The sequence below is a fragment of the Cydia pomonella genome, chromosome 15, assembly GCF_033807575.1.
Source record: "Cydia pomonella isolate Wapato2018A chromosome 15, ilCydPomo1, whole genome shotgun sequence".
Classification (NCBI taxonomy): Eukaryota; Metazoa; Arthropoda; class Insecta; order Lepidoptera; family Tortricidae; genus Cydia; species Cydia pomonella.
The window spans coordinates 14,239,306-14,527,663 of record NC_084717.1 but is presented as its reverse complement, the minus strand read 5'-3'; the positions used below and the strand labels follow the sequence as shown (position 1 = coordinate 14,527,663).

The 288,358-nt window shown below is 37.1% G+C and overlaps 2 protein-coding genes and 1 long non-coding RNA gene across 6 annotated transcripts; 1 reads left to right on the top strand and 2 right to left on the bottom strand.

Moving 5' to 3' along the window:
* Positions 1–7,745: 7,745 nt before the first annotated feature.
* LOC133525632 (uncharacterized) lies at positions 7,746–10,252 on the bottom strand. The gene is made up of 2 exons (XR_009800598.1): positions 10,187–10,252; positions 7,746–8,153 (listed from the first exon to the last, which is right to left on the bottom strand). It is a non-coding gene; the product is annotated as an uncharacterized LOC133525632 (long non-coding RNA).
* A 6,126-nt stretch (positions 10,253–16,378) lies between these two features.
* On the top strand, positions 16,379–26,915 carry LOC133525954 (uncharacterized). Of its 2 annotated transcripts, none has more exons than XM_061862393.1 (2): positions 16,379–16,588; positions 23,144–26,915. In XM_061862393.1, exon 2 carries the CDS (start codon positions 23,145–23,147, stop codon positions 23,640–23,642), a length of 498 nt encoding a protein of 165 aa, XP_061718377.1. In that variant the 5' UTR covers positions 16,379–16,588; position 23,144; the 3' UTR covers positions 23,643–26,915. The 2 variants fall into 2 exon arrangements, with proteins under 2 accessions (XP_061718377.1, XP_061718376.1); XM_061862392.1 differs by lacking the exon at positions 16,379–16,588 and adding an exon at positions 22,118–22,661.
* A 31,013-nt stretch (positions 26,916–57,928) lies between these two features.
* LOC133525956 (amyloid-beta-like protein) lies at positions 57,929–278,368 on the bottom strand. Of its 3 annotated transcripts, none has more exons than XM_061862396.1 (18): positions 278,212–278,365; positions 146,652–146,699; positions 76,515–76,676; positions 72,354–72,489; positions 71,631–71,852; positions 71,009–71,200; positions 69,126–69,280; positions 68,702–68,809; positions 68,255–68,380; positions 67,040–67,177; positions 66,516–66,662; positions 66,060–66,155; positions 65,561–65,743; positions 64,265–64,456; positions 63,452–63,547; positions 62,864–62,965; positions 61,038–61,187; positions 57,929–60,320 (listed from the first exon to the last, which is right to left on the bottom strand). In XM_061862396.1, the coding sequence occupies exons 1-18, from the start codon at positions 278,275–278,277 to the stop codon at positions 60,210–60,212; spliced, it is 2,430 nt and encodes an 809-aa protein (XP_061718380.1). In that variant the 5' UTR covers positions 278,278–278,365; the 3' UTR covers positions 57,929–60,209. The 3 variants fall into 3 exon arrangements, with proteins under 3 accessions (XP_061718380.1, XP_061718381.1, XP_061718382.1); XM_061862397.1 differs by having other exon boundaries at positions 71,631–71,849; XM_061862398.1 differs by lacking the exon at positions 146,652–146,699 and having other exon boundaries at positions 278,212–278,368.
* Between the last annotated feature and the right edge of the window lie 9,990 nt (positions 278,369–288,358).

Genomic DNA, 288,358 nt, shown 5'->3' with positions numbered 1-288,358 from the left:
TGGAGTTGCAGGCGTACATAGGCCACGGAGACTGCTTACCATCAGGCGGGCCATATGCTTTTTTGCCACCGACGTAGTATAAAAAAAAGAGAAAGGGAGGGTGCTGCCATCTATACAACTAGGGAACAAATCAATTTATTGATTTGAGTTTTTAAGCAGTCACACTATTAATAGTACTATACTATACAGGATGTTTATTTAGTCACCTGCAACTGAGCAACTTTTACTATAGGACTAAAACCGAAATCGCGAAAAAAAATTAGCTGTTTCATGCTGGTTGGTCCCATAGTAAAAGTTGCTCAATATAACCTATATATTCAGGCTGTAAATTATTCCAGGTGAGTAAATAAACATCCTGTATATAAATACTTTATACTATACTTTTTTCGACTCCGCAAATTTTGGATCTCCCCTCGTAATCACTTGAAACCCGTCTGGGTCCTTCTATATATGAATATATAGTAAAGTGATAAAACACGGATTAATATGTAAACACGGCATTGAACCAACGCGGTATAAGACAAACCAGACACGAACCGAGTTTTTGCCCGTCTAGATCGAAGTTTTGCCCTTCATCTAGTCTTTTTACGAACGGGCGGCATTTACTAACCGCAGGAGGTCAGTCTGAAACGCTTAGTTTTTTTTCTATAACTACATTGCTTGCTTATTATGAGTTGTATATCTACTGTGTGATTTGAGTTAATTTAAATTTACTTTTACTCGTACAATTCATTATATAATTGATACAAGTGGATGAGTAAAGTGCCTGCACCACGTACACGTACATATATATATCCACAAAAAGGACACATAACAATATAAAATAATCAACAGAGGGCGCCGCGAACCACCTTCGACGTGTTGCCTCCCTGTGAGACTTACGTACGACATATAAGTGCGACAGAAAGGCAATACGTCGAACATGGTTCACGGTAGGCCCTATCTGAACTTGATGTAAGTAATATGAGAACTACGAGATTTTAAATGTGTTAAATTGTTGCCACAAAATTTCCCAATTTTCTGACAAATGGTAATGTTTTATGACATTAATGTTAGAGTCACACCAAGCTAACTTTGCATAGTGTTTTCAAAGACAAATAGTGACAATTTGTATGAAAATATAACTTGTATAATGACATTTCCTAACTTTGTTTCGTTGAAATCGATGCAAAGTTAGCTTTCTCTCGTTACTGTATTATTTAACAACTAAGGTACGTGAGGGTAACAAGGCCTGGTTAAATTCAAATCGCTTTATATCGTTAGACATATTTTTGATTTAAACCCCAGCTAATGTACCTACTTAGTTTCTTGTAAGTTTACACCAATATACCTACAAATAAAATACCTAAAAATTAAATGATAAATCGTGTACCAAGGTAGCATAATAAGGCCTGGTAGTTTTTAAGGCCTTACCAATTTTTATGATCTCGAAAAAGGGTTAAATCATGAGAAATAATAATTACCTTTATTTAGAAGGTACTCCTCGACATCTGCATATATTAGGTTTTATAATTTCTGTAGGGTCAATATTTTAATCAAAATCGTTCATTTTTCGTCGTCAATTTAATGTATCTAATTTTATTTATATTATATAATGCTCCCCATTGAAAAATTAATTGACATATTTAACTATTGATACTACCCAAAACTGTAATAATTAACCTAATCTGTAACTATAAACTGTAATAATATAACTTCTGTTACTTAAATTGTGACGTATAATATGTAATTATATTATAAAGAAATGAGTATATGAGTGTAGGTTTTATTGCGTGATACTAGGCCTTATTAACCGTAACTTTTATAAGACTACTATCATATGAAGCACTTGCTTAAGATATAGATGATGTATTTCGTTGCTGTTAGCTTTTAATTGTATCATTTTATATCATACTATAATAACCAAGACGATTACATTGTTATTACCTACCTAGTTTATTACTTCTCAGGTAGGCCTTATTATTCTACTGGCCAAATTGCCCCCAAGTACCTTAGAATCATTAAAATATATCACAATTTAGCGCACCATGCCATAGATTATAATTAAATAAGTAGGTAGCTCGGCATGCTAATGACAACCCAGACTAGACGGTGATGGACGGGCAATGCCTGAAAATAGATATTACCGTGAGGATTGCTATCATGTATCAATCATGTATATGTAGATACTACTGTATTGGTACTATTTGTTTCAATGTTACACAATGTTATGTGTTTAGAGACCCTGATTACCTTATTAGCTTCATCAAAGTGATCATTTTACAAAGAAATCAAACAAAATTAACAAACATATGCCAAAAAAATTCAAACATTGTTTTTTTTCTGAAAACTAGCATTACCACAATTGCCCCAGCAGTGTCAAACTCATATACTCGTATTCACTAGCGTCTGCATAACTTACTTTCTATACATATAGCTCGCTCTAATATGCCAGTACAAGCGAGACACAAAGAAAGTAAGTTACACTCACGCTAGACGATGTCAGTGTCAAAGTCGTGGTAGCCGTAAGATAAATAGGATTAATTTATATGAATTAATTAAAATAAACTAAACCAGTCAACTGTTTCATATTGACAACTGTAATTATTTAAGGTCCGTAAAACATAGCTAAAGTTAGCAATGCTACAGATGCAAGTTGAAATCGTAATTTTATAGAAAATTTCCCCCTTCTTCCTCGCGTTGTCCTGGCATTTTGCCACGGCTCATGGGAGCCTGGGGTCGGCTTGACAACTAATCCCAAGATTTGCCGTTAGCACTAGTTTTTACGAAAGCGACTGCCATCTGACCTTCCAACCAACCCAGAGGGTAAACTAGGCCTTGTTGGGATTAGTCCGGTTCCGGAAAAGCCACTGGTAAGTTCCGAAAAACTCATTGGTACGAGCCGGGGTTTGAACCCGCGACCTTCGGATTGCAAGTCGCACGCTCTTACTGCTCGGCCACTAGCGCCTTATAGAAAATGTCACTAATATTAACTTGAAGATTGTTAATCCTGTTATTTACACCTGCGTGATGGAGAATCTCGACCAAAGAATAAACATAGCTATACGGTGATGTAATGATATATCTTGGAAAGTATGATTCAATAACATACTGACTTTCTACCGTGCGTTAAATGTTCACTCAGCTGTGCCGTTATATGAGCACGGTGCGATCCGTGCGATACAAGGGACAATGTTTTACGGACGTCCGTTCTTTGACGTTGGCCCCGTTGTATAAAGAAGCCTGTATGACTGTCATATTGAATTTATTTGTATTAAGAGGAAACCTTAGTGGTAATTTTCCATACAAACGTTCTTAACATTTTTTTCTCTGGACTTTGGCCCTAGATATATTTTTTTTTAATATGAGTTCAGGAACGCAAGAGAGGTATGGGCATTGTGATGTCATCTCGCTATTTATGGTAGGGCACGGCCAGTGGATGTCATTCCAGATCTAGAGCAGAGCCCAACTGGGCAAGTACCTCCAACTTACAGAAAACAGCAGCCAAATAACACTAGACCCTACTCATAGTGTTGTGTTCCTGCCGGTGAGTAAGGTTGCCAGAGCTCAACGAGGGGGGGAGGGTTTAGGGTTGGCAACGCGCATGTATCTAACTCCTCTGGAGTTGCAGGCGTACATAGGCTACGGAGACTGCTTACCATCAGGCGGGCCGTATGCTTGTTTGCCACCGACGCGACGTAGTATAAAAAAAAAACGTTCGTATGGAAAAATTACCACTGTAGGTGCAAAAACCAAATTTGGTAAAAATGTAAAACTTGTTTGTTTTTGGTTTGTATTTACAAAAAGACCTAGTTTCTTTTTGACATCAATTATTGTACTATGTTATTGTGACGAAAATTGTATCAATTTGGTTTGGACCCCTTTGCGCATATAAAGCGATATAGCAAGCAGTTATAATAAACAACTTTATTGACGGCTATTAAAGTTCAAATTTAAAAAAATAATATTATATGATATCTAAAAAAGATTAAAAATAAAAGGTTGAAGTTATGTAAGTTACATTTACCAATATGAGCAACATGGCAACAAAACAGACTACTAAATTAACAACTAAAACAATTACGTTCGATTTTCAAATATTTGATTTAAACTAGCAGGTCGAATCGCGCCTTCACGTGTGAACGCTCGAGGGTCGAGCAGCTGGCTGTCACTGGCCACTCGGCATTCCGATAAAATGAAGATCGGCGTCTGTTAAAAAAAAAACAAATAGGCTATGGTTTATTAATAAGGAAGGGTCGGTACCCTTTGGCTGATTTTGAGTTTTAAAACGGAAATTGAAATAGATATTTAACGTTTTTTCTTTATTTTCTCAATTTTATTCCTGCATTTGCGCGACAGTCAACATTTAATGGACACGGAAGGTTCTAGTCTAGTGGTACATATTACGTACGCACTTTTTAGGTATAATAAACCAAAAAAAAAGTATTAGAAACGGAAAACGAGTTGGTAGCTTACTGTATTGTCAGTAAAAGGCGTAAACGAACTACTAAAGTGCTGCATAAATTTTTCTAGCACAAGTTATATGAAAAGGCTAATATAAAAGTTACACACTACGTATCTAAAAGCAACAAGCTACCTACGTAAAACAGCAAAAACAGGATTAAAGATAACTCTTGAATTGTACGTACAGGTACATAAAGCCATCCAACTATACTACAAAACTAAGTTATTTTAGAAGTTTGACAGTCTCCAAACTCTTTTTTTATTACATTTATTTAAATAATATGTTATTTACCTATACTACAAATCCACTGAACTATGGTCCAAAACTAAGTCGAATATCTTGGTACCATCAAGCTGATCTGACGATGGAGACAGGAGGTGGCCATAGAAACTCTGTGATAAAACAACGCAACCTAATTGTGTTTGGGGTTGTTAGAATTGTCTCGATGAGTATTAGTTGCCTGTGGAGAGAAAAGTACAGTCAGCGATAAAAGCTTGTATCAAAAATGAAAATTTGGCCAATACCTTATTGTTTATAAAATGAATATAGTGTTCATTTTGCAAGCTATTGAAGTCAGAAATATTTTTAACATTGAAAATCCAAAATACCTACATATTAGACACCAGTATTGTTTGAGTATATTCTTTAAGCTACATTTGTTTCATTAGGTTTTAAACGCGTTAAGTTATTAACGCCGAGTGAACATATTATAAATTCAGTATTAAGTAATTAAAGCGAAATACGAAAAGTGCACTGATAACACCGTGTATAGACAACCTTGAATGCGTAGAAGCAAATTAATCGTTGATTCGTTGCAAATGAATTACCTACTCAAGTAGGTTTAATTGTACGGACGTACAAATGATGTGTAGGTATATTTATGGACTTAACTGATTCTACCGCAAGGCTCGAAAACCGGTTAAATTTCCAAAACGGTATCATGTCGTTGACGCTAAAACCTTTTAATTTCGGTTTCGTTCGTTAAACCGTCATGTTAAACCAGTTTTTAGGAGAACATTTTCATAAAGCTCTTGTCAGATTAACCGGTTTATAACAATAAGAACCGGTTTCTTCCTATGTCGGTGTCTTTGTTTACGCGGCACACCAGGCCGGCCAACCTTCTCGTCGCTTGTCGCGTAAACCGGTTTATTTAGGTTACAATAAAGTTCTTCAAACGTTCGCCTTCTTATGAAAGTTCGGAGTAAAACCAAAATAAAAACCGGTATTCACCGCTTTTTTTTTTACCGGTTCCGAGCCTTGATCTATGATATAAAGGCAAAGGGGCAGACGAATGGCCTAGTGGTAAGCAAGTACTGTCGCCCATGGAAATCTGCAACTGCCGAGGGGTTGTAAGTGCTTTGCCAGCTTTTAAAATGGGAGGATAGGAAATCGACTGTATTCACCCTTAAAATACACATTAGTCGGTATTCAGGTTTTAAAAATGATACCTAAATGATGCCTTTCAGTTAATTGTTCGTACAATAACAAAATGACATCATTTAGATATCAGATTGATATTATAATATATATTTCGATAGAAATGAGATTAGCGACACACAGCTAACTTTACAGGGGAACCAAAAAACTGCAATACTTTAAAAAAAAAATAACATTAAAATTCGTAACAAATGTTTTACATTACTATAAAATAAGCATATTTTGCAATAAGATACTCGTATTTTTTACTCTATTAAGTCTTATGACAAATTTAGCTTCGATCCTTTTACCTGACTAATTTCTTTTGAGATAACACTTCAATTTATTTGATTAGGTATCAAAATTAAAACTAAACTAGCCATAAAATAAAACTACTTAAAAATTAAACTAATATTAAATAAAACTAAAATTAAAAGATATACTAAACCTAAGCCCTAAGGTTGTCTGGAAGAGATCGCTTACAGCGATAAGACCGCCTGTTGCTACCTTTCTTTACATTGTAAATCTGTTTTTTTTTAATTTGTCTTCTTTGTGGTGCAATAAAGAATATTTACTTACTTACTTACTAATACGAGTAAACAAATTAGTTATAAAAAGAATACCCCTTCTAAAGCCGCCATTTCATTTCTTTTTAAACATGTTGGTAAGATAATTTTATCTAAATGTATTTTTACGGTCATTTTGCTTAAGCGACACTAAATTCTAAAATAACCCATTTAAAGGTAAAATAATAATGGGATAATATAGAACACATCACTATAACCATATAAGGTTTTTCATTCAAGAAATTCGTCTTCATTACGAATTTGGATGTTTTTTTTAGGATGTATTGCAGTTTTTTGGCTCTCCTGCAAAGTTAGCTGCGTGTCGCTTATCTCATTTCTCCTTTCCAGCGTCGATAAGTTTGAATTGACATCTACCTGACCTCTCGCTACATACTCTTAACAAGATAATAAACTTAAGTTGTGAATTATTTTACCTCATATTCGCAACTCTATTTCCGGCTAAAACAGTGACTGTAAGGAAAATATTTTACCTAGCCTACAATTAGCTACCCAATGCCAAAATACCCGGGATGGGTTGGACCCGCGTATATCCTAATCTACGTTCAAAAGAGAGGTATGGGCACCGTGAATGTCATCTCACTTAGTGTGGTAGGGCACAACACAGCGGATGCCATTCCAGATCTAGAGCAGAGCCCAACTGAAGAAGTGCCTCCACTTTACAGAAAACCGCAGCCAAATAACACTAGACCCTACTCATACGTAGTGTTGTGTTCCTGCCGGTGAGTAAGGTTGCCAGAGCTCAACAAGGGTGCGGGGTGTTAGGGTCGGCATAGCGATAGCGCATGTAACACCTCTGGAGTTGCAGGCGTCCATAGGCTACGGTAACTGCTTACCATCAGGCGGCCCGTATGCTTGTTTGCCACCGACGTAGTATTAAAAAATATACTCTGCTAACAGATTAGGTATTATACGATTTTATGCTAATATCAAAGTTCAACATCAATATGACCGCAAAGTATACTACATAAGTGCCTAGTTATATAGGATATGTACTTTAACGAATAAATTATTCAATCAATATGGTTGCTAGTCCAAGTCAAGAGTGCAGTATAATGATAATGAGTGCTGTTCTGTTATCAAGCAAATTGACCCAATGGCCTTATAATCATAAATCTGGTCCACATTAATTACTACCTAGCTTATACATTGCGGAAGGTCTTAACCAGTATTAATACTTACATTTACCTAAGTACGTAAGTACTTTTAATATTAGTTTCTATAAGTGCCTATCTTATTTTCAATCAAAAATCTATATTATAAATATTTATATAATAAAGCGACTGAGAATAAAAAACAAATTAGGAATTAAAGTGACATTTAATACCTTCCATTCATTGCTAGAAATAGTAAGTATACATACATACATATATTACATACCAACTTTGTCAGTAGAAAAAGGGGCAAAATTCAAATTTTCTAAGGAACTCTTATTCGCACCTATTTTTTTTTATTTGTTGCATTTTCTACTGTCAAAGTGGGTGTGTCTGACTATTACAGTACACACACGGTTAGTTAGGTAACTATTTTTATATTTACAGTCGACATCAAAGATATGTATATTTTTTTTCGCTGAAGAAGTGAGGTGCAAAAGTATGAATATATCTTCGACTGTACAATAATAATACAGGCTGGCGCAATAATAGGTTATCTATTCTTTTGAATGTTCATGTTGTTCATGAATTTAACAAAGACGTGCATTTTAGCATCTGAAAAAAAGAAAAAAGAGAATAGGTATTCGTGCATAAAGAGAATAGGTATTTTAAAGATATTTGTTTCAGCTATATAACTGCATAGTTTTAATTGTTAATTACATTTTGTAAAAGATGTGTAAGAAAAAATGTAAAAAAAAGTCTACGTATTTTAGGGCAACCTTGTAAATTGAGACTTTCTTTTATGCAAACAATTGATTTATGTTTATAGCTCGTGTTATCCACGATGACGCCACGCCACGATAAATCTAACCTTTAAAACACGACAATTTGAGTCAAGGCACGTGTCTTCGTGAATGACACGATCTAATTAGCCATTTGTACTAAAAATTTTACTCAACAAGGCCATCAATAATAAGACTCTAATTTAAGTATCTATCCGGTGAAGTTACTTTTCTTCCTGTTCGTTTGAAAAAGTTTTTTCCTTTTTGGAATTTTATTGGTCTGCAATATTCGGGAACTAATTCAATGTTTGACACCTAATCTTTTCTAATAATTGCTAATGACCTAAAAATATTTAGCAGAACTACCAGGTTAGTAGCTAGGTAATTATCATTAGTAAGTAATTAGCAAAATCCAAAGAATTACAATGAGGTACGTAAAAAAAAACATAGGTTAGATATCGATTATCATAAATTATTACCCTTAACTTTCTTACAAAGGCCACGTCTCTTGTATTTTTTGTTGTGGGGTTCTGTTTATAGTGTTTACACAGCTTATAAGAGGGTGTCAATACCTAAAACGCGCACACTGTCTATTTGAATCGGAGTATAATAAGATATAATCAAACCATGCTAAGTTGGCAGCGATTTTTGATAGCCCGGCCTGTGCAAGTGTTTAGTAAACATCATAATTTCATAGATGCTTGACGGTTAAAATAACACTTGCACTGTCTGAGCTATCAAAAATGCTGCCAACTTATCTTGGTCTGAATCTAGCACTGTTGCAATGTTACTAGGCAAGGGAATAGTTATAAAACTATTAAAATATAATAAAATGTGGATTATTTATAGGTTTAGGATTAAATATTTTGAAATTTTGTATTTAATTGCAGACCCGTAAGTCAAAAAACAAAGACATAAAACCGTTTAATGGTGATTTTTGAAAAATCTTTGTAATTATTTTCTATCGAGTTGATCTCGTTCAATCATGTATCGAGTACGGTCACGGTCTTTGAAATATAATGAATATTTTTTTGTTTTATTTTACAAATTGTTTTTCTTAATAAACTGCTTAAGTAACATCAACTTCAAGGACATTGGGTGTTGACAGCCGCTTAAAAAGGGGAGTAAAGCTAGGAAATTAGATTAGGGTTTTTACCTTTTATCTCAATAACTCTAAGAATATACTTGTTTTAAAAATTTTGCTTGTCAAATCCTTACTCACCTTATTTTCAGTTATACCGATTTACGAGTATAACTGAAAATAAATTAAATAGACATATGTTTGTGTTTTTTTAGTTTGATTAATAATTCAACAATAAAAACTAAAATTTTGCGTCAGTCCCCCCTTAAATTTGATTTTGGATATACATTTATTTCCGTAACGAGATTCAATATTTAGGATTCTGAAATATGGATAGTTCTGAGTTGATTATTTTCACATAATTTAACTGTATCCACACTTCCTTTTTTTTTTGGTATAAGTACCTAATAAATAATATACAACAATATTCTAGGTACCTACTTATACATTTTAAACATTATTAAACAGATTCAAACTAGACAAACAACTAAATATTTATATAATTACAACGGGTATCAATATTAAATTCGCATTTTATTGCACATTAACATCCCGTATTTAAAATGCAAGTCTTAGCATACTAAACATAGGTAGTAATTATCTTCGCTATGGGCAGCATTGGTGCATTCGCCTCAATTACCTATCAGGACGTTAAAAAGCACGTTTAGATATTTTGATCACCTTGACCGCTGTTATATATCTGTGAGCGACTGTACTAGCGAGATTGAAACCCCGTTTGAGTTGTGAATTTTTCTTTCACCACAGGACCGCGAAAGCAAATTTACCTCTCTGGAAGAAAATAAGTTCTCCTTAGGACACAATATCGGTTGTAGGTACGAAATTGTCCTGACAGGTACTGACAGGTTTTTATATAGTCTATGACTGACGTTCCAAAATGTACATAAAGATAATTATTTAGGTATAAGGTCTTATTTTAATCATTTTTATTAATTTAAATTATTATAATTTAGTTTGTAAGATACAATATGTATATTTATTTGTTTCTTAATGTTCCTGTTAAATAAAATTTATGATTGATACGAAAAAAAGATAAATTTTTAATATCGACATTATCTACAAAGTGTTTGAAACTCTGCCGGTTGCTTCAATTTCAATTTGTATGGAGGGAATTGGCACTGTCAATTTATTAAAAAAAAAATTGCTATTATTTTTTTCTCAGTGCAAACAATAAAATAAAATGACCACTTTAAATGAAAAAGAAATTGTTTCTTTATTTATGAAATACATTTTGGTACACTGAGAAAAACAAAACCTGTTCTTAAATTCGTCTTTACCCTTATAAATGCTAATGTCCAACGGCGCGATTCGAACATTAATATATGTCAAATATTAGGTCTAGAACTAGATACGGTATGTATTGGATATGTCAGTGTCAAAAATGGCGCTTTTGTTTGAAGAAACGTGATTTTTGACACTGACATATCCGATCTATATCATATCTAAACCAATGGGGCGACACTCCTCATTTCGGGCATTCTCGGCTTCGTCCGGCTTAGCATTGCTCTGAGCAATTATTAGGGTTGGTACAACTTGACGTCCCTATGCGTGCACAACCACAGATATGATAATGACTTGAATATTGACAACCCTAAATAGCCGAAAGGCATAGTGCCATACAATTAGAAAGGGACAGCATGATTCGTCCCTGAATCGCTATCAAACTTCGATTCTTCGGGTTTGGTGGAAGTGTTATTTCTGTACGGTAGTACTATTATTTATTTTGTATCTAGACCTAATATTTGACTTTAATCTTAAAGTTTGTATCGGGCCGCAATAGTTGACACCTTAGGGCAGGGATCACCAATAGGGTTGTTTCAAATTTTTTGAAACGCTTGTATTACGTTCTATATTAACTAAAAGTTGCCCTAAAATTCAACTTTTATACTAAAAACGGCTTTAAATATGTTAAATTAACAAAATATATTTTGACAGATGCTTTCGCGCCCAAAACGCTGTTTGATAATTGTGTGACGTCACAGTTTACGGTTTGACACATTCAACGGACATTTGTCATATGTTGTTTATCGCCTAACTATCAACAGGGTCAATCCGAGAGTTGTGACGTCGTCAGAATCTTCAATGACGTTTCGAGTTTGGTCACGTGACGTGTGCCAAAAGATATTTTAAATTCAATATTTACAAAAATATAGTCATTACAGGTCCCCTAAAAGTAGTTTAACATGTTCTTATAATCCAAATGAATTTATTAGGATACAATTCTGCCCTAAGATTTGTAGACGGAAACAACCCTATTAGTTTATTCAGGGGTCCGGTTTTTTAAATAAAATGACCATAGCAGTCCGTTTCTACTTGAATTTATCAAATAAGAAAACTAGTAAGTCAGTATAATGTATAAGTCGGCGCGGCGCGCGGGACTGCTGTCTGCCACTTGGTGACCCCTGCCTTGGGGTTTCGTCATTAGTGACGTAAGCACTGTACTGGGACGTCTTCTCTCTTTTATAATAACCAAATTCAACAATGATATTTAAACAAATACACTTTATATTTCGACTATTTAGTTAATGTACCATTTTTACCCAACTACGACGAAGCAAAAGGAGGGTTTAACGCAATTTTCAGTAGTCGGCTTTTAGTTTTCGAACTTTTTTGGAATTTGTAACTCTCTGCTGTTTAAAAATATTAGATATACTGGTCAAAATTATAACTATCCTTATGATTCTATTGATTATCCGTAATCGGGTATAAAAGGGATTACGGAAAAAGGGATACTAGTATTTTATAAATTCGGGGGGGGGGGGGGGGAAGTCGGAGAAAAAAACTGCATATGAATGTGCAAATTTTAAAAAAGGGATATTAGCATGCATACATATAAAATAGGGAAATAAGTTTCAGTTATTTCCATTCTAGTGTACTCGGGTGCATCAACTTTTTTTGTCGTTGTTCTGTCCCGTCAGCCAGGCGAGAATAGCACAGTTCGTTAGAAGAAATTGTATGCTACGTTCTACTAATATGCTAAATAGATGACCCATTATGGAACGTGCTTAAAACTGCCATAAAAATTATGTGTAATTATTTTGTAATACCATAAAATAAGGATGTTAAGACTACAAGTGACAAGAAATAGTTGATTCACCCATTTAATTCTACAGTGTAGCGAAAGTGTACTGTGTGCTCTAAGAAAACAAGGTCTATCCATCCAGAGTGTAGCGATTATAACGTTCATATCCGTCCGTCACTCATTTTACTATAGTATTTTTCAATCGGGAAGGGTAGGGTGATATTTCATTTTTGTCATTCGTTCAGACGTTCAGACCAATCCTTTTTAACAAAAATAACTTGAATCCCAATAGAACAAAAAATACACATCTTCGTAGCTTAAAATATCTCAATATAATACACGCAAATCACAAAAATATATATAATTATGTAAAAGAGATTGATTGGTTGAAGAGGTTGATTTATATCGTTGAGTTTCATTATGTAAAACGGAACTCCATTGCAATAGAGTTCGACTCTACTCCGAATCGATTCCGCTCGTGTCAAATCGTTTCAGTCGCATCCAATTGTGAAGGTATGTTAACGTAAATGTAAATATAAATCATCACCAATAGAATCGATTATATGGCCTTTGCAGATTTAATCGAGAATCGTAATAAATCGTTTATAATTAGGATTGTCACAACCCTATAATTTCTTTTTGACAGGTGTCAACCTACCGTTTGAGTTTGAAAAATACTATAAGTAACGAAATTGACAGATACAAGGGCGTCTACAGTAATGCAGCTGCAGTCGACATCCAAACGTCAACTTTAATCTATTTTATTACATTTTTTTACGATTTACAAACAGTACTTTACTTGAATATACTCATACGTAGTAAACGGCAGCCTTGAATTTCGATTGGGCAATCATACTTGTGATCACGCGTAATCAACAGGTTTGTACACCGTGCTGGTAATTAGTAACGTTTTAACAGTACAGATAGGTGTTTAATGTATACGTACAGGATTTTAGTGTAACGTTGTTAGGGTTGATTTGATTTACGTGTTTTTATATTGGTACGAAAAGAAAAAAATCTACCAGTTAAATGCTGATAAATAAATAGCTGTATATATTATATATTATGAGGTTGTTTGTACGAACACAGGGTTACGAGTAGAAAATACAAGGGTTTTAGAGTCTGTCGTCGTGCTATTCACGATGGTCAAGCCAAACACGACGATGCCTGGTTTACATCTTTAAGAGAGAAACGCATGAGGTGCCACGAGCAGGCCTCCAACCCTCGCCCACCTGGGCAAGCATACACCTGCCGCGTGTGTGGACGTGGGATCCTCTCTCGCATAGGGCTATACAGCCACGAACGCAAGTGTCGTTACCAGGATGCTGCTTAAAACATCTCACACAGATGAAAAGGCCTATTATTATTATTATCTAAATCTAACGAAAATTTTTTAAAACAAAATAAACATATCAGGCTCATATATCGGGTCATTTTTAGGGTTCCGTACCCAAAGGATAAAACGGCACCCTATTAAGTACTAAGACTCCGCTGCCCGTCCGTCTGTCACCAGTGTCACCACTGTCACCAGGTTGTATCACTTGTATCCCATGAACCGTGATAGTTAGACAGTTAAAAAATTCATGGATGATGTATTTCTTTTGCCGCTATAACAACAAATACTTACTAAAAAGTACGGAATCCTCGGTGGGCAAGTCCGACTCGCACTTGTCCGTCCGGTTTTTTCATTTTCTTTTACATCATTATCTCCATTGTATAGGTCATAAAATATATGTTAACGGCACCAATCATGGAATATTTAAGAGAAAAATTGGAGTGTTTTTGATATTTCACCGACATCTGTAAAATTTCTACCGCTTTACGCTTTAAAAGTTGAATGTCCAATTCGTCCTTTTTGTTCTCTATGTATTTAATGAAAGCTACTGCAATTGGTTTCAATATTATTAACCAATTTATACTGTGGTTTTTTTTCTCCAGTCATGGAATGTATGGCGCCATTCATTTTCAAAATAACAAATATCAATGAAAAATTAAACTTAAGCAGCATTTTGGCTCTTGTTTATGGTAAAATGTTGCCAGCGATTAAAAACTGGTGGTAAATTCTTGTTTTACAGGATTTGTCTATACCATTCCATTACTGGTGCCTGTTCCATTATAGGGGTGTTCCATGTATTTTTCAAAAAGATACAGCAAAAATCCCACTTGACTTTTTTTGTTATACAAAAATATCAAGAATATTTCAGCATTAGAGATAACTAAAAAGTAAATGTTTTTATCGGGTAGTTTTCACCGCATAGTAATAATACGATAACAAAAAAATAGAACCTGCAGAAATAGTACCTTATTTGTTCATGACATCATTTTTCCGGTTTTAATGTGATTGACAAGAAGCTTATGATAATGTTTACGTCAAATATGCTCCATTGTGTCTATGTTTTTTCTTATAAGAATTTAAAACTTCAAACAATTTCTAAAGATACGATATGTATATGTATATGTCAGAGTCAAAAGATCTGATGGTATGCTATTGTTTGACTAATAAAGGTTTTTTGGTTTAAATTTTAAAAAGTTTCAAAAGTGACCTTTTTTGTTTCAAGAAACGTCACTTTGCAAATTTTTGACGTATCTTAAAGTTCGATACGGGCCGATACCCAATACATATTATCTTCTTAACCTCTTAAATCATTAATTATAGTAATTGTTACAATTTAATAGCCAGTTTGCACGGCAGGTGTCAAATATGCAAAGCTAGCAAAATAATTTATATCGTTTGGTAGGTAGCAATTATACTTATAGTTCAACAATTACAAAATATTAAAGATTCTCGTACTAATTACACGGAAATATTCGTTGCAATTAAGACTTTTATGCGCTATGGTACTAATTACAATTACTTAAGTACAAAATATGAAGACTCACAAAATATAAATATGAGGATATGAATCTCACTTCTGTCTATGAGGGTAAAGCAGTACCATATAAAAAACCAAAAAGTGAAAATTTTGAAAGCACGACAGTTCAATAATTATTATGATAATAGAACAATTAAATCAAAAATAGGAAATGAATTGAAATATTAGGTAGGTAGTTTTTTTTGTGTATATCGATATTTAGAGACATCTCTATGTAATTTTAATTGTCTAATATTTAATTGAATATATATTTGTATAATTGAATTTTATCATTTTTATTGCTTGTAAAACAACTTGATGTGTAAGTGTCCTTGTGACCTTTTTGCTAATTGTTTCAATTTGAGTTTGAATGTGCATCGAATTAAAAAAAAGATACCTAATAGCATGAAGCATAAGTAATGAGTGTTCTCTCATAGCGTTCTGTAATGTAATTAGTAGGTACTGTCTAGCGGTCTGGCTCTTAGGTTGGAAAGGGATTAAAGTCCAGTTGTTTTCGCCCCGGTTTAATCTTCCAGAGGGATTTTATTGCCATGGAAGCCAAGGCTTTCATTACTTAATAAATCTTGCATACTTAATATGTTAATTTATTTAATACAAACATGTCACTAGAACGAATACAAAAAAGTCGAGTTTCATACTTGAGTTTTTTTTCATGTGTTGTTGTAGGTACTTTGAGGCGCGACTGCTACGAGGCGAGGTGTAGAAAAAAAAAGTAAATATTTAGTTGAATGTTTGATTTCTCATTTGATTGTTATATCTATTAAATAACATGGGAATGGAATAAAAGTATTGTTAAAGTTCACGTCCTTTGTTTTAAAGGAGTTTCAAAGGGATAGCGATTGAATTTAATACATTGCGTAGGCGTATGAGAGTGGCATTTAAGTTTCTATTAATATGGTGCACTCGTGGTATTTTGAAAAGGTTAACTTACTTTATATGGGAAAAATTATCAAAAGGCACGGATTAGAGTAAGGATAATGAGGTATCCTTTGCAAGGGGCGCATTGGCCCCCCTCCCCTCCGCCCTATAAATCACCGAACTTACTTATGTATGGGACGAACGGGCGCAGTTTGGCGCGCGCCGCCGGCCACAGCGGACGTCCGTGTGATGTGCTCGAGCATGTTGCTCTGTTTGGACAAGTGCTAAGTTGATCGTTTGTGATACAGCTCGATCGGGCTCGCATTATGTGTAATTAACAGTTCGATTTGTACACAAGTGTTACATTTATTGTTCTTTCGGATTGTTGGTGCCACTGGATTGTCATTTGTCATCAGGTAATTTAATTGATAATTAATTGTTGTAACTTTTTTCTTTAGTGTTTTTATTTTTTTAATAAATAGGTACCTAAACCGTTGTGACTGCGAATTTTGAATAGATGGTAATTTTACGGAAATAAACTTTTTTATAAGCCTGACATAACTGCCTAGTCTTTATTGAAATTTCAACGGCATATTCCATTTTAAGTAACTATGTTTTTTTTTTTACAATTATGGCCTGGATGAGTGACTATGTTATTTTACTCCGATCAGATTTTGACACTTAGATTAAGTTAAAAAAAAATTGTAAAAGAAAATTTTATTAAGTGTATTCTATATATATAGGTATAAAATGGGTAACAAAGAAAAACCGGATATAGATAAATATTGTTAAGCAAAGGAACAAAGAATAAATAGTTAAAGTACTGAACTGTAACTTACCATCTGTTAGAAAGTAATTAAAATAATTGAAGTTAATTAAACATGTAATAGTTAATTTAAGATTTATCACAAGCAGATAATTAAGACGGTGATATCTTTGTTACTGAGATATTAATTTGAGACGTGAGTTTCAAAGCTGTCCGGATAATTTTTACCTGACCATCCCTTTTTTCGTTGCGGTGATCATAGCGCGCCGTCTCCTTCTCTCCTCGCGCCGCAGGAGCGAGCGAGACGGAAGCAGGCGATTTGGATTCGATATCATTTCTAACGCTTTTAGAATAGGCGCTACTCTTTGGAATTTCTTCATTTTCAATTATGATCGCTTTGACTCTGGCGGGCCAGTCGATATTACGTTATGCAGGGTTTCGTTTCGTCAAAGTATGATAGACATGTTTTTAATTGATTACGTACATAGGTATGTTCTTGACTAGTAGGATGTCAAAATGCTTATGGCGTTATTCATAAGTGCTTGTCATGTCTAACAAACCCTTGGTAATCGTTCTTAATACGTAATTGTGACATTTATGGTTGTTGTGGTTGGCAAGGGAAAAAATTAATAGTGGTTTGCTAAGTTTTGTGAAGACGGGAGTTTAATAGGCACTAGATAATAACCAAATTGCTGTATACAGCTTCTTTATTTTGTGCCTAGGTGCACTTACTAAAAAAAATTGCAGATTGCAATCTCAGAATGTATCATTTGTTCAGCGCTAAGCAATTATCCCCCACTACTTATTTCGTCGCCGCACTCGCTCCAGCCAGAACTTTAGCGTCCCGTCTAACTGTTTCGCCTACGGTCTGGTATTCGCCTAAATTCTTATTACCTACTCATCAGATGGACTTCTGATTTTATCATCGCTTTTAACTTTATAAAGTTCGTCGTTACACGAGTCCGGCTTGTGATCTTTCTTTGTCTCAAGAAAGGTTGACAACGCTTTTCCTTTCTAATGAAACAATTGATATCGTAAAATGATTACACGACCTTTTAGAAAGGGATGATTGCTTTCTTCATTATTTTTAAACCTGTAGAAAAAATACCTGAATGGACACCTGGACGGAATGCAGTCATGGTCGTAGAAAAAAAAACAATAGAACATTTCACAATGAGAAAATTGTTATGCATCTACCCATGAGGTTTTATAATCATGAACAAAATTTTACCTAACAATTTACGGCCGTGTCACTCTTTACAATTCGGAGTCACAAAGGAGTCTGTTGAAATTTGCGTCATTGACAATTTCATCTGGACTAACTGCTGAGAAAAACGTCTCAACTTCGTTGTAAATGGCTTTGTCTGTCAAGGCTGATCCCCATTACTGAATTATGCGTAATGTGGGCTTAATGGATCATTAATTACACGAATAACTATTTGAGGTTACCTACCTAACATGTGTTACATTTTGCCATTAACCTTGCTGTAGAAGTCCTCTACAAAGTAGTACACTAGCACGGAAAATTTTCTGACTCATTCTTCCGACGAAGTTCGAATTTTTGCGGCATCAATGTGTTAATTGAGCGATAAGGAAGGAACTGTCTCGGTCTAATACGATCTATAAGCATAAGTACCTTCCCCATCCAACTTTCTGCCCGTGGGAAATGTGCCAAGAGCGTTCCTAGGTTTCTTACTGCGCGAGGAGCCTTAATAAAGTTCCTCTTAACCACCTATTTTGTATTCATTCTAGGAAATTAGAAAATTGCTGGAGTCACGCTCATTAGGTCATCGGGTGCAGGTAAAATTTTAAACATTTTACGTAGAATCACCAGCGTTATCTACTTTGTCTCAGAGTTTGGGTGGAATGTTTAAATCCCTTTCATTCGACCTTATCGTGAATGTGTAAAAATTCGCCGCCGAAGTTACGTCATGACGTCACTCAATTAACACGTCATCTCCGGTAAATTGTCAGAATGGAATATTCGGACGGCATTAAAGAGGAAGTAATACACAAAGCCAATAACTTTAAAAAGAGCGTCAACTACGTGGCCATTACGCTTGATTTATTCGCGCGGCCGTCCATTGTCTGCGCCTATCACCGCTACAGCTTTATATTCGTAAGGTATAATGTATATTACAGCAGTATGGTAATTTTGATTAGTCCCCATGATAAATTACGCGGTTCCAGGCTTCCACGGGTCCCTGTCGACGATTCACGGTTGCGTTTTAACGGTTATTTCGCTTTGCGCAAAGTTTTCACTGCTGAATTCGTATTACCAGTTAAAAGTGGTCCTATTCCGCAATTTTAACGAAGTGAATATAATTGTGGATAAGTAAATAGATTAGAAGTTTTGCCTTATCTAAATGGACGATGACATGGAAATTGCTATTTTTGTTCAATTTACAGTTTGCAGTCTTTTTCATTGTTTATTTATTACATTTTTTGTTCACTTTAAGCACGTATTGTTATTTAGTTGTTTCGAAAGTACATTTTGCGACGTTAACATAGTTTTCCCAAGCGGACGCGTCGCTGCGTTGACCTAGAAACGATTTAATTGTAATAGATGCATATGTCGGTTATTTGGATACTTAATGCTTATTGCATAACATTTGATCGAACGATTGTATAATTTATCTCTGTTCAGTAATTCTACAGGCATTATAAAACGCATCTTCTTCTAAATTTGTTATTTTATTTGAGTCAATTATGGCGATAACAGTCCTATTGTCTTACAACAGTATCACTTAGTCAAGGGTATTTGGACAAGCAGTTTGTTTTATGGAAAGCAATTCATAGAGATCAGCACTTGTACGATATAACCCTGTTAGCGTATCGATCTACTGCGCATGTTTGCTTAGATGACTGTCATTTACAAATAGCTAGTTTCGGTTAAATTAATGGAGCCAAACCATTGTTACTTTCTCAAATTGAATTTGTTTATTATGCAATATCCTCTTTGTAAAAGACAGTTATATTTTAAAATGAAGAGTTCTCAAGTTATGGGTACTGTCGGTAGTTATTTGTTGTATAAGAAAATAAGTAACTTGTCGTATTATGGTGAGGCTATTAAGGGCAAGCTAGGGTCGGAGAAAGTGTCGGTGCTGCTTTATTCTTTACCCGTAACTTCTGTTTAACTGTTATTTCGGTTAAATGACATTCTTATCATTGTGGATACTTGGGTAGTTTAGCTTGTTTGTCTCCCCAGATGAAAGGTTATCTATTTATGTTTCTGGGATCATTGTTAAAGTCAGTATTGAAGATCAAAGTCACCCACTCGCTCCCAATCAACCTACATACTTCAAATCTTTCCAACGCCCTCACTACGAAATATCGGCACACAGTTATTCAATGTGATAATATTGAACTGAAATTTGCTATCAGATATATATACTACGATAACGGTCTGATAATCCAAGCCACCATGACATAACTCGTTAATGAATGCAACCAATAGGCTGGTTTTGAATATTCTGTATACAATCTGGTTCGTGATAGTTTAAAGGTATCCGACAATCTTGAACGACCTTGCAAGCGTCTACCTTATTAACACTTGTGAAATTATAAGACTGCTTCAAAACAGGACCAATTGAGATTCTCAGAATATTCAGTTCCAAAGTTAACTTCAACACGACCCTTATTGCAATTTTCGTTTAATGTACGATAGTGCTCGACAACACTTATTTACCCACCGTGTGTTTATCCGTCAGCGTCACCCACTTAGATAATATCTAAAGCTTGGCTTAAAAAAGGTCCGCGCTTTGGTAGCGTTTCAAGCGCATATGTTTCATGCCCCCAGCTCGTGCGAGACAGAGAAAAGAAAGTGCAGGTAGTAGTAGGCAGCGGGTGAGCCGGGCAAGATTTATTAGATCGTAACTGGTGGGGTCGCTCGGCGCACTGTCGCCGCTTCAAAAAAACCGGCCAAGTGCGAGCCTGCGGCGGGGGCTTCTCATTGTCACCATTTTACGGTTTCAATTGCCCCCGTCTTCGAACTGGTGTGAGTTCGACGGCGAGTTTCGAAGTCAATCTGTTCATGAGTCGCAATCAGGTAGATAATACCCCGTTAACTTCGTCACCTCTCCTAATGTTAATCTATTGCGATAAGCACTTTGACGGAGATTAGTCATGTAATTATTTAGGTCCACCATTGTGTTTTTACATAAGCACTGTTTTAATCAAAGCAGAGAATGCTCGGCAAACCTGCAGAATTTCGGCTTTCTAGGTCAAGCGCTTCGAAAGTTGCAGTTTCGTGAATTTTCCATAAGCTCTCAGTTACTGTCACTACAGAACCCTTGTGGTTCACCCGTTACATGTATGTTGAGTTTATGTTTCACTTTGATACTCTTTTATGAAGCCTGGCACTGTCATGATTGATAATTCAAACAAAGAATTTTGGTTGTTGTGCTGTGCATAGAAACAATTTCAAGCGATTGACATGGAATCATTCCAATTCCAGTGAAAACTGATACCTTAAAATCCTATCAATTAATAATATACGTATGGTTTTATATTACAATCCAGGCAAAATTTTAATTAAACCTCGTCACAGACGCGATGGGATTGCGTAGTTTCCTGTAATTTCCGTTGCTAATGGCGTCACAATATGAGGCATATCAACGTTTTTGTTGAAATGTTCCTGGGTTTAATATTGAAGTTTCCAGACGTGGATGATAGGTTAGAAACAGTCGTTTCAGAGCTGCGACACGTATCTGGGAACGACTTTCCTTTCGATAATGAGATCGAGCGCGGCGGAGCTAGACAAGACATTATTAAACCCAAAGTCTGTACCGGATTACTTACAATAACCAAACTTGAATAAATTTCCAGATCAATAATCAAGCATGTAGTTCAAATAGTGATCTCGATTCTTTTCTACACATTTCTGTCAGTATATGTAGTGCCCTTATAAAATGATTGTACTCTGTGACAGTTTCCATTTTACTTCGTTATTGGGTCGGGAAATCGGAGAGGGTCGTTGTTAAACCTTGAGAGCCCTCGATGTTTTCTCGTTACCCTGAAATACTGTTATCAGGCTGTGTAAAGACGTATTCCAGTACAGGTGTTGTTTGATCTCCAGTTTATACATATTTACATCTGAGTTATCTCCTTTGTTGATGTTATTTTCTCTAATTAGTTTTGTAATTTTCTGGTCTGTTGTAAAGTTAGGAAAGTTGTTATGTGTCAATAAATTAATTTGGAAATCTTTATTAATTCTTCTTTGTCTATCTCTTCCATGAATAGGCTCTTGCAGAGTAGTTACATTTTGCGTCTTAGACTGACCTCTACTGGGGATTTCACTTTTACAATATTGTTGTGGGCCGATGGTTTGGTGGCCACGGCAAACGGTTGAGCCGTGGAGGAAAGTCAATAGAGTCCAAAATGACGGGGCCCGACGTCACGGCTTCCTCTCCGCACGACGTATGTACGTAGCCGTGCACGAATGACGCAATTGGCTTTTTCAATGTCTTATCTACAGTGAAGTGAAGTATGTTGTCATTGTCATTCGCCGAGCGATCGCCGCGCTGCGCACGCGTCGCGCTGTGAGCAGTTTATTTTTGTTTCACTTCTCTTTTTTACCGTCATCGAGGACAAAGTGACGGATTGCGCGCTCGTATTGTGCCAGTGTTTTGAACTTTGCTGTGATATCGAGTAGTGTTTAATCAGGGCCCAGTGATCATGCTGGTTTCGGGAGTGTTCGTCTTGACTCCTGATATATCTTTCAGGTGGGTGTTCGAACTGTGTCGCTGTCAAGGTGTCGGTCCGCTATTTTGTTGTTGAGTTTTTAAGTACGCTCCTTTGTTTTGCTCGTGAATCGCCGCCTATAATAACAATTGTAATTAGAAACAAGCTCGTTCCGTGAAAAAACATGGACTTATTGCCTTCGCGGTGTAATAAAGTCATTAAATCGTTCAAAATCTTTACCTCCCGCTTTGTTACAATTAGTTTTTGAATAACGGCCAACGTAGGTGTGACTCAATGATGACGCTACACTGAAAATATTGAGTCCAATGAATGGAAAGAATACGAGTATGCTTTATGAAATAATTGTATATTACTTTCGATTGGATAGTACGCCAATCGCCCGAGGCGATGAACAATTAGTCTGCTTTCCCATGAGTTTTCCGATTATGCGCGTCAGCGATTTTGCGTGGGTTTTCCGATTCGGTGTTTACTGGTAGTTAATAGGTGTTGTTTATTGTTGCAGGATGACGCCGCAGGAGGAGCGCGACGCCCGCGGCGCGGGGCTGGCTGGCTGCGCGTTGGCTGATGCGCTGGAGGATGACATGTTCGGCCCGCCGCGCACGGAGCCCGCCGCTCGCCCCAAGCTCTCCATGATCTCCGCTCGCCTGCGCGCTAATGAGGAGCGCAAGCGCGTCATCGAGATCTGCTCTCAAAAACTAGAGAATATCGAGGACCCCGCGCGTGACCTGCGCCGGTCCGTGTGCATAAACAACACCTACTGTAGACTGAGCGAGGAAGCTCGCCGCGAGAAGGAAGCGCGCAGACGCCGCGCGCGTGAGGAATGTGACGACTCCTGGGTCGGCAAAAAGGCGCGACGGGCCGTCGAGGATGAGTGCTTAGCTCTGCTCGACGCCATCCCCGAGCTCGGCGACGCAAACCTCGGCTGCGCGCAGCTGGCGCGCCAACTGCCCCGCCAGGACGCGCTGCTGCCCCCCAGCCTGCTGACGGTGCTCGACTCGTGACCGCGCAGGCCGGCGCACCTTACCCCGCTGTGAAGCGAGCGCGAGTGAGCGCTCGTGTGACCCCGAATGCGCCCGAGTCGCTGACCGCGTTACCGGACACTGTTCGGAAACAAATGTGTCAGAAGAGCCTGCGCGGCCCGGTATGCGCGGCGGCTCGAGGCGGGACAGTGTGTTATCATGGACGTTACCCCGGACTGACGTTTAGCCAATTCTTTGTTATTAAGGAGTACTTACTTTGTTAGCGTGTTTTTTATTCTTTAGTGAAAGTTGCTCAGGCGCTACCGACGGGCGCGGTCCAATTAGTGTTCAACGATTTATTTTTTATTATCGCACAGTTGAAGTGTTTGGTTGGCTATGACGTCGCGTCGTGTTGTGGGACTCGGCGAGTTAATGATTCACATTGGAGAAATAGTTCTAAGCGATTATAATGTTACATTATTGTACTATACATAATTTAAAAATAGTGATTAAGAGATAGTGCAAAATGACTGGGAACGGCTGTGCCGACGCGCTAAAGTATTATTTTTATTTGAATAATTTTAGTACGGGAAGTTCGGTGCGAACTAACCGAAACACAGACAGTTTCTAAACATCCGATCACTTGGAAAGTAAAAGTGCATTGCGCTGCACATAGCGTTTACAACGCGAGGCGCTCTACCGCGAGTTACGTTAGTCGCGAGGAAAAAACACCTTCAATGGTCTTATAGTCGATCTACGCGATATCTGTGAACTAGTCGACAACACTCGACGGCCGTGCCGCGGTATGCGAGGCACGATTTTGTCACGTACCACTTTCCTAGCTGTACTCTTCCTAGTGACGGAAAAATATCGTTGAGTTGTTCTGTCTATTATATTTTAAAGCCTGTTACCGTCTTATAATGATTATATTTTGTTACCAATGTGTTTGCTGTTTGTTGCAAAATGTTACTCAATTGTAATTTATTGTATTATGTATCGGAGTTGATAAGACTAAAAAATATAAGAGCGTAGGTATCTTATCTGAAACAATAAGGTTGTTGGTAATCAGTCGGCAGATTGTGCAATTCGTTAAGAAATCATTGGTGATTTCCGAGTTATTTTCTTTGAAAATCTTAACTGTCGCAAAATATATCAGTAGTGGCCCGTTTCGTCCCTTTGAATGGTGAATAGGTAGGTACTGGGGTGGCGCGGGCCGGGTGGGCGGAGAGGACAGCGTTCCCAGCACTCCTGTGATATTAGCCTAGCCTGTGTGTCGTATTCGTGCTAGTTTCCCAAACGTTTGGACATTGTGCTATGTATTAAAAATATGCTTTGAAAATTGATTCACTTTCTTTGGCCATTTTATACGGATTAACCGGATTTTGAGGCGATACGCCTTTAGCATTTAGAAATTTTGACATCATAATGTGAACATTTAATAAGTAGAGTTTTTATTATTATTTGGGACTGCGTTTGTATGTTAACTTGATAAGCATTTTACTGTACATAACTAAGTGCTTGCCGGCCGTCGCCCTATTGGGGAGGCCGCGGACGTGATTTATAAGGCCAGAACTCGACAAAATTAGGGTGTTCCAAATAACACGAGACGTTCCAAATCTGTTTACACGATATTCAATTGGAATTGCAACCAAACGTATTTTACAAATGAATAAAACGCACATAATCATAAGTAGTTTTTTCAGCGTAATGTAATTCTACTAGCCACGTTTGATAACAAACAACAAAGAAACGAACAAGTTATTATGTAAATGACCAAAATGTACCTATTGTAGATCGTAAGTAAATATTAAGAAAATCATTTTTCTCCGTCGTTTCCATCGCGCCAGCGATATCTCTGCGATTCGCGACGGACTCGAAAATTCTTCGTAAAAAGTTTTCCGCACAAGAAATACCGGCAACCGATTCTTATCTTGATAGCGTCACTTTTCTGGTCGACTGTACTCGGACGAGTAACTAAACTCCTAACTCAGTTAACTTGTAAAGTGTCGACACAGTTTTGCGCAAATTATTTCATCTGCTTACGAAATGCGACTATCATTATTTAAAGAATAAGTTGACAATCGTTACAATAAATTCGTTTCTTGTTATTCCTTTTCTTTTGTTTCCGTCTGAACTGGCCGAGTCTTATTTGTACTTAACAAGATCATCAAGGAGTTCTAATAGAAAATTAATGTAATTTCCTGTTACGTCACATCAAGCCACTGCTTGAGGTCTACTATATTCGAGGTCGTCTGTTTAACTGTATAATTCTTTGAAATCCGAACGTGGCTTCTAGAAATTTCTCCTCAAAGAGATGTGAGATTTTAGTGAAATAAATAAGTAATGCCGAGCCTCTAGTTTAAGGAGAGTCGAGAAATGTGCTCGATTGAGTTAGGTTTACAGAAATGCCAACATTTTATATATTTTATTTTTATCGGAGTACTTCGTTCAAACAAATGCTTTGAGATTTTAGTTTCGTTTTCTGTAATGTTGGCTGACGGGATCTGGCGAGTCGAATAATGCACAATGGCATTGAATGTTTCTAAATACTCTGCTTACCAGACAAACTTATTCAAGTTTAAACTTTGTTTTGTTTATTTAAGTCACTTTACTTTTATTTTGTTTATTATATTTGTTTCTGCATTTATTACGTTTTTTCTCACAAATTATGTTCCTGGCATTCTATTTTAAGCTGGATGCGATTGGTGGAAAGGCGATCAGGTTTTGTAGAATATTATATCCGTAACAGATAATTTTATATTTAGCCCTCGCCAACCGTGCCGGCTTTTTATAAATTATGAATTTAGAAATGTGGAAGTAATACTCAAACGAAGCGGTAGGTAATTCTAACATTATACTTTGTGAAACCTGTGACATTGGGAAATGTCGCACACAGTTGTTTATTTTCATATTCATTAATGTCTCAAGTAAATCTCATGTTGATATGAATTCAGTTGTACTTAGATCAATATGCCATATATTATTTTGTATCATTTCAAAGAACACTCCTTGGGATTCCTATATTGTGACTACTAAGTTTTCTCTGTTTCGAGAAAAATTTGTTGCAAAGGCTGTTTTCCATACGCGGAGTGAAAATATATTATTTTGCCTCCGCGATTACGATTGAATGGATTAGTCAATTTAGTATTAAAATAAATAATTTAAATTAGAGGCGAGATATTGCGCGACGTTTGTAAAATAAGAACGTTTTGTAAATGTTATAATAATTTTATTATTGTGATTAGCTGCTATTTTATAAATGTTTCCTGTCATAGGTTAAGAGATCATTAAATAAATATTACTTAAACTGTATAACATTTGTTTTCTTTTCACAAAACTGAAACAATAACCTCCTACGTAATAAATACAGCAATTACGTAGTAAACAACTTATAACTAGTTTATTTGTAGATAAATTGATAAAAGACTATCTGGAACTAATTAAATACCTTATTTATTAGGTATCGTGTTATTCTATTATAAAGTATAAAAATAACTTCTTGTTAGGTACCTACGAGTATTTGTTTGTCTTGGGTGAAAACTAAAGAAGTGGGTAAATAAAAAATCTAAAAATATACAAGATAGCGTTTCATACATGCATAAAAGGTTACAAATTATACCTATAAAGAAAAAATATATCATCATCATCATTCTCCTCGCGTTGTCCCGGCACTTTGCGACGGCTCATGGGAGCCTGGGGTCCGCCGACAACTAATCCCAAGAATTGGCGTAGGCACTACTTTTTATGAAAGCGACCGCCTTCTGTCCTTCTAACCCGGAAGGTAAATTATTGCCTTATGGCTTTATAGGGATTAGTCCGGTTTCCTACGATGTTTTTCTTCACCGAAAAGCAAACATAATAATAAGTAAATATAAAATTATATTTCGTACATAAATGTAATTGGTACCAGACGGGGATTGAACCCGCGACCTCCGGAATGCAAGCCGGACGCTCTTACAGCTAGGGCACCAAGTGCTTAAAAAAAAACATCAAATGTATCTCGCTAAAAACTAAAAAACAATCTATATTTTAAAGCTAACTAAGAAATGTGCTATCAAGGCCTTACAACAAATTATTGCTTATAACTGCGCATCAGTACTGGAATACCTATCTAGTATTGTGTCATGAAAATACTTCGGAAAAATACATTGTAGAAAAACAAGTTTGATTCTTTGTTCGCTATCCTTTGATCTGTCAGTACATTCTCGAGTCTGATAACCCTTGACTGAAAGTAATTGCAACTACATACATATATCTGAAAGCTATCCGTAAAAACTTAAATAAGAGATGCCCCAAATAGTGGTTATGGCAGAATACCGAATATTCGGCCGAAGCACCGAATATTTGAACCTATTATAAATAAATGAAAAAACCGGCCCAGTGCGAGTCGGACTCGCGCACCGAGGGTTCCGTACAAACCTGTAGGTATACAAGTAAAAGTTCACCCCACAACAATCGAGTCATATCAATTATTAAAAATATTTTTATTATATGATGTAACGAAAAATGTACGGTTTTCGCAATTTTTCCTTTATCTGTGCTATAAGACGTTACTTCGTACCAAATTTCAAGATTCTGAGTTCACGGGAAGTACCCTGTAGGTTTTGATTCCCTTGCGAGTGTCGAAAATTTGCGGCATAAACGGCTGTATTTTTTATTGCGTTGGCTTAGAAGTTTGATTTTTTCACAGCTCCAAGGGACAGTAGACCTGAGTATTTGATGTAAATTCCAGCTTGATACTCTACGCGATCCTGAGAAAACGGGTCTTGACAGACAGACGGACGGACGGACAACTAAGTGATCCTAAAAAATTATGATAACTGTTCGCCAACAAAGCAGAACGTTTGTCGTGTTGTTTTTTGTTGAACAGAACAGAACAGAATTAACGAATGTGGTTAGAGTCAATCAAATCTGACCCATGATAAAAATAAAATACCTATGTTGTAATCAACAAGTGCTCAATAAAGAGGTGAAACAGAAGTTCGGTCAAATGGCCAAATGGCCGACTACCGAATATTCGGCAAAGTGACCGAACACCGATTAGTTGCCGCATATTGGTAGCATCTCTAGGTTAAACCCTCTTCAAAATAACAACAGCTATATCTATATAGCGATAGATACGTATTCAAGAACCATCTCGACAAACCTTTACTGAAACCAGTAGATCGGCACCTAAGATGCTACAGGCTACAGACATACACACACCAAAATTATAACACCTCCCTTTTTCCAACGGGGGTTAACAGAAAAGGGGGCGGCCATTTCTCCATACAAACGTAGTCCCCATTTTCCTCTCTAGATTATGGAAAATATTTTTACATAATTTGATGTAGGTATATTAACTATATTAGCTATGCCCCTGCGTTTGACGTTTTAGGAGCGAAAAGCAGATTTCATACAAAATTTTAAATGCTTCTAACTCTTATTAAATTAAATTAAAAATTCGAAAAAAAAAATCTAACGTAGGGGCATAGCTGTGGTTGATGTGAATTACGTTAAAATATTTTCACTAGGTAATGTTAATAGCCAGAGAGGAAAATGAGGACTACATTTGTATGAAAAGGTGTTTTCCTCCACTTTCGTCTTATTGCGATCCTAGCGAAATAACCGTATTTTTTCTATGAAATTCTATTTCTTGAGAAAACGTTCTCCACTAACTAAATCTTAACAAATCACTTTAATTTTAATGTCGATCGTTCAACATAATATATTCCAGGTTTTTAGGTGTCGCTTTTTTTTAAATATTTTTAACCTACATATATATATATAACCTTGGTTTTTCATTGTGTCAATAACATACTAAATACTCATGGAGAATGGAAAATATTTATAAGAGGAAAAACGTTTACTCTTTTTGTATATACTTGTAGACTATCCCTTGGTATACTAATATGCAGTGATCGGAACTATGGGAGTAAAACTTTAACAAAACTTGTTAAGCGGACATAAAATAGTGCATACAGCCCTAAAAATATTCATGTCCATAGGGATAGGAATAGTATAGTACTTACAGCCATAAAAATATTTACATTCATAGATATTCGAATATGGCTATAAGCACTTTTTTACGTCCGCTTGATAAGTTTTGTTAAAGTTGTACTCCCATAGTTCCGATCACTGCTAATATGGTATAAAGGAAATACATACATAAGCCTGACACAGAGCGACAAGCGAGAAATTCGACCGCTTCAGACAACAAAATGATTCTGCCTCATATACCTATGAATAAGTATTAATAGGATCTATCCTAATCAAATCATAAGGGTTTCCGTTATCTATGGGATATCCCAATCAAGTAATCGGGGTCACGAGTGTATCTCGTACACAAGTGGAGTATATTGACGGGCGTCCCATAGTCGGTACAGTTAGCATCGATAGTAAGCAATGCGCCTAAATTATCTTGACGACCGGTCTGGCCTAGTGGGTAGTGACCCTGCCTAGGAAGCCGGTGGACCTGGGTTTGAATCCCGGTAATAGCATTTATTTGTGTGATGAGCACAGATATTTGTTCCTGAGTCATCGATGTTTTCTATGTATTTAAGTATTTGTATGTTATATATATCGTTGTCTAGAATGTCACTATAATATTACAACGTAAACTCTATATAGCGACACTCAAGGGACCGGACACTTTATGAAGTTATATTTTTTTTAAATCATTTTATATGGAATTTCCTTACAAAGTGTATGTATTGTATTATCAATGCAATGCTCCTAAGTAGACATTCAACAAACTAGAAACGTAAGTATTCAAGGATAGGTAGGTATTCTGACATTGAGCATCTTTTACATCTCCAAATTTAACCCTAGAGATATATTAGGTACACCACTGTGATATTGAAGTAATTATTTATTTTAAGATTATTATAATGTAACTAATGTTTACCCAGGTATTAATCAATCCCTGGCGTCCGACCTCGTCTTTTACCTAAATCGTGTGTGTATATTTGTGTATTTGTTTGCGATCCTAACGAAATAATGGTACTTTTTCTATGAAATTCCATTTCGGGAAAAAACGGTTTCCACTAACTAAATCTCAACAAATCACTTTAATTTTTATGTCGGTCGCTTCAGTATGATATATTTATTCTAGATTTATAGCTTCTTTAATCAATGTTGTTATGTATTTTTAATGTCACTATATGATTTCACTGTATAGTCACGGACTTTAATTGCTGAGCCATTGAGGGCTTGTCATAATGTTGTGACCACCATATTAGCTTGAACCATCAGTCTGTTAATTAATGTCTATGACCGTACAGTCACGTCTGAAAACATCGACACGATTGAAATGCCAAAAATATGTATACACGACCTTATGGCTCATATATTAGGGTAGTGTGTACATATTTTTGGCACTTTGTCCGTATCGATATTTTCAGACGTGACCGTATCTAAACGTTTCATAATGCGGTGCCCTTGTCGTCTGTGCCCCTCAGCCTCATACACTTACCCGTATTGACCTTATCTGGTATATAACAGAAATATTACCTGTTGGTAATAAGTTAGTTTAAGAGGATAAAAGTCACAATATATCGTTTGTTTACCATCTGTACGAGCGGAAGTATTCATTATTTCCTTGAAGGAAAATGCCTTGAAATTTCATCAAACTTGACAGGCGTAAATGTTAATAAAGCCTTTATACATACTTTATACTTGGTGTTCTGCGGCTGTAGCATGATTGCATTTTAATAACTTGTCACTATACCTGTCACGTTCTAACAAATATGTAAGTATGAATGTGACAGGCATAGTGACAAGTGATAAAAATGCGACAGTGCTACAGCCGCTGATTTAGATAAAAATATTAACTTAAATTAATTCCCATAAATAGGTAAGTACCTAACCTATCTTATTTAGGGAGATACAATGGCCATCTGATATATACGAGCGGTCGAGGTGCTCAAAAATATCTGAGCATAAACTCGTCCAACGTCTTGAAAAGCCTGTTTAGATATTTGTGAGCACCTTGGCCGCTCCGATTTATCTAACTGCAAGATAATAAATAATTAAAATTGTACCTAATTACGGAGTCGTGGTAGATATAGTCTGACCAAGATAAATTGGCAGCGATTTTGATAGCCCAGCGTCATAATTTCATAGAAAAATAACACGGGCACCGTCTGGGCTATCAAAATCGCTGTCAACTTAGCTTGGTCAGACTCTAGCTGTTTGGCCCTATCGTAGGCTGCCAGAAAATTCCATGAGCTATAACCTCTTAAGGCCCAGCCACAGAAATGAAAAATCCAAAATTTGCCACTGGAATTTGAACCTATAGTGCACGGAATACAGTAGATTTTATTTTGTTTGAAAATTGCACGAAACAAAACAAATGCAACTCTGTCCTAATTGAATATGATTTAAATTTCATCGATAGGTAGGACCTTGGGCCTTACGAGGTTAAGTAAGGTACAAAAGGCCCAAAGAAAAACAACTTTCTTAGGTACTTACATTGTCACATCTCGTCCTTTGTTTGCAAAAAGCACATAAGAAACTTTTGCTTCCGTTTATTACTTACCAAAGATGACTAAATAATAACGACGTAACATTTGAGGCAAATAGTGTCATATGAACGTGATCTCAGTTCCAATCATATTACGCCGGATCCAGACGGATGTAACGTGTAATGTTATATTGATAGATCTCTCACTAAATTACTGAATTAGTTTACAAAAGTTTATTACATCTTTGAGTTTTATACAATTAAAACAATACTAATCTCTTATTCAACCGCTTGAGTTTTTCCTCTGAGTACTCTAACTGTCAATGTCAAATTTTACCAAAACCGCGGCAAAACTATCTGTCACTTGTCAAACACTTGACAAAATAAAACTAAAAGATCGTTCGAGATATCCTTAATATCTAACAATATGTAATGTAAGATTACCTATCGGTGTGTTATAATACAGCGTCAACGTGTGGAGGGCACTGCCGACAGCCGATGAATCGGGCACGAGCGTTACATGCAATGCTCGCTCGTAGTGCCGTCCACACGCAGAATTCCTGTTACATTACACGTTACACCCGTCTGGACTTGGCTTAATAAGTACCAGCGACCCGTTCTGGCTTCGCACGGGTAGTAAGTGTTTTTTTCTGGCATCATTAACAAACATCGTCATATTTTAACCAATTGATATAAAACCTTAAACTTTCCTTAAGAATCAGTCCACTGGTAGGGGAGAACCGCATGAAAATCCGTTTAACAGTTTTTGAGTTTATCGCGAACATACAGACAGACAACGCGGCGGGGGACTCTGTTTTATAGGTTTTTATATCCTTAGCAAACAGCTAAAGCGTAGTGTTTAACCCTTACGCCATCTATTATCGTTAAGCTGCAATTCTATAACCTGCAACACAATTTTGACGACGTTGTTTACTTGTAGAAGTCTTTGTTTGTCAGTTTATATCATTTTCTGGTCTCTTGTTTGCTATTAACCTTTAATACTACGCTATATAAAAGTTGTCATCATGAATCATACTAGTAGTAGTTGTAATGAAATGTTAATATAAGGAAATGTGACCGTTCAAAAACCTCGGTTTTCAACACAAAGAGTATCGAATCAAGTCTGAAAGTTTTATTTAATAAACATACAAACCATAGATAAACCATAAACTAAACTTTACCACTAGTCTAAACCTAAATAAATCTAAACTTAAATATAAATAAATTATAGACTTTATTGTATATACCATTAGCTTTACTTATTTGCTGAATAAATGTTGCTCAATATAGACGAAACATGTATAAACATCTACCTATTGCCCCGAGCTGCTCCCGACGCAAAGGTGCCCATCATACTCGTTGCGTTGCCGCTTTGGATTACGATGGACTTTTGCATTATGAAAAACCCGGAGCGTGGGTCAAGGATAGTTAATATTCCAAAATGTTTTAACTACCTATGTATTTAAATTGATTTTTAATCTTATTATATTCGTGATAGATAATCTTCCGTTCCAATGTCATTGTTAAGAACAGGTTCATATGTCCAAATGCAATAAGGAAACAGTACTGACTCAATAGCGAGTACACGCTTCGTGTGAAGTCATATGATTCGCTGACGCAGAAAACCTCGTGGAATTACCAACTGGCGGCCCCATTCGAACTTTAAGATACGTCAAATATTAGGTTTAGACACGATATGGATCGGATATGTCAGTGTTCAAAGTAACTTTTTTGTTTGAAGAAACGCCACTTTTGATACTGACGTATATCCCATCCATATCGTATCTAGATTACTAAACCTAATATTTGATGTACTATGGATAGGTACCTATCTAATAGTTCGAATCAGATCCTGTGGCCTATTTGCTGAATAAATGTTTGACATTTGATATTCGGTTCTAATGCCTTTAAATTGAATCCAAAATTGAATATAAATTGTTTTTATTTAGGTATTTCTTGTTGGGAAACAACGAAAAAAAGTGTGTGTGTCACCTCCGACAGACGACTGGAGTTTACGAACGATTATAAAATACATAAAAATAAAAGTTAAGATCAAAACTCCCCAAATTGACAGTTGTTATTTGTTGTCATTGAATAAATATTTATTTATTTATTTAAACTTTAAAAGAAAAATATACCAATGGCGGACCTAATGTCAAAAGGTATTTTCAACCAGTCAACCATTAAATAAAGTGTTTCCATGCAACCATGGTAAGGGATGCGCGAGATAAGTTGCACGAAACATATATAACGCAACGTAACGTTTGATTGTAGTCCCTATACATTTTCCTACCTCGGGCTTATATATATAAAAATCGATTCTTCGGGAGTAAACTCTAAAAATACATAAGCTCAAACAAAGAATAAACGTAAGCCATAACAGTCTCCCCTTATACAATAATAACATTTTTGTTGCCCAAACTAGACTTACATAATTTGGATTAACTTCTATCAGAGCTCAACGAGGGGGGGATGCTAGGGTCGGCAACGCGAATGTAACTCCTCTGGAGTTGCAGGCGTACATAGGCTATGGAGACTGCTTATCATCAGGCGGGCCGTAAGCTTGTTTGCCACCGATGTAGTATTAAAAAAAAAGTATCATTTAGGTAATAGGTATGTATTAGGTTTAGGTAAGATTATTGAACTTTAACGATAGAAAAATGATTAAGGTGTACATCGCTTACAGACCTCTTTTGATGTACCTCGATTAGAGGTACGATACGAGGTTTACGCTCTTGCTCTCGCTTACACATTCATCTAGTCAAAAATTGTTTTTATTTTATATTAGTTTGTTTTTTTATTAATTAGTATGGTTTAACGGAGTTTAGACGCAGGCACAAATCTGGAGAAACCCATAGTACTTACGAAAATTGCAAAATGTATATCATAGCAAGTTAGGAACGTGACAAAGTTATAAATAGACTAAATATGAATTGAAGATAGTCACAAAATGGAAGCCAGGTACCGAGCGAAGTGACAGTGTTTTAGAGAGCTATATGTAGGCGTATTCAGATTTTTTAAATATGATTATTAATCTCAGTGAACCAATCTGCACCACAGTGTAAGTAATATTCAAACGTATTTGATTGTCAACCATATTATAGTGCAATACGTAAATACAAAGTAAAAAGTGGTTTTCCGTACAAATTGTTAAGCGTGGTGGTGCTGTAGCTGGGCTATTTAGTTTAAAATATTTTTTATTTGGGATATTTTATGTTTAATCTAAATTACCTAGGTACTCAGTATCACGAGCTCTTTCGATTTTAATACGTGAAAAAGAGTGTCCCAATATTGCCATACAGTAATATATAGGTCACTAGATAAGTTTTGCAATAGACAAATATGAAACAAAGGGGTGGCCTATCACATATACTTTTTAAAACTATTTTACCATTGGCCGGAAAAGATTTACTTTCTTTTTAAATTTACTTATTAAAAAATCCGAACTTTTTATGGAATGAAAATGTTGAATAAAATATGCGTAAATCGTCCTTAGCCCACGCCGATGTTTTCAAAATTAAAATCTATTTTTAAGTAAGTAAATTTAAAAATAAAGTATATGTTTTCTGTATATGTCTATGGAAATATAGTTTTATAAAATATATGCGATAGGCCACCTCATTGTTTCATATTTGTCTATTGCAAAACTTATCGAGTGACCTTCGTACGTCATACAAAGCCACAAACACACAAACAAATACAAATTAATTAGAATGAAATGAGGGGCCGTAGGTGACAATCTTTTATTCAATCATTTATTTATTTGCAAAAATAAAAACCGGGCGAGTGCGAGTCGGACTCGCGCACGAAGGGTTCCGTACCATTATTTATAAAAATGGCAAAAAAATATGTTTGTTGTATGGGAGCCTCCCTTAAATATTAATTTTATTCTGTTTTTAGTATTTGTTATAATAGCGGCAATAAAAATACATCATCTGGGAAAATTTCAACTGTCTAGCTATCACGGTTCATGAGATACTACAGCCTGGTGACAGACGGACGGACGGACGGACGGACAGCGAAGTCTCAGTAATAGGGTCCCGTTTGACCCTGTGGGTACGGAAGCCTAAAAAGGTGTTAGAACTATTCAGGTACCATGCAAATACAAATATAATGTCAAATCTAAGCATTAAAAAATAACAAAATTGAAATAAAAACATTAACATAAATAGTTAGAAAATTAGAAAAAACCAATCGAAAAAATATGCCGGAATGACAGATACGAACGAAATGTGCCACGTGTTGATGTCCGTACATGTTTTAAATTTCGATTAGCGTTCTCTATAACCCTTTGGCCGCCAAAGACGGCCGCAGACGCGCCGTTTAATATTTACCTTCACGCATTCCAATATTGCGCGTCATATATAATAGGCGTGGCGTTCAAAGGGTTAAAAGATTGACGCTGGGCTAGACCTCCAGTAATGCGGGCAATGTGGAATGTGGATAGCCATTGATATCATGTTGCCAACAGGATATAGTTGTGTCGTTCTCAAGAACGTTCCCCGTATTGTATGGAGAATGTTCTCGCGCGTGAACATTCCCCATAGTAAACGGAAAACGTTCTCGAGAACCGCACAACTATGCATGTTGGCATCATATTAAAAAAAATGAATTTTTCCTCCTCTATCATATGTATGGTAAGTCAATGTAGATTCTAGGATTTTTTTATAGTTGGAACTCATTAAAGGGTGTAGCAGGATAGCCTAAGAAAAATTGCCCCCAGCGATTTTGGGCCGAAACTGTAATCAAACGATGCCTTTTGGGGAGGTTAAACTCTGCACAAAGTTTCATCCCTCTGTTACCCCCTGGGGATGAAAAACACCCGATTAACCCCAAAACTGTTTTAATTATTTTTTCCTAAACAATGAAAGTGACGAATTTGAAATTTTAATAAGACTAAAAGCTATGTGCTAAAAAAATATTAACCCCCTAACCATTTAAATTCTTGTAAAAAAAACAAAAATAAAAAAAGAATCACCTGTATATCAAGTTAGGCTCATGGTACACACACCATTTTTTTTTTCAAAAATGAACCAGTTTATATGCTACATTATACAAAAGTTTCATGGACCTACTCTAGAAGGAACATTACGAAATTAATATGTATTGGCTCTTTGGTGCGTACTATTCATTGAACTCCCACTAAGAGCCTTGCATTATTAATAAAAAACCGGCCAAGAGCATGTCGGGCCACGCTCAGTGTAGGGTTCCGTAGTTACTCTTCCGTCACAATAAGCTAAACTAGAGCTTAAAGTATAGTAAATTGTTAACCAAGGGATGAAACGGTACCTTTCACCCGAGTTAAACAAATAAGCAAATTTGCATAATCAGTACCTAATTAAAGTAAGTCTTTTTTACTATGAAGGGAAAACTTTTTGCGATAACTCAAAAACAGCTCAACTGATCATGTCCGCTATAGTTTTCATTTAATGTCTTTCTTAAGCTCTACTTCCACGATTTTTTTCATATTTTTTGGACCTATGGTTCAAAAGTTAGAGGGGGGGGACACATTTTTTTTTTCTTTCGGAGCGATTATCTCCGAATATATTCACTTTATCAAAAAATGTTTCTTGAAAACCCCTATTAGTTTTGTAAGACCTTTCCAACGATACCCCACACTCTAGGGTTGAAGCGAAAAAAAAAATTCACCCCCACTTTACGTGTAGGGGAGGTACCCTAAAAAAAATTAAATTTTTAGATTTTATTGTACGACTTTGTCGGTTTTATTGATTTATATATCCATGCCAAATTTCAGCTTTCTAGCACTAACGACCACGGAGCAAAGCCTCGGACAGACAGACAGACAGACAGACAGACAGACAGACAGACAGACGGACATGGCGAAACTATAAGGGTTCCGTTTTATGCCATTTGGCTACGGAACCCTAAAAAGGGCTTGCGATCGGACCGCTGCTCGTGCCCGATTTGAAAAAGGTGGGGATAAAGAAGTATGAATCAAACTCATTTGTATTTATAAAAACATTTTTAGGGTTCCGTAGTCAACTAGGAACCCTTATAGTTTCGCCATGTCCGTCTGTCTGTCTGTCTGTCCGAGGCTTTGCTCCGTGGTCGTTAGTGTTAGAAAGCTGAAATTCGGCATGGATATATTCATAAATCAATAAAGCCTCAGATCATAGAAAGTACTAGATGGCTGACGGAGGCGTGGCGCGTGTCGCCGCGACATGGCCACATCGTGGCCATACCGGCCCGCCATAAGACAGTAGCAAATTAGCTGTCATTGAACAATGTGCGCGTCAATTTTATTGAAATGCCGAATTATAGCGTTATTTTGTGTCGAAATAGGAGTGCATCCAAAAACTATAAGTTACATACCACATGTGAGTACATTTTTTTCACGTATTAGTCAATAAAACCACACATTTTAACAAATAAATCCAGTGACATATGATTTTTCTGAGTCAGACCATGTCGTCATACAAACGCGTGGCAATTTGTCTATGCATTCTACATTGACGCTTTGGCATGGAAAACTATTTGTAGTGTCCTAAGCAACGGCGCAATGCATTAAACCGCTAACGATATTCACAGGGGCATTATTGTTTCTTGGTACGACCGCCAACCGCTGCCTTCACTGACGCCGCGAAATAGAGTGGTGCTCGTGCATATAATTGATCTTTGAGCGTTATCGATAAAAATGTTTGGATATAGTGTGTATCAAAGTAATTATTTTTCAAGTAAAATTTAACAATTATTTTATATGCACCTAATGTTTAATTTAATACTTATTAATTTGGATTAAAAATCGAATAGGTACGCCAAAAAATAAACTGATTTAATTAAGTACAATTTATTTATAACATTATAGTTTATACCTATAAGTATATTTTATTTGAAGCGCTGGTGGCCTAGCGGTAAGAGCGTGCGACTTGCAATCCAGAGGTCGCGGGTTCAAACCCCGGCTCGTACCAATGAGTTTTTCGGAACTTATGTACGAAATATCATTTGATATTTACCAGTCGCTTTTCGGTGAAGGAAAACATCGTGAGGAAACCGGACGAATCCCCACAAAGCCTAGTTTTACCCTCTGGGTTGGAAGGTCAGATGGCAGTCGCTTTCGTAAAAACTAGTGCCTACGCCAAATCTTGGGATTAGTTGTCAAGCGGACCCTAGGCTCCCATGAGCCGTGGCAATATGCCGGGACAACGCAAGGAAGAAGGAAGTATATTTTATTCAGGTTCTTAGCAACGATTCGAATAACTGCACTAGGTATAATCAAATATGTTCATGATTGCAATTTTTTTCAGTTTCCCGAAAAATCCGAGTATTAAAGAAAAATGGATAAATGCTACATGTAGAGGCCCTAACTGGTTTCCAAGCGAGAAAAGTGTTATTTGTTTGGATCATTTTCATTTATATAACGATAGAATATAAATATGTTTAAAATATACTTAGTCGATCCAAAAGTTCTATCAGAAAGATTTTTACTGATAATTATGATTACTCTTTTCTTATTATTCGTACATATGATTTAAAAGCTTATTTTAATGGTGCATTATACTTACAATATAATTTACTATAACTTGCTTTCGCAGTTCTTCATAACTCTATGTAACATGCTGGAATTGCTTTCAATTGGTGACGAAATATGCTATAATAAACTGAAACTATTTTTTTTTAATGAAACACTGATTTTTACTCCGTTTTGTGAAGTAGAATCCAGACGAGCGCTCGCGTCTAACGACAATCCCAAAGTAAACAATTTAAACAAACATTACATCAAATAATGACTAAAATTTAAACCAATTTGATTAGTTTAGCATAAACAAGTTTTCGCATCATGGTACATGTTTTTTTTTTTAATTAAAAGCTTTGTATTACATTTTATCAGTAAAAACCTTTGTGAGAGAACTTATGGATTAACTAATATACCTTACACGTACCTTAAAATTCTTAGCTCGCAAATAAGGTCAAAAATTTAAAGGAATATAAATTAAATCTATGGCAATTATTACTGTCTCGAATTATCATTATCATCATCATCACGTCCGTTGGCTGCTGATGTACAATCAAGGACTTTGTATATTTAATTGGGCATTATAAAAATATACTAACTTATCTATTAAATAAAACTAAATTAAAACTAAAAACTAATACTAAATAAAATTAAAATATGTCTAAAAAATTTGGCCCCTTTGGCATAAACTTAAATAAACTCTTAAGGTCATGTTCAGAATATGTAAAATATCGATAGTTCTATCGAATTGTCCTCACTCTAGTGCCGCCGCTCTAGGCTCCTACACCGCGCGGTTTGGCCAATCACAGCGCGTGAGTTGGTTGTCTGGCCACGCCTTTAATGATGTAGTGGGGGACAGTTGGAGACAGCGAGACTCGTTGAAATTATGCTTCGTTATAAATCTCCTTACTTCTTATATCTATGAATAAAGCCGACAAAGTCGTACAATAAAATCTAAAAATTTAATTTTTTTGAGGGTACCCCAAAACTTCACCCCTACACGTAAAGTGGGGGTGATTTTTTTTTTTGCTTCAATCCTACAGTGTGGGATGTAGATTCTAGGATTTTTTTATAGTTGGAACTCATTAAAGGGTGTAGCAGGATAGCCTAAGAAAAATTGCCCCCAGCGATTTTGGGCCGAAACTGTAATCAAACGATGCCTTTTGGGGAGGTTAAACTCTGCACAAAGTTTCATCCCTCTGTTACCCCCTGGGGATGAAAAACACCCGATTAACCCCAAAACTGTTTTAATTATTTTTTCCTAAACTATGAAAGTGACGAATTTGAAATTTCATACAAATATTAATAAGACTAAAAGCTATGTGCTAAAAAAATATTAACCCCCTAACCATTTAAATTCTTGTAAAAAAAACAAAAATAAAAAAGAATCACCTGTATATCAAGTTAGGCTCATGGTACACACACCATTTTTTTTTTCAAAAATGAACCAGTTTATATGCTACATTATACAAAAGTTTCATGGACCTACTCTAGAAGGAACATTACGAAATTAATATGTATTGGCTCTTTGGTGCGTACTATTCATTGAACTCCCACTAAGAGCCTTGCATTATTAATAAAAAAGGGCTTGCGATCGGACCGCTGCTCGTGCCCGATTTGAAAAAGGTGGGGATAAAGAAGTATGAATCAAACTCATTTGTATTTATAAAAACATTTTTAGGGTTCCGTAGTCAACTAGGAACCCTTATAGTTTCGCCATGTCCGTCTGTCTGTCTGTCTGTCCGAGGCTTTGCTCCGTGGTCGTTAGTGTTAGAAAGCTGAAATTCGGCATGGATATATAAATCAATAAAGCCGACAAAGTCGTACAATAAAATCTAAAAATTTATTTTTTTTGAGGGTACCCCAAAACTTCACCCCTACACGTAAAGTGGGGGTGATTTTTTTTTTTGCTTCAATCCTACAGTGTGGGATATCGTTGGAAAGGTATATCAAAACTAATAGGGGTCTTCAACAAACATTTTTTGATAAAGTGAATATATTCGGAGATAATCGCTCCGAAAGAAAAAAAAATGTGTCCCCCCCCCCCTCTAACTTTTGAACCATAGGTCCAAAAAATATGAAAAAATCGTGGAAGTAGAGCTTAAGAAAGACATTAAATGAAAACTATAGCGGACATGATCAGTTTAGCTGTTTTTGAGTTATCGCAAAAAGTTTCCCCTTCATAGTAAAAAGACTTTAATTAGGTACTGATTGTGCAAATTTGCCTATTTGTTTAACTCGCGTGAAAGGTACCGCTTCATCCCTTGGTTAACAATTTACTATACTTTAAGCTCCAGTTTAGCTTGTTGTGGCGGAAGAGTAACTACGGAACCCTACACTGAGCGTGGCCCGACATGCTCTTGGCCGGTTTTTTTTAATTATTTTGTTTTCGGGTCCGAGACGTTGCATATTAAGCATGATATGAGTATAATGATTAGTGGCTACGAAATAGTACGTTTATTTTAATTTCGCAATGTTCCTTCTGGAGTAGGTCCATGAAACTTTTGTATATTGTAGAATATAAACTGGTTCATTTTTGAAGAAAAAAATGGTGTGTGTACCATGAGCCAAATTTGATATACAGGGTGATTCTTTTTTTATTTTTGTTTTTTTTACAAGAATTTAAATGGTTAGGGGGTTAATATTTTTTTAGCACATAGCTTTTAGTCTTATTAATATTTGTACAAAATTTCAAATTCGTCACTTTCATAGTTTAGGAAAAAATAATTAAAACAGTTTTGGGGTTAATCGGGTGTTTTTCACCCCCAGGGGGTAACAGAGGGATGAAACTTTGTGCAGAGTATAACCTCCCCAAAAGGCATCGTTTGATTACAGTTTCGGCCCAAAATCGCTGGGGGCAATTTTTCCTAGGCTATCCTGCTACAGCCTTTGCTTCGGCTCTGAGAATTGAGTCCTTACGTTTCAATTTAAGACATATGATCTATTATTAGGGTCGTTACTGAAATTAAATCAATTATTTCCAGGCACCACCTTTGTAATAGTGCTATTTATGTACAAAGACGTGAACAAGTACCAATTTAATAATATAGTATTGACAGTAGAATATAGAATATGTATAGTATAACTCTGCAATTAAATTTCAATTTGTAATGACAAAGTGTAAAAATGTCATCATGCGTACTAAAACACAACAGCGCAGGCTTCGTCAAAAGCGTAGGTACTAAACGGAAACCGCGACAAACTTCGTCCAATCTACATAATATAATATACTTATAATGACACATTCACACTTCGTTGTATAAAAGTCTGCGTAGAATTAGCAAAGATGGCCTCAGTTCTAAATGTAAATCCATATTCTACGTTTTCACACCTCAGATATGTATAGCGGAAGCTTTTTCCCGCGTCAAAATGTTTGATACTAACATAAGGTTTAATTTCGCCTGGCTTATAAAACAGGATTTCTGTTACGCCTGGTAACCTCGTAACGCCATCTGTCGCAAAGTAGTGGAACTGTATTTATAAGACCAACTTTATAATTAAACAAGAAAACCTAGTAAGCATTAATAAATCAAATAAACTAATTATTATTATAAATGATAAACGTGTAAACGTTTATTGTATGAGTATGTATCCTGGTTTTATTATAATAAGCATCAAACATTTAATATAAGCATTAAAAAAACAATAATAGGCATAGCTATGCATGCAATGCGCATTGAAACTTATTTGAACTGTGTCAACAGCTATTTATGTGTATACTGTTGCTGAGGTTGACCAAGCTAAGTTGGCAGCGATTTCGATAGCCCATACGGTGCAAGTGTTAAGTAAACATCATAATTTCATAGAAGTTTGACGCTTAAAATAACACCTGCACCGTCTGAGCTATCAAAATCGCTGCCAACTTAATTTGGTCTGACTCTATTTTATTTAAAGTATTATCATAACTACTTCTACTACTAGTAGTTTCGTAACTCGAATTCTATTAAGAGGGAAGAATAGCTTTGCGATCCTAACGAAATAACGGTATACTTTTTCTATGAAATTCCATTTCGGGAGAAAACGGTATCCACTAACTAAACCTTAACAAATCTCTTTGATTTTGATGTCGATCGCTTCAGCATAATATATTCTAGGTTTATAGGTTTCGCTTTTTTCAAGGCTAAATTGATATTTTCTCTCAAAATTGTTTTACAGCTTTAGAATATTCATTCATTCATTCGTTCATTCTGTGGTTGTATCTCAGAATAAATAATACTACCCAGTGTTGGCCGAACGTTCATTATAATTGGTTACTTGTTTCATGTTGAATATTATAACAAAATTTAGTTAAATAGATAGAAAATGAGCCATCCATTATAAAAAGTGGAATTTAAAAAAATATATTGAGATTATAAAAAAATACAAGGCTACAAAAAAAAATTTTTGTCTTTCAAAAATGGAAAAGGAAATGGTACCATTCGATTCCTTACATTTTATTGAAAATAAATTGTAAAACAACTATACACGCAATATTTCAGGGTCAAAGTGGCAATTTCCTTGATCTTCCATACATTTAGGACAGACTTAGGTATATAATGTGACGTCACATCATATTATCATTTTGTTAGAGGCGTTTCAATCGTCGAGTGCGAGCGTCAGACTTTAGCTCTCATTTCTGAACTTTGTGACGCTTAAATACCATGAGTCCTATATAGACATTTGATCCTCAGGAAAATCAAGATCAATTAACATTATTTACAAAAAACTGTCAAGTAGCCAATTGAAAATATTGAAAATTAACCATTACAAATTGAATCGTAAACTGTAACCGTCCGTTACGGTTTACGGTTCAATTTGTAATGGTTAATTTTTAATATTTTCAATTCTAATTAATTTTCGGCCAACACTGGTACTTCCTCACAGAAACCGCAGAAACAACACTACCTACAAAACAAAAGTTTGACAGCGATTTCAGGGACAAATTATGGTGTCCCTTCCTAATGTATGGCACTATCCCTTTCGGCCATTTAGGGTTGTCAAAAGTCAAGTTTTATCTTATATGTGGTCGTGCACGTATAGGGACGTCAAGTTGTGCCAACCTTAATAATTGCTCGAACCAATGCTGAGCCAAACGAACCCGAGAAAAATCGAAAGGAGGAGTGTCACCCTTCACTGGTTGTATTAAATATCGGATCACTTTGTTTGACATAATTATTGAAAGTCATAATGTAACTTTTTTCTTGTTTTATACCACGTCGGTGGCAAACAAGCATACGGCCCGCCTGATGGTAAGCAGTTACCGTAGCCTATGGACGCCTGCAACTCCAGAGGTGTTACACGCACGACTCTTTAACTCTGAAACCATTAACTTTTCAGGATTTTCGTAAGGTTATCGTATAGATAGGTTAGGTTTGTTTCATGCCAATCTTGAAACGTTACGCTTTTCTGAGAAAAATCAAATTATGACTAACGAAAATGCGGACAAACAATACATTATGACTTAAAACTTTATGGGAAACAATAGAGACCCATTAAAAATAAACGCTGCAGGTATACGAGTACTATACTAGATTGTACTGCACCCTTATAGGCTAATATGCATTAATATGCCTAAATACTGTTATATCTGTTTGTCGATTGTTTTGATAAATAAAGTCAATTTTGGTTGTTCACTTTTACTGTATCGCGACTTTAATCTAGAGCCAACTTTCTCAGTAAACGATTATACGAGTACTTACATAAGCAACCGGTAAGCAATTTGTAACAAGTATGGCATCTGCTCGGCCTTTGCTCTAGCAGTTAACATACAACAGGACGACATACATACAAAAAATGGACTACCTGAGTCGGAGCAACTCCCGAGTCATTGGTTGTCGTCAATTATGTATAATGATTTAATGATTGATGTAATGCACGGCACCAGCCAATAATGTAATTATTAATGTAAAGGTTGTCTGGAAGAGATCGCTTTTTAGCGATAAGACCGCCTGTTGTTTACCTCTTCTTTATGTGTTGTATTAATTATTTGTACTGTTTCTGTATTGAGGTGTGCAATAAAGTGTATTTGTATTGTATTGTATTGTATTATCAAAAGCCATAATGTAACTATTCATTTTTTTATTTTTTTTATTTACAATAACAGTATGCATAATGATATACAGTGGTGTAACTAGCTTAAATATAAAATAGGGCTTTATATTGCATCTAATCATTGTATTTGTATTAAAGCCAGTTACACCACTGTATATCATTATGTATATGATTTACTTTTTATTCCTACCTTTTTATTCCTGGTGATTCCTACCTCAGAGAAACCAGCAGGTTTGACGATTCCATTTCTCTTACCCTACATGACCTCAACATATTTTTTTATATGCAAGGAAATCTACGAAAATAGCAAACCCTAATTAATAATTTAACAACCAGTAACCTGAGCTCAAACAAATCACATTCATTTAAACCCAGATGGCTATCGCTAGATCGTATTCACCGATAACGCTCCAAACAAGCGTCGCCACCACTCCTGCAGTAATCTTCGGATCGGCATAAGGGTAGCAGCCCCTTTACTATGCATTGTATTTAACATGGGGTAACTTTTATTGTCGCCCAATATAACAAGACCTTTGGAAGACCTTTGAAACTCGCGCGCGCCTTATAATTGTACAAGGGCGGGAAGGGAAACGGGGATCAACGTATATTGGTTACGATAAGTATTGAAGCGATTCGTAAATTAATGGATTGCGAAGTAAATTGATTTTGGGTATTAACGCACAAAGCCTAGAGTTATGATTATGAGGGCTGTGGAAAGTCTGTGTCTGGTACTAAGGTGGTTTAGTGTTTGACTAGGGTTTATGTGTAATTATAGAATTTACTTAGCGTTAATTAGTTGTTGTTAGGGCGTTACTGTATATTTGAAAGTACCTACGTAATACAATTTCATATTGTATTATGTTTAATAGGGGCCTGTATTTAAGAAAAGAATCGACGTAATTAGAATATAAGGATAAAAATCACAAACTACGATTTTAGGGGACCGTTCGATACAACATAAATTGCAATCACACTATTGCTTCCGCGATTCTTGTGCTTATGAAATACTATTAATTACGTACCTACTTATTCTGAGCTCATGTTTACGAATCGTATTCATGCAGTGAATTTTGTGCATCGAATATTTAACGTACATATGACTCGGTCCATAATAATTTACGGGATACACATTAGTATAAACTTTTAAACCACAAAACCTAGCCCGCGTTGGGCCAGCATGGTTAATATAGCCCAAGCCCTCTCGCGCATGAGGCCTGAGAGTAGGCCTGTGCCCCAGCAGCGTGTAGTGAACGTATGTATATTATATAGGCTGAATTATTATTACTGAATTTTTATTTCGTTTCCTTTTAAATCCCTATTCCATAACGTATGCCACAAACAACATAAATTTGGAGCCTTTTTTTCTAACATTAATCAGACTCAAGAAGATGTGCCTTATTTACTTTGCCGGTGTGAAAGGCTTAAATGCATTGTAAATGAATTGCAAATCGCAAATTGCAAGTTCAGCTGGTTTAGAACAAGCCACCCTCGCGCTAAGGCCTGACGCCTTGACACCTAGTCGATACCCAAACGCTGCCGCGTTGCAATGCGGAATCAGATCAAGTCGCTTCTTTAGAGTGTGTTGCTGGTGTTTATCTTAATTATATTTTGTGTATTTAGCACGTATGCCTACTTTGTAAAAGATTCTAAACTGAAAGAATAGAAGGCGTATTTCAATTATAAAATGGTTTTTTGTTTTGTGATTTATTAGTAAGACCATTTCAGAGATTAGGTGCATATCAAATGTAGGTATTACAAACTACAGACATGATAATGATAACACATGTACTAACATATTTCTATTGTTAAAAAAAAATATTTAGCCTCAGAAGCGCACAACGTGGTGTATTTCACCAGAAATATCAATATCAATGCGAAGCAATTATTGAGAATGTTTTTAAACGTTAGAAGAATGCGAAAAAACTCATTAGGATAATGAATAACCGATTAGGTAACTGTAACTTTTAGATTAAAACTGGAAAAGTAGCATTTGCTCACAAACTTTATGTAATGTAATGAAATAAGTATTGATTTATATTTATACTACATAGGGCCACTTACACCAATCGTGGGTTAGCTTGCTTGGGTTAGCCTGGGTTAGCGCTTACTCGAGTTAACCGTTAACCCAGGGTTAAATTGTACTGATAACTCCGGGCTTAACCGGTTAACCCTGAGTTTGTGGCTAACCCTGGATAGCGCAAGTGGACCTAAATCTCATTATAATACTGCCAAGTAGGTTAACAGAACAAAATTATGTAAGTAGGTGAACATAGTTTTTAAACCGCGGTTGTTACGCTACGAATACTCGTACCGTATCCAAACGTTTTCAAAGACGATATCTTCGTATAGTATTCATATTTTATTTTCCAGTTCAATATACAGAACATGCTTACTTACAATTAACATAACCCTGCTTCCATTACCTCTAGTTACGAAATAAGATCCTACCTGAGACATCGTGAACGACCCAACGTAAACAGAAACATCCAAAGGAACAAAGAACTAAAACTGTTATAAATTCCAGGCGACATAAGCCCTTTTTCATTAACAACACAAAGATATTCCACCCGCAGTCCCTTGAGAAATTCAAACTTCGATTGAGGATGTATTTGGCGGGCTGAAAATATATACGAATTAACTGTTACTTTGATGCAGCCCGTGTAATGGTAATAAGAGATTAGTTCTGGACTGATGTTATTTCATTAGTTAATTAAGCCGCGGTTGAAACTGGGACACGTAGGGTATTTAAATGTGAGAAGTTGCGAGAAATTAACCTTTCATTTCTGTGTGGTGATCAAAAATGCGAAATTATGATTAAAATCGCTATCAGGATCTTAGTCACAGACGGGTATTTATATTTCGAAAGTAACTATAGCTTCTGGAAAAAGCAATTGTTGTACCAACGTTACAGTTAACTGGTAATTCGTAAACGTTATTCCAAAAATAAATAAATGATACTTCCTAAATGTTCGCTTGGATTGAATATCCTCCATTGGTTTAATACTAAAAGGAAGGGGGGTAGCACACAAATCACTGATTCCAGTAACATTTCTTTTATTATATCGACACACAGTATTAATTAAATAAGATTTGAAAGATTAAATTGAACATAACGGCGGTTGCGGTTATTACACTGGTTGCGATGCACACGTCGCTCCGATGTGCGAGCCAAAGCCAGGTGCATACTACATGTTATTATTCATATAAGGCCACGTTCAGGATGCTATTGTGATGCTCATAGCTTTTGTATGTTTAAGAAATTACTACCCAACCCTGATTTTTTGGAGAAAACGAAATCAAAGGTTTGGCTTTGATCCAAATTCGGCTAAATCGAACCATCAACCGAAACATGATATTTATGCCGAAAACTTCTGAATCCGAAACCACAACTTCGGCCGGACGCTACAGTACAGTTTCGGCTCGGAAACTTTTTGTTCGAAATCGGACCCTCGGTCGAAGCATGATATTTTACAAGCTTTTATTAAACTTGCAATGTAAATAAGTAAATAATACCTATATAACTATGTTCGACGGGTCAAATTGTAACTGAAATTTTTATGCCGAAACCTGCCGAACATAATAGAAACCGAAACGTCAGCCGCGCACTATAAATGAAATTCCTCTTCTTCGTAAGTCGGGTAAAACATAAGTACTTACAACGAAGGGTCCCCCAAGTATCTGCATTGTGCCACAAAAGTGAAGCAACATCAAGTCGGTACGAATAAAGTAAAACATCGCGGTTGCAAAACTGCTCCGCTGTATAACGGAGAATAATTCTAAACCGCTTTCTCTATTAAAGCAGAACTAATAACCTTTCAACATAACATAAGATATCAAACAATTAAAGACCCACGCCGAACAATAAAGATTCCAGTTTCCACGTAAAAAAGGCAATAGATAATAGCGATACGCACAGTGCGTGCACGATTGCTATGCCTATGATTGATACAACGTATAATAAATAGATATCTACACTTACATAATGCTTACATATGACAGTTCGTGGCATCCAAGATGACGCGCAGATTTGTCAAATCTAACCTTTAATAATATGACAATACGAGTCAAGGCACTCGTCTTCGTTAATGACACGATCTATACAGTCTTTTTGTGTGACACATATGGACTAGAAGGGAGCATCAAAACTAACTACTTAATTACAATTTATTCGATATACCCTCAGTGCAGCTCGCTTGCACCAATGTAATGAAAGTGAGCGCGAGACGAGTCAATGCGAATTGGTACATACCCAATATAAAATCAACGTCAAGTCAACGACAGAACAGCTAGTGTAAATTTATTCGATAGCGTAACGTGACGTACGCGTTTGCGTTAAGGCTCATTTTGTATGTGATTTAGAAACAGCGCGCCAAGCGGGACGTATTGGATACTCAAAATCCTATACAAAATTAGACTTATGCAAACGCGTACGTCACGTCACGCTACCGAATAAATTTACCCTAGGGGTACAGATTTTTAAAACTAGAATTTACGTTAGCAAGTCTCGTTTACATTACAGAATTTGCCTTCTAAGTTGTTTCTGCGTATGTACAACTTGTACGAGCCATCAAGGACAGACCAGGTACCAAGATGTACGGACAGCGTAGTTATTTAGGTTTCGTAATTTGTACAATAGTAGAACTCCGAACGCAAAGGGTTACTTGTATACTTTCCCGTAAACTTGACTATTCCAGGCCGTAGCAATAAATTTTTACCGTACGGTAGGTACCTTTTTACCTTTATTACTTGAGTTAGATTGACTTTACTTAAATAACTTGTAGAAGGTACTTGTATATCTCATTAAAAACGTTCCATTAATACGATTGGCAAAGGGTTGTTGGCAAACGATTTACTTAAGCTTAGACTCGACACACATATTTTTCGAGCTTTTTGCTGTGTCATGCTTACTTATCAGTTCAAAAATGACACTCACACCGGGATCGACAAACGGTATGTGTACTTATTCGTACTACCTACACGGTAATGGGTATGACAATGTTATTTTTTATCTTTATATTATAAACTATAAATTTTAGAAATCAACCGTAATCCTCAGGATTCATTATTCAAAGCACTTAAAAGAAAATAGGAAAGGTTACATTTCTGTCAAGTTTAAGACGAAAGGGGACGACCGCCCCAAAACCGCCTTTCCATACAAATGTAGTCCCCATTTTCCTCTCTGGATATAAACTATATTGAAAATATTTTTACACAATTTGATGTATTTTAATCATACGTTTGATTTTTTTTTAGATTTCTTAATTATTATAAGATTTATGAGCATTTTTAGGGTTCCGTAGTCAACTTCCCTTATGGTTTCGCCATGTCCGTCTGTCTGTCTGTCTGTTTGTCCGAGGCTTTGCTCCGTGGTCGTTAGTGCTAGAGTGCTGAAATTTGGCATGGATATATAAATCAATAAAGCCGACAAAGTCGTACAATAAAATCTAAAAATTTAATTTTTTTTAGGCTACCTCCCCTACACGTAAAGTGGGGGTGAAATTTTTTTTTCGCTTCAACCCTAGAGTGTGGGGTATCGTTGGAAAGGTCTTTCAAAACTAATACGGGTTTTCAAGAAACATTTTTTGATAAAGTCAATATATTCGGAGATAATCGCTCCGGAAGAAAAAAAAAATGTGTCCCCCCCTCTAACTTTTAAACCATAGGTCCAAAAAATATGAAAAAAATCGTGGAAGTAGAGCTTAAGAAAAAAAATAAATGAAAACTATAGCGGACATGATCAGTTCAGCTGTTTTTGAGTTATCGCAAAAAGTTATCCCTTCATAGTAAAAAGACTTACTTTAATTAGGTACTGATTATGCAAATTTGCCTATTTGTTTAACTCGGGTGAAAGGTACCGTTTCATCCCTTGGTTAACAATTTACTATACTTTAAGCTCCAGTTTAGCTTATTGTGACGGAAGAGTAACTACGGAACCCTACACTGAGCGTGGCCCGACATGCTCTTGGCCGGTTTTTTTTTATGAAATATTCCTGTTTTTATTATTATTAAACGGTTTTATTTTCTAGTTTTTGGTATAAAATCTAATTGAAATAAAACCGTTTAACTTAAAACTTTTTAAATTTAATTTATATGCTCCTAATGTTTAAAAATAATGAAATAAAATAAATTACCTATAAAAAATTATAAAAAATAAAACTCCGTAAAAACATTTTCCATAATGTCATTATCCAGAAACGAAAATGAGGACTACGTTTGTATGGAGATTCGACCGTCCCCTTACCTCTTAACATACGTATCTATTGAACATTTTATCGCTACATACACTACACTAATTCTTCCCTTCTCCCTCATTATTTTTAAATAAACAAAATGGCTGCCACATGTGACGAGTATGGAACAAACCACACACGACAATCTTGTAGCCATTCATATAGGAAAGTGGCATTACGTAGCCGTGACACGTCAGAGGGGCATACATCCAAACGCTTATAGCTGATACGGGCTTTGATAACCAGTATTAACGTGATCTCCGATCCCACAAAGTTAAGGAGCTTAGGGTTCAAGTTACGCTGGAGTTTTAGAGATCTCGATTTGCCTGCGTTTGCGAGTAATGATAACACACGGCACAGTTCCGTGTCCATGGGCCATACAAATAATAAAAAGGACACAACCCGATAAAGTTATAACGTATAGGTATGCGTTTTTTAGTCTGTTGTAAATTGTAATTAATATATGACAGGATATTTTCGGCTAGCTTGTGTCATCAATTGAAGTTTTATGCTCTCCAGTTAACATCACAGATGCCACTGTAAATGTTTTTAGATTCGTGAAAAAACCCCGAGGCCTAGATAAGTACCTACTAACAAATAAATGTGTGATTTTTTGCAAAAAAATTAAGAGACCTACTATTTGTTTATTGTGAACGCAAGTTTAAGGTAACGTAGCTGAACAGTCAGCAAAAGTAGCGTATCAGACTATACACCTATCCTCCTATCATTATCTAATAGCTTAACAGGAAGACATATGTTTCAATATGTAGAACAAATTATTCTGCGGCAGATACATTTGAACGCGTAATCTAGAGATATCATCATGGATAAATATTTGAAGGTGGCATAAATGATGATGATGAATATTTGAGGGTGGCATAAACTTTTATCGTGTTGTTTCATCCGCTACTATAATATTGATGCTGACTGTACGTCGCTGTACCAATTTTGTGTAGACTTCTCGCCAATATCTAGACTATGAATGTGAAAGGAGTTTAAAAAACGTAACTTTTACTTTTTACTTGAACTGTTAATGCCTTTAGTAATTATTTAATTAAGTCCACCATTTGTACTTAATTTTATTGTGCAATAAAGTTTAATTAAATAAATTCATAAAAAAATAAAACATAACGACAATACTTATAACAACTTCGCATTTCGCCATATTTGCCCTAATGTTCGGGTTTAATCTCTTTCCATAGGTACCTACAGAAAACATTTATTTCATATAATTAAAAAAACTGAACTCCACTAACATTCAGACATATACGGCCCAATTTGAAGAATGATTAAGACGCGTTTAAGATCTTTAAAAGATCGATAACTGAACGTGAACGACATGTCAAAATTGACCTTTATTTCGATTCCGCTGTGATCCCAATAAGATCGACGCTTATTCTAACATCTAAGTGACATTGGTTGCCCGAATCGAGCTCCTTATGTCAACTAACTACGACATATAAACGATATCTAAATGAGAACTTATTTAAACCAGAACTTATCGTTATCGTATCTCATTCTTCAAATCGGGCCGCTAAGAACTGGACTGCACTAATAAGTGCAGTTTATTTTTTTCATTTGTTCACGAAATCGTCTCGCACTCAGTCGCACATACTTAAAAAATGTAAACGTGTCGCACTGGAACTGGAAGAGATCTAGGATACCTATTTTTTTTATGGATCGAAAGTCATAACGATTTTGAATAAGATAAGCTACATAATAAAAATGAATTACGTTTTCAACATTTTCTACTGAAAACACTCATCTTCATGATCAATGTTGAAATGAAAAAAAAATAAGCACCTTTAAATATGGAATTCCTAACGTCGTATTTGTACACTCTGCTTCAACGGGCCATATTATGATACGCTTGGTACTGAATAAACTCGAATTGAAATTACTGGAATTACGGGCATTGTCTAACTTTTTGGTTATATTTATTATTTAATGGTCTTTTTACATACAGGGAAACCTTGATAACTGGGACGTGCAAACATGCCTCATATAAAGAGCCATTCCAATTACCCAGTGTCTCAGATACTGTCAACTTTTGGTTTCACACGTTATTATTATGAAATTGGCATGAATAAACGTCGCTATCCCTCAAAATTAGTAAACCAAAAGACTATGGAAGGTGGAGGTAAGGAATGGAATCTACACGGACCAACCTAAAATACGCGCATATTTGTCAATCTAACCTTTAATAACATGACAATAAGAGTCAAGGCACGCATCGTCGTGAACTACATTATCTATTGAGGTATAACTACTACTTCAGTATATACTGAGGTATATAATACTAAAGTATCGGGACGTCAGCATGAGTTCGAGCTATGAACACTTCTCACTTATCCAGGTTCCACTTAACTAAGTTTTGCTGTATAAGGTAATGAGGTCAATCCAAGCCTCCTTGACGCTCAATTTTCCTAATAATGATTCCGAAGAGGGGCAAAACCTACATTGTGTAATAAAGAGTTAAAATTTGAAGAAAAAAAACAACAACGAGATAGGAACAACGCTATTCGTTAATCTGCACAACTAAGCTGATGTTGTTTTTTAATATAAATATATTTCGTAGGTATTATTGATGGCTTGCCTAAACGGTTCACAGCGAAACTAAGCTCCGTTATTCTGAACTTTCGGGAATAATGTTGGTTTTCTGCGTGTTTAATACGAAATCCGTTTTTCTTACAAAATGTAAATAATTTCCTAAAATTATTATTATACTATGTACTTATATTTCAGTAAGACAGTCGCCATCAGATATATCGGAGCGGCCAAGGTGTTCACAAATATCTGAACACGCACTCTAACGCCTTAAGAATAGAGGCGTGTTCAGATATTTGTGAGCGCCTCGGGCGCTCACAAAATATCTCTTGGAAGAAAATAAGTTTGCAAAATCCTTATGGCCTAATAATAGGGGGCAAGGAAAAAAGGTTCAGAGCATCCACTTGATTTTTTACTCGACACTTCTACGCCAAGTCAACTGCACACAGGTTTTGAGGAAGAAAGTGAATCATTATGAGATTGTAAGGTAAAAATACAGATACCTATTGAAAACTAATACTGATGATTACGACCTGTCTGCCTATGTAGCCGATGGTCCCGGGTTTAAATCCTGCTAAGGCCATTTATTTGTGTGATGAACACGGATTGTTTCGGAGTCATGGGTATTTTTTATGTATTTAAGTATTGTCTAAATACCCACAATACAAGCCTTATTGGGCTTACTGTGGGACTTAGTCAATTTGTGTAATAATGTATAATATCTATATTTATTTATTTTATTTAATACTTATTAAATATACCCATATCTAAAAAAACTAAAGCTCGTCCTCCTTTCAATACCAATACATTTTGTGTATAAAATGTTTTTCTTTTTATATAAAATGTCTCGTTTTCTTTGTTCTTGAGTGTACGGACGTTCAGTCACGTAGACGCGCCCCACTTCTTGTCTTTCCTTAGGCATAGGTACTTTCTTGCCTACTAATAAAATAGTACACATTTGTGTGGAAAAACGGAGTATTTGCTATTTATTGGATGACTCCTTGGATGAAAATATCTACATAGACTACGCAGTTTCTATGTTTTTGGGCTACGAGTATGCATCAAGATACTTGTTTTTGTTTAGGTATCAGTAAGATACGTATGAAGCTGTTTACAAGCCAAATGACGCATAATCACGTCTACGTCCCAAGAATGCGTTATTACGACCGAAACGTCACAAGCTCAAACAAAAACACAACAATCAACTCGAACACGACTCCTTACGTAACAGGTTACCTGTTTTAATATTAAATTTAACAAATAAAAAGAGAATTTGTTCCTAAACTCGGAATATTTCAAACTCCCTGTAAGTAGTTAGGAGTTAGTTAGTTTCCCAACTTTGCTAAAACAGTTATTAACAGGCAATTATTAAAATCTAATTAAGTTTATGATGCTATGAAACCAGTTTACATCTGCTGCTATTAGTGGCGCCATCTAATTTAGATGTGCCAAATTAAATTGTTACAAGGGGAAGGAAGTTTCAATTCAGGTACCGTAGGATTACAATTAATTCGGCCTATTTCCAATAGATGTCTCTAAGAGTCCACCTTAACATTTTAGGTACATATTCGAAAAAAGCGCCTTGAAATCAGTAGATGTCGCGTCGCGCGCGCGAGGCCGATTGAATATTTACAAAAAGAATAGGGAGCGCGCATGAACTGTATTAGGCAGCACATATCAGATTTTTGGCGCGAGGCGTAAATGTGATGTTTATTGTTCCGATGTAGCCCACAAGATGGCAGAACCTACTATTCACAAGAAAGCACGTGACGTGTAAATGTACATGTTTATGGTTCCGATTCAAGCCACAAGATTGCAGACCCTCCAACGCGCACGGTCCCTATGGAAAGCATGGATTATTCAGTGACATCCATCTATGTTACTGTCTGGAGTCAGAAAACATCAGTAAAGAGCACTTTCGTAGCAAAAAATTCTTGACTTCAACCTATAGAGTGTGGAATTAAGAGGAGTGGCATCTCTTATGGTAGAACTGTTGCAAAAGTGTCCAGCTGTCAGCTATAAATAATAGTTCCAAATCTCTCCAGAGTAGCGCTAGAGTAGCTAAGAACCTAGGCGTTATTGACAGAGTGAATTGCGCTGTCTATGATTTGATTTTTTTGTTTAAGTACTCTAGGTATTGTAGCGCCACCTATTTAAAGTTTTTTGGTGGCACTTTTTGGTACATGGAGATTTCGTTCCTTATCTCCACCTCCCGTACTTCAACCTATCCCGTCAGGTGACAAGCAAAACTCACTAATTACAACCACAAGTTCATAGCCATAATGAACCATATTGCTACTGAAATAAGGTTGATTTTTGTTTAATTATTTTTTTAATAAATAGTGACTTACTTGACACCTGCCGATCTGATGTCAGTTTAGTCATCTACTCAACCCTGCACTAGATGGCGGTATCAGTGAGGTTGCAAATATATAACGTCCTAAAGAGGGCGCAAGTACGTGTTTTACGAGGAACCCGAAAAATTTTAATAATGTATACCTGATCATATTTAAACACTATTGAATAAAATGCTCTGCGTGTTCTGCGTGCATGTTCATTTGATAATTGCCAGCTGAGAGTTAGCAGTGTCTGTATAATGAGTTTGCCTGAAGATCTTTTTCTTTTTTATTTATTTTAGAAAATATTGCGATCTTGTATATTGCAGAGGAAGCTTATACCCACACAGCAGATGGACGTATATCAGGCTGAAATATAATTACTACAGTTAATATACAATTTCGTAAATTAACTTCCTGCGCCACAAGGTTGGTATTAAACAAGTATATCTTATACGTATACCGACGATATATCTTATACGTTTTTTCGTCTGATACGTTAGGTATACAGGTGATTCATGAGACGTGAGCAGGACTAAGCCTACACAATAAGTAAATATTAATGAATCGTTCACCGTCATATTTAAGTAAAACAATCACGCTGTTTATCTGTTACTTATCTTTTTGATAAGGACAAATTTGATTCATTATGCAGAACTCTGATTATGCAGAAAACAAAATGTCACACTTGAGTGAGATACGATTTTTCAAAAGTAACCTGACTCCGATGACATTCAATTTGTCATGAATAAAACAAAAAGGGTGACAATAATTGTCGTAAATAAATTAAAACTTTTTTTTAACAGTAAAAATTAAATTAACGTTATTCTCACAAATACAAGTACGAAACAGTTGCTTATAACTTACTGAATAGACAGGCTTGATCCTGCTCACGTCTCCTGCATCATCCTGTAGGTATATTATATCTGTCTTGGCCAGATCTTAGAATTGATCATTTCATGGTGTATTAGCAAATTATTTGGTATCGGTTGGCCACATCATGAAAAAGTTAAACCTAACCCATGAATTGATCAATTCTAAAATGACATTAGTTGAAACGATCAAATTCTATGATCTGGGCACGACATCTATACCCTTTTTCTAAAATCTATACTATCGAGCCGGAAGCTACGGTTAAAGTTATTCCAGTTATTCAGACTCACCTAGTCTGATGCTTATACGCCTTGCCTTGCGTTCCTTGAAATGAAATTAACTTGTCTATAATAAAGGAAACTTTTTATAGCGTCTACCGCCAATAACAACACCAATTTTTAAATTTCTATTTATTGATTCAATTTGAACTTCGAACTCACAATAAAATGCAGCACAGTAAACACAAAAATCATCAAACCATTTATTATAATTTACTTATTTAAAATACATGAAAGTGACAAGGAAAGGTACAGAAACCAGGTCTTCTACGAACATCAAATATTTTTGACGAACCACGAATATACAATACTTGTTCAATTTAAAACACCCGACATTTAACGGTGACAGCTGGGTTTTGAGCAAAAACTTTCCAATAAAAAAATATGTGGTCGACTTGTAAGTTCCAGTTTATTAAAAATACACAGCGATTGATGCGGGATTAACTTACGTTTTAAACAGTGAGTAACTTATGTAAATGCGGTAAGACAAGCCGCGGGCGTTTTGCCTACTCGCCGCGCGCGGCGCTGTGGCCGCCTCACACTCGGCCGTCCTGCTCGCTACACCCGTCCTCGCGCTGCTGCGGCGCGCATCGAGTAGCGCCGTGGCGCTTCTGATATGACTTCCTTATGTAGTAACGCCACTACGCCCGAAACGAATAGAAATAGTGTATATAAATTAGCTTATGTAACAAATAAGCTTAAATGTATATAATACTGAGGCAGAATTACATCTTAACTACGGCGTAACATTAAGTGTGGTACGTGGGATTAGACACGAGCGCAAGCCCTTACTTTAAACGGACGAATGCGATATATAATTATATTTTGCTTTATATCTATGTATCTGACGCTAAAACATCTATAATAATGTATTACTTTTTGTACATCTACTTATATAATAACCGTACATACACTTACTAAGCTTATTTGCTTTGCGACCGAGTACCCAAAGTGTGTACACAACCGTAGCCGAAAAATTGCCGAATTATTCTATGCCTCTATGTTGTTGACTAGATAAACGAAGCTTCACTTTATGATTTCCCAAAAATGTTACAACAATCAAAAATTTCGAGCGGATGATTGGTCCGCCGATATAAACACACGTTGAGTACAGGGCGCTCGGGAACTGTGAGTATTGTCCCGCGGGCGAGCGGGAAGGGGAGAGCGGAGACTTGGAGAGTCCGAAGGAGACAGACAGAGGAGAGGACTAGAAGAGACACGGTGACTAGAAGGAGACTAGAGTGAGCGCTCGCCCGCGCCGGCTTGGCCGCCCGTCCCTTCGCTAAGTACACATTAATTATTAAAATATATCTTCGCACTTTATTACATAAAATTCACGTTATGTTCTACCTACGATAAAAAAGTAAAGGAAAGCGGGCTTTAAGAGTAAGTAATTTAGGTTCGAATTTGTACGCGGAGCCTATTTACACAGCGTACCATGGACGTTTGTTCCACTGACCGCGGTGACAATGTTCATTGGGAAAAGACATTATTACTAAATTAATAATATTACATGAAAACGGATAAAATGAGATCAATCATGAAATGTATCAAGTGATAGAAGTCTTAGAATTACAAAAGAATATCTAAAGTAAGTTACTCATTGGACACTGTCGCCGAGGCTGCGGCCTCGAAAACTTAAATTTAAAACTCCACTACAAGGTGACACTTATGAGTATCTAGGACACTAGACAAAAACTTAGTCTAACCTTATGAAATAATAATAAATATTTTGGTGCCAAATAATAACAACAAATATCAAACGATACTCGATAATATCCTGTAAAATTGCGAGTAACCGCAAACCCAATAATGTTCACTAATCACACAAGCTTTGCAATATCAACTCAAGTAACCAAATAATAAAGCTGGTATTAGTAAAATCCTACATCTCTCAAGTGAAAATCTCTTGTAAAATGAACCCTACTATGATGTTGTTAAAGTTTACTTTACAAAAGCCGTCGAGTTGTGATAGATGAACCTCCCACCGGGCATAAAGTACTAAAGGGACACACACATTCATTCCATAAATAATTAAAGGGCAAAGATTTAGATGTGAAGGGTGAAATACCCTGTATAGGGATAACTAGCACACGCCACAACAAATCGGAAAATAGGAAACACATTCGACTCAACGAGACCTTGTATTGAGATATGTACAGGTCTGATCCTTGCAGTGGTTGAGACTGCGTTTACAATGCCATATTTAGGCGTCCGACCGCCTAACACGACGGTCTACCAGTCTGAAACAAATGACAATCTAGTAGAGTCTTGTCGACAGACATTTGACCAGTCGTATCGAGTGATCGAATTATAAATATGGCACGGGCTAATACGTATAAGCTACCGATACGATCCTCGAGACGGTGCGACCCGGGCGGGAGGGGATGTCGGCCGCTTACTCCTTGACCTCGAAGTACTTGTAGGTGGGGTTCTCGTAGCCGTTGATCTGCATGTTGGCCACGTGCCGCTCCTCGGGGGTCGGGGCCACGGCGCCGGTCTGCTCCACCTGCAGGAACAGAAGTATCTGTGGTCAATCATGTTGTGCCGGTGTCAGTGTGTATGGACGGACTCGTAATTTAGGTAAGAAGGCTTTCGTAAGAGTCCAACCAAATTTAACTATAATCACGTCAAGCGGAATAACTGGGGACGTTAAACACATACGCTATTTAACGGTATGACGATATCTGATTAGGTTAACTTTGAACTGATGGTATTCATTTGTTCAGAAATAACTTCGAGTACCATCAACTGGGACGAATAGGGACGGCTGGGATGAATAGGGACAAAACAATATGTGATTGACCTGATAATTTCTTGAAAAATACCCACACAAATTTTATCATACAAAATCTACTATTATTTTCAATAGAATACTCCAGCCGTCCCTATTTACCTCGGTTGACGGTACCTAAATAAACTAGTAAAAATATAGTCGGCGATACAATTAATTAGCGTTTGTGATCCTAATGAATTATGACATTCCTAATTAAAATAATCATAAAGTACAAAGGCTGAGGTGTGGAGTGAATCATGAAAGCCATCGTATAATTGCGAATTTTTCACATTTAAAAATTCTGTAATTTTCCATAAATTTATATGGATTTCGCATTTTCCTTTCCAAAATGAAAGTTTTATTCATTTCCTATGAAAAATTCTTGATACTTTTGGAAAACATGTTTCTATGCATGTCGGTTTATGATATGTGAGTAGTGTAGGTACTAACCTGCACGAAGCCCTGCGGGGCTTGCCGGTCGCGGCGGCGCGCCACGGCGAGCGCGACGGCCGCCGCGGCCGCCAGCGCGGCGCCGCCCACGCACAGCGCCGGGTACAGCGCGCCGCTGCCGCCGTTAGCCGAGCTGCGGATCGTGTAGCCCTGCAAACACAACACAACATTATTACAATGTATATCTCAGATAGTTGTCCACTTAAGTAGATTTAGCATCTAGAAATACATTTTTTCTACCGCCTCTTGCGAACATTTTCTGCCCGCGTAGCCAACGTGGCAATCGTTGACGCTCCGTAGCGAACGAAAAGCAACTGTCACCGTCGCACTAATAAGGAAGAGTCATAGAGAGAGATGACTACGCTACGCTACGGAGCGAGAACGATTGACACGTTGACTACGCGGGTTGTATCTTAGTCACTCTCACTCCTATATTTTAGGAGCGATAGTAATGCCTGCCTGCTTATTTCAACATTCGCTGTAGGCCGGTAAGACTAGGTGTCCAAAATATCGCAATATCTGCAGACAAAAGTGAGGTGAAAACATGTTTTCCTCAATGCTTGCCAAGCTTATACAGGTGTGTTTGTTACCTTTGGCCAATTTTTTACAGGCATTTGGTATCACTTGTAGATTCCATTTCTGGAAAAAATAGGAAGCATTTTTTTTTTTTTTCGTTAAAGTGTTTTTACAAACCTGCTAGGTACACAAATTTCATAAACGAGGGTAGTTTACAATTTAAACTAATAACAAAATCCTTACTGCTACCGTTAATCGCTCGCCTGTATGCGCTCTTGACGTTATTTTGTTCCTTTCTAACCGTGAATGTTATGAAATGTTGTGATGTGAAAATTTCCGTCAGGCTCTGAGACGGTATGAAGCATCGTCTATTCCTCACTGCAGTGAAGGGCTTCGCAAATTAAACTATAATGTGTAGAAACGTACAATACTTTGTTCGGAGCAGCACTGCTTGCACTTAGAACAATTCGTGTTACTTACTGTTACGTACATACGTACTTACTAAGTAAGTACGTATATACATAAGTTTATTCGATTTTTTTAATACGACTAAATGCAAAAAAAAGTGGCGGTGACATAATCGGACAGACAGACGGACATGACGAATCTATAAGGGTTCCGTTTTTTGCCATTTGGCTACGGAACCCTAAAAACAGCCTGCTTTTAAAGTTTTTAATGTAACACTGTTAACTGACCATTCGTAATTCTTATTACAACACCATAAGGTCTAGCGATCGACGGTCAGTTACGGGCTTACGCTTACGTACTCCTTATGTAGACCTTATCTCGTTGTAATAAGGTATACGAAAAGTCACTTAACTGTGTCGACCGCCGAATTAATGACTGTCGCCGATCGGATGGAATGAGGGTAGAGGTATAGGCCCTCGTAGTTGGCTACAAAGTTAGAGGTTATTGAGACAACTTTGTGGTCCTATTTCTTAAAAATTGTACTAGTTGATAATAAAAGAAAAAGAGTTTTATAATTTTTTGCGCACTTTCTTATGTTTCAATTTAGCCACTGATAATAAGGTCACGGTGTATAAATGAACTTGCGAATGTAAGAAAGTTAATCACTTGCCCTTTTTCAGTGTGTATATCACCGTTGGATTTTAATCTTTTTAATTTTATTCACAATATACCAATTTGTTTTTTTTTCGATGCCATCCGGTTACCTGTGAACCAGACTTATGGAACGGCTGGATCGAGACCTCTCATTAGAACGGTTTTACTTTATCTCCCATTGTATTGGTGACGCCAGTCCGGCCCGCGTCCAGAGTTGCAAACAGACGAGATTAGGTATATATACTTACAGGCTGAGAGTGCGACACCTCGTGCTTGAGCGCGTGCGCCTGCGGCGGCGGCGCGTGCTCCTCCGCTTGCTCTAGCGCTGCCCGTAGTCCCTCGCCCTCCGTCTGTGAATATGAACTGATCAGAACCAGTGCTTTGCAACAGAATAAAAACTCAAAGAAGAACTGCAACGTTCGTTACACAGAGCAACGCTTAAGGGCTCTCTTACACGTGTCTTTAACGAAGGATAGGCATAAAAAGCTATATCTTGCTACATAGTTTGGCTGTGATTTATGACTGAAAGATTTTTTTTATTAGCGCTTGCACTAGACATAGGGTAAACATGCAGGATATAATTGAGTATGAGTATAGAGAGCAGAATGGCCGAGTGGTGAGGCCAGATGAAGTCCGATGGGGTCCGCAACGGTTGAAAGTTTTAGTATTCTAGCAAACGAACTTGTCAGTAGAAAAAGCGCAAAATTAAAATATTTACGGAAGATAGGTACTTCGCGCCTAATTTTTTAAAATGTGCCGCTAATTGGTTTGTCAGACTGCAGCACTAAAGAAAAAAGCGGGGAGGAGTTTAAGTTACGATTTTCTCCATTTCATACCTCGCTGGTGGATCGTCGGCTGGATGTCTCGCCTACAACATCGGTCTCGCCCGTCTCGACTTCGGGCACCTCAGTAACCGTGCTGGTAACGATTTCCTAAAAACAATTATCCGGTTAGAAGGCTATTATAAAAACTATTAAATATGTAGCATAATTACAAGCTGCGTGGACATTAAAAATTAACCAAATACTTATAATAATATGGGTCGCTTTTCTTTTTACTATCGTAATCTAAAGATTATGACGATTTTTCAAAGGTACGTTTCAAACAAATACGCTTTATTTATTTATTTAATCTTTATTGCACAAAAGAAAACCTTATACTACAAAAGGCGGACTTAATGCCATGAGTCATTCTCTACCAGTCAACCTTTAGTTTATTCTGGCCCAAGTTCTTCACAAAATCGACTGTCTCCTTTATTTGGCAACAAAGTCACGTTTAGGTTAAAATCGATAAGTGGGAACAGACTTGTAGACGGGCTTCTTGCCATGGCTCATGGGAGCCTGGGGTCCGCATGACAACTATTCCAAAGATTTGGCGTAGGCACTAGTTTTTACGAAAGCGACTGCCATCTGACCTTCCAACCCAGAGGGTAAACTAGGCCTTGTTGGGATTAGTCCAGTTTCCTCACGATGTTTTCCTTCACCGAAAAGCGACTGATAAATATCAAATGATAAACATAAGTTCCGAAAAACTCATTGGTACGAGGCGGGATTTGAACCCGCGACCTCCGGATTGCAAGTCGCACGCTCTTACGGCTAGGCCACCAGCGCTTGTTACAAACTTAAACTACTGTATTTAAAAAATCTTACAGTAGTGGTTGTCTCCTGTGTGTAGGCAGCACGGGTGGTGAGGTCGTGCGCCGAGACGGACGACGCGGCCGGGGCGGGCGAGGAGGACGGCAGCGGCGCCTGCGTGGTGGGGGCCAGCGTGGTCTCCTCGGGGTCCACGACCTCGCTCGCTTCGTCGTCGGTCTCTTCTGTCTCCTTCACGCCGTTGGAGGTCTGGAAAATTCACTTGGTTATTATGGTGGTTGGTTTCGTTAAATAGATAGTTGCCAATGTAAATAACGAACTTGTTCTCAAATACTGACATAAATGCTGGACGTCGTTATTCGTAGCGTTTGCATATTGTCGGCAACATTTAATGTTTCTGGAAACTTCCCCTTTTCAACTTTTTTTTATTTTTAAGGCATATTTATTTCGAATTTCCCCTTTATTCCAATCCTCAAGTACCACAAATTAGCAGAGCGGGATAACATCAGATGGGACAAATCCCGTTTCTTTACTGTGAAAAGGGTAATCATGGTGGAAGGATTTCTAACTCTTACGCCATACTTGTGTTCTATTGTAGGCACACTTGCTTCAACTGACCCAATGCCTGTTCCATGGCTACTGCCAAAACTAGTTTGCTAGACAAAAAATGCCAAAACATTTTTTTTTATACCACATAAAACCACCCAACTATAGGTAGGTAGCCGAAAAGCCCCCAAGTATGTTCCAAAGCTACCTCGAATATCTTCGTTCAGTTTAAACATTATTTATTATTAGTTTAACCCAGCGTTCCGCAAACGCTCTCAGAGTTCAGTATAATAATGCTTTCAGAATGCTGATGGGGCTGTCTAGGTTCTGTAGCGCCTCGACGATGTTTGCAGAGGCGCGCACAGACGGGTTCCATGCCATCTTGCGTAAGCGCTCAGCATCTTTAATGCAACGAGCGAGAAGCAGTCCCAACAGCTTTCTGAAAGTATTATCCGATAGATGTGACTGTCGAATATGGAGGCACCTGGTAGTTGTGACTGGGTGACCTGTACGTTGTTTTGTTACTTTTTAGTTTAGTTTAGTTGTAATTAGTAAATACTAACACTAGTTATTAGGTACGTAGCTTAGATAAACTAACAAAATCTATGGATTGTAAAGATCTGAAATAAATGATAATTTAATTTTAATTTTAATTATTTGAATTTTTGAGTCAACATATTTCCATAAAAGGATACTTCCTTGGGTAGTTGGGTAGTCTTTTTATAGGCTCCTGGGCGGCTAGAGGAAATTTGGCGAATATTTAATACTACTCTATATACAAGAGGATATTGAAATGTCGGTACTAACCCTAGCCCTCTCCTCCTGGATATCTTGTCGCTGACGGGTGCGCTGATCTCTTTTGGCGCTTAGCTGTTCCCTGGCGGCTTGTTCCCTCTGCACTTCGGCCTCGATGCGGTCCAGAAGCAGCTCTTCGGCTTCGGGGGTCATTGACATTAGAGATACGGCCATGTCGTCTTTGGATTGCATGGACTATGGGAAACAAAAAGTATAAATTATAAATCAGCATAGGTACGTGATTCGGTGTTCGTATGTAACACTACTAATACCTAAAATTGTGGAAGCCACCTGCACACTTTTAACTAACAGTCAGTAACTAACTTAAGAATTATTTGTGGATAATTGTGTCAAATTTAGCCCCAATATTTTATGCCGTGCCACATATAAAGCTTGCCTGCGAGCTGCCGATGATTTAAAACGAATTTTTACTTGTTTTATACCTTTGTATTTAGTGTAGGTTATATACGTTACAGTTTTAAAGTTTAAAGGAAATAAGTAGAAGGCCAACCTGAACGTAATCCTCAATCGCAGTGCCAATATTGTTGTACAGATGTGGGCGTCGGCGCAGAGAGGACAAGGCGCGTTGGAGGGCTCGGTCGGCGTCCTGAAAAACACATATTTTATTATTTTTTAACACATATTTTTATTATTTTTGCCCTTGGGCTTTGGTCTTCGTTTGACACCATACGCTGCACGGCGTCGCGTTCTGTAGAAATATTGTCTCATAATTCCTGTGCTTAAATAGATCAACGTTTTACTAAGTACTGTGTACTTAGATTTATTACAGCGTAACAAGGCTTCATATAGTATAACTCCTTACTTAATAAATAACCTTCCACAAAATTTAGCAACCCTGAGTTTCAAGGGCGATCTCCGAGCCGAGACGGCAAAGGATTCATTTCTATATATAAAGCTTTAATAAAGTCTTTTTATTGTGTAGGCTGTACGTCTGGACGCTAGGTACCTGCAGCCTGTCGGCGGCGCTGGCGCGCTCGGCGGCGGCGGCCTCGCGGCCGGCGGCGGCGGCGCGGCGCCACGCGGCCAGCGCGCCGCTGCGCTCGGCGGCCAGCGCGCGGACGAGGCGCTGCAAGCATTTCTGGACGCGGTGGGCCTGCAAAAATAACAATAACCCGTACGTAAGTTTAGCTACTAATTATATTGCTAATGTGTAAAAGTATAGGTATACTTAGTTCCCGATTTTGATCAAAATGCAACGCAGCCCCGAGATTATCAATTGCTATTGTCATTTTAGGTGATTGGATTCAATGAAGCGACGTAATTGACGGCGATTTACATAAACCTTAATTGATTTCGCACAACGTAAAACAAGAAGAGAACACTCATAAAGACCCATTATGCAAAAGAAGGAAAATGTTGAAAGCGGCCATTAAACTCGACGTAAAGACCACAACCAACAGTGTATTACCCAAGAAGACCCCGTTTGAATTGTGAAAGCTCATACTTGGGAGTACTCGAGTGTATACTCACGTTGGGTGGCGTGTCCCGCAGGGAGCGCGTGTAGCAGGCGAGCGCGGTGCGGCGGCGCTGCGCGAGGTGCGCCAGCACGCGCTGCTGGTGTAGGGCAGCAAGTCGGCGGCGCTCGGCCACGCCTTCTTCCTCGAGAGCCTATAAAGGTATCAGTAAATATTGTTAAATGCAAGTGTCTTTATATCTCTTTTTTTCACTTTTATTCATTGATCGATCCTTATGTTTTTGTAACTCATTATTGGACTTATGTTGTGATTATTTACTATGTTGTTATGTTCTCTTGGATATTAGTGCCACCTAATTCTAGTTTAAGTTTTACCAGGCTTCACTGAAAAGCAGCGTCACGTAGTGTGTCCTAGGACTCACTTTGTGGCATCAAGCTGAGTGAAAACCTATTAGCACAATTTTCTGTTCCTTTATGTATTAATTTGTGTATAATGATTTATGTCCTTTTTTATGCTAATAAATTCTTATCTTATCTTATCTTAAAACTAAATTAAAATAAAACACAAATGTTATAAGATAGCACAGTGACAAATTACTATTACAAGGCAAATCATTCGAAAATCAACGACGCACGATCACTGCCATGTCTTTTTATTCGTTCCTTTTGTATACACCGTGTTTTTATTGAATTCCGTTAACTTCGGGGTATCGGTAAGTACGTTTAAGGAAACTAAATGGCATAGTTAGTTTAAAATATATATATATATATATATATATATAAAGTAATTAAATATGACATATAGCGTTTTTGTAACACGGGAATTACTTTTAACTCAACCAAACAACTGAAAACTGTGACACATCAATGTCCGAGATAGTACTTACATTTAGTAGCAAATGTATGAACTTGTACAAAACACTAATCAATATGTAAACAGGCCCTAAGGGTACATTTTCCTTAAATTTAAGGGTACTTAAGTACACGCTCGTAAGGGTCTTATCAGATAAAAAATAATTATATATTATCTCCGAAATGGAATTAATTAGAATACCAGTGTCTTTGAGAAAGTTATTTAATTTAAGCTCAGGGAAAAAAGCACGGTGTATAAAGATACTGGTGGCAAAAAAGGAAATAATAATGTTCACATTAGGACTAACTTATTGAGGGACAAATGTTTGGTGATGCAAATTGTCTAGCAAACTTTTAGTATCTGAACTATCTGAAGAAACCGAAATATTTCATAGTAGAATGTTTTTCAGTAGTGTTACCTGCACGTTAGCCTGGAACTTAGCGGTCATGCGTTGCCGGAAGGTCTGCGCGGAGCTGGGGTCCGAAGTCATCATCTGCTGGTATCGCTCTTCAAGTTCGGACCATTCTTTCATTACTTTGGTGATCTGGTAAAGAAACGTTGGATTACGTTTGCTATAGTGCTATAGATACCTAGTTATATTTAGGTATCGGAGGACAACTGCCAAGAGGCTTCAACAAGGGAACATTTTAGCAGCGATTAAACATACCTACTCGGCGAGATAAATATGTAGATCATACTGAAAAACATTAATTATGAGACGAACCAACACTTATATCGCGAAAAAATAATTGACTGTCCCTTAGGAAACATCGACATCTATAACCAGAAAAGTATGACAGTTTTTGATGTTTTACGGTTTGTCTTTTTTCATGAACATTGTTATTCTTTGTAAAGACCAGCCTACCTTTTCACGATGGGTCTCCTCAAGGCGCTGCTGAGCGTCTTTGTAGCTCTGGTGTTCGGTGCGTGGATCGAAGTGGGAGAAGTACGGGTCAGAAGTTGCCGTAGAAGCCTGGGAAATTACATCAGATTTCAGAAGGTCTCACTAGAGAGATGTTCAAGTTTCATTGTGTATTTTTAAATGGAAAGAAAATAATATAATTGCAAGGTTTTTTAAGCCGATCCTTCCTGGTATGTACACCTTTTGCGAACCGGTGTTAGTTTTAAGGTTATTTCATTTATTCTTAAAGATTTTGCAATACGGTTAAATGACTTTGTTTTTTTAACGCTTTGTTTAGCAGTAGTGAGGGTGGTGGATGGTGTGGACGAGGACTTGGGTCTAGTCCAGGCGTTGTCTCCGTTTGTGAAATCTTTAGATAAGTTCTTACCGTGGTTGTGGTGGTAGTGGTGGTAGTAGTGGGGGTGGTAGATGGTGCAGATGAGGACTCGGGCCGAGGCCAGGCGTTGTCATCACCGTCCGTATAATCGTCATCCTCATTGTCGTCGTCTCTAGATAGATCCGCATCTTCATCTTCATCCATGTCTGAAACAATGTTGGGACGCAATGAGATTTAATTAAATATTGTTTTTTCGGTCTGCAGATTATTATCAGCGTGTAACGATAACTCCGCAGAAGTTAGCAAATGCGCTGATCCAGTTAAAATAATGTATGAATCGCCGTAGATAAAGTACAATGTAATATCACGAATGTATATAACCAATAGTTAATACCTACGGAATAAATTAGTATAAGTTTACCCGCCACAGGTAATTTATTAGTTAATCACCCAGCTGCTGTCCCTAAAATTGAGTTTTATGTAATAATTTGGCCCAGAAATGGAAGGTAGCTTAACGTCCCATAGTCGTAACGGTAGTTGTAGAAAAAAATGGAAAAACATTATTAAAGTTATAGTACCATATATGGACTTCTGGGTCTGAAATAAAGATATAGGGTAAAGGCACCAGTAGTCAGCCTTTTTACGAAATTTCTATGTTCAAGAACGTCTTATTTGCCCACTAATTGACCAATAAGAATTATGAATGTTTTTACTCTTCAATAATTTAATAAAGTTTAATATTTATAAAGAATAAAACGTAATTTAATTAAGCTATTGGAAATATTTCATGAAATATAATGAAAGGGCATTTTTGCCAGTAGTCAGCCCCCCCTCTACCAATACACAGCCTTTAAGTACCCAGTGTCCAGCCATCCCATTTTAACGACTGACAATTGGGTCCTGAGTTCCGTGATTTCAGTGTCCAGTGGTCTGCCAAATAAAATAAAATAAATATTTAAATATGTAAATATTTAAATGTGCTTGAATTAACGACTTACATTGCATTTGAAAATAAAAAAAATCTTGAAACCTATTGTCAGCCTACCTCGGCTGACTTCTGGGTTTACGACCTTTTTAAAATTACTGCCCTAAACCCAGTAGTCGGCCAGGGGTGTGAGGGGTGGCTGACTATTGGATTTTGTACAAAAAAGTAGTCCCCAATAGGCAGCCCCCTTAAAAATGTTATTTTAATATGGATTTATATTATTTTTTTACTTTTTCCAGATAAATTAAGTATTCATTATGTGAAGCAGTGCACATTCTTTATAAACATATCACATTTCGGCTGCTAACGTCTGATCAAAATATCATGTGACGCTCTAAAAAAAATGGCGCATATCACATATCCCTTCATGTCAGAAGATAGCACTTCTTTGAAGTAGTGTTGTGGTTTATGCTCGACAATTCTTTTAAAAATTAAGTTACTTTTCAATTCATACTTTATCAATCTATAATATCACCTACTTTTGGCATGAAAATCTGAAAAACTTTGATATTTACAAGCAAAAATAAGCAAGAAAGGCTGACCACTGGTGCATGGCCGAGTACTGGTGCCTTTACCCTATATATTTTGTTATTTAAGTAAACTATAAAATACGACATGACTATAAACTACAAAACACTACATGACTATAAACTATAAAACACTACATAATTATAAACTATAAAACACTACATGACTATAAACTATAAAACACTACATGACTATAAACTATAAGACACTACATGACTATAAACTATAAAACACTACATGACTATAAACTATAAAACACTACATGACTATAAACTATAAAACACTACATGACTATAAAACACTACATGACTATAAACTATAAGACACTACATGACTATAAACTATAAAACACTACATGACTATAAACTATAAAACACTACATGACTATAAACTATAAAACACTACATGACTATAAACTCACCGTCATCAGTATCGTCATCGTCGTCATCGCTCAAGTTCAGGGTATCATCATCGTCATCATCATCAAGCGCGTCATCGTCGTCCAACAGATCATCATCCCGCTCGTCCATGGCTGCCGAGGCCGCCAACATCTCTTCGCCACCCGGGCTCACGGGCACGCCAACGTCCATGGGCTTGTGCATTTTCACGTTTTCTGTAATATAAAAAGATAAGATATTACATGGGAGGTAGCCAGACAAAATGCTCATTCCCGGGTTTTAGGTACCTCAATTATTTTTTTACGTCTGTATTAATAAGTATGTCACGTTTGGCTATGAGACAATGCAATTGATACGACACACTATTCTTATGATGGATATTGGACCTTGTATTGCTAACTGAATTTGCACAAAAGCGTGGTTTAGTGTTTACTTGGAAGGTTTCATCAGATTGTCAATAACTATTATAAAATGATTAGAACAACTTACCAATAAAAATTTGATTCGGCAAGCTACCAGCATTGTAAATTCCTTAGTCACGGTCGCGTTTCAGAGGACGAACTGCCAGCAGCAGCTTTTGTTATGGATATAGTCGGACAGGCAACAAGGATGGCAGTCGTGGTATTCAAAGAAACAAGGACTTACCCTTGAAGTGCTTCGGGCAGCACACAAACTCGACTCCAGAGAACAAGCTGATCCCGCAAGGTAACAGCATAGCGAAGGTCCTCAGCCGAAGACCACGCTGCGCGCAGGCGCGGCCTGCAGTGGCGTTCCAGCGAGCGAACTGCCAGCAGCGGCTCTGGTTGTGAATGTGGTCGAAAAGACAGCTCTCCGGCACCAGCAGAGCGTCCGATTGGAATGGACCTTCTGCCACCAAATTGGTAGTTAACAAAGTTCAACACTCGATGTTAGTTAAAATAATAACTAAATGTTGTTATTAGTATGATTGCAAACTGAGTGACATTTCACGTCTATGAGTTTATCTTATTTTGATCATTAAGTTACTGATTATTCCTAAAGTTCGTCTAAACTAACTTTGCATCGACTTTGAAGTGACAAAGTGTGTTCCTACCACTATAAACGTCCTATTTTCATAGGAATTTGACGTTTATTGTTGCACTGTCACACTCTGTCACTGCAAAGTTTGTGTAGAGTTAGCTTTGTCCTAGTATACAGGTAGCGATGATGATTGACAGATCAAATAACTTTTCAGTACCTAATGCAAGTAATATAGATTTATTTTACAGATTTTGTGTCCATAAATATGACAGAAGTCTACGTATTTCCAATTTTCTATTAATCATTTTATTTTAACTGTAACTGTAACTAAGTCATCATCCTAGTTCCAAAGAGTAAAGCAGCACGTACCAAGACAGCGGAAAGGCTTCACCCATCTGGTAACCTTGCACTTGGCGGCGTTGCCCGAGCCCAGCTTGCACCAGTTGCTGACCTTCACGTAGTGGGACGCCTCCACGATGTTCGTGATGTCGTGGCTTGGGTACACCTGGAAAATAAGAAGAATTATGATCAGCTTACGAAGAAAGGCCAAGTCAAGAGCACCCTAAACCGGCGAGCGTGTATGGGGAATGTTATGAAAGTGAAGGAAGCGAAAGAGGTATGTCAGGATCGTAGCAAGTGGAAAGCCGTGGTACATCTTCGGATGACGACAGCAGCAGCGGCAGGAAACGGGCGACATCACGATGAACAGAAACGCTATATTATCGCTATTATATCAAAGACTAATACCTGAACGCGAATTCTTTGAAGTTGAATCCAATTTAATAAATAGAAATTCGGTGACCCGTTTCAATATTTGTCAGTCTAGGGAGTTTGGTATTTAAAATAGAAATTGAATACAACTTACGTTTTCTACTGCATAATGTGTATTTTTACAAGCTTTTATTTAACTTGTACCAAAAGCGACAAAAAATCATACCAATTATTCAAAGTTAAGACAGAAGTTCTCTGAGAGGGGATCCTGGAATCCAAGGAGCCTTATTAATACCTTAAGATGCAACCAGGGCTAAAATATGAGAGAGAGAGAAGGTGTCTATGCAGTAAAACATCAAAATAACATAGACAAAATGTAAATTATAAACTAATTAATCATAAAAAGAAATAACAAGTACCAAGAGGGTTCATGAAAGGGTTTTAAAATTCTAATGTTACCTACACATTTCTTCAAGTAAAAGGTTTTGAACCCGATAAAAAAGATTTTTTATAAAAATACAGTCTTGTTAAAATCATGAGATAAATTAATGCAAAAAGTTGTTAACTCTAGTTAAAACTCGCAACGGGGTCAACTCGTTATTCAAGTTGTTTCGACTAAAGGCTTCCAGTTCTGAGGTTTAAACACAATTTACTTGGCCCAGGTAGAGGGGTTTTATAAACTTTTATCCTTTAAAGTTTGGCCTGTGATGTTTCTAGTCGACGGGAGAACTTCAGAACGATGCTCCTTTGTTTCTTGACAGGATAAAATGAACTTTATTTATCTGTTACGATAAAAATCAAAGGCTTGTAAGAATATCGAGAGTACTTAAACTTTGTTCTTTATATTGGCATTGGGTCTTCGAGCAACACCGGGGAGGGAGACGGCATTCATACTATTTCCCCTCTGCCAAAGCATAGGTACAACTGTGCCATAGGCGGCGGCGGTGCATGTTGTGACTCGTCCGTACATAAAAAGGGATCGAGGTGTGCAAGATTTGTCTTTGACGTGTGGCATTTTCCATGTATTTGTGTCGTCATTACAGATTGGATTTTGTATGTAATTAATGAGAAGTGCGACTGTGTGCATTACCCCCCCGCCAAAAATGGCAGAATTATTTGTTCGGTAAGATATCGCTTAGGCTCCTCCCTTCCGATGTGGCGGAAGCCGGTGTTGCTCGAAGCATATCGGGTAGTTGTAAACTTGTAATGAAAGACATTCTTGTCTTGTTACATTATACCCAATACCCTTATGATACGAAATAATCAAAGGCTAGCAAGAATATGGGTACACTTTGTCTTTGCAGGCACTTGGTAGTTACAGTGAAAAACATATCTACTTGTTACCTTGTTAGGTAATTCAGATCTTAAAAGCATTATACAGTGCAAAAAATTATAGACTAAATGTTCAATAAACGTCTTATATAGTTTGACGGTAAGAAAGAAGATGCCATGCTTTAAAACTACTTGAGATTTTTATTTATACATAGGTATTTTTTTTCTCTCATTTTGTACCTCGTGTTTTATGCAATAAAGATATTACAAATACACTTAGAGAAAAAATATTGTTCGAATTAAAAACCAGATATTTAAAAGACGGGAATAGCAAACTCTATTAATTTTTACATTTTTTTTCTAGGCGATAGTAAATATTTTAATTTAAAGAAAATTTTATTAATTTCATAGTATAGGAAATACAAAACGGTTTTACTTAATCGTGAAATTAATATTCTTCGGAATAACAGAGTTGTACAAATTCTATAAAACTTTCCTTGGGTTTATAAATAGTGTACTATCTCCAGTACGTAAAGATTACTAGATAATACAAATGGGATTTATTAAAGTCGGTGGCTACAAATGAGTATTAATAATTAAAAATCAATTCTAATCTCTTATAAATTCCTTTCTTATTCTTATGAGTTTTATTCTTATTTCCGTAAACAGTAAAATAGCTTTATAAATATTAGTAAAAATTGTACTAATAACAAGGTTTGTAAACGCATCGGCCGCCCCTCCCCCCGCACGCGTACCCAGTATCTATCCTTGACTCGTCCATTTTGCTTGTAACCTCATCGGCGAAACGACGAAAAATTGTGATTGTGCCCCAAAAAAATTAGTGTGTGGCTGTGGTGTGTCGTTCGTTAGTTGACATGGACTTATTAACAGCGGACTTAGTAAAGTCGTGGGGTTTCTCCCAGTATAATTTCTGTATTTTTTGCTAAGTGTTTTGTGTGTTTGTTTTTTAGGGTTTTTTATCTTAAATAAATTTAAAATATAATCAGCTGATCGGACAGCAATATAGACATTTAGCATTATAGAATTATGGTTCAATTTGGAGTGAGGCAAAACGTGCAGTTGCTGCCTGCGTTCGGCAACGGAATGACACCTTTACCTGCAACTTCCCATAAAAATACACTTATAAAAATATATTTGTGCGATCAGCTGATTATATTTAATTTTAATGTAAGTATTTAAAAATAAAATGCAAAGTTTCAAAGGAGCTTACGCTGTCTGAAATGCAAACTAAGCTTATGCTTTGATATTTTATATCGTTTTGCAAGTTGTCTCGAAATGCCCTTTTCAGTACAATAAGAGACTAATTAATTTACGAATATTATCGTTTATTCTCGGCATGTTGATTTTATTTAGTCATGACTTCAAATATTTATTTCTCTTAAACCTGATCATGCCTATGTTAGAATGTCAGATATTAATATTTTATAAAGTTTCTATAAAGCTATGAAGGCTCAATTTTAGGTGGCTACTTTTTTTCGTGAACAAGCCTTATTATGTCTATTATATCTATTATATTGTTGATAGAACCAATTGTTTCCAAAGCCGCTCTGCTTGTATAAACCCGAATATTTCATACGGCTCAAACTTGGAGCTTGTTAGTTGACGTCGAGTAGACTTGATTGAATTTAAACCAGAAACCATCGAGTTGAGAGCTTCCGCAGCGGAGGAGCCGATAGTTTGCATCCATCGCGCTCCAGTTTTAGTTGAGCAATTATTACCTACATTCTATAGCAGCTAAGTAAAACAAACTACTCGTACTTACTCATTGCAATATTTGCAATAGACAAGGATGACTAAGAATTCTTTTTCGCAAGTGCTACATAGGCGAATACAATGCTGAAATAAATACATATAGTATCTAATGTATAAGTTATTATTGTCACAGAAGATTGTACAGGATTCGCTACAAGTTGTACAGGGGTAGCTAATTTATGTGTTTAAATATATTTATAGTTTATAAATTCTGATTTTTTTAAATACATTTATTTAATACACCGCCTATTTGTTTCTGTTTTGCTCTAAGTTCAACTGGTAAATAATGTGGCATAGAGTCGACATTAAGTTTTCATTTCGTGCAACAAAAATAAAATAAATAAAGAAATAAATGCGGGTATAATAATTTAACGACATAAATACAGTAAGATACACACGGGAAATATATATCACCAGTTCACCACGGTTTTAAATAAATTAGTTGAGCGGGCTAAACCTTGCCGAGTTCTAGAAAATCTAGTCTTATTTGATTATTTCCGAGATGTTTTCGAGGTCTTCCAAACATAAAGTCACCCAGCTGGTGTAACAAACACTACAAGACTAAAAACAGGGCGCCTCACCTTCCTGCAGTAGTCGAGAATCTCAATCTTGTCCTTCAAGCAGTTGTGCGGTTTGGTGGTCAGGTTCTGATACCCACCGACCAGCAGCAGACATCCGTCGAGGCGGCCCCGCAGAGCACCTAATAGCGATTAATTCTTGTTGCCGCTTTATGCTCGCCGGAATAACTATACAATATTCAAATATGACGCTTACCTTCTTGCAGTAGTCGAGAATTTCCATCTTGTCCTTCAAGCAGTTGTGCGGTTTGGTGGTGAGGTCGGGCGTCCACCGGCCGGCGGCGGACATGTACTGCGGGTGGTACGTGGAGCCGGCCTCGCAGAGGACCGCCACCTGCGGCTCCGCTCCGCTGCTTGCCTGCAACAAGGAACATATTACTTAAATAAGGTTAAAAAACATACAAGACTATAATGGAATCAAACAAAAGTCTGTAGTCTATGGTTTAAGGTTCTTTGTCATCTGCGTTAAGCTTTGCACGTTTATCCTCATTAGATATTTGTTGAAAGCCTCTATTTAACATAGCTAATATAATATAGTCGGACCAACTATTCCAGTCACTAAATGAAGCACTAAATTTTAAAAAATATGGTGCATATGATTTATCAGAAATTTTAGATTTTCATCATTTTCCGCTTGGTAATATCACCCCCGGTACTCGGGTTACAAACATAATTTATTGTATTTGCTGAAAAGTGAGAATTGTAACTTCAACAGTTTTTTTCGAATATAAACATTGAGACGCTAATGGGTCGTCCTAATACAATACGACTACGCGATTATCGCAAGTTCGCGCGAATGTTACTCGTGCGAACGCGCGATCAAACATTAAAGAGGCAGGTGTCCTAATTGACAATCGCGCGACTAACTTCAATATCAATTATATTCAAGTTCAAGGTATTCAGAACTTATGTATGTTAACATAATTCATAAGCCCACTTTCAACATTCCGAGAAACTTCCGTAGTTATCAAGAATTCAAACTACTCGGCTGAATGGACCCGAAGTTGATGCATAAGTTAGTATAACAGAAATACCTGATTGGTCTAGACTCTAGACTAGGGGAAGTCCGATTACCTTGCAGTTTTCAAATAAAGGAAATGTTACCGGAAAGGTCACTGACCGAGCAGCCGGTTGTCTGGAGTGCTACTATTGCAACAATTTTGTTTGTAAGGTTATATTTCATTGCTCTATTGGAATATTATACAAATTTAAACAATGTTTACAAAGGCAAAACTTTCCAAACTACTACAAGAAGTATTTTAACGTGCTAAAATTCACTAGTTTATTATTTTACTATTAAAATTTCGTAAAACTGTAGTGTCATTATTACCTAAAGAATTTCTAGTCCAAGCCATTATCCAGTATGCGAATTTTATTAGCAAATAACATATTTGGATGAAAATTTTCAGTTATAAAATTTATAATAAAAACTTTTAAAATTACAACTATTAATGTGCAAACACAGAGAATGAATTCCATTTTTTTATGTAAATAGGAACCTTGCTTGGCAATTTTACGAGACGATTTATTTTTTTGTACCTACCTACTTTACCGTACGCTTCCAAGTGGCCAGAGACTTTCCAGAAGTGCAGAATTTTAGCAAAAAGGTTTGAAAAATTAAAGTAGCGCAGTCGTTAATATTATATAATATTTATGTTAGTCACATTGTATTAAAATAACAAAGGGAAAAACTAGCGACCGAACATTTGTTGTTGCATTTGTAGCACTTTCGAGAAGTAAATACTAAAACTATAAACTAAGCACCAACAGATATAGTGAAAAGTGTAAACAAATTTATCCTATTTGTTATATGAACGTTCAACGTGTAATGTTCAACTTAAGATATAAGCTCAATAAAATGTGTAGATATATAAATTATTACCTCTAGATAAACAAATACAATAAATTAGTTTGCTTATCTTCAATTCGATGTGTACTACAACAAGTACCTAATTCCAATTTTAAAATATTTTTTACATTAAAACAAATAAGAAATCTTTCATATTGCTTATCTTTGGAAGAACCTATTACCATGTCCACCTAAACTATTTTCTGTAAACATTTTCAATAGCGTGCTCAAACCTAATCCTACACGAACCTTTTTCCACACACGCTCCATGTTCAAAGTGCGTTGAACCCGATAAATTCAAAGTACATTTGATGCAGTCACATGATCCAGCAAATAAAGCCGGCAAACAGATTGATCGAGTACGAAAAAGGAATTGAGTTTTACAGGCGGCACGGATTGGAAAAAAATAGGAAAAGAAAATGGGAATAGGAAGCAGGCAAATACTTTGTGGACTAGATCCTAGAAACCGGATGGGTGTTGTGTGCTGGAAAGTTCTTTGTCAGTTTTAATGATAAAGCTGATGTGCGATCTGATAGCGATGATATCCCTAGCTTTCATATTTTGATACAACCGTGTATTTACGGTAGAGCTGCAATAGTATTTCATACAATCGTGATATAATAGCTTTTCAGTCAAGAACCGTGTTTAGGCCACGAAGCTTGCTCAGTAACCTAATGAAGGTACGAGATTGAAAAGCTTGATTATATCACTATTGTATGCAATAATTTTTCGACTATTAAACCTAAATAATTAAAGAAAATTAAGGAAGTATATCCGTAGTACAAAAGACATCACCGCGTGCATAATATAAAAATATTACTCATGAAATAGTAGCGCGTTGGTGTCTTTTCCACTGGACCGCGACGCTACGTGATTAGCCAATTTCACTATAATTGACTACAGCGTTTGCTTGTGAATATTATATTTGAGTTGAGGGCCCATACGTGAAAAGTAAGCAATAACAAGTTGGTATGCGAAATCATAATACTTTAGAGTCGACAAGTAGAAGAAAATATGAATACGCTAAAATGTTAGGATACAGACAATGCAATACGTGTACCGTATGTATAATAAGTGTATAAACAGTCCAGACAAACAATCACAAATAACTTCTAGTTTGTGATTGACAGAGTGTTTATATACATTGGTTCTTTTACCATAGCTACTTTTAAGAGTAAAGATATCGTACATAGTTCTTAAATTACAATAAAAACTTTTACCGACAGAAATCCAGGTGAAACCTCAATTTTATTCGACAGAGCATAAGATAAACTCGACAGAGAAATAGCAAGTTTTGGGCAAATACAGCAAATTAGCCAAGTGGTGGTTGGCGGAGCGAAAAGTCCTTAATTAACAGAGTCATTCTGCCGGTAAGCGAGTTCGCTTAATGGGCTGGCTGACTTGGGATGAACCGAACAGGGGCGATTTAAAAAAAAAATTGTACGAAACAGTCTCAGATACAGTAAAGTAAAGCACATGCAAAACATAAAAGTACAGTAAGCTGCAAAGATAACTAACCCCACAGCAAACAAGTTTTTATGCAGTGCGGGGCAGGAGTCAGTTATCTGTACAGTTTACTGTACATAACTGCAAAGGTTCGGAAATGATAATAAAATTATCCAGATCCGGATAATTTCATGCATTTTAGATCCGGTTTCACACCCTAGCGATGAGGATGGAGGATGAATTGAAGGCCCGTTAAAGGACTGTTTGTAATTTGCAACAGGCAATAACAATTCTAACGAATTGAGAATCTCCTACTTCGGGTTTCTTAGGTCTGTTAAAAATGGCAGTTCCTAATGACACCATAAAACAAAAGCCACATCAACAGTAGCCAGTTCGCGCAGGGTGCTAAGTGCAAACTCGAGTCGCGACACGAACTTCGCGCGTCCGACGTTACACATAATGCCTCTTAGCTCGCCGACTGTCCCGCAACTTCGGCGTTATGGGTAAATAACCATATACATAGTTGGGTCGCACAGATAGATAAACAAAAAATATATTCTCTGTACTTGAAAGAAAGATGCTGAAGCCTACGTTATGAATTACATACATGCCCAAAGCCTGGTCCCGATGTAGTTTTGGGTATATCAAAATTATGGCGTAGGTTACCAAGCAATGTTTCTTGAATTTTGGGTATGACCCAGTTGACAACCTCAACCACTCAAAATTTATATTCGACTCAAGCTTCTATCGTCATTTGTCTTTTTTCGAGAAAGTCATCTAATACTCATTACGACTCTTCATCTTCTGTTCTTAATGTCACTGTGTTGTACTCGTATAATCAACTTGATTTCCATTTTCAGTAGCTCCCATTAACAGTAAGTATTCTCAATATTAATCCATTACAGTAATAAACAGTTAAGAGACGAACGCTACTAAGTATCTCGCACCGCAATATTCCATTATGCCCGTGCCCACGAACCAATCCTTAATAATCCCAAAATGGAACTCCAAACTGTGCCTAATACGATCTCGAATGCGAACTGCCGTCAGTCTCTAACGAGGCAACTTGTAGTTATGTCTTATGTCTGTGTTGTAGTTATTGTTGTAGTTGTAGTACTTGTAGTGTATAGAACAATTGGAATCGTGCCGTTACCACCGCACTAGAACTAACTATTACAACGCCTACAATTTGCTAGGGAAACAATAGGTAAATTGAATTTAAAGCAGCATAAAACTTAATTAAAGTAGACAATAATTACTCGGAGAGTTGTTTGTAAATTCTGGTTTTTTTCGAAACTATAGCATGCAACCGTTTACGGAGTGTTACGGCGCTTTTTATGCTGGAGATGGCAATTTTGGCTTTATATCCTTTGAGTATATTGATGTCAATTACGGCTCGTATTGATGGTATTTGTATCCTGATGCGAATGAAATGCGTTACAAGGTATTACATAATAAGAGAATATTAAAATTTAAATGTGACTCCTTATCTTTGATTTTATCCTCAAGAAAACGCGAACATAAATGTACCTACGGATTATAAATTCAGTCATTTTGTCCGTTGCTTCAAACATTGTTTAAATTGCATCATAACTATATCTTATACCTTTAAACGAGAAATTCTTGTATATATATATATATATATATATATATATATATATATATATATGTATATATATTTCTGTGATCTCGGAAACGGCTCTAACGATTTCGCTGAAATTTGGTATATGGGGGGTTTTTGGGGGTATGCAATCGATCTAGATTAGTCTTATGTTTGGGAAAACGCGTGTTTTCGAGTTTTCATGCGTTTTTCTTTCGACGCAGAATATGGTCGCTAATTTCGTGTTGCCGGCCACTGTCCGTCTGATCCAGCGGGTTAAGACGCGGACTGCTAAACGAGTGTTACGGCGGGTTCGAATCTCGCCCGGTGACTAACTTTTTTTTTTTTATATGTTCAAGTTTATATATAATTTTTAATTTTTATTGTTTTAGACAAGTTTAATTTAGTAAAAAAATGTAGTTAAGATTATCACCTATACACCACCATATTACAACAAATAGTTATAACCGGTCACCCAGGTACTTATAACTTATTTGACGTCATTCGTTTCATTCGTTTATCAAGAGCTTAATATTATCAGGCAGTGTGATAAATCACATCACGATTGCTGCGTAAATAAGCTGGGTGAAATTAATCGGCGCTGATGACAGCCAATTATTACTCAATCTGTCTTCATTATGGCCAACGTTGAGAGCCAACATTTTGGCTCGTACTGTGAAACCGTCAACTTTTCTCTGGATGGTAAATGTCGCCACCCATTAAACATTTATCAAAAGAAAATGGGGGAACTGTATTAACCACCATATTATGGAATCCATGAATCTTCTTCTTCCATCTTCGAACTGTCAAAGCCATTGCGTAAGTGAGGCAGCATTGGGAAAAGGACACAAATAACAAGTAATATGCGAGACCGTCTACAATTGAAGTTAGACGTCGGTACCTACGCGAATAAAGAGGGCGTACGTACATACCATAACACACGCAACGCACGGAACACAACGTAACACCCTGAAACCTATGTAAGGTTTAGTTTACACTTGTAATGAAAGTATGTATACTTAGATAAGTCTCATTCTAAAACCGTCATCTATTTTTATTCCCAGTTTGTTCAGATCAAGTGATCACTATTTAATCACTAAAGTGTTTGTAGTTGACTCGTTAAAGTTCAGCTTGCTCATCCTCGACTGTACTCCAAGATTTAATATTAACGCAAACAGTGGCCTCACACACTTGTGGCGATATTGCAAAAGTTGGAGAACGGAGACTTCACACGATTCCTAAACGTATGTACTTCAAACTTTCCTAGTTTCGGTCAAGTTGATGTTATTGTGACGGCAATAAATAAGTGATAGATATATAAAACAGATGTGTAATGTCGTCATCATATTATCTGCTTGTCAATTTAACAAAATTTAAAACGACAAGGGGGACTAGGGACTAGGTATAATTAAAATACGAATAAAAAAAAGTATGTTCATGGTTCCAAATCCCCATCTATTGACCAATTGGCACGTAGGTACGATTAGCCTAGGACACTGGACACATGTTTTTTTTTATAAAACAGCGCATACTGAAAACTCAAAACTTGTCTCAACCTGTCGAAGCAAATTTAGAAGAAAATATTAATATTTTCAATCCAGTAGCAATAAATAGGCTCCACTATCCGCGTGATAAAATATTTGTCACACCGCGAGTTTGAAAGAAACAAATACTGTCACAGTCTAGCTGTCACGTAGGCTACTACGAAAATCATTACCGTGTCCTCATTATACTAGACGTCTCCATTTTTCCTTAACGTGACCCGTCTATGTCAACATAATACCTATCGAAGGTTATATTAGAAGTTAATATGGCGTACAATTAATTATAATAACCATCAACAAACCGGGGCACGTAAAAGCGCGTTTACAACGTCGTTCGCCCGCCCCAAGATTAATGGTAACATTGATAAATACAAGCATAACTTGGTAAGTAAGCTTAAGACGCATGGAGGGAAATTTTATCCAACTCGTGAAATAGGAAAGGTAATATTTTTCGAGTACGAAGTACGTTTCGAGTTTGGATGTTCTATAGACCTAAAAAGAGTACCTAAGTAAGCATCGGAAATAGTCTTTGTGCGTCTCTATTGTATATTGTATTTGTATATCTCTCAGGGTGAATCGGCTTTGATAAAGAAAATATAAACAACACATGTGAAATTTGTCTCATTTCCCTCTTCATGGGTCATCATTCAACGGGACTATTTTCTTCATATAAGCTAGAGGCACATTGTCTTATAGTTGCCATTTAACTCACAGTAGAAGTGACTCTTAATTTCTAAACTTGAATTTACAATACCTAACGAAAACCGGAAATTATGGAGAACCAGGGGAGAGGCCTTTGCCCAGCAGTAGGACACTCAAATAGTCTAAAAAAAAAACACTTGACTCGCTTACTCTCACTGTGCTACCGCCTTAACTTGACTTTTACGATAAGAAGGCTTATTACATGTATCGAGGATTTATGACGTGCATGTATGTTGCGGCTATTTAATATAATGGCTCTTATATTAGCGGCTTAGAAGCTTCATGCATTATATTGAGGCTTTTATAGTTAATGTACCTACTTATTTTAGACTAGGTTAAAGACTAAGGTAAACCTAGACTAGGTTTTTTGTTTAAAGTTTACGTATTTTGTACATATCTACTCGTAAGTAGCTCTATCTTAAAGTCGTTGATAAATAAATAACGATATACTGCACATACATTATTAACCTTTTAACCGCCGTAGTCTGATATATAAGACACAATATCCAGCTCATTTCGCTGCAGTAGTCTGTTATATAAGACAAAATTTCGTGCCGGCGGCGACAAGAGCACGCTCGATGAAAAATGCTAAGCGGTTAAAAGGGTATATATATTTTTATGGCAGCTGTGAATGCTTCAACTATACTTGTAATGCTAAACTAATTTTCAGTTGACATGGGTATCTCTTTTCGGTAAGGAAAAATACAATCTAAGTTGTATGACACCACGTAATTAAAGTAAAGAGTAATAGGAACCAGACTCTGTATAAAATCTGTTGAAAATGATTTGCTATTATATATTAGATTAAAGTACCAGTTATTTACAGTGCAATAAATACAATATTGTAGTCTGTGTGCTATGCCTCACCCACACGCACGCTTAACATATATGTATAAGCAGATAACGAGATCATAATAAGTATTTAGTGACAGATTGAGCTATATGAAGGACATTAGGTACTCGTAATTAGAATGCGGTATTTACATTTTTCTTTCTCCAATATTTCTTTTTTTACGCATTTTACATTGAAATACTTACGCTATAGATATCCTGGCAGGATCGCCATGTGAGGTGTGGCGTAAAGACAAACAACTAGGTTCGAGTAAAAACGTATAATGGCTTAAATAACACGTACATGCACTTATATACGTGAAGACTATGCGCGTGTGTTGGTGAGTTGTAGCACACACACTACAATATTCTTATGCTGCCGAACACGTAAAAATTTAGGTTTATCAATAAAATTCAAATTCATGCGAACCAAAAGGACTCCGAAAAGCTTTCGCAAGCTCCTTCATATTACTTTATTTCGATAAAGTACTTTAACATGCAGGCAGCAACGTCTTACAACTACCTTACAGTCAAATAGCACCTTGTCAAAATAACATTATGCCCTGTCTAGACGTCCCGCATCAGATTTGCTTGCACTCGAATCTAAATAGCCATTTCATTTCCAAGTGCCGTCGGTATTTCGATTTATAAGTTTTGGTTCATATTTTAGTACTTTAAACTAGTAGTAGTAGGTTTGTAAACTAGTTACATTGTACAAGGTAGGTAATGGTTTGATACAAGTACGTAGACTTCAACACGTTTAGGTTTTATACCTACTCTTAAAAATGTCATAAAACGCGAAGGCAGTCTTCTCGAATGTTTTAGTTTTGCTGGTTTGCGTTTTGAGAGTGGCTTATAAACCATTGTTAAGAAATAGGTATTATGAATTTATATACAGATATAAACATGTAGGTACCTAATTTTATGTTCATAAGACAATGTTATTAAGCTCGGTGAACAGAGTTTTATTTATGTAGTTTATAATATAACTTATACTTTTAGGGTTTTAATGAAAAGTTTTGCTTATTGACCACCTACTATAGATTCCGCATTTTAAGCGATTACGAAGACGCTACCTAACTCACCATAATACCACTAAGCTTAATTACTAATTACAATGCGATCTACACTACACAATTTTTATAATATAGCAATTCATGTTACCTTTTTTTCTTTTATGCACTATTTCCGATATTTTCATCTGTCATATTAAAGAAACGAATGTAACACGAACCATTGGACAAATACGGCCACGTAGCATCGATGAACATAACTACTTTCTACTTTAACTTAATAAAGTACCTAAATGTGAAAACAACGCTGAAATATTTATTAAAAAAAAAATGTGGCCATTCACTTTTTTACTGTCCTCAAAGGCAGCTATTCTACCATACAAGTTTCATTCTATTTTTCGATAATGTGATGATAAATTTTTGATGAAGTTTGTACCACTTTTTTGTCATTTGCGCAAAATTTGCCGCCGCAGCTGACCAAGAGTAGTTAAAGCTACTAAAAGTCTGCTCCACAGATTAGGTATTTTCTATTTTTTTAATAGGTGGGTTTCAAGCAAAATGTGATGTATCTACTTATGTAAGTAATCTGTGGGTTTGTTGCAGTAAGGAGTGTCCTAAGCGGCGATTATGGCGACTGTTGCAGCCGTTACGCGCTGATATTACTAAAACTTTACTAAATATGCTACAAGTTACAAAATATAACCACTAAACAGGAAGTTCGTAAATTAATATACCGTTGTTACTTAAGTTAGCTAGTTGAGAATACATTTAATGAATATGGAAAATAGCGTTCCTTTTTTACATATGGAGTGTATTATTTCTATGTCTTATTGTATTAATGCTTGCGACATCGTTTTAGTGGTACTGCAAAATGGCACTTCAATCGGGAGAATGATTGTATAGAATATAAATTTTATACCGTCATTTTCGGGATTCTAAAGTCGAAAACTGCTCGACATGTTTCACTCCATACCGACGAGCATCATCGAGAGCACGCGTTGGTACGCGGTAATACTTGACCCGTTTTAATATACTTAATAATATATGTTCGTGTCTCACGGAAGTTTTGTTATTAAGTATTAAACACTAGTAATGGTTTTTTTTAATATTTACATTTAAAAATATACCTATTGTTTGCGTGATTTATAAACAAACAAATTAACTTTCAAAATTTTCACATTTAGAATAATCGTAGGTAATAGAATCTTTTTCCGCATTACGAAACGTTTCAAGATTGTATCGTACTACCTATTTTCTTTCTTTGTTCCTTGCTAAAAACTTCCATTTCAACACACTTCCTCAAATTAACGAAGTTTACTCCTCCAAGAAGGGTATGAAAAAAAACCCTTTTTAACGGCATTCAACAGTCAAGGCCGTTGGCCTAGAACTCGCCGTAGAACACCCTGGAACCTTGTAGAACACTTTAAAACGGTTGCCAACTGGCAGCCGGAATGCTTCGGCAGCCTTGTTGAATAAAATAGTGCCGCATTTTACGAGCTATGTTAAAACTCAACAGTTTAAATGCTGAACTGCAATACGGCCCATCTTAACTTCCAAAAGTGGCAACGGGGACACGATTACCGTTTCGGTACTGATGACTTCTCAATTTTATTACATTTAAAAACAACTAAGAAAACATTATTAGGTATATACAATGGAAATCAATCGCGTATACCCAAGCTTTAAAATTAAACAACACCAACAACAACAAGAAAAACTCGCGTAGTTAGAAGATGATGATAAGTTTAGCCAGACTTTCTCCGAGACCCAGGGACAATGCCATCCTCGAAACGTTGGAGGTAATTTTAAAGCTTATGTATAAGCGATTAAGTCCCGTTAAATTAAATAATAATTTGTGAAAACCGTAAAATATGTAATCAAACTAAGAAAACGAATTCTTAATTATGTTAATGGGGTTTTCATCTGAAAAGTTATACACATATCTATCCAAGAACCTTTAGAGAAATCAAAGAACCTTTAAAGTAAACCACATCAATTTAAAATGCAAACTACAAATCAAACAAAAATCGAAATGGGCGTTTTCAGAAAGCATTGTAGGTTCTTGTATACCACGGATGTACAGTTAACCAATTTGAATCCTAGGCCACTATAGAACCTTGTCGCTTTAACTACTCTATACATGACATGCATCACTAAATAAGCACTGTCGTAGAAATCATTATGATATGGTTCTATAGTGGCCTAGGAATCAAATTGGTTGACCGTACCTAATTAAACTTTAGGTTTTTCCTACTCCGAACCATTAGAATTTTACTAGCAGATAAAAGCCAAATTTTCCCGAATTTACTTATGCTATTTTTCTATGGATACGTAATGGAAAGTCGAAAATGAGAGGTATACATCGAGACACTCTTTTTCTCCTAACACGTAATACCTAGAATCAGTCTTGAGCTTTCTCTAAATATTAATAATATTTTTTCCCGGAATATAATATAACGAACATGTGAACGTACGACTGCTGAAAACATACAAATATACCTCATTTTCTCACCAACACAATAACATTAGAACCAATGTTGCTAGGCGTACGATGTTTATCGTAGACGTAGGATAATTTGGGCTCCGGGACGATGTACAGTTTTTTATTTCCTACCCATTTCGTACCTTGTCACAGTGACAATAGTATGAGGTTTCTAGCGAGTTTCATGTTGTTTGTCACTGTGATAAGGTACGAAATGGGTAGGAATAGTTATTTGTACAACAAGAGAGCAAAGTTTGATATTTCTTCGAGTGCTTGTTTTGAGTCCCGTGCAAGCGAAAGATTCTATAATATAATTTAGAATCTTGAGCGTAGTAATGGACTCAAAAGCGCACGAGATGTAAATAACTTTGATCTCGTGTAGTACACAAAATTTTTCACGTCAGTCAGCCATCAAAAAATACAACCTGAAAAAATGTAATCCGTCTTCATCACTATTTCACTCATGTTTTCTGAAGGTATTCTAACAATTAACTTTAATTAAATAAAACAAAACGAAAGAAATTCCAATAAAATGATACGAAAATAATAAATTATGAACAGCAATTGACACTTCAATCGACAACTTTTTTTTGTTAAAAAAAACTTTGTAAGATACGGTCCGAATTGCGGATACTACTATTTGTCAACTATAGTAGAGATCGTTAAAAGTCGATAAGTAGAATTATTTACTGCGTAACAATTGCTTAAATTTGTATAAGTATATTGTTTTGATTGTATAATAAAATACGTAAAATATGGTATTTTTATTAAATTTTAAACTTTTATTTCATTAATTAATTATTACGAATGAAGACTCGTAGGGTGTTTTGGAACGATGCGGTCTAACTTATTTCGGAGGTCTATTATAAACCGTCAATATATCGTTGAATTACGTATGCACTTTTTTGTCTCTTTCTTTTTGCTAATGACGTGAAAGGGACAAAAACAATAGAATCCAAATACTTCGAACTTGTATTAGGCCCCGCACGTTGAAATGACATTCGAATATGAAGATCACTTTAATGTTATTTTGTCTCACTCAGTGAGCAAAATGCGATTTTGCTCACTGTTTTTAAGCAGCAAACTACCCTTGTTCCAGCTGCTGACGTGAAAATTAAATTCCTTGACCGTACGTTCCAAAAACCATAATCGTACGCAAAAGTACGATAATTTCAGCCCTTGGACAATGCCACCAAAAAATTCTAGTTTTGCAAAATATGATATTTACTTTTCTTCAGAAATAGGCTACAATTAGCACTTTTTAGGAGTTCGACTCCATGGTTTAAGTCAAACAAAAATACAAAATATAATAATAATGTAAGCGTATTTTGCAAGAAATTTTGGGAGTAGTGCCTTTTTGATAGGCGTACGATATTTTTTCATCCGTACGATAATTTGACACACAAATACGATAATTCTCTTCCGCTCACCTGGCAACACTGATTAGAACATCCTCGAAGTACATAATATGTATAAAATTTTACGTACCCTATTAACTAGCGGGAAGCTATTGGGCACAAATTCAATTCAATATTTATAAACAAAGCTAGAACTTAAGCAGGCAGGCGAATTAAAATCCACCTAACTTTCCTTTTTATGCTAATGTATGTAGATGGCGCCACCACTCGTGTGGCTGACACGGCCTAGGGTCGCCGTCAGCACTTTATAGAATATAGAAAGAATGAAAAATCCGCCCCGATAATTAATTTATTCAAGATTTTACATCAAAAGAAGATGAGAGGACAATTAAGATCTAATGAAGACGAAACTGGGACATTTAAGTAAGTACGTAACTGTTACTGTTTAGGGCAAATATAAAAGGAAGTGTAAGTTAAAAATAGTTACAAATGTAACAATGTATGTTTAAAAAGGATAAAAAGGTTTAGTTAAAAGTAGTCCCTCCTAGTAACACTACCAGTACAGTATCTATAATTGTATAATTGATTATTTAATTATGTATAATTAATTAATTTAAGATCATAGATCAAAAGAAGACGAGGAGACAACCGAGGAGATGTTTTTATGCAATGTGGACAAAACATGGCACACACAAGATACAAGTCGCTATCTAAGTACTTGTTAAAAGAATATATTAAGTAAGTTTTATATTATAATTTATAATTATTTGTAAAAGTTAAAAACAGTTAATTTAGATATACTAAATGTTATCATCCATTAAGGATGTTACAGATACGTAAGTGAGAACTCAACCTAAAATATATAGGGAAACCTGTTAGGGAAACTACTGGGGCATCTGGTTAATCTGTTCTAATAGTAGTTTTGGTAAGGTCGGGAGAAGTTTACATAGGTGAAGATGCAAGTTACATTTTACTAAAGCTACACCCTAGTTTACAACTTTACACGTATAATAGCACGTCGCGTCACGCGCAGCTGTGGTAAAATGTAACTTGCATCTTTATAAGTCGGACCCTTGGTAGTATAAGGACACCTCCTCTATCGATAAAGATAAGGGTTAAGGGTTACCTTAGTTGTGCTTTCCCCAATCAGATAGTGAAAATGCATCCGTGCGGGAAGTGCCATTGTTAAGATTAAGTTCACCTTAAAATTTTACATTTCGGAACTGCATCATACACTAGGTTCATGAAAAATACGCTATCGCGAGTAGGGCTGTGAAGTAATTTTAATATGAATATTTGATCAAGTAAAATAATTTTGTCAAGCAATGTAACTGCTGAAAAATAATAATATAATATGAGCTTTACATATAATGTAGCTTTAATATTAGAAATGGGTACTTAATAGGTACCTTATAATTCGAAGTATGGTGTGTGCTAGGAAAGTGTTTACTTGCGGCTTACATTATAATATCAAACATTACCGATGACATTGCTTAAAATTTAATTTCATATAAATGTGAACGTATTTGAGCCCCAATATCAAACTATCGTTATTGTTTAGTGTTAGGAAGTCTTATTATATTAAATATCTGTAAATGACGTCCCATCTAGATCTCAATAAACGTAATAAATCCCGAACCTTGCCGGGGTTAATCGAGAGGAAAATAAACAATTTGGACCTATTAGACCGACCCGACTGGAGTCAGATCTGAGTTAAATACTAGTCTATAGTCACCTTTTTTTGATCTTTCAAGAAACCGAATGGACACCGCAGATTAGCTGGGGCAGAGGCAGACCAAAAAAGAGATGGCAGGATGGAATGGCGGAAGAAAGGAGAGGCCTTTGCCCAGCAGTGGGACACAAGATAGGCTATTATAAAAAAGGTATACAAAGCTTCAAATTGAGAGTCGATTTGCTGTTATTCGCCGTGCATATACTATTATAGTATAACTATTAAAAAATGCTTTAATAAGATTCTCATAACATCTTCCACTTAAAGGCAGCGGCAAAGATAAAAGTGTACTCCAACCCGTTCCGCAAGCGGATGATCAAATTAAAAAAGAAACCTTAATGAAGTGACAACCCTACAGCATCACTTGGCAAGTCTAGTGGCGCGCCGTACTTAATGTTCGTAAAACTCTTTTACTTTTATCTCCGGTTACTCCGACAGTATACAGTTTTATCTGTTCGACATTTTAATTTAGTTTATCTCGTACGTATATGTATCCCAATAGATTTACCTGCTGCACGAACTCTTTTTCAGTGCACAAAATTGCATAACAAGCTTTAAAAATTGCTACAAAATCGATGATAAAACAGTTAAGTGCAATACTACATAGCGAGAAACTATATATCGTTTATATTTAGCTATAGTTATTTTTGAACAATTTTGATGAAAATTAGTTTTTTAAACAAATGAATATGAATCTTAATTTAAATTCGGTTGCTAACGGCACTGTAAGGGTTAAGCGTTGTTGGACAGAAATAAAATGAGTGCACAAATTAATAAATACAAAGTTTAATGAAGTGGCAACCCTAGAACATCACTTGCCAAGTCCAGAGGCACCGCACTTAATGCGGCTGTCCTTACACTCCATTCTACTTTTTACTTACCGCACTAACCGTGGAATTTATGGGGACAATATTTTTCAAGAGTTAAAATTAGCATCGGAGCAAATTGTGCACGTTTTATGAAAATGCTCGGGAAAGAGCCTAAGAGATTCTTTTCTTCAATGGAACGTCATATGCCTTCGTACACAGACATAAATTTATTCCTTACAATTTGCTTCACTTAGTCAAGTTAGGCAAAGAGAATTTAAAATAGAGGTGGATTGTCAAAGGTATGGCGGCATCTTCTCGAGCGATGGCGCCATAGCCTTTGGCCTATGCTCTAGTAGATGGCGTCACTTTTTGATATTTAACAAATTTAACAAATATCCGTGAAAGAATAAGGATCCTTAGTCAAACGACGTTCTAAAGTCCAAAGTTGGCAGTAAATTTACTGTGGCTACAAAGTTTACTTTGACAATCCACCTCAAATTCTCTTTGCAGTAGGTATTACCCAACTTGATATTTATATTCAAACAAGCCTAGTGCTGCGTAGTCTTCTCGCCTTCAGTATTACTCATAGCTTAACATGTGTGATGTTTCCTTTTTTCTTTTCAGTATATTGTGCTTCAATATTGGTTGTAGTATTTTCCATTTTTTTATATGTCCCTAGTAAGTATTTTCGTAACGCTACTACGGATTTTTCGCCACCATGTTGAAAAAAGGAGCTGCAAAGTATATTGTGCTTGCTACGGTGTAGCAATCGCAACGAGAGCTAAGAAAAGCAAAAGGAATTAAAACCTATTACAGTAATTATAGTGACTAGAGTCTGACCAAGGTAATAAATGCAGAGACATAGCATTTGCTAAGACAAAATGTGGAAACACATTTTTGTTCTGTCAATATCGGGGCAGTGCAGAGTTATCATAGACTATACTTTTACTTATATGAAATCTTAGAAAACATGTTTTCAACTAATCTATTATATAACATATACCTTATAACATATACCCTATATAGGCTATAACCGCGAAAATCGAAGTTCGTCAATAGCGGCCATTTTTCTTTGTCACTCTAATTACGTCTTAGTGGGGGTAAATGAGAAGGATCCCCGCAATTTGCGAATTTAGGTTTTCGCGGTAGGCCCCCAGCACATATCAAAATTAAGTGAGGATCTGTTTAAGGGCATATACGGTATCGTGTTCTGATTAGGAAAAAGTGGAAACAAATTTTTATTCATCAAGAAAAAAAAAATCTCTTCATCAAAGGCCAAAAATGTTTTGCGTCAAAAGTGTTTCTTCTCATTTTTCTCTTGCCGATGCCCTTAAACAGATCCCCACTATTTTTTTATACACAATGTGTATAAAAAATTATACACTAAGTGTGTATAATAATAACATTTAGCAAATGTAAATTTACCTATAATATCAAAATAAATTAACTTGTTGCAAGAAAATAAAACTATTGTATCTCATTAAAACTCTTAGAAGATTTCCCCGGCATTACCAACTTAGATAGTTGAGCTAACCAGGTTTCATTTTCCAGCTCAGACGTTTAAAAAGCTTTGTAAGATAATACGCATTAGATTTAAAATTGCAAATTACATTGTGAAAGACATTGTTTGTTATGCAAAGAAGTAAAAAATGTGACTGGAATTTGCACAATTTTGTACAAATTTGAATAAAATATTCCCTTGCATAAAATATAGGGACACGAACTTTGTATGTAGGTATTAGGTACGTGTTTATTCGCCCTACACGCACTCTCGGTTTAAATTAAATTAGGTAAAATGTTTATAACATGCTTAAGTATACACTTTAATTTTTTCCTGTAAAAATGGCCCCTTTTCATTTTTTTGATAAAATATTTTCTAAATAAAACTTCAATTTACAAGACTTAAAATCTCAAAATGCAAATATTGGACACCATTTAAAATTCCTCTGTAAACCGGAATATGCCTGGAATTCGTGGAATTTTTACATATTTCACGGGAACCTAATGATATTAAATTCCTCTACGGCTCGCCGATAAATTAATCGGATTGGGTCGTAAATCTATCGGTAGCACACCACATTACGGCGGATTAAACAGATTTAAATATGCGATATATCGGTAAGCGAACTGAACTACCGTACCTATCGGTTGAATTTTTATTTTAGGTATATCGTGTACTTACACAGATTTGTGATAAAACAGACGAATACACGGATTTCCAGTTGAACTTCAAAATGGCGAAGACTTTTCGAGAATATTTGATTGTTTTATATCAAAATTCTTTAGTAAACACCATTCATTCAACATTCTTAAGTCTAGCTATCACTTTACTAAAAACAACTACAGAACATGGTCATGCTCTACGAGCACACTTGACATAGGCGAAATTAAAATAAATTTGATGGAAGACATAGAAGATAGTTGTTTCGTGAGTCTAAATAGACTCCGACCAAGCCTGCATCGACTCTTGGTGACAATGTATGACCGCGCCATACTTCACGTATTTGGCAGGAGACTTAAAGTGTGAAGGTACTGATTCTATTAATAAACGAAGTACTACGAAACGAAGTAGTAGTACGATATTAGATAACATCCCGTATACGGTGTATGGGAAAAATTAACACCGTGTGAACCTATGCATTAAACACGCGGGTACACTGAATGCTTACCATAAACTATTTTAAAATAGTTCAGACCAGAGTATTCAAATCAATTAAACAATTGCATAATGAGAGCATAACTTTGGTGAATGTCTGACCGGTATGTGACCGATTACGACGCTAGTTCAACTTACAATTTCAAGAGCGTACGAGTATTTAAGTTTTTAAGGATTCGTTGTGTTGACAACTTCGTGTTGTTCTTTAGAGATATAACATTATTAATTTGAATGATTGTCCCTAGCGACTTAAATAATTCCGGAGCCACGGGTACTTTTATTTTTAGTTGGAATATTCCTACGTGTCACGGTATACCGATAAAAGGGTAATTTACTCCACGAGTTCCTTGCCAAAACTTACTCAGTTCTATGGAAATCAACTACGTTCAAACAGGAGCACCGTTAACCAAAACTGCTTCATAACAAGGCCACGTAGTTCTCATAGTTACAGCAAGTAAACACTAATAATGGCCAGCAAACAATTAGTGCCGTTGGCGTGTTGAAGCAGCAATAACCTCAACTAATTTGTATTCCTGGCCCGACTGGCAATTTATTCACAAGTTCCTTCAACGTGCTTTGATAGCCTATTAATAACGGGAAAATAAGGGGGTCACTTCATTTTGGTACAAATCGTTTCAGTAAAAAATTAGCTTTCTGATAATCGTGTTGTCCAAATGTCCATATCGCAATAATTTCTGAGTCTGACAATTTTATGAAGACCTTCACATAGTTTGAGAAATAGCACGCTAACTGTGTTGTGGGGTTAATTCGATCCAGTGAAATATTTTTTTATTAGAAGTGAAACTAAACACCGCATAGTGACTTTTAATTTTTTTTAGTAACTATATAGATAAATATTTTAAATCTTCACTCAATTAAATCAAATCTCTTGAGTAATGAAACTTGTATTATTAGGGTTCCGTAGCCAAATGACAAAAAACGGAACCCTTATAGATTCGAAAAAAACTTTTTTCATCAAACCCATACGTGTGGGGTATCTATGGATAGGTTTTTCAAAATGATATTGAGGTTTCTAATATCATTTTTTTCTAAACTGAATAGTTTGCGCGAGAGGCACTTCCAAAGTGGTAAAATGTGTGTCCCCCCCCCCCCCCGTAACTTCTAAAATAACAGAATGAAAAATCTAATAAAAATATATGATATACATTGCCATGCAAACTTCCACCGAAAATTGGTTTGAACGAGATCGAGTAAGTAGTTTTTTTTTAATACGTCATAAAATTAATAATATTTTTTTTTCATCAAACCCATGCGTGTGGGGTATCTATGGATAGGTCTTCAAAAATTATATTTAGGTTTCTAATATCATTTTTTTCTAAACTGAATAGTTTGCGCGAGAGACACTTCCAAAGTGGTAAAATGTGTGTCCAAAGTGGTAAAATGTTGAACGAGATCTAGTAAGTAAATTTTTTTTCAATACGTCATAAATGGTACGGAACCCTTCATGCGCGAGTCCGACTCGCACTTGGCCGCTTTTTATTGATGTTGTCAGTCCATTTAAAATTGTATTATTAATAGCCATAATAACAATCTCGCATCTTATCCCACTAAATCCACTAATGCTTTTTGAAATGAATCAGTCAAATGGATTAAATATAACTTCTAATACTTTATTTTTCTCATGAATCTCAACGGAGCTGGCTTTCGGTCAATATTACTTTTTACACTGCAGTGTAAAAACCCGTTTTAAACCACATTTTAACTGGCTCTGTCCCCGCTCTACACACGGACCAGGAAAGTAGTTTATCTTCGTTTAAACGTCGACTGCGAAAAAGCGGTTTAAGTTAAACTTTAAACTCGGGACGTTCCTAGTCATTCATAAAGTAAAATTTAGTTTGGTTTGAAGAGGGTTCCGCGGCCGGAGGCAAAAAGGGACTGTGCTTCGGAACAGTGATTGATGGAGGCTTAGCTACGATGTAAAAATTATGACAGCAGTAGTACGGAATTATGAAATTATTCTGTCATTCAGTACCGTAATTCATGTCCAAGCCATCCATTTAAATTCCGTTCATCATTTCTTAGACTGATAGATGTCGATGATCCCGTCATGAACAACATTACCTTTTAAAGGGAATATAATATTGGCATATTGAAAGTTGACCGGTGCGGTGAATAAAAACGTTAAAATTCTCTTCCATCGGCGGAATCATCGGCATAAACTGTATTACTTACTAGATATAACTTAACTTACGATGCCCCATGAAACCTGCCTTACGACAACATAAAATGATCTAAACGAAAGTACGCATAAAAATATATAATTGCAGTTGCCAAGTTTTTCCACAGCAAATTATTAATAATTTATGAAAATGCCTTAAAGAGTAAACTTCACCATTTTTCACCTTTGAATCGTGGAATAAAGATCAAATAAAAAACAAATATATTTTGGCATAGAATGATAACGCAAGTCGAAGGTAAAAGGGTCGCAGTTACCCCTTGCAGTTTCGTTATTCAGTATCATTGCTGTGAGTCATGAATTTTTATCAGCCTCGGGTGAAGGTAGACCCACGGTAAATACGTCTAGACCATATTGATTAATTCCTAATATAGAATTCCAATCGAATCTATTGGGAATTTCTAGCATCATTTGTTAATATGTTTGTTACTTCTAAATTATGTTTGCCTACCTACCTACAGCATGTCAGCGATTAAACATATTTTAAAACTTCATTGTTTTACATTAATTAACACCGGTATAATGAATTAAAAATAATAACAACTTTGGCTAAATAACTTACCGTTTAAAGGCTTGCTTATGTATGTATGTCACTTTATTGCACATAAACAGGACAAAACAAAACAGAAAAAAACGACCTATTATGTACAAAAATGCCATATATAAAGCGTACTTAGAAACTGCTACGTCTGTACAATGTCAAGTTAACGTCTGCATAACTTTACACGTGTCTGAGAATGTTGGTTGTCGCAAGCATTCACAATATTACTACATTTCCCAGTATTTTTGTGTTCACAGTAATTTCCATAAGTACCACCGCCGTGGACATAGGGGAGGAATGGTATGAAGTTTCGTAATGAGTTTTGTACGAGCTTTTATTTTTTTAAGTAAAAAAACTGATTTTCCGTCACCTACATATTTGATTCAGAATATAAAAATCGCTCTGAATCGCTACTACTACTACCGAACCAAGTGGCTCTTTCAAAACCTGGCGCCTTTATGCTACTTCACCCCTAATGACTCTTTATTGAGCAGATTGTCAAATCGTTGGACGAAACTTCTATATTTTACTCTTAAGTATTCATGGTAACATACTGCTACGATTCCACAGTACTGGAGAAACACACACACACACACAAGTACCTACCGGGTTTCTGGCTGCAGAAATTGCATTGTTGACAGCTGACAGATCAAATCCATAACAAATCCAGGTGATCCAGGTCAAACTCATAACCTGTTATTACAATCAGAAAAACCCTCCGGACATTCAGAAAATATACCGTCCACGGAAATGATGTCAACAAAACTGAGAAAACTGAGCACAGCCCTTTCGCGAAAATAATAAAGATAAGACACTACAAGCATTACCACTTTGATTCAATAACGTGAAATCTCAAGCTTATCGCAAACCATACCGTGGTTAGGGTTCCGGTATCCGGGCGGGTAAGGACCCGGATTAACACTTGAGAGATTTATTTACCCTACAAGACGTCCCGTGCCGGCTCCTTCATCCTTGAGTTCGTTATACACAAGTGTAGTCAGTAAATTTCAAGGATGTGACGTATACCACATATTTATCACAGTTACAAATAGCTAAGATATAATAGAGGAATAAGACCAGTTTAGCACAATTTGATTCAAAGAATTTATTTGCATAGAATACACGTATATACATGCAGATCATATACAAAAAAAAATCAAAATTCCAGTATATTCAGTCTGCGTGCAGACACGCAAACATTACAGAGGAGCACATTCTAACATCAAATCATAAAGCAATACAAACATTAATAAAGAATAATATAATAATTAGTAAAAACATGAAAACGTCAATAAAAAATAATTTGTATATAAAATAAAAATTGAAACATTAAAATCAATTAAGCTTATTTAAGTAAGTTGTAGAAGTTATAGGCGCTGCCAAAGAGAAACACGCACTTTTACACCCAAAAAACATTATCCTTCGGTCTTTTTAAAAGTTTTTTTGGTATACAACGACAATAAGATATATGCGTTCAATCTAACGGTACGCTGACACCGTAGTCTACGGGTGTTTGCAACTGGTTCACCTTTTCGATATCTTAAGCCTATTAAGGCACAAAGGGGCAAAGACGCTGTATTTTGTTTCGCCTTAATCAGGATCAAAAACTATTCCGATATTTGTCCAACCAAATTGTTGTTTTACAGCAGTCTTATAGTGAAGTAAAACACTGAAATGCAACAGAATGAATAAAATGGCGGCGGAAGTCGCGACAGCACTTGTCTGGCTGATTTTCGATTTGACTGAACGCGGGAGTACAGTATTAGTTGTAGGTACTTTGTCACAGACAACAGTCGGTCTTATAAAAAAGTTGTCAATAAAAAGCTTATTTTTGACTATATATATAAAACCACTAAGTATTCGCGATTTTAAAACATCATTATTTACTTTAACGGGACTAATCGCCTGCGGTGCGGGTAGTTCGAAAAATTCGCGCAGCTAGGAGATGTCGATATCAACTTTAACCAGTCTTATCTGAAACCACGGGGACTTGCCGTTGCACTCGGAACGTCGGAGGTAACTTTAATGCTTAAGTATACTTGATTCAGACCCGTGAATGACGTTTAAGTAAATAATAACAAGATATTTAAAAAGTTGTTGAAAACATATACAATCGTCGATAAGCCTTTCTGTGCCCGGTACTCTGCCACTGCCAGCATAAAATACTACTAATTAAAATCCTGGAATTATAATTAGCACGCCGTCAAAGCTAATTATAATTAGAAGATTAGAAAATCAAAGTCTGTTCTTTTGTGTAAAAAATAAGTTGTTTGTAGGTCATAACAATAATAATAAACAATAAATGAAAATAATGATAGACAAAGAAGGAATCTACAAAAATAAAGTTCAAAACAATTTAGTCGTGAAAAGGTATTAACAAATAGACATACTTACCTGCATTAGCATGCATCATTTAATTTAATTGAAGAATGAAAAATTGGAGGAGAAACTTTAGAATAGGTTAAATAAATCTCATACAATTTTGTTTTACTTCTTATCTTCAACTTCCTCTTGTGTGTAAAGAGCTTTACCCTTACTCCGTATCTGCTGGTTAATGGAACTTTTTGTCATTTTAATCACGTCTCGGCCGGAGGGGATTTTGTTCTGAATATTCTGGTTAAATTAATTGGATCCAGCGTCCCTCATAACATTCTTCTCGTTCCGACAATTAGGTTAACAATCAGGCTTTATTGCAATATACGATTATCGATACAACGAATCCTCAATAATACTAATCAAAAAAAAAATTGTTGCTTTGACAAAGATTAAGAAAAATCTCAAGCCCCCGACATGTTTTGTGGTCTCTAATTTGTTAACATGAACTTTTAACAACCAAGTATAGCCGCATGGTTAAGTTAGTTTATTTTCTATACATTAGGTATCTAAATCTACCAAAACGATCTGTTAAAACTGGTTCATAGAGAACTGGAGTATTTATATTGTAATGGCATGATTTTCACTAGGTTCTGAGCATTTTAGTGACATTAGTAAATTTCTCAAATAGGTCCCTTCTTTTTTCAGTCGGTTAACGATCTCTGTATCATTTATTAACGTTTTTGATTTGCGACAGTGCATTAGTACTGTGCACTGTGGATAGAGTCAGACCAAAATAAGTTGGCAGCTATTTTAATAGCCCAGACTGTGCAAGTGTCAAGAAACATCATAATTTCATAGAAGTTTGACGTTTAAAAAAATCCGTGCACCGTCACGGCTAACAAAATCGCTGCCAACTTATTTTGGTTTGACTCTATGTAACTAGGGGCAACTGATCAACATTTATAAGTATGTTGCAATTGACAACGTTCATGCCATTTGAGTAAGTCTAGGTATGTGGCAAGTCTCACTCTTTGTTTCTCGTTCCGAACTAACAACACGTCCCGCGATCACTTTTGTAATTTTATTTTTTATAAAACTTAATAAAAGTTCATTAAATTTCTTCACTGTTTATAGATAAGATAACCTAGGTAATTAGTCTAGGCATCGGAGTTTTTATCGCATGGTAAGACTAATAGCAATCTATGGAGTCGACATTAGCCATAAAATTCAACTCATATTCATACTCATACTCATTCACTTATTTAATTAATGACTTTAATTTTACAAGGACAAGAATGTTTGTAAACGATGCTTTAATTTTGTCTTTCAGGACATAAATATTACAAATAAAAAATAATGACCCTTTTTAGGGTTCCGTAGTCAACTAGGAACCCTTATAGTTTCGCCATGTCCGTCTGTCTGTCTGTCTGTCTGTCTGTCTGTCTGTCCGAGGCTTTGCTCCGTGGTCGTTAGTGCTAGAAAGCTGAAATTTGGCATGGATATATAAATCAATAAAGCCGACAAAGTCGTACAATAAAACCTAAAATTTTTTTTTTAAGGTACCTCCCCTACACGTAAATTGGGGGTGAAATTTTTTTTTGCTTCAACCCTACAGTGTGGGGTATCGTTGGAAAGGAAACTAATAGGGGTCTTCAACAATCATTTTTTGATAAAGTAATTATATTCGGAGATAATCGCTCCGAAAGAAAAAAAAATGTGTCCGCGGGGTTCTAACTTTTGAACCATAAGTCCAAAAAATATGAAAAAAATCGTGGAAGTAGAGCTTAAGAAATACATTAAATGAAAACTATAGCGGACATGATCAGTTTAGCTGTTTTTGAGTTATCGCAAAAAGTTTCCCCTTCATAGTAAAAAGACTTACTTTAATTAGGTACCTACTGATTATGCAAATTTGCCTATTTGTTTAACTCGGGTGAAAGGTACCGTTTCATCCCTTGGTTAACAATTTACTATACTTTAAGCTCCAGTTTAGCTTATTGTGACGGAAGAGTAACTACGGAACCCTACACTGAGCGTGGCCCGACATGCTCTTGGCCGGTTTTATTTATGTATTGATTAATTTACATTCATATTATTGTTGCCTCTTTTAATATACATATTGTAAATTTTTAAGGAAATTTCGTTATGTAATCAATACAAAAAATAGTATATTTTCTTATTTGTAATATTTATATATTCAAAGACAAAATTATAGTATTTAACTCGTCAAAGTTCTAGTTCTTGGTTAGAAAATTAAAATCACTTATTAAATAGATGAATGAGTATGAGTATGAATATGAATTGAATTTTATTGCTAATGTCGACTCCATAGCTCGCTATTAGTCTTACCATGCGATAAAAACCCCGATGCCTAGTAATTACTTAAATAATGGCCGTTGTCATTGACAAATTAAATTTTCAACATGAAGTTAGACGCCTGTCTGTCAAGTGCCATTTAGTGTTGTCGGTTAGGATTGTAAACAAACAACAAGGGAGAATTTTTAAGGTAATATAAAGATATATATATATATATTCAGACGTGTTGTAAAAAGTATCCGGATTGAACTCAAATAGATACCTTGGTACAATGTCTCAAGGGCCTATTTTAAATTTAAGCTACTTATAGTAATCCTCTGTATATATCCATTATGTTTTATGTATATTGTTATTGTAAATAAAACAGCCTTAAATTCCAAAATAGATACCTTTCTAACATTTCTGATCTAAAAATCAATTGGTTTCATTAAATGGTTTTAGTTATTTTACATATTCTATATAAAATTCATTATGTGCGATTCAAGATAAACACTATAGACTAGATTTGATAGTTTTAGTCACGAAACGACGACAATAATTCGATTTAAAGGCTATTACAACATACTATGGAGCTATTAACTGAGAACAATGGCCGGGAGCGGCATTCGAACTTTAATAATCTCATTTTGATTTGGTATTTGTACTATAAACAGGCGTAAGCAAGATGCACCGATAGTAATATTTATCAAGCAAATCAATATCAAAACAAGATGTATTTTCTTGTCATTGGAATGCCACACCAGGACGATGCCGGCAGCAGATAGCCTATGTAGGTTTTACGTTCATTATTTTACAGATGATTAAAGCTTGATGGAGCTTACCGTTCAATTTACTTTAAAACAATATTGGAATCGATTTCCCGATGCGGCTTAAATGTAAACATTTGAATGGAAATATAAATGATGAATAAATAAAACGCATTAGCCTATTAAACATTTACCCAGTATTGTTTATTTTAGATAATTTGCTAACGGGTGAACAACACCCAGAATTTTTTAATGGAAATATATGTCTTGCTTTAGAGAATTAAAAATACCACGGCTTTAGCATCAAATTATTAAGGAAACTTCGAAAGTAGGTACTGAATACTGTTACTATTTTTTTAAACTTGCAAAAGTAAGTATCAAAATTAATACCGTGTGGTATACATATTTCTCTATTTGAAATGTTTTTATAGCAGACCGAGGTGAATATTTCTCTATTTGAAAAGTTTATATAGTAGACCGAGGTAAATCGGATTATAAAGCGAATCGGATCAGACTAAATATTAAAAATATTGCTTATGACTGGGGTCGCAGGTTAATAGAAGACATGTACAGCGCTATTTTAGCGCTTTTTTAATCAATGCAATATTTTAAATATTAAAGGATTTTTCATCATGACCTGATTCACCCTGTGATCCGATTCGCGTCGATCTCCCCTCCTATTTGGTGTTAAGTCAAACAAGTGGCTGGCAGATTTTGCATTAGACCGGGGCCGGCCGCCTCCACTACCTACCAAGGGTGTCACAAGCGACTCACCACATCACACATCTTTTAATCGGAGCAAAATTTAGCCGAGGTTGTTTTATCTCTTTACTTTGGAGAATTCACGGTTCACTTTTTTATTGTCATAAAACTATTCCATATTTTTGTTGTATGTAAAATACACCTTCGAGGTTTTGTGTAAAATATGTTAGGAATCCTGTTTTAATGTCAGCGTATCGAAATCACACAAAATATAGTGATGCCTACTGACCAAAAATACTTTTCTTAGTAAACTAGATATAAACTTAATATGATCATTGATCACGGGGTGAATATTGGTATAAAGTTTTTTTGTATATAAAAATCTAAAATAAACTCGCTGTAGATATTTTAATATATTTATAAATTAACAATATCATATCACACTTCACCCCAGTAATTATAATTGTGACCGTGACACCAGCCCGTATTTGTGCGTAACACGGTCGTATTGATTTTAGAGGCGCGCGCATCTTTGCCCCCACCCATGGGGAGGGGTAAAAAAGGAGGGTTCGGAATCGAACCTTTTTACGGGGGCACAGGAATCTGAGGTTAATGCTGTGTGTCAGCCACTGACAAAGTGAGATGTCTGGAGTTTTTAAGATTGTCTTTATGTTTGTGGAATGCGTGTAATATGCTAAATTAAATAAATTGATGAACAATGAATGATGAGTAAAAATAACACGCGTATCTGCGTATTTTGTTATTGTGATGTATATTGTATTTGTATTTAATCCTTACGTTAACTAAGTCCTAATAGATAGTTGGCATAACACATTTTAAATTAAAAATTGTACTTTCTATCATACACTTTTATGAGGGCTGTCTGATTTCAATATGCCTATATCAATTAATTATTTGATGCATAGATTTTTTTAAAACAAAAATAATGGTCTATTTTAAAATATGTTTTTATTCATGATTTAACCGTTTACCTCATCTTTCCCACGATTTTAGTGATCAATAGAGATAGTTATGTTTAGTGATATTGAATCTGCAGACGTATCAGTAAAATATCAAAAAGTATGTTTGCGAGCAATGTTCGCTATAAAACACAAACGCAACCTATGCGTACCCATGCGTAAGCGACGCACATTCTTACTAAATCAATAAGTGATACAAGCCATTATTCCCTGGCAGCCATCAAGTTAAGCCAATATCCTAAAATGGATCAAAATCAAATAAACAAATTTTGATCAAAGGTCAAAATATCTGCAAAATTTGAGGAAAATGCTTATTGGAGACACCGGCTATTCCTATTAGAATAGGTACCGTACCCGTCATCCTTGATCACTGATCACTTACCATAAGATGGATCATAATAAGGCTACTCGCGGTGGTATGTGGTAGATACATAATAATATATTGGCGGTCACGTACTGCTTTAATTTGAGAGTGCAAACTAACTGCCGTTGCATCTACGTTTCAGGTCAAACAGGTCTAGATTCTAATTTCCCGTTCTTGTTATCGAAAGTTCGTGACAGAGTTTAAAACAATCTCCACATTTTTAGTACAAGCCAAAACTACGACTGAGGCGGTTTAACGGATTTAAGTTAGGCTCCAGTATCCTAAGAATCTGCGTGTACACTGTATGATCCTCCTGTTTACAATCTTCAATCAAACGAATTACTGATACTTTCGAAAATTGAGCTTTATGTCTACATTTTAATGCTTTTTGTCATAAAAGATACACAATGAAGTATTTTACAAAAAAATAACACCTAAGTAATGTAACCACCACTTTACCACTTCGTTACGGAGTCTGCAAGACATAATCTCCGTCCTCGGCATTACCATTCCGCACCTCAGGCCCCCGAGGCCCGCGAACCTATTCCTTCCGCCTGGCGCCCACCCTTCCATCCATCGCTTATTACCTATTTCAACCTTAATTTATTCAATGATAAGGCCTATTTTACTTTGCATAAACTGTTTTATAAATAAGCTACGGCCACAGAATAAATTTTGGAAAAAATGAGCATTATTTTCATTATTTATTGCAAGACACTCTTATTTATAAGTACATCTTAGGAGCGGACGGCTATTAGCTGGCTTTTTCTCGGATGGAGAAGAAAAATATCGCAAAGCCAAAAAGTAACTAATACGATTTTCTATGAAGGTTTACAGCTTGAAAAATAATATCTACAATCGTTTTATTCATATATTTACTCTTTTTGTTTTAATGGGGTTCGTCACTGTCTTGAGAAAAGTCGTGTTTATTTAACCTACTTAGTTCAGTTATAATCATACATATAATCACAATATATTGTCAGAATTGTGAAGCAGTTTTGCGACATCTATATATTGAAAAAACTATGGTATATGCGACACCGTTGCACAAGTAGCTTAGCAGTGATTAAGTACCTAGATAAAGAAACGTTTTTGGAAATGATAAATATTAATTTGTTATGAAATGTCAGTTTATCGCTCTTGCTCTAATTAGATTTCAAGATTTTATTATAATTACACAGGTTAACTGTATAGCGCTTTTGTCAATAGTATTGTAAAGTTTTTACATATAAGATTTTTGAATCTAATAACCGACCCATGTCAACAGTGTTTGTATGGTAAGTAGAATTTAGGCATTTGACTAAGTAATGCCCAGTTCTACTAAATTAATTAACATAAGATCCATCCATCTCATATTTGGATAAATTCGCGTTATGAATACAAACCTTAATGAATACTCGTATTGAACAAGCTTGAGCAATTATTTAAAATCTTCGCTTAGGATTTTCTTCGTAAAATAATATAAATTCTTGAGAATAATTAAGAAAACGTGTTATATCATAATTATATATATCTCCGTTTCTACAAAACAACAAAAAACCGGCCAAGTGCGAGTCGGACTCGCGCACGAAGGGTTCCGTACAATTATTTATAAAAAACGGCAAAAAAATATGTTTGTTGTATGGGAGCCACCCTTAAATGTTTATTTTATTCTGTTTTTAGTATTTGTTGTTATAGCAGCAACAGAAATACATAATCTGTAGAAATTTCAACTGGCTAACTATCACGGTTCTCAATGCTGGTAGATATTGAAAGCAGATATTGGTCCACAATACCGGAATTCCGGAATTAATACGGGTGTTAAATATAGCCAAAAATCTTTTTTTAAAGTAAAATTAATTATATATTGAAAATTGTATGTTTTTAATATTTTGTTACGTATACAATAACCTATGCATTTTCTGTAGCAGTAAGATAATGAAGATCTATTATAAAATGAAATATTCGTAACAATCCGAGTTTTCGCCGTATTTCATATTTTTTGTCAAAACGGAATTAAAAAGTTCCAATGCCGGAATTCCGATATTTCAATATTGTAATATCGTAAATATCGGTCCGAGACTCCGGTTTTTCGGGGATTCCGGAATTCCAGTGTTCGTTACCCTCATTTCATGCCATATTTGCCATTTGTGTCCAAACATCTGTAACTCGAAATACTTAACAGTTCTTTCATTAACACAAAGAAGAGTGCCTATTTTTCTAATAATTTTAACTCGTAAAATGATGGCAAAAATAATTTGGTAGTACACTTGAGATAAGAGTTTGAATTCATTCGCCGGTATAATTTTTCTAATTTATTTTAAAGTTAGTCAAATAACTGTTCAGTAAATACATCGTCATTTAACACAGCCGTGGAGCGATTAAACCTAGGTTTTACGTGTAAAGCCTAAATTTATAGCCGGATCTGATCTGATCGAGGCGATATATCGCGGTAATTGAATTGCCTTCAGTCACGGGGCTATGGATGTAGTACTTATAATTATAATATAAATATATGGATGTAATACGCAAAAACTTACCTTCCAGATGTAACTAACATAAATAAAATACTAACTTATGTCCTTTCCTTTCCCGGGCCTCAAATTATGCCCATAGACTCTAACCATGATAATTTTGCACTTCTTTAGTAGTAACAACGCATACATATCTCATAGGAGTGACATACTTGATATAGCACTTGGTAAGAAAACTTGGAAAAAAAAAATTCATCTAAATCGGTTCGGCAGTTTAAGTGTGAAAAGGTAACAGCCAGACAGGCAGACAGAATTGCTTTCGCATTAATGATATTTGGTAGGCTCCCACAATTACTTACTAACAATGAGGCCACTATTACTGTTTCATTGATATTGCATCCACGTTTACCTTCTGAAAACCGATTCTAACAAAAATTAAGTACCTAAGACATATTAATTTGACGACCGGTTTGGCCTAGTGGGTAGTGACCCTGCCTACGAAGCTGATGGTCCCGGGTTCAAAACCTGGTAAGAGCATTTATTCGTGTGATGAGCATGGGTATTTGTTCCTGAGTCATGGGTGTTTTCTATGTATTTAAGTATTTATAAATATTTATATAATTATTATATATATCGTTGTCTAAGTACCCTCAACACAAGCCTTATTGAGCTTACTGTGGGACTTAGTCAATTTGTGTAATAATGTCCTATAATATTTATTTTATTTATTTTAATGAATACGTCTAAATACTGATATTGGGTCTATTTAAAATTATTTTTTTCACACCATGCATGAAATAAAGCATCAGAAAATTATTACATAATAAACAATAACAAGTGGGATAAAACCCTAAAGAGTAGCAGGCCAATTCGAACGTACACTGAAATCGTCATTCGTTACCGTGCATCTCGCTCGTACTTGTCCCGAACATGTATTTGCGCGAGCTAGACGCACGATAACCTCAGATTCAAATATTTTTCTGATGTTAAGTTCGGGTTGAACTGCAGGCTTGACCGAGTCACTTGTACTGTTTCATATAAATTCCATAGTGACTAATCGTTCTGACAGTTCGAATAAACAAACAGATTTGACTACTCAGTCAAATACCCTATCCTCATCTTGTATTATACATTATAACATTATAATGCTAATGCATTGCAATATAATGCTCACGCTCACAAAGTCATAATACATAGATTACGTGGTTCAGTGCTATTTTCGCCCCCATTAGTTTACCATATACTTATGTAGTTTATGGGCAAAAAGCTTACATAAAAGTAAATCGCGTTTGCCTCCGAGGTAGCAGGAAATAGCCAATTTCTATCCCTGTAATGGGTAGCGAGCATAAGGCTCTCGGTCTCGGTTCTGTTTTACATATGTACTCTCTCTGACTGGTCACTTTTTATGGAGTTTGACGCATTTCATAGTAACTAAGTAGCGACTTTTTTTTTGAAAACTTCCTAATTATAATATTGGTTTTTACACAAATATTTAACGTTTCATATAAATTTGAAACAATAAGTTTAATAATAACAAAGCAATAGTTAGTTAGTTTTTTCCAGAATTTATGGTTGGATAGTTATATACAAGTCTTAGCCATTTAAAAGTGACTATTTTACGTAATTTCACGTAGGTCACGTCATAATTGTTATTTAGGAGCCTTGCACCATTTTGTTATATTTTTAATATATAACAACGATTTTTTGACTTCAAAATAAAAGTAAATAGCGTATACCATTCGATGACATAGATTACATTCGAAATCAATGTAAGGGTAGTTCACTGATTGATTTGTATTATTCACGGGAGTTGGTGTTACGGCGCACCTAATGTCCCGCGTAGCCAACGTGCATATCGTTCACGCTCCGTGGCGAACGAAACGCAACTGTCACGGTCGCACTAATATGGAAGAGTGATAGAGAGAGATGACTATGCTACGCTACGGAGCGTTAACGATTGTAACGTTGGCTACGCGGCCAGGGTGCTTAGCGAACGTGCCAATCGCTAACGTTCCGTAGCGTAGTCATGTCTCTCTATCACTCTTTAGTGCGACAGTGACAGTTGCGTTTTGTTCACTATGGAGCGTTAACGATTGGCACGTTGGCTACGCACCCAGATTTACAACCTCTGTATTGCTTTCAGTGTATTGTGCCTATATACTTTATTTATTTTAAGCATTACATTAAATACTTTGATCTATTTTTAATATGTAATTACTTGACACCGATTTTTCGTCTTCATGGGAGTACATAGCGTATTCTTTTATAGATGACAAAGTAAGTTCCGCCAACATTGTAGGGGCAGTATCCTGATTGATTTGTATTATTCACGGGAGCTCGTATCAGGACACATCTAACGTCAGACCAGATTTACGACCTCCGTATTGCTTTCAGTGTATTGTGCCTTTATCGCTGCTACAATCTCGTGTATCAGAGAGCAATTGAACAAAGTGAAAGCTTTCTTAATTAAAATTGCTGTTTTTATATCTTGTGTTTATTTTTTAATATGAGTAATGTGTAAGTGGTATACTACACATAGTTAAGACAAATTAATAAACGTGCAAAAAATATATGCAAGAAATTATTGCAAATAAAATTTTAAGTATTTTCAAATGATTTATGACATAATAAAAGATAAAACGCAACGTGCCTTGTATTTCGCAAATGGTCCTTTGAGCCGGATATGTCCAGCTTAAAATGGATCACCAGCAATTGTTTTACATTTATTTAATTTTTTACACTTTTGTGTCATTTACATTTTATAGGTTATTCTTTGTGTACCACTTTGTTGTATATGGGTGCTTGCCAGAAACAAATAGTTTTTTTATTTTTCATTATTTTGAAATGATTGATTTCATTATTTTCAAAATTTTGATATATCAAATATTTCTATGGAAAAGAATTAAAACAATTTAAAGCCATGATGAGAGACGCCCTGTATATTATGTCAAACTTTATCAAAATAAAAAAGCGTTCCAAGTTTCGAACATCGGCAATATTTATGTGCAAAGTGTCAAACAGTTAGCCAATAAGAATTCTTGCTGTCTAATTTATAAAAGTTAGTAAACTAGTTGTGATGATGTCATGACTAAACTAAATAAACAAGCCGTATCAAATAAAATGCTTACATCGTCAGAAATAGTTTAAAATAAAAAGCTTCAAATATAAAACTTCTCCTATTTAAAGTGCCTAGTATATACCTACCTATATACACAATGCTTCTTACACGTGGTTTATATGTTTATATAGCAGGCCTCCTAACTGGAAAGGTCTCATGGGTATCATAAATTCGTTTACACTCTGCCATCTTATCTGCAAAATAATAGACTCTTTATCAATGTGAAAGAGCATAGTCGTACCTACGATACTTGGTCTCAAAGAGGGTTTGACTTAGAATTGTTTTTTTTTTTTTTTTTTAATTTATTTAGAACACAAACAGTCACATATACAAATGAATTTGAAGTACAATGTAGAGTACTTAACATACTTAAGAATCATAGACCTGGAGGTTCATTATTAAGTACATAATGTTAACATACTAACAGCATAAAGAAAATGAAATCATGAGCCATACTTAAAATCTATTTACTAGTCTTCAGAGGAGAAAAAAAATACAATAAGTAGTAATACAGTAAGCAGGTTTGACATTACTGTCTGTTTCATTAATTATCGGATATGTTGTATTTTTTTTTTTTTTTTTTACTAATATCTGGTAGGTATTAGGACAACCGGAAAGTTACATTTATACATTGTGTACATTGTATTATATTTAATTATATGAAATAGGTACTTGAACTAAAACAATTTACGTTTAAGTATCATTTTGAGACTAGACAATGAAGTGTGAAAAGGATCAATATCAAGTAGGTACTTATTATAATAACTAGGGACTCGTCTGAAAAAAGTGTGCCGAGAGTAATTCTTGCGGGCAAAGCTGATATAAAATAGAGATCTAGGACGTAGGGGGTGGTGCGGACAACTGAAAGTGACTAATTCTAAAAGATTCGGACATTTAATCGCTCCTTTAAGAATTTTAAACAAGAACATTATATCTAAATAGTGTCTTCGGTTATCAAGGGAAGGAACACAAAAATGCTTCGCTGCTAACGAAGTACGTCCAAAATAATTACCCGTTCTGTAACAGAGTGATTTTAGAAAAATATTTTGGATCCTTTCCAGACGATCAATATGGACTTGGTACTGAGGTGTCCAAACAACAGAACCAAATTCAAGTATACTCCTAACAAAGGAATAGAATAATAGTTTATAGGTATTGGGGCGCCTGAAGGGCTGTCCGATCCTGAGAATCATCCCCAACTTCTTATAAGCTCGCTTACATATATTGTCAATATGTAAATTAAAATTTAATTCTGAGTCTAAAGTAACACCTAAGTCTCTAACGGAAGATACCCGGGCTATATTTTTTTCAGCTAAGGTGTAATTGAAAACTAACGGATTATTTTTACGATTAAAGCTGATTACGAGACATTTATCAGTATTTAACAAAAGATGATTATCTGAACAGTAGAGGAAAAAGTTATCTAAATCATGCTGTAATGCATGGCAATCTGCTTCTGAGGACATAGCTTTGTATATTTTTGTGTCATCTGCATAGACGAGGTGCTCAGAGTTCCTGAAACAGTTTGCCATGTCATTGACATATAAAATAAACAGTAAGGGACCAAGATGTGATCCCTGGGGTACTCCGGAAGGTATAGGAAGAAAGCAAGAAGTATAACCCTTCAAGGCAACCGCCTGACTGCGATTGGACAGGTAAGACTTTATCCATCTAAGAAGGTCGCCGTGTATACCGAGCTCAAAGAGTTTCTTGATTAAGTTATTGTGGTTAATTTTGTCAAAACATTTCGAAAAGTCAGTATACACGACGTCCACCTGACAGCCAGAAGATATCCCATTGATAATAAAATCGGTAAAGGTCAGGAGATTTGTATCAACGCTACGACCTTGACAAAAACCATGTTGGTTAGGCGCAATGTGCTGAGAGAAGGCAGAAGTAATTTTGTTGTAAACGATTTTTTCAAAGATTTTCGCAAAAATGTTTAATTTACTAATGGGCCTGTAATTAGTTACCAGGTGCGCATCGCCACTTTTGTAAATTGGTGTTATCAAGGCTTTTTTCCAAGAGGAGGGAAAGTGACCATGAGCTAAGGACTTAATAAAAATTTGAGCTAAAGGCACTGCCAATTCACGGGCGCACATTTTAATGAAAAGGGGGTGAATCAAATCAGCACCACTACCCTTCTTAATGTCTACTCTTTCTAAAAACATAAAGACGCAATCCTCGGAGATTTCAACGGAATTAAGATCAATCAGGGAGTTATTAGCTACATACAAATAATCGGGTAAGACAGAAGAATCAGTAACAAACACAGAGTTAAAATATCTATTAAAAAAATTACTAATTGTGTTACCATCTTTAGAAAATTCACCAAGGTAAGTCATTTGGTCGGGTACGCAATTACTAGGGAATTTTGACTTCATAAGCGACCAAAAATAAGTAGGATCGCTACGTATCCTATCCTCAGCTAATGAAATAAAATTATTATAGCATTCGTTGGCTAGTTTGTGCTCCCTTTTTCTTAATAAATTAAATTCCGCCCTATCTAGCGGATTACCATATATTTTCCACCTTTTATGGGCTGATAGTTTCTGTTTGCGAACTTTTATTAGTGCACGAGAAAACCAAGGAGGGTATCCAGTATTACTATTAATGCATTTGTGTGGAATATGACTGAAAATAAGTGTTCTAAGAACCGAATAAAAATACGTAACTGAATCCTCAACATTCATATTATTCAAACACGACCAATCGGTCTCAGATAATTCCTTGCGAATAAGGTCATAGTTGCCGCGGTGAAAAATGGGTCTAGTACATTGATTAGGTAACAAGCGCGGTAAATAACTCATTAAGTTTAAGGCTAGTGAAATATTCAACGCCTTGTGTTGCGGATCCTCCTGCGTAAGCGGTGACGAGCAGGCACCAACCGTGCAACCAACATTGGCCATTACCAAATCCAACACACGTGCGTTTATATTAAAACAATTGTTATATTGGCTTACACCAGTTAGAGCGATAAAATCGGAAAGAACTACAGCAGTTGGATCTGCCCCAGTCTCAATATTGAGACGATTTGAATCCGCACACAAGGTCCATGAGGCATAAGATACATTAAAATCACCTATAAGAACGAAAATATCTTCTGGGTAGGTATTCATTATCCTAGCGGCATTGTCAAAAAAGCAACGCAGGGAATTGATATGATTATCATTATGTGGAAAATAACAACAAGCAATATGCAACAGCGGGCCATGCGCCCGCGGTCGGCCGGCCGATCGACGGCGCGAGGCGCCCGGGGAGTGGGGCGCGGCGCCGGCGGCGGCCCGCGGCTCCACTGTGAGCCACAACTCCTCGTGCCGTTGCGCCGCGCACCACTGGTCCCGGCGCGATACACTGAGACCGCGCCGCACCGCCACAAGCACACCTCCTCCGCGCTGCGCAGTTCGCCCCGCGCGATCCCGTCTATACACCTCATACCTGCTATCAAAATACTCACTACTAAAAAAATCAGGGTTCAGCCATGTTTCAGATAAACAAATGAGGTCATAGTTCGAATTAATTACACTAGATAAAAAAGTATGAGATTTTGTCCGCAATCCCCTTACGTTCTGATAATAGATTGAAATGCTATTATCTATTCTTGATGAATAATATATTACAATTATAAGAAAATATTACTTTATTATTTTTATTCAGACGAGTCAATTTAGGTATTAAAACTAGAAATGAGATCCTGTGAAATTCTGAACTAGTTTCCTTCCCATACGGTATACAAAGTAAAAAATAGTCTAGTACACGACTTACGTAATTACTTTTATGAACATGTTAGCGACGCGACCAGAAACTTAGATGACGCTAAGATTAATTAAGTTGAAATACGATTAAGGCTGTATTCGAAATAAAGATTTTATCCGTTAGGTAGGACAAGCAGAAAATTAGATTGTTATTAGACATAAGAATTATGTAATCGTTCGTTATATCAGGTATTATTCGATATTTAGGTCACGCAAACCCTAAATCCCAATTCCTTATTCGAAGAGCGAGATGAACGAAGGAATAAGAAAATAAAGAAAACTTATTCATTGGTTCATAATTATAGCCAATCACACGTAAATAAAGACAAGGAAAGGTAAAAAACAGCGAGACAGAAAATCTCGATCGTGATTGGTCAGTCAATTTCCCGTACAGAATTCGATTACGCTCAGTTGTACTATGAGACGCACATATTTAGGTTATTATCGCAGTAATTACTTCAATTAGACTACTGAATGTTACGTATAATCGTAGAGCGTGAATTGCTTAACACCCTAATATAGGTCATGTTATCGTAGTCCTAGCTATTAGATAATAGCATGCCGTAAACCGTCGAGAAACGGGCTATTGTTCCGAGCGCGGACGAACAATAGGCTTTGTATTCGTGAAGTAAGCAAGCCGGACAGTGTTATTGTTTTGTTTCACTGACCTAGTAACCGAGTTAGCGTGTTATGCAATATTTAAATCAATAATTAGATATTTGTGAGAATTATAGTGATGTAAGCGATAACGAGATAACACGATTTGACCCGAACAAAGCCGAATTAAGTAACCGACCAATCAGAGGGCTTGATTCAGAACGAATCGAAACGCGTCTTATCTCCTTATCGTAAGGGTGTTCCTTTTCTACGAGATTCGTATATAAGCGAGGAAGGAACGGAGAGAAATCGTAGTCAGTCGTCGAGTGATCCAGCAACCAGAAGCCTCAAGAAGAAACCAACCGGAAGAGAACCAGAAGCGGTTCAATCGCGTAGTAGGGATTGTAGGAGTATTTTTATACCTTTGTATCGCGTGAAATAAAAGTGAGTTTGTGCGCATCAGTAGTTTATTTAGCTATCTCCTCGCGTATCGTATTCGTTCCTCTTCACGCGGCGACGTAGAGGGCCGTGGTCACGGTTTTGGCAGTAGGAGTGGTGGCGACAGCCCGGTGCCTTCTCCATTGAGCTATCGTCGGCAGATATAGCGCCGCGGGCTGCTATATTTTCCTGGTCCTTCGAGCACCGGATCAACTGTCAGCCCATCAAGACCGTCGAGATCAGCTTCTACTCTGCGTGAAGAACCCCATCGTGCGACATCGTCAAGATGCCGATAATTCGGACCAAGAAGGCTACGTCGGTACAGAGCGACGAAGACAGGCAGCGTTTCCTAGACGAAGGCGCGGCGGCGGCCCAACATCGTGAGGTTGCCCGCGAACACGCTGAGAGGACAGAGGACGCCGACGCGGAGCGCCCTCCCCTCCCCCCTGGCGAGTCGGCCGACGCGGCAGCGGTCACCCATCGAGCTGCTAGCGCGGAACCGTTAGGCGCAGCGGCTACATTATCGATCGACGACGTCTACCAGAGGCCACCGAGGTCTCCCTCGCAAGATACGATGTTGCTATGGCGGAGGGACCTGAACCAACGCCTGCGACGTCTTGCGAGACCTACACCGATCCCGTTACGTCATTCGAAGACAGTGGTTAAAGACGTTACCACATCGCAACGACCGAAGGATACTCCAAAGGAGGCGAGCACTCCGCACGTGCACACCCGTGCGCAGTCCGTGCGCTCACAAGCGAGTACCGTCATCGAGGCCAGACTCTCGCAAGCCGAGCTGGAGGCGAGCGAGCGGCTAGCGGAGATACAGAAGAAGGAGCTGCAGTTAGAAGCCGAGTTAGTGAAGAAGAGGTTGGAAGCCCAGAAGCTGCAAATTCGTGCAGAAGCCAGTGAATCCGACGCGGCATCCGATAGGAGCGAAATCGGACCGCAACACCAGCGCATCCTGACATGGATGGACGAATCGCAGGACAAGACGCTAACCGAGCCCGTCAAGTCCAAGAAGAGGTTAGCCAACGAGCCCCCACCGGATTACGAGACTCCAAGGCGCTCCACGCGGGAAGAGAGGCATATTCGACGTCGCTCACCGAGCCGCGAGGACCGTCGGCGATCGTTATCGCCACCGATCGAGCCCCGTACGCCGCACACGGAGCGTACACAGCTCACTCAGGAAGGAACCGTAGCGGAGTCTATGTTGCAGTTATTCGAGAAGATGCAAATGGCGGCTCGACCGGCACCGAAGGATATCTTCGAACTACCTCACTTCTACGGAGATGTGAGTGAGTGGCGAAGTTTCTACAACACGTACACCGAGACATCGAGAAGATACAAGTTTACCGACTACGAGAACGTCGCTAGACTGCGTATGGCATTACGCGGGGACGCGAAGACATGTGTGTCACACGTCCTATCGACCGCAACTCGTCCAGATATGATTATTCGAATACTGAAAAAGCAGTTTGGTCGGAGTGAAGTATTGCTAGACAGAGCAATCGAAGATTTGCGCAAGCTGCCAGCATTGGGACCTACAGCGAACGATCTCAACAACTTCGCAATCAAAATTATGAACATAGTGTCCACTATTATGGATATAGATCGGAGACACTACGCCGACAACCCGTTGCTGATTCGCGAAGTAACGGACCGGTTATCGCCCCATATTCGAAGCAGGTGGTGCGACTACGCACGCAATCATCGTGATACCGACGAACCCGAGATCCTGCAACTTGCTGACTTTCTGATGGAGGAAAGTGAACAAGAAATGGCGTTTTGTCATGCCCGCGCAGCCCCGAGGCGTGCGCAGGTACCGTCAGCAGCACCGAACGCGCGCGCGACCGGCATTCGTACGAATACATCCGCGCCGTGTTATCCGATTCCTGCTACCACAACCGGAGGTCGATACGCCACAGCACAGAAGGTGACGTATGCGACGCGTCAAGCCAGTACATCGAAGTCGACGTGCCTGTATTGCGGCGGCAATCATTCAACGCCGGAATGTCGCAAGCTAGCCGCACAAAGCATAGGCGCAAGATGGGAGTGGGCAAAACTCAACCGAATATGCTATAGGTGCATGGACGCGAAGCACCTCAAAATACAGTGCAAGGCGAAAGGGTGCGGTGTGGCAGGCTGTCCGCACGTGCATCATCGTCTGCTCCACGCGGAGACGACGCAGGAGCTCCGTGATAATACCGCGATGGCGATGACTCATGCTACGCAACGAGCGGCCGTAGCGCGAGTTACTACAGCATCGATCGAGCCGACGGCGGCACAAGAGCCGCAATCTACGCAAGTTACGCCACGAGAGGACAACGAACCACGAGTCTACGTGTCATCGACCCCGAACTACAACGTGTTGTTGAAAGTGTTGCCTGTAACGGTAACAGGCCCGCAAGGAACAGCGCATATTTTCGCTTTTATCGACGACGGATCGACATTGTCGATGATCGATCAAGACGTTGCTGATGAGATAGGTGCAGTGGGTCAAGACGAGCCATTATGTATTCGAGGAATAAGGAATCTCAAGCACACGTCGATAACACAGACTGTTAAGGCCACCGTGAGACCGGCGAAAGGAGGTACCGAACACGAGATTACCGTCAAGACCGTAGATGGCCTAGGAATCAGGTCACAGTCGCTCAATAAGGAGCAACTACTCAAATATAAACATCTGGCGGACTTAGGCGACGAATGCTACGTCGGAACAGGCGTACCACAGATGTTAATCGGAGGTGATTATAGTCACTTGATTACACCGACGAAAATCAGGCAGGGCGGCGAGAACGAGCCGTGCGCTATGAAAACACCACTAGGTTGGGCGTTTTTCGGTAGAATGCCACGCATCATTCGTACGAACGAGCAAACCGTGTTACACTGCCGTATGGGGAATGAAGATCTCAACGAGCAAGTGAAGAAACATTGGTCGATCGAGGCGTTAGGCGTAACGCAAAAGGAGAACGTGAGTCCGAGCGATCAACGAGCCATCGACATATTTAATAAAACCGTGAGAAAAGTTGGAAATCGCTACGAGGTTGGCCAGCTATGGGCGTCAGACGACGTGAAGTTACCACCGAGCTACGCTATGGCGCGTTCAAGATTACATAGCTTGGAAACGAGAATGCGTCGCGACAAGGACTTCGCGGAGGACTACGAAGCCCAGATTCAGAAGTTGCTGAGAAAAGGATATGCCGAGCGTATTATGGAACCACCGCAAACCGACAAGACTTGGTTTTTGCCGCACTTTAGTGTTTTCAATTTGAATAAAGGCAAAGGAAGAGCCGTATTCGATTGTGCCGCGAAAAGTCAAGGAAATAGTCTGAACGACTATATTTTAGCGGGACCAGACCTGCTAAAAAGCCTGCTGGGTATACTACTGAGGTTTCGCGAATGGAGCTTCGCAGTAGTAGCAGATATACAGGAGATGTTTCTGCAAATCCAGATTCGAGCCGAAGACCAGCAGAGCCAGCTATTCTTGTGGCGAGGTACGAGAAGAGACATGGAGCCGCAAGTCTACAAACTAAACAGAGTTTGTTTCGGAAACGTATCGTCACCGTTTCTCGCGCATTCAGTGCGCAATCGTAACGCAACCGACAACGAGGACAAGTATCCAGAGGCGGTCTACGATATACACAATAATCATTACATGGATGATTATGTGGCGTCCTACAAGACTGAAGACGAGCTACTGAGAGTGTCATCGCAGGTACGAGACTCTCACGCCGAGGGAAACTTTCACCTACGAGCCTACGCGAGCAACAGCGAGCGACTGTTAGCGAGCATCGAGCCAGAGCTTCACGCACAAGAACCGACGCATCTAGGCGAGAAGCAACAGACCGTTCTAGGAATGACTTGGGATCCTAGCACCGATACTCTAGGATACAATACGAAGATGCTGCGCGTACCGGACGCAGTAAAGAATCACGAGCGATCACCGACGAAACGAGAGTTACTCAGCGCGATTATGTCAATTTACGACCCGATGGGACTTATCGCTCAATTCGTGATAAGCGCGAAGATAATATTTCAGCGAGTTTGGTCAAAAGGAACGGATTGGGACGCACCGTTACCGCACCAAGAGGGTGAAGACTTTTTTCAGTGGCTGAATGCACTGAAACATGTAGCTACGCTACGCATACCGCGACAGTACGAGACACCGAGAGCTGCTACGAAATATACTCTGCATATTTTCACCGACGCGTCAACGGAAGCATATTGCGCTGCAGCATATTGGCGCATAGAAAACTCAGAGCAAGAGGTTCGAGTAAGTTTAGCAGCGGGCAAAAGCAGAGTTTGTCCACTGAAGGTGCTATCCGTACCGAAATTGGAGCTAACAGCGGCAGTCATCGGAGTACGGTTAGCAGAAACGATCTGCAATGAGCAACGATACGACATCGACGAAGTGATTTATTGGACGGATTCAAGAGTCCTACTAGGATGGATTAAAGACGACGCACGAAATTATAAGCCATTCGTATCACATCGATTAGCCGAGATCACCGAGAAATCGAATCGTCAAGCATGGAGATATGTACCGACCGATCTTAATCCGGCAGACCATGCTACACGAGGCAAGCCTACAAGGAGGATCGACATACAGGATGATTGGTACAGAGGACCGCAGTTTCTCTACCTAGCCGAGGTGGAGTGGCCGAGCCGAGATATTACAGTAAGCCGCACCAAAGATCTTCCTGAAAGGAAGCTGAAAGTCAAGTCAGGAATCGTTTTATCGACTACGACATCGAAAATGGAGCCATCAAGCGTATTACCCGATATACGTCGCTTCAGTAATTACGATCGATTGATTAATTCGACAGCCTACGTGCTACTTTTCATCGATAAGCTGAAATCCAAGAATAGGGGACTACAGCTACAAGTGCAACACATTAAGCGAGCAGAGCATATGTGGATACAGAATAGTCAACGGAGAAGCTTTCCAGACGAAATACGAACTCTGCACATCGGACGCGAAATCGACAGGAAATCGAAGTTATATACGCTAGCACCAGAGTTATGCGACGACGGCGTGCTACGTATGAAAACGAGATTGGGCAACGCTCCAGTACTCTACACGTCACTACATCCGATAATACTGGACGGCAGAGACTCATTCACTCGATTGCTGATTCAGAGAGCCCACAGACGATCAGCGCACATACATAATGAAGCCGTGATAAATCAGTTACGTCAAGATTATTGGATTTTGCATCTACGACCGATAGTGAAAGCCGTAGCGAGAGACTGCGCACTTTGCAAGCTACGTCGAGCTTCACCGCGAGCGCAGCCCTTCGGAGACCTACCCCCCGAGCGACTACAGGCTTATCAACGACCGTTTACCTACACCGCGCAAGACTATCTAGGCCCCATGTACGTGACAATAGGCCGGCGAAGAGAAAAACGCTGGGTCTGTTTATACACATGCCTAGTCACCAGAGCCATCCATCTGGAGAGCGTGCATAGTTTGTCGACGGACAGCGCGCTACTCGCCCTACGACGATTCGCTGCGCGACGAGGATGGCCACACACGATGTACAGCGACAACGCGACATGCTTCAAGGCGGCATCAACGGAGCTACGAGAAGCATATAAGCAGTGGCTACCACAGCTACGTGCTTACGGTCTACATCATCGGATGGAATGGAAGTTCATCCCGCCTGGTAATCCCTCTGCAGGCGGAGCTTGGGAACGCATGGTGCGTACCGTGAAGACGGCAATGGCGTACACATTCCATACAAGAGCACCGCGAACAGAAGTCTTCGAAACACTATTAGCAGAGATCGAGAATATCGTTAATAGAAGACCTCTCACACACGTTAACGTCGACCCGCAATCCGAGGAAAGTCTTACACCGGCACACTTTCTACTATTGCACAACGCAAACCTACCTATGATCGGAGTGTACGAAGAAAACGACAAGAAGCAGTGGAAGGTTGCACAGGCGCTCGCAGATCACTTCTGGCGGCGCTGGACGAAAGAGTACTTCCCACTGTTAGCACCACGTAAATCGTCCGACGAGGGAGGACGACAGATCCAGCCGGGAGACGTGGTCATCATCGCTGAACCCAATGGACCTCGCAGTGTATGGCCCAAAGGAGTCGTCGAGGTCGTCTATCCAGGCCCCGATGGACGGGTCCGCTCCGCAGACGTCAGGACGAGGCACGGGACGCTACGCAGGCCGAGCTGCAGACTGGCGGTCATCGCGTCGCAACCCATGCACCAGGAGTCTTCGACTGCGGGGACAAAATGTTAGCGACGCGACCAGAAACTTAGATGACGCTAAGATTAATTAAGTTGAAATACGATTAAGGCTGTATTCGAAATAAAGATTTTATCCGTTAGGTAGGACAAGCAGAAAATTAGATTGTTATTAGACATAAGAATTATGTAATCGTTCGTTATATCAGGTATTATTCGATATTTAGGTCACGCAAACCCTAAATCCCAATTCCTTATTCGAAGAGCGAGATGAACGAAGGAATAAGAAAATAAAGAAAACTTATTCATTGGTTCATAATTATAGCCAATCACACGTAAATAAAGACAAGGAAAGGTAAAAAACAGCGAGACAGAAAATCTCGATCGTGATTGGTCAGTCAATTTCCCGTACAGAATTCGATTACGCTCAGTTGTACTATGAGACGCACATATTTAGGTTATTATCGCAGTAATTACTTCAATTAGACTACTGAATGTTACGTATAATCGTAGAGCGTGAATTGCTTAACACCCTAATATAGGTCATGTTATCGTAGTCCTAGCTATTAGATAATAGCATGCCGTAAACCGTCGAGAAACGGGCTATTGTTCCGAGCGCGGACGAACAATAGGCTTTGTATTCGTGAAGTAAGCAAGCCGGACAGGTGTTATTGTTTTGTTTCACTGACCTAGTAACCGAGTTAGCGTGTTATGCAATATTTAAATCAATAATTAGATATTTGTGAGAATTATAGTGATGTAAGCGATAAGATAACACGATTTGACCCGAACAAAGCCGAATTAAGTAACCGACCAATCAGAGGGCTTGATTCAGAACGAATCGAAACGCGTCTTATCTCCTTATCGTAAGGGTGTTCCTTTTCTACGAGATTCGTATATAAGCGAGGAAGGAACGGAGAGAAATCGTAGTCAGTCGTCGAGTGATCCAGCAACCAGAAGCCTCAAGAAGAAACCAACCGGAAGAGAACCAGAAGCGGTTCAATCGCGTAGTAGGGATTGTAGGAGTATTTTTATACCTTTGTATCGCGTGAAATAAAAGTGAGTTTGTGCGCATCAGTAGTTTATTTAGCTATCTCCTCGCGTATCGTATTCGTTCCTCTTCACGCGGCGACGTAGAGGGCCGTGGTCACGGTTTTGGCAGTAGGAGTGGTGGCGACAGCCCGGTGCCTTCTCCATTGAGCTATCGTCGGCAGATATAGCGCCGCGGGCTGCTATAGAACACATATCAACACTAACATTGAATATCTAAAACGAAAATTATTGCTATACCAATTATCAAACTTGAATAGTCATTTTAATTTCTTCAGGTCAGCTTCGCTAGTTATGACATACACTTTCGAACTATCATTCTTTCGCATGAGTATTTTGCACTGCTTAACCCATAGGTAACTGAAATTCAACTCCGCTTTCCTATCCCGGGCCTGCCTAAGTAGTAATTTGTTTACAGCCGTGAGATGTTCGTTCACGTAGACGGGAAGCGCTGGGCCCGGGAGACCGGCATCGGCGCTGGTGAGGCCGCGGCGCGCGCGCGCTGCCGCCACCAGCTCGTCCTTGCGCCGTCGCTGGCAGAAACGCACGATGATCGCTGGGGGCCTCGGGTCCGCACGGTTTCCGCTACCTACGGATAGCGGGAAGCGGCGTACGCGATGTATTGAGTCGACATCAGTTTCAAGCAGACCAAAACCAACCTTCAAACATATATTATTTAAAATCGACATTAAATTCTCGTTATCTTTTTGAGGAACGCCACTAATTTCGACATTGTTCAGCCGGCAAAACTGGTCTCTGTCACGTTCATTCGATTTTAGAGTAGCAAACTCAGCCTCCAGCTGTTTCAGATTCGCTTCAATAGATGGGAGGCGGTCAACTTTACTCTCTGTGAGGGTAAGCCGCACATCGAAATTGTCTAGTCGACTTTCAATTACGCCGAGCTTCCCCTCGAGATTAGCAATTCCCTGATTTGCTTGGTCAAGCCCACACTGCAGTTTTTGCATTTGCACTTTAAAACCTTTGAACTCCTTCACCAGTTCAGACAGTGAGTCGTTATTTTCTGACTGACGGCATGGGATGCACCTCCAATTGGCTTTTTTCTCTGCTGTCATCCTCTTATAAGTGTTTTCTAGCATTCCGGAGCACCTATAGTGATAGTATCCTCCGCAAAAGGAGCACGGTACATCACCATCACCAATAAAATTATCACCACACTTATTACACGACGACATTCTGGACTCAACCGTAACAAGTCGCGAATACGGCTCAGATTTCAATAGCACAAATTAACGATGCAGTTAAACGCGTAAGTTAACAATAACACATAACCGGTCGCTGGCGCGCTCGATCGCTAACTGAAATTTGTTGTTGATGTTGTGGATCTTGCGGCAAACTGGCACTAAACCATCAAGTATCTATCAGGCCTATATGGTGTGAGAAAAACGTTTCCTAATACAAATATTAATGATATCATTCCTAATTGTTTATAAATATTATAAAATCTGAAAGCAACGGGATCAAGGTACATAGTCAAAATGACAATCGGTCGCTCCGTGTCGAACGATACGGTAGTCTATCTATCACTCTACATATATTAGTGCGGGAGAGACATTGGCGTTTCGTTTACTACGGAGCGTAAACGATTGGAATCCAAGTACCCAGGTAGATTACATACGATTTTATTCTGTTTTCAAAGAATTCACTTTTCTTTGTGTGTGTATTGTGACATAAGAAAACAGTGTATTTTACGCATAGCATCGGTATTAAGTAAATACTAGGTATATTATTAAACCATGACAAAGACAAAATATTAAATGGTATATACGTATGACCGTCCGTTATCTGCCTTCTCTTTATTAATTTAGTACCGACATACTGGCAATAACTCGATAATACATCATTACGCATATACGCATACCTAATAGCATTCTTCGGTAACCCACAACAACCGCTAGGGCCACTAGCATTCCACAATGTGTCAGCATTAAGGATTCACGCATGCACTGCAGTGCGGGGCCAAGTTTGCGCAGTCAGAGCCGCAGGAGCACGTGCGCCGACTAGGAACTAGTCATTTGGTACGCTCACGAAAATCTAACTAAAGTTCATTAAAATCTCATTTTGGAGCGAAGCATATTGGATTTAATGCTAGAGCGAGGATCATGATAAAGGACTAATAGACGCAAGCTAAATGGATTGACTAAAGGATAACTATTATTTTCAGCTAAATAATGTCCTTATAACGAGCTTAATTAAACATGTAGGTACTAACTGCGTGTTTTAGAATTTTATTTTATTGCATGTTATTTTAAATTTTGAAATTATTCAAACACAATGTATATTGTAAATGAAATGAAATGAAATAGAACGAAATACATTGTAGCTTTGTTATTAAGTATTACTAAAAATATTTTATTATGTATTAATTACTACAAGCACAAGTATTATTATACAATAATGTAACATTACTTGAGGTGGTTTTTTTTTTAGGTTAGCTGGAAGAAATCCCTTAAAGAGATAAATCTACTTTGTACTTTCTATGTATATCTGCTCTTATATATCCTTGTTTCGTACAATAAAGTGTTACTTATTTAAATTACATCTTAAGCATTTGTAATTTTATCAATTGCATAATAAACACATTGAATTAAATTTTAGATGCTCCAGTATTCAAATATTTCAGTAAAAATCGAGGCAACTAATTCTCGGACTGCAATGCGGACGGCAATTGGCACGGATGCATGTTTAGAATGCCAATTTTGCGCGAGAAATATATGAAGCATTCCAACAAGCCCATTCGTTCACATTCTATTGCTATCTAAGAGTAAGCTTCAATATATGTTAACATTACAATGAAATATCACAGAAGAAAACTGCTACAGAAAAATATTATGTTATCCTCGGAAAATGAATGAATCGTGGCACATAATTATTGCGTGGCATTTTAGAGCTACGTCATGAACAACATATTAATGACCTTACCAACCTTTGATACCCAATACGCCGTAAAATTCATAGGTTAGTAAGCACGAGGCGAAGCGTGTGACCAGTTATTAAACCGGCTAAGCGCCATATCGACTTCACTTTCCCACCCCTACATCTCTTTATTTATTGTCCTGAAATGTAGACCTTATTTCATATACAACACGATTGCTTTTGTAATAAAACGTTTGGGAAAAATGGGAGGTTAGCAACGTAAGCGGTGGATACGTGATGAGAATGTGCTAAACGTATCGTGTTAAAATTGCGCGGGTTTACTTTGATATAACGCCCACATATAGGTAACATCATATTCGGCAGCCAAAATGTTTTTTTTATGTACGTAAATGGAAACCTCCACATTTTTGTCTATCTCACGTTGTTTGGCCAAACGAAATCTTACATACATCTTGAATTTCAACACGCCTAAATTAATTTAAAGCGAAAAACATAATTGAAGACGACGGCAAAGTATCCATCGTCAAACAAAACTTCGCTCACACGGAATAAACACGTGATTTGCCGAATATTTGCGTAAGTGGCATCGTGAAAAAGTACGCAAATTTGTTTCCAGGCGATAAATCTCCTCCAATAGGTGCTTACGTAACTTATTTTGCGTATTTAGACGATTCGCAGCATGAGCTCCGTGTATATGAGAATTAATGTAGGATTTATATTCCATTGTGCCACTTTGTGTCGCTGTCATGAAGAGTGGAGGGAAATATTACTGTCAGCAGAATATAAAACATTTACAGTGACAGCAACAGTATTATAATCTACAGATAAATTACTACGACAAAGTGCCAATTCATATTTCTAAATGCATATTTTAATGGAGATTAATTACTTTAGTTGAAATAGAAAGAACAATTATGAACTGAAATCAATGAATTCATGCCGCAAATTTTAAGAGTTAATTCAATTAAGTTAGTCTGACAGGACTTGGCTGCAGCACTTCCAAAGCTGAATGCATTATCGCAATTCAGCATGAGCTTGCCAAAAGTCGACTTTGTTGAATTTTGTGTAGTTCGCGAACTCGTACCATAGTTTGCTGAAATTAAACTCCTCATTAAGTGCGGAATTATGAGGGTTTTCTTAAGACCATTTGTTCCGAGCCGTTACTTGATCATTAACCCTTTCACTACGGGAGTGTACATGGATGTATTATTTCACATATGCGTGTACCGCTAATATACACATACACACACGCGGACAGTACATATCACTATAAATTAAAATATTTACATAATTTTGCCAAAAATATGTTGTAATTTAAATTATAAATTACTTATTTATAAGTACTCATGTTTTTGTATATTATTTATTGTAAATGCTGTAGAACTTCTCAATAAATAAATAAAAATAAATTTTAAGCCCTTTCATTTTAAACGGGATTTCACAGCATTAAACAGTAAAATAATTTAAATAAGCCCCTGAAAAACAAAGTAATAATTACATACAAATATCAATATTCGATGTCAATACGATATTCGATAAAATCCCGTATACGGTATACGGGAAAAATTAACGCCGTGGAAACCTAGCCTTTCAGATAAATTAATTTCCTCTCTAATTTTAGATTTCAAAATAGTTTATCCCGTCAATAATATAAACTTCAAAAACAATTGACGCCACAACAAGTGATTTCAAATACCTACCTAAAATTAATTCAAATTTGAAATCACGAGATCTCAACTAAAACTGTGACTTCCCTCCATTTCGTTAGAATTTAAACTAAACTAGCTTTCATGTAAAGCGCTTGCAAATTTAGACATAATCAATTTAATTTCAAATCTTATTCTAATACTGCTAAGATCATAAATCCCATGAATTTATACAGCGCAAGGAAAAGCTAGCTTCCAAAAAAAGAGATTATCCAATTGCGTTTATCTATTTTACAACTTATTCCAACACAGAAAAGATCAAAATCCCGTGAATTTAACCGAGAGTCCGGCGCCGGTTAACCGTTTTAATAAAACGGGGATGACCGGAGCCCGGCCGCGGCTCCCGACCTGTCAAACTGTCATCGGCAGGGTTACTTCAAATTGCGATACATTTACTGAAGTGTGCTACGGGCTTGTTTGGCTGTGTACGTGTTTACATAAAAGGTTCCGTATCGTAAAGGAATATTTTAAGTTCTGTCAATCCCCCTTATTCATAAAATTTTGCAAGTGTCTGTTAAATTTTATCCTTTTCAAACAAACACATATATCAAAATGATGGATAAGGACAAATGATCGTAAAGGGCTTATTAGACTTGACAAGCATTTATAAATAATGCCACATGTCAATTGGGCAGAAATATATAAAGGCGAACTTTTTTGTCAGCTGAGCTACGGTCGTAGCGCTACGCGTAAACGCGTATAGGTTTCCCGGTATGTAGAGGAAATGGTTCGTAGAGGCAAAACGACAACGTGTTGTGATTAGCGCGAATGGGTTAAGATAATATTTTTATCCCTTTATCATGCATTTCAAGATGATATAGGGCACACTGAGTAACTTTTACTCTGTAACAAACCTAAAATCACAAAAAAATTGGGCAAGAGCATGTCGGGCCATGCTCATTGTACGGTTCCGTAGTTATCCGTCCGTCAAAATAGACTGCCTTGAACGAGGGCTATCAGTAAGTATCTTGTACATAACTACGAGCAAAAGGGAGTAAGTACCTTTGTCGCCTTGTACTCGTATCATTTTTACTAAGAAGGAAAGACTTTTGGCAAAAACTTAAAAAAAAAACTAGTTTTTATTGTACGACTTTGTCGGCGTAACTGATTTATAATAATATCCATGGCATATTACAGCTTTCTAGCACTAACGATCACGGAGCAAAGCCGCGGATGGACTAAAAATTATTTCATTCATATAGCTTGGGGAGATCAGATGTCGATGTTCTTCAACACGATGTCAAAGTTCGTCTCACAGTAAAAGTAGTTGCTACACCTGCTGGTAAAGGCTCTCTTATTACTTCAAAACCTGATGAGAAAGTTGCATTTTATCAAAGAGTGACAAAGAAATGAATTGCAAATTTTGAGTTGTTGTTCCATTTTGGCTGGTGAAATTGACTTTCAGGTGATGATTTTGAATGATAAATATTTAATAGCATTCTTTTGGATTTTTAATGTTTTACAGCTGTTATTTTCTTCGCCTTGGTGTGGTGAAAACTTTTGTGTTTCACTATGTGGCAAAGTTTGTTTACAATTTTCCCCCTTGTAAAACAAATAACTGTTAATATGTTCTGGAAATTCGCCTCGCAAAGAAAACAGCCAGTGTCGGCCCAATTCGAACTTTAAGATTAGTCAAAAATTTCCTAAATATACGATATAGATTGGATATTTCAATGTCAAATGTGGCGTTTTTGTTTGACGAAACGTCACTTTTGACACTGACATATCTAATTCATATCGTATCTTTAGCAAATGTTTAGCGTATCTTAAAGTTTGATTGTGGCCGTGTGTTTATGACATCGGCCGTACTCAAAAACGTTGGTAATTAATATATTTTCAGATACTAACTGAAAATACTCAGATAGTAACTGGATATTAATAGCATTTAACATACAAGCTTACATAGAGGTACGCTTACATCAAACGCTGTTATCAGAAATCATCTTTTCTGACTGTTATTGACCGCTATTTCAATGCTACAGTAATTACCTGAAACAAAAGGTAAAGATAATGAATATAAAGTATTAATCATTAATAAAACTTGTACATTTGAATATTACTTATGACACGTTTTCTGTATTAAAAAATTACTTGTTTTTATTTTTTTTTCAATATAGCAATGAGGAGTGACTTTTCAAAAGGGTTTATTTTGGGTGTATGGTTTTCATATTGAAACAAGCGCTTTTGAAAAGACACTCCTCTGATATCAAATCAATTCTAAAATTCAAAAGCTGAGGGCCTATCGAAAAAAGAAAATCTAAATTTCGTTATTTGCCTCTATTTCAATTTCAATAATCTATTTATAAACTAATAATTTTACACGTCACATTCATATCATCATAATTACAGTTATAAAAAAATCCGAAATGAATGTTTTTTTTTTATATATATTATAGGACATTATTACACAAATTGACTAAGTCCCACGGTAAGCTCAATAAGGCTTGTGTTGCGGGTACTTAGACAACGATATATATAATATATACATATTTATAAATACTTAAATACATAGAAAACATCTATGACTCAGGAACAAATATCCATGCTCATCACACGAATAAATGCCCTTACCAGGATTTGATTCGTTCATTATTTAATTTTAATTTTGTATTACAACCCCTTGCACTCTATGGGCGGCGGTAATCGCTTAACCATCATGTGATCCGTCTCCCCGTTTACCTCCTATATCATAAAAACATAATTTGAGTCGGGAGGATAGTTTGAGTGAGGTCGGTATGCAAAAAAAACCTATCAGAGCAGATAAATAAATTTCGATTTTCGTTTTTCGCAGTAGGTCTCCTGCTTCTGTAGAAGGACAGTTATTTTAAAATAGGTCACTATAGCCTCCAATTTTTATCTGAACCTTTACGAGAATCTTCACTACAGAGACAGACCTTGAGGTTCGTCCTCGTCCTATATAGCTTTTAATTATGTTTGAACGAAGTTTCAAGTTGCCACATTCGTTTTGTGAGTGCACTTTAATTGGAGGTAAAGGCACTCACTGGCACTCCGAGGTTAACTCAGTTACGGGTACCTTTACCTTATATTACGGTTGCAAGTGATATTAAAGCAGCTATGTATTCCTATACCTAGTGCGAGCGTGAGTGAGTCGGATTCTCGGTAACCAGTATTATGTGACCCCAAGACTTCGTAACAAAGTTGAACATCATTTTTTAAATTTGGACATTTTCATGTGATTTCTGCTCAGAATCACGAGCTCTTTTGATCTTGATAGGAGAAACAAGTTTCGTATAATTCGCGGCACGTACATAAGTAAACTCTGCGCAGAAGTTTAAATTATTGAAATATATCGGAAATTAAATAGGTACTTGTGCGTGTACTAACCTAACCTAAATAAATACCTACCTATTCAAGTTCTTTAAGTCAAAATAATGATAAGGGTTTTTAACACTTATTTACAGTACATATGGTGCTACTTTTCCGCACTAGTGCACAAATTAGCACATTACGAGTGTGTAACTATGACGAAAATTTAAAGGGTCATACCTATGTACCGTAAAACTCCCTTCGGCCGTGTTTTCATTTATCGCCACTCGTTACGAATTTCCTATTTTTCGCACTAGTATCGTAAATAACTATTATTTACTCAAATGTGCTATAACTATAATATTTTTATTTTATTCCGTTACTATTTTCATATGCCTATGTAACGGAATGAAAAGAACGTAAAATTTATGAAAATTTCGTGAAACTTTTTTCCTCGAATCAAAAGACTTTCCGAGTATAACAAAAAAAAACAAATTAATAGTGTAGTGTACAACTTTATATAAATTAAATTCAATTATCATTTATTTCAGATCTTTACAATCCATAGATTTTGTTAGTTTATCTAAGCTAAGTATCTTATAACTAGCTATTAAAATAATAGTGTTAAAATTAGTGTTAGTATTTATAAAACGGCCCAACAATGAGTTTTCTTACACTGGTTATACTGGTACGATTGAGCGCTCTACTCGCCTTATCTTGGCAAGCGATCGGAACAATGCCCGAGGTTAATGTGATATGTGCTGTCTAATGAACTGGAGGAAGAGGTTATAATGAAGCGACATTTATAAAATATCAATGCTAAATACATACAAAACGTGCTTCTAATATTTTCACAACCGTGGATTTTTTTTTGGAGGTAGATTAATTTTGACGCAAATGATGTAAAAAAAACAGGTAGTTTGAAAAAAAACGGGCGAAGATACGGTACCTCAGTTGACTTGAGATCGATGAGATCAGTAACCAGGCCGTGGGATTGAATTATAACAAATTAGCCTCATTCAGAGAATTCACGCCTCATTGACTCTCCATTGTCCTTCTGAGGAAAAAGAGGCAAAAAAGGATCAAAACTCCTGACCTACATTGCGTATTAAAGGGTTAATATCAAATCACAATGTTTCAAATGTTTTATCCAAATGTACTTGATTTTTATTATTCAAATATTTGCATATTTATTGTAAATATAAATCCCCGATATTCAAATAGAATAGTACGATTCTATGTAATATCGGCAAACTCATTCAATTTTATAACATATTCCCGCCCAACATAGTACACTTTTGATTTGGTTTTCCAATGTAACATAAGGTTGTTATGTGTGTTACGCCAGTTATAGCAGTAACCATATATTTCATTTCAATGTACAAATCAACAAACCGTTATTAAAAAACCTATTGAAGCATGAATGGAAATAACGAATTTCAAATCCTGTGACGACCGAAATAAAATTTGAAAAAAGAATTATGTGGTTAATAAATGTATGAAAACTATAGTTATTTCGTATAGTATCATGTTTTTTACAGACGTCAAGTCTCGTCTATAACTAAGTAGGCGGCGGCCGATTCTGGTATACCTACTTAAAATGGTTAGATCGCAAATAATATTCTTAATAAAACGCTTTTTAGCAGACTACATCGCATTGCAAATTTTCAGTTTCTAGTCGATTCTTTATTATAAACTCAAATTGGAAGAATCTGAGACATACAAGAAACCAAAACAATAACTTACCAAACAAAATAACCATTTCCTTTATAAACAATTGCTCTCCTCATGCTAAGAGTTATAATTTCCTCTCAGACGACGACGGGGGCTACCTATTTAATGTGCGTCTGTTGCAGTCTAGTCTAGACAGCAAAGATTTATGATATTGCAGTAATAATGTCGTTAACTGAACCTTGCTAATGGCAAAAACAATATACAATTCACCAAGCTTTTAAAGTGATTTTTATTTGGATCCTCACAGCCACACAAAGCGAAACATAATACCCATACGCGTCCGGGAAGGTAAATTTTCAGGAAGCAAGACTATAAGTACTAAAAAGGCAATTCCAATTTTTTTCTGTAAATAAACACCTGCGATTTAACAACATTACTAATTGTATTTCGTATCGCTTATGAATTTTCTGCAATATTTTTACGCCTCAGACCCGAATCTGTTAAACAAAAGCCTTTGTTTCTTTTATGCAGAGCAGTCAGCTCCCATGTTAGGGAGGTGGCAAAGCAACATTGTCGTTCAAAATGCAACTGTTTTCTGATAGTATTAAGGTTCAGATCTATGTAACTGCTTTGCTATTCGAAGAATAATCAGCGACGCGGGATGTAAAACAACAGGGCATTCTTTTTCGAGATTACAAAATTTATTATGTCCGAATAGGCTGCTTCATGGATTTTAACCATATAAATACTCGTAGGATGGTAAAATAGATTTTTAAACAGCTTGCACTCGTTTACATATGACGGCGATTTTAGCAGTAGCAGAAGTACTCGCTGCATAAAAGAAACAATACCTTTTGTTGAATTTTTTTTTAAATAGCATATTTTATAGTAAATCCTGAGTAAAATATTGTAACATACTAAATTATATTGTACCTTTTCAAATTATGGAAGAGCGGGGCCTTCTGCCACAAGTATATTTTATACTTAAACGACGGTTCCAACCTTATTACTATTGAATTGTATACCAAATAAAATATTTTTAAATTTTTCAGATTATAGTCCAAGCCGAAAAAATCATTTCTGCCATTACTTATTTACTATGTGATGCTCTATATTTTTAATGAAACTATCAAGTATCTAATTAATTAAAATTCGCTCCGTTGGTTGGCAAAACACGGATGTAAAAACGAGGCGGTGCGACTTTCGGGTGTGACTATAATAAATTCATGTACAAAGATAGTATTTTAAAACCTTCAATTCAAACCTAATGAAATCATTATAACCTGTATCGTTATGAAAAAAATTTAAACGTATTATCTACTATAAATAAAAAAATAATAAAAAGAGCAGCCGAAGCAGCTTTAGCCTATTAGGGTCCCAAATCACCAAAGTATCCTCTCTCTTAGATGCCTGTTGGATTATTACACACTTATATCCTTTTTACAAAGCGTCACTATCACCCACAGAAATCGCCCAAGGTGATTTGGTCTGTGCTATCACCGTACCAACCACAAAAACGTCTACTGCCGCACAAAAGCCAAATTGTATGGAAATTTACATACAAAAGGGTCTATTGCCATTCCTCTTTGGTATAAAACAATGAGTAACATAACGAAACGACTTATTATCGGTATATTCGCACAAACCTCTTTTATCTTTTCCCTATAAAATTATTAGCTGAATTTGTATGTTTTAAAAAGCAATTTGCTAAAGCCATTATTTCAGGATCAGGTCTCAGCTCGGGGCTTATAGTCATTATCCAAAGCACCTGTAGGTTTTGTAGGTTTGAAAAGGATTCTCTTCCAGCCCCGTTTTACATTCAGTTTGACGTCTCCTTAATAAGCTTATTATCTTTACACTGTATCTTTCTGTAGAATGATTTTCTTGAGATTATCCATTTAATTATATTTCTAATTAATTAACTAATCGAGACATACAGTAGCTGTTATTCTTATAACTCAAATAGGTCCCCAGTAGGGGGCCTAGCCATGTGACAATCTAGCGATTATAGAAAACTCCAATTGTAAATTAAATAATGTATGGAAATAACGCGAGGACGTGACTTGTCGTCACATCTGTCATTCCAATACATTTTTATTTTTCGATTGAGGCTTGTCGATAAACGATTATCATACTTCGAATTGGCTACGGCAACGGCCCAAGAACGGTTTTAGGGTTCCGTATCCAAATGGCAAAAAATGGAACCCTTATGGATTCGTCATGTCTGTCTGTCTGTCCGTCCGTATGTCACAGCCACTTTTTTCCGAAACTATAAAAACTATACTGTTGAAACTTGGTAAGTAGATGTATTCTGTGAACCGCATTAAGATTTTCACACAAAAATAGAAAAAAAAAAAATTTTGGGGGTCCTTACAGAACTAAATCTCATTTTTTTTTTCATCAAACCCATACGTGTCGGATCATCTATGGATAGGTCTTCAGAAATGATATTGAGGTTTCTAATATTTTTTTTTTGAACGGAATAGTTTGCGTGAGAGACACATCCACAATGGTAAAATGTGTCCCCCCCCCCCTGTAGTTTCTAAAATAAGAGAATGATAAAACTAAAAAAAATATATGATATACATTACCATGCAAACTTCTACCGGAAATTGGTTTGAACAACTAGATCTTGTTAGTTGTAAGTAATTTTTTTTTATTACGTCATATATGGTACGGAACCCTTCATGGGCGAGTCCGACTCGCACTTGGCCGCTTTTTTGTTCTATTCTGATTTACCTAAAACACACACCGACGTAGCTTTACAGTTATCGCTTCGGTTACAGCAGATATTGCAAAACAATAGGCCCGATGGATGGTCCGATTGGCGCTGCTGAGCGCTATCGCATCCTAAATAGATTTGATTTATTCGACGAGGCGTTGACTGCCTCCCTACTATGAAAATGTTTCTACTCGTCTGAAAACTCAACCAGTAAAATATCAATAAAAGTCAGATATATTAAACATCCACTTAAATACATTGTTTGTTATATCTTTTGGTGAACCACCATGTTGGAGATGGCCGATAAAATAGCTTTCTGCATCATCCAAGAGTGTGAAAAAGTAGCTATACAATAGGATCAAATCCTCAACACACCGAGGTCACTTCGAAAGCCTTCGTAGACACTAATATCCGTACCAAACAGATGCACCGCGAGTAAGTTGGCAAGGATTTACAGCCGCGGTGACTTCTTGGTAAGGGCCTCTGCTTTTCTGGACGGAGTTGAACAGGCCAGACCCTTGCTAGGTGCTAAAGCCGAATTGATAAAGTCCCAGATAAAGGCAGAGCGAACTCGCATGCGAGTTTCGTTACATTGCATAATTGCGTATTGCGTAACTACTCTGAAGTAACTCAATGGTGACGCAGTGTTGCGTAACTCAAATGCGAGTTCTCGCACCATCCAGATAGCTTGAAGCACGAGGTGAGAGTTACGCTGGTTTGCCTAATGCGGCCGTAGAAAATTTCTTATGAATTGTAGCTCGCTATCGCTTTTCCGCCAGCCATTACTGCAGCTAATAGCTAATATTTAATATCACGCGTTTGGTTAACGCTGCTATATTTATAGCGTTACGCTTGCTTATTGATGGTGTAAGTCGTTAAAATCGTAATAAAATGTTGTTGGGTAAAACTTGCAGTTGACTTTCGCAATCCAAGCATTTAAAATTTATTTTTCTTTATAAAGGACTTTATATTTCAATGTTACTGACATTGTTAATAGGTACTACTGTAATAGAATTGAACTGAATGTACTTGAATGCTGTTTTAACTAAATCTATTATTATCAACATACTGCTGATTTGATTCTAAAATGCTTAAACTGTTGAAATAATTATTTTCATTTTAAAAATATCCACTTGGCGAGACTTGAACCAATAACAATAGGCCTTACCAGCGCAATGATTGCTTTATTTTAAAACCTGAAAATGTAACAGTTCAAAGAGAATGTAAGCTAAATAAACTATCGTAATAAAACTAAAGCAAATACGATCCAAATAATCGAAATAAATCCAGAGATCGCAAACACATTAAGGCGCAATAGATTGCTCGCAATTAGCGCCGGTGCGGGCAATGCGAGCAAAACGGCGATGCAATTTCCGAACGAGTGCTGGTAAAGTCTCGTAGCGATATAGCTAGCTGCAGCTTGGTGCATTCGATAATAGTATTTTATACATTCGTGAGAGCTTTTCAGTCAAGTACCGTGTTTTGGCAACGAAGCTTGCATAGTTGCCTAAGTAAGGTACGAGATTATGTACCTATAATACAAATAATACAATACTTTAGTTACGAGTCTAATTAAATAATATCTTTTTACTATAAAACCTAAATAATTAATGAAAATTGGTAAGTATCTCAGTAGACAAATTTATAGTACAAAAGACATTAACGCGCGTAAAAAGTCACCCGTTTATATATTCTATGGGAACGCGGTGGCACATGATTGGTCTTTTTTTTTTGTAGCTGACTACAACGTATCGAAATGAATCTTATAATTGAGTTGGGAGCTTATACATGAAAAGTACGCAAGTATAGTTTGGTATACGAAATCTTAATTCAACCATTACAGTCGACGAGGAGAAAAAAACAGTATTGTTAATGTTGATATTGATTCCGCCGTGACGGGGTGGCCTAGGGGTTAATGGGGTTAGCCCGGTTAATTAAAGACGCCCGGTCCGAATCCGAATTATTTCAGTTTCCAATGTTGTTAAAGTTATGACATAATATAAATATATATATAATTAATATTAATTAATTTATTTATAGGAGCAAAAAACTATTTTCCATACAAATTTTTAAATTATCTTATTAAAAATTCGAAAAAAAAACGAAAGGGCATAGCTGTTATTCATATACATCAAAGTGTTAGTGTCATTAATGTTAATATCCAGAGAGGAAAATCAGGATTACGTTTGTATAAAAAGGCGATTTTGCGCCAGTCGTCCACTTCATTTTTGAACTACGTCGGTGGGAACCAAGCATACGATCCGCCTTATGGTAAGCAGTCTCCGTAGCCTATGGGCGCCTGAAACGCCAGAGGTATTAAATGCGCGTTGCCGACCCTAACATTTCGCACCCTCATTGAGCTCTGGCAACCTTACTTACCGGCAGGAACACAACACTATGAGTAGGGTCTAGTGTTATCTGGCTGCGGTTTTCTGTAAGGTGGAGGTACTTCCCCAGATGGGCTCTGCCTTAGATCTGGAAAGACATCCGCTTGGCTGTGCCCTAACACAAAGCGAGATGTCATTCACATTGCCCATACCTCTCTGTTGGACATAGTTTAAGGACATACCCGGGTCCAACTTTCGTCTTAAATCGTATTTTTTACCGTCTAAATTCAAGTTATTTTTAAGACTTTCCGAGCGAGTGCAAAGTCTGCTCGTACCGCTATAGCTAGAACTTGCAGCTTGATAAATCCGAGTAAAACAATGTTAAAGTATCGGTAACTTGTGTCAACCAACTGGATTTAAATTATAGTTTGAATTGACAAACTAAAAAGGGTATTTTGTAAGAATGTGTAGATCTATTTCCTTGTTATGTCCTACATCCGTTGAAAAAAAATCTTTATGACTGTAGAACTAGCAAAAAAAATTAAGGTAGGTTTATTGAACGAATAGACATCTCAATCTCCAGAAATCCCGCTAGCGATTGAAATTATACGACTTAGATAAATGGTTTCTTACCCTACTATCTATACAAAAACCTTCTTTTTACGATATTCTCGCAAACGCAAAGCAGAGGCGGAATACATAATTCGCCAAAACACGCATTTATAATCATGGCGTTGTCATAAAAATGTGTGCGCAACCGCGAAATATATGATAATACAAACCAAACGCTGCTTTTATGACATATGCCAGTGGAATAAAGTGGTTTGTTTAAATAAAACATCATACGGAAATTGAAACGGTCGACGATAAAACCATAATCGTTACAATTTTCCAGCGTTTATACTTCAATTTGGATTTTACGGATTAATTTCTGGTGATGGACGAATTTAGACTGCATTGCGCAAAAATAGGGGTACACAATATGGAACAAATGACGACCGGTCTGACCTAGTAGGTAGACCCTGCCTATGAAGCTGATGGTCCTGGGTTCGAATCCCGGTAAGGGCATATATTTGTGTGATGACCACAGATATTTGTTCCTGTTTATAAGTAAGTATATCGTCGCCTAGTACCCATACTTAGTATTTAGTATATAACTTTGCTTAGTTTAGGGCTAGGTTGATCTGTGTAAGATTGTCCCCAAATATTAATTTGATTTTCATTTTTAAATCAAATTATTTTATTTGGGATGAGTACCGCCGTGGCCGGGTGGTGTCGTAGTAGTCAACACGTTAGCCGCGTAAGTTGAAGAAGCGAGTTCGATTCCGGCCTCGGCCGCCGGAGGGCTTGGTCACTTTTTCTTATTATATGATATATATTTCAGTTTATAAGGTATATTACATTCAAAAACGATTGGAATGGGAATCTTTGGAATGTAGTATGGATTATCTGCTTTTCATTATACAGGTATAAACTCAATGCAGCCAAATATTTAAACGATGGTTAGCACAGGACCTAAGAAATCTATTGAGATACATTTTGCTTAGACATAGAACGAAAATATTAACCATACAAAATTATTCGGCCAGACATGTAAAGCAACACGTAAGTTGCGAAATACGAGCTTTTTAACGTAACTGTCAACGCTTGTTGGCAGTTACAATAAAAAGCTCGTATCTGGTAATGTCATGTCCTCATGTCATGTTATATCTCGTGATGTTTGCAGTACATTGCTGCTCGGTACATTTTCAAATATTAATTATGGGGTCATAATTAAGTGTAGCTTGAAAACATTGCTTACCTCATTCATGATAACACGATTAAATAATTCTATGTCTGGTTTAATTTATCGCCCGTATTGGATTTACACACGGTATATTACGTACGAGTACGAGTACTATGAACAATACAAAAATATATATACGCATAAATATATATATATATATATTAAAAATAAATATACGCAGACAAAAGAAAGCTTTGCGGAAATTTAAAAGGAGTGTGGTAATTAAGAAAGTTAAGGTACTTATTCATTTCATTCGTTAGTTCTGTTTTCATTCAAACTTGAAACTTAAAACGTAATTTATATAATTGAAGCCAGTAAACACACTAGCACTGATTAGGTACATACCTATAGTTAATTCCCAATTTATTCGAAAAATAAGAGTATAGCAAGCCTGAGAATCGAGCGTTTAAAGCGCCGTAGATTCAAAGCGGAGTTTTTGAAAAATCGTACCACTTTTTAGGGTTCCGTAGCCAAATGGCATAAAACGGAACCCTTATAGTTTCGCCATGTCCGTCTGTCTGTCTGTCTGTCTGTCTGTCTGTCCGAGGCTTTGCTCCGTGGTCGTTAGTGCTAGAAAGATGAAATTTGGCATGGATATATAAATCAATAAAGCCGACAAAGTCGTACAATAAAATCTAAAAATTTAATTTTTTTTAGGGTACCTCCCCTACACGTAAAGTGGGGGTGAATTTTTTTTTTCGCTTCAACCCTAGAGTGTGGGGTATCGTTGGAAAGGTCTTTCAAAACTAATGGGGGTTTTCAAGAAACATTTTTTGATAAAATGAATATATTCGGAGATAATCGCTCCGAAAGAAAAAAAAAATGTGTCCCCCCCCTCTAACTTTTGAACCATAGGTCCAAAAAATATGAAAAAAATTGTGGAAGTAGAGCTTAAGAAAGACATTAAACGAAAACTATAGCGGACATGATCAGTTTAGCTGTTTTTGAGTTATCGCAAAAAGTTTTCCCTTCATAGTAAAAAGACTTATTTTAATTAGGTACTGATTATGCAAATTTGCCTATTTGTTTAACTCGCGTGAAAGGTACATTTTCATCCCTTGGTTAACAATTTACTATACTTTAAGCTCCAGTTTAGCTTATTGTGACGGAAGAGTAACTACGGAACCCTACACTGAGCGTGGCCCGACATGCTCTTGGCCGGTTATTATAACAATACGGTTGCCAAAAAATTGATTAGCAATCTTGTGGATTGTCTCTAGAGACATCAGCGATTCGAATCCAGTATATTTGAATTTCGCTCGATGTAAAAAAAAATACGAGCATAGGTCTTTAACGCATTTTAAAAATGTGTACTTAACAATTTATACACAAAAGATTTTTTTTACACAAAGAATTTTATTTTTGAACGAACAGCGCTTTTTTCTTTTTTTTAAACTTACAACAAATTAAAATTCTATAATTTTCAGATTTAAAATTCTAAAATTCGGATTACTGGAAATTAAGATCTTCGATATGTTTTAAGTAAGTACATATGATAGTTATCCAGGCTCCTATTTCAACGACTTGTAAAAATTACTTTTCTTCCACAAAATTATTGGCATTAAATGTAAGATACGCAACTGTACCAAAAAGCCTGCCATGTTTATATTGTTTATATGCACTTCTATACAAAATAATGTACGTAATTGTCACCTATCACTTGACAATTGTCACTCGACATATGTCATGTCACTGACAAATGTAGGCTTGGTGATATAGGGGTCTGACATATTTTTTGACAAATGTCGCACCTGTCAGCATGGTGCAATGAGGGCCTCTTAGCCATTTATAAAGAGAAGGCACTGTGTGAGCGCAGATAGCAAACTTGGACACGGAATTTACTACTGAATTACTGAGATTTCTAGACCTTCGAAATTCCGAAATATCGAGCTTTCATTGTTTGTGAGTGACGTATGATTGTATATGCAACCATCACATTTGATAAATGAAATGCAACCAATGGCAGTTGACAAGATTGTGCAAGTCTCGGAAAGCTGCAAAAAGTTGGAAACAAGGAACAATTTCATTTTAGAAGTGAATTTTTTAAGATCCTATACCTACAAAAATAAACATTTCCGATACTTTCCAATTAGAAATTCCGCAATTTTGGAAACTTATCGATTGCATATCAGTAACCGTACACTCTTGAATCAAAAAAACTTCAACTCGATCGTATACTGTTGGAGCATTGTTGTCAGAAAAATTGGAACGACCATAAACCGAATGATTGAAATGTACAATCGAGTGCAAGCCGCATCGATTGAGCCGTGCACCCGGTGAGAGCCTGTGTTTTATTTCCCCGATTTTATTGGGTTCCGAGCCACTGCGAACGCGTCATCGACTGCCATCATACTCTGTTCAATATTCACTACAAATCACAACCTTAGTCTAAGGAAATAAAGGTAATGGTTGCGTTAAAAAAACATTCGTGGTTTCGACAGTTTGCCTTACAATAAAACATATTTGTATGGCGGGAAACGCTCAATGTGATGAAAAATATTGACTGGACTCCGGATTGAAGCTATATTTTATTTTGTCGATATATTGCTCTAGTGGAAATTCCATGTTTTGAAACTTCTACAACAAAACAAAGGGGTTCTAATAAAATGAACAAACTGTAGCGCTATGCCTGACTTTATTTTACGAAAACAGTTGTCGACCCAGTGAGTCGAGGGAACACACGCTATGCGACAGCGAGTGAAAGCATGATACGTTTTGATTTGCTGTTCATCAGGTTTCTTATTTAATAGAAGCAACTATTCATTGTTTTTAGGTAAGGTCAATCCCTTGTTTCACCCTCTGGTGACTTGGGCGAGGTAGGCCCTTTATAGTTTATAGAAGAAGGTTTAAGAAATTTCAATGCTGAGAAATTGAAATAAAGTTTTTTTTTATGGAAATCAAAACAAAAATATCCGCCTCTCCGCCAACTCCGCCTAACGTTAGGTTTTCTTTGTTATATTTTGTTTATGTTATTACAATACTACTGTATTTGTAGACATGCACGCTATATTTCAGATGATTATTTTAATAATTTTAACAACAACTAAGTACCAAGCACTAACACAATAACATTGATAAACGAATCTATTTATCTATAACTTTCGAACGTATATATTAATCGCGGGTGTAAACTAAAATTTTACAGCAATCCAAAACATTAGGTGGCGTTTTGAAATTCGTGAAAGAACCTAATAAGCTACCTACGAAATGGGAAATATAAGCAAACGGAATATTAATTGACTTCCCGGGAGAAAGCTGATGAAAATGTACAAACCATTAAACCAACCGACTGAGAACGGTTACAAGCACTCTAACGACCTCGTTTGTGATAACAGACCTTATTTCTTGTTGTACAAAACTGAATATTCATTGAAGCACGTGGAAGCTCATTTTTCGAACGTTAATATCGATCAAATAATCCAGAACTTTAAAATCGCAGTTCTGAATTTGAACCATAAAACAAATAATATCTAAGTTGCTATTTCAGTAAAGCCAGAATAATCTAGGAGTTGCTGGGGCTAGCCGTTTCCGCTCCTCGCCGTGAGAGGGCGGGCCAGGTCAATTAGTAGCTATAATTGCTGGGGGTGAATTAACTTGTGTCCGGCTAACCTTTAGTAGTGCTAAATGTTTCGTTGTGTGTAGCATTCGCACTGCTCTGAAGGCTGCTTTTGGTTAGCTCTCTCACTTTCCGACCGATGTTAGTTAGGATTTTTTCTAATACTGCATTAAGGCTGCTGAATTAATAAAATTTTGGGTTCAAATAATGATAAATAAATAATATAGTAGTTAAGTTGCTAACGTAGTCAAAAGCCCTACTAATAATTATATGGATAAAATTTATCTGAAATAAAGAATTAATAATAATAAGGCGAAAGTGGAGGACCCGCGCGAATTCGTCTTTTCATAAAAACATAGTCCTCATTTTCATCTCTGGATATTATGATTATTAAAAATATATTGAAACGATTTGTTGTATATCAACCAGAGTTATGTCCTTGCGTTTGATTTTTTCATTTTTTTAATTATTATAAGGGTTGGGAGCATTTAAAAAATTGTATGAACTCTATTTTTATAATAATCAAAAAAACGAAAAAAGTCAAACGTAGGGGCATAGCTATGGATAATATACATCAAATTATGTAAAAATATTTTCCATAATGTCAATATCTAACGAAAAGGGGGACTATGTTTGTATGGAGAAGCGGCCGTCCCTTACCCTTTACCTAAAATCTCGGCTCTTGCCCTTGCCTCATAAGATCATAAGGCATACTAATATTACCTGATCACTACCAGCTGACGCACATGTGATCTACCGTTATATAATCAACTATATTTTTCATCAGGCAGGCTTCAACCGGGAGGATATGAACATTTTTTTACGCTTGGGCAACTCCTGTTCCTTAAGCCACCGACGTATCGGCAGCTGACCTTCGTGAGGTTTCATTATACATCTCCCTTGACCTCTTATCGTCCGGGAAAAACAAGAAAACAATAATAAATTTTCAGAAAAAAGTTTAAAATTACGTTTTAGTGAATACTGTTTCACTTTTTCCAGCTTTTAAACACTAACGAAAATTGTTCCTGACTTAACGGGGTTGACGGGCTATGTTATCATATTTTTTGAAATCAAACAATGGATAAAATGCCGCAAAGGAACCTTTGCGAAGCAGTTGATAAACACTAGCCTTGTCACAGAGATGCCTGTCAGTTGTTCCGAAGCACACACAACTAATGTAGGGCAAACTTGTATCACTCAGTGAAAGAGGCCAAACCGCCTCGGAGCATATCGCAAGTTCCAGTTACTTGACAATGGGTTGTTTTCTATTCTAGTGGAGGAAAAGAGCTACTTACTCACAGAGACTATGACATGTCCTAGATATACGTACTGATGCACGAAATCGTAGAAAGGATATGTACAAAACTCTAGCTGATTCAACATTTCTAAATGGATATCAGCTACAGGAAGAACTCAATAACACTTTAAGAGTCATTTTAGAAGTGCTGAAGTAAATAAATCAATTTTATTAATTTAGTGGCATTTTTTACATTTATGAACATTTAAGGCCTTTGAGCTAGAATCCCAATATGACCGTGAAGCAGCAGTCTTCATATAGATTATTATTGTGAGCAAAATTACGAGAACAGTCTATAATAATTCTACTAAAAAGCTTAGCAAAATTTTATTTTTATAAAAAGAAAAATGCGGGTGTTCCAAGCTAGCGCTAGGCGATTAAATAAGGAAAATATAATAAATAGATTAGAAGTAGTCTATTCTTATAGACTAGAATTAAAACTATAACATGTAAACGCAAATTAGTACATAGTTATGTAACTATTGGGATTTAGCTTAAAATTATTGATTCGGTGTAGATTTACGAATAAATTATTATGATTATTATTATGATGTACTCGTAGAACCATGAGAAATGAAATAATTTGAATTCAGGTTTGTACCACAACACGGTAATCCGATGAAATACACTTCCCCAAGCGTAAATCTATCTAATTCTGGATGCCACTTTTAGTGAACATGTCTAGAAGCTGGCTGCCATTGGCCCAATGGAAACTATTAATAGCCGAATAAGGTGATCGACTGCTTCCAGATTGAATTTCTTACTCTTTGATTATATAATCCATAACTTGCAGTCTTTGTTTTCACACAGTGGGATTGAAAAACTAGGCAGTCCACACACAGTTCCCTGCACACTCGATTCCCTTGTAATAAAGGCGAAAATCGTCTAAGGCTTTACGCCGACCGTACGTCACCATGGCGTGTAAAACCCCATTACAGAGAGTACGTCCACGACGGATCACGAACGCCCCCTACCGGCACCCGACGTAATTTCACAGGGCATGCACCGCTAGTCGACCAAGGACTGGGTTTTTACAAGATTATCTTGAACTTTTCTGTTTCTTTAATAAACTGTAATGTTTTAAGTCATATTTTAACTGTGAATTGGAAACTAAAAGTATGAGGATTTAATGACACGTGCATTTGACGCCCCCTATGTTGAAAGAGGTCATATCGCGTGCGATTTTTTTAATGTTTTGAAGTTGATAATAATCTAAAAGTAGAGGTCAATTCGGTTCAACGGGTCGACCCTTTTATCGATATTATGCTAGTTGTGTATGTACCTAATGTTTAAAATATGAGTGAAGCGTTCAAAAACATAGATTGGACTTCTAAATACATACGAAATCGTATCAAACGAACAATGCTTTAATTGTAAATTTTTAGTTTCATTGGAAACTAGGAATTGGGTCAAATTTAACTTGCAAGATTTGACCCGTATAAGCATAGTTAGATACATACTTATTGATACATACATTGCAAGTTAAACTTAGGGTCACTATTTAATAAAACTAACAGGTATATATGGTACATATATTAATAGCTCCTCTACACAATGGGATACTGATACTGGCCCACTAAGATGGGCCAGCGTGTAGAGAGGGTAGTGGTATCGAATGGTTTGTGGCACGGCGGGATAGCGATGAGATGGCCACGGTGTCGGATTTTCGTCCGCATATCAAAGGTAGTGGGCCAGCGATGGTGCGTATGCATCTACACGTGGCCCATTTCATAGTGCGTGCTCTTAACCATCGCATGGCCATCTTGCTGGTCCAGCGCTGGGCCATTGTGTAGAGGAGCCATAATGTTCAGTGTTTAAACCAGCATTGTGATCTCGCCAATATGTAGTTTCCCATGATTGGCCAGATTAAGAGGCACGTTAAAACCGCAGCCTACCATTTGCGGAGCGTCATTATCGGAAATTGCCTGTACGCGTGTAATTGCGTCAAATTTATTGAGTCTTTACCAACCCTAAATTGATTGCTCCTAGATTTTATATATTCAAAAAGGCTGCGAAATACAGAAGAATAAAAAAAAGATTTGGTTTAAAATAATATAATTTTATTAAACCATGACAGTAGCTATAAAAGAGTTTAGATATCACCGTTTTGATGGATAGACTGTTAATGATATTCGATATAAGTTATATAACACAACCCTTTTTGATCAAAAAAGCTATCAATCAATAATAAAACTCAGTGTTGCAACTACTTACTACGAATATGTAATTCGATTTCAAATTTTCTTACTGGATTCAACAATTAGATTTTTATGGATGCTCAAACTCCAAGATGAATCATTTTAGAATTACACCTAGGTACTACTCACTATTTATTCTCCACAAAACTACCTACATGATAATATAAGAACTACAAGCATAATTTAAAAAATTGTTCAACAACAATATGTCTGCAAAGCCATCCAAAGACAAGAGCGGCACAATATTTGCTTGTAAAGGTAAAGATAAAGATATTTTATTATTCAAGTAGGCATATTGCAATGCGCTTATGAACGTCAAATAAAGCTACTGTATGCATGTGATAGAAGCAAAAGTTGATAAAATTCCAGTAGGTAACCGCACATGTGTGATTCAGTTGACATAGATACATATAAATGAACCAAAAAGGAGGTAAAGTCTAAGAAAAAAACATGCCCCTTAGTTTGACATCCAAAACAGATGGCGCTGTACTGCGACATATATTTTGCGGTCACTGAATTGTCAAACGTCAACTTTTGACAATCAGAGTTACCGCAAAATGTATGGAGCTGTACAGCGCCATCTCGTTTACCTGTCAAATTCGAAGCAAGAAATTGTCTTAGATTATACGCATCTTACTCAATCAATGTATCTTTGCTATTACAGATTACTATCATTTTACGGGTGTTCAAAATTTAAATATCACATGCAATAACGAAATTATTTAAATTTAGCTTTGAATGTATCATATATAATAGCGTATACACTCTCTATTACCTAGTTACTTTTTAAAAACTTTATAAATGCTTGCAGGTCAATTTGAACGTACACTGACATCAGAATGTTATCTGAATGATGTAAATATAATTTAGTTATCGCACGTCTCGCTTGCGCCAATACATGTACGGACAAGTACGAGCGAAATGCATGATAACTGAATTTTTATAGGTATGTCATTCTGATGTCAGTGTACGTTCGAATTGCCCTTTTAAGCTGATATTTTGAAACAACATCGATATGCTTGCCAACAACAGCGCTCAGCCGCACATACGAGTAAGCTTGTGTGCGTGACAGAAGCTAACAGTCGATAAAAGTCCGCAGTTACCTGTGTGCGGGCGGTAGTCGAAGGGTTGCCCCCGCTCAGCTCACTCACCTGTAACAATAGAGAGGGTTAATTGTGTGGCCATACTGGTTAGGCAGTTATTACCTATATCTGAGTCACGCTTCAGAGATTCATTTCAATTCTCTCATTTCTGCCATTTTGTATAGCTAATTGTTTTCAATTTTTTTAATTTTTCAACACAATCTGAAAAATACATTTGGTTAAAATTTGTATAAGCTATTAAGTAAACCAATGGTTTTTAGAGGGGGTTAATAAATCTGCCATTAATTGTGGATTTTTGTATGCTTAATTGTTTTAACCATTAAACATTTAGTTATACTGATGAACCTTGAAATATATCTGGTACCTACACCGATTATTTCGAGGTTCAAGGCGCTGCTAATTTTTAAAAGAAATAATAAAATTATTACTGCGCACATATTACAGCAATATTTATACCCCGTGTACACGTGTACGTTAAACATATTCCGCAACTACGCACTACGCCGTACATTAAACTATATAAGTAGGTACGTACCTACATTATAGTATGGTGTGGTCCCTGCGAGTGCAAGCGCAATCTTGTAATTGAATAACGATTTATTAATATTAACCGGAAGATGTCTGCGTTACGTGTATAGACTGAATTATTATTTATTATCTATATTATTTTAATACTTAACTTATAGATAGTCTGCTAGCATATAACAATAAACGACTGCCCTAAGAGGAAATTTAAACGCAACCATGCAGACAGATGCGCCTAGTGAAGACGCAGACCTATGGGCAAAGGCACCTGATATATCTCTTTAATTCTTTATTACCTATAAGAGAAGGTCACTATCAAAATTTGTCATTAACCAAACATTGCCATTCAATTTAAATTTTGCTTTGACTCATTTTTAATTTTACCTACATTAATTCAAATACAACATATAATAGCATGCATAGCCTGTAATTTAGTATTAAGCTAGATATAAGACAATTTGTGTGCCCTGACAGGGTGTCATGGAAGCTTACTGTATAACTGTAATAACATCTTATGTACATGACTTTACAAATAAATAGCTTATCTTATCTTATCTTATCTTATTTTAAGCGTGTCGAATATATTGTCTGGCCTTACGATTAAATAATAAAAATATAATTCATAGTGTTCTCGCTTATCATAAACTTTAACAACATCCACAAAGGAGTGGCAGAGCTCGCCCTTGGACCACCCATCACGAACTACCTATACCCTTCTCGGTCACGCAACCCCTATCTCGTTATATCTAAGCGGTTTTATTACTAATGCGGTAATAAATTACACATGCCTCGTGTTTAGATAAAATTGGATTTACGGTTCCATTCGATCTGTAAATAAATTCTGCCTGAAATGAATTTGGGTCACGTTGTAAAAAAATTCTCATGCCTATATCTACGTACTTGCCAGTTATGTACAATAGTAAAATGTATGAACCACATAATTTACTTATAAACATGAATCAATTATATTTGTAGTCAATCTTCTTCCTTCCTCGCGTTGTATTGTCCCGGCATTATGTCACGGCTCATTGGACCCTGGGTAAACTAGGCCTTCCAACCCAGAATGTAGGCCTTATTGGGATTGGTCCGGTTTCCTCACGATGGTTTGCGACCTCCGTACTGAAAGTCACACACGCTCTTACCGCTAGGCCACCAGCGCTTCTATATTTGTAGTCAATAAAAGCCTGTATGATGTTGATAATAAAATTGACATTTAACATGTTGAACCTCTTCTACTACATGCAATCTTGTACTTATACTGCATGTATCCTATTTTTGTAGTTAAAGATTTAGAATAAAGAGATATCGTATTTTGAAACATGTATTCAGCAGTTTCCTACTATACTGAACCGATAGTTGGGTACAAAAGACCCAAACTCACCAAAACCTAAACCAAGCCTGAAACTGGCAACAATGCCCGCCATCCATCACCCGACACGTCCCGAGGTGCAATGACAAATGCCCGAACCCGACCGACACGTATTTATGCCCTACCCTGCCCAACAACGTCCAAAAAACTTTCAGCTCCAAGCACACATAAGACCTTCTTCAACTAGTCGCGTGACTAACCAGCGCTCAAGTAAAAAGAACGTAAGTCTGTACGAGTACCGACTAAATGTAGCTTTTCAAATTGGCCCAGTTGGGAGTTACCACTAAACGCCACTTCAACCCGCATTATTAACTCGTCCGAGCGTTGCAAAATGAAAGCTATTCGGAGGAATGAAGATCGATTATCCTTTGTTAATTGTGAGCTCGTTATTGAATGCTTTTGTTCGTAAATTACTGTTTTGCGGAATATGTTAACATACACGTGTAGGTACACGGGATAAAAAATATTGCTACGGACACCTGTTTTATTTATAACTGACTTCAATAAGGAGAAGATTCTCAATTCGTCGGGATCTTTGTCTTGGCAATAACTATGTATAGACTTGGGTGAGACTTGAACCAGATCCAGACATCTTGATGGACTTCTTTTCAACTTGTTAAAGACACGAGTTTTTTGTAGGTACTTGAGTCCATTTCAGACAATTCTAAATTTTTTGTTTGCAAAATTTCGAATTAGTTATTTCTTTAAGTAATAAATTAGTTATAGCACACAAAAAATACATAACACAAAATTTCTTTACTTTTATTAAGGTTAAACCTATGAAATTTTTGACGGAGTCTTTATTCGGAGACTCAAGTCCTTTTGAGCTCTCTTAAAAATGACTCAATAAATGACTCGCCTCGGGAGTTTTTTAAGCGCCGAGTTTTGTAAAAACGAGTTGATTTCTTCAAATTCCGACTCAAAAGACTCGTACCAACTCTAATTTGATTAGACACCACGCATTTTGATTACACACCACATACACAATTACACCACTCAATTTCAGAACATGTGTGTTTAATTTGTATCGCGAGTCGTGTGTATAAAAACCTATATAATTTTTCCCGTCACCCGCGCGTTTAGCAACTTTTGAAAGATATAAACTAAGATTAATATCAAGTGGGACTGTTTGTAAGTTCGCCCGTTACTCATAACTTCGAGCTGGTTCACAAGGAAATGGTGTAAGTAATCATAAATCATGCTAAAACTTGAGAGGACGTAAATTTAATTGTATTAAGTTAAAAACTTGAATACTTTTTTTGCCTTTTTTATTGAAGAAAAAATTTAGTAAGTAGTTGTTTTTTTTATCCTTATCAACGTCGTTAAAAAGCTACATAAATAAATATCTTTGCCTTTTATTTTGGAATCCTCTTTGGAGCTGTGTATATTTGTTACAATTTATTAATATGTTATTAAGAGCCGCTTATATGAGTTTATGGAGCTGCTGATGGTGTAGAATCAATCCGTTCATATCTCTTAATAACATACGGCCCGATTCGAACTTCAATATACTTAGCTACGTCAAAAATTTGCTTTAAATACGAGTTGGATCGGATATGTCAGTGTCAAAAGTAACGTTTTGTATGAAGAAACGTTACTTTTGACACTGACATATGCGATCCATATCGTATCTAAAGCATATTTTTGACGTAGGTAAGTATATTAAACTTTGAATCGGGCCGTATGTTATTAAGAGCCTTGATATTAGAAGTTATGAACCGATTGATTCTACACCATCAGCAGCTCCATAAACTCATATAAGAGGCTCTTAATAACATATTAATAAATGTACTTAAAGTCATGTTGTAATAATTGTAATATGTATAGTAATAATGATTGTAACAAATGCTTTCTATGTGTGGCTTTCCATCAGAGAGGGATCCTCTTCAGGGAATTATTTTATCAGAATTTCTGTTATATATGTATTTGTAGTTCCGTTATCTTTCCGATGGAAAGGACCTTATTGCACTTGAATCATAGCTTCATAAGCTTATAATCTTGCCAAACAGCACACCCTTCTATACTTGGTGCAGGAATATTATCCTCTACCCACCCAAAGGCATATAAAAAGGTCTCACATTCCATTATATTTTAAATCTTTATTATAACAAGTTATTTCATTAATCTTGGAAAGATTTGATGTCTGGGCATCTAGAAGCAATGGAAGCAAACTGAACCCACGGATTTGTTCTCAAACTGTGCATAGTGATATTAAAAGGGGGATACGAGAAAAAGGTTGGTAACCTTACTCAATGGAGCCTAAAATCTCGATTTCACTGCATTAAAAGATACTGAAACGAAATTTTACGATGGAGAAATAAACAATATGAGTACGATCACAAAGCCCGAGCAACACTTTTCACTTGCAAGGCTAATAAATTTACCGAGCCCTTTATCCGCGTATCTGATGAAGCTATTCGAGGATTTCTTTCCCGGGCACAGTAACAATACAGCTGGAACAATGCTCAGCCGCTGGGGCGGACACCAGATAACGACTGGGGCACAGATTATTTACACACTAGACAAGCACATTCACTGCTAACGTTTTCGTAGCGCTACGCTCGTAGCCGACCTCAATGTTTTCCCGCTTTGTAGAGGTAAGCAACTAAGAACAGAGACCCCCCGAGCGGGTTACCGGCACTAAATGTGTTAATTTACAAAATACATAGATCGAAACAACAGATTAAGACTAACGATTAGTTAATTGAAGTTTCTAATAGCGAGTTTATGCATAACTATATTACATACACTGAGATTTTCAAAAATTTTAAATGATAGTATGAGTGTAATTTGAGTAATTAAAATGATCAAATTTGTAACATATCAGGTGCAGCGGGTACTTTAAGACGTAATCTACTTGTTATACCTGCTATCCAATGGATAATGCACGAAGTACTGGTTGCCAACATAGACTTTGGCAGGCCTCGGTATTTCAATTTAATTTCATGAAAAAATAATTTGAGGGAATAACAACAACTTCAAAGTACAGCATTTTACAAGATTGCGTGGTGACCACGATGCGGTTACGTTGGGTGGTGACCACGATGCAGTTGCGTTGCGTGGTGACCACGATGCGGTTGCGTTGCGTATTGGCATATGTAGAGTTAGCCTATGAACTGGGTCAATAGCTGTATTATGTATATCATTGTGCAACATATTGAGTGATAATAAATGATAATTATCAATTGAGTCACTTTGTGGGAGTAATCAATGAATGTAAACAGCTTTGATAGGATTAATTTCTGAATATCATTAAACTAATCCAGGTAGTGCTTACAAGCAATACACGTCCCCATGTAATGAGTTTATTATCATAGGCACAACAACCGGAAACAGGACATATCAGCCATACGAAAGGCTGCTTTTCATTTATTATACTTAGTCTTATCATGATATTTGCGATTGTATTTTCTACCGTGTAAACATTTAAAAATTCCAGTCGGAAATTCTAGTAACTTACTTACGATGATCGCCGATTTCAATTGAGCTAAAGTTTTGCATACGTAGGTATGTATATCGTGTGACAATGCAAATTTTATCCGATGATCGAGACAGGAGGTGGCCATGGGAACTCTGTGATTCAACGCAAACGAATTGTGTTTGAGGTTTTTAGAATTATCTCGATGAGTTCTTAGTTGCCTCTTGAAAAAAAACTACTCTCAGCGATAAAAGCTTGTATCAAGAACAAATGTTTTGCCAAAAACGTATTATTAAATGTAATGAAACGACACCCCAGCAGACCAAATGTGTGAAATGTGTACAGAACATATTCACGTAAAATGCACAATAATACTGACGTCTGACACTAACATAGGCTGCTGCGGTTGTCTCGTTTACATAAGGGTAGGCATTATATATTGTATCCACTTATTAAATAAAAATAATTCAGTTTCGATAGCTGTTTATTTCAGTTTTGAATGATTCACGCTTAGTTTCACTACACTTAAATCGACCGGGATATAAACCGTGATTACCTTTTATATTGTTTTTATTGAGCTCGCGATATTTCGACGCAGTTACATGCATCTTGTTCACAGGTTTATATCCCGGTCGATTTAAGTGTAGTGAAACTGTTATTTATTATATTTTTTTATGTAATAGGCAGCCAATGAGCAGACGAGCCGCCTGATGGGAAGCAGTCATCGCCGCTCATGGACATAAGCAACATCAGAGGAGCCACTTATGCGTTGCCAACCTGTGAGAACCCTAAATGCCTGCTTCTTGAAGAATCCCATTTAGAACGTAGCTCATTCCACAACTTGCATGTTGCAAATTCGAGGTATAAATAAATATTATAGGACATTATTACACAAATTGACTAAGTCCCACAGTAAGCTCAATAAGGCTTGTGTTGAGGGTACTTAGACAACGATATACGATTGTATATAATATGTAAATATGTATAAATACTTAAATACATAGAAAACACCCAAAACTCAGAAACAAATATCCATGCTCATCACACGAATAAATGCCCTTGCCAGGATTTGAACCCGGGACCATCAGCTTCGTAGGCAGGTATAAAATTATAAATGGCATATTACATCTTCTGACTATACACCGTGGGCTGGTAAAACCGGTCAGATTTTAACGGTGTATTTTGGAAAACATTTAAAGACAAAAATGTCATATAAAGTTTTTTTTTTTTATTACATAGAGGCGGGAGGGGGCAAAAACTGGCAATACTCGTCTACAAAATAAATTAATGGTCCTAACTTCCTTCGCAAACAATGTAGGTACGAGTACAAAAAGCTGTTTCACAAGACTTTATACCTAATAACAAATAATGTTTCCATTTGAATCCAGTCCAATAATTTTCACGAACGATTTTAATAATTTCTCAAAGAGATCAAAGTTTCCGCGTAACACGAGCCTCCTTGTAAACAGCTGTGGAAACATTTTAACGAAGTATTTCTAATATCCATTTTATAAATATAAAGGAATGCAAAGAGAAAAAACCTTTTCAGTCGCACTTTACGAGTATCACTAAATGTTTTCTAAATAATCTTAATTGATTTATCAAGCGTTAAGTTAAAGCAATCTCTTGGAGATTGATATAAATTACAAACTAGTCCAAAAATAAGTTTTACCCCTATTAATGTAACAAATAAATATATAAATATCATAGGGCATTATTACACAAATTGGTCAAGTCACACAGTAAGCTTAATAATGCTTGTGCTGTGGGTACTTAGACAACGATAAATATACATAGAAAACGTCCATGACTCAGGAAATATTCGTGCTCATCACACAAATAAATGCCCTTACTAGGATTTGAACCCGGAACCATCTGCTTCATAGGCAGGGTCACTCACAGTCAGGATCACGTTTGTTGTATGGGAACCCCACTTAAATATTTATTTTATTCTGCTTTTAGTATTTGTTGTTATAGCGGCAACAGAAATACATCATCTGTGAAAATTTCAACTATCTAGCTATCACGGGTGGTGATAGACAGACAGACACACGGACACTGGAGTCTTAGTAATAGGTTCCCCCATTTTTATCCTTTGGGTATGGAACCCTAAAAACCACATACTATGCAGTACATTCTAACCTATATAATTGTGTGTAGAAACGAACAGAGCAGCCAGTGTGGAAGAGCGATAACACACATGAAAACACAGAGCTGTCGGCCGGAACGTCCGTGATCGAGCTCTTCTCATTAGTCAGGCGAGGCTGCCCGCAGGTCCGGTTCAAGAAAAATTGCATACTACAACTTTTCTTTTACTTTGTATAGTTTTGTATACTATTAAATAAGGTAAGTATACAGTTTTTTTTGTTATAACCACACAATCTCTAGTCTAGTTTACTAGACTTGCCATAAAACAATTCTGTTTTTATTTTATTTAGTCTTATAGATAAGACTAAATACCACCAGACCAGACCAGACCTGGTCTGGTCTGGTAGACCAGAGCATGATTATTTAAGTTTTTTTTTTGAGGGGCAATGTATTTCATACATCATGGTCACTTATGACTGTCGTTAAATGCGACGTTTTGAGTTAAAACAAAGTAGTGATAGATTACTTGCAGTATTATTATTTTATATGGAAAAAGAAAAGTGGTCCAATTTTATAAAACCTATGTGCGGCCATTGCAGCCTAAACTAACAACCCTTTGATTATGTAGTCGTATCAAAATTACACGCTGTATAAAACGCTTTTAACACTGAATAAAATTCGTAATGTAATTCGCCACCTAGGCGATAGAGACAATCCTGCCTGTTTTCTCGTCATTTTTTAATTATTTACGAGTTTCGAGTAATCGTAAAAGCTATTTCGTTAATATTCTGTAGAAAATAATGTAAATTATAATTTAAAATCCTATATTTATTGTACACCCTAGCAGGGTATCATGTACCTACCAAAATGTACAAATGAACCTAATTTCAATGGAATAAATGATATGAGCAAAAAATCGCGTATTAAATTTTAAAATTCATTAAATATCACTTATTATCAGACAACTAAGGCTCATAGATGTGCCTAACAAATGAACATACATACTATACTTAATAAAAAATTTAAAAGCACAAAAATATTTATGCGACACAGTTTTCTGTTGCGCCGCATCGCATGTTCCGGAGTAGGATTCGGCAAATTCCCACGCCACGCCGAAATACCACACCCTTCGGCCAGAAGTCCACGCTCGCGATGGTGTCCATCCATGGATTTCTAGGTTGCGTATAATTTAACAACTTGAGTGATATTGAGATTTCTTTCGTTATACATATTTTTATGTACCTACTAGTTACTATGTACTATAGACATAAAATTTCGTTTAAATTTTAATTATCTATTGTTTTTCTAAATTTTTACTGTTATTTCTTTTATTTCGTTCGTTCGTTCTATATTATCTTATTTCAATAAAGATAATATAACATACAAAGTCATAACCGTACTCATGGATCTAGGTGGTTCATTGTACGCGAGAACCTTAAATAGGTCGTAAGGCTTTGTAAGAAGCATTAGGGCAAATAAACCCGTTCGAGAGGGTTGTTTTACTTTCAGAGCTGAGGGACTTTCCGTGTGTTAAGGGATTTATTTACTAAATACAGAGCTTTGTAAATTACACTGCAGGAATCAGACAAAAACAAAAAAAACAAAAAATATTACTTTTCTAATCCGCGAAAAGATAACGTGCTAGTCACTCAGTGCTAACCCGTTATACTTACTAGCATATTTTTACATGTAATTAATATTGCCACCCTCAGTGTGAAAATAGATATGCAAGTAAATATATCAACCCACCACCAAAAGTACAAAACTCCTTGCGGGTTATACTAGCACGATATCTTTTCGCGGATTAGAAAAGTAATATTTTTTGTTTTAATTAGTATGGACAAAGTAACGCCTGATTCTATTTGTTAGGAACTTTTACTACTTAGAATATTCAAATTACTTCAAACACGATATACTCGGAAAACACTTTGGAAATTCGCCAAAATCATTCGCCATACCAAAATGTTTAGAGTTTTAGAAAATATCACGACATAGAATTCATTTTATTATTCAGTAAGTGCATATCCATACAAAACAGGATAAACGACCTCTCAAATCCTCGAAAAGATTTCACGCTCAGGCGCAAACTTTGGATAGAAAAGCTTTCGACACCATCGAGTGACGTTAACATGTAATGATAGCGAATACACTTAAGCTTCTATACGTCTCATATCATTAATCAAAGTAACCGCTGTCAGGGGATTCTTTTATTGTATGCTGTTTCCGTTACAGTTATTGCATTTTTAGGTAGCTGTTATCAATACGAAGATTAGACTGAAGTATAATTTTGTTGAATCATCTAATTGTCGTAAAGTTATCTTTAATAAAAATCAGACAAAACTACTATCGTTTGAAAAGCTATTTATAAAATGGCACATATTAGCCTAATAATGTTATCAACTTATTTTTTTTTTCGATAGTAGTAGTATTTTAGGCCGTGCGTTGTGCCTACTTATTAACTCTTCCTCTTCAATACGCATGATAAAACAATCAAAGTAATAAAATTTGTACACTATTTTTATTTTCTGCGCTTACGGTATTTTTATACTTTGACACCGAATATCTTTTTATATAATATCATCCCTGACACCCGCTCAACCGTGAATGTGACCCACTTGGGTTTTTCATCAGAATATCGGGCGCGATTAAGGCCAAAGCTTGTTATACACACATTTATACCTAACGTTATATTACGGGACGTGACGCGCGGCACAATAACGAATATCGACGGCTCTGAAGAGGGTTCTCCGGTTAAATACGTGTATTTCTGGAAAAAGCCGTATTAGTGTTTCTTTGAAATATTTATTTTAAGACGATGTATCGAAATGTCTGAAAATTTTACTCGATAACAATACCCTAAATATGAGACCCTATCAATTGACGTCATTTAAAAAGATTTTAACAAGACATACGAGTATGTATATGTAATGTAAACAGGTACAGAATAAGGAAGGAAACGTAGAAGTTTTGAATGATTCACGGTTAGTTTCACTAGACTTAAATAGACCGGGATATGCGTTGAAATATCGGGAGCTCAAAAACAATCAGGTAATCACGGTTCACATCTAGTAGAGCTAAGATGGTCGGCACTTTATCGTTTGTAACCATACCTGTCACGTTCTAACAAGTATGTAAGCGCGAAAGTGACAAGTGATAAAAAGCGCCCAAGTGCGAGTCGGACTCGCTCATGAAGGGTTCCGTACCATTTATGACGTATTAAAAAAAGTACTTACTAGATCTCGTTCAAACCAAATTTCGGTGGAAGTCAGCATGGTAATGTACATCATATATATTTTTTAGTTTTATCATTCTCTTATTTTAGAAGTTACAGGGGGGGAACACATTTTATGATATTAAAAACCTCAATATCATTTTTGATCATATGATATGATATCATGATTCTATGTGTGCCTCAAAAAATATCGTGAGTAGTGGAAGTTGATAAGGATGAGCTGGGAAAGATAACAATATGTAGTTTAACTTAAATAACAATATGTAGTTTAAATTAAATGGTAATATTACCATCTAAGTTAAACTACATATTGTTATCTTAGGCTTAAGCTATATCATGTTGCTGAGCTCGTATTAATATCTGCCACGTCGTGGAAACCCCACAAGTGCATACACAATGGGGTTAAACTTTTCATTAGTGAAACTGTTACATGAATCAAAGTTCTCCGGTTTGTGTAACTACTTGCCGTTATTGGGTAACTAGGGGAACTTTGCGATTCAGACGCTATTGAATATGGTTTGATTACACATATAACTTGCCTCGGGCTTTGCATTACAAATATATGTTTTGGTATATCATCATAGATCTGGTTTTTACAAAATGACGTCTTTGGATATTACGGTTTATTAATTATCAGCAGAAAACAGCATGATCCGTGAAGGTAAATACATTTCTAAAATTTTAAAATAACAACCAACAAAAACTTTATAGTAAAGGATGACTGGCTTCGGCCCGGGCCCGGCCCGGTCTAGCGTGAGTCATTAACCCTTTTTGGCATAAACACAAACATCACTCAAACGCCAAGCTCCCGGGCGCCAGCGAGCTAATGTAAACCTTACTCGAAAGTGTGAAGGTTACTTTGACAGCATCCGCTAAAACACCTATAGGTGGGATTTTGAGATTGACAATATTAGCAAATATGCTGCTCAACATAAGTGTATCATGCTGTGTGTTTTGTATTATAACTAAAATTTTAACTGCTGTGTCGCACTTACAAATGATCAGAAATTTCATAACTTTCACATAAGCGTAACGCTGGAAACTTAAGTGCGGAGGAAATATAAAACTTTGGTCATAACTTTAACTAACACAATTTCCTGAAGGATATAAATTGCAACAATGTGCGAAACTATAACTTGTTAATGTGTTCTTGTTTAAAAGCTGCTTTTTCCAGTACATTTAACAACAACATATTATGCCTCATGTGTGCATACAAGTGTAAAAGGGTTTAGCCAAGATATACCTAATAGATACGCTGCCGAAGTTAAAATTTAGTTTTATCTTGTCAATTTTGATTAAGAGATTAGAGATTAAGAGAGATTATTTTTTTTCTTTCGGAACGTTATATGTTTAATAAAAAAATCTCGTCAATAAGGAGCATAAAACGGTAGAACTTAAAGTACAACTCTCCTTCCAAAGATCAACGTAAGTTAATAACTTGTAATGAATACGGTATTTTTTTAAATATACTTTTACCTAACCTTTAACTCTACTGCTTCATGAAACAGGCCACCTCCATCCCTTCTAATTTTTGTATAGGTACCATTTGTTCATATAATGTGCATCACAATGATTAACACAACATTGATTGAACACGAAGTAACAAGCAAATCTGGCAACTCACCCATATACATATCAGTTGTTATACCCTTAATGCATCGCAATAACAAACGGCTGTGTCACGGCGCCGGCCGTCACGCCGACAGCGGGCTTAATTACTAGACGTACTGTTATATAATATTGTTTTTATGTGGTAGCCGAGTGGACGTCCGACTTTCAATCCGGAGGTCGCGGGTTCAAATCCTGGGTCGTACCAATGAGTTTTTCGGAACTTATGTACGGAAAATTATTTGATATTTACCACTATTTTTTCGGTGAAGGAAAACATCGAGGAGAAACCTGCATACTTTCGCGAAAAAATTCAAAAGGTGTAATGTGAAGTCTCCAACCCGCATTGGGCCAGCGTAGGGACCATAGCCCAAACACTGCGCATGGGAGGACGCCTGTGCTCAGCAGTGGGACGTATATAGGCTGAATTATTCGAATTATTATATATTGGTTACTATTATTACAAGACGTTCATACACAAATAGACTAAGCCCCACATTGAAATGCGTTTTACCCTTAGGTAATGCATCGCAATCACAAACGGCGGTGTCACGGCGCCGGTCGTCACGGCGACGGCTTAATTGCTCCTACTAATTGCTGCCTAGACGGACTGTTATATAACTTATAATTTGCGGAATAACGTGACGTGCATGACGGAAATTATTTTTATATCTTATAAATATTGATACACTGATTTACTCTTTCACGATTTTTACACATTATTAAGTAACACAAACGGGACTTAATTGCGTATTAAGTTTTAAATTTACCTCCGATGTTTCGAGGACGGCGTTGTCCCTGTGGTCTCGGAGAAGACTGTCGTGGTGGTGCAACGTCGGAGGTAAATTTAAAACTTAATACGCAATTGCGTCCCGTTTGTGTTAGTTAATAATAAATATTGATACTTAAAGTAATAGTTAATAAAGTAAATTTATTTTTATCTGTATAGAAATAGCCTTCACAGCGTTAAGGAATGGACATCCGAACACGAGTTTACCGGGATGTAAAAAAATGTTTCGCGGAGGTGAAATGTACTTACTGTGATTATAGATCGGTTAAAACCAAATACATATAGCTATACTCAATAACATTACACACGTGATAATAGTTAGAAATCTCGCCCTTTTTCTTTTAATATTTCGAATTCTCCTAACACTTCCTTAACATTTACTTTGTAACTTTTAACAAATTTAACACCATCTAGAGCAAGATCCTAGAGCCGCCAGACCTCACTTATTTTCTCATGACTAAAATGTATGGGATAATATACTGTTAGTATGAGCTTTTAATGTCTGCATACTTGCTATATCGGCCCGACGGCCATTTGTCCGGTATAAGGTGCTAAAGGTTGGGAAAATATGACTAATTTTTCTTAATATTCTTATGGCTGATTTTTATGTATGTTTTAGAAAATATTGTTAAAAATTGATGATCAACATTGCCAGACCGTTTCTGCCGGCGGTAACTTTTACCAGACGCTTTAAAACTGTCAAAAATATATCGTAACTTTACTTACCTAACCTAACGTAACACTATATTACCACATACATTTTATTCATAAGAAAATAAGTAAGGTCTGGCGGCTCTGGGATCTTGGATTAATCCGATTAGTGCCCGGCAACACTGTAAAGTCGCAAAGTAATTAAATGTAATCAAGCAAAACGACTTTTCAATGATCCGTAGCAGTTGCTACGATCTTGTGATCACGTCGTAGCTGTTGCTACGGCTACGTTTGCTATGGAGGTCATTGAACTTTGAATGTATTTATAGAGGAACTTCGCTGTATTCGACTTTAAGACGTCTTTACATGCAAGATTTCGTGATATATTATCAAAAAAAAGATTTTAGTTGGTATAGGTATATGAAATGTTGCAAATGACATGATAAATTCTCAAGTTATGGCATTCAAAGGAGAGTTTCAACTCTATTACTTAACGACTTGAGTATATAATAAACCTTTACAGTACATATGGTGCTACTTTACCGCACTAAAGCGATAATTAGCACATTACGTAACTACATCGAAAATTTAAAAGGCCATATGTACTGTAAAACGTTGTACGATACATGTGCGAATAGCTAATCCGCAACTCGTGTCGATTTAAAACACTCCCTTCAGTCGTGTTTTAATTTATCGCCACTCGTTTCGGATTTCCTATTTTTCGCACTTGTATCGTAATGTATTATTATATTGTTATCCACTTTTAATTTCAAAGCTACGTTAACGCAAACAAGCATATTATCAGTCAGACCCACAAATTAGCTACTCATTAATTCATGTAATTTGTATAACGGAAAACCCTTCGTGGGTACGTGGTAGGCGCTTTCCTGAAGTCTCGTATTCCGAGTGTAAGTACATGCTCATTACTAGCAACGGCACTAAAGTAATGAGCAGATAACCAACACAAGCCGACAAACAGCACACACGCCGTTATTTATTAGGCCGGATAGTGCAGCGTTAATATGAACGCCGCCGTCCCAGTTATGTGACGGCTTCCCTTATGACGCCATCAGCATACGGATAATACTAAACCCCCACTCGCAATTAAGGGGAGATTAGACGGAACGACTGTCAATTTGGAGTACGCTTAACTTAATAAAAGTCGACGCTCCCTGCCAAATTACGCTCATTAGACCTAAAGTTCAAAGAAAACAAAATCAATTTCAATTTCCGAACAAAAACTAGCCAATAAGAAAACTTTCTCAAAGAAACGCCCCGACAAGTTTCTATAGATTCATTATCGAAATGGCATTTGTAGGATGCAACCAAAAAGTTTCATTAGCAAAAAGCTAGCTGACAACCAGTTTCTTTGTCGGGGGAAAAAGAAAGGAGACACGTTCCATTTTTAAAAAAAGGCCGAGGAAGGGTTGCGAGGTTGCCAGAGGAAATAATGAAGCTGGGAAAATCGTCTTCTTTATATACAATGTGCCTTGCATGTTGCATGCTCTGTCTGGCAAGCGGTATGGAAATGAAAAGCTATTGCGGCATGTGTATTAAAGATGCATATGGTGTGTGTGCGGCATCGCATTTCTGTGTAAATTGTGGTGAATTAATATGAAATGATCGTATTATTAAGATTACGCGATTACGTTGAGGTTCACCGAGCATTCCCTGTATTGGGGTTAATGGCGATAGGAGTGAACAATTATCGTTGAGCTCGCTAGCGGAGACCTAACAGCGTCGCAAACTTAATGTCAAACACTTCAAAGTAAAGTGAATAAGCGGATTTTTGATCTGACGTTGTTGAATTAAAGTTACCGTGAAATATAATTAGCCCAAAATCGGCTGCTTTACTCGGTTCAATGTTATTTTTGCGAACAGTATTCCTTCTTCTTGCATCAGTTAGGGCTCATTTACACGGTGCGAGAACTCGCATGCGAGTTTCATTACATTGCGGTATTTGATCGGTCGCCGAATTAGTTGTAACTTCAATAGTCCGCAATGTAACTAAAATCGCATGCGAGTTCGCGTGCCGTCTAAATCGGCCCTTACCTCGCAACTGAGAGTCGTGGCCACTTCTAGGGAACAGTTTTTCTTTGACAATTTGTCGTCACCTCTTTCTGTCTGTTGTCGAACAGTATTAAAAATGTATTTTAATATTCTAAAACAATGACAACATATACACATTGTTTGGTTACTAGCTTTAGTGATATTCGGAGTCATTTATTGATTTCACTACCTTCTACATTCACTTCCAACTACAATAGGCAAGTTGTAATTTTTTTATTAATGATATTAATCGACCAGGTTTGTTTTGAGGATCAAATGTCAAAGTTATAAATGATAACTAGTCAAAGTCTGACAATCGCACTTTACTGACGAAACGCTCCTAACAAAATGGCAATACATCGTGACGGTGTAACGTCAATAAACGGTATTTAAAGGGTCGGCAACGCGCATGTAACACCTCTGGAGTTGTAGGCGTCCATAGGCTGCGGTGACTGCTTACCATCAGGCGGGCCGTATGCTTGTTTGCCACCGTCGTGGTATAAAAAAAAATTGTTTAGAAGCCGTTCCGATGTGTGGAAAACAAGAAAAATTGCGAATTTATAGGTGAAATATTGCGTAATTTTTTTTAATTATTTCCATATATTTTTTAAATTTCCAATTTATTAAATTGCTAATTTTCTATCTATTCAACTAGATTTAGTTATACACTTCAACATGTGTCAACAACCCTATTGCTTATTTGTAGTTGCGTCATTAGAGTCGGACCAAGCTAACTCTGCATTTGTAATGACAAAGTGTGGCAATGACGTCGTTAATGACAAATTTATATGAACATATGTCGTTTCTAATGACACTTGCACACTTTGTTCTATTCAAGTCTTCAAATTAGACTCTAATATTTAATTAAAATTAACTTTAGTCGTAGTTTTTTATTATTATTCTCTTCTATGAGTATTATAAGGATCCTAATCGAATTTTTGCTATACTTGTGCATTTTTTTCAAGAAATATCAATCTGTTCTACAACACAACCTAAGTTTTGACCATCACACATAAAAAATAATCTATCAATATTATTTTACTTGTTAACACATTGAGTGCCGGCAACCCGCTCGGCGGGTTCTCTGTTCGTAGTCACTTTCCTCTAGAGAACGGGAAACACTGGGATCAGCTACGAGTGTAGCGCTACGAAAACGTTAGCAGTGAATGTGTTAAAGTTGCTCAATCGAAACGGGCACTGAGAAGTATCTGTCAGACGTTTCAGAACTCAATTCACTAGCCTTCCCAACTTGCACTTACATTACATTGCATTAACCCTAGTAGTGATTAAGGAGGGGGTTTCATCAGCTAAAAGCCTCAATGACCGCATTGACTATGTATGGCGGGACAGCGAATCGGACAGCCACCTAATTCACAAATGTGTCCACTGTGAGCTCATTTTGTGTATAAATTCAATAGCTGCTTTAACCCAACCAGTAGTAGAGCTTTTTCAAAAAAATATGGGATATCAAATATCAATATCAAATATCAAACATTTATTCAGCAAATAGGCCACAGGGGCACTTTTACATGTCCATTTTTACAAACAATAAATTAAAAAAAAAAAACAATTACAAATATCGAATCTATGAAATAATAAATACTTTATTAGAGATGTATACTGTCTCTAAATGTCAAATTACACAAAAAAAAACTATGATAAAAAAATAAAACCATAAAATACTAAAATTCTTTAGAGATGTATAAGTCTCTAAGTGTCAGAGATAAAATATAAAAATATATATTAAATTATCCTTAGAGTTGTAGAGGGTCGCCAAGGCTTGAATTCTTATATAAATAATTAAAAGACAAAAAAATTAAAACAGACAAGAACCGAATGAAGTGTCTCACGTTAATGTCACTCAAAAGTAAAGTTACATACTTTAACATAACCTGTACCCCGTGTAAGCTTAAACAGACCGGTCTCCACAAACAGCACCCGTTCACGAGTATGACGTGTATCTCAGCCATCGCCTCCCTCAACCTTCATTCGGGAAAGTGGCGACCCGATCAACGACGCCACCGTAAGTAAAGACTTTTAAGCGAGCATGACATGTTCAAGCTGCCGGGTTGTATTAATATAAATATAATAAAAAAAATTGTGAGATACAACATTTGTGCTTGTAAGTTGCATTAAAGACGGCATAGCGCCACATAAACGCGACTACATATTATTCATAAGGAGTGCCTACCTATAAAACTAAATTATAAATTTAAATTGACTTAGAGATGTACAGGTCTCTAAGTGTCCAAATCATTAAAATAGGTATTAAAATAAAATGAAATTTAAAATAAAATAAAATTTAAAATAAAATAAAATCTTAGAGGTGTATAAGGTCTCTAAGTGTCCAAAACTAAAATAATACAATCAAACGAGAACATGATGTTCTCTTGTGTCAGTTCTACTGGACGCTAGTATGGTTATTTCACAGGAAGAAAACGAAAACACTATTACTGACATTTTTATCATACTATCAAGATCAAGCTACTGGCTTAAAGGCATCCTTATCATCTATGAAATCATTCACAGCATAATACGCCTTACTTAACAAAGAGCTCTTAACGTGTGACTTAAATTTGTTAAGAGGCAAATTCACTATATCAGTGGGAACTTTGTTATAAAAACGTGTACAGTTCCCGACGAAAGACGTACTAACCTTACGGAGGCGGTGGGCGGGCACAGCAAGTTTATGCTTGTTTCTAGTGTTATAGTTATGGATATCACTGTTAAGCTTGAATTCGTTAATGTTTTTCCGAACATACATAATATTCTCAAGTATGTATGGGAAGAAAATAAATAGAAAGAAAGAAAGAAAATAACCTGATTCTCACAGATCCTATATATTATTGGGTTCTTTCACCTCAAAATTACTAGTATATACAATCCTGATGCTAACAAAAGGGTCCCAAAATTTTGTATGAAAATTGTACTTTCCCCCACGTCACGTCTATACGTGACGCAGGGGAAACTTGTACTATTACAAGTGAAAAAAAATCACACAGGGGCCCACTGATTAGTCCGCACGCGAGGGCACGGGAGCCTCTGTCGTTCGGAACTGTCAACTTTTTGTTAAAACTGACATCGTCCGTTTGATATCGTCCGGCGGACTGTCAATCAGTGGGTCCCTTTAAACGTGACGTAATGGAACGAACATTTTGGGACATCTTTTTTTAATGGTAGGATGGAGAATGCTGTCAATTCTGAGTAGAATGACCTCAAGAATGTCCAGATATATAAGAATCAGATTTTACATGTTTATTTTAGAAAACACTCAATAACACTGCCTTTGAAGCTAGTTATAGTGAACTAAAATCCCAGTAAAGTCATACTTTTGTGTGCTGAGCGGACATTATGTTCCTGAGTTTGAATGTAAACGTTTTGTACTCAGCATTTTTTGTTCAATCAACCCTTTAGTGGCTAAGAACGTCTAAAATTATCGCGATCTGACATGCCAACGCCGACATTATTAAGCATTTAAATAATATTATTTTGGAAAGTAGAATTCTGCATTGCGAGAGAAGGCACGTCGGTTAAAAAACTTTGCTATTGATACACATAAAAAATATAAAAATTTACAACGCCAATGCGAGGAAATCATTACTAATCCAATTTGAAATTTGCATCAAATTACTTTGCCACTCTTGGGGATAAAATTCAACTTTCTCGTCAGTTTTTAAAGAATAAAGAGGCCTTTTACGAGCCGGTGTGCTGAAAAGATATTTTTCATAATTAAGTATGACAAAAAATAAAATGACTTAAATTTTCCTTAATAAAATGAAAAATAAAATGTGTGTTTATTTTGGTCCCGAGGCTACAGTTGAACCGATGTGAACAACTGCCCAGGTCACTTATAATACAGATGAAACAACGCCACATTGGACTTTGTAATTAACTCGCTTACAGTTTCCATGTTGCTGTACAGTTTGTGTTTTGCTATTTTTATTAGCGAATTTAAAGTTTGTGTACGCATTAATCAAAGGAGTAAATTTCTGAATAAATCCAAAAAATACTTCATCACGAATACATATTTGCTGGTATAGACAACACAAGTGCATTTATAATTACGTAATAATTAATCCAATATATTTCCTTATGGTAAAAGGTATCCCTTGTTTGGTATTTAAGTATAAAATTGGTGTAAAACTCCGGGGTTCATAATATAAACCTTTTGTCATGGACATATAGGTAGAAGTAGCCACCTAACGACTAGTCTTTTAATATAAAAGAGCTTTTCACCTGTTCACATTGTGCCTATTTCGGCCACTACAGCGACCAAAATCAATAAATTCAACGTCAAAGGCTTCGGCTCGGCTTACATAATAAAGCGATCGGAGATTACTCGCGAGCGACGAAATTAATTAATTTTCTTAAGCTCCTTTACTTTACGTATAGGAATAAATACTACTAAACTACTAAAAAGAAAAAATCGCCGTAATTATAGTATTAGTAGTATTTTACTTCATGTAGCTAGTGAATTATTTATTTTATTTGTTTATTCAAGTGGCTCTTTTTAATATAAGAAATCGATCATTAATATATTATTACAGGTAAATAGTGCCAGACGACTATTTAAAGCCCAAATTATTTGCCAACTAAGAAGAATAATCACTAACATCGCTCATTTATTACTTAATTATATAAATTCTTGGGGCTCCGATTACTGGTATTATTACACCTACCCTTCGGATACATTATTTAAAATATGAAGTTATAAAATCTGCGAAGGAAGTGATAGTTGATGTCAATTTCAAATTTAATTTACATTCGGAAACTTACCACAAACTAGTTGAACTTGAAAATACTACATGGTAAATTTGTATTACAGCAATAAGGTAATAGTACATTACGATACAAGTGCGAAAAATAGGAAATTCGAAACGAGTGGCGATAAATTAAAATACGACCGAAGGGAGTGTTTTAAATCGACACAAGTTGCGAATTACCTATTCGCACATGTATCGTACAACGTTTTACAGTACATATGGCCCTTTAAATGTTCGACACAGTAACGTAATATGCTACTTCTCGCACTAGTGCTATAAAGTAGGCCCATATGTACTGTAAAGAAAGTATACAATACAATTTTTGGTACAGCAACCTTATTTCTTTAAAATAATGTATGTATTATGTATATGCAAACACATAAAATTGTAAGTGAAAGTGCAAGGTTTAAACAAACATTTTATTTCCACTGGGAAATCCTATTACAACAAGATACGTAAAGTTGTTCAGATGTTTTACGACTGTTTGTTATTTCACAGCAAAATTACTACACTCATTTAGACGAAATACGACACCCAGTTTCTGCAGAACACCGTCTAATATACTCATACTTTGTCACAGGTAAATTGAACATTATCACAATCTGTGAACTCAAGAAGGCACCTATGTATTTATCTCATGTCTTTCATCCATCTATTTAGTATACTAAATTCAATAGTCATTATAGGTACTAATATGTTAGATCAGTGACTCAAAAAGTTAATGGCCCGATTCAAAAGAATACCATTTTTAATACAACATCGAGTTCATCTCTCACACCTTAATCAGCAAACCGAGGCTCACGCTAGCAAACCTTCAAGGTCAAAAGTATCTACGTTACTAACCATTTGGCTAAGATGGGACCCTCAGTGTGTGGTGAAGAGGAAGAGACAGTAAAACACCTGACGTGTGAATGTCACGAGATTTTGGAGCTGGTTATCAGGAACCAAAGGGATTCAAAATGCTACCCATGAGATGGGCACCGGCATATCGAGATGGTCGAAAAAAGCTTTTGAGTAGTTGGAGGATCTTTCCTAAAGATCCCTAGGGGTCAAAGCGTATCCGCAAGGGCCCTCTATAATCATAAAACAAGTTTGATAAGATCTACGCTACTAGCGCTTCGTTGTATATCTGGGGGACTAGCCAGGATGACAAAAGTACATGGACAAACGCCAAACAAGAAAAAAATTATCGGGATGACAGATGCTACAAAAAAGTCACGTGACTATTACATACATTGTTAAATTTTCGATTGGTGTATTCTAGCGACGATTGTCATCTTAGCTAGTCCCTCTGGGCAATCACTCTAACATCAGTTTTGAATTACGTTTACGCACTACGTGTAAACGCAGGAAAGTTTCTACAGCTGTATATCATTTTAAAATAAAAACAGATAATTAAGTCCGCACAAAACAGTCTAGACGCCCAACGATTCGTGAATATCAACGCTCAGTAACCTTAATAACCCAGAATAAAAACGTGCCAAAAGGTACTAAGACAGTGTCATTATCAGGATAGAGTCGCATTGTGCGCCGGGGGTGGGCGCACAAAAGTCCGGAACAATGGCTGATCGAGACAATACCCAACTTTTCGCGGCCTTGCCCGATCTACTCGATAGTAGAAAATGTTTTTCGCTAAGTTTATTTATTTGCCAACAAAGAACAGTGTCTTGTTAAATGTAATTCGTTGCGCTTGTGATTCTGTCATCTGTTATATGATATGTAAAGTTGAGATGAGAATAAAGAAAGCATTATGTGTAGTGTTGTCGGAATTTATAAGTGAATTTAAATGACATAACATTCGTACCACAATATGATTGCTGGTACATGCTCGTGATTTGTAGGTAATAAACTGAAAACCCTGACTTCTACTGCGAGAAAATTCTGAAAGAATGGAACATCGACTTGAATAATATCTTAAGTCGTAAATTAAGGACGAAGCCTCGCAAAATGAGTGAAATAAAACCTTAATGGAGCGTACCTAGTATAAAGAGTATGTAATTCAGATACTTTCTTCCAAGCACTTTTCTACAAAGTTGTTTGGCGAAAAGGTATTTTATATAATATTTTAGAGATATTTTACGAGAGCGCAAACGAGACAACATTATAAGCTGTCGTGCCTGTTTTTTTACCTGTATTATTAGGTAAGGAAACAGGGAAAGCCCTTCGAGATTAAGGTCGGAAGAATGCTTCCAATTTGCAGTAATTTAACCTATTTTATGTACGGAGAGGGAGCGGTACCCATGCCAGGCGGTAATGAAACTGTGGCTGTGATTCTGTTGATGTTTATTTTCACATCTACAAGTTAAGTTACAACCCCTACTACTCGTATTTAGGTATTTAGTTTGTGTGATGCTAAGGAGATACATCTTAGTTCTTCGGACATGATATCTTAACGAATTCCATGCATCAAACAAAAAAGTTTTAGGCTGCAGATATGTTAAGGTGCTTTGGCGTTTTTGTGTCATCATTTTATTACACCTGCAGTGTATATGAGTAGATTTTATGTAGTTTTGTTAGACTTCAAGAAAAAATTACCAAGAAGCTGCATTCGGATTTTGAAATTGTGATTTTAACAAGTTTCTGTGGTGCATCAATAACAAAGAAGCAATATCATCTTTTTCAAATCTAACGAACGCTTAAAGTTTTTGCCAACATTTCTGTAGGACCGAGAAGTATTACATAATATTATTGAATGTTCTGACCCATTTTTTGCTACCCTATCAGATAGAGGCCATCTTTACCACCATCAGCTTCAAATCCATCTCAAATGGGTCCACCCATGCAAATGTTTACAGACAACAATACATAAGTATTTGTTTCCCGTGAACTATTTGTTTAGGTAATCCGTATTTGTATGGCGAAACTACGTAACGATGTGAAAATACAAATAGCACCGTCTAGTGTTTATTTTAGTCAGACGGAAAATGGATAAAGAGATTAGTATTTAAATTCCGATATAAAATGTTCTGTTGTTGGTATATTTATCTTCTTTATTTGTAATTTGCTTTCCGGTTTAATTAATAAATCCGACATAAAAAAACATTAGCTTGTTAGTCTATTCCTTATCAGGAAGGTAGTTTGACCATTAAACTAAGGTTAACTACGAGTTATGTTTAACGAACTAGCATTTTAATTTTACCGTGTCACGGGACAGACTTAGCCTAGTGTGGTCCACTAAATTGATGTTTATGTAACCGACTTATTAAAAAAATTAATTTTACTTTACTTTACGTTTTTTTTACGGCACTTTACTTTACTTTGATCCACTTTATTAGCACGCATAAAGCTAAAAACATTTTTCACCTAGTTTGCCGAAATATTATTTCTGAAAAATATAAGTAAACTTAGGTATTATCTAGGTAACTCTGTGTTTCAGGCTTAAAATGTACTTCCCTACTCTTTAAGCTCGTTGCGAATGTTTGGTCGCGTTTAAATATTCTAATACCTACATCTTTATATAAATATTTCCACGAGATTCACAATAATGTTAACCTATAGAGCCTGCGCTTTACAGTTGTATTTTCCTGGTTTTATTGTATGTATATTTTGAATGGGTTTCCACGGAATGTACTTACTTGAAAGCAGAGTGAACATCTTTTTGTGACGCCTTTACAATAATTTACATGTTTGTTATTGTGACTGTTATATTATGAAATATTGTGTCCTGGACACATTTATTTTATTCTTATTCCCCTGTAAACAATTTTTTTAGCCAAAACTGAGAAAGAAAACTTAGCTAAATATGTACAAGAACAAAGTAAACTTAGTCAGTGGGTTGTCGTTTGGAATGGTACTCGATCCCGTCCGAAATAATGCTAAACGGCAGTGCGAGGAGCCGGGTAGGTAATAGCTCCCCGGAGACGGACGCAGCGTAAACACCGTACCTGAGGGCATTGGCCTGCTGTTTTACTAACCAAATAAACTATAGCTATACTGGGCGAGCTTTTAAGGTATATACGAGGCAAGGTAGACTGTTCAAGAGAAACACGAGTGAATAGTATTGTTACGGATCCGGGTTCCCGGAGCTCATTTATGTAGGACCAACTCTAACTGCTCGAGTATTCTCCGCTCCGGCATTCTGTAATCCAGAAATACCGAAATATCAGACTGATTTTTAAGAGTTTTAACAGTTTTAAGTCTAGTGATTTTTAAGATATTCTAATACCGGAATTGAAGAAGACAAATATCTAAATAAAGGACTTACGGTATTAAATATTAAATAAATATTATATGACATTACACAAGTGGAAATTGAAATTTAATAAATTGCGGTGATTGCGAACATTTAATTTTATTGACCTGTTGTAATATTCTATATTCAGTCTGTACTGCATTATTTACCTTCGTTTGTGAGAGCTGTTTATACAAAGTCAGCATAGATTTTGTTAATAAGTAATATATGTGTACCTAACGAAAGCTTAAAACCATTAGACCGTTTTCTTTGACTATTCAACTGGCTTTACCTTATGAAATGGTCATTTTCAATACCGGTATTCTTCTGGAATTCCGGTGTTGAGAGGCAATATCGTATTTCAATACCGGTTGGTTGAATATCGTACTAAATTGGATGCCCTATTTAGACTAAAAATAACGTAAGCATTTAGTCATTTAATTACTATATACATTCGGTTTTTCTTTACGTTACCTACCAAAGAATTTAACTTGTCAGATTAAAAATGATGAAGTTATTAACCATATTGTATTGTTGCTATCATGTGCATGGTGTGATTTTCGACATATTTCTTAATACGAATAGGGAGACTAAAAATTAAACAATAAAAACAATAATGAAATCACTTCGTCTCCCCAAAGACATTATTCTTATCTGCGATCTTATAGACATTTTAAGATATTTCGAAATGGACAGACAAATTTCAGGGAGCTGTAAAAAGTTTATTTTCGACATAAAAATCGTATAAAATTGAACGCGAATTGGGGAAATGGTAGTGTCAGCGGAACGTGGACTTTGATTCTAAAATAACTAGTTAGGGCACGCTTTGGTTTACGAGCAGCGTTCAGCGGAGCGTCTGTACCTCTATAATAAACAGTAGTAAGGCGAATGAGACAATATGAACTAACCTAACACTAATAAAATATTCCGAACTTACTGCCTAGTCCAGTATTATTATCATTTACTTCAATTAGCATAGCTACAAAGTGACCTACATATTTTCTCTAAAATTTATAAAAAGCTTCTGGCATGAGGTGGTTATCTACAAGCTGTCATTCTGAGTTCAGTTATAATAGGTTCCAAGTTATCCAAAATATAAATAAAAAAACACATTTAACCGATTTGCAGACCGAAGTGATACCATAAGTGCTCCGTCAACAAAGTTTTGTACATAACACTAAAAACAAACACTCGTTCTTCACGAAAAACGCAATTGATATAAATATTAAATTAAATGAATCTGATAATATTGTTTTAAACGTGACAAAGCGAAACCCTTAACCCTTTCATAAAAAGTTTATTGTAAATAAAGAATCACGTGTCGGCTTGGGTTCTGAAAACATTTGTTTATCGTATAAAAAGGGCGGTACGGTAAAGCAAACAGTTTTTGTACGGGCTTTTAATCTCCGTATAACTTTTATATATACTTATTACATTCGCATTTTAATAAAACTACAAGATTAAGAATTTTTATGATTATATGTGTTTATCATTACAAAAATATAAGTTTAAAGACAATATGTATGAAAAACCAAAACCATATATTATTTTTGTCATGAATGGGAACGTGATGACAACCGCGACCGCTGCAGGGGACCATCGAATGCGCCGACTTCTGGCCGAAAGGTGTCGTGTTTCGGAGGTTCCGGGGCAAACTGCCGAATCCGACACAAGAGCAGCCGATTCAACGGAGCCACGCCGTTTTGTCGCCTAATTAGTGTTTAGGCTTAATTTTATAAAATGTATATGTATGTTAGTCTGTAAGGTATTTGTAATATGGGCCTTGTTGCCTGAATCAAGTTTCAAATAAACAAATTAATATTATACTTTTTACTCGGCAAAGTAGTAAAGCCGATACATAAGAACCCGAAGACTTACAGGAAGACCAGAAATAATCTAAAAATCATGAGTTTTATCGAAAACATAAATTTATTCCAGTTTTTTATTTCCGCTGTTATAGTTCATTGAATGGTGTTGCTTGTCACTTGACTTCACACTAGCACTGTAACGTTTTTCTTAAGGAGCCTAACTTAACGTCACCGATAAATATAATAAATAGCACCTACATTTTTGAATAAAAGTTCTGGCAAAGCTGTCCGCAACCGGCCGGAACACTTATGAATTCAGATCGCTCTCCGACTATCTGTCAAATGGTTTTGTTTCCACTCTATCTCGAGACCGAATAAGATTGCGAATATGTAAAAATCTGGAAAAGTTTCAAGACTCGGTGGAAGCCTTTGAAAAATGACGCAATTTTTGGCAAATAGAGAAACTGCGAATATATTCCTAACATTTTTTTTATTCTCATCTTTAAATAACAGAAGTTAATCCTTTACATTTGAATGAATTTACAAACCAATTCAAATAATCCTGCGGTTTAACTCTGAACAAAAAATACCTACAATAATAGTTGTCCTTTCACGAGTTTTTACATTTAGCTTATGGTATAAAATAAAGAGTATTTAAATAAGTAAGGTGACTGTGGGCAAGACCGGCATACTTTATTTATTTTTTACATTGGAGTATTCTAGCTCCGTTAATTATTCACTTACGTGACCGCTTGTAATCACATACGATGAAGAATTTCATAAATAATAGTTAAACTATAGTGACAGATCATTTTAATCATAAATTAAGCAAAAAAAAATAGTATTTTTAAAAATTCGGCGAGTAGACGGACTTCCCCTGTAGTTTAAGATAAGTCCGTCTAGTAACGATATCAGCCATACTATGGGTGCTTATGTGTTCGTATTCGAATCCTTACAAAGAATGAAACAAGACAATGAAAAGTGTACTCTAAACTTGTTAATATAGGGTTTAGATTCGAAATAAACACAATTTTTCTTATTAAAAGGTAAGTCCGGCATATATTACGTAAATGGGGTGGTAAACCTTTTTTGGAAAATAATTATACGTACTTATTTTTTGGACTTCTCAAATAAAATACCAATAGTCATTTTAAATTTACTCGTTGTTTTAAATTTACGGAGATCAAAGAGGGTTACATAAATAAACTCATAGTAGTAGCAATTTTAAACTACGAACACCGTTTAAGTTTAAATCAAATAGTGATTGGCAAATCAAACTCCATAATACAAGTAGGTACCCTACATACGTAAATTTTCAGGATAAGTAAGGCGAAGAACTCATGTCACATAGCGGCTAGGCACGCGCGGTACAGCGTTGGCGTGGCGCGTAACCTTGTATCACGGTGTAGGCAAAACGCCTAAACCACGATAAGTACAATAAATGTTCCGAAATAAAAAATACGTACGGACTGATATGGCTGCAATGATTTTAATCTTCAAAACTGGCAAGAAAATATGACTGTACAACCGTATTCTAAAATTCAAGAGGAGTAAAAAGGGTAATGATATGTGTCATAGGTATAATAATATAGTCACACCAAGAAGCTGTTATGCATGCAGCGGCCACACCCCGGTAAACTGCGTCGGTTCGCGGGCTAAACTAGTGAGGGGATCCTGCCTTTGGTAGGTTAAACAGTGGAACTCTCCCGCTTCTAATGCATAAAGTTTGTCCCGGTGGGGAAGGCAACTCAACGCAGATATGCATTCGAGCTTGGCGGACCCGGCGGGATAACAAGGCAATGTGGATGGCCTAGGGCGATGATAGAGGGCATGTAGGTATCATCGGCCAGACACATCATCTGATCTCATCTCCGGTCGTATCGGTTCTCCGTTCCACTGGGTCAAGATGGGTGAGGACGAGTAAGTGCACCTGGGTTTGCGCGTACGTTTGTGCACTGGAATATCTCCTGCGTACCTGACTGCTTCCGAATTTGGACTCCGACTAGTGTTAAAAGGCCTGTGGCGATGGGCTGAAGTAGAGAGGTACAGTCCGATGCAGACTGGACTTTGTCTGACGCCTGCACACGGGCGGCTCCAGGGGTGTTGTAATACACCGTGGTCGTTTTCGTTCTGCACTGGGGGGACAGAAAGGATTCGGCAGCACCTGTAGCGACAAAGCAGCCCTTTTTAGGGAGGCACTGCTTTCCCCGCTCAGCCAGGGAGGGGGCTAGAAAAGGTGCCCTAAAAAAATGCTCACCCCAAATCGCTAGGATGGTAGTAACCGTGGCTGCCTCCGCATCTTTCAATTCGCGGTCGACGTAACAAGAATACAAAGAAAGTAACAACATCAAATATGATTTTCGGCGCGTGGAACGTTCGTACGCTCCTGGATCGTGAGACCAGCGCCTGTCCTGAAAGGAAGACCGCAATCATTGCTCGGGAACTTCGTCGCTACAATGTTGATGTGGCTGCTCTCAGCGAAACACATCTTGCCGATGAAGGACAGCTGGTGGAACACGGAGGTGGGTACACCTTTTTCTGGAAGGGACTATCTTCCTCTGAAACTAGACGGTCAGGAGTGGGGTTCGCGATCAAGAACCAGCTAGTTAAGCAATTACAGGAGTGTCCTATACATATTTCGGACCGCGTTACCACGTTGCGCCTCCACCTGAATGATCGAAACTTCCTTAACGTCATCAGTGTCTACGCACCTACCTTAGATAAATCTGATGACGTCAAGGACCGATTTTATGAGGAACTTACACGTTGCATCGATTGCGTACCTCCCAGGGAGCAAATAGTTCTACTGGGTGATTTCAATGCTAGAGTTGGTCGCGATTTTGAAGCTTGGCCTGAAGTTTTGGGCAGACACGGTGTAGGCAACATGAATAGCAACGGACAGCTTTTGCTTAGCCTTTGTGCGCAATATCATCTAGCGATTACGAACACAATGTTTCGACTTCAAGCTAAGCACAAGAACACGTGGATGCACCCTAGGTCCAAGCACTGGCATCTGATAGATTACGCAATCGTGCGGCAAAGGGACGTTTCCCAGGTCCAAGTCACCCGCGTAATGCGGGGCGCTCACTGCTGGACCGACCACAGGCTTGTAATTACAAAGCTGTGCCTTCGCCTCCGTCATCCTCGTAGGTCTGATAGATCGAAGCCGGTATGTTTCAACGTGGACAGGCTCAATGACCGCGAGGCCAGGGAGACATATGTTGAAGCCTTAAATTCAAAAATCAGGTCAGTAGACATGGATTTGGGTGATGTTGATGCTATCTGGGAGACTGTGTCATCTCATATACTAGACTCTGCTAAGTCCGCATTGGGTAAAAGAGTTCGTAAGCATGAGGACTGGTATGATGAAAATGACTCAGCTCTTTCAGAAGCTATTGGCAAACACCGTCGTCTTCTTCTACAGCACGGTAGTGCCGGCCAAGGTGGAAGCATTGCGGAGCTACGGCAGAGTAACATAAGTCTGCGTAAACTGTCAAGGGAAATTAAAGACAAATGGTGGCAGGATAAGGCTCGCCACATGCAGTTGCTCGTGGACACTAACCAGTTAGGGGAGTTCTATAAGGAGATCAGGAACCTTACAAATAACATACCACCTGTAAAAGTACCTCTTAAGCCTTGTAATGGCGAAGGCCTTCTTAAGAGTAAGGATGAGGTATTAACAAGGTGGGCAGAACACTTCAACACTCTGTTGAATGTTGATCGAGCAGCAGATCTGGTACACATCCGGTCAATACCTCAACTCCCTGTTGCCATTGAACTGGATGAGCTACTGTCAGGTGACGAAGTTGCTCTTGCCATTAAACAACAGCAAAACAAGCGTGCGGCTGGCATCGATTTTATACCAGGAGAACTGATTAAATACGGCGGCGAGGAATTGCAATCAGCTATGTGGAAACTTTTCGTTCTTATATGGGAAAAGGAACAAGTCCCTCATGACTTCAAGGTATCTCGCATAAAGGCGTTATATAAGAACAAAGGCGACCGTTCTGATTGCAATTCTTACCGTGGTATTTCGTTGTTATCGGTCCCCGGGAAAGTCTTTGCTAGAGTTTTGCTGAACCGCCTAATGGATATATCCGAAAAGCTGCTTCCGGAGACCCAGTTCGGCTTCCGGCCTGACCGAGGCACCTGTGAAGCTATATTCTCAGTGCGTCAACTGGAAGAGAAAAGCAGAGAACAAGGTCGTCAACTGTTTCTCTGCTTTGTTGACCTCGAGAAGGCATTTGACAGCGTGCCTCGTGAAGCCCTCTGGATAGTTCTGGGCAAGCTTGGATGCACGGAGAAGTTTGTAAGGCTAGTGAGACTGCTACATGACGACATGGAGTGCTGCGTTGCTACCGATGACGAACAATCGGACTTCTTCCCCGTTACGTGCGGGGTGAAGCAAGGTTGCGTCCTAGCACCCACTCTGTTCGCATTGTATTTTTCTGTCGTAGTCCGAGAAGTCTTACTCACATGCTCTGAGGGTGTTCGCATCCGCTATCGCATGGACGGAAACATTTTTAACCTGGCCAGATTTAAAGCACGTACAAGAGTCTCATACACAGTGATCACAGAGATCATGTATGCAGACGACTTGTGCTTTGTGACTGAGTCCCCGGAAGGCATGCAACAGCTCATGTCCAGTTTCGACGAGTCCTGTCGCAGGTTTGGGCTCAAGATCAGTGTCAAGAAGACTGAGGTGATGTCGCTGGACGTTGTCAGTCAACAGACACTGGTCGTTAGACTCGGTGAGGACCAGCTGAAGCAGGTAGACAAGTTCCGCTACCTGGGGAGCACGTTAACATCCAAGTGCGACCTTGATGCTGAAATTAACAGCAGGATCGGGGCTGCGGCTGCAGCTTTTGGCAAGTTAGACCACAAGGTTCTCAGCTCACACGACTTAAAACTGGCCACTAAGATATCCGTTTATATGGCAGTCGTGCTGCCTAACCTTCTATACTCCGCTGAAACGTGGACCGTTTATCGCCGCCATATTCGCATGCTGGACCGATTCCACCTCAGATGCCTACGCAAAATACTGAAGATCCGATGGTCTGATCGTGTTCGGAATACCGAAGTGCTGCGTAGAGCAAATGTGGGTGGTATCGAGGTATACCTTATGCGACGTCAGCTTCGTTGGTGCGGTCACGTTTCACGGATGAACGACCAGCGTGTGGCTAGGCGCATCTTTTATTCTGAGCTTGAGGAAGGCAAGCGGAAACAGGGTGGCCAATTCCTCAGGTACAAAGATGTGCTTAAGCGGCACATGAAAAAGTGTCGTATAGAGCCCTCGCGATGGGAGCAGCAGGCAGCCATACGAATGGAGTGGCGGGCTACTATAAATGCCAAAGTAGCTGATTTCGAAGCTCGTCGGCGCTTAGAGCTGGACGCCAAGCGCGACGATATAAAAGCCAGACCACCCGCGGCTACGCACTATAATTACGAAAATGGTGTGCTCACATGCCCGCAATGTTCGCGAACTTTTAGTAGCAAGATCGGCTACATCAGTCACTTGCGAGCACACCAGAGACAGCAACGGAGTTGATAGCAGTCGCCGTGGCCGAATCGGCCGTGGAGTTATTATTATTATTATATCTCCTTGGATTTCACGGGCCTATAAATCCCGGTCTTTTGATAGGCTTGCATGGGGATATAGATCCAACACGTAGAGGCCTCTTGGAGAGCTTTAATGTCATGTAGAACGCCTGCTGGAACCCGTTCACGGGCGCAACAATAGACACCAATGAACCGGTCGCAACAGGCATTGGGACTATTGTAGTAAAGTGAACAGTATAACGGTCTATGGATTGAAGTTTGGGAGGACAATGAGACTGGGTTATTGCAAAGACGTCCGGACACCTGCCATAACAATGTTTTCACTAGTTATCGAAGCAGGCGGTGACTCGCCGCCCACTAGATGGGCCCCTGAAAATGCCGTCCTGAAGACGACCAGGAGCAACACCGGTGTGAGCGGCTCAGGGGTGTCGAGAGGTGTACGCCGCTTTCTACCCAGTGGCTGATAACAGCCACTGTGCCAACTCGCGTCTTATGCAAGTTTTCACTTCCACCCCTGAAGCATTTAGCTCTAACGACTCCTCTCTGGACGGCCAATGAAGGCAAGCCAAAGCTGAGAGTCCTGCGGGTCCCCTTGGGGTCCACTCCGACCGACGAAGACACGCCGGAGACGGAGACCCTGACCGACTCTCGGGAGTACTCGGGTCCGTGGGGTCGTTACTCCCCAACAGCTCGCCACAAGCTGCCCTGCGGTTTTTTATTATTATTATTATTAATATAACATATGAAGGCGATGATCATGGGTTCGAATCCCGGTAGGGGCACTTGCTTGTATAATCTACACAGATATTTGTTCCTCCAGTCATGTTTGTTTTTTTATGTATTTATCTATATAAGTTTGTATATGTCGTCGCCTAGCACCAATAGTAAAAGCTAAGCTATGCTTAGTTTGCGGCCAATATTTATTTACTTATTTGTATTTCCGGTTACATAGTGCTGAGGATGAAGAACATATTTCTTTAGTAGTTTCGAGATTAAAATGGTTAATAAACACAAAATACAAACACCATGCGCAATGTCGTAAAGATGCGTATCTGTAGTAACCTTATAAAATCGTAATAAATAATATTGAAGCCATTTAACAGTTGGTAACCTCTGATTCAAGGAAAGTCCGGCATATGACGGACTTGCCTGGTGCATAGTAGACGGACTTTCCAACTTAGCAAAATTTTAATGTGATGAATGATGGAACGTATAAGTACAAAACTAAGCCAATATCTGATAATTTAAACACATAATAAAGATTGCCGGGTCTTATATTACTTACGTAGTCAATTTCTGGTGCAAAATCTTGTCACAAACTATTTTTAACAATTTTATTTGCAGAGGCTGTCGCACTATAACTTCGAGTTACATACTCGTAATGACTTGTTTACGCGGATTGCTCTGAAGTTCGTTGTCACAGCGCCATCTGTTTTAGAGTGAGGGAACTAGCGCGAAAAACTGACTTATAAACTCGACGCCAAAGCGGCAAACGCTTTCTAATTCAAAAGTTATAATGTGTTGACGGACTTGCCTTGTAGACGGTCTTGCCCACAGTGACCTTACTTTACCTAATTTCATTTTGTCACAAATCTCTCGCTGTAATTAAAACTGATGGAAGTAAACACAAACCATTTAAGCGCCTGCATGAAATCTAGGAGCAAATTGCGCATGCTCAACGATTGCCTTACGCATAGTCGCATACTCCTTCTTCTAATCTCGTACTCTGTGTGATGATGCACCTAAGTGTCAATTGTTTTTCTATAATTACTTATATAATTAAAGTCTCATAGTAAAAGCCATTTCTTTCATTTATATGAAAAACTATTCCAGTTCATTTACATACAATAAGCTGGATTCTAAAGATACTAAGAGTTTGTACCCTTTTCCAGGCATAGTAAGATTTATTGATTTAAGGTTCAAACTAGATTGTACTTTCGGGAAATGCCTTCAAATTAATCATCAAAGCTGGATTAATTGAATATTAATTGAACCAATCTATGTTTGATTGGTGTTTATCGACAAACGATTACAATTTTCGCTAAAAGCTAATGTTTAGCTGATGGACCAGCAATATATGGTGAATTGTCAAGTGACAATTATCAGATTATTTACAATCAGAAATAAAGTACGTATGACCATTACGAATATGATAATGATATCACCCCCAGGAAAATATAAAAAGCCGCTAGCCATAGTAAGTCGAAGTCCTCTGTTGTGATATTTTGGACTCAACCTTTGCGATATTTTCTCAAAGAATTAGTAGTATGTACAGTCAGCATCAAAAGTAGCGGATGAAACAACGCGCCAAAAGTATTGATATTGCGGATAACTTTTCCAAATATAGATAAATCTCAAAAATTCACGTTCAAATCTACATCTATTACAGTCTTAATTGTTCTACATATAGAACCATTCCTTTTTGTGAAGCTGTTACAGAATGTTAGATACTTTTGAAGCGTTATTTGATCCGCTACTTTTGATGCTGACTGTACCAACAAAAAGTGTAGGTACAGACGGCACACGAAATTGTCTAGTACTTCAAAACTCCTTCATAATAAACTTTAAACGTTGCAAGAGAAGTTTTTTCTTTTGAAACGACGATGTTTTAATTATGTGTAAAATTTTCATGAGTCGAGTCTCTAGAATATATGAATATTAACAGGCATGTAAACCTTTTTCGCATACATGATTTACAAACTCAACAAATATTCTTAAATGTTAAATGTAGGCGTATTTCTAACGTACGGTGTATACCAAACACATTGCGATATAGGGAGCGTGCATGAACTGTAGGAGGCAGCACAGGAGCCGTCAGATTTTTGGCGCGAGGCGTAAATGTGATGTTTATTGTTCCGATGTAGCCCACCAGATGGCAGAACCTACTATGCACAAGAAAACACGTGACGTGTAAATGTACACGTTTATGGTTCCGATTCAAGCCACAAGACGGCAGACCCTCCAAAGCGCACGGTCCCTATAACATACAAATTTACAATAATAGCACACATTTATTAGCATGTTTCTCCTGTGCTAGGATTTCCTGTGTTACAGGACCCAACGGATCCAACAACAATGACAACCCGTAGGTACTATATTATCCTTGTCCCGACTGTACTATACTATACAAGAATATGGGTACTTACAGTCTAAAAATCAGAGTCAACACAAGCTCATTTAGTGTTGCAAAATATACTGCTTATTACCAGCGGTTTACATTCTAGTGTGGCGTAATCATCCATGTACAGTTCAGTCATTTTGGCAATCAAATGTAGTTTAACTAAAATATTTCCCTTGTAACCTAATGGGGCCTCCAAGCGATTATGACCCTCCGCGCAATTAATATAAAAACCAAAAAACATCATCAAATATTCAAATTCGCAATCTCGACTCTGCAGGCCCTATAATTCACGTTTTCCTCCTACGTGTGCAGCCAGCGATTTGTTTCGCTTATTGCTTCAGATAAGAGCGGCTCCTATTTCATCCCTAATGGCTTAATAACCCCCGGGGGTGTCGACCCTACGTGCTTTGATGAGTCCGACTCACCTGGGGTCTGAGTGTTTGCTCTGTGGTAATGGTAACAGTGATAACAAGGAGTGTTTAAGATAGGATCATGTCGAAAATTTGCTTGAGTGTTGTAGATTGTGATTTTTTTGTTATCATTACTTAAAGAAAAAAAGCGGCCAAGTACGAGTCGGACTCGCCCATGAAGGGTTCCGTACCATTTATGACGTATTAAAAAAACTACTTACTAAATCTCTTTCAAACCAATTATCGGTGGATGTTTGCATGGTAATGTACATCACATATTTTTTTTAGTTTTATTATTCTCTTATTTTAGAAGTTACAGGGGGGAGGACACATTTTACCACTTTGGAAGTGTCTCTCGCGCAAACTATTCAGTTTAGAAAAAAATGATATTAGAAACCTCAATATCATTTTTGAAGACCTATCCATAGATCACATGTATGGGTTTAAAGAAAAAAAAATTGAGTTTTAGTTCTAAGTATGGGGAACCCCCAAAATTTATTGTTTTTTTTTCTATTTTTGTGTGCAAATCTTAATGCGGTTCACAGAATACATCTACTTACCAAGTTTCAACAGTACTTATAGTTCTTATAGTTTCGGAAAATGTGACTGTGACATACGGACGGACAGACAGACAGACAGACATGACGAATCCATAAGCGTTCCGTTTTTTGCCATTTGGCTACGTAACCGTAAAAAGCAGTGTTATTGGACAGTTAATGTTAAAATATCAACAAAACTTTCTTTATAACTTTTTTTATACTTAATTCTCACTTTACGACTTTTTTTAAGTACACCATTTTACGGGTTTGGTCTTAAAATACATGTAATAATAAAACCTACGGAACCATGGTCACTATGAGCAGTTTACGACTAAGGTCATAAGTAACTACTCGTAATCTCGCCCTCTTGCATAAAACATTTTGCACACTATTCTACTTGAACTTACATTTTATCATAAGCACGCAATCGTCTTGGGTCCAATCCTGGAGCCCCCAGTGCCATAACAGGGTCATAAAAACTGTATGTGTTCATACATTCATAAAGTCCCGTTAGGCCGGATGCACGCAATATCGGGATGGTCGTACGAAATTTATAAAGCCTTTTTGTGAGGCCAGTATTGCGGGTCTGTTGCGCCCATTGACAGATGGGAGAATACAAAATGTTTTGTCCATCTCAAGGGGTTATTTTCAGTTCATTTCAAGCAATGTCGGAAATGTAACTTTAGAAATCCGAGTCATGTTTTCCTTGCCCGTTATGATAGCACATTACGAAAGATATCGACAGTATCCTAAATCTGCATTTTATAACGGTAATTAAATAAAAATAACTTCAACAGGCTCTTCGTTTACCTATATAAATACAGCTTCAATAAACTCCGAAGAAAGTTACACGAAGAAAAATTGATACTGCATACTGTTAAAATATTCTTTAAATTAAAACTTTGAGCCGGCAAGCCGAATCGAAGTACTTCAAAGCTCATTTCGAATTTCAAAATAAATCGTTGGTTCTCGACGGCCTTTAGAAATGAACTAAAGTATTCGGTCGAACCTTGCATTGTTCCAAGTTTCTTCTTTTAATGGGAAATTCCACTGAAATACTTATGAGTTTTCACCCCACCGGAACTTACCTGGAAAATTGAAAAATTATAATTAGCAGTGACCTTCAGTGAAATTAAAACTTTTCTATGATTATGAGTTTAATTATTGAGTACTCATTTTAATAGGTTTTAGTTTTGATAGCAATAAAAAAGTAATCAATAAAAATAAATTAAATCAAGGATATACCTTTATTGTAATCAGATAAAAACTTATATTAGGTATTAAATGCCTTAATCACAGGGTATAAAATTAAAACTAAACTAGCCATAAAATATTTAAAACTACTTAAAAATTAAACTAATATTAAATAAAACTAAAAGTAAAAGATATACTAATGAACAAATTAGTTATAAAAAGAATACCCCTTCTAAAGCCTCCGCCTGCGGCAAAGATCCCATAACGCTGGCCGCGTTACCCCTCTGTATTGCCAGGGATATACGCTGGGAGAGGTAAGCGCCAGCCCTATGGTCTCCAGTGGCGTCGATCAGCCGTGCCGACAGGGTCTACAGGATATACCTATACATTTCCAACAGTTGCATGTATACGCAACTCATGCAATAAAAACATGGAAAAGTTCCCCATGAGTCACCTTCATTCGTCCTCCCTCGATAGTACGGTCACGTCTGAAAATATCGATACGGACAAAATGGCAGAAATATGTATACAGTACCCTAATATATATCTTCGATCGTGTGGACGTTTGCAGACGTGACTGTATTATAACTATTGGTGTGTTATATAACTAAAATAGCCACGCAATTTGATTAAAAACTAATCCAAAATACAAAATGTGACAACTTCAATAGATATACATTAACAGCGTACATGAAAATCGTATTTCCACTAACGGCATTTCCCAATTTTCCACGTAGCGTCAAAGCTACACATGATTGCATCCACATGTCGCTGATTTATACAAAAACTGCGCCAACTGAACTGAATATCGTATATCCAGCAATAACTATATTACCCGGGAAACGTCGAGGAAAATCCTTCGTATTAAATAATATTACATGACCCAATTCCACTCTTATACAGAATGACACTGGCTATTACTGTCGTAACCTCTCATAAGCCCTTTTTAGACAAGGATTCCAGTGGGTTATGTCATGATCCTACTCTTTTAGGGATTATGCTTTAAGCGGAAAACCAATTAGCAAAGTTAAATTTGTCTTTTGTTCGGCTTTCCTATTGATTACCATGTTATTATTAAATCGGTCCTTTATTGGAAAATTCTTTTCGAGGTAGAAATAAATCGGCCAAGAGCATGTCGGGCCATGCTCAGTATAGGGTTCCGTAGTTACTCTTCCGTCGCAATAAGCTAAACTGGAGCTTAAAGTATAGTAGATTGTTAACCAAGGGATGAAACGGTACCTTTCACCCGAGTTAAACAAATGGGCAAATTTGCATAATCAGTACCTAATCAAATAAACAAATTTTTATCTTAAATTTTAGCTTATTTACATGAATAATGCCAAATAACTTTAACAACCCATTTAATGTCGTAATTGACGTTTAATTGTGGATGTACGTCTTTTTACTATTAAGGGGAAAGTTTTTGAGATAACTCAAAAACAGCTAAACTGATCATGTCCGCTATAGTCTTCATTTAATGTCTTTCTGAAGCTCTACTTCCACGATTTTTTTCATATTTTTGGGACCTATGGTTCAAAAGTTAGAGGGGGGGACACATTTTTTTTTTCTTTCGGAGCGATTATCTCCGAATATATTCACTTCATCAAAAAATGTTTGTTGAAGACCCCTAATAGTTTTTAAAGACCTTTCCAACGAAACCCCACACTGTAGGGTTGAAACAAAAAAAAATCACCCCCACTTTACATGTAGGGGAAGTACCCTAAATAAAATAAAAATTTTAGATTTTATTGTACGACTTTGTCGGCTTTATTGATTTATATGTCCATGCCAAATTTCATTTTTCTAGCACTACCGACCACGGAGCAACGCCACGGACGGACAGACAGACGGACATGGCGAAACTATAAGGGTTCCTAGTTGACTACGGAACCCTAAAAATGGCAAAATTTGTTGCTTATAGGTACTTTTGTACGTCAAAAAATTTCCTCGCATAATGATTTATTTCTGCGCCAGATTCTGACAAAGGTATGCTTTGTAGCCTTTAGCTTTAATAACAGGAGCTTTCCGTTCATATAAATTCCAGTATAACGACGATGCAGCTAACAGCTCATCTATTCACTTTAGGGCGTCCGCTAGCTGACGCGGGTGCACAGAGCGGGCGGACGCACGCGGGTGCCATTGTACGTAAAATCCGTCGCACGCGGCCGCGCCAATCAGCGTTTCTCATACAATTTTTCGTTAACCCGCTCACCCGCTCCGTACAACCGCGCCAGCTAACGGACACCCTTACAAAAATCAAACTCTGAAAAATGATCGAAAAATCGTAAAACGCAGTAATTCGGACATAACATCAAAGATTAAATAAATGGGAGAGAACAAAAGTCGAGTAAATTTACTGCTTGGTATTCCATATAAATCTCAATAGTTTATAATTGAACATTGTTTTGAGATTTGAAGCTATTATATTTAATTCTGCTGACGCATAATCAAATTACAACAATGTGGGTTTTAGCTTTATCGGTATAAGTTTATTAAGGAATTAGAAAAATATTTTTAAGATCCATTTGTTAAGTACATAGCTAATCTTTAGATGCACATTACTGATGGCGTTATTCATAAACGCGATACAGGCCTGAACTAAAAAAACTACATGCCGTTGTGACCAAAGAATTTACTCAAACGGGGTGGTAATATATCACAACTTCTTTTTTGTACGACAGACGAAGGACTGTTAATTATTTTATTACTGATAGCAACTCCGTCTGCAGGCTACCATTCCTCGTACTACAGAACGTCATATGTCTCGCCAAACTTCTATAACATGTCGACATTTGAGATTAGCGTGTGGGTAATATCCCCGCTTTATCATGAGAATGCGGTGCGTCCTCTGGAAAATTAAGCTATGGTAATTCAGATGCTTTGTTTAGCATTTCAGGCGTGTCGAGTATGGATGTAATCTCAGGTTTATTAACTGTTGTTTAGAATGAGACAGTCGTTCTCTCGCGAGCTATTTAATTAACTGCCTATTCAACTAAAACTTGTTTTGCTGCTGGTGATATTAGTACTAACATATTAAGCGTAAGTTTGAATGATAACTTGAAGTAGGGATTGTAGTGAGTATTATATCCCTTACCCACACACCAGCATAGCTTAACGTATGGTAGAAGCATATGTACGTGTTATTTAAGTTATTAATTTATTATACATTTTATCGAACTAAGTTGTCTTACGCAACGCTCCAAATCACAAGGGCGTAATATTAAATAGATTTTAAGTGTTTTTTTTTTAACAAAAATGAATTAAATTATTTTCTTTTAACAATAGGCGCAACACGTAATTGTTTCAAGCTCATTATATTGCAGTTTTTATATGAAATTGCTGCTCTCTAACTCAGAGTCCTGAGCACTTGTAGTCACGTAGTGAAAATTTAATAGGAGCAACAAGTGCCATGTAAACCGCTAGAAGACTAGAAAAAAAGGAATGGAAACTCGTATACAGTCAGCATCAAAAGTAGCTAGTAGTAGTAGAAGTAGTATTTGTACTGTTTCTGTATTGAGGTGTGCAATAAAGTATATTTGTATTGTATTGTATTGTAGCTGATAAACCTACGCTTATCAAATAGTTTAACAAAAAGAGATATGTCTCTATATTTAGAACAATTAGACTAAGACAGATACATTTAAACGCGAACTATAGATTTAAATCTCTAAAAAAATATACCTGGGTGGCAGATACTTTTGGCGCGCTGTTTCTTCCCGCAATCATTGAAACTTACTGTACTAACAACAACACCCTCTACTGACCATCGGTAGACCTTATTTCTTTATAATAAAGTTTTACGATTAGTCAGTTCACAATGTGGACGTTGGTACAAGATATCATGCCGTAACATTACCCTAATTAGAGGCCTACTTTTCCCTGCTATGACTGAAGACTCGCCCGGGACCCGGATTGAAACTTTTCCAAACCAAACTTAAGGAAATTTATATGATAACATTAATATCCTGAGATCCCAATTTGTTTACGGAGTAGGGAAACAGGTGAAAATGCGGAAATTGAAAAATTACGCTTTTGTTTTTATTTAACTAAGCCAAAAGGAAGTACCTATTTTTAGCAGTGCAGTTCTTTTATACACACAAAATCCTTCCCGGATAAGTTCGCTATTAAATACTTATATTATCCACAACTACTGGGGTAATTTTGATGGATGAAGTGTCAATTGATTCATTTTTATAGCCCACGTGATAATGGGTACATTTTAATTGACTTTCCAAAAAGGTTACATCTATTCCACATATATTCAAAGAAATCAGAAGCTCTGCGCTGTAGTGTAAAAGGTAACATCATTTCATACGAACGACGGTATTTCTTTTCCTAAAAGCATTTAACGTCCCCGACATCACATAACGGAGTAATAGATCAAGCGAGCTGAATATTTCATAGGCGGCATCATTCCCAAGGCTGACACATTAACACGACCTTAGGAATGTAATTGGATCACGAAATCTAGAACAATATTCTTTGGAGTATAAATTTGTTGAAATTGGATAGAAGTGAAATTACAGCAAACAAAATATAATACAATAAAAATAAATGCAAATAAAATTAATTTAAACATGCTTAAATAGGTATTCATTAATACAGATGTCAAATTTGATAAAAATGTCACAAACATGGTATTACTAGATACAAAGCATTCCTATTCAATAAGAAAAAGGGGTGTGAAGAAAACTGTCAATCATTTATTCACTCAGTAGGTACCTAAGGCGCAAGTTACTTCTTGATCTCGTTACGTCATCCGACCTCCGACACCATACGCTTCCGTTACCCATACTCCCCCGATCGATACACCACCTCCTGTTTTAGAAAACCGTTTTTCCGTCATATAAATTCGATCAACCCGCCCATACCCTGCTTCCTATAAAAAACATTAGCATACACTAGCGGGTAGCGACACTGGCTTCAGCCATATTTTATTACGGACACAAAACACGCTGCGAACTAAACTTCACATACAACCACTATCTCCAAAACACTGCCTTATAGTTTGTATATAAAGTTCAAATTACTTTACGAAACAACGGCTTTTGTCTGTCAACCGCTGTGAACTACAATAAACCCTGGTACGGTAGCTTAGTGTCTGTATTTCAACGCCGCCGTCTGTAGGGATTTATCGGCGTGATCGATTACAAATTGTTTGATTATGTACCTAATTACGGTTGTTTAAGGTAGCTTTTGCCTTGGTTTTGCGTAGAATGATGAAATTTGGATCTTATCGCTTTGTCGTTAGGGTGTGAAATGATGTGGGAGGGCGGCGATGAGTCACGACGGGCCTCGGTGCTTGAAGGGTGTTCGGGCGCGGCGCCTGTGAGGTCAAATGCAAACTTTACCTTTGCCCAACGCAGGGAGCTGTTGCGCCGTTTTATTGGCTTAAGATAAGAGCTGTAGTGGGTAATTCACACGGCTACTGTACCCGCTGTTTATATCGCAATAAGTACGAGGAACAATGCAAAGCATCGCGAGTTTATATTGCCAATATCCTACAATGAAGTTAGGTACGTGGACTACGCAAAATATATTGGCATCGGAGGACAATGCAGTTGCTCTTTCATGGTACAGTAGAAGTGTACATAACTATAATCGTTATACCTATTATTAGTCGTACCCAGCAAACTACGAATACGCTCAAAAGTCGATATTCGAAACATTTCGCAAAAGCATTTATATAACTGCTATCATACGCCAAAAAAGGACAAAAAAGCCGATATAGCGCTCAAGGGTCTGAAAAGGCGTTCTTTTGAATCCGTAAAATGTAACGAGTTGGTAGCATTGTCCGTTTCGGCGGATGTCAATTCAGCAGGACGTGAAGCCATTCATGTTTTATGAGAAGACTTCGTACACTCTATAGGGAAGATTGACGAGTTCTCCAATTGTTGGTACGAGTACATTGAAATGATTGACTACGAATTTCTTGAACAGACAGTTATTTTCTGATTGCTTGAACTTTAAATGAGCAAATACTTAAAAGGTTTGATACTATACGAAAATGGGTTTTATATGTACTGCCTGTACATTTCAAATGTAACTAAACGTTACGCGTGATACCTGTCGTAAAACTCCACCATATAACAGAGTATATAATTTATTGGATCACTATTACACGGTATATAAGTACTACAAGTATTCTCTATAATAATTTTAATTGAACACCGTTCGCTTGTGCGAAGCGTCTGACCCGTAGGGCCGCTAACACCAGAATGCCCGCCATGCTCTCACTTTCTGTCAAACCAACCTGTCATAACAGACAGCTAATTTCCAACTGTTTTTAAGATTACCCTCAAATTATTACCTATCAAATTTTAGTCAAATCACCTTACATACCTATTTAGTGTTTTGACTGTTGTTAATCAAATGGCACTATTCTAATGAATAGCAGAACAATAACAAATGTTGATGGAAAATTTAAAAATCACGAGATTTATTAATCACATAATTGGCACGTTTTGATATTATTGTTTTTTTATCCTTTAAAAAGTTTATTCACACATTTTAAGGCTAATATAGGTCAGAGAATAAAAAAATTGGCATCATTTAAAAGAAAATTGAACCGCCGTTGCGTTGTGGCCTCTTATCTAACTTCCATTGTCAGAAAAACCAATTTAACTTTAAGAACTTTTCTCACCACCTGTCTTATCGGAGAAGACGTAAAGAGCCGATTCATCACTTCAAGAACTGAAATAAAACCTAATGAGAACATTGTTCTAAAATGGCAAGATTTCAGTACATAATTAATACATACACTGAAAATGTTATATCCTTTTTTAGGGTTTCGTATTCACCTAGAAAACCTTATAATTTCGCCATGACCGTCTGTTCGTCCGTCCGCGGTTTTGCTTGAATACATACATCATGCATTGCTACAGAACGATAAAATAAAAAGTATAAAAAAGTTTAGGTCCCTCCCATACAAAATCATTTTATTGGATTTATTTTTGTTATGATCCAATAGTGTGGGGTATAGTCGGATAGGTCTTTCAAAACGAATAAATGTATCTGCTAAAAACATTTTTTGATTAACTTAATATTTACTGAAATAATCGCTCCAAAAGAAAAATAAATATGTGTCCTCCCCCCTCCTGTGCCCAAAAAATATGAAAAAAAAATCGTGAAACAATAGCTTAATAAATACTTTCAATGAAAACTATAGCGAACCTCGTCTTAGTGAAAAGACTTATGTACAAAGCGCTGCAAAGGTACTCCCTTATGCTTGTAAATGTACATTCCATTCCATTGGAGCGTTGGGAGGAGTTTGCGATTCAGAGATCAGAATGGCGCAATAAGGTAAGAGAAGGTGTAGCTACTTTCGAAGAAGCTCGACTTGAACACCTGGACCAAAAACGCCTTCAACGGAAGTCTCGACCTAAGCCGTCCTACGTATACACATATAACTACCAAGGGCAGCTTTATTGTGCACAGTGCGACCGGACATTTAAGACTAAGTTCGGTTTCGCGAGCCATATACGTGCTCATCAGAGGAAATTGTAAAGGTCGCCGTTGTCGGATACGACATGGAGGACTATCTATATACTTACTATTAGCCCCGTTTAGCCTCTTTTGACGAACGGTAACTACGTGGCCGATTTTTTATAAGTACTTAGTTGAGTACCCAAACACAGGCTTACGCAGGTTGAAATGAAACCGACGTTTTATTGTCCTTTTTGACAATAACATTGGTTCGTTAAATTAAGAAATCAAAGGAAACTCGAGCAGAAGGAAAACAAATACCTTTAAATTACTTCTTACAATGAGCCATAATAAAGTATTTTCGTAATATTTCAGTGGCTTTAATTTTGTTACAATGGCAACAGTATGGATAAGTCCAACATAATAATTCCAACACCGGCCAGATGCGTGTCGGACCACGCATAATGTATAATTTTAATACAAATACAACCGCTATAAAATCGTAATTAAAATCATGCCTACTGGAATAGATTTAGCTAAAACATAACGCCTAGCCAAATATTAAACGTTATTTCGTTGTTCATTACATAAATTCAACAGTTTCTGTAGAGATACTGGAAAATAATTGATTTCCATTCAATCCCTGCCGAATCGCCATGTTTTATTGATTAAACCCGGTCTGATTGATTTCATTCATCGAAATAAATTAAACATAAACTTATTAACTAAGTTTAATAGTAGCAGAGCTGTTTGAGGACGTATTAGCTTTGTACGTGATTCGAAATACAAATTAAACGATTATTAAAGTTCTACGAATACATGTTGGGTATTAATTATGTAAATTATAATTAAGTACTATTTCATTATACAGGGTGATTTCTGGGTCGTGATCCAAAACCACTTTTACTGACTCTGTAAATGATCCACATCATCATATGGTAGTATTTGATTAAAATATAATTAGTGATTTTTTCTTATTTTTAAGTAAAATTAATCTTATACTAAGTAATCATGGTCACCCTATGACTTTTGACATACGCTGTATGGAAAGCGACAAGACGTCACATTGAGTAGGGTGACAAAATTGTATGCAAAAAAGTTTTTTTCTACTGGTCTTCTGAAAAATAATCATCATTATTGGTGATAATAATTAATTAGCGACATCATTAGGCTCATCTTTGAATTCTGTACGATGTGTCTCTTGCTCCACGACCCCGAAATCAGCCTGTATAAACATTAGACAAAAAGCAGTAATATGTTAACAGTGATACTATAATTTCTTCTTCCTCGCGTTGTCCCGGCATTTTGCCACGGTTTATGGGAGCCTGGGGTTCGCATGGCAACTGATCCCTAGAATTGGGATAACAGTGATACTAACTGTCTTATTCTAATTATAATTAATTACATTTCAATGCCTATAAGACGCAATGTATTTACATGAAATATTTTTAAGACTATTTTTATTTGAGCGATTTATAGCCTGAACGATTTAATAAATGACTGTTTGGCAATATTACTCAGTTAAACAGTGTTTCAATTTTGTATGGGAAAACAAAGTGTCCACACTTCGCTCACCAATCGACTTTCCCTAAACGAGAAGTTCCAAAATTCAAAGAAATCAGATAACCGTACATAAGGGGTTGCACAAATTGAAAAGGTGGAGTGAGAACCCCCATACATTGGGTGAGAATTAACTATGTTGTAAAATAATAATGCCATCAAAAAATGCAACTCAGTTCTTTTATTTAAAAAAGTAGTGATATATCAATATTGAAAATCTTTTATGTTCTAAATAGACAGAATGACTTAATATAATGTCCTATAATATTTATTTATTTTTGTTCGGTATTAATAATATGTTGTTTATAATTATTTCTACATAAAAATAAGTACCTACTCATCTTTAAACTATCAACTGCAGAGGTAAAACGTAGATTGTGTGGCATTCGACTGTGCAGTTTCCTATACAACTTTACCTGTGCAGTTGAACTGTACAGACAAAACTGCGCAGGCATACCCTAGTGTGTATGGCCAGCTTAAAAAATAAGTTTTGTTGCATCATTCGTAATCAAATAGGGTAATTAAAGACCACACTTAAATTTAAATCCGGCTTTGTAAAACACATTTGAATTTTTATTAACCATAAACCTACGCTGTAAAAGTTATTATAACTTTCCGCAATATTCGAGTTTCGTGTGAAACCCTAATAAAGTATGCGGAATTACCCGACGTTGCCATACGCAGTACGCACCTTCGTATTATCACCCAGTTTAAAACTCCGGAATAATAAGGGATCGGCGCCATTAACCGTGATACCCTATCTTTAACGCCATCTTTATCATCCCTATCGGGAAAGAGTCAGACAAAACAGTTGAATTTCCACGTCGATCAACAATGAATACTTGGAGTTTTCGCATATTCGACTTTTACCCCAAGTCTCGGTTGAGGGAGCATAAAAAATAAATCATACGGGATAGGTATTCCCGGAGAGGGGATTTGGCCCGCATTACCCGGGTCCCAATTTATTTAACCCATTGCGCGTGAAAGGAACGTATTCCGAAAAGGAATCGTATTGATTGTGATACTTGTCGAGCATTGGCAAATTAAAAAGATGCTAAGCAATATACGAACCACTTCGTACGCAAAATGACCATCTGTCATTGCTCGACAGGCTTATTTTTACTGTATTTAGAATTATTTCGCTTAAACTTTAGTTTTTTCTTCGCAAGTATGATGAAAAACATTGTGTGTAACTCCGGGGGTAAGAATATTGCAAACTCGGGTATTTAATTCCCTCCAGTCTGCGACTGTCGGTTAATTATCACCCCCGAGTCCAATATTTCACTTACTCCGGGTCGTTGCACAATGTACTATTACCATCGTATTTTCACGGAAATGCATGAACGTGTTATGCTTTTTCTGTCAGTCACAGTACAAAAAGTACAGAGGTTGACTGAAGTAGCATGATAAATGAACGTTTACGAGAAAATACGATGACAAAGGATTATGCACTACATCTGTGATAAAAGAGAAACGATTAAACTGGTTCAATTCCTGGGCTATAACCGCAAAAATCGAAGTTCGTCAATTGCGAGCGTTTTGCTCTGTCACTCTGATTAGGTCTTAGTGAGAGTAAAAGAGAAAGATCCCCGAAATTTGCGACTTTCGGTTTTCGCGGTAGGCCCCCTGTTTTCGGTAAGCAATCAGAATATCTCCGATAATCGTTACCGACCGGTTGCTAAATACGCAATGCGAGTTTGGTACCGTTTTGTACGGCTTTGTTTCTGTAGGTAATATCGGACCAGATTTGTTCAGCACCTAAATGGATTCCGGCTATTTTGTCCTCCCATAATGGGTGTATGTGTGTTTGTGAGCATTGCTTTATTCATTTACACCCGGGACGGTTGGGTAGTCGATAAATGTATACACGATACTCCTACGCGAGATATTACAATGCGTCTATTTATAGTCTGTTTATTGTACACTAACCCAGAGTTAAGAGGGAAGAATAGCTTTGCGATCCTAACGAAATAACGGTACTTTTTCTATTAAATTTCGTTTCGGGAGAATTTTGATGTCGATCGCTTCAGCGATATTCTACATTTTTAGATTTTACTTTAAAAACATACTTTTTTGTATTGCAAATTTTGAAAGAAAAGATATCCTATATACCTAGTTTTTCATTGTGTCAATAACGTACTAAAAAGTTATGGAGAATGGAAAAAATTTAGAAGTGGAAAAACATTTTCTCTTTTTGTATGGACGAGTAGGTACGTGTGAGTCTACCTCCCTCTTGATGCTACTGAAAATATACTTTTTTATGGAAAAGTAATCGTTAGTAAGGATTTTTGTACTCGATGTGCAGTCCCGTCTGAAAATACCGATACGCACAAAGTTCCAAAAATATGTATACTCGACCGTATTGCCCATATATTAAGGCAGTGTATACATATTTTTGGCACTTTGTCCGTGTCGATATTTATAGACGTGACTGTATAAGATATGGGAGCTATAAAAACAGAATCTGAACAACTTGTTTCTGTTGTTGTCAAAATAGGTTTTTGTCTTTTTGTAACAAAAAAATGTCAGAGACAATCTTCGAAGCGGAAGCCCATTTGAAAGTAAATATATCCTACAAAAAAGGACGGCGGGATCTACATTATCCGGTTCGAATTCACATGTGTATAGGTACTATTTGTTCTCCTACTTTTTATAGCAATCGTATTCTAAAGTACGTACAACTTTTATTGCCTCTTCCTTATTTATTTACATTGTCCTAGCTCCACGAATGTGTAAATACGTCCTCTCGAGACGATCGTAAATGGCAAACACGAATCTACATAAAAGTTCAAGCATCCCAACAATGTTGCCGACTGTATCTGCATAAAATCGATATCGAACTAGGTTCACTTGTTGCTTATGTGCCTAATAATAAGGTTTAGAATGTTTGATCGAGTTTGAAGTTTGCCCACGCGTCTCCCACACGAGTAGAGTTCTGCGCAAACATAGAAGGTCGTAACCGCCGCTGAAACTAAAAGCATTTTGACTCTATTCAACTACAGCTCAAAAATTTACAAACATATAACGCATGCTTTTAAAGTCTTATTTTGTTGACATAAGATTTAAAATCGCGCGTTTCATAGTGTAGATAAGTTGGTGTTTTGTATCGTGATCCTGTAGACGGCCCATTGATTGCCCAGCGGCTGGATGCTGGAGGTATAAATCTTCAGAGGCATTCAATGTGGGTGCAGTTTCAATACTTTCAATTGATTATATGCTGTACCATGGATTATCTTGCGAAATCTGTTTGCCTTGGCAGTAATAGTTCGCATTTCAATGGCAAATATTGTTTCCAGTAAGTCGGTGTAGGTGCTACTTTCCCGCACGCCTCGAACTTTAATGAGCCATATGTACTGTAAAACGTTGTACGATACACGTGCGAATAGGTAATTCGCAACTCGTGTCAATTTAAAACACTCCCTTCGGTCTTGTTTTAATTTATCACCACTCGTTGCGAATTCCTACTTTCCGCACTTGTATAGTAAAAAACTTTTTTTTACGAATAATCGAAGACGTCTGGGCGTGGTCTTGTTTACGCTCATCATACAATTCCGTATCATATTTTAGGTTTCGTAGGGCAGATTTAAATATCACAAAGGATAGTAGATTATATATGAATCACGCTAACAAAGTGATATAAATGAAAACTCGTTTTTTTTTGTTAAGGTATCACTATTCGTAAAGTGGGGTTGAATTTCTGTTTTCGTTTCAATCCCATTGTGTGAGGTGCCCTAAGGTAGATGTTACAAAAATTATACGGGTTTTAAAAAACCCATAAACTATAAAGTAACCCATAAATAATTGCTTCGAAGGAAAAACCATATGCCCCGACTCCTTAAATTTTCGAACCGTGGACCAAAAACCATTGCTTGATAAGACTTTCAATGGCGGTTAAGTGTTTTTGAATTTTAAATCTTCCATTCTTAGTAAAAATAGGTACGTAAGTGCAAGTACTGCGAAGACACTCCCTTTTACTTGTTACGTACAGTCAACCAATTTGAACCTAGGCCACTATAGAACCTTGTCGTTTTAACTACTCTAATACATGACATGCATCACTCAATAAGCACTGTCGTAGAAGTCATTATGACATGGTTCTATAGTGGCCTAGGAATCAAATTGGTTGACCGTACATAATATCAATAACCGGCCAAGAGCATGTCGGGCCACGCTCAGTGTAGGGTTCCGTAGTTACTCTTCCGTCACAATAAGCTAAACTGGAGCTTAAAGTATAGTAAATTGTTAACCAAGGGAAAAACCTTTCACCCGAGTTAAACAAATAGGCATAATCAGTACCTAATTAAAGTAGGTCTTTTTACTATGAAGGGAAAACTTTTTGCGATAACTCAAAAACAGCTAAACTGATCATGTCCGCTATAGTTTTCATTTAATGTCTTTCTTAAGCTCTACTTCCACGATTTTTTTCATATTTTTTGGACCTATGGTTCAAAAGTTAGAGGGGGGGGGGGACACATTTTTTTTTTCTTTCGGAGCGATTATCTCCGAACATATTCACTTTATCAAAAAATGTTTGGTAAAGACCCCTATTAGTTTTGAAAGACCTTTCCAACGATACCCCACACTGTAGGGTTGAAGCAAAAAAAAATTCACCCCCACTTTACTTGTAGGGGAGGTACCCTCAATAAAATTAAATTTTTAGATTTTATTGTACGACTTTGTCGGCTTTATTGATTTATATATCCATGCCGAATTTCAGCTTTCTAGCACTAACGACCACGGAGCAAAGCCTCGGACAGACAGACAGACAGACAGACAGACAGACGGACATGGCGAAACTATAAGGGTTCCTAGTTGACTACGGAACCCTAAAAAGCAACTTATTTTTAAGGCGTCCTATAGCGACGGATGGGCAACTACGCTACGGAACCCTATTCTGATCACAGCCCGACATTAACCAACATTCCCAACGAGTGGTTTAACTTCAACTCAAATCCATTTGTTATATCGAGTTAATAAAAGTTTAAAACTGGAGAGCTAAAATGTTTAATGAAGTTTAAAGCCAACATGACTATGTTGTTATAAACTACAAAACAAGCTAAACAGCGACCCGGGGCCGATTCTGATTTAACAACTTGTTACGGTTTCGATTTTATTTAGATACGATCGTGTGTCGAAGTGAAAGTCGTGTGTGAGATACACGCCAATCACCGAGACGCACGACAATGTCGTATGTATCTTTACCTTTTTTTATACCACGTCGGTGGCAAACAAGCATACGGCCCGCCTGATGGTAAGCAGTCACCGTAGCCTATGGACGCCTGCAACTTCCTTACCTCAGCTCTATCTATCGCTACAAGTGTTGAATTCTAGAGTTAATTAATTTTATTATATAAATACAAGGTGTAACAAAATAGTGGAGATCCGTTTAAGGGTTTATACTTTATACGGTATCGTGTTCTAATTAAGAAAAGCGGCCAAGTGCGAGTCGGACTCGCCCATGAAAGGTTCCGTACCATTTATGACGTATTAAAAAAACTACTTACTAGATCTCGTTCAAACCAATCTTCCGTGGAAGTCAGCATGGTAATGTACATCATATATTTTTTTTAGTTTTATCATTCTCTTATTTTAGAGGTTACAGGTGTCATTTTTGAAGACCTATCCATAGAAGATACCCCACACGTATGGGTTTAATAAAAAAAAAATTTTGAGTTTCAGTTCTCCAACCCCCAAAATTTATTGTTTTTTCAATTGGTTCACAGAATACATCTACTTACCAAGTTTCAACTGTATAGTTCTTATAGTTTCGGAAAAAAGTGGCTGTGATATACAGACGGACCGACAGACAGACATGATGAATCCATAAGGGTTCCGTTTTTTGCCATTTGGAACCCTAAAAAGAACGAAATATTTGTGACGCGAAAAACAATACAATGGCCAAAATTTTCTTACGTCAAAAAATTTTTTCTTCCACTTTTTTCCTAATTAGAATCACGATACTGAATATGCCCCACTATTTTTATTACGCCCTGTGTGTAATGAGGCATAACTCGGTGTGAAGTTTCAAACTTTACAGACACAATTACCTAATGTAATAGTAGTAATTTATCAAAATTAATAATTACACTCACACAAACGACACATTCAATCTACTCGTCAGACACGAATAAAACGCGTCAAGGTTAGTGCGCTATGAAGGATAAACGTTATATACCAAAGAATACAGTTGCATAAAATTACATTATTAAATAGTTACATAAATGTAATAAAAGTCTGTGTGCGGGAACAACACAGGAGGAAAAGTGTGCGAACGGTGGAGATATATTCATTTATCTTCTATTTCAGGATTAGTCGCACTCAACCCGAGCAATTGCACTTTCAAGGGGCTTATATATTATAGGCCGATATTTTATATGACGAGATATCTTTAGATATTTAAGTATACAAAAGCAAGAAATCGGTCTATAATTATTGATTATATTATTTATAGCTGACAGTTGGACACTTTTGCAACAATTCTGCCTATAGACATTGTATTCCTTACCTCCACCTTCCATAGTTTTTGCTTCAAGAAACGCCACTTTTGACCAGTGCCAATATATATCCGATCCATATCGTATCTAAAGCATTAGGGATAAATATTGATTTTACGAATTTTAAAGTTCGAATACTTAAACACGTAACTGCAAGCGTAGTTACGCTCTCGTCGATAAGAATGTCTTCGTACGTCGTAGTATTTTTTACGAACCAAGCACATACTAACTGGATCAAACAATCCCATCTTCCCATACCAAGAACTAGAAATCATGGGAACCTATTAAAGCATCCAATCTTGCCTTAAAAGATCGTTTGATACTTGTGTTACCTTTTAAGGGTTGAAGACAGCTTCAAACTAGAAAAGGATTATCTGCATTTACGGTATAAATGAAAATATATCATTTATTTATCGGAGCAAATAAGTGGTGCTAGTAGAAACGGGTTGGAGAATGCTGATCTAATTTCTAGGCCCAACCGGTTCGCGCTTAGTAGCGATATTGATGTACTGTATATGGTCACTTGTTTTTATTTTATTGGTTAAAAAAGTGGGGGTTATAAATTTTTCACTGTTACATATGGTAGCATTATCTTTGATATCTGGGAGACCGAGCTTTGCTCGGAAAACATATAAAAATCTTATAAAATGCGCGTTTTCTCAGAGATAACACCTAAAACCCTCGCCCCCGAAAACCCTCGAATAGCAAATTTCATCGAAATCGTAAGAGCCGTTTCCGAGATCCCCGAGATATACATATATATATATATATTTTTTGGCGACCGGTTTGGCCTAGTGGGTAGTGACCCTGCCTGCGAAGCTGATGATCCCGGGTTCAAATCCTGGTAAGGGCATTTGTTCGTGTGATGAGCATGGATATTTGTTCCTGAGTCATGGGTGTTTTCTATGTATTTAAGTATTTATATATTATATATATCGTTGTCTAAGTACCCTCAACACAAGCCTTATTGAGCTTACTGTGGGACTTAGTCAATTTGTGTAATAATGTCCTATAATATTTATTTCAATGTATAATTTTATTTTATATATGTGTATACAAAAATTGCTTCTTTAAAGCCATTAGCTAGATAGATTTGTATAGCTTATACTTTATAAGCTTATATAGATGTCATGTGGCCATCTTGTGGCCTAGAGAATCGGCATATTTAGCTTACGCGGCTAACACAAATCAAAGAAATTGGCTTAAATTTACACACACAAAGACAATTCACAAGACTCTTATCGCCAGTTTAAAAACCAATTCGGAACTTCAAGTTATTACGGTGCTTACTTTTAACCTTAATAACTTATTTAAATCTTACCGCAAAGCACCGCATAATATTTATACTCATATTGTATGTCCAAAAAATCTCGTAACATTATACCTACCAAGCCTTTTGAAATTCCACCGTATTGAGTATGTATGTTGTACGCGCGATCAGATTTCATCGGCACGTACCCACTGGCCGATACGTCACGTCTATTTGGAGGTAATGACTGGAAACTTATCGTATCGACATTTATTGAAGGTAGTCATGACAGTTTTCAGGGCTCTTGAGAGAATCATACGTTTATATTGATAATGAAAAACATAATATACGATATCAATGGACTTCCTTGGTCTAATCAACGCCTTATACGGGAACCGGTCGAAGATAGTTTTTACGTAATTTTGATTTCTTTATAAATATCTCTTACATTTTGATAAACAGTACATGAACTAATCGTACTAATCGAAGTATACATAATTAATCTGCTTTCATTTGATGATACCCCATACGTGTATGTGCAATAGGGAGAATCGTTTTTTTTTTTTAATTTTGGAAAAGGCAATACTGCAAAAATTGCTTCAGAGGACACCAATTAAAACGAATAAAAAGGAATCTAATAAAAAAAAACATCCGCACGCGTTTTGAAAACTTTTGTAAATTTTCAGCAATCCATGCTTTCATTGACTATGAAATGCGGGCAAAAACAGTTACACAAATAAATATCTTTCTTCTGAACTAATTTTGCACTTTCTTATTTGATGACAGGCTACAAGACTTTATTTTCTTAATTAGCCCCATAACGCTAAGGTTTATAAGATACTGATACTAATAAGAACACAAAATTAACAAATTTATCCTAATATTCTTGTCTGGACCTTCAAACGCATAGTTTCACCTTTCAGAACGACAATGCCAAAGGTGAATGATCCAGAGACTTATAATGCCTTTAAACCAGCTTTAATTGCTGAGTTGTCAATTTAAATTAATATTAGAAACTCGAAGCTCTGTCAGTACCCTTAGGTTTACTGTAAAATAAGCCTATCTAAACTAAACGTGATTTGCCATTTAAATAAACAGATAGATTAAATGAATATTTGGGGACAATATTACACAGATCGACCTAGCCCCAAACTAAGCAAAACTTGTAATATGGGTACGATATATATACGTAAATACATAGAAAACACCAATGAAGAAGGAACAAATATCTGTGTTCATCACACAAATAAATGCCCTTATCGGGATTCTAACCCAGAACCATCGGCTTCATAGGCAGGGTCACTACCTACTAGGCCAGAGACCGCCAGTCCCGGGTTCAAATCCTGGTAAGGGCATTTATGCGTGTGATGAGAATGGATATTTGTTCCTGAGTCATGGGTGTTTTCCATGTATTTACGAATGTATATCGTCACGTATTTATAAATATTTATAATTTGTGTAATAATGTCTTATAATATTTTTTTATTTATATCACGGCCTGTACCTTCCCATTCTGCATAAATCACAAACCAAACAAGACCTAGGTATTAGATTCTTACTTCATTCGCCCACTTCACATTTAAAACCGGCTTTATTAACATTAACATCACGTATCGACTTGGAAGTCGACAAAGCCGACACGTAATAGCCGGTGGCGTGACGGAATCCATTACTCTTAGAGGGGGTATTAGATATCGAGCGGAGTGACGTCACGATAAGTGGATGGGACTTTGGCTACAATGAATAGCCGTCACTTTGCTATTGATAGCTATCTGTTGGATTTCTTTAGCCATTGTGATCGAATGTTTTAGCGGAATAAAAGTTGCGGATGTGCGAGTCACGGCTCCTATACTTCAAATGTATTCATGGAATGGTTTTGATTACTTAAAGATATGTTCCGGGACTATGAGCTACCTACATGACAGATCACATCCATTACAAATCCAGATCAAATTAATAACGTGTTATTAATACAATCGGAATATGCCTCCAGGCCCCTGTTTCACCACGCTGACATATGTCGACTGACATTGTCAATTTGTACAGCAATGTACAATTTGTACAGCAATGCTGGTCCATAGTCCATAGTCTGCCATGTCGAAATTGCCAGTGTCAGGTGTTCATTATTAAGTTTGTGAAATAGCAAGTTGTCAAGCAATCATATGTCGCATCCTGGTCATGATTATGGATAGTCAAATGACTAATGGTCATGAGTCTGTACTCATGACTCGTCGGAAGTTGCTGCAGAACGCAAGCGCCATCTGTGGCGCTGTACGGAGTCTAGGAGAAGGGCACGAGAATGGCGAGTGGTCATTCTACTTCCAGCAGTTGCAGAGTGCGCTAGTCTCTTAGGAACTGTACCGCGTTTCGTTAGAACTACCTAGTTAATTTGTGATTAAAATGAAGTTCTTCGAATTGACCTCAATAATAAAATTATAAACAGTGTTTTCTTGAGTTTTGATTTTGATAATTACAAGTAACATGTCCGAAAGCATATTTCATGAACTGCTAGCATACTAGTTAAACTGTGAAGCTATTACATTGAGGTACTACGCCCCCGCCTTAGGGCAATTTGCCGTCACATATATAACAATGGAAACGCATCCACGTGTACCATATCGAGCGCAGCCGATCTGGCGCTTCTCAGGCAAATTATAGCTTACTCTAACGGAGCACTATGGGTATTATTATGCGGTCATAGACCTCGCGCCAGAGAATCCATATTCTTGAACGTTAACGTTATTCGTAGTCACTGCATGTAGGTGAAAAAATACGGTATGGCCCAAAAAACGTCTACTATATAGTAACTATTCCATTTATTCATAATTACACAAAAATTACAGATAACAGATTAATATTGCACAACTATAAATAAAGAAATGCGTTTGTATATCAAAACCAATGGAGAATATTTTGAAGATAAATACGTTTTTTTTTCAGTTAAATGATTGTATTTCAATTTTTGATGACGTTTTGTAAGACATTCGTAAATAAGAACAAATCCTAAAAATTATTTGTCAGATAATATAATTCAAAAAATTATTTGTCAACGGTGTTTTGGGCCTATAACAGGTCCTTAAAATAACAAATGAATGATTGAGATATATGAACATGAAAATGCATATTAACGACCAATTATACATCAATAGCCAAGGCTATTAGCGGACATGTCCAAGAACTATTTAATTTACGGCCGTACAGAACGTAAAATGAACCGAGTTATTATTCGATGTAATTCTGAGAGTGAGTTAAGTCAATATTAGATATGCAAGCGCATTAAGAATAAAATGAAAGAAGGTTGCAAATAGATAATGTTTACTTTAAGAATGAGTGTCAATTGTTATTATGATTGCTTGCTATCGATATCGATGACATTTTAATGGATATTTAATCAATCACTAGCACTGGTACTTTCTTTCCACCGAGAATACAAGCTTTGATGTTCCGTCTATTGAGTAAGTGATCTTGTTTCTACCGCTAATATATCTTGTCGACAGGTAACGGTAACACCGATTATAATAGATGCACCGAGGCTTAGGACATTTATTTTTTATGTAAGCCACTCAAGAATGTTTTAATAATTCCGCTTTTACGTAATATTTACACCATTATATCTTTTTTATTAAAAATCAACCAATCATTCATTAGCATTTAATAGTAAACACACAGAAGTACACATAGTTTCCTTAATTTACACATGAAAACTACGTAGCGAATGCACCTTTAAATACAATAAAAATCGTATGTAAATGCATTTTTTTAAAACAAATATTTATAAGTGCATATGAAGTTCAAGCGATTGACATTCAAAATGGAAAGTAAATGCCAAAACCTATGTTATGTGCATAATGAAACATGGCTTTATAAATTATAATTATGGTTGCACTACAGTTGAGCTAATAAAAATTACGTAAGTATATTGTGTTTTGTGCTGTTTATAGAAATCCGTATGACGCGTTATTTTATTCTTTCGTCATGCAAGTCTTATTAAAATCAATTAAAATAAAACAAAATCGGAAATACTTCCAAGCTTCAATTAGATTTCATTTTTGTCTCCCGACTTCGCAAGCAAACATCGGCCAAAAATCGGCCAAAAGCGACGTTTCTGATGGAAGAAATGTACAGTAAGCTGCAGGTATACCTGATCCCCTTTCTGCTTTAGAACCTTTTGCAGGGGAGTCAGTTATCTCTGCAGCTAACTGTTAAAATCTTAACACATGAAGCTTGCAATAAAACTAAGCTAGACTGATTAAGAGGAAATTGGTCGACCGCTTCTCTATATACCTATACATACATAGTCCCCATTTCATTATAGTGCGTGCAACCTGTGGACGAGATACACGCAGCGTTCTATGAATGCCATGCGTGTACAATACAATGACGCATTCAGGGTACTGTTGCGGCTGCCGCGATACTGCAGTGCGTCGGGCATGTTCGCCGACGCGCATGTGGACGGTTTCCACGCGACGCTGCGCAAGCGCTGCGCCGCGACGCTCCGAAGGGTGCGCGACAGCCGCCACAGTCTCCTGGCCGTCGTGGCAGGGAGATGGGACAGTGCATTAATTAGGCACTGGACCTCCCAACATCTTAGTTTAGGTACTAACATAGTAATTTAAGTATAATTGTAACTAACAAAATATGGATTGTGTCGTCCGAAATAAATGATTTTTATTTTATTTTTATTTTTTATAGTCATTAGGGAAAATATGTTTACACAATCAGATGCAAGTAGGTACCTACACTAATGATATCCTTCGTATTTTTATAATGTTAATACTCAGTGAGGAAAATGAGCTGCAATTCTTCCATTTTCCTCTTAAGACCCGCGCGAAATCGCCTTTCATACAAACGTAGAACTCATTTTCCTCTCTGGATATTAATATTATTGAAAATATTTTGACATAATTTGTTGTATATCAACCACGGCTACGCTCCTAATTTTTTTTTAATTTGTATTTATTACAGAGTTAGGATTATTGATTTTTTTTATATAAAATCCGTTTGCCGCACCTAATTCTCACAATAATCAAAAAGTCAAACGTAGTGGCATAGCTGTGGCTAATATATATCAAACTATGTAAAATTGTTTTCCATAATGTCATATCTAGAGAGGAAAATGAAGACTACATTTATATGGAGAAGCGACGGTCCTTTCCCGTTAAACTTCATACTACCTTGCCCAAAAAATACTTGACCTAGGAAGTAATAAGGAGCGATTCCGAAATTAACATCCCGGGCTTGTGAAAAACCCGTCCTTAATATAGCCCCCATTACCTGATCCTCGAATTAATGCTCGTGCGGAACTCTCGAGTTACTAGGGATGTGAAAATAAGTGGTAGAGTTTTATCATTCTGTAATTTTATTTCTTACACCTCGATAATTTATTCTTGTGTTAATAATTTAGATATTCAATTTCACAAAATAATTTTCATTGAAAAATTAATGAATAATAAATTATTAAATCAAATTTAGAGCCAGTTTCATGATTGTCGTATAACGATAACTATTACTTCAAAATTTGTAATGATTCGAGTTTATTTTTTTTAATAAAGCGCAAAAAAGATTTAAGGCCAGTTGCACTAACCACAATAGACGGACATCAACGGTAATTAGCAGTAAACTTGCGAACGTTTCAATATTGACAGTAGGTTAGATGCAACCCATCCTTAAAATTTCACGGCTTATGTCTAAACACTAGCGAAACGTAGAGGATACCTTCAAGCTAATTTATGCGCGCTTGAGTCTCGTTTTAATTAACAATTCAACCCGGTGATAATGTTAAACTAGGATGATAACACAAATTCTTCTATTTAATTACATACTTCTTTATCATAATTTCCAGAATATACATCTCCTTTTCCATTAGTCATGTAAGCTATACTCGTATCCACGATAATCAATCGTCGCGTCAAACTAATCTCGACTAGAACTCAATTCATCGCGAGTAATCGAGTGGAGTCGATTCAGACGTTATCGGCGTGACCGGCGGGTTGGCGTATCGGCGTGTCGGCGCGGAGTCACGCGGCCCTAGCACGTACAGGAATTTCTCATTTGCTGCTGACACTACGACGCCTTGGCGTAAAACTATCGATTTACTAAATCCGAGCAATTCGTTTGTATGTGAGGAAATATTTGCTGGTTTGATTAAACTGTGTTCTAGCTTGCTTCTGTGCTTTTTCACAGAAAGACGAATACTACAGATATACAAGGTGAAATTTTAACCACCGTTCATATTCTGCGTAGTGACTTTATAGGTCATATTGAACAACTTTTATTATGGGGCCAATGCCATAGAAATCAACGCCATCACATCAACCGGAATGTATGAAACAGTCGATTTGTATTGATGGCCACATGTATACCAAATTGAACTTAAAGTGTAGGTAATTAGGATCGTTCTGTTTTTAATATATATTGTATTACTTATTCTCTAAAATGAACTTGTTCTGTATTTTAAGATTTTTAAGTGTAAGTCTCTGGACTACTACCTGCAGTGTGCTACTATTAATTATTGTGACAAAAACGTCTTAGTCTAATTAGTTATTGTTTTTGTTTGTTTTGTATAACTTGCGATGCTCACTGAATTATTTTTGATTTAGTATATATTGTCATTAAGTGAAATGTAAAATTTCTTTTGAGAAATAAAGTTCTTTAAACATATTTTTTTTCGCGATTTCGACATTGGTCCCATAATAAAAGTTGTCCAGTATGACCTATAAAGTCACTACGTAGAGTATGAACGGTGCTTAAAATTTCACTCTGTATGTAAGTACGGTCACGTCTGAAAATATTGATACGAAAAATGTGCCAAAAATATGTATACACGACTTTATTTCCCATACTCGTATATTAAGGTAGTGTGTACTTATTTTTGGCACATTTTTCGTACCGATATTTTCAGACGTGACTGTACATGACAGATAGGTGGATTGATACACAATAGGCAATTAAGTACCACTATATACGACATTGCTTACTGACCACTGGCATGATTTAAATATAGGGGAAGGTGAGGTAATACGATCCCTGGAGGTCAAATGATCCCCCGCCGTAAATCTGAGACAACTAGTGCCATCTATCCAAATGCGCATGAAACATGTGTCCCGCACCCCTGCCAGTTGCCTCTCCGAGTGTCATGGCGGTGCGAGCGCTTGGCGTGATTTTATTAAAAAATTATCAAAAAGTGTGGCTCTGATCTAAAGTAAGTCTGTTTTTGAACTTTGATTCCTTTTTACATGTTCGTGTTTATTGAAATGTTGTTTTATTTGCGGGTATTAATAGCAGTTAGCTAATATTTAAGCAATGTTCGATCTCCGCACGCGGTATTTGAAGGTTATGTTTTGATCGATATCTTGGAATTTGGTGTTTGAGGCGAAATGATCCCTTTCTGTGTGTTTAAAATGATCCCTGGAATCATTTTACCCCATCAGTATTTGTTGTTTTTACAGATCATGCCGAGAATTTATATACGCAAAACTAATCGCATCCTTTGGTGTAGTTACACCCAGGGAAATACGACCAACACCAAAGATAGTGGGAAAAAGAGCGAGTGTAAGACGAATAAGAGTAGACACATCAGTACTGACCAGCACACCCTACAAAAAATACCTTGAAGAGGAAGCCAAAAAGAAAACAGATATAGAACAAAAGAAAGCCCTTAAGGAAGCGAATAAAATAAAATAAAAACCGGTGACCAACAAACAGAATGATAAAGGAAAAGGTCGTGGGAAAGGAAAATGAGTCGGGAAAGGAAAAGGAGACGGAAAGGGAAAAGGCAAAAAAAAGCAAAACAGATCAGATTCTTCGGAAGAGGAGAATGATACCGAATGCCTCTTCTGTACTGAAAGCTACTCCAAAGACAATAAAGGCGAAGGGTGGATTAGGTGCGTTGTGTGTCTTAAATGGGGACATGAGGCTTGTGCGGGAGTAGATAGTGACGATGAAGGCGACTTTACTTGCAATATTTGCCTTTCTAGTAACAAATTTGATAGTGTGACAAAAAAAATAAGGCTATAGGTCTATTTCTAAGTTCCTGATAAGAAAATTATTATTTTTTAAATGAAGAGTTGATTTTTCTATTCCATTTTGACATTGAAAAAAAACCTTTGATCCCTATCATATTTTATGAGTATAATTTGTGTTTTTTTTTTTTTTTTTTTTTTTTTATTAAAAAAATGATCGGCGATTGGCTCTAGTCACACCTGATGGAAAGTGAAGACAGGGCCTAAGATGGAGCTCACCGGTTCAGTAGTAGCCTATTCACTCTTGCTTTAAAGAGACCGAGGTCATATTTATCAGGGAATACAGATGGCGGGAGCGCATTCCATTCTTTAGCCGTCCGTAACAAAAAAGAGGAGGCAAACCGTTTAGTGCGAACAAATGGAATGTTTACCACGAACGGGTGCATTCGCTCCCCACGCCTGGATGTCCGATGATGGAAAGGGGAAGGTGGGATCAGATCGTGCAGTTCCTGTGCGCACTCCCCGAAATGTATCCGATAGAACACTAAGAAAATTATATATTATTATTTTATTTAGAAGAAGAGTTTATTTGTTTACCTACCTTGATTAGGTAGGTATGTTGTTAATTTTGCAAACCTTTTAAAAGTTTGTTGGGATATTTAATGTTTACTTTTGTTGGTTGAGTAGTAGATAATTATAAAAAAAGATCTCTAATTAAACTAGAAGACTGGAAAGGTTTTTTGTAGCTTGCTTATATACTTAATTGTTATAAACAATACATATGATAAAAATAAGCAGCTGAGTGTTTTATTTCACTGATATTTATTAACTAATGGTATAAAATGATCCCTGGGATTATTTTACCCCTACCCCAGGGATCATTTTTTACATGGGTGTGTATAAAATGATCCTTTACTAAACTTTAACAAAAACCTCTTGTACAAAAAAACTTCATACATATAATAAAAAATAAGTATGCAGTTACAAAGTTAAGTAAATTCACTACCTCTAACAATAGAAATCTTGCGATTTTGCTTTCAACTTTAGCCACAGTTAAGTTTTTCCCTTAAGGGGATCATTATACCTCACCTTCCCCTAAAGATACGTGTGTACTGTAACATAATCCTGAGACATTAGAGAAACTTATTACCGTTTTGCGTATTAAAAGTTGAATGTCCTATTCATCTTTTTATGTTTTTGACGTGTTTAATGAAATATACTGCAATTGGTTTCAACATAGGTAATTAACAAATTAAAACTATTTATGTTTTTTCTCCAACCATGGGTAGTATGGTACCATTTATTTTAAAACAAACAGAAATTAATGAAACTCTTGTTTACGGTAAAATGTTTCCAGGGTTTACAAATTGATGTAAAAAAATTCTTATAAGTACAAGTTTTGTGGCATAAGTCTCATTACTGGTGCCACGTCCATTACAGGGGTGTTTTCTATAGTGCTTTAATACAGTTAATAATCGATATTAATAGGTATGCTTATTCCCAACACTATACCATAAGTTTTTTTCAGAACACTGTTATTCCCTCGCTAGTCGGAACTCATCGCTAACACATTAAAGCGCAAACTCTAAACAATTTCAAATCCCACAAGCGAAGTTTTCAAGTTATTTTTCGCTCCGACTAGCACGTCAGTTCTTTCATTTCAGCGAGGAAGTCTACGGCTCCACACATTAGTGAGTCTGCGCTGTACTTCGACACTGAAATTGGACTAAGTTCCGATTGGAATGCTGGTGGAATTTCTGTCTAGATTGAACTAGTTTTGAGTGAGAGCCTTCAAGCGAAACAATGCTGGTGCTGGATTTATCGCTGAGATTGAAGATGAAGTTTCATTGGAAATTGTAATAGAAATACTTTGTCCAAAACAAATAGGTAAACCTACATAAAAGCTACATAATTGATGAATGTACACCACTATTTGATTGATTGATATATTTTCTGTAATAAAAAATGAATGATACTGAAATATGAAAAACATGCTAAATAAGAAAATTTACCTGAATCTCGCTTACGAACTTTACTGCTATCATGCTTTTGAAATGTGTATTTATGTCTGTGGCTTAGCTCACCTATGATCTTAAATTCTCAATTTCAAATACGGCATTTCAGGCACGACAATGAAATTAAGGAAAGAAGCGTGTGTAATAAGGAAGGAAGCGTTTGTTAGTGTTGCTATGCTTAAAGACATAAACATTTTACCGTAATAAATATTTTAGTAACTATTGTAAAGTCCATCAAAGTTACGTTCAAATTATATACTTAAGTAATCAGACAATAACAAGTAAGCCTATATTCAGATCAGTACCCCTAGTGTAAATATTTTCGACAGCGAAACGTGACGTACGCGTTTGCGTTAAGTGTCATTTTGTATGAGATTTTTGACTTTCCAAAACGGCCCGCTTGGCGCGTTGTTCAAAAACCCATACAAAATGAGACTTAATGCAAACGCGTACGTCACGTTTCGCTATCGACTAAATTTACACTAGGGGTACTGAGCTCGTGCTAGGGTATCGCAAAAACAACTACGACTTACGGCAAAAGAAACAGGTGCAAATTTTGGTCAATTTCGGATTGCGGTTATAAATATAATTAAAATACTCGTAATTAAATATACATAATACGACCATAATATATCTTGTACTATTTCTGAATTACCGAAGGCTGTTTCGCGATAAAGATAAAGATAGTTTATTTCTCAAGTAGGTATGTCACAATGCGCTTATGAACGCCGAAAAAAGCTATGCTGGCTCTAACTCTACACCTCTGACCCGAGAACCTATCAAACCGATTCTAAAACCGACCAATATTATACCTTTCATATATGTGTGTACGTATGATGGTCAATAAGGGTGGGTTCAAACCTCGGTTGTGCTGTACAGAGTCGAAAATATCGTCCTAGAAAAAAATGCAGCAAGCTGTAATAAAAACAAGTAACTCGACTGCTTGCATTAGATACCCATATTGATATGGTAAGCCCCCCCCCCCCCTTTTTCTCGCGCCTTTCAAAATGTAATAGACTATGTCACTACCACAATTCTAACGAATGCCGTATGGGCTGTAGGGCGTGCCAATAGAAATGGACGTATGTAGGTAGATACATTTACGCTCAAAAAGCATTACCCTCTTTCTGCCGTCGAGTAAAAAGATAACTAAAAATTCGGTCAGGATCCTTATCATATACAGACAAGAGGTTAAAAGCCCCAGCACTTCGGAAGCACAAGAAACAAGTAGTATTTATATGAGCGAATATTCAAAGTGACTTGGGGTGAAGGCGGATTTGCCAAGTAATCTCGCGGAATGCTTTGATCTCGTAGTTCCAGTTTGATTAAGTGAAACTTGGCGTAGGCTTATTGGATTTCTTGCTAGTTCTCGGCGTTCGCTGAATCGATCGCCTTATCCCACTCAATGCACTTCCGCACGCACGTGATAACTATTTATGACTTGATTTAAATGAATCTTTAGGTAGGATCAAGATAAATCGACGTGGGTCTTGAGAGGTATCATTGGCATTTAAGAAGTACAAAATAAGTAGTATTAATTCAGAAAAAAATTAACTTCTGCTAATTGTTGAAACGAATCATCGAAACTATAATAAAACGTAACATTGAATAATTTCAATTATCATTTAATTACGATGAACAATGTGGCTAAGAGCGTCTACAAGCTCTTTCGTCGCTTTTAACTCTTACGGTATACGTACTCCTTCGTCTTCGTCCTTTCTGACTGTGTCTGAGCGGTGTAACGTATACAAATACGACAGAGCTTGCCCGACGATGAAGGTGTTCCTTAGAATACATTTTCTGAGCCGGTCTTCACCACATTCTATTAAATAAATGCGTAACTTAGAGGTAGCGCAGGTATATGTTGATCCGTTGGTTTATTTTATTCTTCATATATTTAACTAATACATTGGTTTATAAAAAAAAAAAAATGATCTAACCATCTTACCTATTTTCCAAAACCTTTCTTACCACTGAAATCTCGTGCTTTACAATTTTGTGCAAAAAAATTACACAACATCACCGACGTTTCCAAATACGAGTATCGTTGATTGTAATTGTAACGTACCTGAAACAATAACATGCATTTATTAGTAAATAAAATACAGAACTTATATCTGCCGAGAGCTTATTTATTCATAGTGATTTTTGTATTTTCATCAACAAATCAACATTTACATTTAAAAGAGTGACATTTGATGAAGTGTTCGTGTGAACGACGCATAGTCACGTTTGGCGATTTTTCATTAGACGAATAAATATTTACGTACTAAAATAACTCGTTAGTAAAGAACGGAGATGGCGGGACGACCTGGACGCATATCTCAACGACTGGCCGGAGATTGCTCAAAACCGAGACGAGTGGAAATCGAGGGGGGAGGGCTTTTCTCAGCAGTGGGACACCGTATAGGCTTATAATAATAATTATAGTAAAGAAAAAGAACAACAGTTAAATGTAATGTTGTGGCGTTAAATAAATGTATTTTCTTTTTTTTTTCAAATAGTAAGTAGTCTCATAATAAAAAATCTCCTACTTTATACTAAAAATAAACTTTATATTACAGTAACCATGCTGTTTCCTTAAAACAATGGAAAGCAATGACAGCTATAACAACTTCATGTTTCCCAAAAGAAAACGGTTTCTGTTAATTTTGCACTATACCCTTCAACAATTAGTATTTTCGAGTAAAACCACATATCATTGTCAATGGCTATTTAGTATCTGTAAATTGGATGACCCAATAACCCAACCAAGTCTAAATTATGTCTATCTACTTACAAAACATACCTATTCGACTGTCAGCTGGTCTACCATAACTTGACCCAACGATCGATTTAAATTTCCATAATCAGAGACCAGGATTGTTCTGGTCCCCATACGATGTGATCGGTAAGTGAATGTTAAACAAACGAGTGTAAATTACGTGACCACGAAAGCGGTAGACTGAAAGAGACAGCGCTCTACGTGTGATGAATGTGTCTGGCGGTCGTTCAGCAGAAGTAAAAACCTGGAGATACCTTTGCACTTTATAACTTAAGAGAAAAGGGGACGACCACTTCTCCATACAAACGTAATCCCCTATTTCCTCTCTGGATATTGACATTGTGGAAAATATTTTTACACAATTAGATATATATTAATCATAGCTATGTCCCTACGTTTGACTTTTTTCGATTTTTTTATCATTGTAAAAATTAGGAGCGAAAGACTGATTTCATACAAATTTTTAAATGCTTCAAACTTTTATAATAATTAATAATATGAAAAAAAAATCAAACGTAGTGGCATAGCTGTAGTTGAAATACAATAAACTGTGTCAAAATATTTTCAATCATGTTAATATCCACAGAGGAAAATGAGGACTACGTTTATATGAAAAGGTGATTTCGCGCGGGGCCTCCACTTACGTCTTAAATATCTGGAAGACCGAACTTTGCTCGGAAAACGTATATATACACAAAACTGCGAGTTTTCCTGGATATAATACCTAGCTAGATCGATTTTTCGTGCCCGAAAACCTATGTCCTTAATTTCATCGAAATCCTTAGAGCCGTTTCCGAGGTCCCCGAAATGTATAAATATATATATATTTGCTCGTTTAATGGTATACGATAGATTAAAACACATTTCGACGTTTAAAACGCTTTACAGCGTTCATTCGTGGTCAACGGGAGACTGAGAAATATATATTTTATGAGCTGTGAAAACTACAATTACCACACCCACATACAAATAAAAATCATCTATAAGTATTAAGGCTGGCTCTATAACAAGTATACATACAAAATATGATCAAACTGAAAACATAGAAACAAAAACAAACTTTAGTTAACAAGCCTCCAATTGCTTCAATTATTGAACTGACTTTAGGTGATTGGGATGTTTACAGGTATGATCTAAGTATAACTTCAACTTGTTTATAAATAAACAAAACTATCATATTCTACCGTTAGGTATAATCATAGTCAAACAATACATAAACAGACATCATTAAAACGTACAATAATATTCTACCTTCAACTCTATTCCCTACATCACAAGAGCGCCCCCACATATTTGCCAAAGCAATATATCCTGACCGTCCAGGTATATTACGTTAAATCATGTCTAGTTACAGATGTATTTTCCCCAATATTAACTGGGGCGTGATTTCAATCGCCTACCAAACAACAGTTTGAGTCAACCAATATAAGAAAGTGGACCGGTAATGCATAGTTATTGCGGATATCGGTTACTCTGGTTTGCCTGAGAACTATTCTTGTCCATACTAGAGCTAGCAATAGGAATACGGCCTGGCCAGAGTGGACAGTGGACGCAAACGATAACGGATAGCCCATTACCTGTCATCATCAGGACCAAACGACTGCATTTATTGTCCGCGGCCCATGTTGGGGACCATTCGGACGTATCTAATGTTTTCATATCTTTGACATGGCTAGATGAACCGACGAGGTGATGTTGATTTGAGCTGTGGCCGTATTTATAAGATCCTAACCTAATCTATGTTATCAGGTATAAGTTTAGAAGGCCTAAAGGAGTTGCGAAAACCTTTGTAGACCTTTGTATTCTACTAAACTATCTAGTAAAAGGCTGCCTTTTGGATTTCCTGTTTAAAGACGTTTTATTTACAAGTTTAGACAGTGAAATAGGGCTTAAGATTGATTAAGAAAGTTAATATCACTGGGTAAGTCGTTTCTGGAATCAACAACTACTACGGGGATAGAACCTTAAGGAAACGTCCGTACCTATTTAATAGTTTACCTGAATCAAATGTCATTGTTAAAAAACATACACTGAATTAATTAATTTGCGCTGTGTAGCCTGATGATCCCACAAGTTAATTATTAAGTTCTGTCGGGCTTTGCTTACATTATGTCATTTATGTCAAAAGATAAACATAACGTAATTTATATTATCCTGGGTATTTATAGTACCCTGGGGTTCAAAAGCAACTCTTCATCGGCCGATAATCAGTTACCGCTATGATGTAAAACATCATCAGCTCAAAGCGATTCAGCGCGAATAAGTTATAAAATGAAACTGTAACGCTATATTGATTGCTGTCTACCCGTCTGTGATACTGAAACCCAAATATATATCTTAAAATATAAAATATAAGTACCTACAGGGAATAATGAAGAGCGTACTCAGTGGGTAGACGTGGGTGGCGAATGTAGCAAGATTTGTAAGCAAAATATCCATGCGCAACAAAAGGAAGATATAAAAATAAAAGCCGTTGACCTTTTAGTGCGTAATAAAATTCAATATGAACCCAATAAAACGCTCGTATTTTTCGCGAAGTTGGAGCATTTTAAATTCAACTAAATCTACGCCAACACTAACTGAAACAAACGGGTGGGAAAAAGCACTGGAAACGGAAATAGAGTGGAAATAAAAGCACTGGACATGGGGCATAGCTTCCGCGCGGTTGACTTTTCAAACCTTTTGTGACAACAGCTGCACTTGGGATACCTGCGCTCGTATCAAAGTTTACCGCGGCCGTAGCTGCATAATCTCATTCGTATTGCATCTCGCCCACGCTAATAGGTTTATGTCGAAATGTAATAATAATAAAAAAAAGATTGCACACTACCTAAAAAAAGAGATCCAGAATTGAGAAAAGAAATAAATTAGTAGGTCTGTACAGGCGGACAATCAATAAGGCAACAGCGATCTCTTTCAGACAACCTTCAGATAGTGACATGGCGAACAAAGCGAAGTTAACGGGTGCTGCAAAATGAAGAAAAATTATTAAAAATATAATATAATACATATACTACACATATATAACGTAAAGACTACATTTAATTCAATATACAAAAAATATATACACATATATAAATGACAAAGGAAGCCATAATAACAACAAGGAATTTAAAGAATACAGGACCTCCATGAAATAGACAAATAATGATCTAATATATCAGAATATCAGAGACTGCTCATCGAGTAAAATAATAACATGAGCATAAGCGAAGACGTTTAAGTAACTAGAGACAGGCAATGCCGGTTTCCCTTGTAGTACGCGTAATATACATCTCATCTCGCGTAACATGCGAGAAAATTAAACAAAAATAACTTAAAGCGAAAATTATTAATTCCACGATGGAATATCAATTTAACTAGGTATTTATATCGGACATGCACAAGTACAGTTATAGCGATATAAATCGCAATACACGTACTACAATATATCAGATACTTATTTCTCCTCTCTCTCATTATTTCTATGCCTAGGCTATTAAACTAAAATACAATGGAGCGTAGCCCAATAATATCAGAGCTCGATTTAATCATGAACCGTATACAAAACCGTGATAAAATCAAACACTTCATAAACCAATATCCTAAATAGCCTTACATAGACACAACTACACAGACGCTATTGTGCTCGTGATATACCATGGCGGTTGTAATAAAATGTTCCAGATGCCAGAGACAAGTGAACAGTAATGAATGTCGATAGCCACATAAAGTCTGGCTCTGAGTTATTATCGAATATAGCGCCAACATGTCACATGGTATAGTCCCAGACTCATGAAATTTTATAGGATGCGTAGAACTAAACTCAACTCCGTAATATCATCTACTGACCGCTCTGGGTCCAAAAAAACATGTCGCAGCGTTCGTAATAGCCGGAGATTCAAGAGCATTAAAAAAGTATGTAGAATTAAGACCTTACTTAGAGGAGTCACAAGAACCCGCAGCCTAAACCCCTAAACAATCGAAGTTACGCTCCCATTTTAAAACAACATGCTGAAATAACATGAAACGGCTTGAACATTTTAATCCTATGTCTGCCTGTCTGGTATTAGGTAGTTTTTGTTGCTAAAATGTATGTTGTATGGCAATGGCTATATCGTTGTGGCTCTTAAAAAATATACTTACCTATAGAAATATATACACCTCGCTAAACTCAATTAAGAAACCAATAATGAGAAAGGGTGTTAGGAGCAAACTGGGGTTGGCAACCGTACTATAATATACATATAGTATCGTAGTATATTTTAGTCAATTGTACTATACATTATAGAAAAACAATATAGTACGAAAAATACTTGGATTTTTAAACGCCACAATTCGCCTCAAATCAGTGTCCTCTATTTTTTCCATTTTTCCCAGTAAATACTATATTTTCCAATATTTCGACACAAATACTATTTTTTTGTAGAAAAAAGGTGGCCAGCCGGAGCAAACAGTCTTTATTGCTAATGTGTCTCTATACAACGTGTCCCAAAACTCAACGATAAGCCGTCACCAGAGGATGGAGCTGCTTATGATTAGTCGAGAAAAAATAAGGAAAAAAATATATCTCAATTATTTTAGAAATGACAGAAAAAAAATGAAATTCATTGAAAATCGACGTCCCTAATGGTATTTTTAACGACCATGTCTACAAATATTCAAATATTACTGTTTTTTATTTTGTTTTTGGAAACTTCAGTAGCCCTGCTATCTAACACAGTTCTTAAAAATACCAAAATACATGTAGTTTTTACACAAAAAATAATCAAAATTCATTTTGTCCCTACAATTTTGAAAGATTGTTTCTTACAGTCCACTTTCAATCATCATGGTGTAAAAAAATAGTATCGACACCACTATGGCAATTATTTTCAAAAGTTGACGCAACTAACCAAGATTCCAAAATGGTATAATACTTTGGGAAACCTAGTCACAACAAAAAACAACGAATTTTTAAACAAGAACCGACATTTTTAAATGTTGATATTAATCACTTTTGAAAAGGGTTGTTGTTGCAAGTTTTAAAATTTCAATGGAAAATGTGGGTAGGAGCAATGAAAATCCGCACTTGATGAGAGAAGACAAATCTCAGTATCAATTTAAGGTTAACTTATGGACGGGCATCTTAAATGGAAATGTAATTGGACCCTTTGAGTTACAAGGAAACCTTAATGGTGATGGCTATTTGACCTTTTTACAAAACGACTTGCCTGAATTATTAGAAGACGTGCCTTTACGTGATTTACAAAACATGTGGTTTCAAAATGATGGTTGCCCAGCTCACTATGCCCGTGCAGTGCGAGAATACTTAAACCAAGAGTATCCAGGGCGTTGGATCGGGCGACTTGGTCCTATCTTGTGGCCACCCCGTTCGCCCGACCTGAACCCCCTGGACTTCTTCTACTGGGGCTGTCTTAAAGACAAAATCTACTCAAAACCCATAGCAACATTGGACGAGCTTCGCCAAAAAATCACACAAGCTGCGGATCATATCAATGGTAGAAGATATGCACGACGGATAAAACGATCATTTCTAAGGCGATGTCATGTCTGTATTAATGCCGGTGGCAGGCAATTTGAACATTTACTGTAGTATTAATAATGTAGTAAATGAATTTAAAAAAAAGGAAAAAAAATTGTACCATTTCTTTGCATTTATTCAACATTTTTCAACAACAAAAATCCTTTTTTGGGTACAGTAAAATTGATTACCGCCAACATTAAATAATGTCGATTCTTGTTTAAAAATTCGTTGTTTTTTTTTGTGACTAGGTTTCCTAAAGTATTATACCATTTTGGAATCTTGGTTAATTGCGTCAACTTTTGAAAATAATTGCCATAGTGGTGTCGATACTATTTTTTTACACCATGATGATTGAAAGTGGACTGTAAGAAAAAATCTTTCAAAATTGTAGGGACAAAATGAATTTTGATTATTTTTTGTGTAAAAACTACATGTATTATGGTATTTTTAAGAACTGTGTTAGATAGCAGGGCTACTTAAGTTTCCAAAATAAAAAAAAAACAGTAATATTTGAATATTTGTGACATGGTCGTTAAAAATACCATTAGGGATGTCGATTTTCGATGAATTTCATTTTTTTTCTGTTATTTCTAAAATAATTGAGATATATTTTTTTCCTTATTTTTTCTCGACTAATCATAAGCAGCTCCATCCTCTGGTGCCGGCTTATCGTTGAGTTTTGGGACACGTTGTATATTCTGAAATATAGCGTAATAATATGTGAACGCTCTTATAGGCAAGCCATCAAGTCATTGGTTTTATTGAAGCGACCCTTTTTATCGGCGAAAACATCTGTGTTAACTATGATTTATTCTCTTACAAAACATTTTGCCGTTTAGTGTACGATCAACAATATAAATTGTAATTGATTAAAGTTATTTTTGCACTATTGCTGTTTAAGATAATGTAAAGAAATAAATCTACGTATTTTTTACATTTTCATTATAATACTACTACTCTATAATACTTAAATACTACACTACGCTAAATTTAGAAACGAATGGATTATGTTTGTTATATGTATATGAAATATTATCAAACACTAACAAAGTATAAAAAATATTTGTTTATACATATACTTTTAAATATAAAACGGGTAAAAAGACACTACATATTTAAATCTTTCGCATTGTGAAGCGGCAAGAAGCCTGCTCTTGCCACTCATTTTATTATACAAGAGCGTATCGTACTTCCCCTCTCGTAAGGTACTTCGGTGCTCTGCCTTTAAAATTTTGTTAAAAAGAATAATCTTTTCATTCGTCACGCTGTAAATTGGAGAAACAATGCTTTCCAAAGTTTCTATGTATTAGGTATTTTTTTACCGCATGAGAGCGATTCCGTTTCTGCTTGAGCAAAAATGCTTCTCCTCTATAGGTCGCATTTCTCAACCGAATCTCGTGAAATTTGGTGAGCACACAGCAGGTTAACTATCGATATTGGTCGATTCAGTTTATAATTTTTTTAATAGCAGTGGCAAGATCTACACGTATTACAAAAATATAATTTACTTTAAAAGACACTGCACCTACTTGATCTTTCTGTTTTAACCCATTAGTTGACTGGTAGAGAATGCCTTATGGCATTAAGTCATTTGTACCGTCATGTATTAAATAAATAATGATAACAAATTAATAGAAATGTGAAAGTATTTCTTATAATCCAATCGGTATTTCACAAATCATTTTGTTTGATCAACCGATTAAACCTATAGCGGGAAGTAGCAGAGAGGTACAATATTTATCAGTTTTAAGTTTAAGGGCCAAGTGCAAACTTTTTGTCACCATAGCGGAGCAGGCAAGTGCCCTCCATGCTGATAAAGGGAGAGTCCTTCAGATAAGGCAGGCGGGTGGCCGGGACTGGGGACTTTAAATGAAAAGCCGACAGCGTTTTTTCGTGAGGAAAATGGGATACTAGGAGCAAATTTCATAACGCATGCATATATTATGTCTCGCCATAGAATACATACCAAAACTTACATACTTAAACGTCTGATATGGTTCAAAAGAAGAGGAAACAAGTTGGGGTACCTGTTACGATACGATGAATTCATCAAGACCATAGAAGGGGAAGTCGAAGGAAGGAGAAAGAGAGGAAAGCCAAGAAGAACATACATGGATCAGGTGAAGGAGAAAGTGAACGTCGTGTCATATCAGGTTGTCAAGGAAGAGGCCAAAGAAAGACATGTCTGGGGATTGCTTCACCGACAAGAGCGCAGATTTTAAATTGATCCTAGGAGTAAGTGTTCCAAAATTACCATATATTTTTCGATCCTTCCATTCCGTTACAAAGTCGAAGAAAAATTGTAAAGGAATGGAAATAACAATCTTGGGACACTCGGCCCGATTCAAAGAATGAGATACGATAACGATAAGTTTCATTTAAATATCGTTTGTATGTCGTATAATTGACAGAAGCAGCTCGACCAGTGTCACTTTGACGTTAGAAATATCGTAGATAGATCTTAATGGATCACAGCGGAATCGAAATAAACGTCAATTATAACATATCGTTTAGTTATCGATCTTTCCAAGAACTTAAACGTGTTTTAACCATTCTTCTAATCGGGCCGACATTTTTGGTCCTTTGAGGATCGAAAGAGCTTTTGATTCTGATTAGAGTAATTAGGTAGAAATAACGTAAATATTAGAAAAAAAACATAGTGTATAACTTTACTTTAAATGGCCCTAACACATGTTTCTGGTGACTTGCACCAATCATCCCCTAAGTAGCCGGGCGTCTAATGAATACAATCCGGCATCTTGGCCTTTCGGTTAAATATTTAATTAGCGCCAGGTCCCTAATGACTTAATTGTTGAAATATTACGTTTTGATAAGTCCCTGTTAGAGGGTGGAATTGAATAATTCGTTTTGCGGTCCAGGTTAAGTTGAGTATAATTATTTATTTTATAAAAAAATATTCTGTAACTTGTACAGTCGAATACAAGCCTACAAGGATAAGTTTAATAAGGTTTTAGGCTTTTTGCCTTGTGATAAGAAAAAAAATGTCGGTAGTCGGTACATATTAATGATGAAGGTAGATGCTATAAAGTACAGTTTCTGCATGGAAATATATTTTTCAGGAATAGAAAAAATAGTTATTTATTTGGGCGATATTCATAAACGCGTTACTGGCCTGAATTATATGAATCATTTGTCTTGATTTGTCATTTTGACTTATGTATTAGTAAGAAAGGATATAATTTAACTAAATCAGGCCGGTAAAGTTTTATGAATAAGGGGGTTTGAATCTATTTTCCTTATTAAAATATTTTTTAGCAAATATTTTTTTTCTTTTTTTTCTCTTTATTTTGGCACAAACAGTCATTACAAAAGAGTTACATTTGTCTTATATTACATATAATATTGACAATACAGTGCAAATATAATGGATTACTCTATACAACTAGTTTAAGCTGGAAATTACTTCCTACTTTTTGTTTTCCTCCTATATCTATAACGCTCATTTTATCATTTTACATTCAACTTTAAACCACAATTTTCTTACATATATTTCAGTTTTAAACTGATTGATGAAACCAAGATTAACCGAGATTCAGTTCGTTAAATCTAAAAGTGAGAACATTTCAAGACATTCGCCAAAGTTGAAATGTCAGAATTAAAGTTTGACCGTCGAGATAGGCGCCTTAATGAGGTTGTAAGTCTAGCGGAATATCCTAACTGGCATGTATAATCGTACCCTGGCTATAGTAAAACAATTTCATTATGAAACAAACTGCCGTATACGTGGTTTATTTATATTAAAATTACAAAAAATTAAAACAGCTCATCTCGCTCGTATCAATATAAGTACCAGGGCCTACTGCATACTCGTAAATACTATCTTCATCACCCGAAACGTCAACTTTTATTTCAATTGGATACTTACTATATATTAATCTATGTCATACAAACATTTTAAAAATGTCTTATTTCAAGCAAAATATAGATGGGCCATTCAACCTTATTAGTTGTACATAAGTTTTTGTAATTTTTTCGTATAATGAATATTTTATTATACTTGGCCATACTTTCATTTTCTTTTTTGTGATGGAGAAAGAGGCGTAATTATTAAGTATATCAATCCCGATAGCTCTCTTCTATAACTACTGTAGATATTCTTAACACAGTTACTCAGTGGTCCTTGATTGTCTCCCGATTTGTATGAAAATAAGACATTTACCACTGCGTTACCATCTTTTTACATTAATCAATAGTAACATATGAATTTTGGTCAACAAATTCCTATTATTTGGTTCAGGTAGGTATAATTTGGGAATACAATTTTCATTTATATAAACTTAGTCTTAAGAGCTATGCCCTAAAAACTAAGCAGTGACCTAGGGTTCGAGCCCTTCCCGTTAGAGGCTCATGGTGAAGAACTCGAATGGGTCACTTTCTTCCCACGCAGGGGAAGAGACATGAGGGGAGGCGGTGCTATCTTTTCCAGAATTTTTGGTAATTTTTTGGCATGAGCTAGAGGCGGGTACACAGTGATAACGGACCAGTTGCGGTCTATACAGAAGTTTTGGTAGTGGGCGAATGCCACTTGGCACACACGCGGTTTCATCGGGTGGTGGGGGGAGGGAATGTGGGGGTAAACTACTTGTTATGATTAGAACTAGCTTTGATACGGTTTTAAATGATTCACGGTTAGTTTCACTACACTTAAATCGACCGGGATATAAAGCGTGATTACCTTTTATATTGTTTTTATTGAGCTCGCGATATTTCATCATGTAACTGCGTCGAAATATCGGGAGCTCAATAAAAACAATATAAAGGGTAATCACGGTTTATATCCCGGTCGATTTTAGTGTAGTTTTGATACGACCTCGACGATCGTCTCTGTGATTAGCGCTTATCTCACGCATGAAAATTACTTCATTTCGCATGCACCAATAAGCGTGAGCGATCTTCAAGATCTTATCGAAATAAGATCAAAACCGTATGAAGTTAAATCTGAATCAGGCTCCAGATCAAACAAAGTGACAAAGTGAGATAAATTTGTAAGTCCGAATGCCGCCAGGACGTGTTTGCTTCCGGAAGTGAGGCAGTATGTCACCCCGCTCAAGATAAGCCGCGCCCTAATGAGCAGGACTAGGTTCGTTAGGTCCCGGTAAGTGGATTAGGCTCAACCATAGGGACTTAAATTAGTCTAGATAGCGTCTGTGCTAATATACACTAGGAATTGAGATAACTTAATATAGTATAGGATCCGCGATTGCCACGTACGTCATTTTAAACCGTCCCTGCATCTAGTGTTTATAATTTTTTTCACGCTTCGGATGTGAAACAAAATTTGAACAAGGCCTTCAGGGATACCATAACAACATAATTTTTTAATTAAAATTAATTTTATTTTGATTTAAGCCAAAAGTACGGTTGAACTCACGTAATTTCGGTTTGATTTTGTATTGGGTTCACGTAATTTGGGTATGATTTAATCCTTAGTTAACTATACTTGACACGGTCAATGATGATCCGTATGTCAGTTCCTCGTGTTCGCTTTTGGATAGAGTTAATTGAAAAAATAGGTTTTTGCCGTATTTTTATTAAATTATTTGTTACAGTTTTAAATAAAAAAATGTGTTAAAGTACCAAAAAAGTCCAAAAGTGAACTGTAATAGGGATCATCACTGGCCGCGTCAAGTATGGTTATACTCGTACATATGTATACATATGTCTACATTCACACATTTGAGTAAATTGGTCAAGGTATAACTAACCCCAACAAACCTAACGCGCAATTTTAGTAAACGCCTCATATCATAAATATCATAATACTCAGTGTCTGTGTTACTAATGACGCCGCTGTCTCCTCCACGATGAATAGAGTGAGATACATGACAAGTCCGGTAAGTAATATCAGGTGTAGAAAGACCTTGACCTAATCGTTAGTCTTGCCGTCTAATATTTAAGCTGGAGACCGAAAGAACCACATAATAAAGCTCAACGTCCAGCCCTCCGTACAACTTTTCTGTTTTAACAATTTGCATTGGTTTTTATTTAATTTTGACACGATCTTGTACCCGTGTCGGCATCTCACGCCCGATAATTATGAGCGCGGTGCCCGATGAGACGACTTCTGATTGTATTTCATGACTTTCATGAGGACCAATCAGCGTTATGCGTGCTCTGACTCAAGACTCAAGGTCCTATCAGAATAAGATGGAAACCATTTTAAATTGTTGACACAGAATAGGCCTCCAGCCCAAAGAAGGTGTAATTTAGAAAAACGAGACGTTTTCAGAAGTTAACGGAGGAGAAGTTGTGAAGTTATTTATTTTGTTTTATTGTAACTTGAGAATGATGTTAATCACAAGTGAATTCTTTGCGAAAATGGTGTTACTATTTGTAATTTTACCTAAAAAATCTATGTCATAAGAACATAAATTTAAAAGCACGTTTGTTAAATAACGTAGGGAAATTTACGTCAAGCCACACTTATCATATATAAACCTCTATTTTTATTTAAAAACCCGTGAAACCTAGTTCACGTTCTGACAACAAAAGGCCAGAGGTGCAAATAAGATACTCATAAAAACTGAATGAATAATGTACAAACGGGGCGACGAAAAGAGGCGACTTTATTAAGTCAAATGACCTATTTTCATTTAATTTACACGTCCGAGCCTAGAGGCTATTTTTGCGAAGAGGCATTGATTGGTTTTCCTGAAAAGATTTTGTAATAAAACGTATTATAAGCAAATTATACTTATGAGTTCACCATTTCATATATTTGATATGAACCGCTAGCCAAGCACGGATTTTCTATGTATAGAGAATATGTTTTTAGAGGCGTAGGCGAGGTCTGGAAAGAAGCTAAAAACGGTATAGGGAAAATCCGAATGATATTAAATTCGTGTAGGTATTATTGCACAAATTTAATATTATGAGATTAGACATAGACATATTGTAAATAATTTAGCTATTCCATTACACAAACTAATCGCTTGGTCGGTCTAGCACGAAATGGAAACCGGACATAATCCTACCGGAGTATTGTCTATGGCACACTTCCTTCTAAAATTGGACTCTGGTTTAATCGGATTTGTGAGTTGTAGCATAGTAAGATGTATATTATATTATTAGAGTCGTCCATTCATATACGTACAGAAATGCAAGCAACACGTGTATATGCCAAGTAGACGATGGATGTTTGAATACGGTAAGGTGGGGTAAGACGAACATAGTTTATTTTGCTCGGGGCAAGCTAGACAAACAGTATGAGCATAACATACAAGTGTTTGTCTTGTCTCGGTGATAGTCTTCCCCTCCTTGCCTTAATTGCCTGTGATTTCATTGTACCTTAATTTCGTTATACCGAAATTCCTACAGGTCAAAACGGAAATGTATCAAAATATCTGAACCTCAAAATGCCAATTTTTTTTCTCAAAACACATTTTCAAAATGCCTAAACTGCGCTGGGCTGGAGGTGTAACGCTGCTAGATCGCATCCGAAATACCCTCATCCGTGGTAGCTTCAGGGTAAAATCAATCCAAGAGAAGCTAGTGGAAGGTGGACTTAGATGGTACGGGCCTGTAATGCGTCGTCCACCTGAACACATGACCCGACAAGTACTCGAAATGTTTCCGGCGCCAAAGAGAGGAAGAGGAAGACCCCTCCAAACATGGATAACGATGCAAACGTCACATCTAGGACAACCCAGGACAGAGCGTCCTGGCGAAGAAGGACTAGGAGAGCCGACCCCAAATGATGGGATAAGGCTAGGCGGAGAGAGGGACGCATTTTGAGACTTAGACATTCAGCCGTTTTAGGAAGGAGACAATTTAACATTTAGGCACTTAGGGACTAAGTTGTTTTGAAATTTAGGACAAATAAAGATGACAATGGAATTGGAACAAATGGAATTTGGGTGTAATTAAACCAAAGCTCTCTTTAAAATGACGGTTTAATTTAATAAATCCATTCTGTAACACTTTCACAATTAAAAAGTACAATCAGTGTTAGTTATAAAGGTTAAGTTAGGTTAAATTAGAAGGAGTAGTAATTTTGACACAAAAGTATGTGTACCTAAAGAAGGGAAATAGTCTACATTCATAGTTAGTCCTATACCTAAATACTCATAGCTCGATTTTGTATTCAAGTGCAAATTAGGCGCTGTCCCAAACACTAAGTAAAAGCAAATGTTATTGTAGTTTATTATCACAAATTACTACTAAAATCCTCCCAGGAAAATTGAGCTCCAACATAGCTTTTAACTAAGCAACATGAAAAGCTTTTGCTTCAGCAGCTTAATTGTTATGTTAACCAGCAAACTCACAAAAACGAATACATAGAACTACGCGCGTGAGCAGGAGTTGAATCCACTGCCCCTACCATGATGTTCGTGCTTAGCACGATTGCGGCAACCTTTGACTGAGGTAGTTGGTAAGAAGTTATTATGGCCAACTACGGACTGGAGGCTTGGCAGTGATTTTTGTTGCAATAAGTGAGTAAAGACGTAATTATAATATAAACAAGGTTTACTACCAAAGCTTCTACCTACCTGGTGGTGGTTACATTTTACTAGAAAATCCTCGCGCAACTTCTTTACACTCTGCCTGAGGTATTATTTAATAATCAAGATCTATAATTGGCTTTGTTTAATACATAGATAGAGGGGTCCGAGCTTAAAAATTTGCCTCACTTTAGCCATACATTAAGGTGGATCTGCTTTCTTGACATATTTTATCCTATTAATATATAGATTTTCTACACTTAAATCCCTAGTTTTAGGTATTTGTGTGTGGTTTTGTATGCGCTAACATAAAGAAAATACAAGAAATTGAATAAACATTTTTTTAAACCCCACTTGAAATTTGATAAAATTTTGATCCATTGCTTGTTTGTGTGAGTGATAATTATAGTACCTAAGTATTGATTTAAACCGTCTTTTGAGCATCGGCGACTAGTCGGCGCTATGGAAAATGAAGTTGCGTCAACGTTGCGTGGAGCAGCAGCCATAGCCTCTGAGTCCCAGAGGCCTTTATAAAGGACAAATTCCAAACATTATTTTTACCTTTCACTAAACACAAGACATGATTCCAAATTCAAAAACAAAACATCGCTTCTGGGATCCAGGAGGATAAAGTTGACGAGACACCGACGCTCGGGAGACGCTAGTAGTGTGGGGTGGCTCATAAAGGCAACTACAAATGACAAGCACTCAATACGAGACGATGACGAGCATTCAATGGGCATTCTTGGGGTTATCTAACGCTAGCTAGTGACAACAGTCATGGTTCATGGTAAGGGTACAGAACAAACTGAAATGCAATTCATTAGAAAGTTTAAATAGTAAACCGTATGTAAGCGAGTCGGGGTGACGTCGCGGAAGTTCCCGAGCGGCAAATGAACTCTGGATTAAGTTGGAAAACGTTAGCGGTTTAATCGTTGTTGGATTTGTCTATATCCGTCGTTGCAGGCCGATAAAAGCTACACATGCTGATTTTAAGACTTTTATAACTATTTTCAAATGAGTTTCCTTATAACTAAATAAATTAACTATCAATGAAAACCAAAACAATTTTATCTTTATGTTAACTGCAAAATTTAGACATTTATTATTGGAAAAGTTAACACGTTGATATTTACTGTTGTGTGTGTGTGTGTGTGTGTGTGTTGATGTCTAAATTTTGCCCGTATTATCCTTAAGTACTCTATACATATATTATACTAGTTATAACAATCCATTTCACCATTCATCATCGTAGAAAAATACTTCGAATGCGTACTTTATCGGACTTTAATTAAACTAATATACATAAGATAAGACGAATATGAATGACGCCACGTCAGCTCTTCTCTATATAAACGTAGTCGCCAACTGATATTCTCGGGATATCAGCATTTTAGAAAATATTTTGACACAATTGGATGTATAAAGTATATGTCTCCTTCGTTTTATTATTTAGATTTTTAAATTATTATCAAATTAAGGAGCATTTGTTTTTCACTCTTAACTTTTATAATAATCAAAAAATCAATAACTTTTAAATTAAAATTTAAAAAAAACCTACGCTATATGCCAAAAATGCCTTACACCATTTTTAAAAAGAGCGGATACGCTTTAATCTGCTGGATCGATTTCTATCAAACAAAGCTAAGAACCGCCTTATCGAAATCGGTTCATCCGCTGGAGAGCTACGATGCCACAGACAGACAGACATTGGTGTCAAACATATAACACCCCTCTTTTTGCGTCGGGGGTTAAACAAAGTCAAGCGAAGAGGCATACTTATGGTTAATATACATCAAATTGTGTAAAAAAAGTATTGTATAATGTAAAAATCCTAAGAGGGAAATGGAGACTACATTAGTTTGGATAAACAGTCGTCCACTATCCTCGTAACAGTTATCAGGAAAAAATCTAAAATGAGTTTTTTTTTATGTAACTTCAACTGTTATGAGCACTGAAGCCGAATACACAACTTTTCACAAGTTACGCAAGCTGTCGTTAAAACAAGTCTCATTCCCCAGAAACAGCGATATTACGACTCCTGAAGTCTCGGGTCATTATAAAGGTCACGTAAGTTTTAATGAGGGCGGTGTAATCCGCACTTAATTGATTCCAGTCCCGAGGAGAGGACGGGCGTTCGACATGCTTGCCGAGCTGGCGACTTCAGTACTCAGGCGGCCAGGATAACAGGGTAACTGTGAGCTTGCTGAGATTAGTAGCACAGAATAAGTAATAGTACTACCCTTCAGAAAAGAATCTTACTACAAAACCGAAGTTTGACAGCGATTCAGGGACGAATAGTGCTGTCCCTTACTTATATATGGTACTATCCCTTTCGGCTATTTAGGGTTATCAAAATTCAAGTCATCATCTTATCTGTGGTCGTACACACAAAGGGACGTCAAGTTGTGCCAACCCTAATAACACAGCAATGCGGAGCCGAACAGGGCCGAGAATGCCAGAAAGGAACAGTTTCGCCCTCCTGTTGTTACGAGTAGCTACTATATGCTAATCAGACTTATTAGCAGCCGGTTGCACTAACGACAATTAGCGGACCGAACAAAGTTAATCCGCAGTGAAATATGAAACTTATTCCCATATAATAAAATATAGCGAATGTTATAACGGTGACGGACGGTTTGGTGTAACTGAACCTAAATCTATCGATGTTTTACCATCACATGATACTTAATTATAGTTCGTGTAATCCACGATGACGCGCAGATTTGTCGAATCTAACCTTTAATTACATGACAATACGAGTCAAGACACGCGTCGTCGCGAATGACACGATCTATCCGTTACAAAACATTTTGGTTGTGTCAAATCTAGTGTTGAAGCCAGATGAGGAACTATAAGTAATAGCTTAACTTCTTAGTAATGAAGATAAAAAAAAAACAACATTAACAGTAATGAGATATTTAAGCAAGTGCGTTGAGTTACGAAAATACCACACTTTCTCCTCAGTGGAATTTTTTTTTTGGACATCTGTTAAAATTGGCCTCATATTGTACAGAATAGGGAACTCTATCTACCATATTGAAATCTGACCAAAAAAAATCTACAACAGAATAAAAATCGGCTAATCTAGCTACGGCTCCGCAAGCGATGAGTACAATATCCGCAGTAACAGACATCGCGGGAAGGTAACGTAGGCCTCGGGGATTCATACATGAATGAGTTATGGCATTAGGCGTGTAAAAATGACCACGCGGTGTGAAAATGGATGTTAGCGACTGTATTGCTGGTAATTTTTTAAGAATTTTGTTTTGTTTGCAGAATCCGACACAAGAGGAGCTGACTGACCGGAAACCACGTCGCCTAAATAGTATATATTGTTTTAAGTTTATAAATGTATGTTGAAAAAAAATGACGACCGGTTTAGCCTAGTGGGTAGTGACCCTACCTACGAAGCTGATGGTCCCGGGTTCAAATCCTGGTAAGGGCATTTATTCGTGTGATGAGCATGGATATTTGTTCCTGAGTCATGGGTGTTTTCTATGTATTTAAGTATTAATAAATATTTATATATTATATACAGGGTGATTCATGAGACGTGAGCAGGACTAAGCATACACAATCAGTAAATGTTAATGAACCGTTCACCATCATATTTAAGTAAAACAATCTCGCTTTATTTCTGTTATTTAACTTTTTGGGAAGGACAAATTTGATAATCTACAATCATGGACACCCTACAACACTTAATTAAGAAAGATAAAACCTCTTTAACCGTTATTACAGCAGTTTGATTATGAAGAAAATAAAATGTCACACTAGAGTGAGATACGATCTTTCAAAAGTAACCAGATTCCGATGACATTCAATTTGTCACTTGTTATGGATAAAACAAAGAGGGTGACCATACATGGCGTAAATAAATCAAAACATTTTTTTTGAACAGTAAAAAATAAAAGAACGTTAATCTCACAAATACTGGTACGAAACAGTTGCTTATAACTTACTGAATGCTCAAGCTTGATCCTGCTCACGTCTCCTGAATCACCCTGTATATCGTTGTCTAAGTACCCTCAACAAAAGCCTTATTGAGCTTACTGTGGGACTTAGTCAATTTGTGTAATAATGTCGTATAATATTTATTTATTTATTATTTATTTAATTAATTTAATGTTAATTTATAAGGTATTTGTAACATAGGCCTTGTTGCCTTATTAAAATTGTAAACTAATAAATAATGAAATTATAGTTTAAAAGTCAATTAAAGCGGTTATTGTAAATAAACTATGCATTGAGATGCGAGGCGAACGACAGAACGGTATGGAGGAAAAAGATATTCTGCGCCGGTCCCAAATGATGAAATAGGGCAATCGAAGGATGGCATACATACATTTATAACTATATATTTTCTTGTTCTCCGATTGGTTTGACGCCGCTTACTGCGTACTTACACCAAACATGTCTTTAATACAATGGAGTGCCGTACGATGTCAACTGGAGACCGCAAAGTCTATTCCCACACACAATATGCAATTATGCATTTGCCAGAGTTTATTTATTATTAAATTAAGACCTCTTCTCACCATTTACCAGTGTTCCACAAATAAACGAATTCTATTCTGAGGTTAGAGCCATCGATACTGTTTTACTTTGATCCCTTCCTTGTGAGCTTATTTTTATCAACGAGTGCCTTTGATTTTAAAACGAATATTTAACCTCAAGATTTATTTGGCAGTGATTTTGTGATGAGTTTGAAGAAATTATGGAAATTTTCGTGGATGTTTACGTCCCAAGATTATAAAGGGGAGATGCTTTTTGCAACTTTTGTGGCTTAAAAGCATACTTTTTACCTTTAGAAATATGTAAAGCTACAAAAGGAAAAGGGACAACTAAATAAACTACTCTCTTTTCAAAACAGGTATTATAAAGTGGTCTTACATTTCAAATTTCATTTTCCATCACATTGTTTCAGCATTAAAATTTAAGCTCTGAATGGAACTATAACGCCATAACCAGCAACAACTCATTTTAATACATTTTCTCTGTCCCAAACAAAAGAACTAAAAATATGCACCGCATTTCACTCCCAAAATACCGGCAAAACTGCGCTTAAATGCCCGCACCTTTTAAATTCCGGTGCAAAATGCCTGGCAACACCGAACGAGTGACAAGAGGAATGGCCAGCATGTGTCCATTAAATAACGGTAAAATGCTTAAATAGAGAACGATGGAGCATTCCAGTGGATGCTCCAAATGTCCAAAGTTTTCGCATCTCTCAACTAGATTGTGAGTTTGAGAAGGAATGTGATAATTAAAGATGTCCATCGCCTTCTCCGAAACGGTACTTAAGAGGCGGGTATTTTTCTTTCCTTAAATATTTCTTTTGTTAGCTCATTTATTACCCGTAATGTGAAGTTAGATTTGACGTGAAAAGTTTGTGACCTGGAGCGTATACCGGTATAATTTTGAAAACACAAGTTAGACTTAGAACAATCAGAGTTATAATTAAAACCTGCAGAAAAGGCACATTTATGTTATTAACTCGTCATAAACCTCTACAGTACCTATATTTAATAGAGTGACGTACTCTTGATCAATGAATGCAAACTGCCTGTCTCCATACCTCAAACACTGGCCAAACAGCCCAATTGGAGCATGCAATCAAAGCGACTCAAACATGCGTCCGGAACGAACCGGAACGCAACCCCGCAGATGTCCCCACAAAACTGTTTCGTTCGCTTTAGTATTGCCCAGGCCACCGCCGCGCTCAAGCCGTAAAGGCGTATAGAGCGTTCGAGCAACCAAATTCATAGGGCCTTCTAGCTTAGAATGCAGTTGTTCCAAACGATCGCAGCTTAATCACCGGACCAGTGGATTCCATTTTATCCGACACAATACACTGGTGGAGCGGAAACTAGAACATTCCACGCTTGGAAGTAAATGGCGAGTTCCTCGGAAAATTCAGTTTTTTAACTCCGAACTGTTGTAAAGTGTTGTAACGATATCTGTAGCGAATCTGTGCTCGAACTGTTTTATCTAGATTCTGAAGTTTTTGTGAAACATATTAAAAATCACCTTACCGGAGGTTATTATATTGCTAGCGACCAGCCGATTTTGCTGGTATGAGGATACAGAACCCTCCATGCGTGGCGCGACACTACAGTGTCGTGATTTATTGTTAGCTTTTATAATGCTCATATGTAAACCAACATTCACAAGACCACCAAAGACTTGATAAATGGTAATTTCAAACTTACAAAATAAACTTTCTCTAAAACTTGTTCCACAACTAGAGAATCACGCACAAAACACATCGCTCAAAACAAACAGTCATCTTAAATTAAACGCCAACGAAACGTAAACTCCGAAACTTGGTCGGCTTAAGTTGAAATTGCTAAATTTCTACGTTCTCGGTATCACTATAGCTCGCCATATATTCCAATTGTTTTCGCGAACACTGGCCATTCCAACTCTATATACTGTCATATCTACACCGTGTAACGTCATAAAACCAAAAAAACTACATGCTCGTAAGTAGATGGAGCTGTCTGTACGGTACCATACGCATTGTGTCAATTTATTTGTCAACCACCAGTGCTTGATAACCTGGTAACCACATAATGTACAGGACCGTGCAGTGGCATCTACCGCAACTAACCAAGCATCTTCAAAATTTGCGCTAATTAGGCGTCTCGGTATATCAGGGAGAGAGAGAGAGAGAGAGAGAGAGTTGCCTAACAACAATGCGTAATAATAGGGAGTATTTATTTAAATTTGATAGCAATAGGATATACACAGTATCTGCAAAAGTAACTAGCGACCTGTGTAATATTATACGATACGTGTAAATAAGAATTCGTACGGCCCTAAGTGTCGGTTTGGTTTACAGATATGCTAATAAGCCTTTTACTCATCCGTATCCCGTAAGCGTAGTGAATGAGGCCACTGCACAAAATGTAGTGCACATGGAAATAGCTTTGTCCAGCATCACGGGCGTCCACTTGTATATATCAACACGAGTTCACAATACAACCGCACTAGCGTTGTTAGCAATCGTCACATCGGGTGCAGAAATAAGCGTGAGCAAGTTGAACAAATAATGGCAAATGAAAATCAAATCATATTGACATTATTAAAGTTCGAATAGCCAGGTATCTTGATACACCGCATTGAATGAAAGCTACCTAATTAGGTTAAATGTTCTAGGTATTTCATGACAAGATTGAAGTTTCCATCAATTCACTTTGTTAGACGATGAGCGGTAAGTAATTGGCTGCCACGCGTCGCCCCGCAGTGGTTAGGTACTATAGGTAATGTATTGACTTCGACACGTGTGTGGATCTATATTAAGCTGGGCGATTTTGTTATGTCTGACCGATTGACCATAGCACTTTGATGAATGAATATAATTATGTAGATTATTTTGTTATAGGGCTAACCCCAAATTTTCAAAAAAAGGCTTTTGCATAGAAACATTCGCTATATGATTTGCCAATTTTATTTATATTACTTCCACGAGTCACAGTCATACTATATTAACTTGGCTAAAATATCACCTGTCTTAATATGAACACTATTGAAAACCACCCTGTATTTCTTATGATTTACCGAAATGTAATAATATTTCTGACGAATGTAGCCAGCTTCTTAGAGTCCCTTTTTATGCCAAGAGAACACTATTACTAAGCATACACCCGGCCCATATTTAAATGACGATTCAAAGTATTCAAACCCAGTTATACGATATATGCTAAAACGATAATTTAAATATACTTAAATACTGTATATTGGTAACCGTATACTGGATATGTGGCTTAACTTTTAATATGCGTCGTCTGACGTCATATTCATTAATTAAATCGTTAAAGATTGTAGCAAGATTGCCCTTTCGAGTATTTCTGAAAGCTATATTTAGTTTTCATTCTGACCTTTATCGACTTCCACCCATTATTCCAACGCCAAGACATTGATATAGGCTTTTGATCACGGGTCATATTATATTCTCAACGAACAGCGGCAGGACTTACTACTTATATAATTATTCTCTTGATGAATTCTTCTCATCTTATCGGGAAACAAATCACAGTGAAATAAGTTTCACAGTAAATCCCTAACATTTATAGATTTGATGTGAATCTTCTAAATACTTACATATCCATTTATTTCAACTAATCTGTACAAATATTATGGTCGGACTTATTTACGACGCTGTCATGGTCCGTATTTCACCACGCTGATAATTGTCACATTGACAATTTACTGTAGGTAAATTGCTGGTCCAACAAGCAAAAATTTCGTTATGTACTCGTACCGTGGATACTGACCCAGACATATACAGGAAATTGTGAGTGTCAATTGTCAAATTGGTGAAACGGGCGACAAGTTACGTGTAATTTCAGCTAATTCTAAAATTCTAATGGCGACCTCTCTCTCTACCGCCGCCCGCAAGGTCTCGACCACTCGTGCCTACGGCCCTGCATTGTTCTGTAGGAAAGGGTATATTCAGGCGACCATTCAACGTTTATTTTTAACTCTGAAAGCGCTGGAGTCGTGGTTTGAGAGTAATTGGCACTAGTATCGTGTCTACACCAACACCAAGCCTGCTAAAGCTAATACAAAAAATAGATTTTCGAACTATTGCGTAAGGAAAAATCATTTCGCTGTTCTTTTTGTCTGAAGGCTCTATGGAAAATATAGTTGTATATTATAGGGCTAAGACCACCTGTTGTTTACGTCAGCTTGTAAATAATATAGGGTTATTGCTTTGTATTGTATAAATTACCAAAAACAGCAAACCTATTCAACTCAATTCCAACTGAGAGTCATTTTATTGGATAATCCACTTTATTCAGTAAATGAGTATATGAAATTCGACATTTGAAATGGTAAAATGAATTGTACATGTTCTCATTTATTGATTTTTAACGTAATTTGTACCTAGTTTTTATTTTAGAACATTATTTTATTCCCGTACTTTGTTATGACATGAATGATAAAATTGTTGACATAAGATTGATAATTATTTTTAGGACATATTTTGAATTGTATCAATTTTATTAAATAATATTATGTAAATATTAATTACGATCATAATATAAATTCATGTAGATTAGTTAAGCATAATTTATAGTATAATTTTATATTATGAGAATAAATATCTAAATCTAAATCTATATCTACCTCAATATGTATTGTTAGCCTACGAAGTTCCGTATATTCGTGCGGACAATGCGAGACAACAAAATCAGTAATCTTGGCTTTCAAAAGATAAAGATGACATTGACAAGGAGTTCTGAATTTCATATTGTTTTATCGCCATTTGCATAAAATTTTGATCCACGTGTAACCTTGATGAAGCGACGCAGACGGAACAATTAAAAATAATACTAATTGAAATTACTCGTGTAAGCGGGTTCCATTTGTTTTTCGAGAGAACAATATTCAAATTGAATTATTTAGTCAATACTTCAAACGGCCCGACTTCAGCGGCATTCTGATCGATTCGGCAACTCGCACAAAGCTAAGTTATTTAATATTCGCCACACTCACGAGCCCTATATCCGGGTGTTCCAATGGGAAATACCCGGGCAACCGGCACACATGCCTTGTTTGCAGTTCAAACATTTCATAAGGCAATAAAAGCGTTATGTATGCGTTACGTTACATAGTTGCCGGATGATAGCGGTTTGAGCGTTACATACGTTGACTATCATTTATGATTTATCAGAACTTCTGCACGCTACAAAAATGTTTCCTATAAAAAACGGTTAAACTAAGGTCATTAGCAATATCCAAAAATTTTACCATGATTAAGTGCCACCCCACACTAGCGTCTCCCGAGCGTCGGAGTCTAGTCAACTATAATGGCTGCTGCTCGACGCAACGTTGGCGCAAGTGCGCAGCGACGCCATTTTCCATAGCGCTGACTAGACGCCGACGCTCGGAAGACGCTAGTGTGGGGTGGCCCTAAATCTTATCGTTGTCAACATGACTCATCTTAATTGTAAGAACATTTTCTCGATAAAATGTGGTATCAAATATATTGGTTTTCTACTATAGCTTGGTTAAATATGTACTGACGTGGTGGTGACTTGGTTAAAGCGGTACGGATCCAGGTCCAGGTGTCCGACACTTCAGTTTTCTCAAGAAAGCATCACGTGACCATCGATCACCTGTCATAGAAAATTGTCGGAAGCCTCGGCCCGGACCCGGATCCGGACCGTTGTAGCGTGAGTGATGGCTGTAATCATCAGTGATTGTTAAGCTTTGGAGCAACTGGGTAAAAAAATGAAGCAATATACTATCCTGCTCAAATGTATTTCCTAAAAAATACAGGTGCGAACAAAGACTTCCGTCCATTATTCTAATCATATAAAAAGGTACCCTTGTCCTGGTCTTTCAGCATATTATGCAACGGGCAGTGATAAATGCCCGGGTCAGTGTCCTTCATCTGTATTCACCCGGCCGGTTTCATCAGACCGCGGTACCCCGGCGCCCGGGCATTGGTGTCGGGGTAACTAAGGTTACGTAACTTAGATAAAGATGGAGACAGATTTTAGAACGTTATTGGCGCGCTTTGGCTCGGCTTTTGGCTTTCCGTCAGATATTTTTGCCTAGTGTAAATGGAATGGCAGCCTATTATTACAGTATTTCCCGTGTATAGATAGTAGTAGTTACTTATCTCTACTGAGCTCCTAGCATAGAAATTTGTTTACATGAGGGTCAGTTTATCTCTGCAGCTTACTGTAGGTACATTTAATTATTACCATAATATTAAAATATCCTCCCGTAATAATGGCCAATCAATATCAGTGCATGCGTGCCTGTACTACACACGAGTGTTTCGTGCATTAGCAAAACAAAGAAATAATTATTTAATATTGGTTGTAAAAACGTAAAAAACGGCATTATCCTATTATAAAATATCAGTAGCGAAAATATTTTAAAATAGCTCTAGCTTCTTAAATCACATTAGCACCCTCATATAATTGGGTTGATATAACGTGTGAAAATTACCGGACGTTTTCGCGATAAAAGGATGAAGAATAGTGGGATTATTCAGAAGTTTAAAACACGGTAAAAATGTCATACAAATCTCAACTCTTTTTGGGTTTTCCCGATTTCTCCTCTCCCTGGGCGGCGTGTTTAATTAAAAAGGGCCCAAAAAAGGGTAAGTCTCGGAAAATTTTTGGAGCATTCCACCGAGTGTCAGTAATAAACGCTACTCTTTGAATATTTCCAAAATGCCAGGACTTTTTTGAACTTTTTTAATGTATTATATACTTTAATACACTGTTTGTGTTTTTACACTATATGTATATTCTAAAACTTGGTTTCCTAGAATTCTCTAAAAATCAAAAGAGCGCGTCGTTTGTAAGTAAAAGCAACAACCACTCTGGAAGAATGCGCCTCTTGTGTATACATATTTATGAATATAATCTAATACAGACACATAAACATATATACAATATATTATAGGAATAAAATAATGATGTAAGATCTAGGATTTTTTACCTCTTCAACCTGCGTGGAGAATATATACTAGAAAGAAGTATACATGCATGATGCGGTAAGTTTCAAAATACATGAAAAAGGTTTCGAAAATTTTCATAGGAAATTAAGGAAACTTTCGTATTCAAAAGGAAATTTTCGATCCTCATACAAAAATATGAGAAGTCTCCGAATTTTTTCAATGTGAAAATTTCGCAATTTTTCCGACGGCACATCACCAGGTGAATATTGGGGAGAATCAACTTTTTAGCGTCACTCGTTGCCATGGTTACGATTAGTTGTCCAGGGGACAAAAGTTCATTGAAATACTGATTTTACGGTACTTAAATGTATCAAACTTGCGTTTTTGTGGTCGTTATAACCAATGTCCATAATGGGCCCCCTACTAAGCATGTTAATAGAGCGGCATACAACGTCTCTTCAAACAAACGGTGCCACTGTTGTCCCTTGGACAACGGGACAGGATAACAAAACAAAAAAAGTTGATTCACCCATTGATATCATATATTTTACATCTGAATATGCCTGTAGGAGTTCGCCCGCCTGATTAATGTCCGGATCGCATCACTCAAGCAATATCCGGGTTCCCGCTACGTCACCCATCGCAGGTAACGGAAATGAAATAATTTTTCATTTTCTCGCATGATTAATTAACGGCTGCGTTCATTTTTAAATAGGTTTGTCATACGTTTCGCGAATGTAGGCACATACTAACTAGAATTTTGAATGAAATATTTAGGTAACACGGTTTTACTTTAGAACAATACCGTTATTTTTTTAGCTAAATACATAAAGTACTGCATTCCAGCAACTACTATAAGCTACGTATATATATACACTGTTTGTTATATATATATATACTTGATCCACAATTTATTTTAGCTTTCTTTTGAAAATCAACATTAATAAGTTATAAAGATAATATATTAAACCCATAACAGACCCATACCTTTCGATCATAGCTTACAAAATAACGGCATTCATGTAAACACACATAAATGGACATATCACTAATGCATGTACAGTCAGCATCAAAAGTAACGAATCAAACAAGGTGTCAAAAGTTTCTACCATTCTGTAACAACTTAACAAAATGTGATGGTTCTGAGTGTAGAATAATTAAGACTGTAAAGGATATACTTTTGAACATACATTTTAGAGATTAACCTTTATTTGGAAAAGTTATCTGAAATATCAGATACTTTTGGCGCGTTGTTTCATCCGCTACTATTGATGCTGACTGTACTAGCGAACAGAGTTCTGATGTTCTGGAAATGTATAAACAAATTTAATAAATAACTATTTTTCAAATACCACACTATGACGGCAAACGAGCAGCATACCGCTGGCCTGATGGTAAGCGGGAACCACAACCTGTGGACGCTTGCAACACTAGAGGTCATCTACGCGATGCCTACGCTTTAGATACCTGTAGGTACACTAAATTTTAAAGAACCTTCTATAGATTGTTTATCCTGTATTTTTAACCTTTTCGCCGCCACGTCAATGTAGTAATAAAGTGTCATCAACGCCACGTCAAAAATTGCACGAAATGACTGCTTTATATCAAGTCAATGGCGGCGAAAAGCTTAATGTCTTGCTATCTTATTTTATCTTGCTCCAGCATTGGCCAAGCAAATAGATATGTAGAGAACTATGTTTACCACTATTTATTTACATATCCGCTTCACTTTTAAAATACTCAAGATTCTCAACACAAGAGCATTTTTCGACGTGACATAAGACACACGTCCGCGTGACAAACGACATCAGTAACGAGATCTTGCAGCCGAGTTGGTGTGAAACGTGATCTTTATTTTAGCTAAGTTTACTATGTATTAGGGAAATGTCTACCTCTTTCTGTTACAACTCGATGTTGTCTGTTTAAGGAGAGCAATACGAAAAGTAATATCAGGTATTTTGCGAACACAGACCAACTACCTTTTTGCGAGCGAACTGTTTATAACCATGTAGGTGTAGGTAACTAGTGAGTTGTCGCTAGATCGAAATCTTAACTAAGCAGTTATGTACACTTCTTGATAAAGTAATAAAATTACAAATCTTCGCGAGTAAATCTAACCTTAATTAGATCAAAAAATGAATACCTGTATTTCCAATAAATACATTCCTTCTGCGTCTGCGCAGGATAACCTCATAAGCTCAATGTCCGCGATATTCTATACCACTAATAATAATAATTTAAAAGCAGTAAGCACAGCTACAAGTACAAATTACCATATAATTTGTGCTCAGCCCGTATAGAAACGTCGCTGTCTTTTTCCCGAGCTGCTTTCCCCTCATTACTCAGAATTAGCTTAAACTCTAGAAAAATAAAGCGAGATCCTTCACAGAATGAATATTCAAGATAGCTCCGACACGAGCACGCAGTAGGCATAATTAAAAATAATTTCAAACCTTATATTAAATTAATAATTCAACGCGTTTTTGAAAATTCTCAAAGGAATTAATTTAAACGATACGCCGGGTCGCCGTTAAAACTTTTATGCTATCCTTAGCCGATTAGATTCTTATACAATTTGGCGTCCAATATAACGTACCTGAAACAAAAACATGCATGAATTAGTCGAGAACAAAAACTTGTATCCAACATACACGTCTCTACATTATGCTGGAAAAAAAACATAATTTTAACAATAATTCGAGATTCAAAAGAACTGTAACCGCCAGAGGACACCCTGGAGTCAGCTCTCAGCGATAACTCAGTTTAATATTTATTTACGGAGCCTGCTGGTTCGGAAATCCAATTCCTCCCACGGTGGGACGTAGTTGGAGCGTCAAACAAACACCACTTAATTAGATTCTTATTTATTTAGCACTAGCACACACTTAGTCTAGACCTTAGGCACCAAACTTAAGCACTAAAACACTAACACTATAGGCACTTTCACTATAACGTTATTCTAGTACTTACTAAGGTAAAATAACTAAGCGGTCCACGTAACTAGCACTAAAACCACTATTACCACTAATACTGATCACAACTTTAGGGCACTTTCACTTTTTCCTCACTTTTCCTTTTTGTTTTCCGATCGCTTGAACTGAACTGAACTGACTGTACTAACTCACTGTCCGCAGGCCGTATCTCGCCTGCTTATATAGGGCGAATACGAGGTCTCGAAAGTAACTCCAGATAATTCGAGAACGGCCTCGTTACGTGGACTTCTCTTTCTTGTGCTATCTCTTTCTCGCATTGGGCGTAGAACTTTCCCCGTATTTAACCACCTTTTCGGGTTTATCTCGGGAACCCTGAGGTTTTCAGTGATGAACCGTACCTTTTTAGAAAGCATTTACGAAGATCTACCCTATTATACTAGTTTCAGCTGAAAATATTCATAAATATAAGAATTATCTCTATCGATAGTTCAACTCCATACAAAAATAACTTTAAGTCTTAATATCTCGATAATTCTAGGCCCAATGCTTACAATGCTTGTGTCTACGGATAGCTAACCCTATTTTCTATCTATACAGGTCACTACGATCCCTGGGGAAAGCCTAACTTGGGAGAAATCAGGTGAAATTGGGTCGCCTCGGCCCGAACATATAAATACCGCGCACCGAAGTCCGCGCCGCTCAGTACGCTTCCGGCTTCCGCAGTGATCGCACCGGCCGCTCACCCGCGGTGATGACGTCACGTAACAAGCTGACACAAAACGCTATTTTCATAGCGACTACAATTTTATCCTGTTTCTAGTCAATCGACCGATAAGTCAATCATACAAAGTGTGCTTGTGTCAACTTATTTCTATCCTATAGCTAGGCACCCTATAGCTATTTTATCTAGTTTTACGCGTTAGGTAATTCTTTCCGGCCCGGGTCTGTACCGTCCGAGCATTCGTCTCGGCAGGGGTCCATGCTGTCCGTAACAGTCTGCCCCCGCTGACGCTCCTGCGACTGCTCCTGTTGCAACGGTAGGACAGCCAACTTTGTGACGGGCCTCCGGAACACGCCTCCTCGGGTTTGAACGTCAGCCGATCGTATTCCACCATCCGGTCCTGGGTACACCTGGGTGACGATGCCGCGTGGCCACACATTGCGCGGCAGATTTCCGTCCACTATTATTACATAGTCGCCCTTCTGGATTGGCCTGACCCTGTTATTTGATGATTGGCGTGGTGCGAGTGTTGGCAGGTACTCCCGTATCCATCTTCGCCAGAAGTGGTCGGCCAAAGCTTGGCTGGCCCGCCAAGTCCTGCGGTCCGCTTCCTCGCACGGTCCGGTCGATGGAGCTCCCGTTGAGCCTCCCAGGAGAAAATGAGCCGGTGTCAACGCTTCCTCATCCCTCGGGTCCACTGAAACATGGGTCAGTGGCCGTGCGTTGACAGTATTTTCTGCCTCTGCCAATATGGTCAGCAACAATTCTTCTTTGGGTGCCTTTGTGTGTAATGTTGCTGTTAGGGCGTTCTTTACGGAGCGTACTAATCTTTCCCAAGCTCCGCCTTGGTTAGGTGCACCGGGTGGAATAAACTTCCATGTGACGTTGTGTTGTACGCCGAACTCTCGAAGTGCTGGTAACCACTCCTTGTAGGCGTTGCGTAGTTCGACGTCCGCTCCCCTGAAGTTCGTTGCATTGTCGCTGTAAATGACTGCGGGCCATCCTCGTCGTGCCGCTAGTCGCCTGAGAGCCATTATCGCCGAGTCCGTTGAGAGACTATGGACGATCTCCAGATGTATGGCTCGCGTTGTTAAGCATGTAAACAATGCAACCCATCTTTTTTCATGCCTTCGTCCGATGGTCACTTGTCGATCTTTATCCGGGCGGGTAGCTTCATCCGCCGGATTTTCTTTTGTGGGAACCCAGCGCCATTGTTTTGGTATTGTCAGTTCCGCTATTTCACCTAAGCGGTTGGCTACATAGGCGCTGTATCGTTTCGCGTCGTTGCGGACCCAGTGTAGCACCGTCCTTGAGTCTGTCCACATGATGACCTGATCTGGTGTCAGACGGTGCTCCTCCCGGATGGTCTGCTGTAGCCTTGACCCGATGAGCGCCGACTGAAGTTCCATGCGTGGTATGCTGAGTTGCCTCGTTGGCCCAACCTTACTTTTTGCCGCGATTAGGCTCACTTGGGCCTCCCCGCCATTTGAGGCTACTCGCCAGTACGCCACGCATGCGTATGCTTTGGTGCTGGCGTCCACGAACACATGTAGTTCCCTTCTCGCCACTGCCCCCGTTGAAAGATAGCATCTTGGTATCCTGAGCTTCGCGACGCTATCCAGAGCTCGCAGCCAGGCCTCGAAGTCACGCTTATCCTCTTCTGGCAGTGGAGAGTCCCAGTCCAGCTTCTTGGCCCACAGATTTTGCAGCTGAACTTTTGCTGTTATAGTATAGTGGCTTAACAGCCCCAGCGGGTCATATACTGACATCACGGCCGATAACATTTGCCTCTTCGTAGGCGTCTGTATCATTTCCTTCACTTCGGCCGGTACCCTTATCATTGTTGTGTTGAAACCCAACTGGTCGGTTTCAGGGTTCCAGTACATCCCGAGGATCTTATTTTCCTTGCCTTTGCCGAGCTGTGCCGGTGTACTTGCGTGTAACTCCGTCGGGATCTGCTGGAGTAGCTTCACACTGTTTGAAGTCCACCCTCGTAACTGGAACCCTCCCTTGGCGTGAGACGACGCGACTTGCGTAGCACGATGTAAGAGTTCCTTCTCATCCGGGTAGCTGGCTACGTAATCGTCCATGTAATGATTACGTGTGATGTCTTCCACAGCATCCGGGAACTCATCAGCGTTGTCCATAGCGTTTCTATTTCTGACGCTATGGGCCAGGAATGGTGAGCTTGCTACACCAAAAAGCATGCTCGTCATTTTGTAAAATTGCGGATTCCCTGTCCGGCGGTCCCCTCTCCAAATGAACATTTGTGACGGTTGATCCTCGGCCCTTATTTTTACTTGGAGGAACATTTCCTGTAGATCCGCCACAACTGCAAATTGCCCTTCGCGGAACCGAAAGAGAATCCCTATAATTGACTGTAATAGATCCGGTCCTTCCAAAAGAAAATCGTTTAGGCATTTCCCTTGAACGCGACACGCAGCGTCGAAGACTAGCCTTATCTTGCCCGGTTTGTTCGGATTAGTTACCGCAAAATGCGGCAATACCCACGCTATCTTGCTATCTGGCGGCTCCTGCAGTGGCTCGGCGTACTTTTTCTTTAATAAATTATCAATTTGTTCCTTGTAACTCTCAGCGAATGCCGGATCCCGATCCATCTTTCTCTCGATACTCCTTAACCGACACATTGCAGTTTGTATGGTCGGTGGCATTCGTGGTTCGTCGTCCCGCCATAGCTGACCTACTTCATAGCGTGGTCCATTGTCGTTGATTTTCTTTATTGTTCTGTCCAAAATATCCATGGCCCTTTGGACTTGCGGATCCACCTTTGTAACGTTTTTTATTCCCAGCGAATCTATGTTGAAATAATCTCGTAGCATGGAGTCTAGGTTCTCATCCCTCTCGCGGCAGTGCAGCATCAGGTGTTCCTCGCCCTCCTTGGGAATAACCAGCCGTGGTTTTCCCCCGAAGATCACCCAGCCAAGCCCAGTTAGCACTGCCGCTGGCTCGTCCAGACCCCTGACGATTGCTTCCTGTGGTAGTAGCACAGGCCATTGGTCGATGCCGATAAGCAGTTTAGGTATAGCCTCTTCATAGCACGCAGTCGGTATATTTTTGAAGTGTTCCAGCTCCATGATTTTCTTACTCATCCGTTGCGTGCGTAGGCCTATACGTCGTACCGTCGTGAAGACGAGATCGTATGCGGTTTCCAAGCCCTTTCCGCGTACGCGCACCTTCACCTGTCTGCTTATTTCAGGCTCCGCTTCCATATTGCTTACGCCTGCGAGACATAGCGGCGTGGCAGGTCCCGTAGCTCCTACGGTGTCCGCTACGTCTGTCTGAATCAGGCTTATAGTGCACCCGTCGTCCAACATAGCGTAGGTGTCCACCTTCCCCTTAGGACCCTCTACGGTGACGGGAACCATTTTGAGGAACACCGTGGTTGTGTTATTCACATACTCCGTAGTGTTCGTAACAGTGTCCGGCTCTTGTGCTATAACCGCCGGCGTATGTCCGGACCCTAGGCTGGCGGTGGGCTGCGAAGAGGGCGCGGCCGCGCGGGACACTGGCGGCCGGCGTTCACGCGTCGCTTCCTGCGCCTTTCCCTCGTGCAGCAACTTATGATGCCTAAAAGTGCATCCGTCGATTCCACAAGGTTTGTCATGGCACTTCGTCTTTCTATGCTTGCTGTTTAGGCATCTGAAGCATATTGTGTTACTCCTGGCCCAGTCCCATCTAGCTCCTATGTCCATGGCCAAGATCCGCTTGCACTCCGGGGTTCTGTGGCCACCGCCGCAACATAGGCAGGGTACACGCCGCGCCTCGGCGTTACCCGTCGTATATGCCTGCTCGGCGTGGTACTGCGCCTGCTGTGGACGTCTACTTCCCTGGACTCGTTGGCTCGTCGTTGATGGGCGGGCGGCTTCCTTCGCTGCCGTTTCCCTCCTCTTCATATTGCTTGTAGGTAGCCGAGCGTGTGAGAACTCTAACTCGGCGTCGCTTTCCTCGATGAGAAAATCCGCCATGAGCATAAGCTCACATTTACCATTATTTATATTTTCTCGGGCATATGCACACCATCTGCTTCGTAAGTGGGGACTCAGACGATCGGTTATTTCTCTTACCAACAAAGGATTGTTACTGTAATTTTTACTATCCAGTTCACACAAGGTGCTTACTATATTGACGACTTTTGTAGCAAAGTTATTTAAATCTATGGCGCTAGGACCCACAGGCGGCAGACGTTTAAGCTCTTCTAGCGCTTTATCGACTAAAAGGTCAATCCTTCCAAAGTTCTTTTTCAACAATTTCATTATTAAATCTGGCTGTGTCGACGTTGATAATAGATGTTGCACGCATTGGCGTGCATCCCCACGTAAACAATTTCGAAGCCTTGCCATGTTTTCGAATGCACTAAAATTGTAGCGTCGAGTTGACTCGCTGTAGGCATTATAAAATAATAACCACTCGTTCGGGTTGCCCGAGAAAGGTGGCAGCTCGTAGCATTGTTTTGGCGGCGTTGTGCGTACGGCGTCCCTTAATTGGTCGGCGAGCCTATTAAATGCAGTAGCCGCGTCACTCGGCGGCGGCTCTACCGACGACCTTAGTTTAGTATGAGGAGTGAACGGCGTTGACGCGAAGTAATCCCTTTGTGGTTCAGTTCGTGACTCCATGTACTCGTTGCGTGGTCGCGACGGCCCCATTTCTGGCTCTAAGGGCGACGGCGCACGGTACTCGTATTGTGATCGTCGCGGCGGCTCTACCGGTGACGGCGCCCGATATTCATTGCGCGGTCTGCGCGGCGGCGATCTATCCCCTTTCCGTGGCTGGCGCGGCGGCGATCGGTACTCAGCTCGCGGCCCGCGCGGCGGCGATCGGGCGCGCTCGGCCCGTGTCGGCACGGGTAGCGTCTCTACGCGAACGCGAGGCGGGTCGTCGTGGGGGCGATGCGGCGTCTCGACGATCTCTCCAATGTCATTAAGCCACTCGCTGACTCGGCTCTCGGGTTCGGCTCGTACTCGTCGCTTGGGGCTACTCCCGCGTGATGATGCCACGGAGGTGTCCGAAAGTGACCCATATTCGTTTACCACGACGTTAAGACGGTGCTTATATTCTATGTCAAGCATCTCGCGTTCCAGAGCGAGCTCCCTGAGCTTCAGTTCCAGTTTCTTTTTTTCTTTTATATATTGAAGCTCTTTTATTTTGCTTGAACATAGACTGCTGATGTGTGAACCCCTTGATGATGCAGATTTGACCGACGACCCTTCATTCCGTGCGTTTTTCTTAGGCGAGGGTGCTGGAGGTAGGGGTGTGGTGCGCGGAGGTTCTTGCCTCTCCTCCGCCGCCCTACTCTCCCCCTCGGAAATGGGCGACATTCTCCTTGACTGCGCGCTCAACTGTTCGCGCTCGGCGCGGCGTCGCTCAATCCGCCGTTGATTAAACCGCTCGATCACAGACGGTGAACGCGGAGGCCCCTTGTGGACAGTTATCTTCACGGCCTTTGTCAGTGGTACCTCGGCCTTAGCCTTCCCTAGTACCGGCGGCGAAGATTTGGAACCCGCCTCTGCTTCCTCGTCGATGGCCTTTGACCCGGTGCCCTCGACGTCCTCGCGGTGTTCCCCCCTAGATGGAGGGCTAGCCGTCGACTCCCTTCCGGTAGCCGTCGTTAACGGCCTCCCGGTGCGCTGGCTAGGTCCTCCCGACGTGTCCGTTGCCCGCTCCGCGACCTCTGATACGCGACCCGTGGTATCCGTGGAGGTCGTACGTTCCCGCTCGTTCCTGGTGCGGTCCGACTGCGATCTTGTTGTAACTCCCATTTTCGAGTTACTTCCCGACATTATTAACACTTCACAACACAGTTCACAACACAGTTCACTGCACGGTTCGTCAGTCACACACAATATTCACACAACACAGTTCCCACTGTTCAGTATTAGTCCAATAAGAATCTAATTAGACACTCACTGTACTCACTGAAAGTTACTAGGTCCCACTGAATTTCAGGATCCGGCTCGAAGGACCAAAACTGTAACCGCCAGAGGACACCCTGGAGTCAGCTCTCAGCGATAACTCAGTTTAATATTTATTTACGGAGCCTGCTGGTTCGGAAATCCAATTCCTCCCACGGTGGGACGTAGTTGGAGCGTCAAACAAACACCACTTAATTAGATTCTTATTTATTTAGCACTAGCACACACTTAGTCTAGACCTTAGGCACCAAACTTAAGCACTAAAACACTAACACTATAGGCACTTTCACTATAACGTTATTCTAGTACTTACTAAGGTAAAATAACTAAGCGGTCCACGTAACTAGCACTAAAACCACTATTACCACTAATACTGATCACAACTTTAGGGCACTTTCACTTTTTCCTCACTTTTCCTTTTTGTTTTCCGATCGCTTGAACTGAACTGAACTGACTGTACTAACTCACTGTCCGCAGGCCGTATCTCGCCTGCTTATATAGGGCGAATACGAGGTCTCGAAAGTAACTCCAGATAATTCGAGAACGGCCTCGTTACGTGGACTTCTCTTTCTTGTGCTATCTCTTTCTCGCATTGGGCGTAGAACTTTCCCCGTATTTAACCACCTTTTCGGGTTTATCTCGGGAACCCTGAGGTTTTCAGTGATGAACCGTACCTTTTTAGAAAGCATTTACGAAGATCTACCCTATTATACTAGTTTCAGCTGAAAATATTCATAAATATAAGAATTATCTCTATCGATAGTTCAACTCCATACAAAAATAACTTTAAGTCTTAATATCTCGATAATTCTAGGCCCAATGCTTACAATGCTTGTGTCTACGGATAGCTAACCCTATTTTCTATCTATACAGGTCACTACGATCCCTGGGGAAAGCCTAACTTGGGAGAAATCAGGTGAAATTGGGTCGCCTCGGCCCGAACATATAAATACCGCGCACCGAAGTCCGCGCCGCTCAGTACGCTTCCGGCTTCCGCAGTGATCGCACCGGCCGCTCACCCGCGGTGATGACGTCACGTAACAAGCTGACACAAAACGCTATTTTCATAGCGACTACAATTTTATCCTGTTTCTAGTCAATCGACCGATAAGTCAATCATACAAAGTGTGCTTGTGTCAACTTATTTCTATCCTATAGCTAGGCACCCTATAGCTATTTTATCTAGTTTTACGCGTTAGGTAATTCTTTCCGGCCCGGGTCTGTACCGTCCGAGCATTCGTCTCGGCAGGGGTCCATGCTGTCCGTAACAAGAACAAAGATATTGAATGACAAAATCACATGACATTAATTGATAACAATCATAGAAACGACGCATCAGTACAATATAACGACTCATTTCCATTATCGAATAAACTGAAAACCCGTTATTGTGTTGGAAATCGTTTAATCCAACGAGTCGAGCCGTCAAGCGATAATCACCATCCGAATTTAAATGGAGCTGTTCGTGAGTCCGATTATCTTCCAAGTCCACTCGCGAAATGTCACGGGTCACAACATACGCCCCCTGAATTTGCAATCTTCCTAATAAACTCCTAGCCAATTAATCTTCGAGCGAATGAACTTACTAAGGCTTCAATCTCGTTAACATAGCAAGATTGTGAATTTGTTTATGATTCAGAAGAACTTCTGAGATTTAGATTATAAGGTAAGCTCTAAAAGTGCCGAGTACGTTTTTTTCTTTTATATTAATAGTTTTGCGATCTCTAAGAACTAAGCAGCCATTTTCTCTGTTCCGGGTCTGTGCGAGGCAAAGCGAGGAAGATAACTTTGTTCGCGCCGAGCGCACATACTCCGCAGAGCTGCATAACAAAATAAAGCATTACAAGGATGTGACATAGTATCGCTCGCTAGCTCGGCTGGGCTCTCAGACGGAAAAGCGGAAAAGATATGTTTTCTCTTTTTTATCGTTTTAAAAAGCATTCAAAGGCGGTGCGGAATCATCCCCTCGGCTACGAGAAAATAGTTCCAGCGAGAATCTTCATCTCAGATTTTATGAAACGTGACTTGGAACAACTTTATTCGAGAACGATAATTTATTTTAACTCCAATTCAATATGGCGATAAAGCTATTTAATTCCCTGGAAAATTAGAAGAAAATTTCATTGTGTTTTTCTGAAACACTCGTAATCAAAAAGTAAAGCAGTCGCAAAGTAAAAGCCCTCAAGAAAGATTTCATAAAATCATAGACAGCGGAATTTCATCTCCTTTGTATCTCGAGTAGAATAAACAGAAACAAGGTTAACAGGATTTGTGCGAAATCTTCAAGGACTTGAGTATCAGTGTTTGGGTCTTGCTCTCGCTTATCATACAGAAGTTGACATGACAAAATGCTAAGTACTTATATAATACGGTAATCAAAATTGTGAATATTTCCAGGGAAAACTTTAAAGGAACATTTCACGCGGGAACTTTGAAATCCCTGTTCAGGGAAATAATACTATGCTACATTGTAGACGTCTTTCTTAAGGTGCTATGACATAGCATATCTTAAGGTAAAATTTTCCCAGGCTTGTTAACTTTTCAAGAGCTGGCAACTCCCACAGCTATTAAGTATAATGATAGCCTTAGTAACGAAAGACCCCGCGGCCGTAGGGACGCCTCCTTAATTAAAAAAGGGACCTAATAAAATTTCTTGACGCAGTCCCGCAAATTGAGACTGAATTCCATCACGGCCTTTCACCCGGTGGCATTAAAAATGTAAAAGGAGTATATTCACTTAATATAGAATGGGGCATGATGCAAAGCTTTATGACGCTTACACGGTTTTTTTATACTTTTTGTTTGTACAAAACTTTTTATTATTATTATATTCTTAATTTCGTCTGTCCTCCAATTGTACAGATTCTCATTTATTTTTTTACACCACAACAGGCTTATGGACATTGGTAACTAAGCGTTTTAGTGGCAACGTTTTTACAAAATATATTTTATACAGATACTTTTATTTCAATTACAATTAGGTACTAACCTATATAGGTAATAATCAAACCATAAAATTCTTACCAACTAAAATCTAACACAAAATCCACCATGTATAAAAAAAGTATTAAGTGCTTAAATAAAAATAAAATCAAAGAAAATAAATAAAATAAATACAACAATATATTACATTCATTTATACCCAGTAAACCCAAATTAACAGACTTCAAGACAACAGATTAACCCACAAAACAGGGATGCCAATTACGTAAACTAGAAAAAAAACCTCCTGCTAAACTAGGGCGGGCATAACCGGGAGTTGGCGTCCTACATGTGTTGTTGGCAACCCTGGCCCGCTGCCAGGACAGTCCGACCTGGATGCTGTTTTGCCAAAAAATGGGCTTTTGCGCATTGGGACCAAATCGAAATGGTTTCGAGGAGATTAATCGGTATGATCTAAAATAACTGATTTTTATTTAGGATAGCTATATACGAATGACGGAATTAGACACGTTAACAGAAATATACACAGGTTATTACGAGTATAACTATTATTGAATTTTATGCAAAACATCCCCAGCATTATAATATGACACAATAATCTTTTCTAATCTAATCTTTTTATATTAGGTACGCTAACTTGCGATTAGCGATGCGATAAATATAAAATATTGTATACCCTTACAGAACTTCAGTATTTAACTTTTAAATAAAAAATATAAAAACTCCCTACGCTTTATGCCAACCAAATTTATTTTATGCCCAAAAAGCCTTACATAATTTTGGAAAAGGGCTGATACTCTTCAAACTGTTGGTCCAATTTTTATGAAACATAGCTAATAACCAACGCAAAAAAACTCGCTTTCAAATAAAAACAACACATCGAAATCGGCCCATCCGTTGGAGAGCTACGAGGCCACAGACAGACGGAAAGACATAGGCGTCAAACATAGAACACTCCTCTTTTTAGGTCGGGGTTAAAAATAGAACGCCAATATGAATTATACGTTCAGTACCCCTAGTGTAAATATTTTCGACAGCGAAACGTGACGTACGCGTTTGCGTTAAGTGTCATTTTGTATGAGATTTTTGACTTTCCAAAACGTCCCGCTTGGCGCGCTGTCAAAAACCCATACAAAATGAGACTTAACGCAAACGCGTACGTCACGTTTCGAAATCGAATTTATTTACACTAGGGGTACTGAAGTTTTTAAGAGATACTTTGCCTTTTTTCATTACTTGAGAGTATTTTGTGAATAATGTTTATAATATTTAATTACACCGATTTTTAAAAAGAATAAAGATACATTTGTGTTTTGTCACAGTAGCATAAACTGCAAACCTGTCCGCATAGCAGCGAGAAGTACGAAAACGAAATAAACAGAACCCATCAATTCAAACGATCGATATCAGCACGTCGCACAACAAAACAAGGAAATATAAAATTACGCTTTAAAGAAGTACGAGTGACTTCTGAATCCATTTTTTTCTTATTGGCCGGTCTCCTTCCGCCGCGGCGGAAATGAGTTGCCGTCTTGCCCCCACCTCCCCCGGGACGAGCAAACCGCACCTCATTATTAGCCTGTCGGAAAATCCATTTGAACCCATTTTCCCCGCTAGAATATACACTTGACGGTTTTAAACGAATTTTCAAGTAGAAATGCCAGGCCGAAAGGGTGCAACGGTGTTTAGTAGTCTAGGTACAGATTCGTGTCTAAGTTGGGAGGAACTTTCGGACACGCTTGTCGACTTTTAGCTGTTGCTTGTCTGTAAGTACTTAAAGTAGCCAGACCAGTCTTTATACGGTTTGTATCTTAAAATTTTAGAAAAAATGGGAAAACAGTGAATAATGCAGTCAATTGTTCACAGTGATTTTTTACGTATAATTAAAATAACTGAGCTCATATAAAAGCAATATAAAATGTAATTTGCACAAGCGTAGCAAAAAGTGTACAGCAATAAAAACTTTCCGCCCACGGGATACCATAAAAAAGCTTCGAACGCGCCAGACGAGAGCTCTCGCGAAATCCAATTCAAATCACGGTCAACGCCATCCATATAACTTCTGCCAAAACAATAACAGATGCGAGTGGTCCTTCAGCTGTATCGCCCGATACCCTACCGCCGCCACACCATTGCAAACCTTATCACCTCCACCACGTCCAATTTTCTTCAACAACCACTAAATTGCCGTTAACAAATCTAACTTGGTACTTTCACGCCCTTGTTTATCCAAAAAATATGGCGCAGCGATTTGGTGGAATTAAAAGCGTACCTTGGATTGTGTCCAGCCGCCCCGTCGTTGCCAAATCCGAGCATAAAGTCTATTTAGATTTATAGGGTTTTTTGTAATTTTATAGCGTAGCAAATCTTTTGAATTATACGCCGTAGCAGGAGGGCATAGGAAGTGAGATAGGTGAGGAGGAGAGGCACAAAACGCTAGTGCCACGAGCCCTCGAGTCGCGTGCCGTCGAGGGCCGGCAGTGATTAGAGCGCGCTAACAAAGCGCCGAGGGCTCTTAACCTACATGCTCCGTTTCACAGCGCCGTGCGACACTCCGCGAGACCGCTGCGAGCCTGGTAGCCAGCCACTCGCCACACTCTTTTACACCACATTCTTTTTTTCCTTATAGAATCATCCGCTATCTTGATCTTTGAGTGCCAGTTTGTACCACACTTCCATTCCCTTAAAAAGACATTTACGAGACGACCCAGATATAAGAAAAAGGAATATTTTATTAACTAGATATACGGCATACGGCATCCAAAAAACTTATTGTTATATAAACTAAAAGGGCCTTCATCACCCAAACGACTTATCATAAAGCCGAGCGATACATAAAACAACAGACAGGCGAGCAGCTGGAGTTATCCTTGAGACATATAATTCAGTTTTATTTTACAAACGTAAGTGTAGCTTTATGAGTGCGAGCCTGGCACCAGACAGCCGCCGACACAACAAACAAGTCAAGTATCTATATCGATTTGTTCATTTGCAGTATCGAGTCACAATATTGATTCACGCTGGCAAGTCGTCAAGCAATAAAGCTGTTATCTCGCTCGTTTGCGACGGCGGAGCCGCGATATGCGCGCTCGTCAGCTCCCTACGTCTTCCAACTACCCGTAATTACTGCAAGTCGAAGGTGCGAGGCAACTTTACGCCCGTAATTTGTTCCCAAACTTGCCTAACGTTCCCTCTGACAAGATAAATTCATTAAACCTTCCCTGTTCTTAATAGAATACGCGGATCGTTGCCTAAACTCGTTGATGTGCATTGAGTGTAATTGTATGTCTTATCTTTATTAGTGTAATAATTTACGTCAATAAAGTGTAATAATGAATAACCATTTCGTGCTATCGTGTAATTAAAAGCGTTTGACGGCAACATGAAAAGGTCTTGTAGTTTTGAGCGATTTTCTACCTACTGATAATTTAATGGTAATAGCAAAAAATAATTTTATTTAGGAAATCAACTAGATATAGAGCTAGCACAATTTCGTTTCCACATATCTCCAAAAAAATGAGTTTTCCTTTCAGAAAATTGACGTATTTCAACGCTTTAAAGTAATACTATTCCTTATTCTGTGGTCCGGAGACCTCATCAGTTTAATTTTCTATTCGATTTCATGACGAGCAAACTTATGTATGTAACCGAGTAACCCAATCGAAAACATCACTAATCTACACGTGTCTTTAGTTATCTATTATATAGTTAGATACGTATACAAGTTTTTTTTTTAATATATAATAATAATTTTGGTATAAATCAAGAGTGTATATCGCAGATAAATAAATAAAATAAGGTAGACTAGGTAACTTTTTCAGTACGAATCCAATTAAGCAGTTAACCCTCACCCCTTAAAAAGTATTTATTCTGCTTTGTCGCTGTAGTTTTTCTAGTATTTAGTTTACTGCCTCATCGTTCCACTGAGAAGTTCTTGAAAGGATAGCTCAGATTAATATTTAAGCCAGACTAGCTGCAATAAGCTTCAGCACTATCCTTAATGTTATTTTTGCTATAACAATTAACATATTTGATAAGGTATCTTTCTTACCCATCTCCCGTAAAATATTAATATTTTATAACACACTTACACAAAATCCCCTTTGAATAAATTAATTGCCACATTCAATATTTTTATCGCAACCATTTTTGTGAAAAAGAACATATTCATTTTTAATGTTTATGGTTTGAAACTCTTGTTACGGCGTCTAGACTTACATTTATTATAAGATCGATTTTATCTTCGTCAATTTACTGCCAATGCATTCTATAGAAACCAGCCATAAAACTGAATGAAGGACAACAAAATTGACTAACACCAGTTATAGTATGTTTACTTAGGGGGCAGCCACATTTACATTGCACAGTACTAAAATAGAGTGTGGGCTACTGGACTGGTCACCGGGGACAGGAACTAGCTTTATTTAGTTTGGAATACCTCGTTCTGAAGTTTTAAGTGGATACCAAAATTGTGGTGTGGTTTGTTTGACGGTGTTAGCAGGAAAGGTATACAAATTAATTCAAGGATGTTTGATTTATACACATATTTTAGACTGGAAGTTACTTTGCTGTACTAAGGCTACGTAAACATGTAAGTATGCTTTATATTATATTAGATATTTGCCTACCAGTGGCGGATCGTTCAAAGAACTCGATTCCCACCGGCTTGTCTAATGTCAGCCCGTTGAGTACTTTTACGATGGGTTCATGGAGAAAAGGAAAGCAAAATTAGCTCCGGGTTCTCCACGAATATTTGTGACGCGCCGCCACTGTTGCCTACACAATATACAGCTGCTGCCTAAAGTTCGCGCACATAGTGGATTTGAAAGCTGGGAAAGCAGGAGAGTGTAAGCTTGATTCAGGAAATGATACAAAAGCGTGGTTGATGAACAGGGGTTTACTTTGTTTCCTCGAACGTCGATTATAATAATTATTCAACTTTTTGAAAGCTGATAGGTAAGTACGGTAATAAACCTTTAGAGCTTTGCTGAACTATTTCTCTATATATGGTGCCTTACCACCAACTTACTTTTAAAGCGAGCATATAAAAGGAATATAAAAGGTCACAAAATTCAGGACGAAGCCCTTTAATAGGTAAGTAATAATTGGTCACTTGAGTCTTGAAGCGAGACTCGAATGGCCCTAACAAATGAACTAGTTTTGTATGAATATAATTTGTAGAAACTACTTTTCTAGCGTCGTGCAAAGCATTTAAACTTGTCTGGATAGAGCAGAGGACTTTACGACGGGCGTAAAACTACCTTCCACGTTGAAATGCTTCTTTATGATTCAAAACGTCTCCTACAGTTTATTAAAGCGAGAACAGGAATTATGTTTCTGTGTTGGGAATGAGTATTCCTTTGAAAATTTACGCACGTGTTGATATTACACAATAATTTGAAATGAACGACAAGCAAGTGTACCCGAACAATCAAAGGAAATTTTATTGTGTTGTTGCTTAAACCCAAGCATTCAAGCAATTGTAGGTTTCCAAAAAACACAATTTTCACAAATCATTTCATAATTGCGACTAATGAGCAAGGAGATCCACTAAACATAAAACATTTTTATACAAGCTGAAACTGATATGCTTAGTTCGAGCTTCACACTTTCTTAGTCCAATAAAATATGAAATTCAAGTGTAATATAATCTGCTTACACGTCCGGAGATCGGACCAGGATCGTCGCTGTTACCTCCTGCCTGTAAGTGGCTGTTTTCCAACTGCGCCACTAAGTGGGTCAAATTAGGCTACTTATTCTCGAGAAAGAATTTAAACAAAAGAGAGCCTAGTCCCCAACCGCCAACCGTCCGACGAGGAACTTCGTTCCAAGAACGACAAGTAAATACGAACCACAATGATTTGAGTTAGCCTTGCTCGACATTCTATTTAGGCAGACCAGCGGCGGTGAGCAAAAAGTCAATAGCAATGAGCGAGAATTTCATTGCACGCAGTTACTACATCAACACAAACGGTTCTTGCTTCACCGGTCATATATTATTTACATGACGCTAATATGAAAAACCCCGCTTCGTTTTCTCACCCGTTAAAAAGCAGCTTCACTAATAAAGCCTATACAATGTTGCTTGTAGCGGTTAATCTAATGAAGCCCACCTAGCTCACCTCCGCTTCAATCATGGCCTACGATTGTGCCGGTGATTATGTTGGCTAAATTAAATCGCAATCGCGCTGTAATCTGATTGGGCCGAGTGGACCGACCCTGGCCGGCTGATCCTGAAGGATTTACGTGAGAGATTTACTTTAAACTACCTTTTAGCTTTTATTTAGCTTCCGGTTATTTTGGGTAAGTTTTGAAAGTTATGTGCTCAGAGAATAGTACCAATAAATCTTTCGTTCTACAAATTCAACGTATTCATATAACGCATACACAGTAAAAACCAAAAATATCGAACAACATTTTCATACTCACCACTTAGATGGTTGGTAGTCGTCAACTGTGCGTTTCTTCATAAACTCCCTGCCTCGCACAGCTACTTAAACTGTAGATTATTATTTTCGCTGCCCAGAAAAAGGGTTAAAAAGGAATATTAATTAACAAAAAACTTGAATAATGCAGTTCTTAAATCAACTTTACGAAGCGAACCTATTCAAAGGCCTTTCAACTTCGAAACAACATTGACAAGACGTCAAATTTTGCTCCAACTTTGAAGCCTTTTCTTATTTATCGACCCATTTTCCGGCTTAAAAGTACTGAAGCAGATAATTAATTACCTACCTACTTTCCTTCGAAAATACCTTAACCAGCGTAATTATAAAAACTTTAGTTATTATGCGTTATATTTTAAATTTGAAAATAATTCTTGTAAATTCATAAATTTCGAATTAGTACTGACACAAAAGTTGAACTACTATAACATAATAACCTATTTATTTATAAAAATAAATCTATTTATTGACAATAACAATATACATAATGGATATATACAGATGAATACTATAACTAGCTTATATCTAAAATAGGCCCTTGAGGCATTGTACCAAGGATGCTGGCGGCATTTCCTCGTTGTATCGCAATACTGATACGTTGTGCGAGGAAGCCGCCAGCTCTTCGGTCACCAGTTACGTCAATATTATAATTACATATGTCGATGTCTAAGTAACCACAACACAAGCCTTATTGATCTTACTGTGCGACTGTCTTAATTTTTTTTTTACTTTTGTTTTCCTTCCATATTGTAAATCCACACTAACGACAGAAAACTTTATTGGGGTTTATTTTATGTAATTTCTACTCACTAACGAAGATCGGCTCAGTAGTTTCAACAGTACGGTGGAAACACAATACAAGAATACAAACATATATCAGTCCACTATATTCACAAGCCTTCCTTTTAATTTTATACCGTACAAGTTCAAAATCCTTTCTTTTGGTACTCGGGTAAAAAGCGCACAAGTCATGAAACAACATTCCTTTGTTAGCTAATTTAAACTTGCAAGGCTACTCGTATATCGATTAAACTATTCTCATCTACCTGTCGACCGGCCTTCATTTCCATTGGTTCTGCGCTTATCGAAGGGCATTTGTTAATATTTAACATTATATTATTCTAAATATCTACTTATCATTTTACGGTTTCAGTCACATACGGTGTATTACTGTTTCGGGAAATACAGAGACTGGTATAATGGTAGTTAGTACGTATAATGTTAGTGTAAGCCACGAAAGTTAATTAAATCGATTTTAAAAACGTACGTATTGAAATAAAGAATTTCAATAATATTAATATCAGAAACGTGACATTCACTACGCTATTTAAATACAATTTTTAATAAAACCTTATTTATTGACCAGTCCTATAAATTCTCAAAAGCAATCGGTTCGAGAGGCCGAGCCATGTCTGCAGCAGTCGTGGCCAGCCATCGACCGCGCTCGGCTGACCGCCAATGTCTGCGTGTCCTGGACATGGGCGATAATTGGTCAACACGGCCATTGCTCATTTCAAAGTCAAGTTATTCAATTACTTGGATGACGTATTCAGGGCGTTCTGGTACAGCTTTGTAATATAAGATCATCCTTATTTTTACTTTAATTAGTTTTTGGGTTATTGATTTACATAAAGATAAAACATTCCTTGGTTTATTATGGTACTTAAAATTTAGAGCGGACAATTACGTGAAATAAATTACATATAATTTATTATTACTTTTTAACTTACGAAAGTTTAATCAATCTAAGCACGAGTCAAATTTAAAGTATATAAATAATTCTTAGAATCGATATGGATTAAATCAAATAATCACAAACCGTCTATTACTGGCCACCCTCCAATTACTTACCACCTTATACTAAAATGACTAAAATAAGAATTATATTTATTTATTTACACAATTCAAGTAAACTTAGTAACTATCGTTCTGATGAATAACTTAGATCGTGTGATTATTAAACAGAATATTTTAGTATAAGTTGGCCAGTAATAGACGGTTAAAGGGTTTATTCAGTATCATTGTTCTGATTAGGAAAAAGAAGAAATAAATTATTTTCGCGAAAAAGGTTTTAGAAAATAAAGTTTTTTTTTTTGTTCCATAAATAAATTCTTCTACTGTTTCCTCATCAGAACACAATACCGAATATGCCCTCAAACAGATACCCTCTAATTTTATTACAACTTGTATTTACAATATAACTTACTTTTACAAGCGTAATACGTTTATGAAGAAGATAAGGAAGTTTCTTAATCCTCGTCTATACTTTTGCTCAACTGCGCTTCCTACTGATATATAGTATGTAGTATATTCATTTTAAGCCGCATATCCCAAAGTACCTCCAAGCGTCTAACAAGCGTATTTCAAACAAAACCGTGAAATTTCTACGTAGCGACGCTAACTCGGTAAAGTAATTCCACAATGCACGTAAACCGCGTTCGTGAAGGGAAATTATTCAGCGCAATTTTTTTTTCAAGTGGCGTGGTTTGAATTCATTTTTCAGGCCTTTGAATAAACGCAACGCGGGTGTGTGGGTTGGCTTCGAATTACGCGTGATTGTTACTTGCTACAATAAATTGTTGTATTCATTATCATTATTTAGAAGATTTAGGTTGTAATTAATATAATTGTAGTGCTCGGCATGCTTTTTTCATACAGCTTGGGTACGATGACAGATGCCATATCAACGCAACTTTGCGAGATTTTGCGTTTTAAGGTTATAAATTGTATCGGGATGACATCTGTCACCGCGCCAAAGCTGTTTGAAAAATACAAAATTCCCAATAAATGGCACCCTGCACCTACAGTCAGCTCTGTTGCCGACGACTTAAGTTTAAAGGTGCCATGTTAGCGAGCTGCGAAATTACATGGACATTATTAATGAATTCATCCATAAAGTGGCCATGAAATTATGCGGCCAGGTGTACTGAGGCAGCGTCGAGCACTCTGACGTCTACTCGTACCGAAATAATGCAACAATAAAAAACAAACGGTCGAACAAAGAATTAATATCGGAAGTATCGGAAGAGCTGCATGCCCTATTTTAAAGCCAGAAATTTTACTCGAATGTCTGGACATATGTCCTTTTTTTACGCTCAGCTTTTTAGTTAATTCATAAGCATTTTTTTTTTACCACTATTATTCGATAATCTGCTGCTTCTCTTGAAGAAAATTTAATACATCATAATGTATAATACACAATCCCACAGGCCACTATATTATGTCAAATGATAAATCACCGGAATCCGTTCGAGTCCGATTCCATTTACCATCCAGTCCAGTCCAGTCCAGTCCATAACCCCGCCATTAGCGTCAACGGAACACGCACGTATTAATTACCCGTGTTGGCGGATTGTCCCAACATTCACTGGGCTGACCGCCAAACCAGATCGATAGCTGTTGATCTAGCTATGGATCCCTTATTTATTCACGGCTCTGTCTAGTAAATTACTAATATACTGACTACTTAACTACCTAGTAGAAGACCGACTATAGTAACCTTTTGGAATTAAAAAGAAATAAGGCATAGTGACCTCACAAAATGGGAAGATTCTGGTTAGCGGATATAGTCGTGATGGGTGAAGGGTGACGGACGGTTGTTTATCATCAACAGGAAGCGTGGGTGGATTGTTCGAGTTTCTGAGTTACATCAAATATTATTTAAACAAAAGTTTCCCGTGTATCTTAATATTTTGATGGGACTTCAGTTGTTTGCAACAATCACCGTTCAAACTCTTGTCCAAATATCGAAACTAAAAGTAAACAACTTTTTGGGAACAAATCAAAGTATTTTTATTAAATATTTGAATTGTGTTGACACTGGCGGGCTTCTTCACTTTTTCTTTACTATTTGACATCTATTTAAGTTTATAAAAGTAAACAAATTCACGATATACCAGTTTATTCAATTCAACAAAATGTATATACACGTGTATGTATGTACTACTTCATATTGTGTACGTGTTATTTGTGTGCCGTGGGCGACAAAGCTTTGTTGTAAACCTTGCCTATGAAGCTTGTGATCCTACGTTAAAATTAAATTCTGGCAATATCATATAGTACTTATGTATGAGTACCCCAGCTACATAAGCTTACTGTTTGTGTCTCTCAATATTTGTTTAGGTATAAATACTTATCTAGGAGTATCTATTTACTTTAACTATAAATGGTTAGATGTAGATTTAGATATTTCAAATTAGCTTAACTGCTATTTCTGTCAATTCGATTACGGGGGTTGTACAGTGTCCCTTAAAATTAAATCGCTACCTATATGATATTCCGAACACAAATATGATTGGTCGAAAAAAACATACATACCTATAACTAACCTAAAGAAGGTCGTTTTTTCCAATTTCCAATATACGAGGGTTTTTGTTGAGCTGAAATAAAAGTTGTACGCTTTGCTGAAATAAAAGTTGTACGCACTGCAGCGTCTCAAAGGTTTCACTTTTTATTTTTCTTTAATATAGGTACTGGTAGGTATAACAGTCTAAAAATAAAACGCGTCTTGCCTTAGTCGTTGTTTAGGGCGGCCAGTAACTAGGGCAGAAGGACCCATTTGCCGCTCCATTGGGCGTTTTGATGTGGCTTAACATATGACTGTATTGTTGATAGCGAGTTTTATAGCCATGCTTACCCGCCCGTGTCGAAAGTAAGCGGAATTGGTGAATGTGCTGTTGTTTTCATTGGTTAACCGCGTGTTCGTATAAAACAGTATTATTCAGTAGAATAAGCTCACGTAAAATGAAAAAAAAAAAAAAAAAAATATGGTAGATTTTTCGGTTTCAGTAGATTTTTGCATTAAGAATATATTTCGGCCGAAAGTATAGTTGTGGCCAAAAAAAACTTTCAGCTGCATCAAAACTGTTTTTTCGGTTTCGGCATAAAAATCATGTTTTGACCGAAGGTTCAGGTCCAACCAAAACTAGACCAAAGTTTCGGTTTCGGCGAAAAATTCGGCTTCGGTCGGACTCTAATAGCTCCTAAGAGCTCTTTCTCACTGAACATCCCGTTTTTTGCGGGTACTGTTTTCTGCAGGATCTGCTCACAAAAAGTAAAAAGATACTCCCGTTACATTTTGCCGAGCCCTATGAAAATGAGCTACAAAAACCTTAGGCTTTACATGCACGTACTTCCTTTTTCTTTCAACCGACAAAAGACCGGTTATGCGTGTACGCATACTCCATTGTCAGCACATATGGTCCTTCGGGACCGGATCGCGATCCTGCACCGTTAACTGCGTATGTATTATTCACATTGCTCTCTTGGGCGAAACTTTAGCGGTTAAAAAAATCTTGAAACTGAATCAACAAATAAACTACCAATACAAATATTTAACAACACAACCAGGCACAACATTGCTGAAAATGTAAGTTATCACTGGTAAAATAGAGATGTGATGGACAGAACAAGTTCGCTCAACTCTTGATACAACATACTACGATCGCTGCCTTGCATTCGGCGACAGATAGAAAGAGGTGTAGGCAAACTATCAAAGAGAAGCTGTTACCTAGACGTGGCGGCGGAGGAGGAGGGTATAATTATCCAACCTTCTCACAAAATTTCAAGACAATCGTATGAGATATGCGACCAGTACAGAAGAACCTATGAAAGCCTAGTTTTTGCCTAAGCTGAACCGGAGAAGCTTCGCACTAATAAGCACCCTTCCTTATCCTAGTTGACCCGAAGCCATTGCAATAAAACTGCTAGGAATTCGTAGTGATTACGAGTAGTTAGACCGATTGAATCTTGTTTTTGCATTCGTGCTGCTTCTAATGACTTTTTAGCTTGTTTAAATTCTTGTTAGTCTATTTATAGACTACCTACGTGGGAAGAAATTGCTTTACTACCTCTATAATGTATTAGGTTCTCTAGGAAAACCACCTTAAATGTTTAGATAGGTCCAGTTGTTGAAAGAAGGTTAACAGCATTCACTGATTTTTTAATAATTTAGAAAACTTAGGTTTTTGTGATATTTCATAAACTAAATTATTACAATAAATAAATAAATATTTGGGGACAATCTTATAAAGATTGACCTAGCCCGAAACTATAAGCAAAGCTTATACTATGATCGGAACTAGGCGACGACGATACATACGTATAATTACATACTTACATACATAGAAAACACACATTCAGAAACAAATATCTGTGTTCATCACACAAACAAATGCCTTACCGGGATTCGAACCCGGGGCCATCGGCTTCATAGCAGGGTCACTACCCATTACGCCAGACCGGTCGTCGATAATATCGCACAAACCTTTTTTTATAAATCCAAGCTTGTAATAAATAATGTTCATACAAAAATAACATCTGGCCACCGGACGCCAAACCCAAATAAGTTCTCCGTAACCTGAAACCAGTGGGTGAGGTTGTAGGAGCACTGCACCTGTTCGGTACAATCACCCGCAGTGCGCTACTGCATGCGTTACAGTTAGGTTCATACTTGCATCGGTTGTGCGAGAGCTACGTACCTACAATAATTAGTTACTTAGAAATTTTAAGACGTATGAACTCGTCCGTTGTGGATTCTTAGGGTCTACCTATACCTATCGATGCGCAATCGGCAAAAGCCGATAGAAAAAAGGTTTATCTGCGCAATAACAGCGAAAAAGGCGTCGTTCGGTTCTACTCGGTCGGCGCCTGCCAACGAGTCGACGTGTTTTTCCTCCTTATTGCGTAGAAATAAAGCTTTTTTTTCTCGGCTTTTGCCGATTCTGCGTTGATATATCTGGAGAGATCTTTAAGTAACTTTTGGTCATATTATATAACTAGCTTCTACTCGCGACATTGTCTGCACGGAATGATGATGATGTCCTTTCTCGAGCCTCAAACTATCTCCAGTTCCAGTCAGACCAACTCTATGAAATAATATCAAATGGTTATAAAATCACTGCAGAGTTATCTTGGTCTAACTTTACCAAGTTTCATCTAAATCGGTGTAGTGGTTTAAATGTGAAGAGGTAACAGACAGACAGAGTTAATACTTTTACATTTATATTATTTGTAGGGATGTTAGAATCACGGGAGTTTTCTTATCAATATTGTATCTAAATCACAATTAATTATTAATTTGTTATTAATTAAAAAATACGGGTACATATTTTTTATTACATTTTAAAGCTCCATCAAAACTGAAAACAGATACAGTAGCGAAGATATCCCACAAAAATCAGAAGCGTGGTTGCTTCCGCAAGTTTCCGGGATAATCCTCTTACCTTAATCCCGCGGGGCTGGAAGTGTGGAGAGCCTACACTACATTTAATATAGCGAGGCCATAGCGAACCAAACTGACAGGGGCAGGGGGATGGTATTGGCTACCAGAATGCTATTGGTACGGCTATTGGTTGTTTTTATTTTCTACGAAATTGGATTAGTTATGTTTTACCTGAGTTTGACTTTACGAGTAACATACTTTTACTGACCTGTGATCCACATATGCACTAAACTATGAATTAAGATTGATTTTTATCACACCATTAGTAGAGAAAATACTGCATGCTGCGACTTACATTATGTATTATTTGACTGTACATTAAACAAAGTTATCCGGTATGCACCTTTGCATATATATTTGCAACCAGGGCAGGGGCCCGGGAAGCTGAGCGTTGTTTAGATACGCCAAGTTACGAGTAGCATTCACAATCTTCAACATATTGTGAAATGTCCTTTAAAAATTTATCCAACAAAGCAACAGACAAAACTACTAACTCAGTGTCGACGTGCAGGTACAAATATGGGTCTTAACAAAAACTAAGTTTCGCATCCCAAAGTAAAGGGGAGGGTATAACTACATAACTTTAAAAGGCGGGTAGGAACGTTACCTGCCAACTCGTAATGGAGGGAGACGTGTGGTATAATGGGGCACATCTGGGACGTAATGGAATATCATTATTGGCGTAAGGTGGGGATCAAAAGTGTGTTACAGGAGCGGAACTAGACGCCTCACCCTTTATTGCCTTAGACAATTCCGCGTCTCGTATGTGTAAAGGTAAACGGCGCTATTTTTGGACTTTTTCAATAATTTGCATATTCAATATTGTTACAAGGTAAATTGAGTCATTTGAACTACTTATTTCTCTTGTAATAGTTACATTTTGGACTGATTCTTATATTAGGACTGCGTTTGAACTATTTGTGTACAATTTGAATGTCCTGTAGACTGAATAAATTAGGTTTATTGGTGGGCTGAATATGGATGTGGGTTAAGTATTTGAGGCACGTGTTTGATTGGCTAAATTAATTTTACCAGCCTATATGTAATTCAAAATTTTAGCCTCAATTCATGGCTACATTTCGAGCACGAGCTCATTGGAATTATAGGGGACCTTGCCCCCCCCCCCCCCCTTAATGCGCACACTCATAGAGAAATAAGTAAGCTTAGAGTACTCCATAAATAGATAAAAACCTATTTAACAAAATAAACTGTATAAAGTTTTATGCTTAATAAGTATTCAGTTTTATGCAAGTTATTAATAATATATTTTACTATACCTCCTATACAACTTATTATTATCTTCCTTATTTTTCTATATGGAGTGAGCACTGTAAGCTTTCTTAATTTCTCTATGGCACAGTGCATGGGCGCTTAGCATTCACCCGATACCTCAACATAAAAAACTAAATTTCCCTCTAAAACCTAATTGACAGTAGTTACTATACTACCTTACTACTCACCATATCATAAAGGTCAAAGTTTTTAATTATTCAATAATGCAAAAACTGCAAAATACTTTACAAGTAAAACGGGAGGAATCACGAAAAAAAGGTGAAAATTATCAAAGAAGAAGTCAGTTTTAACATTTAGCGCAGGCGAAATCGCGGGCAGAGGCATAAAACGTAAAAAGCTTCTTATGTAGAAACAAACTAGTGTCAAAAACCCTAGTAAAAAGCAACCGTAAACTTGTTTAATATTATGCACGTCTCAAACTCATCAAACAAAAGATAGTGGGACAAGTTCTGGAAATTTCCCGCTAAAGACTGTGAAGAGTCTTTAAATCCCTAACGGCCCGCAGAACACATCACACTAACAGTAAATTATACAAGGCTTAGCTCGGTCAAGGTCATTTCAGATTTTTAAACGCTTTCGGTTAGCATAAATCTTCTTTGGGACTGAAAAACAAGTATACTTTTGTAAAGCATTATAAGTGACTAAGAGGGTGAAGTTTAGTTGGAGGATTTAACAACTGGAGACGCCTTGTCAGTAATTTTCTGTACAAACCAATCTGTCGATTTTTGCGGGGGAGGGGCACTTCAAATGTACGAGTATGTCAGATAAACGTCAGTCCATACAATACATAAGTATGATCATTGGCCGAGGTTTTCGACAGAGGGGTAAGCTCTTAAAGGAGACTGCATTTGTTAAATCTTCCAAGGGGTGAAGTATTAACAAATGGTTTCACTTCTTAGTATTTTTTCATTCCCTTAGTAAAATAGTTTTGTTCAGATCGTTTGGAACACGTCGCCCGCTTAATAATTTCTGCTGCTGACTATAAATCTGGTTAGTACAATAAATTCCTATCATCGTTGACATTTTCTAGCACCTTCATCATGATTATTCGCTTTTGCTAGTCCCATTTATTTACGGTGGGCGGTTCTTACCTCTATGTCGCCTACTCTATGTATTCATGTTTATTTGAATATCACATTGGGTAATTGTTATGAGACCAGTACCCTTATTATAAATATATGATATATATCTAGGTATCTCTTACACGACTGTTCATCTAAATTTCTCTGCCACACTAACGTACTAACACTAAGTATAATCTACGTACTGCGGCGCGGCTTAACTCCAACGTAATATGGTGGCGCCATCTTGCGGACTGGGGATTAGATTCCAAAGAGTTTTCCATCGCAGCTAAGTGAAATCTGGTGCACTCGCTGGCACCTCGACGACTTGGCACGGTTGTAAACAACAATAAGGCTTAGTTAGCTCTTAGTAGATTGTTATAGTTTGGCCAAAGATCGCTGTTGCTGGAGCATAATATATTACTATTATTATTATTCAAAATAAGTAGGTATTATTATACGAATTTTGCCAGCCAGTACTCAGTACACCATAAATAACTGACATAAGGTCAAGGTCGTACACGTAAGGTATATTACAGAGATAAATCAGGTAAAATTTTGGACAAGAGCTGGTGGAGTGAAAAAAGTATACCTGATATGCGCTCAACTCCAATATTTTTATAGCACGCTCTACAATCGTGATTATAGTGTTTATTTTCCGGGCTAAACCCAAATCTGGAATAACACCCCGAATATTTCAATGTATAAATTGTCGGACTAACTTCTTGGTTCTCGTAAAAACCTGTCAAAACTTTATGAAAGTCCAAGTACTGCCGAAGCACTTACAAATTATGAATTCTTTAACGAGATTTTTGCTCGTCTTTTACAGTTTGGCAGTAACTTTTGTTCATTAATGCAGAATAAAAGAACAGTTGTCTCCCTAGTTAATGAACCAACTGTGTCTGTTTTGTCGTTTGTTTTGTAAGATATTTAAAGAATAAAAATTTAATATACAGCAACATCAAAATCCAGTAAAATCAATTCAGAAAACAGTAGATACATGGGTTTTCACTTAAGTATGTGATTTCTTTATCATGTTAATCTTAAGGTAATTACGCCCGTAGAGGTGAAATTATTATTCCGTGGGACCTCAGTACAGTGGGAATTACAGAATGGGCACCTACAATATTTTTATTTTGGGGATACATTCAAACTAAATTCGGTCACATGGTTCATCATATTGAAAAGGGTATAGGAGCCACTGATGTAGCTTATTTTAAACCCATGAGCACAGAGCCGACTGTACCAAAAGTGCATAGCACTAGCCATCAATATTTGATAAGAAACACATCTAGCCTCGCCGCTGTTTTCATAATTTAAGTTTAAACTTAATATTCTTATATAATAGTGAGTGAGATAGTTCGGCGTGGAAGCCGTTTAGCGGTGAGTCCTAATCTCTCGAGTGGGGTCAACGGCCGGCTGAGCACATTAATTCAATTAAAGAACAGTCTCATTATTTTCGCTTGCGGCGCTCACTTTTTCTTAATTTTGCGGTTGGAGGAAGTCAAATGTATTCGAATTTTAAAGGTACTCTGTCGGTTACTTTTAGTTATCTGAACTTATTCTGCGACGCGAATCTTTAATTATTTATCTTTAACATAATTATTGTTATCTACTTAATTTTTTACTAAATAAAAGGCAACATAACCAGCAATTTAAACATTTTAAACTTGATACGCCTGGAATAGATAAAATCCCTAGTCATAGTCTCTGACTACCTAAGTACACCTAAGTACACCTAAGTATAGACGTAGCATAACCTCGGGCTTAAAACTATGCAGTCACTATTATTTTATTCTGTAGCTAAATTACACAGCGCTCTAGAAATTGACATATTTTCTGATTCCGTGCATCACGATCATCATTACGAATAAGTAGTTATTCGGACTGGAAATAAAAATCATTATCAATATTAATAGACAAAAAAAAGCGGCTAAGTGCGAGTCGGACTCGCCCATGAAGGGTTCCGTACCATTTATATAGTACCGTACCTAAGTATGGGGAACCCCCAAAATTTATTGGTTTTTTTTTCTATTTTTGTGTGAAAATCTTAATGCGGTTTATATAGAATACATCTACTTACCAAGTTTGAACAGTATAGTTCTTATAGTTTCGGAAAAAAGTGGCTGTGACATAAACGGACAGACAGACGGACATGACGAATCTACATATAAGGGTTCCGTTTTTTGCCATTTGGCTACGGAACCCTAATAGCGTCACGCATAAAGTAGTGCAAACCTTAAGTCGTATATTCAACAGCCGCAGTAACTGGGTTATTAAGTATATGTATACATTTTATTGTATGCGTATGCTTAACTCGTTCGCGTCTTTATACTAATACTAATTACAAGACATAACACACTAAACAAAGCACCTACACAATATGGGTAAAACAGACTGCCCCATGTGCAGAGCGTGCATGGAAGAAGAGGAAACAACAAAACACATTCTCCTAGACTGCAAGCAGGTAGAAGGAGCAAATACCTAGGGACTCTGTGCACACTAAAGGAGGCAGTTAGCAACCTGAAAGCCTTGCTAGGCTTCGTGGAGGAGGTAGGGTGGTTAGAGTAGCGCTACCTGGATTTCACGCAAAATAGGCACAATGGTCGATTTGCGGAAAATGCCCAGAAGCACTAACAAACTAACCCTCAATTCCCTCAAATCATTCTCCTCGAACAATTCAAACAAAGTTATTACTAGTATCCAGGGACAAATGCGCACCCATGAATCCCCGAACATGCTCGCAATTAAATCCAGCAAAGACCGCTTTAAAAGAGTTATTGGGCTCTTGGCTCTAAAGTTGCAGTCATTTGTTAGTTTTGTTACTAGCTGCATACCGTAGCATTTGTGCATCTGCATTGTTGCACATAGTTCTTGTATTTTTTTAGGATGCGAATTCGGTTCAGGTATCTAAAATGGCTAGTTCGTATTATAAAATGTTCATGTTCTTAATATGGTCATGGTTCTTGTACTTAAACTGTCAAAAAATATTGTAATCTAAAACTTGATAATAATGACAAATTACGTTAATAATGGCTTTTTCTTACGTTTACGTAATATGAAAATAAAAAACAGTTTTAATTAAGGCTGTTTTTTACAGGTTTTACCGGTTGTTTGTTGTAGCAAACCAAAATATATTGATCGAAGTTTCTAAATATACCGTACGTTTACATGCATTTTAATGACTCCTAACAGTGTTCTGATTCACAGAATTAAAAATAATGCGGCCACACGGCAGAGCGGATAAAAATGAACAAAATACACTGTTTCATGCTTTATAAAGTGCATTTGAATACTACGATAAGTAATTCAACAGAACAGAACAAAACTATAGCTCTCATATACTAACTATTAACTAGAGATCCCATATAAGGATAAGTTCGCCTTTGTTGTATTTAATTTACTCTGTAACTGTGTTTCTTGGGTTTTAATTTTCTATGTACAATAAAGAATATACATACATACTATAGCTCTACTATTTAACAGAGGCTTGTTCACGGGTCTAACGGGCTTGTAGCAAAAAAAAACTCGAAAATTATATAAGATACGTGGATACGTGTAATGCTTAACGGGAGATTCTATAAGTCCGTCAGGCCCTTGAACAGTTGATAAGCAGTTATTATGATAGTTGAAGCTGCTTTCTATGCTAATTGAGTAAAAATGTAAATATTTAAACTAGCAGCTCACCATATAAGAAAATTTACAGTCAACTTTGAATCAATGTTATTAGAAAATATAATTGAAGTTATTTTGTTTTAATATCGAAGAAAACAAAAGCAACCCTGTTCCATTTAATCATGAATATTTGGGAGACCGAGCTTTGCTCGAAAAACATATAAAAACTCAGCTGCAATCTACTATTAAATCAACACTTCTTTACACACCGCCTGAAATAAGTAGTAGGCTTATAAGTAAGTATATACAGAGCTAAATTATGTTATGATTTACCCACTCCACACATGAATTTAAACAATGTGAATCCCACAGACAGTTTCCTTATCACTTGTCCTGAATGAGGCTTTGACTAAGCCAGGTCCTGCCAGACCGCTCAGTACTCAGTTGTCCCAAGTTTACTCGTTGTGTTGGATTTTCGACGGTTTAACGTTTTGCCGGATTTCATGTCCGTCCTAATATAGATACAGGGATGGAAACTTACTGTTCTTGAAATAACTACCAATAAAGCTAGCAGCGATATTCAATGGTTATGGCGAAATGGTTATTCGCAATAAATAATATAGTCAAAATCACATCTCCAATTTAACCACTTAAAACGACACACCATTAAGAAAATCTCCCCGGCTTATCCTAAAACATCCAAACCTAACCGACTCTCGAAACACAAAAGCACTCCATAACGATTTAGAAACAATACCCCGCCAAAGCCTTTCGGAATCCCGAAATCCTTAGAAAGAAACGCCATTACAACCGCAGCCCCGACAATTGTCGAATATTCACCAAAAATAGCCGAAAATTTATTTAAATCTGGAATCTACGCTTAGCGCCAACGCCCGGTGGTAATTAAAAATGTAAGTACTCTTTCACTTTTCTCGATTTAATCCTCCCTTGGAAAGAGCCGGGATAGTTCAGGCAGATTTACAGAGGTCAGAGGGAGGGAATCCTAAAAATGCGACATTTTCCGTTTGTGTTTAAATTCTATTTCCGTATGCTTTGTGTTTTTCTGTGCCGGCGTGGATAGAGTGTTTAAGTATACGACCCTTTAATAGTCCGGGATAAAAAAAAGTCTAATTTTTAAGAATTATTGAGGCTAAACCTCTTTTTGAATTGTTTCTATGATCACTTACTTTATTAGTAGGGAACTGGTAAACTATTGCGTAATGAATTAAATCAATTTAAATAGATCAAATTTTAACAAGCATTTTCTGAGAAATAATTTAAAACCGCGAGACTAGTTTAGCAGTCCCATTAGGAAACGGACAACCGATTCCAGAAAACTACCACGTCCATGTTCCAAGAGAGGAAAATGGTGATATTTTTGCCACAATCATTATTTTTATTGCAATTTTTCCATTCATTTACCACTTAATTTTTTCTCTCATCCTTTCCCCAAATCATTTCTAACCTTTCGTATATTTTCCTATAATTTTTTTTTTCAATAGCGTACTTTCCTGATCGGTTTTCTAACCATTATCATTTGTGTATCGTGTTCATCAATATCGTACAATTAACGCTCCTCCTAGCTTTGCTCGTCGTCGCACTATATGCTGTCAGATGACACTCATTCGTGCTTAAACAAATGAAATATAGTGGGAAATTATGCTGATTATTAGAAATCCTGTCAGGAAAATAAGCTATTGGAAAATAAATAAAACGGGACAATAAGACATGCTTTCGGAAAAAGAAGCTATTGAGAAAAAATAAAGTGGTAAAATATGCGATTGGCAGAAATCGCAACTTGGAAAAAAATGATTTCCCGGAAATAGTAGAACCACCCCAAGAGAGATTACACAACGAAAATACTAAAAAGGTTAACAGTTTAAACTGCGCTAGTGTCTTTCAGAACGGTAATTCTACTTTAAGGAGCCTTGTATTTAAATTGAAAATGTACTTGGACAGTTTTGACCGCCGCAGACTTAATGTCCTTTAAAACAGGCGACAGTCTGAGCTTCGATTTAGATAAACGAGAATTGCAGGCGAGGGTTAATGATTTTAGATAATCCAGTTATTAAAGAAATATAGGTACGTTTATTTAAGCTATTTTAAGGCTTACATTTATGTATGTAGTTCAAACGTATTATGTACTTTAATGTGATGTTTTGCTTCATTCGTTTCAAATACACACTCCATGGTTCTTTACCGCGTTTGATGGCTGCTTAATTTCGTTTGGCATTTTAAAGAAGGAGATGGAACACGAATCTTTTAACAAATGCGGTCATATATTGCTGGCATCAAAGCAACAAAATATAAATAAAAAGCTAACATTTATGTAAGTATCTTGGACTATCAGAACAATAAGAAATACACGAAAGAGTTGTTCAGTTTAAAATCGTCGTTCAGATTTTGTCTCCACTATTATTATATGAGAAAGTCAGTCTAACTAAGCCAACTCTGCAGTGACAAAGGGAAGAACAGGGGGCCTACCGAGAAAACTGAAGTTCCTCAATTGCGGGCATTTTTCTCTGTCAATCTAATTACGTCTTAGTGAGAGTAAAAGAGAACGATCGCCGCAATTTGCGAATTTCGGTTTTCGCGGTAGGCGCCCAGGTATCACTCTAAACGTCATATATTCATAGACGTACGCCGTTTATGGTGACATTCCGCACTCTGATACTGTAGAATCTGCGCAGGCTTAGCTTGGCCCAATTCAAGTATCATTATCTGTATCGTTTTCTAATATATAACGTAATTACTTACCTTTCCTTAGTAAAACTATATTTATACAAAAAATACATACTGTGGCGGCAAAATATCCGGTAGTTACTTCCGTAAAAGATGGTATCTTAATGCACGAATTATGTTTAGCGTACCATAACTACTTTCCTATTCAATTCATTCATTAATTGAAGGTTCAGAATAGAGTAATTTTTACGCAATCTCATCGCGGTGTCAAGACGATCGGGTAGGTTGGGGAGGTAACGAACAGGTTAACATAAGTATAAAATAGTCAACCGAAATAAAATAAGAAACAAATGATTTTCAACCGAAAAAAAGGACTTTCGTAACTGATACGGACTGTGGTTGATATACAACAAACTGTGTCAAAATATCTTCAATAATGTTAATATCCAGAGAGGAAAATAAGGACTACGTTTGTATGAAAAGGTGATTTCGCGCGATTTCCACTTTCGTCTTAAGAGGGAAGAATACCACGTGATCCATACAAAAAGAGAAAACGTTTTTCCACTTCTAAATATTTTTTAGTATGTTATTGACACAATGAAAAAGTAGGTTTATAATAGGTTTTCCTTTTTTTTTCAAAATTTGCAGAACAAAAAAATATTAAAAAAAGCGAAACCTATAAATCTAGAATATATTATGCTAAAGCGATCGATATCAAAACCCAAGTAATTTGTTAAGATTTAGTTTGTGGAAACGTTTTCTCAAAAGAGAAAAATTACCGTTATTTCGCTAGGATCGCAAAGCTATTCTTCCCTCTTAAACAAGCACGGCTGCATTATTTTATATAAGAATTTTAGTTGCTATACAGTAACTGCAAACTAATTTTTTTAATTTTAATTATAAGTACTTAACCGACCTTCACACTCACTTGTTAAATGAGTGCCGAAAGTAGGTATTCCGCAATTAAATCACCACGGTTCACGCAATATCGTAACTTGTGTTATAAAATGTTCAAGTAATCTGATGTATGATATCGTTCTACACATCAACGGTAATCGTAATATGATGTGTGCAATATGAATAAGGCTGGCCATTCATAAACCTTTCATGTGTGTTGGTTTAAACCTTGGTTATGCTGTATATAGAGCAGAAAAAAATGCAAAACGATGACTAAAACTTGATCGGATCCTTATCATACTCAGGCACGAGGTTAATGCTCCTTCTTTAATGGAGTTACTCTACACATGCCCAGAGTATGAGGACAAACAAGCTATATCTGGTTGACCAGAAATTCCTGTGAAATTCACATTAATTCAGAACTAAATGCTCAGTAACAAAGCTCAAACTTTTCAAAAGAAATAAAGTCGTCACTTTTATTTGAAGATAAGAGTATTGGAGTGTTCGTTGTTGTCACATCCAGTTGCACAAAACCTCAGCATTATTCAAAAATACTCGATTTCCTTTTGGATTCGTGTGGACTTGTAGAGGACCGACGTGTCTTTGATCTGTTCAACTCAATGATGATTTTCCGCCTGGTAGTCACTGCAGTAAGATAACACTACCTATATCAGTGAATTAGTAGCCGCATCCCTTTAATGGTTGATACGTTGAACCACTTTTGAATCCTGCATATAATCGTACCGGACACTGATATTCTATTTTACCTTTAAAAGGAAACTTACTAGAATTCATAGGGGGCCATTTGTCACACACAACATACAAGCGAATTCGACGTAAAAATCGGAGAAGGAAATGCTTCAGCGGTACCTATAGAACATTTGTTCCAGCTACTGCAATATTCGAAGTCAGAACTTATGATTTTTATAGCTCCAGGGGGAACACAGTAAGTAGGCTACCTAGGCGTTCCACTTGGCAGCAGTACCCAGTATTGCCTGCGTCAATTTTTACGATCTGCTGTATCACTGTAGTTTCTTAGCCGCATTATGACGATTCTTATTTCTTTTCTATTTTTGTACTTTCGCAGTATTTTCATAAAATAAATTTATAAGCATACTTTGCTGTGTATGTACACAAAAATTGGGCCTTTCATTTCTTTTGTCAAATAATGGTTGAAATATTATAATTAACTGTTCGTTTTGCAATTTAACTGCTGGGCAGATAAGGACTGGTATGTAGGTACTATATTAAATCCGATAAATCAGAGAAAAACCTTTTTTTGAACATTATGTCAGTGCCTAACATCAACCCGAACCGCCGTACTCAAAATGTTAGAGAATACCATCCAAAACTTGAAATTCCTAATCTACAGGCTGTGAGCACTTGACAAAGTATTTTTACGCATTGCGCATTTGTTTCTCATTGTTTTCCTCTTTTGCGACCCGAAAGAAATCGTACTAACTTCCACACAAGTAATAAATTACGTCGCTAACACGGACGAGGGTTGCCTGGACTTGGTAACAGTTGGTTATACTTGACAACATTCAGCTGTACTTGGCGGCGTTGAGTTGGCAATGCTCCTAGGCACTGCAACCCCAGGAGTACTTAAGAATATCAAGTTTATAGAGGCTTAGATAGTTTTATGTCCTCCACGATGTCTTGTAGCATACATCTTCGTGTACAAAACTTTAAATTCCAATGGCATATCTAATTAGATTATCCATAGTGCATTGGCTTCTTGTCGTTTTTATTAGGTAAACTCTTTAGGATATATACCAAATTCATACATATTGCGAGCTCATAAACTCCTTCATGCTAACGAGGTCTTCAATATAATATTTCATCGTTGTAGACTCGAAAAAGTCATCTTCCTCAAAACTCAACTCAATTAAAAGGCCCAATTAAGGTATATAGACTTTTTTCACGGCCGTAGCCTCTTTTTTTCTTAATGTCTTCATAATGAAGTTAGTACCAATTTTCCATTACGTAAAAAGCTCCACCTAACTGCCTTTAATCCCGAGGTAGAAAGACAATAAATTAGGTAAGCTAAGACACGCGAGGCTAGGAGGGTGCTTATAGACTAAAAGACTTGGCAGCGTTCCTCCCCAAGCTTCATTTACGGCCTCATGAGCCCGTAATAGAATTATCAAGCTTGTAAGTCTTGTGAAACTATAGGGTTCTTAAGAGTTCCCGTTTTTAGGTAGCTTATTCAATACTTGGTTGTTTTTTTTTAAAGAACGGTTACACTGTCAGTTCCGATATCGGATGTCGGATGATCTTTGGAGAAAAACTGAAGCTAGAAAATGCCCTATGGCATCATGTACTTTTATTTTTGTATTAACGATTTCTTTTCAACAACAAACAATAATTAAGTTTATAAAAAATGTAATGAAGGTACTTTTAGCGTTCTAAGGTTTTAAGTCGTATTTTTGCTAAACATCGTTATTACCGTTTTAGGTAAGTAAATGTGTTCCTAATACGGAGTTTTGAGTTAAACGTTTAATTAATAGGTATTTAGGTATCTATGAAACGTTATTGTGATTTGGTTTAACAATAAATCAAGTAAAACAATAAATCTTACTGTTACAGGCAAGCAACCCTCCCGTTTTGTAACCAAAGGTCTCGTTAGCAGTTAAATGATACGATATCATTAAATATATAGCGCTATAAAGGAAAGCTATTGTTCTACCCTGTAAGCATTGTCAAATATTGCCCATCGCTGGGTTTTAACGGGCCGATGAAAGTCGGGCAGTTAATGTTAGCGTAGAAAGTGCTGACGCTTTTAACACAGTTTATACATAAAAAACGTTTGATGTCTGAAATATATTTATAAACTTAATATAAACATGTTTAAATAGCTCGTCAATCCTCGTGAAGCTGTGTAGTTAACGATTTGTCTTGTACTAAATATTTGTTAATGTACAAAACGGTGAGAATTTAATTTTGGTTAACAAAAACGCATTGTTTTCAAATAAGTAGGTAATTTTTTTTAATACCACGTCGGTGGCAAACGAGCATACGGCCTGCCTGATGGTCGGCAGTCACCCTTGCCTATGGACGCCTGCAACTTCAGAGATGTTACATGCGCGTTGCCGACCCTTTAAAACCCTGTACACCCTTTTTTGAAGAACCCCATACTGTATACCCTCGGGAAAACCTCGGCAACCACAGCAGGAGCTAATATAACAATGTTATGTTAACTAAAAGTAAACAGGAGAAGATAAACTGTTTTATTGTTCATTAAAATTTCAACAGAATTTGCTAATTGAAGTTAAATAGTAGCGTTAATTTATTCGCGGTTATGAATAGGTATAATGTTTGGCAAGGACTATTTACTCATGTTCAACTCCAATTAAAGTGCGTAAAAAAACGCAAATTGTTAAATGGCTAATGTTTTTTTACAGTTACGCAATCTGTTTTAAGTATTTTCTTAATAAGAACGCCGATTTTTTTTAACAACGCTGTAAATTACAAGAATTTTACGCCCGACGCGTCTCTATCAATCGTTCGACTCCTTTCAGCTACTATTTTACACCCGACGTGAAAACAAATTCGAACGCGTCCAATCGATTTTCGACTTAGTGGCCTCAGTATTCGCCGACACAGAATTACGTAGAAAATACACAGAATAAGGTTAGGACTGGTGTCGACTTACCTGGCCAGCATGGAGGACGTCCAAAAATATGGTAAAAACACTAATAAAAAGCACGGCGCGCGACATTATTGCGGCCGCGGGGAGCGTTCCGTTGCCAAACTGCCGACTGGCGTTTAAGTCTGACGCGAGAAACCTGCGTACTAACGACGGTACAGCACCATGCCGTAGCCGTACCTAGCGTCGTATAGATCGACCCTCTGGGAGTGAGAGGGACGGGGCACGTGCGCCCGGAGAGGGAAAGAGACGCACGTGGGAGGATAACGCACGCGCACTGCCGCTCGCGTAAGCACTATACCCGAATGTTGTCTTCGTCTGGCTTTGTCCGGATTTCCCAATGATGATGCATCAGTTTTTGACAAGCAATGCGAATTTCGAGTGTGATAGAGTACCTACACGGCACGGACAAATTGATAGCGACGTGTTAACTCAATTCTCACTGCCCACTAACTGCACGACAGCAGACAGAATGATATTTTTGAGTGGGAGTGCGAGTGGGAGCACGTATGTGCAAATTAAATGCAATGAGTCACCCTGAATCACATTAGGGGAAAAATTAAATGATTGGTAACGGAGTACGAAATGAAACATTGTCTTGCTAACAATTTGAGGGGTTAATTTTAAAGTAATGCTATTATGAAGTTGATTTCCTGACAACATGAAAAATAATATAAGTACGGTCTCTCAGTTTATAACGCTAGTCAGCGGTTAAGCAAATCTAGTACCTATGTACCTAACATCAACAAACAGAAACCAAGTTTGCCCAAACGGAACAATAGGAATGCTTAGTTCAGGCTGAATCAGCATATTGAAATCAGACAACTTCGAGATGCCGTTTCCAACATATGCACAATTGCACATACAGGGGCGACTATCGTCCGCCTGTCTCATCTTAGCATTTTCCCGGTTAAATCCTAAAGGAGCCTGGGTTCCGATTCCAAGATTTTTTTAGGAATACCAGTCCTTCTGTTAGAAGTAACTATAGTAATTTCTAATTTAGCACGTATTCATTCTAATATCACAAATTCAAAAGTTTTTCAACCAAGCTAACGATGAGTTCTTAAGCAGTTATCACACTGGATGCGATGCGCACGTCGCTGTGAGCGGGATGTCGCTATAACACGTGCATAGCGTTGTTTCGCTCAAACATCGGAGCGACGTGCGAATCGCATTCAGCGTGATAACCGCCTTAATCATAAGAGACGGTTCGAAGTACGACTGTGCCGTCGAAAAGTTTCCAAAATAGCGAAATGTCCGCTTGGAATAATTTTGGGATTCTTCTTCTCATATTTGTATGGAAATCGAGATTTTACAAACTGAAAGCTTAAATAAAAAAATATATCTATTTGCTCGAATATGGTAACAAGGCATTATTAACAAATTCTAAACTAAAAATAATATATTACAATTAAAATGTCAAACGACTGCATAATAAATAATGGGGAAAATAATAACCTAAATAACTACAAAAATTACACTTTCACTATTGTCTAAATTTCACATGTCAAATACTCCTTAACGCTATAAAAACATTTGCCTAGCATAATTTCGTTTTAAATGAAGTATTATTTTCTAACTTTATGTATTCTGGCAGACTATTGTAAAGGACTATACACATGTTCTAGCTCCATCGCTTCTGAATTTTAAATGCCCGGTCGGAGTCCACTGAATTTTCCCATAACAGTAACCGTAGTTCAAGAATGAGGAGACGTAACCATGATATGCTATTAGAGCCGCATAAACTGACACCGTTTGCCTTAGTTCTTTGAGCGCAAAGATAAATCGGTTTAGTTTTTTGCAAACTTGATCAACATGAATTTTCCAATTTAAATGAGTATCGATATTGAAAGCCACGTAACCCTATCGACCATCTCAATTATTAAATTATCATATTTGATTTGTATAGGCAATGGATTTGAATTATAAGTACAGAAATTCATGGTTTGAGTTTTTGTTATATTAATGTTAAGATTGTTCATTTCTAACCATTGAATCGCATCTGCTAACGTATTGTTCGCTATTGATTCAAGAGTGGTATGATTCCTGCTATCGCCTTTTATTATAAAAGTAGTGTCATCAGCGAAGATAATGCCATCTTGTTTTATGGACTTTGGGAAATCATTAATTGCGATTAAGAATAGCAGTGGTCCGAGAATGCTTCCTTGAGGAACACCGGTTTTGTTCATCGATACAGCGGATCTATATTTTTTCTTTAAAAGTGTGGTATCATTTAAATTCTATTATTTTTTATAATTTCCGTGTATTGCTTCCTTTGTTTCCTGTGAAATTTTACTGAAATTTTGGAAACTTTCCGCAACTTGCATGTCATTAGTTGGAATTAGCCAATCCAATTCATATTCAAAATGTCACTCACTCGCTCATCATCACTGTCCTCACTGTGAATATCATGGAAAATTTAATATTGTTGCGAAAAAACCGGCCAAGTGCGAGTCGGACTCGCACAGGAAGGGTTCCGTACCATTATCTATAAAGAGCGTACTCCCATCTTAAATTCCGGCAACGCACTTACAACCCCTCTGGTGTTGCAGGTGTCCATAGGCAGCGGTAATCGCTTACTATCAGGTGATTTGCCTCCTCTAACATAAAAAAAACGGTCACCCATCCAAGTACTGACCCCACCCGATGTTGCTTAACTTCGGTGATTGGATGAGAACCTCGAGATTGGAAAGAAATATTTATTTTTTAATTTGTTTAGTATTTGTTGTTATAGCGGCAACAGAAATACATAATCTGTAGAAATTTCAACTGGGTAACTATCACGGTTCATGAGATACAGCCTGGTGACAGACAGACGGACGAAAGGACGGACGAGCGGACGAACGGACAGCGGAGTCGTAGTAATAGGGTCCCGTTTAACCCTTTGGGTACGGAACCCTAAAAATATGATATTGTCACACTTTTTCATTATAAATGACATGCAGAACCAGCTTGGCTCGACTCTAATAAAATCAAACAGCCCTGAACTACAGAGCCATTAGATCCAACGTCGCAAACCAAATATGCTCTAAAATAATTCGTCCACCGCCACTCCAACGCATACGTTAGAGTTGGTGTTGGTTTTGGCACTGCATGCACTTGATGCGTGCCATATATCCTGCGGCTTGGAGCCACAACCACAGGCTTTCATGGGACGTCATCTCTTTATGTATGTAACCATTATTACTTATTTACGTTTACGAGATATGCCGCATATCAAAAAACATGTCGATACCTACATTCTATTATGTTAATTTATTAATAATTATTGCGGAATACAAAATAGAAGACATGGCGTCATCATCATCATTTTCTTCAAGGCAACCAATAGGTTAGGTTAGATTAGAACAAAGGCTCGAGATTAAAACAAAATTGTAAAAATTCTCGTGTTAAATTCGCGCGATCTTTTGCGAACCAGTAACGTATATAATATAGGTACATAAGTATTCTACAATGTTATACTATGCAAAAGGATTACCAGATTTCACCATTTATATCGTCAAAGTTCATTTAAATTCGATTTTAAAATGTCGATTACAAGTAAGTACCTAAGTAAAATTATACCTTATACCTAACTCCCTCAACAATTTACCTATAATAACACCAATGACTAAAACATAAGACAATTTAGATTTGCATCCGAATTCCCAAAATCCCCGTTCGATCTTTGATCTCCAAACTTGGCCTTTGATTTTAACGTGTCACCATTCTGAAACTGCAACCATTTTAATGACAAATCCAAAGACAACCTCTTATCTGGCGCAATTTAAAATGTACTTTGCTGAAATCGAATTAAAGTTCAAATTACAACGCAAAAAGAAGTATGAAATCGAGGAAGTGAAGAGCGAGTCGTGCACTTTCATTGCTTCCCAAGTGCAGGCGAATTTTACCATCAATAACCAGTATAACACTGTTCTCCGGTTCCATAACAACTGCCTGTACCGGGAGAGCTACGTATACTGGATAACGAGTATCAGGACCGCCTAGGGAAAACCGAGCCAAATCCTTCGAGACGCTCAGAGGGGAAGCGAACCCTTATTTTATTTCCTCGCAAATTTATTTGTTATGTAAATACACGCGCCCCAAGATTGTATGTAGCAAAGAATATGATAAAAATAAAATTATGCAAACAAATATGTCACGATGATAACATTCTGCCGTGAATTTTTTTTAGAGGAATACAAAATATGAAGCGATAAGTTTTGAACTTAAAAATATGTACATTCATTTTATAAGCATTTTATAAACTTAAAAATATGTATATTATTCATTATTGATGCAATTAGCTGCCACTTCATTCTATTACAAAATAAAAAATAAATTGTTTTAGTTTAACGACTTTCAACTCCCAATATCCCCTTCTTCAAATGGGGACGAACCCTTTTTTTAATTAAGAAATTTTCATCCTCTGTTTCAATCAACGTAAGTTTAAGAAGGCCTCTTGTCCAAAAGACACGTCTTAGTAAATATTAAAAACATTGCTGCTTCTTCATTAACGACCACCTGCATCATCAGTAAGTTCAACTGAGCCACAGCCGTTCAAGAGTCAAAGCAAAAACGAGGGTCTTGTTTTTCAAAATTGGTTTTATTATCATACTTACTTTAAAGCTCAGGTAAAGTACACTTGCTTTCTGACAAATGGGTTGATTTCAACTGACTCACCAAAAAAATAATTTATGAGTTAAAGCACTTATAGCACAGAAAGTATCTTACTCAAGATCAATGAAAACTAATAATTTTCTATGGAAAAATGCATAGTAATAGTAAGGCGCTTTGAATGCAAACAGTCAATATCGAATGTCATTAAATGGACTCATCGTTTCCCTGAACTCTTCAAAGGTTAGGCGTATACCAAGTACTCGGTTACATATATCTATATTTCCTGAGTCACACTCCATCAATTCAAAAACACCCCTCGCATGACGTCACCGTTATGGAAATTTCTGGAACGTACGCTGTCTGGCCGAGCATCGGACGAGGGTTTAATACTGCGGTATCGACGCGAGTGCAACGCGGTGCCTTTGGAACAAATGTTGTGAGTTGGAACTATTAGTTTAGTGTCTTAAAAAAAAGACTATCTCTATAAAAGTTTATGAAATCAAACGATTGAAACAAAAATGACCATTTAGGAGTATTACGTGAGCACATCTGACGATTTGACCCCGAGTAGCCTGGCAATTTATCGTGTAGGCCCTATCGGATAACTGCGATAGCTCTTGGTAGAGCGATAAAGATAAAGATAGTTTATTATTCAAGTAGGCATATTACAATGCGCTTATAAACGTCAAATAAAGCTACACCGGCTGTAACACACCTCTGACCCGAGAAAATTTAAATCCCCCTCATTTGAAGGAGGGATGGCCTGGTATCGCAAAGCTACGAGTCCTACTACGCCTGAGGTGGTAAATCGTTTCTTTCTCATTCCCTTTATTTCAAAATTAAAAATAATAATCAATGGAGGTAAACTATCAGAAAAATGGCACTCTAAGTAGGTCTCTATGGAATTATTGGTTTAGTGTAGTAGATCACATAGATAGGCCCTTATCAGAATTGTTTGACAGAGCATGTAACTCAACAGAATAAAGAACCCATTTCGTGAGACGTGTAATAAGTATGATACAGTCTTACACGAAGAGAATGTAATTTGCAGATATCTACCCAAACCAAGAGGATATTCGACACGTGCTAGAGTGATTTCTTAACTTGTCGTTTTAACCAAATATAAAAGAGATTGAAAATGTTACCTACGTTACCGTCGCTATTAGGAAGCCATGGAAACGACATTGCATTGGCGTGTGGTGAACAAGTAATTGTGAAATTATTTTTAGATCTTTGTTTAGAAAATTTGTTGTTTGAATGCCAGGTAAGACTCTTAAACTCAAATACTGTGTAATTGCAGAGAGGAAATAGAAGCCTAAACACCATATTAAGAAATGTTTTCTTTCTCATGGCAGTGTAGTTAAGTCAAAGGGAGAAAAATTGTTCGAGCTGCTTTAAATAAACAAGATAAAAATTAACAAGTATTATCAAAGGAGATGGTAATAGACTCGAATTAAGAAATAATTTAGCTGAAATAGCTATGCCGATTCCTCTAACTTAAAATTGCGGCCTTAATCGCCACCATAATAGCGTCTTTTGTCATCGGCGTCTAGTCGGCGCTCTGGAAAATGACGTCGCTGGCGTCGCTGCGCAGTTGCGCCAAACGTTGCGTCGAGCAGCAGCCAGAGTTGACTAGGCGCCGACGCTCGGGAGACGCTAGTGTCGGGTCATGTGGTGGCTCTAAAAAGTAAAGAGATTACCGATCACTAGTCATTAATGTCATTATTATGTTAACGGCACCAATCATGGGACATTTAAGAGAAAAATTGGAGTAGTTTTGATATTTCGCCGACACCTGTAAAATTTCTACCGCTTTACGCTTTAAAACTTGAATATCGAATTCGTCCTTTATGTTTTCTATGTATTTAATGAAAGCTACTGCAATTGGTTTCAATATTATTAACCAATTAAAATTGTAGTTTTTTGCTCCAGTCATGGGATGTATGGCGCCATTCATTTGCTTTAAAGTTAATGCAGAATTATCTTAATAAAAGAACACAAGCTACGTTATTAGACTCATATGATAAGAATACAAAGACCGCAACAAAAGTAATATCTAAATATGACATGAATTCGCAAGGGGTACCTCAAGGCAGTGTCTTGGGACCTCTCTTATTTCTAGTATATGTCAATGAGTTACCCTTGATAATTAACCACCTGTGTGTTATGTTTGCCGACGATGCTACTATTTTTGTGTCTGATGAAAACGGGTCAAATATAGTCGATGAATTAAAAAATACCTTAAAACTTGTAATTGACTGGTTGTCAACCTTGAATCTAAGTGTGAACCTGGACAAGACAAAAGTTGTACAATTTGTTAACTATAAGCAGACATCAAATATTTTAAATGTAGAAATAAACGGTAAAAGCATTGAACAAGTAAATAGTACAAACTTTTTAGGTATTACAATAGATAGCAACTTAAACTGGAAGTATCACATTGAAATTGTAAACAAAAAACTAGCCAGAACAAGTTATGCACTATCCATACTTTCTCATATAACTTCAAGCGATGTCGCAATGAAGGCGTATTATGGAAATGTTTATCCCCACTTGACGTACGGTATAATATTTTGGGGCAATTCGGTAAACGTTGAATCAACATTTCTTCTTCAAAAGAAATGTCTCAGAATTATATTTAAGCTGAGAGATATGGAATCCCTAAGAGACGTTTTTAAAGACTATAAAATATTAACTCTGACGTGTATTTATATATTAGAAATTTGCGTATTAGTTAAGGAACGAACTGATATTTTTACCAAAAAAATTGACCTAAAAAATAATATACGAACACAATATAAATATGATGTATGTACAGTTCGATCTTCTAGTTTTATACTTACAAAGAGCTCTTATGTTTCCGGAATAAAGATTTTTAATCATTTACCTGAATATATTAAGTCGGAAAATGGCATCGCATTTAAAAATAAGCTCAAGAAATGGCTATTAATAAAAAGCTTCTACAATCTAAATGAATATTTTATGTGTATAAATGGTTAAAATTATTTTGAAATAGTATTGGTGTTAATATTTTGTTACTTTTAGTATATTTGACTAGTTTTAAGTTTATTATTGTACGTCCGAAATGGGCAAGCTGTTGGACTTTATTCTACCCACAACATCTACATGTACACAGTTCTGTCAATAAATGAATTTTATCTTTATCTTTTATCAAATAAACAAATACACTGGTCAACAGTGGTTTTGTTGCCTCTGGTATAAGATTGATTTCCGATGTAATTATGCTCACAATTTATGAAACTATCAATGATTTTGGAAGATTTGCTCTACTTTTTTTAACTCCATATTTTTATTTTATATTAAAAAAATCGAAATTTATAGTTTCAGATATCTAGGGCAACAAAAAAATAATGTTTTTTTTTTTGTAGAGCTGTGATATCAATGAAAAATTAAACTTAAGCAACTCTTTGGGTCTTGTTTATGGTAAAATGTTGCCAGCGATTAAAAACTGATGGTAAATACTTGTTTTACAGGATTTGTCTATACCATCCCATTACTGGTGCCTGTTCCCTTATAGGGGTGTTTACTATACAGTTGAGAAAAACTTGAACTTGGACGTGCTCGGATCTGTGTCGCATTAACTAAAATTACTTCGCAAAACATTTTTAGCAAGCGGCTTTAGAAGCTTCGAGGTTTATCCAATACATTTCTACTAACCAATCCTGAAAAATCGCCGAACCGCATGCAACGGCAATATTTTCATTAAACTCGGTAAGCCTAAAACGTGAGGGATTAAAATTACCCAGGCATAATTGTCTTAATGGAAGGCCCATCGTCCCCGGGGTCGACGGGCTTTTAAAAGTGCCATGGAAATCTGTTGATTAACATGCGTGTGTCATGTAAGGCACAATTTAGGGCACATTTTCAAATATGTCGCAAGAGTTTAAAATGTTTTAATATGATACATCGAAGTCGAAGTATAAAACAGCAATATTATAGTACATTACGATACAAGTGTGAAAAATAGGAAATTCGAAACGAGTGGCGATAAATTAAAACACGACCGAAGGGAGTGTTTTAAATTGACACGAGTTGCGAATTACCTATTCGCACATGTATCGTACAACGTTTTACAGTACATATGGCCCTTTAAATGTTCGACACAGTAACGTAATATGCTACTTCTCGCACTAGTGCTATAAAGTAGCCCCATATGTACTGTAAAATAATTTTTTAAAAGCCCATTTAGATCCCATCCACCGGTGCTTTGCTGAATGTCATATGAGCAGTAAAATTTGCCCCACCATACGTACTTACATACCTAATAAAACAAAACCGCCATTGAAAGAACCAGTTCGAATTTGGAGTTTTTGGCACCAGCGGATAATTGGATGTAAGCAAAAAAAATTGATCTACCCGATTTTGTTATTGGAAAACTTTGTTATTTCTCTCGGCGGTGGCTCTAGGGGGTTCTATATTACCACCAGTTATGTTCACCCTTTAAAACATAGATAATAGTTTTATCTTTATCATACTCATTTTAGATTAATTTATTTCTAGAACAATTGTGTAATAATTTGCGGTACCTATAGATACATCAAATATTTCTAATACTATCTACAATTCGACGCCCAACGCCCGGCGCTCCAGAGGTCAGAACTTAGGTAGATAGGTAGATAAATAGAATAGATCTTAGCGTTACGTATTACCCAAAGGGAATTTTTAATAAGAATGAACAGCTGGAGAGCTGATAGAAATTTTAGAGTAAGTATTTGAGGCAAGCAGAAAATTTTGCCTTACACTTCGATACTTCTCCTATCATACCCTAACTCAGAACTGCAGACCTGGCTCGGGGGTATCGGGTCTTAGTTAACCCTTATATATTCAAAGTCGTAATATGTAATTTGTCCACACCCTAACCTATATCCCTACTGATACTCTTACGCATATTCATACCCATAATTCCCATACTCATATTATACAAGTATACACATATTACAAATATACACACCTACATACTCAGAATCAAATTAAAAAATTATCTTCATTACTACCATATTACTATCTATTTCAACCTGCTTTTTAATACTAATCAGCACCTTACAAAACAACATAAACCTCTATGAAACCCCAAATCATTTCTACTCGAGTCCTAACATGACCTGATGAATTTTCAGTATAATATGTTCTTCGATTCTTCTTATTCGAATTCGATTCGAAGAATGATTAAGACACGTTTTCGAATTCGATTCGAAGAATGATTAAGACACGTTTAAGATCTTGGAAAGATCTTTAAAAGATCGATAACTAAACGACTTCCGCTGTGATCGCAATAAGATCTATCTATAGTAAACACCCATATAATGGAACAGGCACCAGTAATGGGATGGTATAGACAAATCCTGTAAAACAAGTATTTAACATCAGTTTTTAAACGCCGACAACATTTTACCATAAACAAGAGCCCAAGAGCTGCTTAAGTTTAATTTTTCATTGATATCTGTTATTTTGAAAATGAATGACGCCATGTACATCCCATGACTGGAGCAAAAAAACATAGTTTTAATTGGTTAATAATATTGAAACTAATTGC

Excerpts from the sequence above, each read along its gene's own strand:
- LOC133525956 (XM_061862396.1), bottom strand. The coding sequence starts at position 278,277 with ATGTCGCGCGCCGTGCTTTTTATTAGTGTTTTTACCATATTTTTGGAC. Across the intron at positions 72,490-76,514 it reads TTCTCGACTACTGCAAGAAG|GTGTACCCAAGCCACGACAT; the intron begins GTAAGCGTCATA and ends CTTATTTTCCAG. Across the intron at positions 60,321-61,037 it reads CCCCGCAGGGCTTCGTGCAG|GTGGAGCAGACCGGCGCCGT; the intron begins GTTAGTACCTAC and ends CTGTTCCTGCAG.
- LOC133525954 (XM_061862392.1), top strand. The coding sequence starts at position 22,615 with ATGCTGGTTTCGGGAGTGTTCGTCTTGACTCCTGATATATCTTTCAG. Across the intron at positions 22,662-23,143 it reads ACTCCTGATATATCTTTCAG|GATGACGCCGCAGGAGGAGC; the intron begins GTGGGTGTTCGA and ends TTATTGTTGCAG.